Source organism: Martes martes (genome assembly GCF_963455335.1).
Source record: "Martes martes genome assembly, chromosome: 11".
Taxonomy (NCBI): domain Eukaryota; kingdom Metazoa; phylum Chordata; class Mammalia; order Carnivora; family Mustelidae; genus Martes; species Martes martes.
In genome coordinates, this window is record NC_137899.1 from 45,573,585 (window position 1) to 45,861,942 (window position 288,358).

Below are 288,358 nucleotides of genomic sequence, written 5' to 3' on the forward strand. Positions count from 1 at the left end.
GTTCATGATTTGAAAAAAAAATATTGTTAAAATGTCCATACTACACAAAGATCTACAGATTCAGTGCAAACCTTCTCAAAATCCCAATGATATCTTTGACAGAAATAGAAAAAAAAAATCTTAAAATTCACACAGAACCATAAAAGACCTTAAGTAGCCAAAGCAACTTTGAGTAAAGAACAAACCTGATGCATCAAATTTTCTGATTTCAAAATATATTACAAATCTACAATAATCAAAACCTTATAGTACTAGCTTTAAAACAGACACATAGACCAATAGAACAAAACAGAAAGCCTAGAAATCAACCCACATATCAACAGCCAATTTGACAAATATGCCAACAATACACAATGGGTTTAATATAGCCTCTTTAATAAAGGGCTTTGGGGAAACTGAGTAGTCACAGTTTTGAGCAAACAGGAGCATATAGAGTGGCTAAATTCCTAAAAATAGCACTAGACTAGGGATATAGAATATTGAGCTAGCATCAAAATATTGTTGTTGCTTTAACTGTAACTCTTTAATTTAAGCCAGGATGTTCAATGATGGGTAAAGTTGTCCCAGGTCAGAGATAAATCTTGGATCTCAGCAGAAGTGGACAAAAATCACCTCTGCAAGAAGAACCCTCTAACTTAAGCCCATATGGTTTGTACAGATGAAGATCAAGTACTGATCCCACAACCACAGGTAATCTAATGCATTCAGAAGCAAGTCAGCATAACAATAACAACAATATTTAGAAATCTAGAGTCCAAGTATAGCTGTTTGACACTGAATATAAATTATTGTCTGTGCTGTTTAAATTAAATAAATTAAAATTAAATAAAATGCAAAATTTAGTTCCTCAGTCATACTAGCTATATTTCTAATACTCAATACCCATACGTGGCTAGTGGGTATCATATTGGGCAGCACAAATATAAAGCATCTTTATTATTACAGAAAATTCAATTGAACAGTATTGGTTTAGAATGTTTATATCTATCTAGGAATCAAAAAGATGAGCAAACAAAAACAGATTGTCAGAAATTATTAGATTTTGGTCCACTGATTATTAAGTATACATTTAATCTGATTTGACAAATATACATTATGTTACTAACATAAAAATCAATATATAAAACATTTCTGTCTCTCCCGCAAGTGCCCTTGGGCCCATTTCAAATTTAGGGTTAATCTCTTAACCTGCAATCCAATGGTCACCATTGATCTACCTTCTGTTACAATAATTTTGTGGGTTTTTTCCTACTAGAAATTCACATCAATGGAATCACATAGTGAAGAGCCCTTTGTGTGTGACTGTTTTTATTTGTCATAATGCTTCTGAGATGCTTCTCTGTTGCTTGTACCAGTACTTCATTCTGTTTTATTGTTGAATTGTACTCCATTGTATGGAAGTACCATAATTTGTTTATTCATTCACTGACTGATAGAAATTTGAGTTGTTTCCAGCTCAGGACAATTACTTATAAATCCGCAATGAACATTCACATATATATTTTTGCATGACATATATCTATTTCCCTTGTGTAAATACATAGAACTAGAATAAATGAAAAGTTAAGTATATGCATAACTTGAAAAGAAACTGCCAACTACTTCCAAAGTAGCTGCACAATTTTGCTCTCCCACAAGCACCAGCAATATATGACATTTTGAGTATCTCCACACCATTGACAGCACTTGATATTGTCAGACTTCTTCATTTTAGCCATTCTAGTGGATGTGTGGTGGCAACTTGCTGTGGTACTAATTTACATCTTTTAATGAATAATGATATTTAGCCTCTTTTCCTGTGCTTATTTGATACTTGTGTATCTTCTTTGGAGACATTTCTGTTCAAAATTGTTTCCAGTTTTAAAAAGAAAAAAAAAAAAAAGCTGTTCATTTTCATCTTACTCAGTCATAGGAATTACTTATATGGTCTAGATATAAGTCCTTTATCAGATTTATGTTCACAGTATTTTCTCCCAATCTATGGCTTGTATTTTGTTTCTTAACTGTAGCTTTCATAAACCAGAAATTTCAATTACACTTAATTTCAATTTATCAACTTTTTTCTTCTGTGATTCATGCTTTTACTGTCTTAAGAAATCTTCAACTAATCAAAAGTAGCAAAAATATTTTTCCTGTATTTTCTTCAAGTTCTATACTTCTAGCTCCTCTGTTCATGTATATGATGTATTTTGAGTTAATTTTTATACATGCTGTGAGATGAAGATAAAGGATAATTTTCCCTTAGATAATAATTGTTCCAGCAATATCAGAAACATTTCTTTCCCCATTCAGTTATTTTAGCAAATTTTTCAAAAATCAATTAACCATGTATTTGTGAGCTGATTTCTGAATCACCTTGTCTTATGTGTTGAACTATATATTTATTCCACTATGGCATTGTTTTAATTACTGTGGTTATTCAGCAACCATTAAAATATGGTTATCTAAGTCCTTCAACTTCTTTTTCAAAAATTTTTAGTTTTTCTAAGTCCTTTACCTTGCCATTGAATTTTAGAATAAACCTGTAAATCTTACATCAACAAAAATAAACCTGCCAGGTTTTTTAAAAAAGTTGTGTTGGATTTATAGACCAATTTGGGGAGAAGTGCCAACTTAATAAAATTAAGTCTTTCATTCAGTGAATATGGCTTATCAATATATTTATTAGGTATTTTTATATTTATTTCAGCAATAATTTATAGGTTTCAGTGCACAGCCTTTTTTAAATGTATCTCTAATTACAATCTCAGTTACCATGGAGCTGTGCAAAGTGAGGATATACTTACTATCTGCATGTATTTTGGTGAAAATTACACCATACAAATGACTGTCTATATTTCATATGCTTTCATATTATTGTAAAAGGTATTTTTTATTTTAATTTCCAGCTTCTTATTGCCTCCTATAAAAATTCACTTACTCTCTTATACTGACCTTATGCCCTACAGTCATAGCAAATTGACTCACTAGTTTGGTTACATTTTTTGTATATTCTTGTGAGTTCTCTGTATACATGATATATTTTCTGTGAATAAAAATAGTTTTACTTGTTTATATTCAACTTTATGCCTTTTGTTTCTCTTTCTTCCCTTATTCTACTAGCTGGTACATCCAGTAGAATTTTGAATATAGGTGATAAAAAGAGATATCTTTGCTTAATTTCCAATAGGATAGAAAAGACATTTCATTTTTATTATTATGTGTAATGTTATTTAAAAATTTTCCACATTGCCTTTTTGTCAAATTGAGGAAATTCCCTTCGATTTTCAGTTTGTTAAGTTTATGCTGGGATCTAAATATCTTACTGTTTTCACGTGTTTCTAATTTTGTTTCCTTTTCTTGTCTTCTTTTGGATTATTTGAATTTTTTTTTATAATGCCATTTCAATTTTATCTATTTTTACCTACACATGTCTTCTTACCTCAGTTAGTTTTGGAAAAGACAAAAAGAAAATCCTCTATGTTATTCACGTACTTACCATTCCTAGCATTTCTCATTCACTCCTGCTTTTTCTCTTGCACCCTCTCTCTCTCCCTCTACTTTGCCAGCTCCTTCCAATCTGTCACTCTCATTCCAACTTCCAAATTCTAGCCCCCCAGCCTCCCAGAATTTTGATCTTTGTTCTTTCAATTCATCTGTACTTTATGTTGGTTCCTCTCCTTGCACTGTAATCAGGAAACCATCTCCAATTCATGTCATTGGTTTCTCTTTCCTCAGAGATCAGAGTCTTGTCCTTTTTCCTACTGTCCATTGTCTGAAAACCATTATTCCACTTATTTTCCAGCCATTTGTCCACTTATTTACAGTGGACAGCAATTGCCATGGCAATTAATCCTTCAGAGGCAGAAGCTGATATTCATTTATTGCTTTTAGTCCTGACTTCTACTTTGATATTAAGATCATGAACATTACTCTTACTTTGTCTTAGATAGTTTTCTGGTACACTGTCCAGAATTGCCCTTTTCATTGTGATCCATTCTGAAGTCTTCATTTAATAGATGTACTGAGACAATTTTCATTTGTTAAAATGACAAACACATTTGATTTCTGCACTTTGGTTTTATTTGGTTTGTTTGCTTGTTTTTTTTAAAATCTTTTTTCATGTTTGGTCTATTTCTTTGTTCTTGATATTTGTGTGTATGTGTAATTCTTATATTTATGAATGTTGTTACTATTGTTCTATTATGACTGGCTTTACGATTTTACATGGTGCATTTAGTCTCAATATAGGAATATTAATTTTGTATTGTGAGCAACATTAAAATTAACTTATTTCCCCTCCCTTTCTTCCCCTACACTCTCTTCTTCACCATTATATATTAGTAATGTTTTCTTTCTTATTTAGTACCTTTGTAATGATGAAGATGCTTATAATTGATCTATTAGATTAAATAACATACTTTGAATCCCAGCTACTAGAAATGAGGCCATCTAAGAAACTACTTAATCCCTTACTTTGCTTATTCCCATTAATTTTATAAAGAGGTCATTAGACTGAGGTGGCTCTAATGTTGTGGCAGACTACTTAAACAAAATTCATGCTTATAAATGCCTCCAAGTTATGATATCAAAACATAAAGACAATAGATCACAAACAGCCAACTAAACTATAATCTATAGCCAATCAAATAATTTTCTGTCTTTAATTCCACATTTTCTCTATGTCTTTCCCCTAGCTTCTGTCAGAAGAGTGTTCCTAATGAGTTCCAGTTTGGCCACTGCCCCATTCTAATCCATTTTTGCTCAAATACACACAAAATTTTCAGTATGCCTCAGTTTATCTTTTAATACCTCACTCTCTACCAAATATGGTTAGACATGCCATCTCTACTTGGCCATGACACAACATTTACATTCTATTTTATTCTCCTAATCCACTGATTATAGATGTAATTCTACAGTTAAATATTTTCATTTCCTGTTGCCAGCCCTTTAGTCATGGTATCCCCAGTCATCTCTTAGCCATGTAAAGTTTGTCCTCTAGCAATTTCTCAAGGAAGGCTCATGTAAAAACATTTTTCCTAAGTCCTGCATGTTCAATATAGCATGACTATGACCTTTACAGCTGACAAGCAATTTCACATGTTTATACTCTTCAGAACATACTTTTTTCTTTCTGTGTGAATGTTTCTTCCTTGTCTGCTGATGTTGAATGTTGGTGAAAAGAAATGTGAAGCTAATCTGACATTTCGTCCTTACAAGAGATTTGGTATTTCTCTTTAGAAGTTCAAAGTTTTCTCTTATCCCAGTGTCCATAAATTTATTAGGCTGTGTCATGTTGCTAACCTGGGTCAATTTTTCATGGTGCACACCCTTTCTCAATGTGTAAATTTAGCTCTTGTGTTTTAGGGAAGTCTTTTCTTGAACAGTGTATTTACTATTTGTTCTATTTCGTTATTTTGCAATTCTTCTTTGAGGTATTCTCCAGGATACATTTGGTTTCTTCAGGGGCAAAACTGATAAATTAAATAGAGGTATGATGGTAATGACCTCTCACAAATCCTTTAGGTCTTTGAACATGGCACTAGCTTCCATACCCACCTGTCAGTGTAATTTTATTTTGACTTACTATCTTGGACAGAGGTTGCTTAGTTCCAGAGGCTCTTAGTTGGCCTCTCACACTGTGATAGCACTTACTACACAAGCCTGAGACCCAATGTGGGGTCTGCACTAACTACCAACGTGTCAGTCTCAATTATATATTCAGGTACTCAATTATATATTCAGGAAACAATCAGGGAATAAATCTGCAATAGCCCCGCTGTGAACTGAATCATGGCCAGGAGCCTATCCGTTTCCTAGCCCCTATGTGCTCCTATTTTAACAAGGAGACCATGACAACTATTTGGATCTCTGAGTATGAATGTCAACATGAACAAGAGTCCTCAAAACTTTCCCCTTTCCCAAGTATATAGTTACTCAAGTGAGTAACTGTAGGCTTCTTTGTGGAAGAACATGAAGATTTATGACCATGTAGCTATGTTGTTGCATATACCTTTCCCTGGTGATATAGTCTTTTTTTTTTTTTTTCCCCAATTTGTAGATCACAGGTCTGAAATTGGTTGAAGTCTGGAAACTAGGCAGGGATTTTTGCTTTTTACTGGAACAACCACTCTTAATCTCCTGATCATCCTTTAATTCTTCTGATTGGTACTCTCTCTGATTGCCCATCTATTATGCCCCTAGTGACACCATTCTCTGTGGTGAGGCCCTCGTGGCTGTCATTTGGACCTTGCCCACATTACATTCATTACAGCTATCACACTTTGGACAGTTAACCTCCACCTATCATCCCATGAGTTCTGTATATGGATCATATTGTCTTCATTGCTATCAGTGAGATTAGTTAGGTAATGGACTCTCCTACAATAAAACCTGAGCAACAGAGGAAAACAATCATTGAACTTCTTGATGATTCTGATGCCTTTCTTACCAGTGCTAGCTTTATGACCTTGGTAAATGGTGCATCCCCTGAACATTCCCATAGAACATAGTAACTGGTGGGTTTTCCAACATTCTATAGCATATGCACTTTAGCATGCATACTACTGAGTTTTTTATCTCTCCTTCCATTGTCTGACATATAAATTTTAGCATTTTAAGTTCACTTAAGATAGCCACAGCATGTTTATACATGTCTCTTGTGATCTTTGGCAGAATGTGAAATCCTACATTTCAAAGGAGTTCCCCCAAATCAGTAAACTTCCCCTTATTTGATTTGTGTTCTGACCCCTTTGATAAAGCATCTTCAGGATCCAGTCTGCATGCATCCTCCAATTCCTGAGGCTAGGACTTGTATTCCTTTGTGATAGAAATACTTTCCTTCCTTGTTGGTCTTTATACTTGGCTCTGATTCAGTTATGCTATGAATTAGTCCTAGGTATAGTAATAGAAGTAGGACTACATCCCCAAAATGGCTCAGATCTCTTGTTGAGGAGGGAAATCTGCATGACTTTTTGAATAAAGCTACTGCACTGCCGAGAATTCTCTCAACAACTTGTGTTCACCACTGCATGACTTATGCACTATTTATGCATGACTTATGCCCTATTTATGGTACTTTTGACTACCCCTACAGATAAAGAATTTTGTCTGTTTTATTTTTCATTCTTCTTTTTGATCACAATATTTTCTATGAAGAAAAATTGAAGATTCTGGTTTATGCAAAGATATTCTCAAAGTTCAACACTTTTAATATAATAACTTGGTTTCAGACAATTCAGTAGAATTTGAAAAACATGCATTTTATGAATATTTGCATATGTCCATGTATTGCCTATGATTATTGATATTAGGACCTTTTTTAAGATTTGGAAATTATAGCTGAATCATCTGGAATTCATAATAAAACTGCAGGAAGTCCAGCAGTATCTAGACAATATTTGCAAATTTAAAGGAAGATAAATATTTTATTTTACAATTTTTTGTAAGCTAATCCCTCATTATCTTTTAAAATTATAAGTACACAAAGCCTTTGGTCTAGTAATCCCCCTTTTGGGAATCTACCATACACAAAATATATCAATATATATTGATATTTGGGCATTTACAGGGTATTTACTAAACCATTTTTATGATGGCAAAAATCTAGAATCAACTAGGTTGTACTATATATCCATGAGAAATAACATGCATCTTTTAATAGGATGTAGTTTTATATCCCTAAATTGGAAGCATGACCATGATATGTCATTAAATGAAAAAAAAAGCAAATTATAGAGTAGTATGAGTATAATTTCATTTTTGCAAATATATGTACAAATAATTGGTTAATGACATAGAGAACAGAATAAAGACAAGCACACTAGGTTATGTTATAAAATGATATTGGGGTATAAGTGGATACAATAAGTGGATAAATTACTTATTTCTTCTTTATATATTTTTAATTAGTTTACTTGTTACAACAAGCATGTATTATTTATCCAACTAAAAAACAATAAAGAAAATGTGAAAGATAAAAAAAAAAGGAGGATGAGAATTATTCTTAGAACATTCAAGGAATATTCAAATACCAAGTTCTGGGACTTTAATAAGGTACTAATGATATTAGAAGAAAAAACAGTAAGTTGACTTTAAATCTCAACCTAATTTCTCCATATTTTCTATTTTTCTGGTTGTCTGCGTCTGTTAATAGCCATCAATTAACTTCTTCAGCAATCTGTCATGATTATTTGGAATGGCACAAAACCAAAGGATGAGACTGTTACACTTGATGTTATAACTAGGCTGGTATATTTAACTTACTTGTCTCTTGTTGTATAAGACATTTAAGCAAGGAACATGTTAATTCAGTCATTGGTTGTGAATGAAGTTTTCCTCATTTATGATCCTTGAGGGGTATTCCAATTCTAATATCCTCTCTTCAATAAGGCATTGATGTATACAATTTATACAAGCTATCCTCTCCCCACCCCTCAAGTTTTATATGCTGCAAACAGAGGGGAACAGCCACAAAAAGTCTCTCTTCTTATGGAGTGTATGTTCTAGTGGAGAAATAAACACATAAATATAGAGTATAAATGTCAAGAAAAGATGAGTGCAGTGACAGAAAATAGACCAAAGTAAGAGGATAGAGAATAAACCAGGTATATTCTTTGACAGGTTGTCAGGAAAGTTCTCCCTCCAAGGAATTCACATTTGAGAAAAGCCCTAAAGGAAAAATTATAACAATTCATGGCTATCAGTGGGAATAACTTTTGGAGACAAGTTAGCATCAGGTGCAAAGGTCTTAACAGGAATGGATGAACCATTATAACCATATGGAAACTTTAGCCTTTCTACACCTAGAGAGATGGCAGGAATTAGCATATTAAAAGTACCACTGCCAAACTGACCAAAATGGTGGCCAGAGCAGGACATGAGGCAAAGAAGAAACAGCTTCTCTCAAGTTTAGCCCTGGCTCAGAAGTCATCCAAGGTTTGGGTTCTAATTCAACCAGCACCACTATTCTAGGAAATATATTTAAAATTTCCTATCTGTAAAATAAAAATGATAATATCAGTATTCTGACTGCTTCATAGACATACTTAAAGAGTCAGAGCAAAGCACTTAGAAGTCAGTGGAGTTCACCCAACACTGGAGCACCTAAATATTCAAGGCAAATGGTAATAACTATAAGAAGAAATAAACAGCAATACAATAATAGTTGGAAACTTTAATATCCCACTCTCAACAATGGATATATCATCCACAAAGAGAATTAATAAGAAAACAGTGTATTTGAAATACCACCATAAACCAAATGGACCTCGTGGATATATATAGAACATTCTATCCTACAGCAACTGAATACACATTCTTCTCAAGCACACATAGAACATTTCCTAGGATAAGTAATATGTTAGGCCATAAAGTAAGTCTCAACAAATTCAAGAAGATATAAATTATATTAAGTATTTTTGCCAACTATAGTGGTATAAAACTAGAAATCAGCAACAGGTGGAAAGCTGAGAAATTCAGAAATATGTGGACATTAAATATACTCCTAACAATCATGAATCAAAAAGGAAATCAGAAAGTATCTTGAGACAAATTAAATGGAAACACAATATACCAAATGTTGTGGGATGTAGCAAAAGCAGTTCCAGGAGGGAAACTTATAGCAATGCATTGTTGCATTAACAATAACAACAAAATGCATACACTTAAAAATTATATGACATTAATGAAAGAAATTGAAGAAGACCCAAATAAAACCAGCCCTGCCAGACACAAATTCCTTTATACTTTCCCAGTTTCTGTGACCAAATATTTTCTCTCCATCTCAGAGGAAAGAATTCTGGCTTAGGCACTTGCTTTTAAAAAAGAGGTAGTTACTCAATTTACAACAACTTCCATAACAGACATGTTAGTACCACACATCCTTCTCTTGAAAATTGTCCTCTTTCTTTTATCCATCTAAATGATACTGATGGAGACTGCCAAGCACAGTATTTTACTGCCTCTAAAGAGATGGGGATATGACCTTTGATGAAGCAAATCATAATACCTCTATAGTATTTTTCAAAACTGGAAGAAGGAGAAATGGTTCTTATATTTCAGTTTCTAAGACCGTGATTCCATGAACTCCTTAACTTCCCTGGTCATGATTATAGCTGAATAGAAATAGCTAGTTTAGGAACCTGAAGTTGACATACATACAGAAGCAGGGGACAGGAGAAAGAGAATAAAATCTTGATGAAATTGAGTCCCTGCTTTTATCTTTATCCCACTTTTTTCCATTTTGTTAGTTTGGTTACAACTGACAGTTCATAAATAGGCCTTTAAACTTAAGCTACCTCAAATGTAACCTGCTTCTAAGCAACAGAATATGGCAACTATGTTTCAATATCACTTCTATGATTAAATTGTAAACAAAGTTCAAAGGATTTTGCAGATACAGTTAAGGTTCCTGATGAATTTATTTTAAGTTAATCAAAGAGGAGATTATCCTGAATGAGCTTAACCTACTCAGAGGAGCCCTTTGAAGAGGGCCTAGAAGGAAGGAAGGAAGGAAGAAAGGAAGGAAGGAAGGAAGGAGGGAAGGAAGGAGAAGGGAGGGAGGGAGGAAGGAAGGAAGGAAAGAAAGAGGGAAGAACTCTTTCCTGCTAGCCTTGAAGAAGAAGTTCTACAGTTACAAGGAACTGTTCTACCGACAACCACATGAGGGTCCTGAACTCCAGCAAGGAATTCAGTTTGGCTGACGTCTTAAGGGCAGCCTTATGAACTCTGAGTGGAGGAGCCAGGTAGACTGTTCCTACATTCCTGACACATGGAAATAGCAAGACAAGAAATATTTGTTTTTTTAAGCTGCTAAGATTGTGGTAATTTCTTACTCAGCAATAATAGAAAACTAATACAATATATTATTGCATCTTAAGCATGAAAGTGAATATTAAGTAAGGTTATTTCTCAAAAGAAAGTCCATAGCTGTGTCTCAAAAGCAGTTATGGAATTCAGAGATTCTAAGTTAGGAAGATGCTACTTTTTCCTCTCTACCTCCTGTGGACAAGGAAGCAATCATAATCACAAAGAACTATGGCTAACAGGAGGCAGTATAACTCTACTAAATAGGGTTGAGAGTCATTAGCATGAGTAGCATTTTTACTTCATCAAGATTTCTTGAAGAATTGAACTTGGCCTCAAGAACATAAATCCCTGATTCTTAAAAATGAAAGATAAAGCAAAGTTCTTGGCTTCGAGACTCCATTTTCCATATCACAATAATAAAAGCTTCTCCTTCTAACGCAATGCTATCCATTCATAAACTGTTGATCAGAGAGCTAATGCCAGCTACACTAAGGAACAATAAGAACAACAATAAGAATAACCTCCTGAGAAACTTCAAGTTGATTATTCCTCAGCGTAAACTCAAGAAAACAGCACGTTAGATAACTTGTGTTGGGTGGGCTTGGCTTATTTCCAGGTCATTAGAGACCTGCGGCTAGAGCATAGAATAAAATAGCTTAATCAATTGTAAGGAAAACAAGTACTTACTAAGTATTCAATATATACCAGTCTCTCTGATTCTTGTGAATTCTTTCTTTCCTTGTCAGAGTTTGGGAGGAAAATATTACCAGCTCTATTTTAAACACACAGAAAACTACTTCTCTTCAGGTCATGTGACATGACAAAAATGAGGACTGAAAGACAGGCTTGAGTATTTGCTTTTAGTCTCCACAATACTGTCTCCTATAGGATGCAAGCATGTAATAAGTCGTACTCCTAAACAACGCTGAGAAAAATATGAAACTCAGGTGAGATTCTTTCATGTGAAGGCTGAGTTAAATTTCCTTCTCAAAAAAAACTTTTCCAAAGCTGGAAAAGTCATATTGCATTTCGTTCCATTATGATAATCACCCAGGAAATGTTATTGGAGGATATGTTGTAACGATATGATACTGCCACCTCAAGAAATGGACACTCACTCTTTTTTTTGTTTTTTTAAAGATTTTATTTATTTATTTGACAGACAGAGATCACAAGTAGGCAGAGAGGCAGGCAGAGAGAGAGGCGGAAGCAGGCTCCCTGCTTGAGCAGAGAGCCTGATGCGGGGCTCAATCCCAGGACCCTGGGATCATGACCTGAGCTGAAGGCAGAGGCTTTAACCCACTGAGCCACCCAGGCGCCCCTGGACACTCACTCTAAAGAGGAACAGAGTGGACACCTTTAGAGAAGAAACTGATTTACAACATTAAAAATCACTGCCCAAAACATTCATATCAAAGAAAGCACCTAACTGTTAAAAGTTGCGATCCACTCACTATCTTTTTGTTTAAGCTCCTCAGAATGTCCATGTATTTAACTAGAGAATCTAGTTAAAGGTCCTTCAGAATTATTTGCCCTTTACTCTGGGAGAGTTTTTATTTTTTTATTTTCATTATTTTTTTAAGATTTTATTTATTTATTTGATTGAGAGCAAGAGACCACAAGCAGGGGGAGCAGTAAAGGGAGAGAGAGAAGCAGACTCCCCCCTGAGCAAGGAGCCCTGCGGGACTCAATCCCAGGACTCTGGGATCATGATCTGAGCCAAAGGCATATGTTTAACCAATTGAGCCACTCAGATATCCCACTAAGAGAGTCCCCCCCACACACCTTGTCTTGGGTCTTATTTCTTTATTTATATTTTTTAATTTTTTTGAGAGTTTTTAAAGAACTTACCATTCTCAATTTCAAACTTGCCAATTTTAGTGAATCAACTGCTAATTCATTTGGCTTGTGAATGTGGACACTTTCAGTTTAGGTAGGCTGTTTAGACTGAAGGCATTACCTGTAGGTAGATGACTTTTAATCTGTACTTTAAGTTCCAACCTATTTCCAAGACCTAACACAATACCTAACAGTTTTCTGGGCACTGTCTCCTCCATGTGCCATTAGCTTCATAGCATTAGCCATCTGACAGGCTTCTCATCTCTCTCTGATGTACTTTCTTCAGAAGGTTTTCCACTGGATTACAATTCAGGCTTGGAAACTCAGAAATGTTTACTCCCTCATAGCAATAGTCTATAATGCCATTATTTATAACCTCCCTCATATTCATCTCTTTCTCAATTTCCACTGTCACTTTTTCAATATAAACCTTTATTAATGGATCATTTTGAATAGCTTTCAAGTAGGTATCCTAGCTCCAGGCATTTGTTCATGTATAATCATCTTGTACCTCACTGCTAGATTAATTTCTCAAGCAACGTTTTGATCATAACACACATTCTTTAGGGCTTAAAACTTTGTACTATTTTCTGAATGTCATTTCAAAACCAGAAAGTGTCCTTACCATTCACAATCCATACTGAAACTGTCATTTAGTTTTCTACCACGTTCTTACTAAGTTTCACATCATGCTAAGTTTCATGCAAATTAAACTATCCTATAAACTATCACCCTCTTATAAACATACTTTCTATACAACAAATTCCCAGGATCTCTTTTTGTTGTGTTTACTAATAAACTGACAGGAACTGATGTTCTCTCCTCTTCTAGCATGAGGGAAGACACCCAAACATCAACTTCCCATGGTGTAGTTGGTCACTTTCTCCTATCAGTAGAAGGGAATGTAATATCCCACAGTCTCCATGTCTCAAAGTTTGCACAGATGGCTTTCCCAGTACTCACAAAAATTGCTGGCATCTAATCTCAGACTCTGATGGTGAAGTTCTAAATACTTATTTTCCTACTCATAAGGTTATTCTCATGCTTATACTAAAATAAAGTCAAACAATAGAGAGGGTAGGAACCCTTTCCTACACAATCATGGTATATTCACCAATGGTTGACTAGGGGGCTATATGCATTTCCCTGGGACACTTTTTCCCACTAATAACTAGTTTCTCAACACATATGTACTATAATAAACTTTGCCCTCACTCACCTCTCCACACAAACCTGTTTTGCTTCTCTAGTGTCCTTAAGCCTGGGGCGCCTGGGTGGCTCAGTCAGTTAAGCCTCTGACTCCTGGTTTCGACTCAGGTCATGATCACAGGGCTCTGAGATCGAGCCTCAAGTTGGGTTCCATGCTCAGCATGGAATCTGCTTGAGATTCTCTCTCTCCTGCTCCTCCTCCCTCCCCCTCTACCTCTCCCTCTCTCCTCACTCATACATATTCTCTCTCTCAAGTAAATAATAAAATATTATACTGTCTTCAAGCCTGTATGTGGCTTTTTTAGTATCTTAGCCAAGTTCTGCCTAACTACGCTATTTTCAGAAGTTACTAACTCTGTGTTTTACTTCCCTTGTTTTCTAATCAGAAAAAAAGTTTTTCTTTTTGAATTCTAACACATTAAGCTCTTATCCCACACTGCCTTTTATTATTATTACTATTATCATTATTATCATTATTTTGATGGTAATACTGTTTCTTATCAGATTCAGAAACAACTGGTAGGAATTTGTACTTATCACACCATCTTCTATCACAGGAACTTAAGTAGAGTTTATTCTCAATATTATAAATGATAACTGAAGAAAATTACAGAAATAATTTATTTCCTGAAAGAATGAAATTGACATGTATTGGTCCAAAGTGTCTGGGGTAGCATTGGTTGTTCCACAAAAAACTAACTGATGGCTTTTCATAACCTGACTTAATCCAGATGCTTCGTCCTGTCTGGGTTGGTCAAGAAGATAAAACTGTAACTTAATATAAATTCTGCTTTTATGTTTGGGAGAACAAAGGTCCATTTTATCAAATGCTCAATTCATTGTAATATTCTTATTATTCTTAAACCTTTAGGGTATTTAGGATTAAGTTTTATAACACAGAAATCTAAATATATAAGGAAATATTGACTGAGATTCAAAAATATGATAAAGCAAATACAGCTACATTATTTTTATGATTCTATTCATTTATATAAATACATGAACAGGTTTCTGAAGTCTTTGATTATTTTAACAGAATATGATGAATTTTATTCCATCTGGTTCTACCCATACAGGAATCAACACAAAATCCAAGAGCTGACCGATTTTACAGAGAGAAGAGCATAAAAGGCAGTTTCTATGATCTTTCAGGAGGAAATGCACTTGAAATACTGTGAGAAAGTCAGTCTTGTGATATTTTCTCATTATAAAAGGTCACTGCTCTACTCATTTATCACTATTTTATGGAGGAAGCAGAGTGGATTGTGTCTAGGTGGGAGCAATGTTGCTGAGAAGAGTTTAAAAAATTACCTGGTGTAAAGAGGGACAGAGAAATTACTTGGTATATTGCAAAGCAGAGTTTGGAAATATATTGCTAGTGCTAAAAATCAGAAATACTGCAAGGTTTGAGAGGAGAAAGAGAAATATACAGTAAAGAGACTATTTTCTTATTAATATTCCTCTTACTATAAAGATGAACTATTCATGAGTTGCTGTTGTTGTTTTTAAGTGTATCCTCAATGAATTTAGATTTCAGTTCTCCATTAGAGATCTCCCTGTGGAATAATTATGTGTCTTAATGGACACTAATACAGAGATAATATACATAGAAGAATTTCAACCTTGCAGATAGAGTAAAATCAATGGTTTTGGGGTTTTTTTTTAAGTACATAAATGTTAACATATCTTATGTCACATAATCTCATATTGTTGCATCATGTGGAAGTCCATAATACATAGAATCAGTGCATAATTCTGTGGCATGCTTTGTTTTTTTTTTAATTTTTAATTTTCTTAATTTCTTTTCAGTGTACCAGAATTCATTGTTTATGCACCACACCCAGTGCTCCATGCAAAACGTGCCCTCCATAATACCCAGCACCAGGCTCACCCAACTTCCCATCCCCCACCCCTTCAAAACCCTTCTACGTATATTTTAGGTGCCTCTCTGAAACCTCTCCAGGGAATCTCACTTTGTACTTTAATCCTCTTAAATCCCTGTGAAAAGTACTGACATTAGCTCCATTTAGTAGACAAGAAAGCTGAGGTAGTTGCTCATGGATATATAATTAGTAAGTGATGAAACTGGAATGCAAACCTAGGCAGCGAGTACTATGAAACTAGGCTCTGTATTTTTTTTTTTTTTTTTACTTAAAATGTCTTCTTTAAATAAATAACAATCACCTGAAAAGTAACTTTAGGCAGGACCTAAACTGGAATTCAATTTTACCAAAAACTGAATTCCCTTTAAAACATTATAATCTTCAATCTTATAAAAATTCACTTAGAAAAATTGTAGTCTGAATTCTTTGGGAAGAGTAGGCTGATTTTTCCTTCTCTTAGACAAATTTCTGAATTTAAATAAGTGTTTTAGAAGAATACACTTTTACTAATAAAGGCTGGGTTCTATGATGAAAAGAAAAAAAAAAATCTTGACAATATTCACATTGATTGCACCTGGCAAGGGAGCCACACATTTAACTTCTGAGTTTTCCAAGGTAATACTATTCATGAACAGGACTTTTGTTGGGCAACAAAAATAGACATAATGAACATATAATCATGAATTCTCCTTCTTTTATAGCTAGGAAATAAAATAGAGAAAATTCACAATAAATTTTAATTTCTTATATATTTATATCCATATAATCCTACTATTGTTATAATTTGATATTTTTACCATAGTGTATATGTGTATTCTATATATTAATGATTCACATTATTAAGGAGTTTATGGAGCAAAAATAAGCTTATAGTCATTCCTTGAAGTCTTAAAATTTCTTATTTAGGTATAGAATATTTTCCTACTAACATTCCCCTCTCTTTTCACTAGTCAGCTCTGCTTGGTTTACTAAAATTTCTATTAATTCTGAGTGTAAATCAGTAAATTAAGTATGATACCTTGTCTGAGAAATAAAATTTGATAATTTCCTAAGATATTCTAAAACCAAGTATATTTTTTCCCAAATATTGTCATCTTACTGTTTTCATCTCAAGTATGGTCCTATAGACCAACAGACCCATAAAGAAACTGAATTCTGATCAAAGAGAAAAGAAACTATTATCTAAAAACAATAGAGAGTGACTAAAAACAGTAAGATTTTGGAGGGGACTTTTAACTAAGAAGAAGTAATAGCACCAGGTGAAACTTTCTAAAGAAATTATTTTTAAGAATTTCAGTCCGAATGTTATTCTGTCAGTCCCATGTGAAACAGCTAGAATTTTTATTAGAAAACCTATAGTCTACTATTTCAAAGAACCAGAAGAGGCAAATCTTATGAATATAGAGAGCCATAAAGGTGTAGTCTCAGTTCTACACATAAACTCTGCCCAAATGATAGCTCCCTAAACCACACATGCATAAGGCAGGACTCAGGCAAGACAGACAAGGCTCAAAAACAACTGAGATTTAAGGTTCTGCCCAATGCAAGAAATACAAAACTTCCAGTTTGAGTCTAGATAAGTTATATCATAGCTTTGGAAAAGAGAGATAAAGGAGAAAAATAAATCAAAATTCTCAAAGGAATATAACAGAATCTGGATCCTCTACAATAAGCTACATAATTTAAAGCAGATGGGGCACGTCAAAGTAGCACATGAACAAAACTGAAAATACCCCCAATAGCCTAAGCTGGAACAGCTTGAGCTACAAAGTAATGTAGTATTGGATTATAACCTAAAGTGTATACTAAATATAAATAAATCCTTGGCTCAGTGGGTTAAGCCGCTGCTTTCTGCTCAGGTCGTGATCCCAGAGTCCTGGGATCGAGTCCCGCGTCGGGCTCTCTGCTCAGCGGGGAGCCTGCTTCTCCCCCTCTCCCTCTCTCTCTGCCTGCTTCTCCGCCTACTTGTGATCTCTGTCTGTCAAATAAGTAAATAAAATCTTAAAAAAAAAAAAATGAAACGTAGGAACAACTTCTTTGGGACGCCTGGGTGGTTCAGTTGGTTAAGCGGCTGCCTGCGGCTCAGGTCATGATCCCAGCATCCTGGGATCGAGTCCCACATCGGGCTCCTTGCTCGGCGGGAAGCCTGCTTCTCCCTCTGCCTCTGCCTGCCACTCTGTCTGCCTGTGCTCGCTCACTCTCTCTCTCTAACAAATAAATAAATTTAAAAAAAATAAATAAATATAAATAAATCCATACATATATACACAAATGATTGAATAAATAAATAAATGGGAAAGAAGAGAAAAATGTTTCTTATAGAAGAATTCCAAGTAATATATATATAGCTAGTCCCCATGCAAGAGATGAAGTTTAATCTCCAACCCTTGAGGGTGAGCTAGACTTACAGATTCACTTCCAAAGGTAAGGGAAATTTTGGAGCTTTTTTGTGTAGAGACCTGGGAAACACTCCCTTATCCAGTTGATGAAGTTAACATCAGTAGGAATATTTTGTGAATACTATATACCTTCTGATATGATCTGATGAGAAGGGCACTTCACCTCTATCGTATTCTTTTCAGATTCATAACCCTAGTCTAATCACGAGGAAAACACCAGACAAACCTAAACTGGGGTACATTCTCCAAAATATTTTACCAGTATAAAACTCAGAGTCAGAATACAGAGAGAAATTTTCACAGACCAAACAAGACTAAGAAAACTTGACAACTAAATGCAATGTGATATTCTGCACTGAATTCTGGAACAGAAAAGGACATCAATAAAAAGTTGGTGAAATACAAATAAAGTCTGCAATTTATTTAAGAGTAATGGATGAAAACTGATATCTTAATTTTAACAAATGCACAATTACATTTGTTAAAATGTAAGATACCTGTTAAATATAAGGTATGTGCCATGAAGTATAAACAAAATGAGGGGTATACAGGAAATCTTAGCACTGTCTTGAAACTTCACTGCAAGTCTAAAATTATTCCAAAATACAAAGTTTATTTTAAAAAATAAACAGACTCTCGAGAACCTCAGGCAATATGACAAGGTATAACATTACTTTAGAGTTGTAAAAGAACAGAAGAAAGAGATAGGGCATAAAAATACTTGAGGAAATAATGATTGAAAATTTCCCAAATTTGTTGAAAAATATAAATTTAAAGATTCAAGAAACTCAGAAAACTCTAAGAATAAATCCATAAAATATCATACTTAGGGACATCATATTCAGTGATAACCAAAGAACTGAAAATTTTCCAAAAGCATTCACAACCATCTAGTACATATTGATCGCCCCAATCATAGTACTAGCTGAGTTCTCATTAGAAACACTGTTGACCAGAAGACAATGTAACAAAATTTGTAAGTTGCTGGGGGAAAAAAGTAAAATAAATTGTCAACCTAGAATTCTATATTAACCAAAAACATTCTTTAAATATGAGGAGAAAACAAACACATTTTCAGAAAAAGACAACTAGGAGAAAGGGAAATAAAGATAAATTGCCAGGTGATAATTTATATCTATAGAAAGGAATGAAGACCATTAGAAGTTACATGAATAAGTATGATATTGTATTTTTCTCTTAATTTGTTTAAAATATATATGGTAGGGGTGTCTGGGTGGCTCAGTGGGTTAAGCCTCTGCCTTCAGCTCAGGTCATGATCTCAGGGTCCCGGAATCGAGCCCTGCATCAGGCTCTCTGCTCCGCAGGGAGCCTGCTTCCTCCTCTCTCTCTGCCTGCCTCTCTGCCTGCTTGTGATCTCTGTCTGTCAAATAAATAAATAAAATCTTAAAAAAGAATAAAAATAAAATAAAATATATATGGTAGTTCAAAGCAAACATTCTAACATAGTGTATGGTTTTACCATATGCAGATATATACAATGAGAGCAAAAGGGATAGGGATGAAGGTAAATGAACATCTGCAATTGCAAAGCTTCTACATTTTAGGTGAATTGATAAAATAACTCTCAGTAGACTGTGAAAAGTGAGGACTATATGCTATCTTCTCTAGAGTAAACATAAAAAACCAATATAATAAAACAAGTTGATATATCTAAATAGCCACCAAGTAAAATGGATTTCTAAAGCATATTTGATTAATTGGGGGGAAAAAAAAACAGAAAAGCAAAGAGGTAGAAAAAAAATGCATGGCAAATGGAAAATAAATGATAAAAGGGTAGATATAAGTTCCAATTATATCAATAATTATAACAAATGTTAGTGAAACACTCCAATTAAAAGGCAGAGACTCTCATTCTCTCTCCCTCTCTTACTCTCTGTCCCTCCCTCCCCATTTTCTTTCCTCCCCTCCTCCCCAAACCGCACAGAAGAGAAGTCCAAGTTGTTGCCTCCACTATATTTTTTACTTTGACTTCTCAAAGAGCACTTACTCCTTAATCCTCAATAGACTCTTCTCCTCACCACTTTACTGGAATTGATATTTTAAAACATAGCGGTTTCCTTCCATTCAGTTGTAAATTCTCAGGCTCAATTTCATTCAATTGTAGCATGTATCACTATTGATCATCCTCTTCTTGATTCATTCTTGTGTTCTCTCTTCTCTAAATGTCCATGATGATTGATTCTTCTACTCCTTAGCTCTCTATATTTCCTCTAGCTCATTTTAACCCCTAAGTACAGGTTTTCCCCCAAAGTTTTTGGCTTTTTTCTCCCCTGGCTGCCCTTCTCCATTTTCCTCTTCACTTTCCTCTCACTTGGCCATCACTTCCTCTGCCCAGACTCAATTATCTCTCAATTCAGTGACTAAAATCGAAATCTCTAGACTGCTTCTTCATTCAGTATGTTCTCACATCAAATATGTTAAATATTTGTACTTGACATCAGAAGCCTATGTAACTACTTGACATCTGAAACCCATATAATTCATGTTAGTCAGAAATGTGAAATAAATTATCATAAAGTCATTTTTTTATCTATGATATAAGTACTCCTGAAGCCCCATCTTTAATGTGTTCCTCCTTCACTTGAAAATCTGTGATGGTCAATGGACACCAAGGAAAGCCCAATATGTTTAGTGTAACCATCTAAGACATCTTTAAGAGATATGACAGACTAACTCAATGCTCCTCCAACAACATTCAGTATGATTTCCTGTCAGACTTCAGAAAAGATCACATGCCTCAAACTGTCTTGCAGCTGAGATATTTCTGCATTTAACTTAGCTTTGAGAAACATACACACTTTCTTTTCTTTTTTTTTTATGTTATGTTAGTCACCATACAGTATGTCATTAGTTTTTGATGTAGTGTTCTAAGCCTCATTGTTTGTGTATAACCGCCAGTGCTCCATGCAAAACATGACCTCCCCTTAATATCCATCACCGGGTACACCCATCTCCCCACTCCCCTCCCCTGTAAAACCCTCAGTTTCAGGACTTAGAAAGAGAAAATGGGAAGAGCAAATGGTAGGCATTGGCTCCTTGGCAAGTGTGGAGATAGATACATGTTGCAGCTATCTAAGAATCTCCTCTGTCTGGTCAATTCCTATTTGGGGATGCTGAGTTAATGTGGCAGCTCCTCTCCTTTTGAACCAGTCTCTTAGTCAATTATGCCAAAAGAAGGGAGGCTGCTTCCTGCAGTGGCCACTGTGGCAGTTATTCCTTTTCTAAGCCAATTTTGTAATATGACTCTGAACTATGAAGTAATTTTGGCAGCTCAGCCCAGAACCCCTTTCCCAGACTGTCCAACGATGCTATAAGATTTGTAATCATCTGTTTAATTCCCTTTTGGCTAGCTAGAGTAGATTATGCTATCTACAACTTAATTCTGGATAATATACCCTACAAAATTTATACATAACCTGCCCTCAGGACCATATACCCTGCTACAAGCCCATATATACCACACACTCCAAGAAAATCTAGCACTTATTCCTCTTTCAACCCTTCCATTCCTACTTCTATATCTTTGTTCAAAGTATTCCTTCTATATGTCGTGGTCTTCTTTCCTCCTCCCTTCAATTTCCATATAGTCCAATGCTCCCCATGCTTTAAAACTTAATCATTACCTCCTCTATAAAGCTTTACTAATATCCCCAGCCATAATAGTACCCTCCTTTCTATTTTCCATAGCAGTTACCTTTATATAATTTAACCCTCTCTTTTAGGAACTTGTCTTAACTGCACTTAACTATAAATGTGTCAAAGGCAGTAAAATCTAATTCCTGCTTGTGTTAATTATTTTTTTTAACACCAAGCAAAACACACTATTGGTTTTACCAAGCAATATTCCAAATGGTCCCCATCAATCCAAACCTTTCCCTCCAGGTTAAAGTCCTGATGATAGATAATTTTTTCTTTCCTTCTTCACTTAATAGCAGTTGAAAGAGTCATTGTAGTATTATTTTAACCACTAATGAATAGTTATCTTGGATTATTTTAGATAACAGCCTTTCAACTCCTACATCATCATCTCCTTCACTGCCCTAATTCATCCTTGGAAAATTTTCATTTAAAAAAATTTAGCTCATGTATTCAAACTTCAAATATTGACTGGATCTAATTTAACACAGTTAACTCTATATCCAGTTACAGAATAAATACAATATTGAGTCTAAATCTTAGCACTTGACCCTACAGAACATTCAGTGGGTTCACTTTTTCTCTGGAAGCAAAAGTAACAAGCCCAACCATCTGTCACTCACACAAGAAAATATATTGCTTAAGCAAAAAGATATTTATTATACTAGAAAAACCATATCCCTCAGCAAAAATGAATTCAGATTTCTGCACATTGTCAATGTTCCAATTAAACTCCAATTGTGACATTTGCTGCATGATTATCAAAGGATGTGGCATCCAATAACTAGAAAGAGCTAAAAATGGATGGTGAGCTGAAGTATCTTTGACATCCAACTTCTATGACACTGATGATTTCTTTTTTATTAGGACAACTTTGTAGTTTAGTTTTGTCCTAATTTTTAAAAAATCCCTGAATGAGTTTACATGAGTAAATTTTTTTAAATGAAGATTTTACAAGGATGAAACAGGCCAGTGAAGGAGATTTTAGGAAGCAAATGTACCATGCAAAGAAGGACATTAAATAGACTATTTGATCTACTGGACATTGAGTTGACCCTTTATCAGGATCATTCAGTGCGAAAAAGCATGTTTTGATTATTTTTATTCTGGACAAATTTTGATATATGGAAACAAAATAGATCAAATGAGAGAATCAAAGGACATGAGGTCTGTGAGAGCATACTGAACAATACTGAACATGATACAAATGTAAAGGAGTCTATGATTGAAATAAAAGTGAGCTAGAAATGACGGAAAGCAGTTCCCAACTGGTTTCATTGTGTCACTAGCCAATATGTGTCAGCATTAAGTATGATTATGTGGCAAGTCTTACCTTCTGTGGGAGTCTAGATTTGGTCCAATAATTTAGTAAAGTTTCTTTTTTCATACAGATTGATAGAAAGCCTTCTCCATTTATTTGTGCCTTTAAGAAACTCTCCTTATAGCTAAGTAAACTTTTTTGTTCACTTGAAAATTTCTGTTTTGAAAAAAGTTGGTACAGATAGCAAGAGTACTGACACTTTCTTTCTACAAAAATAGTAGTGATACCTGGGGCAGTAGATGTTATGCAAAGTATTCGTTTTACCAGCCAAAATGAGAATCCTCATTTTAATATAGTTTCCAGAGGCTTAGACCATGGATTGAACTGTAATCACCTGCAGGGGGAAATTTAAAGATCAAAAATGTCCATTTGCTTCCCTAACCAAAATCTAGTATTTTCTCTGCTGGAAACTGACTTTGATTTCTCCCAAAAAAGTCTTGTTACAGTGTTCTGCTTAGATTTGCTGAGGAAAGTAAGATATTATAAAATGTTAAGACTGTGCGATTTTACCTAAACAGTAGTTTATAAATAGGTGAACTTAAAATTCTTATGAATTAATAAATAATTATAAGTCAGTTTTTGGAATTGTTATTAAAATGTCTTACTGGAAAATATTATTTCAAGTGATTTTATTATATATACAATATGTGATGCTGAGAAATTCTGGGTTTTTAGCTCTGGTGTGCATCAATAGCATTTATACTTACTTGTTTTAGGAGTGTCCCTATGAACCCAAAATACTCAGAATCTCTAGAAAGATCTTCTAATATGCAGCTCAATAGATAAAATATCTACATTTGAGCATATGTTCTTACCGAATGTATAATCTGGGTTTCTCTAAGCTATTTACAGAAAAGTAATTTCTAATTCTGATTCTTTTTTTTTTTTTAAGATGTATTTATTTGAGAGAGAGACAGAGACAGAGATAGCAACAGAGATAGTAAGAGGGAGAGCAGGAGTCCGGAGAAGAGAAGAGGGCAGGAGAGAAGACAGAGAAGCAGGCTCCCTGCTGAGCAAGAAGACAGAATCCCAGGACCCTGGGATCATGATCTGAGCCAAAGGCAGTCACTTAAATGACTGAGCCACCCAGGGGCTCCTAGTTCTGATTCTTATTCCACTATTGAATAAACTCCATCTCTAATTGAAACTGAGATTGAGGTAATAGAATAATGGAAATTAAATAAATCTTTCTTGAGAAACATGACACTTCTTTTTTTTTTTTTTAAAGACTTTATTTATTTATTTGTCAGAGAGAGAGAGAGAGAGAGAGAGAGCGAGCACAGGCAGACAGTGGCAGAGGGAGAAGCAGGCTCCCTGTGGAGCAAGGAGCCCAATGTGGGACTCGATCCCAGGACGCTGGGATCATGACCTGAGCCGAAGGCAGCCGCTTAACCAACTGAGCCACCCAGGCGTCCCGAAACATGACACTTCTTGATTAAACATGTCTTTCTTGGGGCACCTGGGTGGCTCAATGGGTTAAAGCCTCTGCCTTCAGCTCAGGTCATGATCCCAGGGTTCTGGGATCTAGCCCCGCATCAGGCTCTCTGCTCAGCAGGAAACCTGCTTTCCCCTCTCTCTCTGCCTGCCTCTCTGCCTACTTGTGATCTCTGTCTGTCAAATAAATAAATAAATAAATCTTTAAAAAAACAACAACAACAAAAAAAAACATGTCTTTCTTCTCCATCTTGGTCTCCTTGGTCTTTGCTGGGTTAATCTTCTTCTCTTTATAAATCCTTCAGTTAGCTTTCTAACCTTAATATTAAAAAGTCTAGATGTAAGATACTAGAAGCAATATAGCATTAATATTTATATGTTTCATTTATAGCTTTTTCATGCTAAGTCTTAGCAAAATCTTTTGGTTCTAAAATAATTTTGTACTATTAACAAAAAATAATTACATTATTAAAGTTTGATTTTAGATCTCTGTCATTTAACTAATAAGAAAAAAGCCTTTGAGATATATACTATGTAAAATGTCAATTACATAACCATTTGTAGGTAGTATAGTCAGTAAATTATTAGAAAGCATAAAATAAAGATGGATTAAACTGATAATAAAATAAATAACTATGTTACAGTGGAAATTGTATTTTACCAAGGGATAGGTAACAGTCTGAGGGGAGAAACTTAATACCAAAAAATAATAATAGAATTACACAAATGTTGAAAAAAAGAGCTAGGTTGATTTTACAGTTACTGATATCTACAAGATACAACAAAAAGTAGAAGATTCTTGGGGCACCTGGGTGGCTCAGTGGGTTAAGCCTCTGCCTTCGGCTCAGGTTATGATCCCAGGGTCCTGGGATTGAGCCCCACGTCGGGCTCTCTGCTCAGCGGGGAGCCTGCTTCCCCCCCTCTCTCTCTGCCTTCCTCTCTGCCTACTTGTGATCTCTCTCTCTGTCAAATAAATAAATAAAATATTTTTTTTTTAAAGTAGAAGATTCTTTACAGGGATGCACAACATTTTTGGCATATCTTACTGTCAAGGACTCTGTAGATGTTAAAGTCATATTATGAGACACAAAAATATTCACCATAATTCAATCATTAAAAGATTTATAAATACAGGCTAGAAATGGTTTGAAATAGTTGGCATCGTAAGACTACCTAAAGTGAGGAACCCAGGTGAAGTTCAAAGAGAAAATAATAAGAATCTTTGCATTTTATATACATTTGTCAATCTAAGGATGTACATTTGAGAACATCTGGTGTGGAGTAGCATGGAGTTTTCCTGCTGACACAGACAGTGTGATAGTAAATGAGAACAGTTGTACATCCAACTTCCCTCTCCTGTTTTAATTGCCAGTCTACATCTCTGCTTGGAGAAAATGCACCAGAAAAAAAGGTTGATGTGTGGGCCCACACCCACCCAACCAGCATGCAGGGTAGAAGGTGTCCTTTGCCCTTACCATTGCCAGGAGGGGGTCTATACTGTGGGGGTAAAAACAGAGTCACCAGCAACCCAACCTAAATTTTACATGCTAAATAATCTGGCAGATACCTTAAAAGCCATCCTTTTCTATCTATGGGCAAAAAAGTTTGAAGGTGTACATATTAGAAAAATTACCTCTAGTATTAGGAAATACAAAAAGCCTTCCTTCCTTTCCCCCCAGGTATGAACATTTTAAAGCTCAAGTCCATTTGGTAATAGTATGGAATGACAGAGGTATTTTAAATGCAGTATTCATCACTCAAAATTCATTACCTCACAGGGCATCTGAGTGGCTCAGTCAGTTGTGCCTGACTCTTGGTTTGGGCTCAGGTACTGATCCCATGGGTGGTGAAATGGAGCCCCATGCTGAGGCTCTGTGCTCAGCAGGGAGTCTGCTTGAGATTCTCTCCCTCTCTTAAAAAAAAAAAAAAAGGCCATTATCTTACAGCAAGGAAGAACAACAAGGGTACAGCAAGGCACAGAGATATGATAAATGACAGCGTATACAATAAATTAACTACAAGCTGATCATCCTTTTGTGTTAGCTTTACCAGCATTAGTAACTTCTAATATACTATGGAAAAATGATTGGAGAAGGAAAAGAATGGAATCAGGGAAAAAAAAGTATTGGGAGTCAAGACCAAAGAAGTGGTGGAGGAAATATAGAACAGAAATGTGATGGGATAGGATTCAAGCACTATTTTGGAAGTAGAATGAATGATGTAAACTGGTGGCCATTGGATGTGATAAGTAAGTCTAAGGGATATTAGAAAGAAGAATCCAAAAGTTGCTAGTTTGGTGAGCATGGTCAAACTAAATATAGTGGTTTGGTCAAACACCAAACATAGTGATGTTATCAACTAATATAGCAAAAATATAAGATTGAACCTGTTTTGGGTTTGGAAGGAAAATTTTAAAAAATCCATTTCAGAAAATTCATTTGGAGAACCTAATTGTCAAGAATGAAGCCATTGTAAATCATTGATATTAGGATAAAGACATTGGAAGGACTGAAATCACCAAGTAGCAATTATTGGAAAAAATGAGAAGAAGGAAAATAGCAAGAAAGATTAATGAGTGTGATGGTAGCAGAGGAAAATAGTTCAGGAAGGAAAGATGTTCAACAGTGCCATATGATATTAAGAAATGACATGAGATGACATTTGGAAGGCAGTTAGATTTTCCAGCTTGGTGGTTATTGGCAGTAACAAAAAGAAAGGAAGGAAGGAAGGAAGGAAGGAAGGAAGGAAGGAAGGAAGGAAGGAAGAGAGAGAGAGAGAAAGAAAGAAAGAAAGAAAGAAAGAAAGAAAGAAAGAGAAATTAATTGATGGATGGATGAAGGAAGGGTGAGAGAGAGGGAGGAAGGAAGGGAGAGGAAAGAAAGAAAGAAAGAAAGAAAGAAAGAAAGAAAGAAAGGTGTTCAACTGGTTGTGGGAACTGTTAGTTATTGTAAATCAGGAAGCAAATTGGTGGTTAAAGACTTGGAACAGATTTTGTAAACTGTTCCTTCAAGATACTAGAAGAAGATGAGAAGGAAAAAAGTGAAGCCTTTGGGGTGGACAGGACCAAAGAAAGTAGGAGTCTGTTTTTCTTTATTTCCTTCTGCTTTTTTTGCTTAGGTATAGCTTGAGGTTTTGTAAAAAATAAGAAACAAGCAAAGAGGAAATTACAAATTTAGCAAAGAAAGGAGATCATAATGTTGGGAGAGAAAAAAAAAAGGTCTGACTTTAGGAAAAAATAATATTCTTTTGTTTTCTGGACACAGAAAGGATAGGAAAGCCTTGGTGAAAACAGAAATAAGTTTTAGAATGGCATCTCAGCTTTGGTTACCCCCAAAGGATGCCCTAAGGAAGAGTTTAGCTGCAGAAAATGTAAGCGAGGCATGGGGAGATAAAGCCAGAATGGGAAAAGAGACAATGAAGGATGTGTATATGATCATGTTACAGGGTTCAACCCTCTGAATACACTAAGAAACCATATAAATCACCCTCAGTATTGCTTCATCACAGCTGGAATATAGGGCAGTTAGCCATCAAATTCTGTCTTGCATTGGCTGAAAGTTGACATTGGCATTAAGTACCTCCCTCCCCCAGCCAGTTTCTGGCTGTCTGAACCTGGGCTGAGGAAGCTCCCCGGCCCCTGAGAAAGCCTCCAGACAGAGGTTACTCAGAACAAAAGCTGTCACTTCCTTTCAGAATGGTCTTCTGCAGCAGCAGGTGAGCTGAGAGTTGGATGGAGCAGATTTGCTGCAGGACATCAAGGCTTCGACTGCAGGTGGACAGGGAGATGCTTTTCTTTCTGACAACTCAAGTGCATTAGTACATGTACCTTAGATTCCAGTAGAATGATGGTGCCCTTCACCAACCCCCCCCCCATGTGCTGTAAATCCCCAAGAGTCTCTTCCCTTCTACTCTGCCAGGGAATCCTCTGCCACTGCTCATTCATTCAAGGGAATCAGAAAGGGTATCCTCCCCCAGCCTCCCACTGTCCATGTCACACACACACTTCCCAAGACCTTTTATTTCTTCCCTGCCAGTGGAGAGGTCTTACTAACATAAGTAAAACAATAACAAACACTTTATTCCCATAGTAGCACACTTGAGTTATCCTTTGAAAGGTGGTCACTAATAGGTCAAAGAAAATTTTATTGACCTTTTAGTGTGTTTCATTCTGGAGAACTGGAAAGATTTCAGTCCCCCTTAGGATAAAGGCCAGGCAGAAGTATGTGATGTCTCTGACCTTCCATTATAGAGGAGGGTATTGGAGAAAGAAGAGGCCAGGGAATCTGAGAAAAAAGGAGGAAGAGATCCTGGAGTGTGGAGTCTCCTGGATGCTTATCTGAGATGGACTCTATGTGACTACTGGGCAATTGGCATGGGAGGGAAGTTTCCATTTTGCAGCTGACTGGACACTATGTACACAAATTACTGACTAGGAGAGCATCCCTCCTCACTTTCTTAGACATTTGGGGCACAAGAATGGGTTAAAATTAGTTAATAGTATTAATTTTATATAGTGCATGTCCTATGTGCCAGGTGCTACATCATATGCTGTGACACCCCACACTCATCATTTATAGTCAAAAACATTTAGGGTACACCCCATCTGTGATTCTTTTTCCTGCTTGTCACATCAGTCTTGTTTGCCTATTAAATCATCTTTTTTTTTTAAATCATCTTTTACATATCTTGCTTTGTAACTACTTGTGAACACAATTTTCCTCTCCTAACAGATTAAGAGCTCCCTGAAGGCAGAGACTGTTTCTTCTCCCATGTAACTCTTCACTTACTGATGGTCTAAAGGCAGCAGAGATGATTGTATGTGGATCTCATTTGAAGTGTGCAGTAGAAGTCTAGATCTACAGTGTGTCTGACCAGTCTGCTCAGACTGGTCCAGACTCATATCCAGAGCTATGGGAAAAGGTTCTTTGCCCAAAGGAGTTATCTTTCTTCTTCATTCTTCAAAGTAACATATTCAATGATCGAAGCCTTATCTGTTCCACTTTCTCTGGGAACAACAATGAAGGTTGAGCTTTAAACATGATGGGGGAAGTTAATCTTTACACAGCTGCCTCTAAGTTTGTGAGATGAATATCCAAGGGGCATTCTTAGCAGAGTATTTCTAATTTCTGAAACTGTGTAATTCCACAAACAGTTATAATATTAGGGAGTGACTTAGGGACTAAACCTGAGTAGAATGATGAAAAACACAAGGCTTTGGGCTCAGAACACTGTTAGTATTAACTGTATGCATATGAACAAGTTAATCTATCTGGGCCTCAATTTCATCTTTAAAATGGGGACTATAATAACTCTTTCAAAGATCTCTAAGGATGGAGATAATTCATGTAGAATACTCCATATACTCTAACAACATTGTCCTAAATGATCCCTATAATTTATCTTGATTGGAGGTATAACAAATATTTGCCAAATGCCCCTGCTTCAATTTATGACCAATTAGGTAATGGGAATTCTCTGAAAAACTAATCTTTTAGAGGAGTTGCTATGTAATAATAGACATAATAAAGAAACATACATGAAAATGGAGAAAAGGACAGAACACAGTTAAAATATTGTTTATATGAGGACTAAAGAGGTCATTATGTTTATGAGAAAATGCCAAATTTTAATTAAGATCAATGGAAAAGACTTAAAAATAAGAACTTTCAACTTCCAAAATTTCTTTGAGGAAGAAAAAGAGTTAACTAAAATGCCTCTATGAGAGAAATTAATCCACGGAGATTTCCGATAAAATAGTAAACATGTAACTTCTTCCAAGCTCCTCTCGAAAGAAACCAGAAAAATTGGCATCCTAATTTTTCCTCCCTCTGACTCACCATAAAATCAATCAAACCATACTTCTTACCAGGTGCATGGTTTTTCAGAACAAGCAGAAACAAATTAATTCTAATGTAGTGTGTGGAAAGTATCAATGCATACCATAGAGAAGTTGCAGAATTGGTCCAGACATGTATGCATCTACTCAAATTTTACAAAATAAATACACTGGGATGCTACAAAATGGAAATGCACACACATGCTTTTAAGCTTTCATAGTACTTTGCAACCCTCTGATGACACTCATTACAGAATACATTCTATTTCAATCAAGCACGCAGTTTTTCATCTCCCTTTTAGACTACACACTACTTGAAAATAAAGACTATGCTTTGCTCATTTTTTCACTATTGTAATTCCTGTTACACCAACATCAGAAACCAGTACCTTGCATGGCTTAAGAAAATGTTTAAAAAATCAATTTTGTGCCAGACACTAAGCTTGGAGTTTCTTATAGAATATCTTGTTAAGTACGTTACTGAATTTAATGTTTTGAAACGATATGTGTGTCTTTGGCTTCTTCCAAAAGTTAAGCTGATGCCCTTTCTGCTTTACCCATGCAGAAGCAAAATCTTCATCATAGGCTACAGGTTACTGTAGAACACTAGTTTTAATATACGGCTGTTAGTGGCATAATTCCATATGCTCCCAAGTACAGTCTGAACTACAGATCAACTTGTGAGTGAAAGTATTCCTTCCAATTGAAGAAGCTTCTTTCCTAAGTTACAAAGAAGAACATTTAGCATAAAGGAAATGTCTAAGAAATCAATCTCATTAAAATAATGAGTCTATAAGTGTCATCATGTGTCAGCTACCAAATAACTGTTTTCCTTTCTAACCCATATGGTATGTGTGATTCTGAAAAACTAACTGGTGTAATCCTTTGAAATAATAAGGAAATAAAATGGAAATTAGAGCCTTATAAATGTGCAAAAGTATCATACCCACAAATAAAATGCAGATTACTCTGTGTTCTTCCTGTCTAAAGATAATAACAATTAATCAAAATAAAAAAATTCCCTTTGAATAAGCCTTACTAAAGTACCTGCCTCATATATTTGCAAATGAATGAGAAAGTTTTTAAAGGAGTCAGAAAATCTTTTTTGTAATCTTATCCATGGTCTCAAAAGGTGAAAAAGTGATTTCACCTCTGTCCTATGTTGACTCACATGTGATAAACAGAAATTGGAAGGACAAAATTGACACTGGGAAAGGAAAAGTTAAATGCAGGATTCTGAGTTCTGTTCAAATTGGAGAACACCAGTGGGGAGACTATAGCTCTCTCTTTACTGAAGCAGCAGTTTGAAGTACTCTTGTGTAGTATAATAGAATAATTGACCCAATTAGGGCCCTATTCATCAGAAATTAGATTTCTGCAGGTGCCAAGCACAAAGGCTTTTAAGGGCCTTCTCAGCTTCTCACTAGCAACATTGGGAAATTGCAGGCACAACAAAACTGTAAAATCTGCAATTTAATATCTTTCCTCAAGGTATCTGCAGAACTTCACTTTAATTTTAAAGACAGAGGAAAAAGACAGAGCTTAGGGTCCGCTTCCTTGCCAAGGCAGCCCTTTCCCTGTAAGCCTATGGCAAGTCATCCTCTAACCCAGCTTTGAAGAAACACATTCAAAAGCAACAACTGTAGCCTATGATTGAATATTCACCTTTCACAGAGCATCTCATTCCAAAGTTTGTCCAAGACTAATACTGTGCTCACCATTTAAGGTTGTATGACTCATAATGGCCTCAACCAATTCTTTTAGATTTTATTCCTTCAGATGCAATTCATATTACATAGTTAAAGTTTTTTTCTAAAATATTGGACCTGAGAGGAGGGAGGAGTCAAGATGGCGGAGAAGTAGCAGGCTGAGACTACATCCAGGTAGCAGGAGATCAGCTAGATAGCTTATCAAACCATTCTGAACACCTACAAATCCAACAGGAGATCAAAGAGAAGAAGAGCAACAATTCTAGAAACAGAAAATTGATCACTTTCTGGAAGGTAGGACCGGCGGAGAAGTGAATCCAAAGTGATGGGAAGATAGACCACTGGGGGAGGGGCCGGCTCCCAGCAAGCAGCAGAACAATGGAGCACAAAATCAGGACTTTTAAAAGTCTGTTCCAATGAGGGACATCACTCCAATGGCTAAACCGGGGTGAAGCCCACATGGGGTCAGCATGGCCCCAGGTCCCGCAGGATCACAGAAGGATCAGGGGTGTCTGAGTGTTGCAGAGCTCACAGGTATTAGAGCGGGGAGCCAGCTACAGAGACAGAACTGAGGAGTGAGCTCTCAACTTGGGGTTATCTAGAACCAGTCACAGGCTAGGTGAGCTCGGAGCGCAGCTGGAGGCCAGGGAGATGGGAGTGATTGAGCGCTTTTCTCTGAGGGTGCACTGAGGAGTGGGGCCCTGAACTCTCAGCTCCTCTGGGCTGGATATTGGGAGGCCGCCATTTTCATTCCCATCATCAGGAACTCTACAGAGAGCGGAAAGCGTTTAGGGAACAAAAGCTCCCGAAAGCGAACCCGAGCGGATTACTTAGCCTGGCTCCTGGTAAGGGTGGTGAAATACTGCCTCGGGCAAAAACACTTGAGAATTACTACAAGAGGCCCCTCCCCCAGAAGATCAACAAGAAATCCAGTCAAGACCAATTTCACTTACCAAGAAGAACAGCGGAATTCCAGAGGAGGAGAAAGCAAAGCATGGAATTCATGGCTTTCTCCCCGTGATTCTTTAGTCTTGCAGTTAATTAACTTTTTTAATTTTATTTTTTTCTTCTGCTAATTTTTTTTAACTTTTACCCTTTCCTCTTTTAACGTTTTTTTAACTAGTTTATCATAACAATACCTTTCATTAAAAAATAATAATAATCTTTTTTGAACCTTCATTATTATACTCATATTTTATCCTTCATTGGATCTAACTTTATTTTTTGTATACACATAGGGTTTTTTCTTCTAAAAAATTTGGGGTACAACTTCTTCTAATAGATCAGAATATATCCTAATTCTAGCTCTGGGCTTGTTCTAGTCTCCAGCCTAAGCAAATTCTCTCCACTTTCTTTTTCTTTATTCTCCCAAACAACTTACTATATCAACTCCTTTTCTAGAAATTTAAAAAAAAAATTTTTTTCATCTTTATAGGCATATTCCATCCCTTCATTGTGTTTACCCTTATATATGTTTTTCATTCTTTAAAATTTTGGGAGATAGTTTCTTCTAAGACACCAAAATACTCCCAAAATTAAGTGGGTGACCCTGTTCTAGTCACCCGTCTAATATATATATATATATTTTTTTTTTCTTTTTTATATTTTTTATTTGTTTTCTTTTTTTAATTTTTTTTCTGAACTTCTTTTTATCCCCTTTCTCTCCCCCACCCCATGATTTAGGGTCTCTTCTGATTTGGTTAATGCACATTTCCCTGGAGTCTTTGCCACCCTTTTAGTATTTTATTCGTTCCTTCATATATTCTTATCTGGACAAAATGACAGGGCAGAAAAACTCATCACAAAAAAAAAGAACAAGAGGCAGTACCAAAGGCTAGGGACCTAATCAATACAGACATTGGTAATATGTCAGATCTAGAGTTCAGAATGATGATTCTCAAGGTTCTAGCCAGGCTAGAAAAACGCATGGAAGATATTAGAGAAACCCTCTCTGGAGAGATAAAAGCCCTTTCTGGAGAAATAAAAGAACTAAAATCTAACCAAGTTGAAATCATAAAAGCTATTAATGAGGTGTAATAAAAAATGGAGACTCTTACTGCTAGGATAAATGAGGCAGAAGAAAGAATTAGTGACATAGAAGACTAAATGACAGAGAATAAAGAAGCTGAGCAAAAGAGAGACAAACAAATACTGGATCATGAGGGGAGAATTCGAGAGATAAGTGACACCATAAGATGAAACAACATTAGAATAATTGGGATTCCAGAAGAAGAAGAAAGAGAGAGGGGAGCAGAAGGTATATTGGAGAGAATTATTGGAGACAATTTCCCTAATATGGCAAAGGGAATAAGCATCAAAATCCAGAGGTGCAGAGAACCCCCCTCAAAATAAAAAAAAAATAAGTCCACACCCCTTCATCTAACAGTAAAACTTACTAGTCTTAGTGACAAAGAGAAAATCCTGAAAGCAGCTGAGGACAAAAAGTCTGTAACATACAATGGTAAAAATATTAGATTGGCAGCAGACTTACCCACAGAGACCTGGCAGGCCAGAAAGAACTGGCATGATATATTCAGAACACTAAACGAGAAAAACATGCAGACAAGAATACTATATCCGGCTAGGCTATCATTGAAAATAGAAGGCGAGATAAAGAGCTTCCAGGACAAACAAAAGCTGAAAGAATTTGCAAACACCAAACCAGCTCTACAGGAAATATTGAAAGGGGTCCTCTAAGCAAAGAGAGACCCTAAAAGTAGTAGATCAGAAAGAAACAGAGACAATATATAGTAACAGTCACCTTACAGGCAATACAATGGCACTAAATTCATATCTCTCAATAGTTACCCTGAATGTTAAGGGCTAAATGCCCCAATCAAAAGACACAGGGTATCAGAATAGATTAAAAAACAAAACCCATCAATATGCTGCCTACAAGAAAATCATTTTAGACCCAAAGTCACCTCCAGATTGAAAGTGAGGGGGTGGAAAACAATTTGCCATGCTAATGGACATCAGAAGAAAGCTGGGGTGGCAATCCTTATATCAGATCAATTAGATTTTAAGCCAAAGACTATAATAAGAGATGAGGAAGGACACTATATCATACTCAAAGGGTCTGTCCAACAAGAAGACCTAACAATCTTAAATATCTATGCCCCTAACATGGGAGCAGCCAACTATATAAACCAATTAATAACAAAATCAAAGAAACACATGGATAATAATACAATAATAGTAGGGCATTTTAACACTCCCCTCACTGAAATGGACAGATCATCCAAGCAAAAGATCAACAAGGAAATAAAGGCCTTAAATGATGCACTGGACCAGACGGACATCACAGATATATTCAGAACATTCCATCCCAAAGCAACAGAATATACATTCTACTGTAGTGCACATGGAACATTCTCCAGAATAGATCACATCCTGGATCATAAATCAGGTCTCAACCAGTACCAAAAGATTGGGATCATTCCCTGCATATTTTCAGACCACAAGGCTCTGAAGCTAGAACTCATTCACAAGAGGAAAGCTGGAAAGAACCCAAATACACGGAGACTAAACAGCATCCATCTAAAGAATGAAAGGGTCAAACAGGAAATTAAAGAAGAATTGAAAAAATTCATGGAAACAAATGATAATGAAAACACAACAGTTCAAAATCTGTGGGACACAACAAAGGCAGTCCTGAGAGGAAAATATATGGCGGTGCAAGCCTTTCTCAAGAAACAAGAAAGGTCTCAAATACACAACCTAACCCTACACCTAACGGAGTTGGAGAAAGAATAGCAAAGAAAGCCTAAACCCAGCAGGAGAAGAGAAATCATAAAGATCAGAGCAGAAATCAATGAAATAGAAACCAAAAAAACAATAGAGCAAATCAATGAACCTAGGAGCTGGTTCTCTGAAAGAATTAATAATATTGATAAACCCCTGGCCAGACTTATCAAAAAGAAAAGAGAAAGGACTCAAATAAATAAAATCATGAATGAAAGAGGAGAGATCACAACCAACACCAAAGAAAGACAAACAATTATAAGAACATACTATGAGCAACTCTACGCCAACAAATTTGACAATCTAAAAGAAATGGATGCATTCCTAGAGACATATAAACTACCACAACTGAACCAGGAAGAAGTAGAAAATCTGAACAGACCCATAACCAGTAAGGAGATTGAAACAGTCATCAAAAATCTCCAAACAAACAAAAGCCCAGGGCCAGACGGCTTCCCAGGGGAATTCCACCAAACATTTAAAGAAGAATTAACTCCTATTCTCCTGAAACTGTTCCAAAAAATAGAAATGGAAGGAAAACTTCCAAACTCATTTTATGAGGCCAGCATCACCTTGATCCTAAAACCAGACAAGGATCCCATCAAAAAAGAGAATTACAGACCAATATCCTTGATGAACACAGATGTGAAAATTCTCACCAAAATACTAGCCAATAGTATCCAACAGTACATTAAAAGGATTATTCACCATGACCAAGCAGGATTTATTCCAGGACTGCAAAGTTGGTTCAACATACACAAATCAATCAATGTGATACAATACATTAATAAAAGAAAGAATAAGAACCATATGATACTCTCAATAGATGCTGAAAAAGCATTTGACAAAGTACAGCATCCCACCTGATCAAAACTCTTCAAAGTATAGGGATAGAGTGCACATACCTCAATATTATCAAAGCCATCTATGAAAAATCCACCGCAAATATCATTCTCAATGGAGAAAAAATGAAAGCTTTTCCACTAAGGTCAGGAACATGGCAGGGATGTCCATTATCACCACTGCTATTCAACATAGTACTAGATGTCCTAGTCTCAGCAATTAGACAACAAAAAGATATTAAAGGCTTCCAAATCAGCAAAGAAGAAGTCAAACTATCACTCTTTGCAAATGATATGATACTATATGTGGAAAACCCAAAAGACCCCACTCCAAAACTGCTAGAACTTGTACAGGAATTCAGTAAAGTCTCAGGATATAAAATCAATGCACAGAAATCAGTTCCATTTCTTTACACCAACAACAAGACAGAAGAATGAGAAATTAAGGAGTTAATCCCATTTATAATTGCACCCAAAACCATAAGATACCTAGGAATAAACCTAACTCGAGAGGCAAAGAATCTATACTCAGAAAACTATAAAGTACTCCAGAAAGAAATGGAGGAAGACACAAAGAAATGGAAAAATGTTCCATGCTCCTGGATTGGAAGAACAAATATTGTGAATATGTCTATGCTACTTAAAGCGATCTACACATTTAACAGAATCCCTAATAAAATATCATCAATTATTTTCAAAGAAATGGAACAAATAATCCTAAAATTTATATAGAACCAGAAAAGACCTCGAATAGCCAAAGGAATATTGAAAAAGAAAGCCAAAGTCGGTGGCATCACAATTCCAGACTTCAAGCTCTATTACAAAGCTGTCATCATCAAGACAGTATGGTACTGGCACAAAAACAGACACATAGATCAATGGAACAAAATAGAGAGCCCAGAAATAGACCCTCAACTCTATGGTCAACTAATCTTCGACAAAGCAGGAAAGAATGTCCAATGGAAAAGACAGCCTCTTCAACAAATGGTGCTGGGAAAATTGGACAGCCACATGCAGAAAAATGAAATTGGACTATTTCCTTACACCGCACACGAAACTAAACTCAAAATGGACGAAAGACCTCAATGTAAGAAAGGAATCCATCAAAATCCTTGAGGAGAACACAGGCAGCAACCTCTTCAGCCTCAGCTGCAGCAAGTTCTTCCTAGAAACATCACCAAAGGCAAGGGAAGCAAGGACAAAAATGAACTATTGGGACTTCATCAAGATCAAACCTTTTGCACAGCAAAGGAAACCATTAACAAAACCAAAAGGCAACTGACAGAATGGGAGAAGATATTTGCAAGTGACATATCAGATAAAGGGCTAGTATCCAAAATCTATAAAGAGCTTAGCAAACTCAACACCCAAAGAACAAATAATCCAATCAAGAAATGGGCAGAGGACATGAACAGACATTTGTGCAAAGAAGATACCCAGATGGCCAACAGACACATGAAAAAGTGCTCCACATCACTTGGCATCAGGGAAATACAAATCAAAACCAATGAGGTACCACCTCACACCAATCAGAATGGCTAAAATTAACAAGTCAGGAAATGACAGATGCTGGTGAGGATGCGGAGAAAGGGGAACCCTCCTACACTGTTGGTGGGAATGCAAGCTGGTGCAACCACTCTGGAAAACAGCATGGAGGTTCCTCAAAAAGTTGAAAATAGAGCTACCCTCTGACCCAGCAATTACACTACTGGATATTTACCCTAAAGATACAAACATAGTGATCTGAAGGGGCACGTGCACCCAAATGTTTATAGCAGCAATGTCCACAATAGCCAAACTGTGGAAAGAACCTAGATGTCCATCAACAGATGAATGGATAAAGAAGAAGTGGTGTATATACACAATGAAATACTATGCAGCCATCAAAAGAAATGAAATCTTGATATTTGCAACGACGTGGATGGAACTAGAGGGTATTATGCTTAGTGAAATAAGTCAATCGGAGAAAGAGAACTCTCATATGATCTCCCTGATATGAGGAAGTGGAGATGCAATGTGGGGGGTTTGTGGGGTAGGAAAAGAATAAATGAAACAAGATGGGATCAGGAGGGAGACAAATGATAAGAGACTCTTAATCTCTCAAAACAGACTGAGGGTTGCTGGGGGGAGGGGCGTTGGGAAAGAGTGGTGGGTTTATGGACATTGGAGAGGGTTTGTGCTATGGTGAGGGCTGTGAAGTGTGTAAACCTGGCGATTCACAGACCTGTACTCCTGGGGATAAAAATATATGTTTATAAAAAAATTAAAAATATTAATAATTTTTAAAAAATTGGACCTGAGAGTCTCAAAACAAGCACTGTTGGAACTTTCTGTTTTCCTGTGAGTATCAGATATGAAAGATGGAAGGGGAAAAACAAACAAACAAAAAAAAAAACAAAAAAACAACTTCCTCTGAAGATAGGGATTGTTGAATGAATTTCAACCCTTCAGTTTTTTTCAAATAAAATATTATCTTTCCCTGACATGATATGAAGAAATTCACTCCACTGACCTCCCTATCTTTTCCACCTCAAATATGAACACAAAATCACTCTATTTTTTCATTGTCCCCAATTTTCTTCCTAGCAATATTATCTGAATTATATTTAGATGTGTGTGTGCTTACTTACATTGATTTCTGTATCTCCCATTAAAATGCATGTTCTAAGGTATAAAATATTGGGTCTTGCTTATTTACTGCTGTATCTCCCATTTCTAGTGCCTAGAAAAGCACAAAGCACGGGGTGGACTCTCAATACATGTTTCTTGAATGAACGAATAAAAGATATTTAAAGTTACCACATTGAAGGTCCACTGATACACCCCTGGCCTGCTTCATGGGTTTAAAAGAAGTATTTCAGATCCCATAACTGAGCAATACAAGGTTAAGTTTAGTTTCAAGCCAGATTATGGCTTCTCCCTATTTCTCAAGTCACTTTCTCAGCACTGGTTCCATTTCCAGGATGAACATGGTCACAATACGACAGAAGCAGCTTCAGTCTACTTTGATTCACACCAACCCCGAAGGTGAAATACCTTTTAATCTTATGATAAAAACAAAAACAAAGTCCAGGAGATTTGATCCTATTGGCTCTGTTTAGCCTAACTTGTGTTACTTGCCTTCCCTAAATGGATCACGAGGACCAGGAGGCTAGAATGTGTGGTTGGCTTCGTTTTGGCCCTGTGCTTCACCCCCACAGCTAGGGCAGAGACAGCTTTACCCAACGCACATGAACTACAGTGGAGAAGTGAAGGTAAAATTTCCCTGAAACAAAATCTGGGTATTAGTGTTGCAAAGGAGAAGTGAGACCAGAAGGAAAATTAAAAATGCCAGTTATTACCCCTGAATTCAAAACCAGTGGGCATATTTTAGTTGCCTTAATCAAACTCTCTGAAGCATATGCAAAATCTATCATTTCTCCCATTCTGCAACTGTCTCTTTTTTTGGCTTTCACGTGACTCTTATAACTACTCCATATTTCTGATGGTTGATATTTTGTTTACATATTCAGTTATTTTTACACCACCTTCCCTTTAAATGCTGACGTGCTACAGATTTGTTCCTCACACCCTTCTGTCCTTATCCTATACACTCACTCACAGTGATTTAATCTACACACAGAGCATCACCTCGATGGAAATGTTGATGACTTCAGACTCTCCATCTCCACGTCTAACCCTTCTTTAAGTCTACAGGTGCTATAGACCAAAATGTCTACTAGACCTCACCACAACTGAAAGGAAGTATAACCTAAAATAAATTGATATCCTTCCCCTTCCTCCAGCTACACTGATTACAATCCAATTTCTCCCTCTATCTTGGGTACACTAAAATGGACCCAGCAGAGCCAAAAACCTACCTCAACTTCAAACTCTCCATCTGACATACAGACACTAAACCCTACCAGTTCCATTTCTTAAATATCTCTATAATACATCTATCATTTCTTCTCCATCCATACCCTCATTACTACTGTCTTGTATCAAACCATTTTCTTTTCTTTTTTGCTTACTTAGACAAATGGGGAGAATCTGATAACTGGTCTCCTTCACTCCTCGTTTTCCCCTCCCAACCACCTTCCACATTTTTACTCAGAATATTTTTTAAAAGTATAAATTTTATCACATGCCTTCAATAATTCCCATTGCCTATGCAATACAGTATAAAATTCTTTGTAGAGCATAAAGAACTGTTTGTCCCATGGTCTTGTTTTTCAGCCTCATCTCTTGCTGCTCTCCTATAGGCACTCTGTTACCTTCACATTTACCTCTGTGCTTTGATTATTCATTTAACTCTAATAGTAATGCCCTTCCCTCTCCCAGCTCCTCATCCACGAGGCAAGTCCTGCTTATCTGCAGAACTCAGCTTAAGTGCCAGCAGACTTCTTTGGGGACAGATTTTGGTATCCAGGGAAAAGACAGTAATCCATGTACTCTGATTCAATATTATTTTCTGAAAACTTCTCAAATGCCATTTATCTACTACTTCAAGTGTTTGTGAATTTTCCTTCTTACACTAAGGTGAGTCCTCTCTAAAAGTAACTGCTATGTCTTACTCATTTTTGTGTCCTACAACCTGGGAAAGGGCATAGTACAGAGCACAGGCATGGTTACAGAATGAATAACAGAATGACGTCTTCTTACCACATGTCCATTTCCTTTTCATGATCAGCCAAAGAATCTCTCTGAACTCAAGGAGGGCTCCAGACCCTCTCTTAAAGGACTCATCAGTTATGTCAGGCGCACCCAGTATAATAATCTCTCTTCTTATTCACTCAAAATCCACTGATTATGAACCTAAATTATATTTGCAAAAATCCCATTACATTTGCTCCATAATAAATATAACATAATCTTGAGAGCAAAACCTCATTATATTGACATATGCCATGCACACTCAAAGAGAGTGGATTATACAAGGGCATGGGTTATTTGTGGTCATTTTAGAATTCTGTCTACCACACTTGGGCACTTCTAGACTTAACTAATGCTTTTCAGTTCTCAACTCACCTCACTGGGGTGATATCAGAAATTTTAAAACCAAGCAGAAATTGGAGGGAGCAAGGCAAATGAACTCAAGAATCCAGGGTTTCACCAGGCTTATTAGCTGACAAACAGTTTATTATGTTAATTATTTTTTATTTTTTTAAAAGATTTTTTTTGTTTATTTGAGAGAGAGCACTACTGGGGAGGAAGGGCAGAGAGAAAGGGAGAAGCAGACTCCCCGCTGAGCAGGGAGCCTGACATGGGACTCGATCCCAGGACTCTGGGATCATGACCTGAACCAAAGGCAGACACTTAACTGACTGAACCACCCAGTGTCCCTGTCAAATACTTTTCAAATATTTGTGTTAATTACTTTTTAAGTCCATGTATGCATGGTTAGGTAAATTATACATGTGCAAGGAAATGTCATTTTTTAAATAAGTAGCATATATTTTTCCATTTCCAACAGGCTTATACCTTTGTACCTATATTCATAGCTACCATGCGAACCTTGTGAGGACAGAAAGAGTATCATTTTCACTTTTATATTCCAAGTAACTAGATCTCAATATTTTAACTAAGACCCACCCAAGTAAACAGTTCTTACCAATTCTGGTAATGGTCCTAAAGGATGGCCCTTTGCCTTGTTTGACCTCCGGATTGTCTGTCCCTTAAGACAGAAAAAAAATGAGGAGGGCATTTGATGTATGCTGAAGATAGTATACAGATGTCAACATAATTTGATCCCTAATCCTTTCTGGCAAGAACATTCTAGCTCTTTGGGCAACTAAAAGGAAAATATGTGTAGGCTTCACTTCTTTTTACAAACTCAAAAATGTCTTGGAATCCACTGTTTCTTCAAAACCAGATGAAGACAGTGATATCACAGAGTTATTTCTGGGGATTTTGCTTCTTTGGCAAAATCAGGCAAACAAAGGCCTGTGAAATAACACAGGACTTCTACCATGGAGAAAGCTGGACTCAGGCTTGTGTGTGCTGGGGCATTCCTTTGGCCAGTAGAGGTAGCTTTCTAACTAACTTTCAAATTAACTTTCAAACTTCCCACAGAATATTCCCTGCTGGTGCAGGTACCATGTCAAAGGGAACAGAAAAGTGAAAACAGAGAACTGACATGACACTTAAGACACTATCAGTGCCCCGAGTGTCCGTAAGCAGTGGCTTCAATAACGAACTTGTTCAGTCTTCAGTGACGCATGAAGGAAAAATAGGGACACACAAAAGGAAACTCACGGATAGCTTCAGATTCCTGTACAGTAGAAAGGCAGCTCGTGATTGATTAGGGTCACGTTTTTGTCATTTGAAGCCAGCTTCATATTAGAGAAACATTTTTTGCAGTTCAAGGACTAAAGCATATGAAGTGCTTCAGAGAGTCCAAGAAACCCTAGAAGTGCAGGGAAACATCTCGCCAGTACATGCATTTAACATCAGTGTTATTGGGGATCTTCCCTGCCCTTAGAGGCTGGGGGATTTACACCCAAACTCCAAATTCAGGGCCTGAGGCACTGATAAGTCCCCTCACCCTGTGTGTTGCCTCATTTGTGCTTCTATTTGATCAGGAATCAGTGCAGCCTACTTCATGCTGCCCCGCCTTTGGACCAGGAGTGAAGTTCTGCCCTTCTCACTTGCCTCCATGGGAAATACGTTCCAATGACATAAAATATATCATGAGTGTTATGTAATGTACTATAATTTGTGAAGTAACAAAGCAGAAGCTCATAAGATTTTCTGAATTTGACTTGCATCCTTCTTTGCTCTTGCAGTTAATATCCATACTTTTTGACTTCTCCATATCTGTGTTTATCACATAGGTCTCTCCTTGTCCCATAAGGATCACTGGGAAATAGCTTCCAATCCCTACTTCCCTACAGGGCCCTTCCAAAATCATATGCCTTCCTCAGTTCTCCTGCACTTTTGGAAAATAAATATTTTCTGTCTGTATGTATGTCTATGAGTCATTTCCTCCTTCCAGAGGAAAAACTTTCATCCTCTTCAACAAGGGCCTATGATCCAAAATGAATAAGAACCATTGCTTAGAGCTTATTGCCATAGAGGAAATGTTTAGAAGCCACATTTCATTGTCAAGAAAGATGAATAATATAACACACAAGAGTCCCTGGTAAAAACATTGTGTTCTCTCTACACCCTATAAGCAGTAAGTTCTGACTACAGGTTCTCTCCAAAGCAAAGTGACTCTGCACTTTCCTTCCCTAATCACCATCTTACTGCTCGGCCACTTCCTTGCCTCTTCCCATTGCTCCTTGACCCTGTCCAGTGTGTCTTCTGTACTCTCTAAACATTATTACTATTAGTCTTTCTGTTTCCAAATCCATACTCTGTCATTTACTAGTTCCATGAATTTGGGCAACTTCACTTATCATCGATAAATTAGGATAACAATAGTATTCACTCACAGGGTATTGTGGAGGTTAAATAAGTAAATACATGTAGGAAAGTTAGAACACAAGTCTTCAGAAAGAGTTAACTCTCCTCTTTATCATTATTAAATGTCATTCATCATCATCAATCAGTTCTACCTGAAGGATCTACCATGAAGATACCGCCTCTCATGCAGCCCTCTCTAGGAAAGTCTCTCAATTCCCACAATCAAAAATCTGGGCAAAGAAACTAGCCAGAATGCCAACTCATCAGCACATTTCTACATTCACATAAATTGCCAATCCAAACCACAATATGGGAAATGGTTGAGATTTATTCTTTACTATTTTTTTTAAAGATTTTATTTATTCATTTGACAGACAGAGATCACAAGTAGGCAGAGAGGCAGGCAGAGAGAGAGGAGGAAGCAGGCTCCCTGCTGAGCAGAGAGCCTGATGCAGGGCTCGATCCCAGGACCCTGGGATCATGACCTGAGCCGAAGGTAGAGGCTTTAACTCACTGAGCCACCCAGGTGCCCCATATTCTTTACTATTTTGAAGAGAAAGATGAAGTTTAATAGGTTGATCTTATAGGAATGAGGGTTTAATTGACACTGGAAAGTAATTTATATTATTAAGAACTGCTCTGTAATGAAATATTACTTGAGGAGTTATCAGGATCCCTGTCCTGGACATATTAATATGAGTTGTGTTCCCCTTTTCCGGCTATCATAAGGATTCCTGCCAGACAAGGGACCTTGGACTTAATTACAAAAGCCCTTTTCTAATCTAAAATCCTGTGTATCCTGAGACTCTATGTAATTTGCTCATATTCTAAGGAAAACACATGAAAAACATCAGTAATTTTATATGCATAACACAATTTTCATTAATCGGGATAAGAAGAATGCAGCAGTATTTTTTAGCAGACCTATCCTCTATGCTTGGATCTGTAACTCGCTTATGTGAAGAGGCCCCTTAATCTCTAACAGTGAAGGAGAAGTAAGAGGTTGCATCTATGGCATTCAAACACTTTTTTTTTTCATTTGTAAATTTATTCTTCATTTTGATAAAAAATAATGGTTTGGTTCTGGATCGTCAGAACTAACAGCACATAGTAAATGTTCAATAATTTTTTTATTCTTTATTTTTATTAACATATAATGTATTATTTGTCCCAGGAGTACAGGTCTGTGGATCATCAGGCTTACACATTTCACAGCACTCTCCATAGCACATACCCTCTCCAATGTCCAAAACCCAACTACCCTCTCCATACCCTCCACCCCCCAGCAACCCTCGTTTGTTTTGTGAGATTAAGAGTCTCTTATGGCTTGTTGAAAAAATTAAACAAGATGGGATCAAACACTTTTAAACTGTAAAATTCTTTCTGCTAATGAAAATCAATGTATAAGTTCAGTATATAACAAATAAATTCCTAGCTGGAAAGATTTCAGGAGGAAAGATAGCAGCTAACCAATTCCTTGCCTTGGTTCCCCACAACCCCATGTTTCCAGGGTCAGCCCTTGATGTGGCTTCATAGACCTTCTTCAAAGGTTGTTCTGAGGCATTGTCAAAACCAACCAACTTGTGTGAAATGGCTTCTAGACTCTTTTCACCTTTTCACCTTTCACTCTTTTCACCTCTTTTCACCTTTACCAGGGATTTGTGATATATATATCTCTATACATACATATATATGCACATATATATACACACACATGCACACACATATATGTATATGTGAATATACAGATATCTAAATATGAATATATATATGAATATATATATCTCTCTGAAATATATCCTTGAAATTAATATATATCTTTGAAATTAACCATGTTTTATCCCTGTCCAAAATTTATCCCTATTCAAAAATATTCAAAATAAAATTTTCTTGTTTGATATTAAAAGTCAGTTCAGATGAAAGGATTTTAGTATTGAAATGGCATTGTTTTATGCCTTACCTTTAGATTATTCAGGAAGACATGATGAAATAAATTGCTTTCTTGGTCTTTTGCTTCCCTATTTACATTTCAATTAAGCAGATATAAGATATTTTTGTTATAGTTTTCAAATGTAGCTACTATGTTCTTTTCCACATGAATGCATTTTCATATATAGTGTACATTTCATACATAATTGATAGAATGTTATATGTAAGTAATAGTACATATAGAGAGAGACCATATCGAAAGAGAATTTAATAGGTGAAATTTGGCTGATTTCAATTTCATTTAAAGACATCACCAGTTTTCAAATATTAATATAAGGTGAATATGCAAATAATACTATGAAAAAGGAAAAGCACATTTGACTGTGATGAACTTCTAGCATTTAAAGAGACTCCAACGTGGGTATCAAATATCTCAAAATACAATTGAGTTGGGAAGAGTTAGGTTCATGAACAAGGATGAAATCTGCAGATGTATTCAAGGCGATCTGTTAGGAGAAAGGATTTTCCATTTTTTTTTTCTTAGCTGGAAATAAAATTCTAAAACTTAACTTATAACCCAGTAAAACAAAAGTTAAACTAAAAGAGTCACTTATATAAGTAGAAATAATAAGATGCAGATGAAAACAAGCCATAACAAGAAATAATGTGATACTGATGAAAACAAGTAATTATACAATGCTCATCATTTTCTATGTAAAATTGATATTTCTTAAATGTTGCCATCATAACATACTTACCATTAGTCAAGACTTAATTAAAATACTCAATCTTGTTTAGGATGAACAAATCAAGTTATCTATGGGACTATAAAGAAAGCCCTGAAGAAAGTTAGAAATATCTACTAACAACCTAGAATGTATTTTAAGACAGAGCATCTATAAGATGTTCCCTCGTCTAACTGGATGACCATTATGGCGTTAAATCTGTAATGCCAGAGCATTAAATTCTTGAAAGATAGATCCTAAGAGGAAAGCATAAATATTCAGCATCATTGATGCTGATATTGATACACATGCTACTCTAAGAGCAAAGAGTAAACATGGGCTTTCACAGTTATCAAAATCTCTCCTAAAAAATAACCTCAGGCAAGAAGAAAGTAACTCCTTTTCTGTTCCTGTGTCCTCCATTCCCTTCATTAACCAATGTCTTTCAAGAGTGGTTTGCATTCTGTCTGCACTTCCTTAACTGCGGTGAATGCCTTAGTCTTCTGTAATCTGGAGTTTTCCTTCATCATTCAACTAAAAAGTCTTCACTTCAAATTACAAATGGTCTTCCAGTGGCAAATTCAATGGCCACTTTTAAATTATAACTTGATCTTGTTCCAGCATTTGAACACAATTTGATTAGAGGAGATTTTTTTTATGATTCTATTCTCTTCTGGTTCAATTTTTAACCTTCTGGGTATTATTTTCACCATTTGACTGATTTTCCTTTTGTTATTTGCCTCTTAAGGTTAGTGCACCTGCACCAAAGTTCCATACAAGGCCCTTATTGTCTCTCTCCGTGCCTATTCTCACCAGGCAAACTCCTCTAGTATTTTGCCTTGGGCTATCAGCTATCATCCATATCACAAATTTCAGACAGCCCTGTATCCAAATTTGGTTGTCCATCTACCTTACCATCCCACTTTTCCAATTACCTAAATGATATTTCTCCACTTGGATATTCCAAAGGCAGCCAAAATTCAGAATGTCTAAAATGTAACTCAGATTTCAAAATCCTCCTAGTTATTTTTATCCAGGATTTCACTAGATGCCTCAGTTAGGAACTTTAAATCTTTCTCAAGTCTTCTAGCTACTTTGCCCTTTATTTCCCACAGTCGTGAATTACTAAACACTCCTGATCTTCCAAAATTGATGTTTCTACAATTATTCCTTCTGTCCATCTCCCTCTGGCTTACTTTCTTCAGTTGTTCTTGCTCCAAGTCTTATTTTCTCTAATTCATCCTCTCATTGTTAGCTAAAATGATCTTCTAAAAATATAAATAAAATATCTTTGATCTTTTAACTAAAAATACTCATGATCTCCCTATGGCACACAGGATATAATTCAACATTTAACCATGGCATGCCAGTGCACTCCAAATTCTCACTACAGTCCCTTCCCCATCCTACCTATATATAGCACACGCAACCTATTTTGCTTCCTCAGGTATTTCCTATTCTCTTTTGCATTTTCAATGTCTCTTTAGCAGCTCTTCTCATCAGCATACATGCATGCTTATCATAATGCTTTAAATTTAAAATGTATATATTTCTTCCATTGCTGTGCCCCCTCTAGCTATTAGTTCTTCTACATTTTCTCTTCTATTTAACTCTGCCACCAGCTATGTTAAACAACGTTCTTATAATGAAGAAATTCAGTTGGCATTATTCAGTCTTTATCTTTTATGAATATTCAGCAGGATTTGATAACCCTGGCCTTCTTCTCTTTAAGCAACTCCATCCCAAAGAGAACCCTTATACATTAATGGTGAGAATGTAAATCGCTCCAATCAGCATAAAAAACAATATGAATGTACCTTAAAAATTTAAAAATAGATCTACTATGCAATCCAACTATTCCATTTCTGAGTATATGCCCAAAAGAACTAAAAATAGGATTTTGATGAGATATATGCCCTTTCATGTTTATTGTAGCATTATTCACAATAGCCAAAATATAGAAACAACACAAATGCTCATCAGTGGATGAACAGATGAAAAAGAAGTGGTACACATACACAATGGAATATTATTCAATAATGAGAAGGGAAGATATCTTCCCATTTGTGACAAGATGGATGCACTTGAACACATTATGCTATGAGAGATGTCAGAGAAAGCAAGTACTGCGTGATATCATTTATAAATCTAAAAATGTTAAACCTATACAAAACAGAACAGAATGGTGGTTACCAGGGGATGGGGTGAGGAGTGGGAAAGTGATGGTGTTTAAGGGCAAAAATTTATAAGGAGTAGTAAATAATCCATAGAGATCTAATACACATTATCATAAATATAGATAATAATATGCAGTATTAAAAAAAAAACCTCCACCTCCTTGACTTTCATTCTATGACTCTCCTTGCTGTCTTATTTTGGGGGGAGGAGGATTCCTTTCTGCATCTTCCTTTTAAATGATCCAATTACTCGGGATCCTTAACAAGCACACTTCTCATCTACTTTTGAATCTACATACTAGTTCTGGATGATTTAATCTACATCTATGGTTTTGTCAATCACTTTTTTGGCTCTAATTCTCAAACTGAGATCTGTAGTTTCATTTTTTCTTTCTAAGTTACTAACTTAAATCCATATAAATACTTGCTGGACATCTCTACCTGATAAATAATCAACCTCACAAATACCTCAAAATCAGTATGTCCACAAATTGACTCATTAACCCAAATTAACTCAAATCTAGGTAAGGTGGTGCCAAGACCATCCACCATCAGGCAAAACTGAAAAAAAAAAAAATCCCACACTCTCTCAACCACCATCACCACAAAAAATACACTATCAATGTCTGTCAGTGTTGTCTCCTAAATATCATCACCTTCACCATCTGCACCATTTCTGTTTTTATCCAAATCTCATGATTCTCTTACCTAGATCAATGTAGAGTCTAATTCCAAGTTTAATTTCTAAATACTAAATTCTCAGCCACAGTTCTCATGAACTACATAAGATGGAAAATGAGAACAAAGTATAAATGAACAACAATTAAGTTTGTAGAATAAAGGATACATCCACTTATTATGTATACCATAATTTTAGAGCTGAAAAGAAATTTAGATATGACCCAAAGTTCTCAAACAAGTGGAAATACAGAAAGAACTAAAAGCTTGTTCTGGCAAGAAAAAACGGTAAATAAAGATTAAAGTATATTCTTTGCTTTCTGCTTACATTTTTTTTTTGTATGGACAAAGGAAATTCTGAGCCAGAGAGTTATACTGAAAATATTATTACCATGTAGCCCATATTGAAAATAGAGGTGAACAAACAGGATGATGGAGCATCATTAATCTTAGGCCGCTAATGAAAATCCACTCTTGTGGATTGGATTTGTTCCGAGATGAGTTCAGCTGAGAACCTCTGTTAATGTTTTGTGTACTAGAAGATCGGTGCTATGGATGGAATGTTTGCGTCCTCCCAAAATTCATATTTTGAAACTCTAATCTCCAGTATGATGACATTTGGATGTGAGGGCTTTGGGAATAATGATGTCATACGGGTGAGCCCTTATGCTGAGATTAGCACCCTTATAAAAAGATAAACACCAGAACTAACTCTAGCTCTCTCTCTCTCTCTCTCTCTCTCTCTCCCACTCTCTTTCTCTCTGCCATGTGAGGGTACAGCAAGAAGGCCAAATGCAAGCCTCTCAACAGAAATGGAATTGGCCAGCATTTTTATCTTGGCCAGTCTCCAGAACTGTAAGAAATAAATTTCTCTTGTTAAGGCATCTAGTTTGTGGTATGTTGTTGTAGCAGCCTGAACTGACTAAGACAACCACTTTATCCAACTTTGGACAGCCAAGAGCTGGTAACATGTTAGGAAGGCAATCCAGTTTTTGTTAATATCTTGTTTGTTTTGTCTCTGGAAGAAAATCCTGGTGAACAAAACAAACATTTGGCAGTGGGCCATATTTGCAATTCTTTTGTGGCTATCTAAATTCAATATGCAATTTACTTACTTTTCAGGTCCAAAAAGCTTACATGAATTTTTATTTCTCTATATTGAGCCAATACACACAATATTTTTTTAAATAAAACAATCTGCTAATTGTTAGGTCCCATTATTGAAAGGCAATGACTAATTATATTAGAATTAATTTCAGGTGAAGTAAAAGATAACATAACTAAGAGTAGATAAAGAAAATAAGAAATCTGTAAGTAAGCATTGATTCAGCATCTGATTCAGTATCTGAATATCTCCGGTTGAAAAATGACTGCTAGAGCTCACCGTTGGGTCTAAATCCAGGCAGGAGGAAGGAAGAAATGCATCTGAGGTATCTGTCCTCTTTACCAGGAAAGGGAAAATTTTCCCAGAAACATCCTGAAGAGACTTTTTTATATATCATTAACCAGACTGTATCATTTTACCATTCACAGTGTAGAGACTGTAAGAACAAGTATGTAGCTTTCAGTCCTTATAATAAAGGGGGAAAAAAAAAAGAAGGGGATTGAAAACAGGTTTGGGGTTAATCTACTAACACTACCTGCTACTCTAATTATCTACCAATTTATCTAGATTTTTTTTAACAAATAAGCTAAGCAGATTTATAAAATACAATTATCAGAAACCAATATTTAAAATTTCCTTTCATGGAGAGAGGTTCTTTTTTTTTTTTTTTTAAAGATTTTAGTTATTTATTTGACAGAAAGATCACAAGTAGGCAGAGAGGCAGGCAGAGAGATAGGGGGAAGCAGGCTCCCCGCCGAGCAGAGAGCCCGAAGTGGGGCTCAATCCCAGGACCCCGAGATCATGACCTGAGCCAAAGGCAGAGGCTTAACCCACTGAGCCACCCAGGTGCCCCTGAGAGAGGTTCTTTTTAACTTTAAATGTTTTTTCTCATATTAGACCAAATCATGGGGCCCTGTCTCCTTAATAAATCAAGAAACAGCAAAGCAAGCAGATTCATAAGACATCTTAGACCTATGAATTTTTTAAAAGGTTGCTATATTTGTACATCAACCCTAGTTCCCTGTATGTCTTTCAGAGGAATTAATTCATCTTTGGAATCCAGTTCTGGTTTCCTGAAATAAAGCCAACAAGAGACCCGGAGCTCCATCTCAGGAACAAGGAGGTACAGTGGTTAAGACAGCAGCTGGGTCAAGTAGAAGTAAATTCAATTCCTAGTTCTACACCATGCTGCCTTGTGACTGCAGGCAAGTTATTTAGCCCATCTAAACCTCTGTTTCCTCATCTGCAAGATGAGAATTTTAACATCTACCTGGTATGACAGGAAGAGAAAATGCATGCAAATTTAGCCCTGAGATAAGTGGTCAGTGTTGTTGAGTGGATTACTAGTTGTCTGTCCAACAGCCATTTTCTGTGCTTGCTTCTGCAGCACATATATTAAAATTGGAACAATACAGAGAAGATTAGCATGGCCCCTGCACAAGGATGACATGCAAATTTGTGAAGCGTTCATATTTTTAAAAAAATAGCCACTTTCCCCATATATGTAATTATGCATATGGTTAAAGACTCTTACATATAAGGGTAACAAAGTGACTAGATTCTGATCAGTGATATATAAGCACTGAGGTTTCTGAGAAAACATCTTTAAAAAATGGTGCCAAATAACTGGCACATTTTACCCCTTGTCCTTTCTATTTTCCTGGCTGATCCTGACGCCCTAGCCACCATCTCCTGACCAGGAGAGGAATCATGTCAAAGGACAGTCTGAAGTTTCTTGAAATTGCTTGTGATTTTTAAAAATACATTTAGTGTGTTCTCTACTTTGGAATACAATAGAAAATTATATACTCATTTTTGGGATTGTGAGTTTAGTGTCACATAGATTGCCAGCAAAGAAAAAATTCAAATATGGAGGAGCATGGCAAATCTTTAAAAGGAGCTCACTATGTTTATTATCCAAAGAAGAAACAACAACAAAAACAAAACACCTCACTGTCCACTTAAATGATACCAAAAAAGAAGGGAGGGTCACATCAATTCTTTTTGTTCTAATGAGAATTTGTCTTATAACTATGTAATATGTCAGAAAAGGCATGAAGACTATAATATCTCCTCATACCTGCTATAATTATTTTTTTCACTGATAATTACATGACTCATGTTCTTACAGCATAACACCTATAAAACGGACAATATTAAACGAAGTCAGCTTTGCTCAAAGCTTTCTGGACCACATATTAATAATCTGTCATCCTTAAAAAGATGGAAAGTAAATCCTTGGCCAAAATCCACTAATAATAAGCAAATTTAAGCTCAAAGAAGTTGCTTAAAAAAAACTATAAATGGAATACTTTGTCTTTAAGTGAAAAAGTCCCTTCAAAAATCCCCTTGTGACATTTTAAATGATATTTAGGATTTTACCAATATACTTCTCCACTTAAACTTCTTTCATTCCACTTGCTTCAGTACTATGATATCAATCTATTTCCTATGTTTATAGCAAGCTGCTTAAAAAGGCAGATAGCTTTTCTTTGAAGAAAAAGAAAAAAAAAACAACCAAAACAACAAACAAACATAAAACACAATAGCTTAGTACTCATTCTACACCAAGCTCAACAGTAGAATAAATCACACACTGGCTGCCTGATTTCTTTCAATGAAAACCTTCAGATTTGTGTCCAGTCATGCCTCTTCAATTACTATGTTTCCTATTTAGGAATTATCATTAATGCAGTAATTGCTGAAGACAGAAGAATGGGTGAAATCCCTGAGGGAAGAAGCAAAGAGGATAAACAATAGAAGAAACTGATCTATGTTTTAAGCAAGAGTTATGGAATAGTAGGAGGATGCCTGTGGGAGAGAAAAAGAGAGAGAAAGAGAGAGATTGTAGATATCAAAAAAACAGAAAAGTGAGGTAAGTCAGAGCACCAGGATGTTGAAATGCTGCAGAAGTCAAGGGAAAACAGATGTGACTTCCTTTTTGAAATCTATCTGAGGCACTAAAGATAATAGAATTGCAAAAAAAGTCATTGAATCTAGCAACAATCTGGATATTCCTGACCTCAGAAAAACAAACCTCAATGGATAGTTAAAATAGTATGAGGGTATGTAGGTGATATATCAGTAATTATGTCAGTAAAAGAGGGAAAAATAAGATCCAAGTTAAGTGATGGTTCAAGATAGTAGGGTAGGAAGAGCCTGAACTCACCTCTGCCAAAGACACATCATATCTATAGCTACATATATGATAATTCTCTCAAAAATACCTGAAAACTAGCTGAACAGTTCCTCTACAACAAGGGGTAGAAAGACCACATTGAGACTGGTAGGACAGGCAGAGAAATAGTCTTGTCAAAATCTACATTCCCCATGCAATAACCCACAGGTGGGAGGAATGTCATAAATACAGAATATACCCCAACCCTTGGTACCTGCATCAGAGACGAGCCCCCAAAATGTCTGGCTTTGAAAACCAATAGTGCTTATGCCCAGGAGACCCAAAGTTCTGTAGGAAACTCAGACTTCTCTGTTAAAGGGCTCAAACATAGACTCTGTTGTCCCAAGACCCAGAGCAAAAGCAGCAAAATGAAAAATACCTAGACCATACGTGAAAGAGACTCATTGGCTAATGTGAAAGCATCTGCCAGAGGGGCAGGGGTCTTCTGGAACTCTCTCCAAGGATGTAAGTGCTGTGAGGCACCATTTTTGTACTTTCCTTCTACTTTGCTAGTGCCGGCACTGGCCAGAGCCATTTTTTCACTGTCCCTTTCCCCTGCCAGTATAGCTTGCCCCACCCCTACACTCTCCTATGGCCTCACCTTGCCAAACCCAGAAACCAAGAATACACTACTCAGGTAGGGATTCAGAATTGAAGGGGAGATAAGTTTTCCTGACAAGCAAAAACTAACGGAGTTCACCACCACTAAATTGTTCTTACAAGAAGTATTTTTTTTCTTTTTTTTTAAATTTTTTTAATTTTTTTTAAAGATTTTATTTATTTTTTTGAGAGAGAGAGAGAGAGAGAACATGAGAAGTGGGAGAGTCAGAGGGAGAAGCAGACTCCCTGCCAAGCAGGGAGCCCGATGCGGGACTCGATCCCGGGACTCCAGGATCATGACCTGAGCTGAAGGCAGTCGCCTAACCAACTGAGGCACCCAGGTGTCCCCTTACAAGAAGTATTAAAGGGACTACTTTAAGATAAAAAGAAAGGGCAAGAAAACATATGAAAGTAAAAATCTCACCGGTACAGAAAACAAATACATAGTAAAGGTAGAGAATTAATCACTTATAAAGCTAGCATGAAGGTAAAAGTAGTAAAAATAACTCTATTCTACAATAATTAGATAAAGGACACACAAAATTAAAAGATGTAAAATGTGACATCAAAAACACAAAATGGGGGCACCTGGTGGCTCAGTCAGTTGAGTATCTAACTCTTGGTTTCAGCTCAGATCATGATCTTGGGGTCCTGAGACAGAGTCCCAAATCGGGTTCTGTACTCAGCATGGAGTCTGCTTGGCATTCTCTTTCCCTTTTCCTCTGCCTCTCCCCATGTTCCCACTCTCTCTCTCTAAAATAAATAAATAAATATTTTTTTAAAATATCAGAAGAGGGAGTAAAGATGTAGATTTTTAGAATGCATTGAAATTCAACTTGATATATATATGCATGCCTCATGGTAATCAAAGACCAAAGGCCTATATAGTAGACACACAGAAGATAATGATAATAGAATCTAAGCACAACACTAAAGAAAGACCAAACCACAAGAGAGCTAAAGAAGAAAGAAACAGAGAGAAAATAGACATGAAACAATTAACAAAAAGACAATAAGTTCATACATATTTATAATTTCTTTAAATGTAAGTGACATTATTCTTTAAATGTAAGTGACATTTAATTCTCTGATCAAAAGACATAGTGTAGCTGAATGAATTAAAAACAACAATAAGAACCATCTCTATGCTCCTACAGGAAATCTACCTCAGATCTAAAAACACACATACACTGAAAGTGAAAGGATGGAAAAAAAGTGTTTCATACAGATGGAAACCAAAAGAAAGCTGTACCTAACAAGACAGACTTTAAATGGGCTGTAATAGAAGACAACAATGGCCATTACCTAATAATAAAAAGATCAATCCCCCCGCAAAAAGATATAACATTTATACATATGTATGCACCCAACACTGGAGCACCTACATATGTAAAGCATATATTAACAGACCTAAAGGAAGAAACTGACAGCAATACAATAATAGTAGGGGACTTTTATATGCCACTTAACCAATGGATAGATCATCCAGGCAGAAAATCTATATGGAAACATTGGTTTTAAATGACATATTAAACAAGATGGACTTAATAGATATATTAAGAGATACAAAGTTTCAGTCATAAAATAAATAAGTGGGGAGGATGTAATTAATATATACCATGGTGACTATAGTCAATAATACTGTATTGCATATTATGTAACTTTACATGGTGATGGAGGAAACTAGATTTATTGTGGTGATCATTTTGCAGTGTATACAAATATCAAATCATTAGGTTAGACATCTGAAACTAACATAATGTTATATGACAATTATATATTTAAAAAAAAACTAAAATGCTAAGAGGGTCAAGAAAAAAGGATGATGTTGTTGTTACAATATGGCACTGTCTTCTCTTTGTTCTTTAACACATTTGTCTTGCTTCACTTTCAGATACCTCTTCTTGCTATCACTGATAGGCCTGCCTCTAAGAATATCCTCTCTGTAAACACCTTCTAAAGTTTTAATAAGGACATGCAGGAAATGGTATATCATATATTATAGCTGGATAGAATCGTTTAGAAACATTAAGTAACTTCTAATTGGTGGACAAATTACTCTGGCCCAATAATAAAGTACATAAGTTTATTTTTGATATTTAAAAATAATTTTTTCCTTATTACTTGGCTGTGCTCTTTATCTTCAGGGTTAAACAATAAGCAATATTTGAATGACTGAATCATTGCTCTACATAAGACTTCTGTTTTTCTTGAAAGATCTATATTACAGATTCTTGAGGTACAGCCCTGGGTAAAAGCTGAAAAGTAAAAGTGAGGATTTCTCCTAGAGGTTTGTCATCATGGAATACTGAGAAGCTCTGAAATAATTCCTCAGAATTTTTCTCTTTTCATCCATAGACAAGAAACAGAATATTCTGAGAACTTCCCATCAGAAATTTGAGAGTAGCTAATTTCTCCCTACCTAATGAAATCTATAGGTGGAATGGCATGTGCCATTTAAAATAAATCCCACATTTACATATAGTATATAAAATATCTTCTTTTTTTAAAGATTGTATCTATTTATTTGAAAGAGAGAATCAGAGAGAGAGAGAGAGAGGGCACTCACAGACTAGGGGAGAGGCATAGGGAGAGGGAGAAGCAAACTCCACACTGAGCAAGGAGCACAATGTGGGGCTTGATCCCAAGATCCCAGGATCATGACCTGAGCTCATAGCAGATGCTTAACTGACTGAGCCACTCAGGCCCCCCTATAAAATATCTTCTATTTCAAATAATAAATATGTTTAAATACTGGCTTAAGATTCAAGTTAAGAACCAGTTTATAGAACCTGGATACTCATTGCTTAAATATATTTATATTTTTTTAATTTTTTTGTAAATATTAAATATTTAATATGTAAATATTAACACACTACTCAACAAACAGTGGGCCAAATAAATCAATGGCAGATCAAAATATGTCTCAAGGGGCGCCTGGGTGGCTCAGTGGCTTAAGCCGCTGCCTTCGGCTCAGGTCATGATCTCAGGGTCCTGGGATTGAGTCCGCATCGAGCTCTCTGCTCAGCAGGGAGCCTGCTTCCCTCTCTCTCTCTCTCTGCGTGCCTCTCTGCCTACTTGTGATCTCTCTCTGTCAAATAAATAAATAAAATCTTTAAAAAAAATTGTCTCAAAACAAGAGAAAAAGAAAACACAGTATTCCAAATCCAATGGAATATAGCAAAAGTAGTTGCTAGAGTGAAATTCTAATAAACAGTGTTACACCACAAGGAACTAGAAAAGGAAGAAACTTAACTGAGAGGAAAGAACAAAAGAAAATCACAAAAAAAAATAAGAGGGCAGAATAAACAAAAACATAACATTCAAAGGAATGACCAACTTTTCAAAAAAAAAAAAAAAAGAGAGAGAGAGAGAGGACTCAAAACCAAAGTGAGAAATTTAAGAGAAACAATACAAAAGATAAACACAAAAACACATAGTGTGATAATGGATTACTATAAACAATTATATACTAACAAATCAGATAACTTGAAAAAAAAACCTATAATTCCTAAAAGCACACAAGTTACCACAACTGGATCATGAATTTTGAATCCAAGAAATAGGAAATATTCTTAGACCAATAACAAGAATGGAAAATTGAATTAGAAATCAAAAATCTTGCAGCACAGAAAAGCCCAAAACCACACAGTTTCATTGGTGTATTCTATAAAACATTAAATAAAAATAATTAATGGCAATTATCAAATATTACAAATAATGGAGAGTAGAGGGAACACATTCAAAACCATTCCATAAGGCCAACACTACCCCAATACCAAAGCAGGATAAAAACATTACAGGAACAGAAATGTCTATGTGGAAGGAGCCAAGATGTTCTTCAAAAGATGAATGGATAAAGAAGATACAGTTCATAAATACGACAGAATATTACTCAGCATCAGAAAGAATGAATACATACCATTTATAATGACATGGAAGGAATTGGAGGGTGTTATGCTAAGTGCAATAAGTCAATCAGAGGAAGACAATTATATGGTTTCACTTAAAAGTGAATATGAGGAGTAGCACAGAGAATCAGAGGGACAGGAAGGGAAAACTGAACAGGAAGAAATCAGAGAGGGAGACAAACCATGAGAGACTCTTGACTTCAGGTAACAAACTGAGGGTTTCAGAAAGGGAGGTGGATGAGGGGATAGGGTACTTGGTGAGGGGCATTAAAGAGGGCATGTGATGGGATGAACGCTGGGTGTTACACACAATTAATGAATCATTGAACATTACATTCAAAACTAATGATGTATTATATGTTGGCTAATTGAATTTAAATAAAAATAAAATAAAATAAAAATTAGGCGTCACACCAAAATAAAAAGAGCAAAAAAGTCTAGTTTGTTCTATATAAGTAGTGCTACTCTATCTTTTGACATCCATTTGCATGATAACTGCTTTTCCATCTCCTCACTTTATCTGTAGGTGTCTTTAGGTCTAAAATGAGTCTCCTGTAGGCAGCATATAGATGGGCTTTGCTTTCATATCCATTCTGACACCCTATGTCTTTTGATTGGAGCATTTAGTCTATTTATATTTAAAGTAATTATTGATAGATGTGTATTTACTGCCATTTTATATTTGTATTGTCACTGCTTCTGGAGATTTTCTCTGATCTTTTCTTGTCTTTGTCACTTTTGATCTCTCTTTCACTTCAGAGTTCCCTTTAATATTTCTTGCAGTGCTGGTGTAGTGGTCATGAACTCCTTTAGTTTTTGTTTTTCTGGGAAACTATTTATCTCTCCTTTTCTGAAGGATAACCTTGCAGGATAGAGTATTCTTGGCTGCAGACTTTTCCCATTCAGCATTTTGATTATATCATGCCACTCTCTTCTGGCTTGCCAAGTTTCAGTTGAAAACTCTCCAGAGGGGAAACCTGGGTGGCTCAGTGTGTTAAGCCTCTGCTTTCAGCTCAGGTCATGATCCCGGGGTCCTGGGATCAAGCCCCCACATGGGGATCTCTGCTCAGCAGGGAGCCTGCTTCCCCCTCTCTCTCTGCCTGCCTCTCTGCCTAATTTTGATCTCTCTCTCTGTCAAATAAATAAAATCTTAAAAAGAAAAGAAAAGAAAACTCTCCAGGTAGTCTTGAGTTTTCCCATGTAAGTTAAGGACTCCTTTTGTCTTGCTGCTTTTAAGAATTTTTTTTTCCTTTATCACTATATTTTGCAAATTAATTACAGTATGTCTTGGTGTGGCCTGCTTTTGTTGATTTTGATGGGAGATCTCTGTGGCTCTTGGATCTGATTCCTTCCTCAGATTAGGGAAGGGCTTTGCTGGTTTTTTTGAAATAAATTTTCTGCCCCCTTTTCTCGCTCCTCTTCTTCTGGGACTCTTATAATACAAATGTTATAACATTTCATGGAGTCACTGAATTCCCTAAGTCTATTCTCATGTTGTACAACTTTTCTTTTGTTCAGCTTCATTATTTTCCTCTATTTTCTCTTCTAGATCACTAATTCACTCCTCTGCTTTTTCCATCCTGCTGTTCATTGCATTTAGCCTATCTCCAATCTTGCTTACTGCATTCTTCATCTCTGATTGATTCTTTTTTAACTCTTTTGTCTCCTTTGTAAGGGTCTCCCTGATGTTGTCTATTATTTTCTCAAGTCCAGTGAGTATCCTTATGATTGTTGCTTTAAATTCTCCATCAGGCATGGTACTTATATCTGTTTCACTTAGGTCTCTGGCAGTGGCCTTATCTTTTTCTTTCATTTGGGGTAAATTCCTCCATCTTGCGATTTTGTCTAAGTCTCTGCCTTCTTCTATGTGTTAGAAAACCCATTTTAAAACATACACTGTAAATACTAAAAAGGCTAGCAGTTTTCTTATAAGACACACTACCATTTCATCAATCATATTTTTTAATGCTGCTGCTGAATTGACAAATACTCTATCAGTGAGCTTTAATTGCACATCTATTTGGAATACACATCCAAAGCCTTTTATAGCTCCATAAGAGAATAATTCTTTTTTATGTAAGTTTTAGTAGCATCTGTTGCATCATTTGCTATTTAAAAATTAAATAGTTAAACACTGATTCATTCCTTAATCCAACAAAAAAGGACATATCTATTACTTTGGTTTGCAAAGACATAAATCTATTTCTTATTAATTGCTTTAAATCCATTCTGAGTTTAACAGACACAGTGGAACAAGAAAAGAATGTCATTTCCGATATGGTTATAAACATTTTCTAAGGATTAAAAACTATCTATAATAATAATAGCTAAAAGGTATTTCTCTGTTTATTTTAGTATAATGCATTGTCTTTAGTGATGGACACCACTTAGATGTCTATTTTTTTGTTTAGATAACTCTTACAGGGTTTGAAGTTTTATCTGAAGTTTTTCTATGCCAATTCTTCTGCAAATTTGACTGAGTGATTCACAAACTCAGCTCCTCTTTTGCTTTCTCTGTGATTTGTTTGTTTCAGGTTGTACTAAAATAAAGTTTCTGTCCTGTAGCATTCAAATATTTATAAGAAGAAAAGAAGAACACTAAGAGAAAAACTTAAAATATTTGATTTTCACTCACTTCTTTTTTGGCATTACATAAAAATGTAAAGAATATTAGACTAGAACCATGCCACAATGTGCACATAAGCCATTCTTAAGACTACAGTTTATTGGTCAGATAAAAATTAGAATGATAAAAAAGTCATCTATATCTAGCCACTATCAAGAGAAAGGGGCAGCAAAATTATTTTGCTGGAATCCCAGGTATAGATAAACAAGTCCGTTACAAGCAAATTGAGACCTAGGTCAGACATATGGTCATCGAGTTATAATTTAAAAGAATGTAAGATAAGTTTTGGGCTTCATGACAGAAACATGTAAATGGGAATCTAAGATAATAAGAACATAGAGATAGAAAGTAGTGCTGGTTAAAGAGACAAGGAAACATAAAAGTTGCATTCAGAGAATACAATTCCCAAAGTAGAATATGCATGGGAGTATATAATGGTGGTTCATTGGAAAATAAAGCATCCTCAAATAAACATTTTATTTAGAAAACATAGTACAATCAAGTAAAACACAGTATTTGAAAAAGTGAAAAGAAATCCCTGGAGGCAGTAAATTATAGTATTTGAGTTTTCCATACACTATTCTGTATTAAAATGAAAGAGAACGGGGCAACTGAGTGACTCAGTTGGTTAAGTATCTGTCTTTTGACCTCAGCTTAGGTCATGATCTCAGGGTCCTGGGATAGAGCCAAGAGCTGGGCTCTGTGCTCAGCAGGGAGTCTGCTTGGATTCTCTCCCTCTGCCCATCCACCCCACCCTGTCTCTCTCTCAAATAAATACATAATTATTTTAAATAAATAAATAAAATGAAAGAGAACCAGACTCTCTAGTTAGTTGATGCTATTCCAAGAGTAGAGCAGAGGCTAACTGAATATCTGCTGGGCCAAAGATGATCTCCTGCCAGACATTGGGCATTAGAATGTGTGTGGTAGGCACCAAACTGACTTCAATCTATGCAACCGTGAATGCATTTGGCAAGTATCCAGTTGAACAAAGTGTGCAACCAAGGGTTATATAGCCTTTTATTATATATTGGTCAAGAGTTTGTGTAAGAAGGAAAAATGAGAAAGTTAAATACAAAGCTTATGAAATGAGATTTCAGATCAAAGGGAATTGGACCTCTTTAGTGAACATTCAGAGAAATAACATCTCTAAATATACATTGCAAAAACATAAATATTTAGAAAATTGTTTGTAATCATAAGAATTGACAAGAAGACATGGCTATTTGGGGTTTTTTGTTTTGTTTTTAAGATTTTATTTATTTATTTGAGAGAGATAAAGAGAAAGAAAGCACAGAGGGAGAGTGAGAGGGAGAAGCAGATACCCACTGAGTAGAGAGCCAGATGTGGGGCTCAATCCAGGACCCTAGGATCATGACTGAGCCAAAGGCAGACGTTTTACCAACTGAGCCACCCAGGTGCCCCAAAGATATGGCTATTTGGAACATATCCAAAAAGGAGAACAGATAAAATTTAAAAAAACAAAAACAAACAAACAGACAAAAAACACTATTATAAGTATAAAGATAATGAAAAAAATAATGTTATAAATGATTAAAGAAAATTAAAATTCGAAAAATAATAATAAATCACTATCCTCAACTATTGACAATAGAAACAGACCTGCCTTCCAAGAAATCAGCTTAGTGAAGCAGAAAAGAAAAATTAGAAATTCTCATACAACTCAGGAAAAAGTCAAAGAAATTAAAAAGATGCAAGAAGAAAGCAAAGACATGGGAATAAACAACGCAGTTTTAAGATAAAGAAAACACTTTCTAAAAAGTGAACTACAGCACTAGTAAAAGACAGTATTTTTTTTTTTTCTGAATAAAGGTAGAATATGGCTTCCAAGTGGCAGACTAGCTTGTTTCAGAACAACATATTACAAAGAACAACCAGAAAGATTATATATTTATATTTGTATATATTTAAACCTGCTTGAAAGTATGGGGAGTTAAGAAAGAGAAAGCTTGTATAGCAATGCCTTAGAGAAAAGAACAGCTCAGAGAAATGTCTCTGCTGATTTCGATTAAGCTGATTGGTTGAGTTGCATAAGCCTTGCTATCTAGAACTGGTAATAAAGTCCATTTCTGGGTAAAGGATCATTAGGAACGATTGTCCAGGATATAGTGGTTACTGAAGTATCTGGAGAAGAACAAACACAAGTTAAATCACAAAAAATTTTGGTTGATTGCAGATTGATTACTGTGTGAATCCTGGGAGAATCAGGGGTACTTCATAATAATAAAAGGATATTGAATAAAAAGAACATATAAACAATGAAGCTATACTTTAATCAAATAAAATAGTAATCAATAAAAATATAGGATAATAAAATTCATACATATTAAGAGAAAGATAAATGAATGCATATATTTTTCAAAATTTTGCAATGAATGTCAAGAAATGAAATATTAAAATACAGAGTATAATCATCATATTCTTCACAAATAAAAGGTTTTATTTGCATCCAACAGTTGAAAAACTATATTTACTTTTTATTTTATTGGCTTTATTTTATTTAAGTGCCCAAAACAAAAGGGGTCAGTGAGCTTTGTAAATGTAAAAAAGGTAGTCATATTGATCAATTATCGCAAAAACATTTCCTCTCAAGGTCAGAGAATAACCTCACAGTATGTAAAGTAACTAACAGTCAGCAGTTGCTATTTCCAGAACTGACTTTTATTTTACCACAGCTCTGGCATTGTTTCATTTTCTAATGGTGACATTGCAATTTTAGCTACCATAATTGCATAGCAATGACAGATGCTCATATAGGCCTATTCTTCTTCAAATGACTTATTTAAAGCATTGAAATCTGTATACAGATGCACACTGTACAAGTACTGTCACTATCCTATCTGCTTTCAAAAATTCATGAAAAAAAATGACATGTTAATTTGTGTTGTAAATGAATGAAGAAAACATTTCAAATAGCACTGAGAGAGGTAATAATCTATTAAAATCAAGTCGAAGAAAAAATTTAAAAGGTGCCATCAACTAAGCTATTTATTTATTCAAAGACAGTGTCTAAATGAGCCAGAACTGACACCAGAGGCATTCAGCCACATATTTTAATGTCATATCAAATTTACTGGCATTCTAAGTGTATAAACAATATATTTGCATCGTATTAGTGACAAATGTCATGCTAATACCATAGCAAAATGACTACAAGGGGATTTCATAACTTATTTACAGAATGTGTTTGTAGGTACAAGAACTCATTTAGAATTGTCAAACAACCAGAGAATTACAGGAATTTTCAACCTTTGGTTAGGGAAGTCTTATTTCATAGCACATATGCCATTTATATTATTTACTGTAATGAATTCTTAATGTCCTTTTTGTGTTTTGTGGGGTCAACCATTTTTATTAGGTTCCCTTCAGCATTCCTAGATAAGAGCTATTGGCTTTTGAGCCTGTTTTTCTGAATACCATGTATCAATGTTCCAAAACTGTCCCTGAGTGGTTAATGGTTTCTTCTTACTATCCTTTAAAAAAAAAGAAAGAAAGAAAGAAAGAAAGAAAGAAAGAAAGAAAGAAAGAAAGAAAGAAAGAAAGAAAGAAACAGGTCACCAGAAATACTTTGGTTCTTCCTCTTCTGTACACTCAGGGCAGTTATCTTTCCCACTTGAAGGATAAATCTGTTCTTTTCTCTTCTGACCTTGCCAAATTTCCCCTTATCTACCAGAGCCATTGAAACCTGGAAATCATCAGGCAGCCATGCACCATAAACCTACATGGTCTTGTTCTATGAGAAATTGTTTTGTAATAAATGTCTCCTATACCAAAATGTTTCCCAACTCTTTAAAAGTTACATGTCCTCTGGACCAACACAAGCACATACAGGATGAATGTATTTTAAAATATTTCATGTGATATTAAAAACCATGAAGCTGTTTCCAAAACAGGTTCAAAAGAAGTTTTTACCTTTATAGATGATTAAAGCAATCATTTGGTCAGTTGACTTCACTGACAGCTAGAGCAGTGTAGTTTTATCTGATAGAACAAATCCATAGAGAAATGTCTTTATCAAATTCCTATTAGGTGCTCTTCTATGTAAAAATAATTCTGGAGATAGAAGGCTGCAGGATTACCATGCACTTCTCTTGAAATTACTTCAGGGGCACTTGGGTGGCTCAGTCATTTAAGCCGCAGCCCTCACTTCAGGTCATGATCTCAGGGTCCTGGGATCCTGTAGGCCTCCCTCCCTGATCAGCAGGGAGTCTGCTTCTCCCTTTCCCTCTGCCCGCAACCACTTCTGTTCTCTCTCTCTCTCTCTCTCTCAAATAAATTAAATCTTTAAAAAATTTACTTCGAAGTTAAGCTAGAGTCTAAGAAAATTCTTTACCCCCATCTTTGTAAAAATAGTTATTAATGGTACATGTAAATAAAGTTCAGTGTTTTCTTTCTCTTTTTCTTAAAGGCATTTACATTTATTTTTTTAAAGATTTTATTTATTTGATAGATAGAGAGAGAGAGAGAGCACAAGCAGTGGAGTGGCAGGCAGGGAGAGAGGGAGAAGCAGATTCCCCACCCAGCAGAGAACTGGACATGGGGCTAGATCCCAGAACTCTGGGATCATGACTTGAGCCAAAGGCAGATGCTTAACCTACTAGCCACCTGGGTGCCAAAGGCATTTGCATTTCTGATATCTCTGTATTTCAACTGTGAATTTGTTCACGACTTCATCTTCATCACCGACTGCCACTGAAACTTGAGAGCAGATGAGCTTTCCACAGTAAACCTGAGTTTTAAATATCCTAACTCCCAGAAACCAAGCTTTTCCACTTAAAAACATTGCCACATTCTACAAGAGCAGGGTGAAAGCAGGTTACAGTATCTGCCCACTTTGTCCCTTTTGATCAAGGCTAGCCTACTGTTAATTTTAGATGAAAGATCTTATTGCTTTCCTTGCCCCTGAGCCTTGGTTGGGGCCATCTAGTCCCCCAAAACTATAAATAGTGGGAGGACTGGCTGAGGGATCATCACACTTCACTTCCAGGAGACCTCCAACTTTGTTATAAATTAGAGCTCTGGAACCCCTTAGTAGGAGCTAGTCTTGTTAAGTAGAAGAAAAAGTCCTCCTACATTTTATTCCCCTTAGGACAAAGGCTTTTTTATTTAGTTTTGCATTAAGAAAAAGGGCACACAAAATCTGTTCCAGGTGCTTTTCTACTTCAGCATATGTGGAGTACAGCTAACAACTTTCTGTGAGAGGGAAAAACAAGAAATGTAATCCCTTTTAGAGTACCTTTGATCATTGGTAACTTCACCCAATATAGAAGTGATTTGCACAGACACTTCTCTAAAATCCTTGAGAAGCAGAACTTAGAGAAACTTCTGTTAATGAAATCACCAGCACTGAAAAATTCCAAAGATAACAGAACTGAGTTATACTGTCCTCAAGCTAATGCCAAATTTAAAAGTTATCTTTTGCAACATGAGAAGAGAATTCAAACTCCTCTACAAACATCCAGGTTTTCAAGATTTCTTTTTTCTTAGGGACACAGAAAGGGGATTACATCACATTATATAGGATGACTTCCCACGTATCCTTTTTAAACACCTCTTTTCCCAAGTTCCCACTGCTACTTCATCTCTCTTTTTAACTCTTTCTTCCTGACCCACTAGGTACATGAACTATCTCCCTTCTCCTACACTCCTGGTAGGTACTACAAGTGGCCTTTGTGGCTCTTCTCCACATTCCACTTTCTTGAACGCTATCAGGGCAAGAGGATTGCACAAAATTTCTGTTTTGGTATTTTCCTGCTCTCACCATCAATAAAGATAACAGAGACAGCTAATAAAAACTGTGATAGTATACCTCCTCAAACTCTATACATGAAAACTATTGGCATTTAAGGAAAAAATTGTGCTTTCACTTTTGATTTTAGAAGTGCACCGTGGGTATATCATAAAAGACACACAGCCCTGAGTAACCAGTAACTAAGCCTAGTAAATGTTGCCCAGACATCTCATGCAGTTGATCTTGTTAAATAACTTTCTTTCTGAGTACATAATCTAGTTAGGGAAAATCATATTAAAAAAAAAAAAATAGTGCCCTGAGAGATTGCACACAAATTCTTTAAAAAACTGTAAAATGATGTTTCCTACTTTCCTGAATCTTAGACAAATAGTGTTATGAATTTACTTTGCCAAAGAGAGATTCCAATGAAATCTACTTTATTGTTCTATTTTTAAATGAGGTTAGAGAGAGAAATTGTGATCATTTTACATGGAAAAAAAAAAATCTCAACTTAAAAACAAAAAGGAAAAAAGAAACTTTCCCCAAATCAAATTCAACACTAGAAAAAGCTGTTCTTCTTTTGCCTTTTTTTTTCTGTAAACCTTCCACCCTCTTTTTAGAGTTGGCAAAGTACATCCTGCAAGTTAAATCCAGCCACTACCTATTTTTGTAAAGTTTTATTGGCACACAGTAATGCCACAATTTACATAACATCAATACCTGTTTCATAGTTTATTACCTGCAATGGAGACAATGGGGTCTGCAAAGCATAAAGTACTCACTATCTGGCCCTTTATAGGAATAGTTTATCAAACTCTGCTCTATAATACCTCATTAATATAAAAATTAGATTTTAAATCTATTTACCATAAGAATTGATTTCTGTACACCTTTTCTTGTGGATTAATTTTATTTCCTTTACCTATATAAAGACAATACACTACAAAATCCTTCAAAGTTTAATCAATGACTCTTACATATATTAAAATGCCAGTTGAAACTAAGTGGCAACACTACTCATTTAAGACCATTCTTTTTTTTCAGTATTGTGAGTTAGCAATGTTGAAGAAAGGAGTTTATCTGACTAGAATCTCTTATAATTCAAAGGTACTGAGAAGAACCTTGTATGGATTTTTTAAATTTTAAAAATTAAAAAAAAATTAATTGTCATAAACTTAACCATACCAAGAATATTCTTCACATCACAATTAACTATTTTCTTATGGTTAATACTGTTTGCATATATCTTCCAAGTATTATGGTTGGGAACATAGTTTTTATAAAATTCAATTCAAACTGGACACTTCTCCTTTTTAGTATAAAATTCTCCACAAAGTTTTATACTGTAGGTAATGCTACAGCATTATCTTAGCTAGGGCTGCCATGACAAAGTACCACGGACTGGATAGCTTAAACAACAGACATTTATTTTTTCACAGTTCTGGATGGACGTCCAAGCTCAAGGTGTTGGCAGTGTTGGTCCTCCTGAGGGCCATGAGAGAAGGTTTATGTTCCAGGCCTCTCTATTTGGCTTGTAGTTGGCTACCTTCTTCCTATGTCTTTATATCATCTTCCGTCTGTGTTTGTGTCCAAATTTCTTCTTCTTATTAGGATACCATTCATATTGGAATCCATAATGATATTGTTTTAACTTAATTACCTCTTTAAAAACCCTCTCTTTCAAATATAATTACATTCTGAAGTATAAGGTATTAGGACTTCAACATATGAATTTTTGTAAGGACATAATTCAGTCTGTAACAAGCATAAGTGTTAAATATTTAGGATACAATGAGTTTCATATAAAATGTGCACCAACCAGGGGTGCCTGGGTGGTTCATTTTGTTAAGTGTCCAACTCTTGATTTTGGCTCAGGTCATGATCTCAGGGTTGTAAGATTGAGGCCTGCATCGGGCTCTGTGCTGGGTGTGGAGCCTGCTTAAGATTCTAAGATGCTCTCTCCTTCTCTGTCTCTGCCCAGCATCCCCACCACCGGTGGTAGGCTCTCTCTTAAAAAAAAAAAAGTGCCCCTGCCAATCCTTACTTTATAAGCCCAATAATACTATTCTTGAATTTTAGATCAGAATAAATGCTACAAAACTTACCTTGCTATTACCTCATAGTGTCATAACTTTCATAATTCTCTGATTATATCATTCTATCTCTTTTTAGAATTATGCATTTTGACATATTCTATTATGTAGAACTCAAATAATTCTTGCTTTGTGAAAGGTTATAGCCCTAAGAAAGAAATACTTTACCCAATTAGCTAAGCTTCTTAGAGAAACATTGTCTATGGACTTAAAAAATAAGAAGAAATGAAATTAATCTAGTTTTATTGGAGTACTTTTGGAGTAATTATTTTCCAAGATTAATACACTATATAAAATTTGTATAGAGATTATATAAATTAGAGATGTTAGCTAAATTTGATAAATTTGTGTAAATTTTCTATTATATTCTCATATACTGAACTAGATTGAATCATTTTTCATGAGAAAAATCCAAAATTGTTTTTCCTTTGTTTTTGTTTTTGTTGGGTACTTAATTGCTATTTTGTTGGGTACTTAATTGCTATTTAAGAAAAATAGATGTTTTAAAAATGTGAAGATGTAACCTGAAAATGTTGACATTTAAATAACTTTTTAAAGGTATTTAAATACCTTTAAGAGTTTTGCTGTGTCAAATGACCACAAGTCAAATACCAAAGTCAAATTTGACCAAAGTCAAATACCACTTTGACTTTCAGGTTTTGTTATTTGTTTAGCTGCATTTTGTTGTTAATCATTCTCTCCAGGTGTCAGCTTCCTTGGGGCATTAAGGAGGAGACTTTCACAATTTACTTTGGGTAATGAAGATTTCTTGGGAGGATATGCTGAATGCATACAGGAAGTTATCTATCAGTCACGCTAGCTCCTAGCTCTCCCATCATGAGGCTATGCAGCTGGTTTTGTAGAGAACTGGAGAAGTAACTCAGTGGGTGAACCGACAACTTGAGCCCAGTGGCCTGTTTTCTTGCCTTCACTGGCAAATACCTAATTTTGGACCAGTAGCCTGCTACCAGGCATGGAAGCATGGAGCACTCCCTATCAGCAGATTTGATGCCAGTCTGTGCTGAGGTCCTAGATAATCCACACACTTAGCTTATTGGTATTTCTGCCCAAGTGTGCAACAGCGTCGTCTTTCAAGCAACTGTGGTTAGAGTTGCAGTATGCTTTTCTCCGGCTGCCAAACTGAGAAGGAAAGAAAGTGTTAGGGCCACTTTCCTAAAAAGTTGCCATGTATGTGGCATCTCTTACAACTTTGTGAGCTCTTCCTTCAGCCTCCTAAATGTGCTCAGATATAGGAGATGCCCAGAAATTCAGTAGTGCAATAAAAAGCACTACTTTCATACTAAGCAATGGTAGCATACTTCAGAAGTAAAGGAGGCCCTCCGCATGATTTTCTAGTAAGAATGCTAATACTTCTTGGTACAATCTGGTAATACATATTTATATTAGGATACTAGAGGAAAAAAGAATTATTCTGATAAAAACAAAAAAGTAGACTGTCCAATTTCTTGTTTTTAATAGATTTAGAGAATTGAAACAAAATGGATACCCAAAAAATGCTGACTTCTTAGCTTCCCTATAAAAGAGGTAAATAAACAAATAAGCAAAGAAAATGAAATTTGGAAAAAAAATTTAGTCAACATTTGGTATGTTTTATCTTTGGTATTTGCCTTGCATCTTTAGGGCAAAAGACTATAAAAAATTATAAATGAGGAATAGCCAAACTTTGATAATTATAATAAACCCTAGAAAGCAAAATAGCTCTACTGTCTGTTTGATATTTTTCCATAATTATTTTATCTGCTCTGGAAATTTTGTCCTCATTCTTAAAGATCACTGCTATACTTTCAAGGAAGTTATCTTTGTCCTTTAGTTTAAATTCCTAAATGCATTTATAGTCATAAGTCAAGGCACATTCCACCAATTTCAGCATTTTGACAAAGGGAAATAATCATTAACCTCTCTAAAATTACTAATTTGACTAGACTGACTTGGTAGTAATCAGCTCTAACCATTCAGTTCAGTCAAATTAGGAGATGATCCATTCCTCAGTGTGAATATTATACTAGGTCCCATCCTTGACCTTTTATATTTTCATTTGAAATATGCTTTACCACACGACCCATGACCAGCTTCATTATCTATAGACTAATGATTTGCAGATCAGAAACTTCGGCTTGGATGTTTCTCCTATGTCTAGTTTCATACTAACAACTTCACATGGATATCTGACAGATACCTCAAACTCAGCTGGACCAGAACCAGCATTCATATTCTTTGGGGAGGTGCCTACTTTATTAAGGTACAACTTATACACAATAAAATATATAAATGTTATGTGTATAATTAAACAAGCTTCAAAAAATGTATCCAATAAAGATATAGAAGACTTCTATCACACCAAAATTGTTGCCTACTGCCTTTTGCACATGCAAGTCTTCATTTATCTTGGGTAAAGATCTGGTATTGGAGCTGTTGAGTAATACGTTAAGTGATTGTTTAACTTCATAAGAAACCATCCATTTGTTGTCCAAAGTGTCTGTAGCATTTTGCATTCCCAGCAGCAATTCATGAAAGTTGCAGTAGCTGCACATCCTTGTTGACACTGGGTATGGTCAGATTTTTTTTTCATTTTAGCTATTCCAGTGGGTGTGGTTTGGTACCATATTGTAAGTTGAATTTGCATTTCCATAATGACAAAGGCATTTATTTGCCAGCCATATGTCTTCTATAGTAAGAAGTCTGTTCAACTTTTATGTGTTGTTTATCTTCTCATTATTGAGTTGTGTTCTGAAGGTAGGTTTTGCAAATATTTTCACCCATTCTGTGGTCTGACATTTCACTTTCTTAGGTGTCTTTTAAAGAAGAAAATATTTTAATTTGGTGAAATCTAATTTATGAGTTTTATATTGAGTGTTCTATTAAAGAAATGTTGGCCTAACTCAGGGTCACAAAGATTTTCTCCTGTATTTGCTTCTAGAAGATTTTGAGGTTATTTGCTCTCATTTTAGATTAATGATTCAAATTAATTTTTACACATGGTATTATGCAACTGTTAGTGTGTGTGTGTGTGTGTGTGTGTGTGTATCCAATTATACCAGTACCACTGGTTGAAAAGATTATTCCATTTTTAATGGTGTTGGAATTTTTGTCAAAAATCAATTTGTCATTTATTTATTGGTTTATTTGTGAAGGCTACTTATCATTATCTATATATCTCTCTTTACACCAAAAGGAAACTGTCTTGATTACTGTAGCTTTGTAAGTCTTGAAATCAGACAGAATAATTCCTCCAATCTTGTTCTTTTTATTTATTTATTTTTTTTTTTTTGTAGAATGTTGTTGGTTATTTCAGGAACTTTGCATTTCCATATAGATTTTAGAATCAGCTTTTCAAATTCTATTAAAAACAAAAAGCTTTCTGGAATTTGGTTGGGGTTATTTTGACTTACAGATAAATTTAAGGATAATCTACATCTTAATAATATTAAGTCTTCTGATTGATGAACATGTGATATTTCTCAAATTATTAAGGTTCTCTTTAGTGTCATGCTGCAATATTTTTAGTTTACTATGTGGGGAACTCTTGGTAAACTATACTCTAAATATTTTATATAATTTTTTGCTATAGAAATGGTATTTTTAAAATTTTGGTTTCCAATTGTTCACTGGTACTGTATAGGCATATAATTTATTTTTGTATATTAATATAGAATCCTACAACTTTGGTAAACTTTCCTTTAACTCTAGAAGCTTTTTTGTATATTTAATTTTTTCTACATAGACAATCATGACATCTGGGAATATAGTTTAAGTCTTCCTTTCTAATCTGAATGTCATTTATTTCTTTTTCTTGCCTCAGTGCACATAATAAGAAATATAATACAATATTATATAGAAGTGTTATGAGTTAATATCTTTGCCTTGTTCCAGATACTAAGGAGAAAGTATTCAGACCTTTATTAAGTATCAATGATATAGTTTGTAAGTTTTTCATTGATACGGTATATCAGACGGAGGAAGTTCCTCTCTATTCCTAGGTTGTATCACAATGGGCATTCAATATGGACAAATGAAAACTTAGCAGATGTTGAGGTTTAATTCTTATTATCCTATCTGTGTAACAGTTATCTTAGAGAGAAAGCATGGGGAAACCGTTATAGACACTATCCACACTGTCCACTGCCTGGACAGTGGTCGTCCAGGCAATTACCAGCAGAATTACCAGAATAATGAGAGTGAGGAAAAGAAAGAGGATCAGAGAGTGTTCCCAAAGGCCAGGCTCCACAGTGCATGCCCTACCACAGGAGGCAGTTCCCACATTACTACATGTGGAGACCCTATGGGTATCTACCTCCTCTATTCTGACTCTCCTATGCAGAGAGAAGAGATGGAAGATGCAGACAACCAGGGTGGAGGAGAACAGGTAGACCAGTAAGACATAATATGTATCAGGGTTATAGACCATGATTCTGCAAGGGCCTTCTTGCTAAAGACAGCCTAGAGAGAATGGCAATGAAGAAGATGAGGAAAATCAAGGAGATGAGACCCAAGGTCAGCAGCCACCTCAGCATCAGTATTGCTGCAACAATTACCAACACAGACACCCAGAAAACCTTAAACCACAAGATGGCAAAGAGACTAAAGGAGCTAATCCAGCAGCTGAGAATTCATCAGCTCCAAGGCTGAGCAACACAGGGTTGAGTAAATGCAGGCCCATCTTTACCATCATCCAGTGCATTGCACATTTTTAAGTGGGATGAAGGTAGATGGAAGTGGTATAATCAAGCTTAGTTCTCTCACAATCAGGACTCAATACCATCTAAATCTGATAATTTTAAAACAGAGCTATAGGCATATTATGTACAGTGGTTGTATCTAGTAGGTGGACTAAAACCTGAAATGATTTGTTAATTTTTCAAGTGCCTTTTTCTGAGGTTGTGAATTTGAAATCCTTCAGGGAGTCGAATGAAAGAAGCTACCACTGAAGAGAAACTGTGGCAAATGGACTGTAGCTGTGATCTTAACTCCAAGTAGTTGTTGTTGTCAACCAGGAAAGAAGACCTGTGTTTTCAGACATTCTAACTGTGCAAGAGAACTTGCATATAAAGATTTTTGCATGATACATCAATAATGAAGCATCAGAGGGAGAAATTAAGGCAATAATTCCATTTATAATTGCACCAAAAATAGTAAGATATTTAGGAATAAACCTAATCAAAGAGACAAAAGGCCTGTACTCTGAAAACTATAAAACAGATGAAAACATTGAAGATGACACAAAGAAATGGAAAGACATTCCATGCTCATGGATTAGAAGAACAAATATTGTTAAAATGTCTATACTACCCAAAGCAATCTACACATTTAATGTAATCACTATCAAAATATCAACAGCATTTTTCATAGAATTAGAACAAACAACTCTAAAATTTGTATGGAGCCACAAAAGACCCTGAATAGCAAAAACAGTATTGAAGAAGAAAAAGACAAAGATGGAGGCACTATAATTCCAGACTTCAAGGTATATTATAAGCAGTATGTTACTGGCACCAAATAGACACATAGGCCAATGGAACAGATAGAAAACCCAAAAATGACCCTGCAACTATGTGGTCAATTAATCTTAGCAAAGCAGGAAAGAATATCCAATGGAAAAAAGATGGTCTCTTCAACAAATGGTGTTGGGAAAACTGCACCATGCAACATGCAAAACAATCATGAGACTGGGCCACTTTCTCACACTGTCCAGAAAAATAAATTCAAAATAAGTTAAAGACCTAAACGTGAGACAAGAAACCATCAAAATCCTACAGGAGAACACAGGCAGTAATTTCTCTGACATCAGCCATAGCAACTTTTTTCTAGATATGTTTCCTAAGGCAAGGGAAACAAAAGCAAAAATAAACTACTTTCATCAAGTTAAACAGCTTCTGCACAGTGAAGGAAACAATCAACAAAACTAAAGACAACCTACTGAAGGGAAAAGATATTTGCAAATGACATCTATGATAAAGAATTAGTATCCAAAATATATAAAAAATTTAAACAATTCAACAACTAAAAAAACAAATAATCCATTTAAAATGGGCAGAAGACATGAACAGACATTTCTTCAAAGAAGACATATAGATGGCAAACAGACACATGAAAAGATGTTCATCATCACTGATCATCATGAAAATGCAAATAAAAACTAGAATGAGATGTCACTTCACACCTGCCAGAAGGGCTAAAATCAACAGCACAAGAACTAACAGGCGTTGCCAAGAATGTAGAGAAAAAGGGACACATGTGCACTGTTAGTGGGCACGCAAACTGGTACAGCCACTGTGGAGAACAGTATGGAGGTTCCTCAAAAAGTTAAAAATAGAACTACCCTTGCTGTGAAGTGTGTAAACCTGGTGATTCACAGACCTGTACCCCTGGGGCTAATAATACATTATATGTTAATTAAAAATTTTAAAAAAAAATAGAACTACCCTACAATCCAACAATCACACTACTGGGTATTTACCCAAAGATTACAAACCATTAATTCAAAGGGATACATGTACCTCTATGTGTGTTGTAGCATTATTTACAATAGCCAAGATATGGAAGCAATGCAAGAGTCCATCAACTAAGGAAGATGTGGTATACATATACAGTAGAATATTACTCAGCCATAAAAAGAATGAAATCCTGCCATTTGGAATAACATGGATGGAGCTGGAGAGTATTATGCTAAGTGGAATATGTCTGTCAAAGAAAGACAAATGCTTGTGATGTACTAAACACAAAAGTACTGCATCAATTATAACATGCTAGGGGAAGACCAATGAATGACTAGTCATCACTGTCTTCTTGGAAACAATATATAGGTAAAGACAGCAGTGAAAACACACCATAATATGTCCTCAGGAAGAGTACACTAGAAAAGTGAAAGGACTGTAATTTCTGAAAAGTAATGGTATGCAGTGGAGAGAGCCTCCACTGGGACTCAGAAAAGCATTCTTCCTGTTCCAGCTCTGTCACCCACCAGCTGTCTAACCTTGGTCAGGCCCCTACCAACTGTGAGCTTGACTTCATCTTTCCTAATGTTAGATTAGATGACTCAGTTATAAGATTTTATTACAGACTCTTAAATGTAACTATAATGAAATGAACAAAGCTGAATAGAAAAAAAGGGGAGGTATGGATTTAAGAGAAAAAAAAAAAAAAGAAAGAAAAGACAAAAAGAACTTTCACTCTGTCCCCAAATAGAAGGTCTGAGTCATGAGTTCAAGTAAATAAAACAGAAGTAAATTATTACTGTTCATATTCCTTCAGATTCAAACATAACCTACAAGGCCCAACACATGGTTACATGACAAAAATATAGTTTACTATCTAGATATTTCTTTATTGGAAAATGGCATTTTATTCCTTCCTCAAAGAAAATGGACATCAAAAATTACAGAGACCTAATTTAAAAACTATATGCCAAGAAGGTTAAAGCCACAAAGAGAGGAGGATAACATTGCAGAAATACTAACAGAAACAGACCAGGTTTAGCAAGGAATCAGTAAACTTTTTTTTTTTTTAATTTTATTTATTTGAAAGAGAGAGACCATGAGCAAGGGGAGGAGCTGAGGGGGAGGGAGAGGGACAAGCAGACTCTATGCTGAGAGCACAGCCCAGTGGGGTTCATGACCTGAGCTGAAACCAAGAGTCAGGAGCTCAACTGACTGAGCCAACCAGTCTCCCTCTACCCCAAAATCAGTCATCTTTATGTAACTTGAGAGCCCCTGATTCCTCAAGTGCCTAATCTAACCTGGAGCCCAAGTATTAAAGAAGGGAAAGACTTTAAGTATTTTCTAAGTTCCATGATCCTACAATCACTATCAAATGCATCTACATTCAGAGCCATTCTTTTTTTTTATATTAACTGTTTACACCATTATACTTAAGCAGCCAAGAAAGTTGTGGTTTAAATTATTAGACTCCATCTTGATTTCAAGAAGCAAGATGGAAAAGGTGATTTAAAATGGGATTTCAAAGAAAATAGATCATAAAAATCCTCATTACACACACACACACACACACACACAACACACACACACACACATTTAACTATGTACAGAGAAGGATGTTAGATTTTTGTGGTGATCATGTCACGATTTATCTAAATATTAAATCATTATGTTATACACCTGAAACTAATGTAACATTATATGTCAACTATCCCTCAATTTAAAAAAAAAAAAAAACGCAACAATAAAAATAAAGTGACATTTCCAGTAAGAGAATGTTCAGAATATAAATCTAACTTCATCCCTCCCAAAACTACACTTGGAGTTGGGACAAAGTGATTTTTTTTTCCTTGAAAATAACTCCAATTCCATGAAGCAGCACATACCCTAGGATAAAGTATGGATAATATGCATGGCTCAAAATCTCTCTTCTTTCCCAATGAAGAACAAAAGGAAATAAACTGGGGTAGTGAGCAGTGATAGAGATTACAAAGTCTGTAGACACAAAGAGAATAAGGTGTGAAGGAAAGCATGAAAAAAAGACAGAGTAGATTTCAAAGGCTACTCTGTTAGAATCAACTTTAAGAAACAACTAAATTTCCCTAAGTCAGTCAGAGAAAGACAATTATCATATGATCTCCCTGATATGAGGAAGTTGAGAGGCAAAGTTGGGGATTTAGGGGGTAGGGAAGGAAAAAAAATAAAACAAGATGGGATTGAGAGGGGGACAAACCATAAAAGACTCAATCTCACAAAACAAACTGAAGTTGCAGGGGGCAGGGGTGGGGGAAGTAGGGAGAGGGTGGTTGGGTTATGGACATTGGGGAAGGTATGTGCTATGGTGAGTGCTGTGAAGTGTGTAAACCTGGCGATTCACAGACCTGTACCCCTGGGGCTAATAATACATTATATGTTAATAAAAAAAATTTTTTTAAAAGGAAATAAGTGCTTCTTATGCATCAAAATGCCTGGATATGAATGCAGTGATTTAATGTGTAAGATACAAAAAAAAAAAAAAGGAACTACATTTCCCAAATCACCTTTCCTTAATTCAGTGGAAATTCATTCACTCTTCACTCTACCTTGGAACTGGTCATTTGCTTAGCAATATGTGGAGAGAGGCTATCGTGGTCTTGAACAGCCCTAAATGTCTATAAGAGGAAAAAAATATTAGTCATGACTTTCTTGTTAAGCTGCCAAGAGCACACCAAGTCTTTTAAAAATGTCATTGCCTAGCTTTCTACTTACCCCTGGAGACTCTTTAGTACAGTGAGGAAGGAATACACTGTATCACATTCATCATACCTAAAGCTATTCAACCACAGTGAGGTCAAAAACACCTGAAAAGAAATGGTGGGTCCCAACTGAGTGTTATAGCAACTTAAACATCCCAGAGAAGCCAAAGGAATCACAGAACGTTGAAAGGCAACATCCATTTTGTGCTTCCAGTGGATCTAATTAACTTCAATAGTTTTGATAAATAGTTTTTTTAATATTTTTATCTGGATAATATTTGTAGATGGACCTGGTATCATATAAAACAAAATTGAATTAAAATACCTTTATTAGGCACAGTCTATAAGTTTTAAATCAAACAAAGTATAAATCATCGCTGCTACATGCTTGCATGCCTCTAGGTATATGTGATAACATGAGTTGAGAGGAAAGGTATTAGTTACAGGAACATTGAAATAATAAATTTATTAACAAAAAGAAAAGTGATATATGAATGTGTCATATTCCAAATAGAAAGAGTAAATAAATATTTTACTATACACTGAGCACATCAGACCCATTATTAAGCTGTATTTAACCACATCCTCTTATGTTGTTATTTTCCAGGCACAGCAGTTCTTTGAAATCCTATTTGATGTGCTGGCCTATAACATTTGACCACACTTACAGCACAAGTGTAAAATCAATTTTCTGTTCTCCCATTTATCTCTGTACTGATGTTAGTTGGCTCTCTAATGGAATGACTCTTCTGGAGAGGTAGTTATTTTACTTCAGAGTGGCATTTCAGAAGCCTTAAATGGGCTGAAGAGATGGCATGTGACCTTTAGGAATATTTTAGTTCTACATTTCTTTGAAAAAGAACTGTTTAACCCTGTGTATGTTATTACACTGCTGATGCTTCTTTTGTTCCTCTTCGTATTCACTATGCTGTTAAGAAAGTTTGGTCTCCTTTATGTGAGAACAAGGTGGGGAATTTTAGTACCTGTTAACCTTGGTACTTAAATCTCTTTTTTTTAACATTTTATTTATTTATTTGACAGAGATCACAAGTAGACAGAGAGGTAGGCAGAGATGGGAGGGAAGCAGGCTTCCTGCTGAACAGACAGCCTGATGCAGGGCTTGATCCCAAGACCCTGAGATCATGACCTGAACCAAAGACAGAAGCTTAACCCACTGAGCCACCCAGGCACCCTTGGCACTTAAATTTTAGTTGAAAGGGATAATCTCACAATTAGACTATGTATGTAATGATCCAATTTCCTGATTACAGTTTCTTTAAGCACAATATCATGTTCTTAACCTTGCTTATGATAGTCCTTTAAATTGATGGATAGTTAAATACCAAATAATTTTCATGAAAAGGAAATAATTTTTAAAATACCTTATTGTGGCTAATCTAACATCTTTTGAGGACATGTTCATTAATCATCTTACTCTACAAAACAGGATTTTTAGTTTTCACTATACTGAAATATTTTCCATGTATTTTCACCTCTTACATCATCCATATTTTCTTCCTTAAGCAAAGAGCTATTTAATTTTATTTTCAATTGAATATTATTTATAAAGTCTTAATGTATAGTGTCTTACTATAATTTATTTATCTAATTTGAGAAATCTTGAGATGTTACTGATTTTAGCATTTTCAGTTGATTTTCTTTTTACAGTTATACTTTTCTCTTAAAAAAATCACTGTATAATTTTTTTTAAACTCTCTTCTAACAGATGTAATCTCTGAACATTTTTATCTTTAGTACACATAACTACACTTTCTAAATCCCACTCTATTATTCCGAAAGGTGGCTTTACAAAAAACAAACTCCTTTATATGGGAGCACAGAGTCTTAGTATTAAACTTTAGAGTTAGACAACATACATTGTAGAATGTTCAGTATGATTATAATTGTTTAGTTCCTTTTTCAAAATGTAAATAATTCATAATGACAAAGGGCATGGAGAAGGTTTTTGACAATAGAACAACAAATGTATCTATTAGATCTTCCTTTTGTGCTCTTCCAGGAAGACTGCATTTTGTTCTTCTGTTTTAAAGTCACATAAAGTGGCCATATTGGGTTCTACAAAACATACACCCAGTACTTTAAATACCCTTTGTATATTCTTTACATATCTGTATCCATAGACCTACTTTCTTTCTTTTTTTTTTTTTTGGAAGATTTTGTTTATTTATTTGTCAGAGAGAGAAAGCACAAAAATGGGGAGTGGCAGGCAGAAGGAGAAGCAGACTCCCCACCAAGCAAGGAGTACCAGGTGGGACTCGAATCCCAAGATCAGATCATGACCTAAGCCAAAGGCAGACACTTAACAAACTGAGCCACCCAGGCATCCCTAGACCTACTTTCCTAATCAAGAGAAAGAGGTTAATCTTGTCCCTGGAGAGTTAAAAAAAGGTGAAGTATATCAAGATTTGGACCCTCTGCCCCCACAACCAACTCACCCCCAACTGAGACATTTCATATAGGTAAAAGTTTACCAAAAAAAAAAACCTCAAAAGGAAAATAAATGACCCAGGCAGAGAAATCTATTTTAGACAATGAGATGGAGACAAATGGTTTACTTGGCCACAGGCAGATAGACTTGTAGTCCAATGTCCTAAAGTTCTTTCCCTCTCCCTACTTCTGACCAGACCAATCTTAAAACTTGGAGAATTCTGCTTTACTTTGAGGAAGACAGGCAACTAAGTCTTTACAAGTAGTATGCAGGATCAATCCGCTAGGCTTAGCCACTAGTGGGAGATCATCCCAATGGAGGCAGGAACACTCAACAGTAGATTCTCAAGGGTGGTAAACCCTAGGAAACCAGATTTGGGACTTTGGGCTTATAATTAATACATGCAATAAAATATTTTATTGCAGGACATTCACCATTAAGATTAGGGGGGAAAAAGAAGTGGCATGCCTTACTGAGATAACCTAGTAATAAAAAGAAGTGGCATGCCTTACCGAGATAACCTATTAATGATTTGTTCTTTAGTTTTATTTTTTTAGGTGCATTGTAAGAATTATTCTAGTTTTTCCAGCAGATGGAGGTTATAGTTTCTCTCCCCACCTTGGTATTGGTTTCTAAAATAAAGCAGATTTCCTCATTCCCATGTGCCATATGGGTGACATGGGGTAATCTTTCATATGGTGCTTAAACAAGAGATTACTTACACCACAGCTTTTACTTAAAAAGAACTCTATTGACACCTTGAATTCTCTCCCTTCCCTCCCCATCTGGATCATGCTCAGCTTATTTGAGTTTGTACTAATTTCTAAAGTTGATAGTTGCTTAACGCTCTGAATGGCAAAACATGTGACTCCCCTCAAGTATCTAAGCTCTCACTTCTCTAAGGTTATTTACAAATCAGTGCTACATAAAACAGATTGGAAAAAAACTTGAGCAATTTCATTTATGAAATCGTACTTTGAGATATCTAGGCTTTTCATCTGTTCTTGGAAATTTTAGGTGTTAGAACTTTATAGGATTTCTAAATTTTTATGTCCAATCATCAAGCAGATTAGTGCTCAATTCATATTATATAGGAATATATTGAATATAATATATATGTATAACAAGAGAAGTACTTTGAGAATCCTTATGATAATTATGGTGGCTTTACTAAAAGGCTTCAGCATATTCATTCATGAGGAAACTATAGTAATGTTAAAATAGGATTAGTAAATACAAAATTTTAAAAACATCTTATGGCCAAGAAGTAAATATTTACAATATACTGTTTTGCTTCGTTTTGTTTTTTAAGATGGGGGTAGGGACAGAAGGAAAAGGAGAGAGAGAATCTCAAGCAGACTCCATGGCCAGAGAGGAGCCACTGCAGGGATCCATCTCATGACCCTGAGACCCTGACTTGAGCTGAAATCAAGAGTCAGATACTTAAAAAACTACAATATACTGTTAATGCTGGTGTTAGAATATTATTAGGATTTAAAACAGATTCTTAAAATAGCATATTTTACTTTAGTATTTCTAATTAGCACCAATGTTCATAAGATTTTCCATCATTGTAACTGGGGTCCATATAACTAAAAAGGGTAAAATACATGACAAATTCCATCATTCTTATGGTCTCTTTAGAAATGAGAGCAGGGACATTGACCATTGCATTGAAGGCTTAATTCCCAGCTCCCAGAAGAGTACCTCACATATGACAAATGTTCAATAAACAGTCATTAAATAGACGAACATGCAATCTGTGACGACCAACTCACACTATGGAGCCTTATTAATATTAGTGACAAAAATTATTAAACAAATTAGATTGTCTCTGATTTGGCCTAATAGGAAAATCATGATCTTCTATAAATACCCTATATATTTTCTTTATGCAAGCTTTATTATGAAAGACTTGAAATAGAATAAAAAACTGTTTTCAATTATAGAAAGTACATGTGGAGAAAAAATAAACCTTGTAAGGATGAACACCTTTTTAGAATTATTATTATTATTATTATTATTATTATTGTATTTTCTACCCAAAGCATTCCTCAAATACATGCAAACAGTTGCTGCTGATAATTTATGTCACATACTTTCTTCTTGGTGCAATGCATTTAAATATAAAAGCATCATAGTTATTGCCAATTTTTCTTTCTTTTTTATAATATCCTGAGTTATGTGAAAATATCATTTGGCCAAAGTTGTATTTCCAATCTCGTTTTTGCTCTTTATATAACATAGTCATCATGAAGCAAATAAGCCCTGTACAGAAAATTGAAAAATGCTTATCAGTTTAACAAAAGCACAGGACTTGATTTACAAAGTCAGAGACACATTTCTTTTTATTATAAAACAGAGGAAGTCAAGCCTGTACATTATGGGGAGGTTGAGTTCCTGCTTATGTAGTTGCTAGAAATCTAAGGAGCCCAGTGACAAGTCTCCCAGATACGCTCAGCTTGAGATCATTACATGAAACTTGTTTATTGTACCAGCATAATCTTCCCACTTCTTGTTACCTTTTTTCTTCTTTACTTTTTACAAGAAGCATTCAAATGAATCAGAAATGTACTTATTAGATGACACATTTGAACTTCTTACAAATCAAAGCAATAGCTGAAAATCTGAATATTTACATTTTAATACAATAATATGAAATTTCAAGCTAAGCCAGAATTTTAAGATCCTGAACAGTACATTTTTTTATAAGAAGAACATTACTTAAGTGCCTAACTGTAATCTTACAAAATGTGCTGTGCTATTTTCTATTTATTAAACCTAAAGACCTTGTTGTTCTAAACATTCTCTGTCTATGCAGTTATAAACCTCACAGAACACACACACACACACACATCAGTTATTTAAGGGCAAGTCAGACTGAAAGAGCAAAAACAACTCCATGAAATTTCCCTATATCCCTTAATTCCCAAGGTGGAAAGCAGTTTTTTTAAGTCTGGGAGAAAAGATAGACAGGGAAAAATGATTGTTCTATACTTATTCTCTGGAGTACAAATCAAGAATCCAAAAGCAGCCAGACACATAGTAATATTTCAACAGTATATTCGGCACAAAATTTGTTTAGCAAACATAGGTTTGATATGCTGAGTCTTTCAATTTTGTTGAGTAGTTAATGAGGCTCTCTAAAGGGATTTCTTGTACAAGGTTATAAACATAAACTTACCCTTAGGATTTCCTCACTATAGCACCCCACATTCATAATTCTCAGGAAAGAAAGATTTTCACAATATGGTCTTTTGATACATTGAAGGGTGGATAGATTTTTTCTTTCTTAAAAAACCTACTATAACCATACTTTCACTTTTTAGCTTCTGTACCTGGATTCTAATTTGTTGGCCTTTGTACGCATGTATTCCTAAAATGTGGATGTAACTGAATTTTCTAACTGACTATCTAACGAAGACTAGAGTTTTTCAACTTTGTCATTATTGCCATTTGGGGAAGAATAATTCTTTTTGTGGGGACAACGCTGTGCGGTCTACACTGTTTAGCAGCATAGCTGCCCTCTATTCCCTGATGCCAAGAGTAACCCCTCTTCCAATTATGACAACGAAAAATGTCTCTAGACATTACCTAAAATGTCTGTTGAATTGTGCATTGAAGCTGCTATCAGAGGACTGTTCTTGGGGTGCCTGGGTGACCCAGTCAGTTAAGCATCTGCTTTTGACTCAGGTCCTGATCTCAGGGTCCTAGGATTGAGTCCTGAACTGGGCTCCCTGCTCAGCAGGGAGCCTGTTTCTCCCTCTCTCTCTGCCCCAACCCCTGCTTGTGCTCACTCTCTCTCTCTCTTTCTCAAATAAATAAATAAAATCTTTAAAAAAAAAAAAAAAAGACTGTTCTTTTGCATGACTTTGGGTGGAGTTGAAGGTGTGTGATGTTGTTAGATGAGTAATTAGTTCCAATACACCTGCAAATGACTCTGATCTGTTTTATAATTTTTTCTTAAATATATCAATGTAGGGGGGGAGGAGTCAAGATGGCGGAGAAGTAGCAGGCTGAGACGACATCGGGTAGCAGGAGATCAGCTAGATAGCTTATCTAACCATTGTGAACACCTATAAATCCAACGGGAAATCGAAGAGAAGAAGAGCAACAATCCCAGAAACAGAAAATCGATCACTTTCTGAAAGGTAGGACCTGCGGAGAAGTGAATCCAAAGCGACGGGAAGATAGACCCCGGGGGGAGGGGCCGGCACCAGGCAAGCGGCGGAGCGACGGAGCAAAAAACCGGGACTTTTAAAAGTCGGCTCCACTGGGAGACATCGCTCCAGAGGCTAAACTGGGGGGAAACCCAGGCGGGGTCAGCATAACCCCAGGACCCGCGGGGTCACAGAAGGACTGGGGGTGTCTGAGTGCCGCAGAGCTCGCAGGTATTAGAGCGGGGAAGCCGGCTATAGCGACAAAGCCGAGGAGTGAGCTCTAAGCCCGGGGTTACCTTGTGCCGGTCGCAGGCTGGGTGGGCTCGGAGCGCGGCCGGAGGCCACAGAGACAAAAGCGACCCGGCGCTTTTCTCCAGCTCCAACAATTGACTGCTTTCCTCGAGGCGCGACCGCAGGCCAGGGAGGCGGGGCTATTGGGCGCTTTGCTCTGAGAGCGCACTGAGGAGCGGAACCCCAAGCTCTCAGCTCCTCCGGGCCGAGAGATTGGGAGGCCGCCATCTTCATTCCCGTCCTCCGGAACTCTACGGAAAGCGCTCAGGGAACAAAAGCTCCCGAAAGCGAACCCGAGCGGATTACTTAGCCCGGCCCCTGGCAAGGGCGGTGCAATTCCGCCTGCGGCAAAGACACTTGAGAATCACTACAACAGGCCCCTCCCCCAGAAGATCAACAAGAAACCATCCAAAACCAACTTCAGTCACCAAGAACAGCGGAATTCCACAGCAGGAGAAAGCAAATCCTACCTGGACAAAATGACAAGGCGGAAAAACTCACCTCAAAAAAAAGAACAAGAGGCCGTACCGAAGGCTGGAGACCTAATCAATACAGACATAGGTAGCATGACAGATCCAGAGTTCAGAATGACAATTCTCAAGGTTCTAGCCGGGCTCGAAAAAGGCATAGAAGATATTAGAGAAACCCTCTCCGGAGAGATAAAAGCCCTTTCTGGAGAAATAAAAGAACTAAAATCTAACCAAGTTGAAATCAAAAAAGCTATTCATGAGGTGCAATCAAAAATGGAAGCTCTCACTGCCAGGATAAATGAGGCAGAAGAAAGAATTAGTGACATAGAAGACCAAATGACAGAGAATAAAGAAGCTGAGCAAAAGAGAGACAAACAACTACTGGAACACGAGGAGAGGATTCGAGAGATAAGTGACACCATAAGACGACACAACATTAGAATAATTGGGATTCCAGAAGAAGAAGAAAGAGAGAGGGGAGCAGAAGGTATATTGGAGACAATTATTGGAGAGAATTTCCCTAATATGGCAAAGGGAACAAACATCAAAATCCAGGAGATGCTAAGAACGCCCCTCAAAATCAATAAAAATAGGTCCACACCTCGTCACCTGATAGTAAAATTTACAAGTCTTAGCGACAAAGAGAAAATCCTGAAAGCAGCCCGGGAAAAGAAGTCTGTAACATACAAGGGTAAAAACATTAGATTGGCAGCGGACCTATCCACAGAGACCTGGCAGGCCAGAAAGAACTGGTATGATATATTCAGAGCACTAAACGAGAAAAACATGCAGCCAAGAATACTATATCCGGCTAGGCTATCATTGAAAATAGAAGGAGAGATAAAGAGCTTCCAGGACAAACAAAAGCTGAAAGAATTTGCAAACACCAAACCAGCTCTACAGGAAATATTGAAAGGGGTCCTCTAAGCAAAGAGAGACCCTAAAAGTAGTAGATCAGAAAGAAACAGAAACAATATACAGTAACAATCATCTTACAGGCAATACAATGGCACTCAATTCATATCTCTCAATAGTTACCCTGAATGTTAATGGGCTAAATGCCCCAATCAAAAGACACAGGGTATCAGAATGGATAAAAAAACAAAACCCATCCATATGCTGCCTACAAGAAACTCATTTTAGACCCGAAGACACCTCCAGATTTAAAGTGAGGGGGTGGAAAACAATGTACCATGCTAATGGACATCAGAAGAAAGCTGGGGTGGCAATCCTTATATCAGATCAATTAGATTTTAAGCCAAAGACTATAATAAGAGATGAGGAAGGACACTATATCATACTCAAAGGGTCTGTCCAACAAGAAGATCTAACAATCTTAAATATCTATGCCCCTAACATGGGAGCAGCCAACTATATAAACCAATTAATAACAAAATCAAAGAAATACATCGACAGTAATACAATAATAGCAGGGGACTTTAACACTCCCCTCACTGAAATGGACAGATCATCTAAGCAAAAGATCAACAAGGAAATAAAGGCCTTAAATGACACACTGGACCAAATGGACATCACAGATATATTCAGAACATTCCATCCCAAAGCAACAGAATATACATTCTTCTCTAGTGCACATGGAACATTCTCCAGAATAGACCACATCCTGGGTCATAAATCAGGTCTCAATCAGTACCAAAAGATCGAGATCATTCCCTGCATATTTTCAGACCACAATGCTCTGAAGCTCGAACTCAATCACAAGAGGAAATTTGGAAAGAACGCAAATACATGGAGACTAAACAGCATCCTTCTAAAAAATGAATGGGTCAACCAGGAAATTAAAGAAGAATTGAAAAAATTCATGGAAACAAATGATAATGAAAACACAACAGTTCAAAATCTGTGGGACACAACAAAGGCAGTCCTGAGAGGAAAATATATAGCAGTGCAAGCCTTTCTCAAGAAACAAGAAAGGTCTCAAATACACAACCTAACCCTACACCTAAAGGAGCTGGAGAGAGAACAACAAAGAAAGCCCAAACCCAGCAGGAGAAGAGAAATCATAAAGATCAGAGCAGAAATCAATGAAATAGAAACTAAAAAAACAATAGAACAAATCAACAAAACTAGGAGCTGGTTCTTTGAAAGAATTAATAAGATTGATAAGCCCCTGGCCAGACTTATCAAAAAGAAAAGAGAAAGGACGCAAATAAATAAAATCATGAATGAAAGAGGAGAGATCACAACCAACACCAAAGAAATACAAACAATTATAAGAACATACTACGAGCAACTCTATGGCAACAAATTTGACAACCTGGAAGAAATGGATACATTTCTAGAGATGTATAAACTACCACAACTGAACCAGGAAGAAATAGATAACCTGAACAGACCCATAACCAGTAAGGAGATTGAAACAGTCATCAAAAATCTCCAAACAAACAAAAGTCCAGGACCAGACGGCTTCCCAGGGGAATTCTACCAAACATTTAAAGAAGAATTAATTCCTATTCTCCTGAAACTGTTCCAAAAAATAGAAATGGAAGGAAAACTTCCAAACTCATTCTATGAGGCCAGCATCACCTTGATCCCAAAACCAGACAAGGATCCCACCAAAAAAGAGAATTACAGACCAATATCCTTGATGAACACAGATGCGAAAATTCTCACCAAAATACTGGCCAATAGGATCCAACAGTACATTAAAAGGATTATTCACCACGACCAAGTGGGATTTATTCCAGGGCTGCAAGGTTGGTTCAACATCCGCAAATCCATCAATGTGATACAATACATTAATAAAAGAAAGAGTAAGAACCATATGATACTCTCAATAGATGCTGAAAAAGCGTTTGACAAAGTGCAGCATCCCTTCCTGATTAAAACTCTTCAAAGTGTAGGGATAGAAGGCACATACCTCAACATTATCAAAGCCATCTATGAAAAACCCACCGCAAATATCATTCTCAATGGAGAAAAACTGAAAGCTTTTCCGCTAAGGTCAGGAACACGGCAGGGATGTCCGTTATCACCACTGCTGTTCAATATAGTACTAGAAGTCCTAGCCTCAGCAATCAGACAACAAAAAGAAATTAAAGGCATCCAAATCGGCAAAGAAGAAGTCAAACTATCACTCTTTGCAGATGATATGATACTATATGTGGAAAACCCAAAAGGCTCCACTCCAAAACTGCTAGAACTTATACAGGAATTCAGTAAAGTGTCAGGATATAAAGTCAATGCACAGAAATCAGTCGCATTTCTTTACACTAACAACAAGACAGAAGAAAGAGAAATTGAGGAGTCAGTCCCATTTACCATCGTACCCAAAACCATAAGATACCTAGGAATAAATCTAACCAAAGAGGCAAAGAATCTATACTCAGAAAACTATAAAGTACTCATGAAAGAAATTGAGGAAGACACAAAGAAATGGAAAAATATTCCATGCTCATGGATTGGAAGAACAAATATTGTGAAAATGTCTATTTTACCTAAAGCAATCTACACATTTAATGCAATCCCTATCAAAATCCCATCTATTTTTTTTAAAGAAATAGAACAAATAATCCTAAAATTTATATGGAACCAGAAAAGACCTCGAATAGCCAAAGGAATATTGAAAAAGAAAGCCAAAGTCAGTGGTATCACAATTCCAGACTTCAAGCTCTATTACAAAGCTGTCATCATCAAGACAGTATGGTACTGGCACAAAAACAGACATATAGACCAATGGAACAGAATAGAGAGCCCAGAAATAGACCCTCAACTCTATGGTCAACTAATCTTCGACAAAGCAGGAAAGAATATCCAATGGAAAAAAGACAGCCTCTTCAACAAATGGTGCTGGGAAAATTGGACAGCCACATGCAGAAAAATGAAATTGGACTATTTCCTTACACCACACACGAAAATAGACTCAAAGTGGATGAAGGACCTCAATGTGCGAAAGGAATCTATCAAAATCCTTGAGGAGAATGCAGGCAGCAACCTCTTTGACCTCCACCGCAGCAACTTCTACCTAGGAACATCGCCAAAGGCGACAGAAGCAAGGGCAAAAATGAACTATTGGGATTTCATCAAGATCAAAAGCTTTTGCACAGCAAAGGAAACAGTTAACAAAACCAAAAGACAACTGACAGAATGGGAGAAGATATTTGCAAACGACATATCAGATAAAGGGCTCGTATCCAGAATCTATAAAGAGCTTATCAAACTCAATACCCAAAGAACAAATAATCCAGTCAAGAAATGGGCAGAGGACATGAACAGACATTTCTGCAAGGAAGACATCCAGATGGCCAACAGACACATGAAGAAATGCTCCACATCACTCGGCATCAGGGAAATACAAATCAAAACCACAATGAGATACCACCTCACACCAGTCAGAATGGCTAAAATTAACAAGTCAAGAAATGACAGATGCTGGCGAGGATGCGGAGAGAGGGGAACCCTCCTACACTGTTGGTGGGAATGCAAGCTGGTGCAACCACTCTGGAAAACAGTGTGGAGGTTCCTCAAAAAACTGAAAATAGAGCTACCCTACGACCCAGCAATTGCACTCCTGGGTATATATCCTAAAGATACAAACGTGGTGCTCCGAAGGGGCACGTGCACCCGAATGTTTATAGCAGCAATGTCCACAATAGCCAAACTGTGGAAAGCGCCTAGATGTCCATCAACAGATGAATGGATAAAGAAGATGTGGTATATATACACAATGGAATACTATGCAGCCATCAAAAGACATGAAATCTTGCCATTTGCGACGACGTGGATGGAACTAGAGGGTATCATGCTTAGCGAAATAAGTCAATCGGAGAAATATAACTATCATATGATCTCTTTGATATGAGGAAGTGGAGATGCAAGGTGGGGGGGTTTGGGGGGAGGTAGGAAAAGAAAAAATGAAAAGATGGGATTGGGAGGGAGACAAACCATAAAAGACTCAATCTCAAGAAACAGACTGAGGGTTGCGGGGGGGAAGGGGGATGGGAGAGGGTGGTGGGGAAATGGACATTGGGGAGGGTATGTGCTATGATGAGTGCTGTGAAATGTGTAAACCGGACGATTCACAGACCTGTACCCCTGGGGATAAAAATACATTATATGTTTATTAAAATAAAAAAAAAAATAAAAATCAGGAGAATTACAGAGAAATGAAAAAAAAAATATATATCAATGTATTTGTTTTTATTGTTTTAATGTGTCCTTGTAATGAAAGATACATTAGAACAAAATCAACTAACCAATGAATATATGGTCACACATTTACAAGGGCACAACAAAGTACAAACAAGACACTTTCTTTAATAAAGGAGAACATATGGACAGAACTATAAAACATGGTATTGTTAGTACATCTGACTCTGAATTTTACAAACTTCTGTAGTTGTGGTATGCCTTATTTCTAAATAACGACTAAAATCCAGTCCTATGTTACAGCCAAATGGAGTCTTTAAGAAATCAGTAGAGTCATTTATTTAAAATATCCCCAGGGATAAAGAGTTAGAAGAGTTAATGTACTCAATGCACCATTACTTCCCAACCTCCTTCAACAAAAAGGAAATTAGTTATTGGTGTACTATAGATATTTCAACACAGTATAATAAATAAGTGTACATTATACATATAATTCTAAATGTAATTGAATAAAGTAATTTTGTTTCTAAAGCAACAGAGTTGTCTATCAATCAGTTTAAATATATTGTATTTTACACAGCCCTAGTAAAGAATAAAGGATAAGAGTTATAACTTGTATAATTTTTAAGTGCTCTCCAAGTGAGAACCTCCTGGGAACTGCTGCCACCTGTTGGTCATAGACTACCATACATAAGATCACGTCCCCAGCTGCTAGAGATTCTGTATACATATTAGGCATTCTACTACGGCCATTTGCACTTATCAATATTTATGAATATAATTTTTATCACTTGCAGTCTAATTACACTTTATTAACATAGTTAGGATGTACATTATGATACAGTTGGCATATGATTTAACTTACAAAAAACTGCTCCAAAAATGACTAGGATTTTTAAAGAGTGAAACCTTGCTTGTTACTAGCTAGTATCAAAAAGCAGGTAGGTACAAAGTGGTATAGTGGGTCACAGAATATTTCTATAACAGCCCTTTGATATTCAATCATGGTTTTTACAAAGCCGATCTTATTAACCTGTGCAAAGATGACAATAACTGTTTCATTGTAGGAAATTGTTGTCAAACTAACAACTTAGCTGTGGAAACAGATATAATGATATAAACAAATTAGAAATACCAAAACTAATTTTATTTCTAAACATGAGTGGCTTGTTTTATTGCCACAAGAAAAGACCCTTCATATGTAAATAATAGAATAAACATTGTAGCAGGGTATCACAAAAGTGACAAGATGCCAGAATGGAACCATTTATAAGAAGAGCACTGAGAAAAACACTAAGTGTCAAACTTCCCTTTGGATCTATTTCTATCTCTGAACTAAAACAAACATGATACATTTGCTGAAATTTAGGGAATCTCGCCTGCAAAATGACCAACCACCATAACAATGTGGCCTTTAAAGTTATACAATTATTTATCCAATAAATATTTAAAAGCAAATACTATATGTGCTAGGTTGGTGCTTTGTTAGGTACCACAACCTTTCTTAAAGCATCAAATATGAAACATGCTCTTCTCTTGCTGAAAAATATGCTTATCTAAATATTATTCCATTTTAATTACAGAGAGTTTTGATGAAATCACTCTGACTTCATTCATAAAATCAGTAGCAACTGGAAGGATTCCTAAATCACTGGACCCTGTGAGTCTCACTGTGGCTGAGAGCTGCAAAAAGAAGTGGAAAAGAGTTTCTAAGATTAACATTGTGCAGACAGCCAAAGTAGCTAATGGTGTGAAAAAATCATGACAGACCCAGCTCTTAACAACGACTTAAACAGTTAAAAGCTGAGCAACCTTGTTCAAGTCTCTTAACTTCTCAAGGACTGTTTTCTCTTCATTCAGTATCAAGAGGGATACTAGACTCAATGATATTTAAGTTCCTTTTAAACCATAATATTCCACTATTCCACATAAGTCTCAATAGTAACTTCATGTTTAGAAAGTATCATGATCATTATTCTTGTCATTTTCTTAAAAAATCTAAATCTTCCTTTTAATCTTATTGATGACTATGACTATACAGGGAAATAAATGATACAGAAATATCTATCATATCATCAAAAACAATGTAAAGAATAAACACAAATAAAAACTCAGTTAAGAAGAAGAAAATGAGATTTTTAAAAAATATCACACAGGGATACCTGGCTGGCTGAGTCAGTAGAGCATAAAACTCTTGATCTCAGGGTTGTACGTTCAAGCCCCACAGTGGGTATAGAGATTACTTAAAAAACAAATCTTTAAATAAATAAATAAAATATCTCACAAACCAAAATACATGACAATAATGTACTTTGGAATGAAATAAATATGACTGGAAAGATGATAGATGCTGAAGATATCAACTGTATAAATAGCATTTCTTTATATAAAAAACGTAATAAATAGAAGAAAAACAAATAACGGAATAAAAGTTTTAAATTTAAATTTAAATAAAAAGTTTTAAATTTACCTATAAAACCACCCAGGAAAATGTTGATATACAACATCAAGATATACACTGTTAAAATTAGTAGCCTTCAAGAACATTCCCTATAAAGGGAGTGATTGATTATAAGATACCATATCGCACATTGTTTTTCTAACAGCGAACATTATGCGTGATGGCATGTACTATATTTGGAGCTCCTGTTCTGTCCTAAAGGTCTTGGGTGGGTACCAGAGAATGAAAAGCATTTCCAGCTGATCCGGGCTGGGAAGCAATTGTAGGGCACTTAACCCTCACAGCTCCACAGATCCAGTGGGGATCTGAGAGTGAGCGACAGCTCAGGATGCTTTATGTTGCCTCTAACAAGTACTAAGAGGGGAATCACAATGAAGTTTCTGGGTTCCATGGGTGCACTCGGAATCCCTGCCCCGGCCACTCTGCTGCTCCACCTTCAGCCAGCCCCTGTGGATTCATAGTTTACCGTAAAGAGCTAAGTGAGTATAAAAGAACTTGAAGTAAGCCTATAAGTGATTGCACCTAATATGTTGGCAGGAACTGAACTATTGGGACCATCACAGTTCTCAGAAGTGGCACTAAGTGAAAAAAAAAAAAAAAAAAAACTCCCTAAAAGGTAGAATGTCAAGCAGAATATCTTGGGGTCTATTTTGTCTATAAAAAGGTAAAACCAAAAGTCAGGATTTTTAAGGTTTCAGGGGCTAATTATCTAACTAGTTGGCCAAGGACATTAAAGGAACAATATTAGAACACCACTGTTAAAGATTTGTGGGAAAGGAGACATGGATAGTGTCTTAGTTCGGTTGACTTAACAAAGTGGCATAGACTGGGGACTTCAACCACAGACATTTACTTCTTATAATTCTAGAGGCTGGAAATCTAAGATCAAGGTGCTGGCAGATTCAGGTATTGATGATGGCCCACATCCTGGCTTGTAGACAACAACCATTACACTGTGTGTTCATAAAATCTCCTCTTTTTGTATGCGTAGAAAGAGAGAGATCTGTCTTCGGCTGCTTATAGGAGCACTCATCCCATCATAAGGGTCCTACCTTTGTGACTTAATTTCAACTTAATCTCCTCCCAAAGGCTCCATCTTCAAATACCATCACTTGGGAGTTAGCAACATATGAATTTAGGGGAAGAACAAATATTCAGCTCATAACAGATAGACTTCTCACACTCAATACAGCCTCTTACCAAGGAACTCACTTCAGTGCAAAGGAAATAAGGTGACAGGTTGAAGTCTATGGGATTACTGGCCTTACTACATAAGCCACCACCCTATAGTAATCAGCTTTATATATGATGAAATGGCCCAGTGAGGACCTGAAAGATAACACTTTTTAAGGATGGATTTCCATCCTGCATGGAGTATATACTTTGGACGAGCAACCAGAACACAGTAACATTTTCCCATAACTTGGATTCACGGATCTAGAAGAAAAAGGAACAATACGTATCTATTAGATATACCTAATGACCTTCATTAAACATTGCTCCTATTTGTTTGGCATAATTTTCCCAGTTTCCGGGATGAGGAAATCTCTCTTCTCCCCCCAGTATCTCAAACTATCTGCCTTTCAGCCCACCCCTGGGCACCACTGCTTATGCACATACACATTTTCCTGAGTAATGCTTTTGGAGCAGCTGAACTGAAGGGGTTCCCACACCAAGTAAACCTTATGCCCCAAACTATCCATTGCCAGAACCTCAGAAAAACATTGTTTTTCTTTTATCTAAATGATCAGTTCTATTCCCCATTATGCCCTTGCTGTAATCAGAGCTAAGACTTACTCCTAGAGATTCTAGAATTTCCCTCTGCTACCAGCTATAGTGTCAAGAGGGAAAAAGAATAATGGAACTCATGGAACACAGCTGCGCAGGATGGCTTCTAAGATGGATTTACTCTTAGCCTTGAGACCTCAGACAAGTTACTTGACCCCTTGATCCTTAGCTCTGCCTGCATTCCCTAGATACTTCTCTGAAGTGTACGGTCATCTTACATGAAAAACTAAGGTCAAAGAGAGTAATCCATCTGTCTGTGAAAAAGTGATGAATAAATATGGATTGGAGCCGAGGTCTTTAAATAATCCTGTCTGTCCATTGATGACCAAATAGCACAGTATGTGAAATTGACTTTAGAAACTAACACTTGGGGCACCCTGGTAGCTCAGTCAGTTAATCATCTGACTCTCGATTTCAGCTTGGGCCATGATCTCAATGTCCTGGGATCCAGGCCTGCATCAGGCTCTGTGCTCAGCGGGGCTTCTGCTGGAGATTCTCTCTCTCCCCACTCCCCCATGTGTGTGTGTGCTCTCTCTCTCTCAAATAAATAAATAAATAAATCTTGAAGGAAAGAGAGAGAGAGAGAAAGAGAAAAGGAATGAATGTTCAAGAGGTCAAGATCTTAAATGTAGGTCTTCATGGAGAAGCTTGTAGGGGCACAGTTTTAGGCACTGGAACTATAGCAAAGACCCCAAAAAACCCAAGTCCAAGAATGTCTAGGTCCTTAATAAACCTACATTCTAACCAACAAAGTAAGAACATGGTGAACCAATTATTTACCTCCTCAAAGTAGGAAACGGCATGAAGAAAATAAACAGGAAAATGTGATTTGACATGAGGCTCACTTAGTTAAAGGTGGTTAGAAATGGAGACACTGAGACAATGAAAGTCAAAGCCCAAAATGTTGACGAGCAGGCTTTCCAAAAGGTGAGTAGGAGCCTCCCAAGCAGAGTAAAGAGCAAATGCAAAGACTCCCTGACAGGAGGAGGCTTAGAATGCAGTCATTGTGGCTGTGGCCCAGTGGAGAGAGGTTGTAGTGCAGAGAAGACAAGATCATAGAATGAGGAGGCACAGGTCCTGCAGTCAGCAAGGAAGGAGGAAGAGGAGTCAGAGAGTGTGAACAGTACTCGACCTGCAACGGAGTCATTGGAGTGTTTGAACCAGGAAGTGGATATGATGTGATTTAAGCTTATAAAAAATCACTGTGGCTGGTAAGGGGAGAACAAGAGGACAGAAGGGGATCAGGGAGACTAGTGAGACTACAGAACTAATGGTGGGTAAGAACAAAGTGCTTTAGGTAGAGATGGTGAGGAGCAATCAGAGCCAAAATACTGGAGCTAGAGCCAGTAGAGGTTTCTGATGAGGTAGAATGTGGAGTGATTTGGGAAATGGATGATACTCACCTGGAGTATCCACATAGAGAAATAGTTCCAATATTTTTACCAATTTTTCATGTTTGAGATGACATCTTTGTTTAAGTAGTATTATGTAAAGAGAAATATTTAACCACCATAAGTGATCCTTAAGATATAATTAACTCCAAGTCTTCAGAATGTTATTCTAATCTTTTAAAACTACTGGCATGAGTTCCAATTAAAGTCTTTCCCTTGCCTTTTGAAATACACAATTTTTTAGTTTATAGCCTCTGTGACACAACCTATTATAATATACCATTGATGCTAAGAAATTATTTATTTCTATGGAAATGTTTATAAAATTACACAGTAAAATCAGCGATCACCTTTCATGCTGATGTTTGTTTCTTCTCTCTCAGAGTTGTATTTTAATTTTTTACTTATTGATTTGTTTGCTTATTCATTTATTCTTTAACAACTGTTTACTGAGCACCTCCGATGTGGCAGGGAAGGTACGAGTACAAAAGGATAAAATGGAACAAGATGAGTCCACAGGGATCAAAGATATTGTCCCTCCATCAAGAAGCTTATAATCTATGGGAGGAAAGTTACACAGAAACAGGTACACACATGCACACTAAATAGTAATTATGAAGTCCTAATGGCTTTTAACTTTTCCAACAACTTCCAAAAGTTGTGTCCGAAAAACTTCTAGTACTAGTACATCAAAAACATGGAGATAGGTAAACTTTTAAGCTTTTGAATCCAGAAATGTTTAGAAATCCATTTTAAACTGCTACTGTGGGGCACCTGAGTGTCTCAGTGGGTTAAAGCCTCTGTGTTCGGCTCAGGTCATGATCCCAGAGTCCTGGGATTGAGCCCCACATCGGGCTCCCTGCTCAGTGGGGACCCTGCTTCCTCCTCTCTCTCTGCCCCCCTCTCTGCCTACTTGTGATCTCTGTCTGGCAAATAAATAAAATAAAATAAATCTTAAAAAAAAAAAACCTGCTACTGTGTATCACAGAGACCACTTCAATATATATGTATATTTTAATGGTTTCAAAATAAATTATTTAAGTAATTTGGTCCTATTAGAAATACTTTTTGGTGATTTCCTTACAGGGTCAAAATCATTCGTTACATGCTAACCCAACTAAGAGAGGGGAAACATTCATAACTAAACACAAACCTAAAATGCTTTGAGATGAAAACTACATTCCTTGAGCATTTAAAACTAAAAATGTTGGGACACCTGGGTGGCTTAGTTGGTTAAGTATCTGCCTCAGGCTCAGGTCATGATCCCAGGGTCCTGGGATCGAGTCCCACATCAGGCTCCTTACTCAGCGGGGAGCCTGCTTCTCCCTCTGCCTGCTCTGCCTGTTCTGCCTGCAGCTCTTCATGCTTCTGCTCTCTCTCTCTCTCTGACAAATAAATAAATAAAAATTTTTAAAATAAATAAAAACTAAAATAAAAATACAAATGTCAAAACTGATTAAATTTTTGCTGATTTTATAACCTTTCAAAAAGAAGCTCCTATAATTTTAATGGAAAGAATCTGACAAACAATAAAATGTTAACTGTTAAAAGCAAGATACCTTTGTCTTTGGTTGACTTTAAATTTACATACTGCCTGCTGTACTGTACAGTTCCTAAAACACAAAAGCCCAGCAGAGAAAAAGGAGGCTTCAAAGTTCCTAACTCAAACTTTAAAAAAAAAATAAAATAAAATATTAGAGGAAAAAGAAATGGATATTCAAGCAATTTCACACCCCCCCAGAGAGAAAAAAATGGATGCAATAGAAGAGTTTTAAAGAAACAGCTTTAAATACACAACCACCGATCATTATACAGCTTGCTTCTAGTATCTCAGCATTAAAATCTGAGCTTAAAGTGAGTCAGAAGGGTAAAAGTATTTATGAGTATAAATGCTTCACCCAGGAGGTAATTTAGATAAAGTACATATTTGCACTTACAGTCCCAATCACTCCAAAAAGCAGCATCATTTCCCAATACAAGGACACTAGTACATGTCAGAGTATATTTTGGAAGGAATTTCTCCCAGGACCTTGATAGCACAAGTGCAGACAAAATAAATAAATCTGTCAGTTTGAACAAATTACCCACAAAACCTGTTCTCAGGGTCGGCTTTTGTCCTCTCACTCAGGCCCTTTGATATCATGGGATTCTTCCCCATCGACAGCGAGAAGAGGCCAGGCTCAGCAGAGCAGGTCCTGACTGCGGGCGCGGTCACAGCCAGGCATCCTCACAGGAGTGTTTTACCTGGGGCCTGCTGCCCAGGCCTCTCACCCTCCCTCCCCATGACAGCCTGCTCCTCAAATCCTCCCTGATGGCACTATGTGTTGATAAAGTCTTGACAAATATCTGTCTGAAATATCACAGAGTTGTGGAAACCTCAATTAATTTCACTTAAAATAGAAACAATATCTGGATTTCATTCAAATCCTGTTTGATGTGTGTGTCAGCACGGAATCTATCAAAAAGCCGGTGGGACTCTTCCACGAGCATTTCACTAGATCCTACCCACATAAGATGCTCAACTGAAAAGTTGGCACTTGTATGATGAAAAGTGCTGCCCCTTTATTAATCCCTAAGCCTTAACACTTATTTTCCCCTAATTTTCTTCATATTCTATTTCTTACTCCTCACGGCTCTCCACATATTTTAATGACATCAAAATACATCGCATAGCATAGGAAATTGGAGTTTCCTTCTTTGCAGTGCGTATTAGTGGATACTGGAAATGAGCAAGAGATTTGTCATTTTGGTGGTAATGAATTCTCACAGTCTCCAATATTACATCACCATTTCAGTAAGTTTATCTTTCCTTTGACTCAAGATAGATTAAAGCAGTTAAAACTCAAACACTTTCCATCTACAGGGTAAAGAGATCTGGTATTTCTCAGAGACAGCTTACGGAGGTAAAGAAGAAAGTTCTCCATTTCCCTTTAACCTCTTTTGCCGTCCTTTTATTATTTTTAACACTTCCTTTCTAACATCTGAAATATGATCTCTGAGCCATAGAACATGAAGAAAAGAGCACAGGACATTTTTGATGAGACCAGATCTTTTTGCTAGGCGCTCTTGAGAAAGGAACAGAAAAAATACAATTAATAAAACCACTTGTACATGAAAGAATTACGACACATCGTGCAGGTCATTAAACAGGGAAAATTCCCCCTTGCCACATCGCCAGGTTGGTTTGGGCAAACTCCCGCATCAACACAGATGGATGGGCGACAGGATCTCTATTAATTCTTCCCAGCTCCATGATTCTCTTTCTGAGAGAGATAAAAATGCAAACACATAGATAGCAGCGTGTATTTAGGGAGAATAAAATTGCCTAATTTTTTAAATTGTCCATTGCAGTATGTTTTTGGGTTAAAGTTATTGAAAATGTTATACAGAAATAATTTTTCTCATTATATGTTAGCTCAAAATTAGACATGCCATTAAGACAAATGATGCTAAATGTACTCTAAACAACAAGAATATTTACTTAATCATTTCAATCTCAGTGCATAGAATTTTGTGCATCGGGTAACTCTGTATGTTTTCACATACTAGGGAAAAAAGAGCCAGGTTCTACCCACTTCCAAATTAACTCTCCAGTTTTAAGTTGGGACCTTAATTGGCCCAAGATTCTTTCTGAACATTAGGATAACATTTCATACAGTTTGGGAATGAATTCAAATAAGAAGATACCAACGGGCGCCTGGATGGCTCAGTGGGTCAAGCCTCTGCCTTCAGCTCAGATAATGGTCTCAGGGTCCTGGGATCAAGCCCCACATTGGGCTCTCTGCTCAGCAGGGAGCCTGCTACCCCCTTTCTCTCTGCCTGCCTCTCTGCCTACTTGTGATCCCTCTCTGTCAAGTAAATGAATAAAAAATATCTTAAAAAAAGAGAAGATACCAAGATATGACTTGTAAGGCCCTTTATAATCTTTATCTTATTTTATTAAAGAACTGTTTATTTAGTATGTATTCTGTACAAGGTAATGTGCTAGCAGTAATGATACAAAATTTTAAAATTTACACACTGCTAGAAAATGAATTTTGGAGGGCATCTAATATGTATAGAGCACTTTTGAGTAGCAGGCACTTTACCTATGTCATCTCATTTAATAAACACTAAAATTCTATGAACTGGTTTTATAGGACATGGAGGAAAGGATACTTATGAGAGATCCTGTCTTACATGAGTCTGCAGATCTAGTAGGCAGCAGAGTTTAGATTTGATTCTTGGTCTCTATGACCCAAAGCCACTGAAAACTCTTTTATATAATTCTGCTAAATAGTTTGCAGTGATGATACAAAGGCTAGAAATTACCAGATTTCTTTTTTTTTTTTTAAGATTTTATTTATTTATCTGACAGAGAGAGCAAGAGAGCACTAGCAGGGGGGACAATGGGGAGAGAGAGGGAGAAGCAGACTCCCCGCCCGAGCAGGGAGCCAGATCCCAGGACCATGGGATCACGACCTGAGCGGAAGGCAGATGCCTAACCATCTGAGCCACCCAGGTGCCCCAAATTATCAGATTTCTTGATTATTTGCTTCCTTATCATATTTAGGTTCACAGGAATGAATAAAGTCAAGTATGCTTAGAATCAAGAAAGCAGGAAGAAATTTCATATATCCAGGTAAGACTAAGTACAGCTGAAAATAAGAGAAAATCTCATAGTAATAGTGGCTTAAACAAGGTAGAAATTTATTTCTTTCAAGTAAGAAAATATACAAGAAGAAAGCGTATCATTGGTGTAGATGCTGCATGAATTGTTCACTGAAATGGGCTGCTTCCATTACCACCAATTTGCTATCCTTAGGTATAGTTTCTTTGAGATTAAATATTGCAGCCAGAGTTCCAGCCACCACATATGCATTCCAGGTAGCAGGATGAAAGAGGAAAGGAATGAAGAAAGGCTCAGGCTCTCTATTTAAGGACTTGCTTGAATTTACTCCTAAACCTACTGTTCACTGACTAAAATCAAATCATATGTCTACGCCTTGTTAAAAATATTCAGGAAGAAAAAGAGAATGGATCTGAAGAGGCAATAAAAAGTGTCACATTTGAGAAAGTCTGTGTCAAAGCTCACCACCTCTTCATACCTTGAATTTAGCTTTATTTTTTTTTTCAACTACTGAGTTTCATCTGGGATAGGGAAGCAGAAAAACTACAATGGACTTTCAACTTCTCCCTTCCCAGTGTCCTGTGTCTCCCTTAGGTTGCCCATGTGAGGATGTGCAGGAATGAGCTGACATTCAGCCCATACACTGGTTGCCAAGAAAGGGATGCCTCAGGACTATGTCCATTTATAAGTGTACCTCTTTTTCAAACACTTATCAGGGCCTTGTCTAAGCTAGACACAGCCTTGGCCTTGGAAGCTATTTGTCATCATTAAGGTGGCAATGGCCTCCCATGTCAGATCTGGCTTAATAGATTTATAGGAATTTCCAAAGTATTCCCAAGTTACACTCTAATCAGTAAAATCATAAATAAAAATTTGCCAGCACTTTAGATACATATACTTTTTTATAAGTTATATCAGTGTTCTAAATAAACTAATCTATTATGTATAATGTAAAACAGAATATAACATCATAATATCAATGCAATAATAATGTAATATGAAACACAAATTTAAAAACAAACAGTATGTGGTAGTTTTAATCTTTTTCCTGGATACCAATGGAACTTGTTGTCCAACCCTAAGGAGGGGCACCCCCATTTTGAGAACTACTGTTCTAGAATACGAATCTTGGTTCTAAAAATGTCTCCTTAACTCTATACCCACCCACCTCTAAACTCTTCTTCCTCTGTGATGGCATTCCTCTGAGCTGAATCATCTCCATTGAATGCGCCCAGGCAGCTGCAGCTCTCCACAGAAGCCCTCGAGCAGCATTTCCAAAGGAAGAGCTGCTTCTTAGAACATGACAACATATTCTAAACCTACAAAAAGAGTTTTTAAATGCACACTGATTTCCTCACACTGACCTAAATCCTTCCTGGTGGAGTTTAAGGCTTCCATATCCTGATCTGTCAACAGTGGGAGTGGAGAACATCTGCTACCATTCTTTGTGTTTAATTTCTTCAAATAACATGCCTTTTGCTATTATATGAAATGGCCATTTGTCTAATTTTAAGGCACTTATTAATTAACTATTGGAGTCCTAGTGCATTTTTCTGATCAGAATGATGGAGTCGCTAGGATACAAATCTACTAAGGATATATAACTATCTAATGAGTGTCCTTGGGCTGTTTTAACAATTCAAGGCAAAGTCTGAATTCAACCCAAGCATCCAGTAGACTTTGCAAAGGTACAACATAGGCAGGCATGTAGATTCATTCAACTCCACTCCAGTCATAAAGATACAGGCACATGGGAGATTCAGGGGACTAGAGAAAGTTTAACAATGCCAGCTGTCATTCGACTATTCTGATGTTATTTAGATCATCCTTGTAATTCTCCGGAGCCTGCATTCTCTAGAAGAGTCTGCAGACAATGAAATGATTTCCTGCAGGATTTGCAGGCTCAGTCCTCCCTTGCCCTTGACATCAATCCAGAGCAAGACTGCTGTCTTCTCATACCTCAGTCCCTTTAGAGTGTTCCCTTGATGGAACTAGTGAAGCCCTCTGTCATTAAGTTTGGTACAGTTAGAAGCATGTATAATCTTAAAATTGCTTAGGTAAATCTATGTATTATAAGGCAACATTCAGAAAGATTGAACTTCTGAAAAGTACAATTCACCACAATTTTCTTTGAAGAATAAACCAAAAAAAAAAAAAAATCTTGCCAAATAAGTTATGTATTATTTTTCTCTCTGTGGTTAAAAAAAAAATTATGAACCTGGCAGATGTTAGCATACAATTCTCTCAAAATGCAAGTATGAGATCTGGTTTTAGAGATTCACTGAAGCAGGATAGAGGTTGGAGGGAACTCTTTAGAGAAGCAGATTGAGGTAAAAGCAAAAGTCCCAGAGAAAACCACGATTCTCCAAGATCAAGGGGTAATATTTTGATGGGTCCATCAAATGATGGGGAGCATAACATGTTCTCATGACATGCTCCTGGAAATGTATAGCTTGCAAAGAAAACATGCTAAATGCAGAAAGCCAGACAACAGGTCCTCAGCAAGTAGCCTGGACCAAGCTCTTCACGTCCATACTTGATTTGGAACTGGTAAAGCCAAACCACTGGGCTTGGGCGATGAGCACCCAGAAGGTATTAATGTGGGAGGAAAACAGAGGGCCCATCTCAAATGTCTTAAAAGAAAGATGTTCAAAATAAACAGAAATTAAATTTCTTTCCATTTGGTGTGGGTCTTGACCAGGATAACATTTGATTTTTTAAAAATTCAAGTAGAGTAATTTGTATATCCACAAGGTAGGATAAAAATTATATTATACCAATAAAATAATATCTCATATCAGTTTGAATTTATTTATTTATAGTCTACCCCATTTGAAATTGAACACTACTTTTGTAAGAATTATCTCTTTTTCTAACCCTTAAGTTACATTAAGAGAATACATGTGAACTCAACCATGATAATTATTCTCGTTAATCAGAGCTAAGGTTGGCATCTTACGCATACCTGTTGGTTTTCCCCAAACTAAAATTATTATTTTATATATCTATCATATACTGTTACGGTATTAGTGTTCTGATATTATTTGGATTGAAGGTATTCACCAGAAGTAATTTAAGTAATTAGACATTTACCTTATCTTTATTTCTTTATTGCTTTTTAATTATTAAATATCTTGTACATATTAAAAAGCATGGAGAATAAGATGAGAAACATCCATATATTCATTATAGAGTTGAAACCCTCTAATTCCCAAACACTATCACGTGATCAAAATCCTGATTTTGGTTTTAGATTCCCATAGACGATTTTTTTTTAAAGATTTTACTTATTTATTTGACAGACAGAGATCACAAGTAGGCAGAGAGGCAGGCGGGGGTGGGGGAGGGGGTAAGCAGGCTCCCCGCTGAGCAGAGAGCCCACCGCGGGGCTCAATCCCAGGACCTTGAGACCATGACCCGAGCGGAAGGCAGAGGCGCCAACCCACTGAGCCACCCAGGTTCCCCCCCATAGATGATTTTAATAGCTGTACCACATAATTATGTACTCAAAAACAATAGAAATAACTGTTTACATGTTTTAAAAATTTATATAAATGTTAAAATTCACACATACGCATCCACACACATGCACACACCCCTTCTGAAACTTGCTTTTTTCCCCTCAAATTTATATTTTTGAATTTTAGTCCTGTTAATAATAGTGGCTCTAGTCCATTCACCTGCTGCATACTATTCCATCAGATCACTATATATTATTTATTCATTCTCCAACTGACAGAAATTCATGTTGACTCCAAATTTTCCTTGAAGACATACTGAAAATAAGACAAATTCTCTGAAGATAGCAGGTCTCTGAAGCACATCTTGTATGTGTCTCTTTGTCCCTCTGTGTCATAATTTCTCTCAAATATACCTAGCAATAAAATTGCTGGTCCTGAAAGTATAAACATATTAGACATTGTAAAACTGCCATCCAAAGAAGATGTACTAATTGACCACTGATCACCAGCATAGCATGACACCTCCCATTTTCCACATTCTTAACATATGACATTGTCAGACTTTTATGCATTTGCCATTCCGGTAAGAACACTGGGGTGCTTTGCTGGGGCTTATATTAGTTTTCTATTCCTGCCATAATAAATTACCACAAATGTAATAGCTTAATGACAACACAAGTATATTATTTTCCAGTTCTGAAAGACAGAAGTCCAAAATGGGTCTCAAATCAAGGGGTCAGCAGGGCTGCATGCCTTTGAGGGGTTCTACAGGTGAATTTGTTTCCTTGTTTCCTTGCTTTTTCTAACTTCTATAGATTACCTTGTTCCTTGCCTTGTGGTCCCTTCCTCCATCTTCAGAGCCAGCAGCAGATTCCTCTCCTCTGACTCTTCTGCTTGTTCTCTGCCACTTATAAGGATCCTTATGATTACCCAAAACCCACTCCAGTAATCCAGGATAATCTCCCCATCTCAAGGTCAGTTGATGAACAAACTTAATTGCTCCTTTGCATTGTCAATGAACATAATTGCAGTTTCTGGGGACATCTTTGGGGGCCATTATTTTGCCCAGCAGAGGGCCTAATTTTATATTATCTTGGTTACCAATGATATTGAATACTTTTACATGATTTTTGACTATTTGAGCTTCATCTCTGTGAATTTTCAATATTTTGCATTGAGTTCTTTCTTTTACTATAAGATCTGCCAAACTTGTATATATTCAGGTTTCCAAACATTTGTAAATTATATGTATGAAATAACATCACCAAGTCTCTGATTTGTCATTTCCCTTTCTTTTGATGTCTGTAATTCAAAAGAGTTATTGTTCTTAATGTTGTTGTTGCTTTAATGCAGTCAAATGTTTCACCTTCTCATTTATAGTCTTGGTGGCTCAAAAAATTTTCCCCTCCCTTTAAGTTATCTTTTCTATATATTGCTTCCTAATTGTTTTAAGCTGTTATATTGGATGCAAGTACATTTGTATATTAATTTGATTTATAGGAATTTGTTCTCCCTTATTAGTTCTAATAGTTAAAATGTAAATTTTATTGAATTTTCAAGGTAAGTGATTATATTTTCTTCAAATAAGGTGAGTTTTTGTTTCTTCCTTTCTAATTCTTACACATTTTATTTATTTTACTTTTCTTACTGTGAACTTTAAAAACAATCTTGAATAAAAGTAATACTAGTAGGCACTGAAAATTGTTTGAGTTTGAAAAAATTATTTCTAAAATCTTCTCATTAAGTATCTTTCTCTAAGTTTCTGATAGAGAACTCTTACAAAGTTAAGTAAATCTCTTCGGTTATATTTTGATAAGAGTTTTGTCACAAATAGTTAAATTTTACTCAGTATTTTTTCTACTGATTGACTTTTTTGGCTATAAAGCAATTTTAAAGGCAACTATAGATGATTTTTATAATAGCATAATTATATTTTAGTTCACATTGATTACATTTTTTCATGAATTGCATCATTATGCAAAATGTGCTTTTTTTTTCAATTTTTTAAAAGATTTTGTTTATTTATTTGACAGACAGGGATCACAAGTAGGCAGAGAGGCAGGTGGAACATGAGGGAGCAGGCTCACTACTGAGCAGAGAACCCAATGCAGGGCTGAATCCCAGGACCCTGAGATCATGACCTGAGCTGGAGGCAGAGGCTTAACCAACTGAGCCACCCAGGCACCCCATCATTTTTTTTTATTTGAGTATAGTTGACACACAGTGTTACATTAGCTTCAGGTGTACTGATTCAACTTCTCTATATTTTATGCTAGGCTCACCACAAGTGTAGCTACCATCTGTCACCATACAACACTACTATGATATCATTATGCTGTGCCTTTTATTTCTGTGACTTATTCATTCCATAACTACAAGGCTGTATCTCCTACCCCTTTCATCCATTTTGCCCAACCCCTCATGCCCCTTCACCCTAGGAACCATCAGTTTGTTCTCTGTATTTATAGAAGTCTGATTCTGCTTTTTGTTTATTCATTTGTTTTTTTTTAATTCCAGTATAAGTGAAATCACAAGTATAAGTAAAATTATATGGTATTTTTCTTTCTCTTTCTGACCTACTTCACTTAGCATAATACCCTCTAGGTCCATCCATGTTGTTGCAAATAGCAAGATCTCGTTTTTTTAATAGCTGCATAATATTCCATTGTGTGTGTGTGTGTGTGTGTGTGTGTGTGTGTGTGTGTGTGTATCACATCTTCTTTATCCTTTTGTCTACCACTGAACACTGTGCTTGTTCAGCACCCTCCCCCGCCGACCCTAGGAAGTACTGGCAATGCATTCACATGGTCATGTTTTTATATAAAATACAAAAGGAAAGTTGTTACTTGTTACTCTAACAAGACTCATGCCCAAAATTTGGGGGTCTGGGCGAGAATACAAATGAAGGTCCCAACTTGCACTCAAACCCTGCCTTCTACTCTAGGCTTGTTCCCACAACATAAGGGTCTTCAGCACATATGTCCTCCCAGCCCACACATCTGAGCTTCATCTATACTGTCCCTATCTCCACTCCTGCAAAAATTGCTCCCTCTAAAGCCTAGCTCTTTGTACAACTAGAATGCAGAAAGAGAGGATGTACCTGGGAAAGTTTTTCAGTCATGCCCTTAGAAGTAGGCTTGATGCTATGCAGGGTAGGGAGTCCCAGAGTTCTAGGTATCTGGATCATGATGGTGGGATTGCAGGATGTAAAAGTCAAGTTAAGCACAGTTTGCAGGATGACACATTCATGGCCCACTAGACTCTTTGCCTTGTGGGGAGTAGCATGTATTGGGAAGGGCCAAAGAGATACCTTCTAACATACAGGTCCACAACAGAGGCCCCTGTTGCTCAGGTCTAAGACCAGCATAGATTCTAGCTTCCTCTCCTAATTTCCCTCATATAAGATGGCATTGGAATGGCCATAGGAATCTAGCTAAGAGGCAGTTGATTTGGGGAAAGAATTTTTTTATTTAGTGAAATATGTATGTGTATGGCTTACAGTCACTTCCAGGTACAGTTTAATTGATGAAGACAATTCTGGTACAGAATTCATTTTCAAGAATCTTCCCTCTACTCACTATACTGACTCACTCATTAAGTAATACAAAAATGTGGGGCAGGGGGTCACATCATGATATGATGCTCTGGTACCTAGAGCTGGAATATGTGGGAAGCTGGAGAGAAACAAGATTTGAGGAAAATAGAAACAGAAACCAGTGGAAAAGAATCAAACTTTGAAATGACAGAGCTGGAAAAGTATCCGCAGGAAATTCTAAAATTTACAATGTATATGTGAAAGAATCATGATAGAGGTTTTCCCAAATTTGACAAAATATTTAAAAATGTTCATGAACTCACCAACAACAAGTCATGAATCCAAAATAAACCTCTTAAAACTATCAATAATAAAAAAGTTTATCAACCATGCTACAGGAAAGATTAAGTTAACTCTCTTGTCTCTAGAGAAACTACTATAAAATCAATGTCCTATAAAGAGATGATCAGAGCCCAAAGCTGTAGGGGGGAAAGTAGTATAAAGGTATTATTTTTCTGAGATTTGTGATGTTTGTAGTATTCATCAGCTTTTAAAATTTGTTATTTATTATAACATCTCTATCTAATTAGATGTTCTTATATCCATAAGTTTACATTCTTTGTCTTAAAAAGAGTTCCAATATTACGTAAGCTTCAGGCCCATAAAACCTGAATCCACCTTGGCAAAGAAAAAGGATACATATCAGTTTGAAGGTCAATATTCAAGGCAGGAGATAGGACAACATGCTCTCAGAGTAGTATGACATGCTTCCTAAGGCACCAAAGTTTCTCTGGAAGAAGCACTATTCTTCCAGATCCACTTGCACAGAGACAGGATTCTACCAGACACGAAAAGCTCATCGTGACTGCCTTCATGGGTACAAGGCTACATGTCCTGCCCTTCCCACAGAGTTCACCTAACTGTTCTGGAGACACTGGCAACAGGCCTGCCTGCCAACCAGATCCTAATAGCTAATGCAAATCAACACACAAAAACACACATGCATTTATTTTTATGACAAAACTTTGTAAATGAGAGCTTAGTTTTCAGGAGTAATTCTCAGCTGGCCCAAGCTTTCAGTAAGTCTGAGAACCACACATGTGTTCTCCCTCTAAATACTCCAGAAATATTCCATTTAAGTGATGAAAAGATACCCTTCACAAAACAAAACTTACAAAAACACTGAATATGTTTAAGACACTTCACACAATTTCTGACTCTTATTTTTTATTTCACTTTCAACACAGAAGTATAATGGACAAGAATGAGATCTGGCCTGGTTCTAGGAATTAGATTAAATCAGAAAGCAGACATTTTTCTCAAAGTCAATTGCCACATGCAAACCATATAGGAGATTACAGCACTGTGACGACACCCACCTCTATTGTATGTTATTGTGGCCAGATTTTGAGAATTAGTGTTTAACAGAAACTGATGCACCTTACTTGTCTATTTCACGGCAAATGGGTGAGTTTTTGTGTCACATAGTTGGACCACGAGAAGAGGTAAATCAAGAGAGAGAGAGAGAGATAAGGAGAAAGGGAGCTTTTTTCTTTTTTCTTTCTTTCTGTTTACATACTCACAACACCTTAAATAGTAAGCAGCACTCAACCTAAAGTAAAAGGTCAAAATAGATCTGAAATCCGCACCACCCTCTCAAGCTTTTTTTCATACCAAATCAAAGCTTGTGGCCATTATTAAATGTGTGTGAGGCTGCTTGCTAGAAGCCAGAGAGGTATTCCGCCCTACTTTTCTCAGCGTCTGCTACTGGAGCTATCACTGTAACTGACAAGAGCCCTGTACTCTCTTGCCAGGAGGCAAAACTAGTCCAGCGAGTGACACTCAGAGTGATTGCACATTCTTTCCTTGGAGCTATGACAAGAGCTGATCTGTGCTGCCAAGTCCACTTATGCAGACCATCACTGCCCCCTTGTTTCTCAGAGTATGCTAGAAGCCCTGACTTCTTAAGAGAGTGCTGAAATAAATCTGCTATATTAAATAAGGATGAGCATGGATTTATACATTTTATTCTAAGAGCTTACTCAAGTCAGATCTTAGATTGTGTCTAGCAAATAATTATTTATAGAGTAAATAAACTCTTCCCCTTAAAAATACAGGGCAGTACTGCCAAGCTAATCAACTTAAAATGATTATGTAAATTGAATAACTTTCATTTTTCTTTTGGACTAGCCTTTCAAGTCACTATAAAAAGACATCAGCCTACTTTCCTACCTCCTTTCCCTCCTTTTTAACAAACCTATACCCTTGCAGTTAAATTAACATATTTTCTTACTTAGCTTATTAATCTAAGGCATTCAAAAGATTCAAGTGAGAAAAAATGGCTGTGTGTCGGAGGGCTACCTTACCTTTAATGTTCAATTATCACCTGTTAATAATGGCAGACACAAATGCTGCAGAATAAGGCATTAATTATTTTATGGGTTTCTCACATAACAAAAAAGAAATACAATATAAACTTGGACTGTTAATTAGAAGCTTATTTTAATACATTCCTAATAAAAATAAGTAAATAAGAAAACTAATGGAAATTACCATAGATATTTTTTCTTTTATGTTATAAATATTTTCCTTGTTTTTGTAAGTCATATTATATTGCATAATCAGCCATTATACTTCGATATTCACCCAATACCTCTTTTCACATACTGATTCACTCTTCAGTCATTAAAAGATTCTCTTGCATGTTTGTAAAGACATCTAGTCTCTAATTAATTTGATGTTTGGTGCAATGTAACAATGCATAGCATATAATATCATGATTCTGTATAATTTTGGAACTTAATGCATCCTCAGACATCTTTCCTTTTTTTGCAAATGAGTTAAGTGAGGCCAAAAGAAGTTCTGTGACTCACCCAATGTCAAATGTTCCATTACCACAGGTCAGCACTAGAAGACAGTTCCTCAACTTTGAGTCTGGTGTTGGTCTGCAATGTAGCACGCACAGTACAATAGAGGCCTTGGGAAAGAAAGACTGATTTCAAAATATAAAAATGTCTAGTTTTGAAAAGTTGCTAAAGCTGTGCTGTTTAGCTAATTACATGAGATTAAAATGTGATCCAAATAACCAAGCAAAATTGTATTAGTGATTCTGATGACTGTTCTGCATTTGAATTATTATAAGATAACGGTAAAAAGAAACTGATAATATTTAAAAAATTGAGACCACATACATGATTCATTTATTCATGTAAAGTGTTTGGTTTGTCATTTACCTTAAAATAAATGCTGGCCAGTAAAGTGTTTACAATGGCTACATCTTGTTATCTAGAATTCTAGTGAAAGTGTTTACGTTTGGATAGAATTTAGGGAGCTAAGTATTGACCTAAAAATCAAAGTAATAAGAAAAGAATGGTTATTAAAAGTGTTGTTAAATTGTTTTGTTCTTTTCTTTTGTTTTGGTTTTTGGATTTCAAAAACTTTTTATTGTAATAATTCTACTCTCTGAAGTGTTGATTTTTTACTCTCTTTTTAACATATAATGTATTATTTGTTCCAGGGGTACAGGTCTATGATTCAATAATCTTATAATATTCACAGCACTCACCATAGCACATACCTACATCAAGTCCATCAGCCACGCATCGCTCTCACCCACTCCTGCCCCTAGAGCAACCCTCATTTTGTTTCCTCAGATTAAGAGCCTGTAATGGTTTGTCTCCCCATCTGGTTTCATCTTGTTTCATTTTTCCCTCCCTTCCTCTATGATCCTCTGTCTTGTTTCTCAAGTTCCTCATAATACTGAGATCCTATGATAATTGTCTTTCGCTAATTGACTTATTTAGCTTAGCATAATACCCTCCAATTCCATCCCTATCATTGCAAATGGCAAGATTTCATGGGGTTTTTTTGATGGCTGCATAATATTCCTGTATGTATGTGTATGGGTGGGTGTGTGTGGGTGTGTGTGTGTATGTGTGTATACAATCTTCTTTATCCATTATGCTATCTTCTTTATCCATGCATCTGTTGATGGACATCTAGGCTCTTTCCACAGTTTGGCTATTGTGGGCATTGCTGCTATAAACATTTGGAAGCACGTGCCACTTCAGATCACTACATTTGTATCTTTAGGGTAAATACCCAGTAGTGCGATTGCTCGGTGATAGGGTAGCTCTACTTTCAACTTTTTGAGGAACTTCTGTACTGTTTTCCAGAGTGGCTGCACCAGCTTGCATTCCCACCAACAGTGTAGGAGGGTTCCCTTTCTCTGCATCCTCACCAACACCTGTCAATTCCTGACTGGTTAGTTTTAGCCATTCTGACTGGTGTGAGGTGGTATCTCACCATGGTTTTGATTTGTATTTCCCTAATGCTGAGTGATGTTGAGCACTTTTTCATGTGTCTATGGCCATCTGGATGTCTTCTTTGCAGAAAAGTCTGTTAATGTCTTCTGCCCATTTCCTGATTGGATTATTTATTCTTTGGGTGTTGAGTTTGGTAAATTCTTTATATATTTTGGATACTAGCCCTTTATCTGGTATGTCATTTGTCGATATCCTCTGCCATTCGTCAGTCATCTTTTGGTTTTGTTGACTGTTTCCTTTGCTGTGCAAAAGCTTTTGATCTTGATGGAGTCTCAATAGTTCATTTTTGCCCATGCTTCCCTTGCCTTTGGTGATGTTTCTAGGAAGAAGTTGCTGTGGCTGAGGCCAAAGGGGTTGCTGCCCATGTTCTCCTTAAGAATTTTGATGGATTCCTGGGGCGCCTGGATGGATCAGTGGGTTAAAGCCTCTGCCTTCGGCTCAGGTCATGATCCCAGGGTCCTGGGATTGAGCCCCGCATTGGGCTCTCTGCTCAGCGGGGAGCCTGCTTCCCTTCCTCTCTCTCTGCCTGCCTTTCTGCCTAATTGTGATCTCTGTCTGTCAAATAAATAAAATCTTTAAAAAAAAAAAGAATTTTGATGGATTCCTGTCGCCCATTGAGGTCTTTCATCCATTTTGAGTCTATTTTTGTGTGTGGTGTAAGAAAATGGTCCACTTTCATTCTTCCGCATATGGCTGTCCAATGTTCCCAACACCATTTGTTGAAGAGACTGTCATTTTTCCTTTGGACGTTCCTTCCAGCTTTGTCGAAGATTAGTTGAATATAGAGTTGAGGGTCCATTCCTGGGCTCTCTATTCTGTTCCATTGATCTATGTGTCTCTTTTTGTGCCAGTCCGATACTGCCTCGATGATCACACCTTTGTAGTAGAGCTTGAAGTCCAGAATTGTGATGACACCAACTTTGGTTTCCTTTTTCAGAATTCCTCTGGCTATTAAGGGTCTTTTCTGGTTCCATACAGATTTTAGGACTATTTGTTCCATTTCTTTGAAAAAAATTGATGATATTTTGTTAGGGATTGTGTTGAATGTGTAGATTGCTTTAAGTAGCATAGACATTTTCACAACATTTGTTCTTCCAATCTATGAGCATGGAACATTTTTCCATTTCCTTGTGTCTTCCTCAATTTCTTTCAATTTCAAAAACTATTCTATAGTTTTCTGAGTAAAGATTCTTTGCCTCTTGGGTTAGGTTTATTCTAGGGTATCTTATGGTTTTGGGTGCAATTGTAAATGGGATTGACTCCTTAATTTCTCTTTCCTTTGTCTTGCTGTTGGTGTATAGAAATGCAATTGATTTTATATCCTGACACCTTATGAATTCCTGTGTGAGTTCTGGCAGTTTGGGGTGCAGTCTTTTGCGTTTTCCACATAAAGTATCATATCATCTGCAAAGAGTGAGAGTTTGACTTCTTCTTTGCCAATTTGGATGCCTTTTATTTCTTTTTGCTGTCTGATTGCTGAGGCTAGGACTTCTAGTACTATGTTGAATAGCAGTGGTGATAACTTGTTATAATAATAACTTGTGATAATTTGTTTGCAAATTCTTCTAGTTTTTGTTTGTCCTGAAAGCTTTTTATCTCTCCTTCTATTTTCAATGACAGCCTAGCTGGATATAGTATTCTTGGTTATGTAGTTTTCTCATTTAGTGTTCTGAATATTATCATGCCAGTCCATTCTGTCCTGCCAGGTCTCTGTAGATATTCTGTTGCCTATCTAATATTTCAGCCACTGTAGGTTACAGACCTCTTGTCCTCAGCTGCTTTCAGGATTTTCTCTTTGTCTCTGAGATATGTAAGTTTTACTATTACATGACAAGATGTGGGACTATTTTTATTGATATGGAGGGGTGGATACTCTATGCCTCCTTGATTTTGATGCCTGTTCCCTTCCCCAAATTGGGGTAATTGTGTACTATTTGCTCCCATGTACCTTCTGCCTCACTCTCTCTTTCTTCTTCTTCTGGTAGAAGAACAATTATTCTAATATTGTTCTGTCATATGGTATCACTTATATCTTGAATTCTCCTCTCATGATCCAGTAGTTGTTTGTCTCTCTTTTGCTCAACAGCTTTATTCTCTGTCATTTGGTCTTCTATATCACTAATTCTCTCTCCTGTCTCATTTATCCTAGCAGTAAGAACCTCCATTTTTTATTGCACCTCATTAATAGCTTTTCTGATTTCAAGTTGGCTAGATTTTAGCTCTTTTTTTCTCCACAATGGGATTGTCTAATATCTTCCATGCTTTTTTTTAGTCCAGCTAGCACCTTGATAACTGTCATTCTGTGCTCTAGTTCTGACCTGTTACTAATGTCTGTATTGATTTGATCCCTAGAGCTTGGTGCTGCCTCTTGTTCTTTTTTTTTTTTTTTTTTTTTTGGTGAGTTTTTCCACCTTGTCATTTTATTCATATAAAAATAGATGAATGAGAGAATACAATACTAGAAAAGGGTACTAAAAGGGTAGCAACGACCCCAGAAAAATATACACAAACCAAATCAGAAAAGACCCAAAACTGGGGGGGGGGGGGGAGAAAGGGGGAAAAAAAAAAGAAAAAATACATATTAGACTGGTGAATAGAACAGAGCTACACACTTGATTTTGGGTGTATTTTGGTCTGTTAGAAACTACCTTCCAAAATTTTAAAGAAAGAAACACACACACACACACACACACACACACACATATATATATATATATATACACACAAAAATAAGGGTAAACATGATGAAGGGATGGAATATGTCTGTAAAGATAAAAATTTTAAAAATTCTAAAAAAGGAATTGATAAGGGAAGAAGTTGGTTGAAAAAAGAAAAAAAATTAGAGGAAAGAATGTGATCAGGCTAGAGACTAGAACAAAGCTATGTACTAGATTTAGGGTATATTTTGATCTATTAGAAAAAATTGTATCCCAAATGTTTAAGGAAAGAAAAACCTGTATGTATACAAAAAATAATAATAATAAGGTTAAAGACAATGAGGGATATCATAGGACTATAACAATGAAAATTAAAAAAGATTTTTCAAAAGAATGTATAAAAGTTAAAAATGTTTAAGTATGAAAGAGGAAAAATTTTTAAAAATAGAATAAGAAAAAAATAAAATTTAAAAAATTTAACTTTAAAAGACTAAGGAATCATGGGAAGAAAGCCATGAATTCTATGTGCTGTATTCCCACAGTTCTGAAGTTTTGCAATTCTCATTGATCTGTAAACTTGCTCTTGGCCGGATGTTCTTGCTGATCTTCTGGGGAAGGCACCTGTTGCAGTGATTCTCAAATGTCTTTTGAGACATTTGCAGAAATGCAATGCCCTTTCCAGGGCCCAGCCTATGTAATCTGCTCAGTTTTGCTCTTGGGCACTTTTGTTCCCTGAAAGCTTTCTGTACAGCTTTGGAGGAGGAGAATGAAGATGGCTGCCTCCCAACCTTCAGCCCAGTGGGAGCCGAGAGCTCAGGCCTCACTTCTCAATGCATCCTCAGAGAAAAGCAGTAAATCTCTCCTGTCTCCCTGGTCTCTGGCCACACTCCATGCTCATTCAGCCTGTTAATGTGCTTTTATATCTCTGACGCATGGCCCCATTTGGAGTCTCCAAATCAGCAGATTCCTTTAGTGCTCCCACACTCCTCCTCCCAGAGGAGGAAGGAGGGGTTCTCCCTGGATCTGCCACTTTTGTGGTTCCTGCTCGAAGAGCAGTGGCCCAATTGTTGCTTGGATCACAGTTTATGGTAACTACAAACTGAGAGCCCAGTCCTCAGCTCTGTCTCTGCAGATGGCTTCCCTGCTCTGATACCTGGGAGCTCTGCTACTCTCAGATACCCCTGTCTTTTTGTGACCCTGTAAGTCCTGAGACCACACTGTCTCTGCAAGGGTTACACCCCCTGCTTAGCCTCTGGAGTGATGTCCCTCAGTGGAGCAGATTCTGAAAGTTCCAAGCTCCACCACTTGCCAGGAGCCAACCCCCCCATCCCCATGGTCTATCTTCCCATATGTTGTCTCAGATTCACTTCTCCTCATGTCTTACCTTCCAGAAATTGGTCAATTTTCTATTCCTAGAATTGCTGCTCTCCTTCTCTTTGATCTCCTGTTGAGTCTGTAGGTGTTCAGAATGGTTTGAGAACTATTGAGAACTATTAGGCTGAACTCCTGGTACCCAATGATATTTAGGTCTCCTACTCTTTCACCATCTTGCTCCTTCCCAAAGGTGGATATTTTTAATGATCACTGATTTTAAGCTTTTCCTCTTTGCTAATAATAAATATTGGAAACTATACATTTCCATGTAAGCATTACTATACTTGCATACCGTGAATTTACTTGCATATGGTGTTATTATTATTATTATTATTTAGTTTAAACTGTTTTTTAATTCTGCTTGTGAGCACTTCTTTGACTTATGGATAACTTATAAGTACACTGTTAAATTAAAAAAAAAATAGAGATTTCCCAATATTTCCCAAATATCACTTTGTTAATCATTTCTCACTTATTCCTACTGGAGAATATATTCTTTATGATTTCAATTCCTTGAATTTTATTGAGACGTTTTTTATGGTTTGACATCTAGTTTGTTTTGGCAAACATCTCCCTTATATTTGAAAAAATGTTTGTCTTGACAAAATTCCCTACACTTTTGAAAATAATTCCATATGCACTGTAGGTCTTGATGATAATGTTCAATATCTATCCATTTGATTATATTGGCTGATAGTATTCAAATTTTATATATTCTTACTGATTTCTTTCCAATTTTAATCAATTATTATTGAGAGAATTATTGAAAGGAAAGTGTTTAAATTTTCTGCAATACTTGTGAATTTTTACTCCCTTAAAATCAGTTTGTTTCTGTTTTATGTATTTTGAAACACTGTCATTTGTTGCATGCATATTTGTCTTCTTAATGAATTGACCTCTTAGTTGCTATGAAATGTCTCTCTTTATCTCTGGTAATATTCCTCGTGCCTTATCTTAAAATCTACTTTTCTACACAGCCACTCCAGCCTTAAGTATTTGTGTATCTATGTTCATTCTTTTATCTGTGTTTTCATATTTAAATATATTTCCTGAAAACATTATGCAATTAGAGGTAAACATCCTGCATTTTCTGTTGTATGAAGACTGCAAATAGTTGCTTCATGTATTTTGTCCAATTTTATATTTATTTATGATGGAAGGGCCACGAGTCAGTTACTGTGTCATGTCTAATATTGAAAGTCAAGCCAAAAACTTTAAAAAAAAAAAATCAGCTTCTAATACCACAAAGTCTTGCAATGCAACATTTATTCTCTTGATTTTTTGATAAAACTTTTCAGATGATCTCAATTCAAACAAGCATAGTTGGAAGCTTTTGTGTTGCTCCAATACTTACTGTGTAGATATATCTTACTTAGCATAAGTTATGCATTTTTAGAAATGGGGGGCTGTACATGAATAATACAACATAGTCTTTAAGAAGATGTAGTTTCTAGTACATTTTTTGTGTGGCCCTCGGTTCACTTAAATCATATTTTTTTAAGATTTTGTTTATTTATTTGAGAGAGAGAGAGAGCATGAGAAGAGGGAGGGTCAGAGGGAGAAGCAGACTCCCTGCCGATCAGGGAGCCTGGTGATGTGGGACTCGATGCCAGGACTCCAGGATCACGACCTGAGCTGAAGGCAGTTGCCCAACCAACTGAGCCACCTAGGCACCCCACTTCAAATCTTCTTAAGTCATAATATGATTTTGCCTGAAATTTCATCCAGATATCATTTAAATGACTGTTGGTTGGGTTGTTATTCAACCCGACTGCAATGATTTTCATTATATCCTTCAAAATGTCAAAGTACTTCAACCATTTCCTAATTTCTCCATGATCTACCTTTTACTTCTTGTACTCTTTCCTTAATCTGCTATAAAACTTAACATTAGTCTAATAATTCTTCTACTGTTTTCTTTGTGAGAGGTTCAGCACTATCCATTATACTCTTTGCCAATCATCAAGGGCAAAAATATTCAATTGAGCACAAAATAAATAACAGAAAGAATGCAAGTGAAGTAAATAACACAGGTTTCAGAATATCCAAAACTCAGAGTAGACTGCCCATTTATTGAAAGTGATCAATATGATACTCTTTCACTTGTTTCATTCAGAGTATGGTGAAAATATGTTAATAATATTCTGTAATTGCTGTAATATATGTATATGCACAATGTATATGTATATGTATATGTATATGTATATATAGAATACATGTGTGATTCTTCACTTTTTAGGAAAATATTTCAGAGAAAAATAGTACTATAATGATTCAGTGACATTAACCATAGCATTTATTTAATTTTTTAAAGATTTTATTTATTTATTTGAGAGAGAGAGAGTGAGAGAGAGAATGAGAAGGGAGAAGGTCAGAGGGAGAAGCAGACTCCCCATGGAGCTGGGAGCCCAATGTGGGACTCAATCCTGAGACTCTGGGATCATGACCTGAGCCAAAGGCAGTTGCTTAACCAAGTGAGCCATCCATGCGGCCCCCATTTATTTAATTTTTATAGGTATATTAGATTTGGGGGGCATTTTTCTGTCTTTATCCTTACAGTATATTCTTTATATGTTAAATAAAGTCCTCTATGCTTTAGTCATGAGTTTTCCAACTGAGGAACAGTTTATTAGGCAAAATGGCATAATTCAGAGAATAGTGAAGCAGACCTTATCTATAAAGCTTAAAGGTGTTTGAACTGTTACTTTGGCATCCATTTTGAAGTATCTGCTTGATTAAGTTGTGGAATTTATCACTGGGCTTTTAGGTAAATATCAAAAGCTGACTCCTCTCTGACTGAAAATGAGAGGTGGAATGTCAATAGGAGTGTTTTGGCCTTCAGTGTCTCTTGCTAGTTGGCTTTGTTGGCTACAGCATGGTGCTAATGAGGGCAAGTGCAGGGGTTGGAGCCTGTGTGTGGCTTAATTAGCTCCAATAGTGAGGAAAGCCTCTGGTCTAAGGCCTGAGATAGCTGCGTCTTGCCAGCTGTATCACCAAAGCATGCAAGTTATAGGGGGCTCATCATTATCAGCAAAAATCCATCACTATTTATGAATAACCTGCCAATTGTGAGTGGATATCACTTGATCTTGAAATTGCTATTCTTTAGAAGACACATCTTTATAAAGAATGTTTTTCTGTAGTTAAATGACAAAGATATGTAGTACCTCAAAAAGACTTCACTTGAATTCTTTGTTAACTTCCAATGCCTATGAAAGATTCCAATAAAAATATCCTGAATAGGGGCGCCTGGGTGGCTCAGTGGGCTGGGGCATCTGCCTTCAGCTCAGGTCATGATCTCAGGATCCTGGGATCGAGCCCCGCATCGGGCTCTCTGCTCAGCGGGGAGCCTGCTTCCCTTCCTCTCTCTCTGCCTGCCTCTCTGCCTGCTTGTGATCTCTGTCTATCAAATAAATGAATAAATAAAATCTTTAAAAATACATATATCCTGAATAGTCAACAGTACATTGGAAGAGAAATACTTAGGATGTGTTTTGCTCAGTCTTAAGATTATTTACCCATTGAAATTCTATCTTTCTTTAAGTTGGAAGCTTAAGATCTCTTTGTTTTTATTTTTATAAGCATGAACATTTTTATGTGAAAGTTTTAACATTTTACCCATATCTTTACCAATTAGTCATTAATATTTACTGAATATCTTTGCTAAACACTGGAAATACTTTGGCAAACTTATTAATAAATGGTCCCTTTTATTTAAGGAGGTTACAGCCAAGGTGGGAGAGAAGCTGATCCATAAGCAGTATACAATCAGATCAAAGAATTATGGACTGTGGCCTATGATTGATCTAAACAACTGATACTGAGGTGGACCCTAGGAAGGCAGCATGCATCGAGTGGGTTGGATGAGAACCTATCTAAAGAGAACCTACTTTAGATAGAGGTGAGAGGGAAGATCTTTCTGAGAAAGAGAAATTTCAACTGAGATATGTATGACCAGTGAGAAGGAACTTGCCATGCAGAGAAAAGAAGGAACATTCTTGGCAGAAAAAATGGTGTGTGCAAATATGTCCAAAAGGGGGAAATGTGCTTCACAAGAGTAAGGAAGACATCAATAAGATTGCAGGGTTCTGTAATTACAGATAAGTTAGGGCCATGATAATTTTTTTGTAATCCCCCCCCAAAATGCAGTAAAAAAAAAACTTTGAGGGTTTTTAGTTACATGCATGCAGTATTCAAAGAACATTTGAAAGAATCTCACTTGCCACTGTGTGGAAACAGACTTCAGAAGCTCAAGAACAAAAGCAGGAACTGTATTTTGAAGCTGTTTTTAAAATTATGGGGATGCAGATTATGGTTTAATGTCTATTTTGGACAACTGATAACATGTGCTGGTGGATTATAGGAAGGTAGAGGGAATCCAGGTGGATCCTAATTGTGAAAACCTGGATGTATTGTGGTTAAATTTAGGGAATTAGAGGATACTGGAGACAGGGAAGACTGTGTCAGGGAACAGTGTAGAAAAGCAGGGGTTCAGTTCTGTGTCAATATTTTTCAAATCAAAATCTTTATTCCATGTGAAAATTGAGCATTTTTTGATATACCAAAGTTATTGATTATTGAATAAGATTGTTATTTTTAAGATTACTTAATAGATGTGGTAATATTTTAATGTTTTTATTGACTTTAAAATGACTTTGAAAAAAAAATAAAGTGACTTTGAGTAACCTTAAATTAACCTTACATTGAGAACTCTTGCTTTCTTTCAAAAAAAAGCACCAACTCTGCTAGTAACAAAAATTTCTTTTATAAATGCAAACTTATTCTGCAGACTAATGATATGCATTTTTGAGGTAAATAATTTTTCATAATGAGTAACAAAGGGACATGAGAGTGGAAAGTTGCCAGATACTGCAGTTAGATGTAGGGATGAATTATTCAAATAAGAACACAAACTTTATTGAGTACCTGAATGTCTTAAGTTATTCTCCTGAGTTAAATCTCATATAAGCAAATTAGGAAATCAGCATCATTTTCATACACAGAGTATTTTAACTTAAGATATATTGCAGATCACATTTTTAAAAGAGAAGTTTAATATCCTCACACACCATATTATATTAACAATATTTTTTACATATCATACCGTATCTAGCTTAGATCCATTATGGGAGAAAAATCAATGGCAAAATGCCAATAACTAAATTAGTGATCATTTTAATTGGTGATGAGTCAAACGTGGTCCATTTATTTCATTTCTTATTAAAACCATTTGTAATAGGTTTTCTCAACTTTTCTAAAACAGAGGGAGGAGCAAGGTGGCAGAGGAGTAGGAGACCTAAATTTCATCTGGTCCCAGGAATTCACCTTGATAATTATCAGACCATTCTGAACACCTACAAACTCAACAGGAAATAGAAAAAAATAGCAATAATTCTATGAACAGAAAAGCAGCCAGTTCCTGGAAGGTAGGAGGTGTGGAGATGTGAATCTGAGGTGATATACAGGAAGATAGACTGTGGGGGGAGGGATAGCCAGCTCCCAGCAAGTGATAGAGCCAAGGAGCACAAAACCGGAAGTTTTAGAAGTCTACTTTGCTGACAGACGTTGCTCCAGTGGCTAAGTGGGGGGCGGAGCCCTTGTTGGGACACTGTGGTCTCAAGACCCTCAGGGTCACAGGAAGACCTGGGGTATCTGAGAGTGGCAGAGGTCCCAGGTATTGGAGTGGGGAAGCTGGGTGCACAAACAGAGATGAGGACTGGGGCTCTCAGCTTGTGGTTGCCATAACCTGTGATCCACACACATTCAGGCCACTGCTGCTTGAGCGGGACCCCACAAGTGGCAGATCCAAGGAGACCACCCCCCTTCCTCCACAGTGAAGAATAGCACAGGAGTGTACTACAGGAATCTGCTGGGTTTGGAAACTCTGAATGGGGTTGTGTGCCAGAGATAGAAGCATTCGGTCATAGGCTGGGAGAGCATGGAGTGCAGCCAGAGACCAGGGAGACAGAAGTTATTGACTACTTTTCTCTGAGGGCACACTGAAAAGGGGGGCCCCAAGCTCTTGGCTCCTCTGGGTCCAGAGATTGGGTGGCCGCTATTTTCATTCTTGTCCTCCAAAGCTGTACAGAAATCATTTAAGGAACAAAAGCTCCTAAGAGCAAACCCAAGCAGATTACTCAGCCTGTCCTCTGGTAAGGGCAGGGCAGTTCCACCTTGGGGAAAGACATTTGAGAATCACTGCAACAGGCCTCTGCCCCACAAGATCAGCAAGAACATCCAGCCAATGCCCTGAAATAAATAATTCATTATATCTTAATTAAAAAAAAAAAAAAAAAAGGAATATCCAGCCAAGACAAGTTTACGGATCAATGAGAACTGTAAAACTCCAGGGCTTGGGGAATACAGCACGTAGAATTTATGGCTTTTTCCCCATAGTTCTTTAGTCTTTCAAAGTTAATTTTCTTTATTTTTTTCTTTTTCTATTTTTTTAAATTTTTCTTCTCTATTTAAACCAAAATTTTAACAATTCCTTTTTTAAAACCTTTTTATATTTTCATTTTTACAGTTATAGTCTATCCATTCATTGTATTTAACATTATTTTTTTGTATATATGTAAGTTTCTCTTTAAAATTTCGGGATTCAGTTTCTTCTAACAAACCAAAAGATACCCTTCTAGTAGTGCATCTTTGAACACCTGATCACATTCTCTCCTTTTTTTTTTCTTTCTTTTCTCAACCAACTTCTTATCAATTCCTTTTTAAAAATCTTTTAAAATTTTCATCTTGTGAATATATATTTTATCATATTCCATCCCTTCATCATATTTACCCTTATTTTTTATATACATATAAGTTATTCTTTGTTTAAAATTTTGTGAGGCAGTTTATTCTAGGAGATCAAAATACACCCAAAATCTAATGTATGGCTGTGTCCTATTCACCATCCTGATCATAGTCTTTATTCTTTTTCTTTTTTTTTTTTCCTTTCTTTTCCCCCAGTTTTGGGTATCTTCTGATTTGGTTAATGTATATTTTTCTGGGGTCATTGCTACTCTTTTAGTATTTTGTTCTCTCATTCATCTTTTCTTCTCTGGACAAAATGACAAGGCAGAAAAACTCGCCATGGCAGGGGGGAAAAAGTGGCAGTACCAACTGCTAGAGACCTAATTAATACAGACATTATTAAGATGCTGGAACTAGAGGTCAGAATGACAATTATAAAGATAGTATCTGGGCTTGAAAAAAAGTATAGAAGATACTAGAAAATCCCTTTCTGGTGAAATAAAAGAGCTAATATCTAAACAAGTCTAAATCAAAAAGGCTGCAATAAAAATGAGGTGCAATAAAAAATGGAGGTTCTTACTGCTAGGATAAATGAGGCAGGAGGGAATTAGTGATATAGAAGACCAAATGATGGAGAAAAAAGAAGCTGAGAAAAAGAGAGATAAAGAACTGCTGAACAATAAGGGGAGAATTCGAGAGATAAGTGATACAGTAAGATGAACAAATATTAGAATAAAATTTATTGAAAATAGAAGGAGAAATTAAAAGCTTTCAGGACAAACAAAAACTAAAAGAATTTACAAACACCAAGCCAGCCTTACTGGAAATAATGAAGGGGGTCCTCTAAGCAAAGAGAGAGCCTAAAAGTAACACAGACCAGAAAGGAACAGAGACAATATGCAGTAACACTGACCTTATAGGCAATACGATGGCACTAAATTCATATCTTTCAATAGTTACCCTGAATGTAAACGGGCTAAATGTTCCAATAAAAAAACACAGGGTGAGAGGGAGGAGTAAAGATGACAGAGAAGTAGCAGGCTGAGACTGCATCAGGTAGCAGGAGATCGGCTAGATAGCTTATCAATCCATTGCGAACACCTAAAAATCCAACGGGAGACCAAAGAGAAGAACAGCAACAATTCTAGAAACAGAAAATCGACCACTGTCTGAAAGGTAGGACCGGCAGAGAAGTGAATCCAAAGCGATGGGAAGATAGACCACTGGGGGAGGGGCCGGCTCCCAGCAAGCGGCAGAACAATGGAGCACAAAATCAGGACTTTTAAAAGTCTGCTCCACTGAGGGACATCACTCCAATGGCTAAACCGGGGTGAAGCCCACGCAGGGTCAGTGTGGCCCCAGGTCCTGCGGGGTCACAGAAGGATCCGGGGTGTCTGAGTGTCACAGAGCTCACAGGTATTAGAGCAGGGAGCCAGCCACAGAGACAGAGCCAGGGAGTGAGCTCTCAGCTCGGGGTTACCTTGAACCGGTCACAGGCTCGGTGAGGTCCGAGCACAGCCAGAGACCAGGGAGACAGAGTGATTAAGTGCTTTTCTCTGAGGGCACACTGAGGAGCAGGGCCCTGAGCTCTAGGCTCCTCTGGGCTGGAGATTGGGAGGCCACCATTTTCATTCCCATCCTCCAGAACTCTACAGAAAGCGTTCAGGGAACAAAAGCTCCCTAAAGCGAACCCGAACCCGAGTGGATTACTTAGCCTGGCCCCTGATAAGGGCCGTGCAATTCTGCCTGGGGCAAAGACACTTGAGAAACACTACAACAGACCCCTCCCCCAGAAAGATCAACAAGAAATCCAGTCAGGACCAAGTTCACGTACAAAGGAGAACAGCAGAATTCCAGAGGGGGAGAAAGTAAAATATGGAATTCATGGCTTTCTCCCCATGATTCCTTAGACTTACAGTTAATTTAATTTTTTTTTAATTTTATTTTTTCTTCTACATTTTTTTAACTTTTACCCTTTCCTCTTTTAACGTTTTTTAACTAGTTTATCTTAACAATAACATTCATTAAAAAAAAATATAATAATCTTTTTTGAACCTTCATTATTATACTCATATTTTATCCTTTACTGTATCTAACTTTATTTTTTGTATACAGGTAGGGCTTTTTCTTCTAAAAAATTTGAGGTACAACTTCTTCTAATAGATCAAAATATGCCCTAAATCTAGCTCCGGGCTTGTTCTAGTTTCCAGCCATAGCAAAATCTCTCCATTGTCTTTTTCTTTATTCTTCCAAACAACTTACTTTATCAACTCCTTTTTTAGAAATATAAGAAAAAAATTTTTTCATCTTTATAGGCATATTCCATCCCTTCATTGTGTTTACCCTTATATATGCTTTTCATTCTTTAAAATTTTGGGAGGTAGTTTCTTCTAAGAGACCAAAATACTCCCAAAATTAAGTGGGTGACCCTGTTCTAGTCACCTGTCTAATATATATATTTTTTTCTTTTTTATATTTTTTTTAAATTTCTTTTCTTTTTTTTTTTAATTTTTTTTCTGAACTTCTTTTTATCCCCTTTCTCCCCACCACAATTTGGGGTCTCTTCTGATTTGGCTAATGCACATTTTCCTGGAGTCTTGGCCACCCTTTTAGTATTTTATTCGCTCCTTCATATATTCTTATCTGGACAAAATGACAAGGCAGAAAAACTCACCACAAAAAAAAGAATAAGAGGCAATACCAAAGGCTAGGGACCTAATCAATATGGACATTGGTAATATGTCAGATCTAGAGTTCAGAATGACGATTCTCAAGGTTCTAGCCGGGCTCGAAAAAGGCATAGAAGATATTAGAGAAATACTCTCTGGAGAGATAAAAGCCCTTCTGGAGAAATAAAAGAACTAAAATCCAACCAAGTTGAAATAAAAAAAGCTATTAATGAGGTGCAATAAAAAATGGAGGCTATTACTGCTAGAATAAATGAGGCAGAAGAAAGAATTAGTGATATAGAAGACCAAATGACAGAGAATAAAGAAGCTGAGCAAAAGAGAGACAAACAAATACTGGACCATGAGGGGAGAATTCGAGAGATAAGTGACACCATAAGACAAAACAACATAATAAAAATTGGATTCCAGAAGAAGAAGAAAGAGAGAGGGGAGCAGAAGGTATATTGGAGACAATTATTGGAGAGAATTTCCCTAATATGGCAAAGGGAACAAGCATCAAAATCCAGGAGGTGTAGAGAACCCCCCTCAAAATCAATAAGAATAGGTCCACACCACGTCACCCAATAGTAAAATTTACAAGTCTTAGCGACAAAGAGAAAATCCTGAAAGCAGCCCGGGAAAAGAAGTCTGTAACATACAAGGGTAAAAATATTAGATTGGCAGCAGACTTATCCACAGAGACCTGGCAGGCTAGAAGGAACTGGCATGATATATTCAGAGCAATAAACGAGAGAAACATGCAGCCAAGAATACTATATCCAGCTAGGCTATCATTGAAAATAGAAGGAGAGATAAAGAGCTTCCAGGACAAACAAAAACTGAAAAATTTGCAAACACCAAACCAGCTCTGCAGGAAATATTGAAAGGGGTCCTCTAAACAAAGAGAGACCCTGAAAGTAGTAGATCAGAAAGGAACAGACAATATACAGTAACAGTCACCTTACAGGCAATACAGTGGCACTAAATTAATATCTCTCAATAGTTACCCTGAATCTTACTGGGCCAAATGCCCCAATCAAAAGACACAGCGTACCAGAATGGATAAAAAAACAAAACCCATCAATATGCTTCCTACAAGAAACTCATTTTAGACCCGAAGACACCTCCAGATTTAAAGTGAGGGGGTGGAAAACAATTTACCATGCTAATGGATATCAGAAGGCGGCTGGGGTGGCAATCCTTATATCAGATCAATTAGATTTTAAGCCAAAGACTATAACAAGAGATGAGGAAGGACCTATATCATACTCAAAGGGTCTGTAGAACAAGAAGATCTAACAATTTTAAATATCTATGTCCCTAACATGAGAGCAGCCAACTATATAAACCAATTAATAACAAAATCAAAGAAACACATGGATAATAATATAATAATAGTAGGGAACTTTAACACTCCCCTCACTGAAATGGACAGATCATCCAAGCAAAAGATAAACAAGGAAATAAAGACCTTAAATGACACACTGGACCAGATGGGCATCACAGATATATTCAGAACATTTCATCCCAAAGCAACAGAATACACATTCATCTCTAGTGCACATGGAACATTCTCCAGAATAGATCACATCCTGGGTCAGAAATCAGGTCTCAACCGGTATCAAAGATTGAGATCATTCCCTGCATATTTTCAGGCCACAATACTCTGAAGCTAGAACTCAATCACAGGTGGAAATCTGGAAAGAACCCAAATACATGGAGACTAAACAGCATCCTTCTAAAGAATGAATGGGTCAACCAAGAAATTGAGGAAGAATTGAAAAAATTCATGGAAACAAATGATAATGAAAACACAACGGTTCAAAATCTGTGGGACACAGCAAAGGCAGTCCTGAGAGGAAAATATATAGCGGTGCAAGCCTTTCTCAAGAAACAAGAAAGGTCTCAAATACACAACCTAACACTACACCTAAAGGAGCTAGAGAAAGAACAACAAAGAAAAACAAAAGAAAGCCTGAACCCAGCAGGAGAAAAGAAATCATTAAGATCAGAGCAGAAATCAATAAAATAGAAACCAAAAAAACAATAGAAAAAATCAACGAAACCAGGAGCTGGTTCTTTGAAAGAATTAATAAGATTGATAAACCCCTGGCCAGACTTATCAAAAAGAAAAGAGAAAGAACCCAAATAAATAAAATTATGAATGAAAGAGGAGAGATCACAACCAACACCAAAGAAACACAAACAATTATAAGAACATATTATGAGCAACTCTATACCAGCAAATTTGACAATCTGGAAGAAATTGAGGCATTCCTATAGACATATAAACTATCAAAAATTGAACCAGGAAGAAATAGAAAACCTGAACAGACCCATAACCAGTAAGGAGATTGAAACAGTCATCAAAAATCTCCAAACAAACAAAAGCCCAGGGCCAGACGGCTTCCCAGGGGAATTCTACCAAACATTTAAAGAAGAATTAATACCGCTTCTCCTGAAACTGTTCCAAAAAATAGAAATGGAAGGAAAACTTCCAAACTCATTTTATGAGGCCAGCATCACCTTGATCCCTAAACCAGACAAGGATCCCATCAAAAAAGAGAATTACAGACTGATATCCTTGATGAATACAGATGCAAAAATTCTCACCAAAATACTAGTTAATAGGATCCACCAGTACATTAAAAAGATTATTCACCACGACCAAGTGGGATTTATTCCAGGGCTGCAAGGTTGGTTCAACATCTGCAAATCAATCAATGTGATACAATACATTAATAAAAGAAAGAACAAGAACCATATGATACTCTCAATAGATGCTGGAAAAGCATTTGAAAAAGTACAGCATCCCTTCCTGATTAAAACTCTTCAAAGTGTAGGGATAGAGGGCACATACCTCAATATCATCAAAGCCATCTATGAAAAACCCACCACAAATATCATTCTCAATGGAGAAAAACTGAAAGCTTTTCTGCTAAGGTCAGGAACATGGCAGGGATGTCCGTTATCACCACTGCTATTCAACATAGTACTAGAAGTCCTAGCCTCAGCAATCAGACAGCAAAAAGAAATAAAAGGCATCCAAATTGGCAAAGAAGAAGTCAAACTCTCACTCTTTGCAGATGATATGATACTTTATGTGGAAAACGCAAAAGACTGCACCCCAAACTGCCAGAACTCACACAGGAATTCATAAGGTGTCAGGATATAAAATCAATGCACAGAAATCAATTGCATTTCTATACACCAACAGCAAGACAAAGGAAAGAGAAATTAAGGAGTCAATCCCATTTACAATTGCACCCAAAACCATAAGATACCCTAGAATAAACCTAACCCAAGAGGCAAAGAATCTTTACTCAGAAAACTATAGAATAGTTTTTGAAATTGAAAGAAATTGAGGAAGACACAAGGAAATGGAAAAATGTTCCATGCTCATAGATTGGAAGAACAAATGTTGTGAAAATGTCTATGCTACTTAAAGCAATCTACACATTCAACACAATCCCTAACAAAATATCATCAATTTTTTTTCAAAGAAATGGAACAAATAGTCCTAAAATCTGTATGGAACCAGAAAAGACCCTTAATAGCCAGAGGAATTCTGAAAAAGGAAACCAAAGTTGGTGTCATCACAATTCTGGACTTCAAGCTCTACTACAAAGGTGTGATCATTGAAGCAGTATCGGACTGGCACAAAAAGAGACACATAGATCAATGGAACAGAATAGAGAGCCCAGGAATGGACCCTCAACTCTATATTCAACTAATCTTCGACAAAGCTGGAAGGAACGTCCAAAGGAAAAATGACAGTCTCTTCAACAAATGGTGTTGGGAACATTGGACAGCCATATGCGGAAGAATGAAAGTGGACCATTTTCTTACACCACACACAAAAATAGACTCAAAATGGATGAAAGACCTCAATGGGTGACAGGAATCCATCAAAATTCTTAAGGAGACCATGGACAGCAACCCCTTTGGCCTCAGCCACAGCAACTTCTTCCTAGAAACATCGCCAAAGGCAAGGGAAGCATGGGCAAAAATGAACTATTGAGACTCCATCAAGATCAAAAGCTTTTGCACACCAAAGGAAACAGTCAACAAAACCAAAAGACAACTAACAGAATGGCAGAGGATATCGACAAACGACATACCAGATAAAGGGCTAGTATCCAAAATATATAAAGAATTTACCAAACTCAACACCCAAAGAATAAATAATCCAATCAGGAAATGGGCAGAAGACATTAACAGACTTTTCTGCAAAGAAGACATCCAGATGGCCATAGATGCATGAAAAAGTGCTCAACATCACTCAGCATTAGGGAAATACAAATCAAAACCATGGTGAGATACCACCTCACACCAGTCAGAATGGCTAATCAATCAGAGAAAGTTAAGTATCTTATGATCTCTCTGATATGATGAATTTGATAGGCAAGGTGGGTCATGGGGTGGGGAGGGAAAAAATGAAACAAGATGGGATCAGGAGGGAGACAAACCATAAGGGGCTCTTAATCTCAGGAAAAAAATTTAAGATTGCTGGGGGGTGGGGGAGGAGATAGGGTGGCTGATATATGGACGTTGGTGTAGGATATGTGCTATGGTGAGTGCTTCAAATTGTGTAAGAACTGTGTACAGACCTGTACTCCTGAAGCAAATAATACATTATATGTTAATTTTTAAAAATTCACCTTAGGAATATAGAAAGGCAGAAAAAATTAAAGCAAAAGTTAGAAATGAAAGAAACAATAAAGATACGATTAAAAATCAGTAAAATTAAAAAACACATAATCAGTACAGAAAATCACTGAAATCCAAAGTTTTTTTTTTTTTTTAATAGCATCAAAGATTGATAAACACTTAAATAGACTGATCAAGGGAAAAAAATAGAGAACACACAGACTACTCATGTCAGGAATAGAAAAAGGAACCAAGTTGTACATCCCACAGTATTAAAGGATAATAGAATATTATAAACAACCTTATGGCAATAAATTTGTTGATTTAAATGAAATGCACATATTCTTGAAAGACAGAACTTACCAAAACCTATGCAAAATAAACAGAAAATTACATAGCCCTATAAAGCCACATATTGTTTAAATATTTTAATCTGTAGATTTATAATAAATCAAAAAACTTCCCACAAAGAAAATCCAGGTCCTGCTGTGAATTCTAGCAAGAACCTATAGTAAATATACTACCAATATTACAGAAAGTATTTCACAAAACAAAGGAAAAGAGGACATTTCCAAAATAATTTATGATGCAAACTAACCCTCATATCTAAACTGGGAAAAGTTACAAGAAAATAAATAATCCTCATAAATATATTCAAAAATCCTTAACAAAATATTAGCAAACTGAATCCAGCAACACATCAAAAAAAAAACATGAGTAAATGTGTTGTAACCCAAAATGCAAGATTAGTTCAATGTTCGAAAAATTAATCTGAACTAAGGATCCACATTAATGAAAGAGAAAAATTATATGTTCATACCAATAGATAAACAAAAGGATTTTAACATAACATCTCCCATTTATGATAGTTTCAATAATTAATAATTAATAATTAATAGAACACTCCCTTAAACTTCTAAAGAATATCTATATATTAAAAAATATTAAAAATTTTTTAATATTAATAATATTAAATAATATTAAAAATATTTTAAAAAATCTACCAACAGCATTGTATTTATTGATGAGAAACTCAACATTCCCCACCTAAAATTGGAAAAAAATCAAAAATATCCACCAATAACCATTTCTATTCACATTATACTGGAAACACAAGCCAGTGTAATAAGTCAAGAAATCAAATAAAATGATCCGGAGTCAAAAGAAAATGTAAAACTATATTCACAGATGACATGGTAATCTTAGAATTCTAAGAAATCTTAAAAATTAAAAAAAAAAAAACCCTTCCAGAACTAATAAGTAAATTTAACAAAGCTATATAATAAAAGGTCAATAAATGAGAAATCATGTTTCTATATATTATTAAAACAATTTAGATGAAACTTAACAGCCAATAGATGGGCATCTGGGTGGCTCAGTGGGTTAAGTCTCTGCATTCAACTCAGGTCATGATCTCAGGGTCCTGGGATTCAGCCCCTCATCAGGCTCTCTGCTCATCAGAGACCCTGCTTCCCTCTCTCTCTCTGCCTGCTGCTCTGCCTACTTGTGATCTCTTTCTCTCTCTGTGTGTCAAACAAATAAATGAAATCTTAAAAAAAAAAAAGCCAATAGAATCAGAAACATAAAATAGGGATAAAACTAATAAAAATGTGTAAAACTACTATGTTGACAATAATAAAACATTGCTGAGAGAAATTAAAGGAGACCTTAATAAAATGAAGAGATATACCATATTTATGAAACAAAAGACTCACCATTATCAATAATTTTTATAATATTATTATTAATTATCCTCAAACTGATATGTAGACTTGATGCTGTCCAAAGTCCTAGAAGACTTATTTGTAAATATTGACAAGTTAAATTTAAATCTTATATGGCAATAAGGAAGATGCACAATAGCAGAAATACTCTTGATAAAAACAAAGTTAGAAGATTTACAATACCTGACTTGAAGTCTTACAATAAGCTACAGCAATCAAGACAGTATAATATTGACATAGGGATCGATGAAGAGCTCAGCAGAACAGAAATAAGCACATGCTTATATGGTCTTTTCAATAAATACACCAAAGTAACTTAATGGGAAAAGGAAAATCTTTTCAACAAATAGGACTATATACAATGGAGAAAAAAATAAACCTATAGACTTGTATCTCATACTCTGCACAGAAATTAGTTCAATATGAACTACAGACCTACATATAAAATCTAAAACAATAAAGCTCCTAAAAAAATCACTTAGATGAATATCCTTCTGACCTACAGGCAAGAAAGAATTTTTTTAGACAGAATCAAAAAGTGATAATAATAATAAAAGAAAATAGCGATAAATTAGATATCACAAAATTTAAAAGTTCCTCTTCAAAAGATACCTGAATCAGTAAGCCACAGGCTGGGAGGAAATTTTTGTGATATATACATCTGGCAAAGGATTTGTTTCTAGAATATGTCTTTTTAAAGATATTATTTATTTATTTGACAGGCAGAGATCACAAGTAGGCAGAGAGGCAGGCAGAGAGAGAGGAGGAAGCAGGCTCCCTGCTCAGTAGAGAGCCCGATGCGGGGCTTGATCCCAGGACCCTTGGATCATGACCTGAGCCGAAGGCAGAGGCTTTAACCCACTGAGCCACCCAGGTGCCCCTAGAATATGTCTTTTTAAATTGTATGTCAATAATAAAGAAAAATGAACTTAAAATGAGTAAAAGACATGAGCATATACTTCACAGAAGAATACGTACAAATAACCAATGAATATTAAAATCTGTTCAACATCATCAGAGAACAAGGAATATAAACTAAAACTCTAATAAGGCACCCCTATATACCCAATAGAATGGATAAAAGTATAGGCTTATGCCAATATCATACTTAAGCAAAAATGTAGAACTTCTATGCATTGTTGATAGAGGGATTAAATGGTATAATCACTTTGGGAAATGATTTGGAAATTTCCTATGAAGTTAAATGTATTCTTACCTTATATCCAAGAATTCATTTATGGGTATTTCCTAAGATAAATGGAAATATATGCCCACAAAACCACTTGCACAAGGATGTTCAGAGTAAGGTCATTTGTAATAGGAAAAAGATGGAAGCAATCCAAATATCCATCAACAAAGAGTGATATATTCATGCAATTGAACACTACTCAGCAATAAAAAAAATAAACTACTGATACAAGGAAAAATAAATCTCAAAAAATTAAAATCTATCAGAAGCTTCTAGCCCCATGAGATAAAGTAAAAACTGCTTTGTATTATTAAAGGCCAGTGCCTCAATAATCAAGTTCCATCTTTTTCCATCTTCGCTACTCTGAGCACCCCTGTGGTTTCAGTAATAGCAGACATACTCCAGGAGTTTGCAAATTCCTCTGCAAAGATAATAAATTTTAGACATTATAGGCCACGTGATCTCTGTCACAAATACTCAACTCCATCACTGAAGTGCATGAGCTTCTCGAAGCAATATGAGTATGTCTGTGTTTGGCCCGCAATCTATAGTTGTTTTCTGTTTTTTTGCTTTTTTTTTTTTCTAAGATTTTATTTATTTATTTGACAGAGAGATAAAGGGAGAGCATAAGTAAGCAGAGCTGCAGGCAGAGGGAGAGAGAGAAGCAGGGAGCCTGCTGAGGGGCTTGATCCCAGGACCCTGGAATCATGACCTGAGCCGAAGGAGCCGCTCAACCACCTGCGCCACCTGAGTGCCCCACACCAAGCTATTTCATACACAAAAGAGTACCTACTACGTGATTCCATGTTAGAAGAGGCAAAACTAATCCACAGTTAATTATTATTGGATCAGGTTGCCTCTGGGGGTTGCCTGAGAAAGGGCACACAGGAACGTTCTTGGGTGATGGAAACTTTATGCTTGATAAACATATGATACCTAGGTGTTTACATTTTTCAAAACTCATATTATGCCTCAATTTAAAAAAAAACGGCAAAACTGAAACTCAAACATAAGTAAAATTCAATGCTAATACTAATATCTACAGTTTACCATTAGTGTTTTAAGTATTATGTAACTGTAATCTGCTATAAGGACTTTAATTAAATGTCCTTAAAAAGAACTGAAAAGTTTTCCTCGGGTTTATATAATAATGAAAATGTTGTACAGTAATAAAAACTTATTTTGAACATATTTCAATACTAAAAAAATTAGATCAGGCAATACAATTTTTTTTTATTGTGTAAGCCACACAGATTTTCATGACATTAAATCAATATACAGAATTTCTAGGGAGTTGCAACTTTTCACTACTAGAAATAAAGGAATCAAGTGGAAAAGCTGAATAAAACTAAAAAGAGTAAGATTACGATCAGATTTAAATATGTATTTTAGGGGCGCCTGGGTGGCTCAGTGGGTTAAAGCCTCTGCCTTCAGCTCAGGTCATGATCCCAGGGTCCTGGGATCGAGCCCCACATTGGGCTCTCTGCTCGCCAGGGAGCCTGCTTCCCTCTCTCTCTCTGCCTGCCTCTCTGCCTACTTGTGATTGCTATCTGTCAAATAAATAAATAAAATCTTAAAAAATAAATAAATATTTTAAATGTGCTACTATTTCCTATATATATATTCACACACACACACACATATTTTTATATACACACATGTGTACACATGGAAATAGAGCATGTTCCTTACTGGCATGGGTTTCGAAGCTTATGTTTGATTGTGGCTCTACCGTGGACACGCTGTGAGACTCTGGATAAGTCACAATGTTTTGATTTCTGAGTTCCTCTTATACAAAATGTGGATAACAACAATAATACCTAACAAATATGCAACAATACGAAGAGAGATTTTTTAAGCAATACTTTAGACATACTGTAGGCTCAATAAAAGTTAACTACCTTTGTCCTTATTTTATCAGATATGACCATATATGAAGATAGGGATATCAGTATGGAAGTAAATATGGATATGGGTAGAAAAAATACCAAACATTTCAATAAAATACGAATCCCACCTCAGTGGTAAGATTATGGGTAATTTTTTAATACTTTTATGCTTTCTACTTTTCCTCAAGAAAGATTTTTATAAACAAAAATATTAAATCTTGGGGGAAAAAAATGGTTGTCTCTCAACATCCCAAGCAAATATCTCAATGCCCTCCAAGGTAGCCCAGCTGTCCTAGAGATAGCAGACATCATCCTAAGTCAATTCTGTGCTATAAGTGTGAAAATATCTCCTCAATAATTAAAGCATTAGCCAGTTGGCCTTTTCCATAAAATCATAACAGAAATGGCTGATCACCACATTATGTAGGAAATTCTGTATCCCATGGCTGGAGATTAATAGAATGGCATATTCCATTGACATTGTCATACTAAAGCAACAGTGTTCTCTCCATGCAGCCACAGAAGTGGGTACGCTGTTCTGAGCCAATCTAAGGTGATTACCACGGAAACAGCACTCATTTTACTAACAGCAAGGCATATTATCCTTCATGCATGGTGTAGCATCCAAGTTTAATAAGATTCTGAAAGTGAAACTGAGGACATTTGGGAAAAGGACCCTAAATTCTGTGAAAGTATTTTGTCACCTCTTATTTGTTTATCACTTGCACATCAAATAGCCATCTCAATTATGCTAATGAATCAATTTAATAGAAGGGCAATTACATACACCATAACAGAAAGAAGGCAACGTTAATAGTACAGACTTGAAAGTTTGATTAAAGTAGTAAAAAAATCATCTCTCCTATACCATAGTCATTCCATGGAGGAATATGGGGGGGGGAGGTGAAAAACAGGGGATAATTTTATATTAGGATGACACAGATAAATCAGAAAGCAGCTTTTTAAGCTGTAATTTTTGGTGAGGCTAAGCAAGTATTGAAGATCAGGACTGGCTTTGGTATTAAGGAGTTTTCTAGGGCCTGGGAGAGCAGAGCCATGCCACTCTCTAACACTGCCCACCCTGCTGCCAGAGTACTCTTTCTAAAAAACAGATCTTTAAAGCATAAAACCCATCAGAAACTCCACCATCATCCACAGGATAAAAGGAAAACTGTGTTTACTTATCAGTAGGCAAGAACCTCCAACATCAGGCTCTAGCTTTATATACATCCACTCTAATCAGCCCTCCTAAGGCTTCAGCAATATGGTGGTACTTGCTGACCCCTTACATAACACCCTGATTTTCCATACAGCAATGCCTCAGCACAGGTTACTTTGCCTACATAAAACATCCCTTTCTTAGACAAACTATGTGTTTCAGGAGAACAGAGCAGAAATTGTGTCTTAATTACATTTGTATCTCTTTGCAAGGTAAATAGTTCATGTTCTATAAAAAATTTATTAAATATAGACTGGAATAAATAGAAAAAAAATACTGTTTTTTAAACCATCACAAGATTAAGTTCAGAGGAAAACTGTGGATGTATAAAGGGAGGCACAAAACCAAATTACCTAGTGGCCATTAGCCCTATTTTTCTAATTTTTCATCAAATTTATCCCTATAAACTAAAGATTTCTTGTCTATAATCCCTCAAATTATTTGGATATGACTTAGAGCAGAATTGCTTCTTTGGCCTAATTGATATCCAATAGCTTACGAGAATCATAATAACAACCAAAGAGGAAGCCTGAGATCAAACAGGAGTGTTTATCACTTGAATGAACTGAGGCTATTGACTGCTAGGGGCAGTCAACTTACAAACAGGCAGTTTTCATGTTCATCTCACAACTACTATACCAAGGACAGACACACTCTTCCAAGATTTCTGGAAGTAACTTAACCTCCAGGAAAGATTAGTTTTCCAGTTATCGATCTGTTTGGCTGAAATGGGATAGTCTTTCTGCATTTTAAAAATTATAATGGGAAGTTTCATAACTGACATATTTTCTTCTGTAAATAGTTTAACTGATAATATCTCAATTACATCCCCATAATCCTTCTCCCTACTCTCGTCCCAGACTATCAGAAAAGCCCCAAGCATCATTAAGTTTTTCAGCTCTCTCCAATGTATATCAACTCCCTAGGATAGCATTTACTAAAGTATGCTACATGCAATCCCAATTCCATAGGATGTTAATATTTATTATATGAAAAGAGGATTCCATGATCAAATAACCATAATATACAGTAAAAAGTTCTCTTTCATTAGGACTTCTCAGAGACTTTAATACATAAAGTGTATCAAAAATCTCACACTTTAATATATGTTCATATATCATATAGGAATTACTGCATATATGACCATGACATATTTTTTCCAAGCATCTCTCAAAGTTCTAGTGGTCTATAAAACACATTTTGAGAAATTCAAGTCTCTTACCCAAAAGAAGGATATAAGGACTGTGAGATATTTCAAGAGCATGATGGTGGTCTACTCTCAGTATGACAAGACTGACAAGGAAATGATCATAGTAGGCACTGGACAATCTCACCAAAGTAATATGTGTCTCCTAAATAAGAAACATACATAATTGTGAATAGTTGGAAATTCAGTCATTTTTCTTTTTTTTTTAATTTTATTTTTTTCAGTGTTCCAAAATTCATTGTTTATGCACCACACCCAGTGCTCCATGCAATATGTGCCCTCCTTAATACCCATCAGTCATTTTTCCTAATCACATTTAAAGTATTTTTCCAAATGAAAAAAGAATGGACACAATTACAGATAAAGAATATACCTATAGAGTTAAAACAGAAATGTTAGGATGAACACTCTTGGAGTCAGAATTAGGGAGGTGGAACACGCACTATGTCATCTAAAATTCTGTCTTAGCATTTCTTATTCAAGGGTAATTTACACACACAAAATATTATAGTGGGTTTTTTTAATTAGAATATAAACAATATTACAGGTACACCCATGAGTTTTCCTTTGGAATGCTAAACAAATCCTTTTATACAGATGATGTATGTGCAGGCTTTCACCTGTATATGAACACAGATATGGAAATGAGACTTGCAACAGAAGCAAACAATGGGGACCAACAATGAAAATGAAGGAAGGCAAAGCATGGAGTGACTAAGACAGACTTGAGATCTAAGATGAGGTGCTGAGAGCTCAAAACATGAGTAGGCAATAGTTAATACTAAAAAATCAAAGGAAATAGTTGGTCCAAGTCTGCCGATGGTTAGAAAATATTCATCCAGCCATTAGAGGCTCACAGCAAGAGCGCCTTCTGACATAGGAGAAACTGGTTAAAATTAAAAGACTTTGCATCCTAGAAATGCTGGAGATTATTGTGATCTAAATTTAAAAAAATCGTAGAAATAGTCCTGAATTTAATTCTATATTCTGCCACTTCCTAGAGACCTTTGGATAAGTTCCTTTTGGGAAACTCACAAGAAATCAAATGAAATAATGCATATAAATTAACTAGAGCTCTCCCTGCCCCTCAAAAGATGTTAGTAAGTATTAGCTATTACAATCATTGACAAGTTTTCCGGGTCATAACTTGATTTGGGAGGGCTACCTATATTAAATACCCAAAGAGGTTACGAATCTGGAACTTGCATTGTAAGAATCTCCTTATCAGAATGGGGAACAAGAGAAAAACAAAGACGCAGTATAGAAGTCCAGGGAACAACACTAGTTCATGTTCAAGGCTTAAATTGTAGTCAGACATCTCAGGTTTAATGTCAGTTCTCAGTGCTCCTTGTGCAGTTACCCTGGTCACCGTGGTCAACCTCAATAAGGGTGGCAACAATGCTGTATTATCTATCTATCATCTATCTATCTATCTATCTATCATCTATCTCTTGAAAGTATAATTAGGGTGGCATTCATAAATTTGTTTCTTCAATGTGAGGTACAAGTGCAGCGCACAATGCAGAGCTGAACAGGACCTGCTTTGCATCTGAGCCTACACTTCACCAGTGAGCAGCTAGATCACCTTCAACAAGCCTTGTAGTATGTTGGTTTTAACTTTAAGGCTTTCCAAGATGTGAGGTATACCTGCCTCAAGAAGGACTTGAGCAGGAATAGGGAAGGAAAGAGTCCGTAAATGGGGTATGTCCAGGGCTTCAACTGTATAAGGATGAAAACAGTAGAAGCTAGAGGCAGACAAAAGGAAGCTAGACTTGACTTCCTGTCTCACTAAACCTAGTCCTCACGTTTTTCCAATGACTTTTGGTGTTCAAGGCCCTCTGCCAACTTTCCTCAGCTCTTTTTGGCTAGCCACACTCCCTACTGTTCTTCTGATACTTCTGGTTCTTCATTGGGCAGAGAGTACGTAAGGGTCACCTAGGAAGTCTTTGTAAGTTAATAGTGCCCCAATCACTACTGATGGGATTGGCGGTATGTGTTCCTGGATTCTGTGGATGGCATGTCAATGCCAATGTAGAAGATGGCATAATTGTGAAATGCCAACACAGAGACACACTCATCTTTGGAAACACTGTTCTCACCTCAATCTTTTTTTTCAGGCAACAAATATAATTACCCAATGTAGGATTTCAGTGTATACACATGCACCCATGCTCACTCACCTGAATGTCATCTTGTCATCACTAATTTGCATCTCATATCCTATTCTTAAAAGCTTCAGCTCAAATATGGTAATTAAAAAATATAAACTATAACTTAGAGTTTTAGAGGATAGAAAAAATCTGGACATCTGATAAGCAATTCTCTCCCTCAATATGCACTATATAAATGGAAGCAAAATATCTGCCCCTCTCACACTCTTCAAATTTGAGGCATTGAATCCCCTATGAAGCTTATACTAACCCCAAAAATCAGCCTCTGAATTGTTCATTCTTTGGTTAAAGTTATCCTTTGGACTGGCATGCCTCATAAAATCTTTGCAAGTAATGCAAAGAGGTTGTTAAGTAGAAAATATTTCAAGAGCTCTGAAAATATAAGCTTGACAGAGACATAGCCTTGAAGCCCTCAGTTTACAAGAAAATTTATTGTACACACATGTTGTAGCATTAGAATGTAGTATGTAGCATTAAATCAAAAAGGAGACAGCCAAACACCTACAGTTCTATGCCAGAGTTAAATAACAAAACAAAACAAACAAACAAACACAAACAAAACAAAACAAAAAACGGTCACCCAGAGAAGGGAAGAAAAAAAATTAAGTGCCAGGAAAAGAAATGACTATAAAAAGCACCATGGGAATGTTATAAACTATCATTTTCTGGGCTCTGACTTTGAGCTAGTAAGAGATCATCAGTTCTTCAAACGGCTTCAACAGATGGAAAATAAAAATTACCAATGAATATACTGGAACCTTGTTTTACAGCTCTATACATTTGAGACACATTACAAAGCAAGGAGTAAAACTGAATACCTTAAATAAATACAGATTATAACGGTTATAGAGGTGACAAGTATGAAGTTGGCCGGAGGGGTGGGGGGACATTATAATTTTTGTGTTTTGCAGCATGTCAGTTTGTGCAACCAGGAAGTCATCATTTCCAGAAGAAATCACTACAAGTATGGCAGTCAGCCAGTGTCTCGCCAGGCTTTCCCCAGCAATGAGTATAAGGTTCTTTCTAAGTCTTAGAAAAACGTGGATGCTTCATTATCAGGAGTAACAGTTGAAAAATCATAAGAGTATCTTTAGATAAAATTTAATAATTTTTCAAGAGGGGCTATCTTCATTACTATTGATTCTTTATGGTCCAGAAATTTAACAGCACTCAAGCCTTTGTCTTGGCCCTGAAACTATAATTTGCACAGTGACACCATTATAACCTCAAACTACTCATTACGGCCTCAGGTGTGAAAGACATAATAAGAACAAATAAAGACTGTTCTCAGTAACATGGACTCAGTCAGAATCCCAATTTAGTGCCCAGAAATGCTGAGAAAAAGAACAGCAGAAAATATTCAACACTCAAAACACCAAACCCCCATAACATGGTTTGGTGCACAATCTCTCAAATTCGAAATATATACAGTAGTTAAACCATATATTTCATCATTATATAATGAATAACAACAGCACAAGAATGGTATTGGTGAGATTAATCAAGGAAATACAAGATGGTTTTAAGGCACTGAAGTCTGAATACATTGTTTCAAGTGTTCTCCACAGACTTTTTTGAAGATTCAAATTAAAAAAAAAAAAAAATCTAAATGACAAAAAACAAAGTTGCATAATAATAAGTTTGGGGGCTTTTTCTGAGTTCTGAGTGAGGTGATTACCTTTCTTCTCATGTCTCCTTAATAGTGCAGCTGCTATATTCTTTTGCTGCACACATCCTTGCATGAGCTCTTTTGTTGGTGTATGCATAGGCTTTGAAGAAAAGACTCAGCTACTGGTGTTAATCCAACAATAGCACAGCCCTATTCACAACCCCAGCAAACACATAATGAATACAACCAAGTCCAAACTGTGCCAACTGGATTGTTATGCTGACCCTGCAGGACAAAGTGCTATATTTCAAAACAACTATTAGTAACATATGCAAACAAAATGTGTGATGGCTTAAAATTTTTTTTTTAGACTGTGCAGCTGGTTCTGCTGTTTACTTACCATCTATTAACCCTTCCTCCTTCTTACTAAAACTTGGATTTTTTTTTTTTTTAATCAAATCCTTACTGCAATTTGTTCTGTTGTCCACCCAGACACTCGAAGAGTCAAGGCAAGATCCTGTTAAGGGCCTTGTTATAAACAAGGCATTTTCGTGGTTCAGCTTACACTTTTTTAGCTTCACCTAAAACTAATCTTCCTAAGCTCTTGGAATATTGATGATGTTTATATTGCTGACTAGGAGCCCAGGCACAACACTGTTCCAGGATTACCATCTATTGGATCGGGCTGCTGTCATGACATTGTTGTTTGATGAAGTTCATTCAATGATAATAAAGTCATAAGATAACTTTATTAATTTTATTGTCTTAAACATCCAAATGCAATTTATCTTAGAAAATGGTCAGTTTTTAAGATTATATCACATGCTACTAATGAGGCTTCCAGTGTTCAAATACTTTTTGGAAGAACAATAGAGAAATTGAGGGTCAATTTGAAGTTACAGAAAAAGATGGAGTGCCTGGGTGGCTCAGAGGGTTAAGCCTCTGCCTTCAGCTCAGGTCATGATCTCAAGGTCCTGGGATTGAGCCCCGCATCGGGTTCTCTGCTCAGCAGGGAGTCTGCTTCCCCCTCTGTCTCTGCCTGTCTCTCTACCTACTTGTGATCTTTCTCTCTATCTCAAATAAATAAATAAAATCTTTAAAAAAAAAAAAGAAGTTACAGAAAAAGAAATTCTTATACCATGTACAAAATGATAGTGACCAAAATCAATATTACTCACACAAATACTCAAGATACTGCATTTAGTGACCAATCAGAAACCATGCCATTTGGGTACTAACTAGGAGAGAAACATGCTGCAACATTTGACAAAAGTAGAAATTTGACATGAAAATATTTGTTTCACTTGGGTATTTAAAATTATATCAGCATCAATTAAATAATTTTTATTTGAGTCAGGTTTCATTATGTGGTCATATTTCCAAGGTTGACAACACTAACTTGGGCACCTTTCCTAATATGATAGTTTTATTTTCTGTCACTCTCCCTGGAATATAAGCTTGCATAAAACTCTAAGTTTTGTTTTTTATGTTTCCTCAGTGCAGAGAACTATGCCTGGTGAATAGTAGGCACCCAAGAGGTATCTACTGAATGAATGAGTGAATGAACCTAGAACACAGGCCATCTGCTCCGCAAAGAAACACCGAAGTCGCATGCTTCCAAGCATCCACCAAACCCTGTGTTCAGAGCAAAGATAAATAAACAAATGACCATAGCAAATGCCTGGCTCAGTAAATTGGCAAAGATTTCTACATTTTCACACCTTAAACCACAAGAAGCATCTTAATACACTGTGACATTAGCATTACTATCAAAAGTTAATCCAATCCAAGAAACTGGTAATCACTTGTCCTCTTTAATTGCTGGCTAAGAGTTTCTAGATGTCTCCAGGGATGAATTCATGGATTGCTGACATGACATCATAGTCACCAAATCATTTCATTCATGACACAGGGCGGGGGCGGGGGGAGCAGAGAGGGGAATAAAATTAAACTATGTCAAGTGTACCACTTAAAAATACAAGGCAGAGTACCTGGGACCTAGTAAGATCACTCACAGGATAAAAGTACAGAGCCTGTGAAACAGTGACTGAAATAGCAAAGAATTTTTAAAAATAAAACTGAGGACTTCACGTTTGGGCACCAGAACTTACATCCAATTGATGGTGAGGGAAAACAAAAACAACAACAACAACAAATGGAGAATAAAAATCATATCTTGTTCTAAACATAATACTAAAAATAACTACATTTTTAAACAGGTCAACACAAAGTATGCCAAGAAAAAAGCAACATGGAAGTGGTTAATAAAACCAATCCAGATTTTACTCAACTTCAAGTATGTAGCTCACATAGCACTTTGTGTTATTTGTACTAACAAGAATAACCTATTCTCGTCAATAAAATTAACAATCAAGTCATTTTTGTTCTCTGACAGCAGTAGCTTGCTTTATCATCAAGGGATAAAAAATGGAATGAGATGAACATGTCCTCAACTTCTACACTATAGACTTGAGAAAGCTTACTTCTTAACCCCATGCATTAAGATCAGCTGTAACACCTAGACAGCTGCCATTAGTGGTCATGTTTACAGCATTTTTCATGTGGCTCCCTCATGTCCTTCTCCGTGGCCAGTTCATAAGGGCATCTGGCATGCCACCACTCGAACTCCCTGGATGAAATCACCTTTTCTCACAGTGAAGTGCTTCACTGGGGTCTCTTAAATCATCCAGCCAGTGCTATCACAGAAAACTGTTGTTACAGCACTGCATTGAAACAAAATAAAACTGCGTTCAGCAAATCAATCCCTTACAACAGAGCTCAACCCTTTGACGTGTGTCATTTCATTTTAATCTCTGTGGCTCTGTGAGATAGAGATTACTAGTCCTATTCTATGATTTAAGAAGCGGAGGAGTCCTGACTTGCTGAAGGTTAGAGAGCTGGTCCAGCAGCTTGGCTGTATTGATCCCACATTTTTAAGGCCAGAGCTCTTTATACGTTCTACAGCTGCCCTCCTAATGAACTTCTCACAGGTGCTCAGTTCTCACAATACTCTTTCACATTCTGTATCACCAGAGTGATTGTTCAACAAAGATTCTGAAATAAGTTTTCCCAAAAGTCAAAAACAAATTAAAGGCCTAATTCACAAATGACAACATGCACGGCATGAAAAATAAAATAGCCAGGCCACAAGTGTGAAAGACCATTTCTTTAGAAAGACTGCAGTCTGCACATACAGATAAATGATTAGTCTTCCCTGATTTGTATGCAGCTGGTAGCTTGTCTGAACCCTTCAGGTTATGACCATGACACTGGGATACTTTTGATTTTCTTCTTAATTGAAAATCACATGGTAACGATGGCCAAGTTCTGTGTAGCGCAATCTCATCATCTCGCAGGGGCAATCAATGACTTCAAAGCTGTCTAGCTCTAATAGAAGTGCACTCAAATAGCTTTCAGGAGAACACAATCACTGTCTTCTCTTTTCTAATTTTTCAGCACAATAGTTCGGAGCAATGGGGGGAAAATGTGTTATTAGAAGAAAAGATGTGAGTTTTTACCTTGGTTTTATTACTTTCTATCTGGGTTACCTTGGGCAAGTCACTTAACCTCTCTGGGCCTCAATTATCTCCTACGTAACACCCAAAGATAATAATACTCATCCTGTCGACCTCACAGGGCAGTTAGGAGAATCAATTGACATGAGGGGGAGTGCAAAGTGTTATGTAAATGTAAAGGGCAGGCAAGGAAACTTAGAGACTTTCAATCAAAAACCTGACTTTTATTCCCCTATCTTATTTTTTATATTCTACTTAACATTATACAATCTAGGAGAATGAGAATTTTTATGAAAACTGCCTTAAAATTCCATGAAGTATTCCAGCAAGATTTTTATTTTTCTCAAATAAAGCGTAGTGAGTTTTGTTTTATTTTGGATTATTTGGTTTTTGATTTCACAAGTTATACATGTCCCTGAAGAAAATTTTGGAATAACTAATATATAAAATACTGGAGAAAATTATTGATGGCAATTTTCACAGAAACATTTTAATTTATTCATTTCTTTTTTTTTTGAAGATCTTATTTGTTTATTTGACAGGCAGAGATCACAAGTAGGCAGAGAGGCAGGCGGAGAGAGAGGAAGGGAAGCAGGCTCCCCACTGAGCAGAGAGCCTGATGTGGGGCTTGATCCCAGGACCCCGGGATCATGACCTGAGCCGAAAGCAGAGGCTTTAACCCACTGAGCCACCCAGGCGCCCTAATTTATTCATTTCTATTCTAATTCTCTGCACATATATTTATATATAAATATGTATTGTTATTATAAAATTGGACTCATTTTTTAAAATTTTGTTTTTTCACTTATCAAGAGCTTTACATAAGTTGTGTCTGGAAGCATAAGACTTTTAAATGAAAACCCAACATTCCCTTGAATAAAAATATTTAATTTTTGAACACTGAGGTTTCTTTCAAATTTATGGCATTATCAATAATTATATGATAATCATCTTTATATGTAAATTGTTACCTTTTTTGAGTAGTGTTTAACGATTGGTGCTTAGAAATGGGATTTTCAGGTTAAAAACTGAATATCTGAATATTTTTAAGGCTTTTGTTACAGACTGAAAAATTCCTTTCATAAAAACCATGTTAATTTATACAACTCTAAGCTGTGCAGGAAGCTCCCTACCTTATGTCATCCCCACCAGAATTGAAGACCCTATCACATACTCATACAGGGATATACACACACACATATATAACACAACACAAAACAATACATGGCATCTATAGAGATGATGAATACATATCAATTTGTAGTCAAAACTCGATTGGTAATAAACACTTTATGTGGCTAGCAGGTATGTTCCAGTATCATAGTATGATAATACTTAAGAGACCGAGTATATACATCTTTTTGTGAGTGATTATTTACTTTGGATAGATTCTTAAAAGTGAATGTATTGAGCAAGTTAAAAAAAAAAACTTTACATACCTTGTCAAATGGCTTTCCACTATTATCATGCTGGTTTAGGTTACCACAAATGGTATTTTTCATTTATTCATTCAATAAACACATACTGATAACTTACTCTGTATTGGACATTACTCTGGGCACTAGGGATACAACAACAAATGGTCAGAAACTGTAGCTGTCATGGAGCTCATGCTCTAGTTGAGAGGAGAGAGAATAAACAGGATCAATAAGTAAAATCTATAGATGGACATACAGCTAGGGAGAAACAGAGAATGGAGAAGAGTAGAGAGAATGGGAGTTAACAATTCTAGATCAAGGGGTCAGTGAAAGCCTCAAAGAGAAAATGACAAAGCAAATGTCACTGTGCTACTTGTAGGATAAGTAAGATGAGAGTCAGGAATTGGTTATAGATTTAGCAAAGCAGTGGTCTTTGTTGACATTGTTAAGATAAATTTCAATGGGCTGATAGGAGTCAGATCATGACTCAAGGAATAAGGGTCAGAATGGTCACTAGACCTGCAACTACGTAAGTACTTAAGCTAACGCGAAAAAAGAAATCCAAATCAGGAGACGAAAAAGTAGTCTAAGACAAAAGCCCTACCTCAAAATAAACTTTATTTATTAGGGGGAATGTCCTCTGTAGATCAGATAACCAATGTAATATTGTCAGCATGGCACTTTATTTAAAATATTTACATATGATATGTAAATTACACTGAGGAAGGAGAGGAAGGTAAATATGGTATATAAATTACATTGGGGAGGGAGAAGAGGGTTACTTATCTTTGGAAGACTCTTAACTCAAGATAGCACTCAAGGGTAACTATGTGTTTCAATTTCATCAATATCTACCCTCAGAATATCCATTACTTAACAAAAGGTAAGCTAATAATAATTTTCATTGGTAAAATGAATGTGTTCAATATATTTGATTAGCTCGATTTTGCAACACCCCCTTGCATCAATAAATATCTACAATTCCCAGTTATCCCAGCAGCCTATTTGAAGTAGCTCCTTAGATTAGGAGCTCCATTAGGCCTGTACATCCTTGCTTTATGGAATACTCTAATTCTAAATCCAGACTAGAAATCTGACTGAGCTTGCATTTAGAGTACTGCTAAGATTCACCTAAGAGTGAAACTCTTGTGAAGCGTGCTTACCTGAAAGCCTGAGGGCCTCCTATGTCTTCTCCCTAAATCTTCTACTTTAACCTCAAGCCTGAATGGCTGAGGACACTTGTGAGCAGGCAAAAGTGAAATTAAGAGTATTTCCTGAATCTTCCTGAACTACCCTCTTCCAAAATGCATGGCAGCTGCACGATCTTCCAGGAGGTTCATATGTGATCCTGTGGTGAGTAGGATAAACTGGTGCCACAGAAGCCTCCATGGTCCTTCAGAAGAATCTGAATCAAACCTTACTGTGCCTGTATAAGCTCTTCTGTGTAAATTCCTCAGGAGTCACTTCCTGGATGTCTGAGGATGTGGAAATCTTCAAGAAGATGGTGACCACCTGATTCCGCAGGTGATTAGCCTGTGAGAGTCTCATTGTCAAGGATGGCAAGGGCTCAATTTGGGTCTTAGTTTCTTCAGCCCTCTGGCCAAGAGGCTTCTCCTTGAGGTTCTGCCTGCTATGGGGAAGTTTCTCTGCCATACTTTCAACCACGAACCAAGTAGAAAAGTAAAGCTTCTCTATTTCTCTAAGCAGCTTAAGCTCAATGTTTTTCTTTAATTTATTTTACTTTGTCTTCTATTTACTTATTTCTGAAAGAACAGCTGTATATTCAGATGTTGATTTTTTTCCCCATAAACATTTTCCTTAATTACAAACCCCATTGCTATTAGAGTATTCTAGGATAGTTCATCTGCAGTTTCCCTGGACAAATTTCCAGTATCTTTAATAGTCATTTGCCTTCTGCTCCTAGTACATGATTATCTGGCTCTACAAAGATGAATTTATTCCTTAAATATTTGAACTATTCTGAAAATAATTAGGAATAGAGACACCGGAATCAGGCAGATATGGGTTCTACGAATTCTACCATTTTCAGGCTGTGTAATCATGAACATATGATTTAATCGTTGAAGCTCATTCCCAGCATTTGTAAGATAGATACGGTAATGACTTTCTTGCAGTGTTATGAGAATTAAATAGAACAGTATATGTGAATTGTTAAGCAGAGTGCCTGGCACATAGTAAGTACTGAATAAATGGTATCTATTATTAGAAATGGTACCTATTTTTATGGTACTAATATAGGTACCAATATTAGAAAATATTGCTAAAATAGCAATATTCTCTTGCCACCATTAGTGTATATAAACTACAATTCTCAAAATGCATGCTTGAATCTTCCAGTTTCCACTCTTCCTTACAACTGATTTTTCATACATGGTTGGACTATGTCACCTCTCACTTATTGTAAGCTCGATGTGAACTTTGTGGTGCATAAACAATGAATTCTGTTATGCTGAAAAGAAAATTTTTTAAAATGTGGAAAATAAATAAATAAAATATAAATATTAAAATATAATATATTAAATATATTATATATTAAAATATAAATATTAAAAAATAAAATAAAATAAAAATTCCTTCTAGGATATGTACTTTTTTTCATTTAATCTGAATAACCTGTATTATATTATAATAACCTATATTATTTTCATTTTGTTTATCTTTTTATATTCTGGTTGGTTTTGGTTTTTTTTGTTGTTTGTTTTTGTCTTTTTTTTCTTTGTTTTGCATTGCTTTTTCTTTTCTATTCAGTCTCAATAAATGCCTGATAGCTTTCTTGTTGCTCAGAATTCCACTGAGTGTACTTTAATGTCTTCTTATAAAAAAAGTGATCAAAAATGATACCAAATATATTATAAAGCCAATGTAGAAGTGCTATATCAGCATATGCTCTCCAAATATCAATCTTTTAAAAAATTAATAAGCAATTCATATAGACTCAAGTTATTACTAAATAGCTTAATTAATTCCCCTTTTACAAGAATCTGCAAGAACCCTTAAAGGTCGATTTGATAACATGCTTATAGCATCACTTCTGCCCCACTGGATTGCACCATTTTTGCTCATACATCTTGGACTGTTCATTCACATAGTATCTCAAGAGAAAGCATTGCCACAATTAGACTGAGACATAAAAATAAGTACCTGAAAAGTACTGAAGGAAGAAAAAGCCTAAAAATGTTTCAATCATATATTGCTCCTAAAAGCCTGTGAGACTTCTCAGGAAAAATCTCTTCAAGTAAATAACTAACAACTACGACATCCTCCCTAAGAAACTGAACAGAGTCTATACAAAACAGTTCAGTACACCTCACTGAGCAGGCTACCCATGAACACACTCAGCAGTGGAATAACACTCAAGTCAATAAATCTCAGAGCCCTGCAAATCATTTTATTTCATGATTCTTTCAACATGCATGTACTTAGAATCAATTATTTGCAAGGTCTTTCAGAAATACAAAAAGTAAAGAGACATGGGTCAGGCTGCCAAGGAGCTTACCCTCTGCCAGAGGAGATATCAAAAATACTCCTAGAAAAAGGACACAGACTTAAAATATCGAATATGCTGCCAAATAAACACCTGATAGAGAAAAGGAGTTCAATGAAAGAGGCAGTAAATAAATAAATAAATAATAGTTGAAGAGATTATTCCATTGGTTGAGAGATGAGGAAAATTTCCATAGAGAATTTGAGAATTTGCTTAGTAAAGGCAAGCAAACTCTGAAATTGTAATGCAAAAGGTAACGGGTATTCCTGGACAAACAAGACCTGTTCAAAAGGACAGAAGCAAATATACAGTGATTTCATGCATCAAGTTACAGTGGAAATTTCACGTAAAAGAACTACTCAGAGGAAAGGTTTAACTACTTCGTGGAGCGCTTAAGTAAAAAAAAAAAAAAAAAGACTTTCTTGTATATCTATATATATTATATATCTTATATATCAATACTTGTTACTTTCAATTAAAATAACAGCATTCAGTATCTTAGGAAAAATCCTTCTACACACACACACACACACACACACACACACACACTCCAGAATGCAATGGCAGAATATGAAGTGGAGAAAGCAGTCTCTTTTTCTACATTCTTCAGATTTCTGAATGCTTATTTACAATGAAACTTTCCCTTGACAGTCCAACTCACAGTCATGTCCTCTTTCCTCCCGAATCCTGTCATCTGCTATCACTATTCCCCATTTGGCAATTCTGTTTGACCTTATTTTGCCCTTTATCTTTTTATGAATATTATTTTCTTAGCCAAAATTTAATATAGCTTGAGAGCAGGTACCATGTCTCATATTTTTTAAGCCTTATACTTATTTTCATTTATTAACCTAATATTTCTGGTATTAGTGTCTCTGGGTTATGAGAAAGGTCACTGTATATACTCTGGTTTAAAAAAAACAAAAAAACTAGGGAAATTAAAAAAAAAAAAAACACCAGATCCTCACTATCTACTAAATAAAGTGAATAGAAGAATAAAAATATATGGGTCTGTTTCCTCCCCAACCATATAAATGCTTTTAAAATAAGCATTCTTTAAATGTTGTCTCCCACCTTCTTCAGACTAAAGGATACAGACAAATTTTAGTGCTAGTATTTAAATTTAATAGACCAGAGCTTTATAATTACTTTGGAATGGGCCTGGGGAATAATTATACCACCATTTGGTGAATTTTCTTCTTGATGACATCACCCTGAGTATTCAACCTCAGGGGGCTTTTAATATAGTTTAGTCATCTCAAGTTGCTATGATAGTTAGCTGTAGAAATTTTATTAAAACAGACTAGACTCCAAAATAAATTGTTTGGAATATCAGAAAATTCTGGACTTAGCACTGACTAAAGAGCTATAAAACAATTTCATGTGAATATCAATTATAAAAAATGACATATTTACTTTATTACTATTGGAGTTTAAGGCACACATTAAATAAATTTATTTTCCCTTAGTCTAGGTAAGACCTATTGTGTAATAAACACAGGAATCAGGTAAATAGAGACTAAAATACCTTAATTAAAAAAATGTTCTTAAGCAGACAATTAAAGGGAATAATACAATGAACCTCCATACCCCATCATCCAGCTTCAATACTCATCAATTCTTGGCCCTTATGTTTAATGTATATATTCTCATCCATTTTCCCAGTCCCTCATTGGATTATTTTGAAGCAAATTTCATATGGATCATCTATTCTTCCATAAATAGTTAAGTATATCTCAATACAATATAAAGAATTTTTTTAAAGATTTTATTTATTTATTTGACAGAGAGAGATGCAGCGAGAGAGAGAGAGAGAGAGCACAAGCAAGGGGAGTGGGGGAGGGAGAAGCAGGTTTACCTCGGAGCAGGAAGCCCAATGCAGGGCTTAATCCCAGGATCCCGGGATCATTATCAGAGCAGAAGGCAGACGCTTAAGGACTGAGCCACCCTAGTGCCCCAAGAATATTTTTAACATAACCATAATATCATTACCATACCCAAAGAAAAAAGGCTTTAACCCACTGAGCCACCCAGGCGCCCCTAAGTGGCTTTTTAAGCACTTTGTATCACATAAGAAATTTACATAGGAATATTAAAGAATAATTAATCAGAAGAGAGGGTCACCCATCACTCATCAGGAATTAAAGATGACTTAGGTATGCAAAAGCAACCAGGGGGCATTGTTTATAATCAAAGCAGCACCAGAATATAAAGTGACAAATACCATTGATAGCCGTAAACCACTTATAATACTGATTCAATCTATACATATTTTATTCAACAAAATGATTGCAAAATCAATGATGCCAAAATGATTGCCAGTATTCTTTAAATATAAATTTTATGGTCTCTTAAATTTAGGCTTTATCCACTGAGTACATAGAAGGATTTTCCCACAGACATGTGACTAGTTCTCTCACGCACTTCCTTGAGATATTATCTTGTCACTTCTCAGCTGTGCTTTCTTTGACAACTCTGTAAAGAACTGTAATTCCAGGATCATTTTTTTCACTATTTTTCAACTATTATTTATTTACTTACTTACTGCCTTTGTTTCCCACCCCACCCCAATTAAAGTATGCTATCTTTGAAAGCAGAAACTTTATTTCATTTTGTCATGGATATATTCCCAATACCCGGTGTATAGTAGAGAATTAAGGAATACTATTTGTTTGAATGAATGAAATATATTTATTTGAAGGAGATGCTATAGACAAATTAATTTCATACTGCCTTTTCAACTACCTGAAATTTACATCTGTTCCAGAGAAATAATATAATACAGAGGAAATATATTGAGGAAAGTTTGCAAATAAAGATTTCAGAGGCGTGGCTGTTCATCCTGGCTTGGCCATATCCTACCTATGTAACTTGGGTAAATTCTTAATCTTTGAGGTATTGAGTTTTTTACTTCTAGGTGTCAACTATTCATTATTCCAGAAGGCCAGCAGTAAAACTTATTGATAAACCAAAGCTAACTTTATTATATTTAACTGCAGTAAGAGATACCATGATGAAACTTTGGTAATGTCCAAGATCTAGGAAGTCAGAAAAGAGAGAACATTTATGGGGTTTTAAGACATGGGCTGTGTGCTGGTGGTGGGTATTAAGGAGGGCACATATTGCATGGAGCACTGGGTGTGGTGCATAAACAATGAATTTTGGAACACTGAAAAGATAAAACAAAATTTTTTAAAAAGACATGGGCTGTGTGGTTTTAGAGCAAGTCTGTCAAGGATTGAGATGTGGCAAATTTTATGATATACTGCTTTTGGATTGATTGGCCCATCTATATGAAGAACTTAAAGAAATTTTTTATTCCTATAGCCTTAATAAATTATAAAAATAATTCTTGTTTCAGATAGCCTTAATTAAAAATGCTGTCTCAGTTGCTTCAGTTTTATGTCCTAAAATTAAATCTATTCTGGAATAAGCAGCTAAGTTATGTTTCACTTGCTCTCATACTGGGAAAATAAAGTATGCTTGTATCCAGTATTTTTCGACACAAGGGCAAGAAATTGTATTGGTGGGCACCTGGGTGGGTCAGTTGGTTAACTGCCTGTCTTGGATTCAGGTCATGATCCCAGAGTCCCAGGATGGAGTCCCACATTGGGGTCCCTGCTCAGTGGGGAGTCTGCTTCTTCCTCTGCCTTTCACCCTGCTTGTGCTCTCTCTCTCTCTCTCTCCTCTCTCTCTCTCTCAAATAAATAAATAAATAATCTCTTTTTTTTTTTTAAGAAAGAAAAGAAATTGTATTGCCTTCAGTCCTAAATATTAGCACAATATTCCTGCTTAATATATTCCCTGCAATATGCCCAGCTTACAGAGTGATAAGGATCAAATCAGAAAATGTGTCCCAAAGGTGACAGAAAGGCATACTGCTGTTATTACAAAGCTCAATACAATAAGTACTTATTGAATTCTTATCATGCACAATAAATAGTATTAGTCCCTGAAAATGATATTGAGACAAAAAGGACGTTATCTTTAGAGTGTTTACAGTTTGGTCAGATGGTAAAAACAGTAACACAAATAACTGAACAAAAGTAAGAATAAGGTATGTGTTACAAGAAAGTACAAAAAAAATGCTACAGAAGTTTAAATAGGAGATGTGTGTTGATAGGGATTCGAGAACAAATTTGCGGAAGAGGGGGACTTGAGATTAGCTTTGAAGAAAGGACAGGATTTTGCCAGTTGCATATGGAAGTTAAGAGACAAGTTAAGAGACAAGACACGCTAAGGAATTGTTTGCACTGAAAGCATTCTATGGTCCAGTAAGTCTGGGAAAACTAGTCAAAACTAAACAAGTTTCTCTATTGCAGGCCATTGAAGGCTTTCGTTTGTGAATATGTGTTATCTTCAAGAAGAGCACACGGTATATATGACCTCCCCGAACTTATGTGATAAAACAACCCACTTTCCTATTTTAGAATATTTCATCAGATTTGTTGCTACCGAACACATTGTAGTTAACGTGGGAATGGAGAGAGGTAAGAAAGCCGGGGTATAGTGTCTGGAGGGAAAAGTCAGGGAATAGCAAATAGTTCTGTTTTCCTAGAGCTAAAAAAAATTCTTGAGTTACAAAATTCAAAAAGTCTTGAGAACCACAGAAGAGAATATATATTTAATATAGTGGCAAAGAGGAACTATCAACAGAGTAAGCAGATACTATGATTAAACAATGTGTACATGTATCAGTTCATCAGCATTATGTCAGATATACTAGGACAGGAAGGAAAAAGGGAATTGTGGGGCGCCTGGGTGGCTCAGTGGGTTAAGCCTCTGCCTTTGGCCCAAGTCATGATCTCAGGGTCTTGGTATGGAGCCCAGCATTGGGCTCTCTGCTCGGCGGGGAGCTGGCTTCCCCCTCCCCCTCTGCCTGCCTTTCTACCTACTTGTGATCTCTTTCTGTGTCAAATAAATAAATAAAATCTTTAAAAAAGAAAAGAAAGAAAGAAAAGAAAAAGAAAAAGAAAAAGGGAATTGGGAGGGCAGACTTCGTTGTTCAGTACCGTAAACAAAAACTATGGAGAGACATATCTTGTGGGGTGGCAATAACAACAGAAATGAGATTCGAGAAACAATAAGGTAAAATCTATAGAATATGACCTATGATAGCCTAGGAGAGGTGGAATGTAAGTCAGAGTTGATATTGAGCTTTTGAGCATGGTTCCTGGTAGAATTCTGGTACCAGTGATAGGAAATAAGGAAAATACGTGGAGGTGAATTGTCAAATAAGTTCATTAAAACAGTTTTTTGAATTGGTGAATTTCTTATTCTCCTTCTTTTAAAAAGAATGGTTTTTGTTAACGTTTCCATATGCATCTCTATAAGGACAATACTCCCAAGAAATTGTATTTTTCCAGAATATAAAAGTTTCATGAATTCTAACTTTCTATGAGAAATCTAATGCTATTAAAACATATTTTATAAGTCAATAAAATATTCATTATCTTTTCCATTAATGCAGAACATATCTTAATGTTATACCTTCCATACCTTCTATGTACTAGAAAGCAATTTCAAATGCATCAAAGGAAATAGTTGTCATAATTTATCCAAACAAATTATCTTTGAAAGGGAAGTTTTCAATTAAAAGAATCATACCTACTCAGATAATTAGCACTGTATAAATAAGTAAGCATTACACTGATTATGAAAGAGAACAAGACTGCAAGTTGAGAAAAAAAGTAGCTTCTCAAGAGGGTTCTAAAGTCAATACTGTAAAGAAGGTTTTAAATTCTGCCCAAATTGCTTAGACATTCTCCCCAAAACTGTCTTCCTTTAAAAATCATCTGTTAATTCAGCCTAAAATGTCTTCATTTCATTTACATAACACAAGCTTTGTCACAGTATGAAGTTACCTAAAATAGTTATTATGTCTTTGGGCAAAAATAGGCAGACAGCATTGGTGAGAATAGTGTGTGAGTACTTAGATCCCCTACCAAGACAGAGATTATATGTCTGGCTTCCTAAATACCAGAAGCAAGATTGGATTAGAACCATGCCAGTGAAAACTCCCAAATGTAGCTGGGTGCTATCCAAGAGTCTTGTTTCCCAAAAGTACCTGATTCCCAGGAGAAAGGAAAGAAGGATATGGGGAAGGATAATTTTATTTTTCTTCATTCATTATTGAAAACGCAACCTTATCTGAGTAGATGGCACAAGGCAATGATATACTCTTTCCATAGTTATGATTTGGATAGTTTTCTGTGACCTTGGGAAAGGTTTCCTGTCTCAAAATAACAATCTATAAAAATCTCATTCACTCAGCTTTGGAGGTTTGTTTAATTAGTAAAGTGCTTTGAGGTGCTAAATAAAAAGTGCTAGACAAGTATGATGTATTTTCCTTTTTAAGTCCATTTTGAAACCTCTGTGAAACTATTAGAAGAATCTCTACATCCTGCAACCACAACAAAGATGAGCTATGTGTACTATCAATTTAGAGCAATGAGGATAGGAGGAAAAAAAGGGAATATCCAGAAAGAATTCAAAGATATATGCCTTTAGGGACACCTGGGTAGGTTCAGTTAGTTGAGTGTCTCTTGATTTGGGCTCAGGTCATGATCTCAGGGTCATGAGATCAAGCCCCACATCAGGCTCTTGTTGGTGTGGAGTCTGCTTGAGATTCTCTCTCTTCCTCTCCCTCTGCCCCCTCACCCACTCATGAGCTCTCTCTCTCTTTCTCAAAAAAAAAAAAAAAAAAAAAAAAGCATGCCTTTAAAAAGTACATGGGGCGGAAAAAGGACATGGGAATAGAAAGTTAAAGGGTGGGGGCAAGGAGGGGATAAAGATAAAATGGCTATGGACATAATGACCTGTTCCCGAAAGGAATAGGTAAAGCACAGGGACCCTGTAGGGCAGTACAATTATTCTCTATGATATTGTAATGACTGATGAAAGACATTATGCATTTGCCAAAACCCACAGAATTTTACAGCACCTTGATGTACACAAATATTTTTTAAAAAATCATTTAGGAGATCAGCATATCTCAGGAAGGAATTCAGACTGTGAAAAGAAAACCTAACTGGATTAAAAATGTATTAAACAACTTCACTGAAGAAGATGGGAGAGAAGGTACTCATCTAAGTAACTTTGGAAAGGAGTGCAGTCTCTAAGACTAAAGGCAGAAGTAACTACACATAAGTACTATAGTCAGTTGATAATGTTCTTTCCATTAGGATTATGGGCTAGTATATATACATGTACAGTGGAATAGTACAATTAAGTAAGATTTCTGTCTGTTGGGATGTGAGTTTACAGTTAAGTATAAGGGGCTAGAATGGCCCATGGGTTACAGATTAGAGTTGAAGACATCAGTATGAACTCATATTTGGCTTACTGTAGATACACATGGTTACATATAGAAATATTTAAATATATATATATATACACATATATATACATATATATACACACACACACACACACACACACACACACACATATATATATATATATATATATATATATATATATATAAAACACCAAGTGAAAAAAAGTATGCTTATGTTATCCGTATATACTTTTTTTTCACTTGGTCATTTGAGAGGGACTGAAAGAAACAACACTCCAATAGCAAGGAGCATACCTTGAGACCTTGGTCTCTAATACCATTCTCCAATAAAGGAACCAGGATCACTGGAGAAATGATTGATTCTATTAACTGAAGCAGGAGACATACAGGATGAGCTTGTGCATCTTACAGTGCCAGAGGGTAAAGAACTGCTCGAACACACACATATACAGTGTACAATATGTCAAAGTTGTGCAAAAGCCAACTGAAAAAGTTCCAAATGGCCAAATCTGGAAGAATTTGATCAACAAAAGAAATTAGTAACTATTATATTATAACTCGAAGTAAAAAATAAATATCTATGAGTCAATAATGATCCACACAAATATATACATACCTACCTACATACATACACTCGTACAAATATTACACAGAAGAATTCCAAATAATCAAGCAGCTCTTCAGAGTCTCCTTTACTTTTTTCTTGTAGTAACATATACAGAGAAGAATTTAAATAAATATTTGTTAAACTTTGGATGCAGAAGTGCCAGAGAGAGAAGACTGAAGGGATATGTATGTTAAATGGAGGTATTTTGTATATCATGTATGAAAACAGTCCTCTTTGATCATATTGCATATGTAACTCAACTATTCACTTATGTTATATCCTGGGATAAGATTTAAAATACTAATAGACGATTTTTTCCCCAAGTAAAACCAGCCTTTGAAGTCAAGGTATTCCAAGCGTGTTGCCTCAGAAAAGGACCCACATAGCCAAAACCAGAAAGCAGAGTGCCAATTTGTTGGCCTTTGAGTTTCTAAATAAGTTTCTGAAATTCATGAAAGAAAGAATAATTTAGAAAGCCAAAGATTTTTTATCTTAAAAGCTACACTTTTAGGGGTGCCTGGGTGGCTCAGTGGGTTAAAGCCTCTGCCTTTGGCTCATCCTGATCCCAGGCATCCAGCTCTCTGCTCAGCAGGGAGCCTGCTTCCCTTCCTGTCTCTCTGCCTGCCTCTCTGCCTACCTGTGATCTCTGTCAAATAAATAAATAAAATCTTAAAAAAAAAAAAAGCTACACTTTTGGAGAAAGAATAAGGATTGCATTCCAAAACTTATTTAAGATGTCAAATTCAAATTTCCAAAGAAAAAGGAAGGTATAAATTCAGTACATTGATAGAAGATTGGAAAAGAACAACTGCATTAATGTAGCTTCATCACTTGCAGCAAATACATGACTCTGGTGGGGAATCTTAATAATAAGGGAGGTTATGCATGCATGAGGACACATGAGAAATCTCTGTACTTTCCCCCCAATTTTGCTGTGGAACTTAAACTGCTCTTTAAAAAGATTTTAACTTAAGAAAAAAAAAAGACTGGATTGAAAATTCATGTTTAGCCCACTTTCAGAGTTTGATCAGTTGTGGAAGAATATCTGGAGGAAGAGAAATGAATTGCTGGAAAGATGGCCCTGCCCACTAGACACTAATATTAATAGTTGGGAGGTAGGGGTCATGGGAACGAGGGATTGCTGGACATGATGTAACCCACGGGGGACTTTTCTATCCAGATCCCTGGGTGATAGAAGGGAACGTTTAGACTATATATATATATTTGTAGATCCTTAAGTCTTCTGCATCTCATGGACAATTGGAAGAGCACCCAAAAAATGTCCCCTAACATCAAGAGATGTTATAAGAGAGAAGGAAATCCTCCAGGCAAATATGTACCCATCTGTCAAGACTGACAACTGGGAAGGTGGTAGTAATTGTCAGCCTAAGAAAAATCATATAGTCCAAATGGGATCTTTTTTGAAAATAAAAGGGATATGGTTCACAGGAATAATACCCAGACCAAAAATGCTCTCCAGAATTATATTGTGAATTTTATGAACAGGGACTAAGTCTTAAAATTCTTAGTATAGTATTATATGCTAGACAGATAGTGTTCAACCAATAATCAGGGAATGGGAGTACTGGGGTGGCTCAGTCAGTTAAGTGTTCAACTCTTGTTATTGGCTTAGGTGACCATCTCAGGGTTGTGGGACTGAGCTCTGCACTGGGCTCTGTGCTTAGCTCAGACTCTGCTTGTCCCTCTTCCTCTGCCCCTCCCTGCTCAAATAAATACATAAATAAATTTTAAAAATCTTTAAAAAATCAGGAAATGATCACAACCTACATAATATATGTTTTTAATCAATAAAGAATATAATTTCTGTTGTTTAGAATTTCTGTAAAAAATATGTTAGTGGGGCACCTGGATGGCTCAGTCAATTAAGGGTCAGACTCTCGATTTTTGACTCAGGTCATGATCTCAGGTTTGTGAGACTGAGCCCCGTACCAGGCTCCCATGCTGGATGTGGGGTCTGCTTAAGACTCTCTCTCTTTCTCTTCCTCTGGCCCCCTTCCTTTTTGTCTCCCTCCCTAAAAACAAAACAAAAACAAAAACAAAACAAAACAAAAAACACTTGTACCATGGAAAAAGTGGTTCTCTCTTAGCTCTCTGACAGAAAATACAACTCGCACCTTTACTCTGTGTCCCAGCTATTTCTTGAGTGCAACCAGCATGTCTTATTTTAGGGAATACATTCTTGCTAATTCTCCAACCTGGAATATTCTTACTCCAGATATCAGCAATACTCTTTTCCTTGAATTCTCTCTGATCCAAGGCACGAACCTTGATAAGGTACCACCTTAACAAGGTACCAAATTTATCTAAAAAGTGAACACAAAGACACACACGCTAATACACAGACACTCCCAAAGTCTCATTCTCATTATTCTGCTTTATTTTCATCTATAGCTCTAACTACTACCTGATAAAGTACACACTTTGTTTATTATTTGTCTCCTGTCATTATAATCTAAGTTCTGAAAGGAAATTTTGTCTAAAAAGCACACAGCTATATTTCAATTCTTATAACAGTACCTGACATATAAACATTCAATAAATATTTGACAAATGAAGGAATACAATTTTCAAGGGACAGCCAAGACTTTTCTGTATTAGAACTTAATTGTATAAATCATTTCTTGAAATAAGTCTCATATCAGCTGGAGCTTCCTAATATTTTTCATTATACAGTTTCTTATTGTTAATGCATTTGTCTTAATAGAATGTGACTTGCTATAGAACAATCTTTTATATTAATTTTTCAACACACCTGGAAATGACCATTTGCTTATATCTGGGCTAATTTCATTATTTTTTGCACATAGCTTTCTCATCAAATCCAGGTTGTCTGATAATCATTGCATTAAAGAAAAAAATGTATCTTTTAAAATCAGGCTGCAAATAAAATAAGTACAAAACTAACTTTGTTAGAGCTAAAAGGGGAAAAGTTAACAATTATAAGCCCTATTGGTTCTTAACCAATTGGTATTTTTATCTGGAAATCTTAGCCTCTATCTCCAGAATCCCTTACCATAGGCTATCAAGGAAGCCTATTTCTTGTGTATTTGTTTTAAATAGTTATATGTCCATCAGAGCACACAATCTCAGATCCCGTCTAGGCCCACATTCTTATAATTAATTCTCTTGATTATCTTTGGTGGCATACCATCTGCACACCTGTAAACAGTCTTTTCTCAGGCTCTGCTGTCTTTCATTAAACTCCATTTAAATGGGAGACTTACAAGCAGGGGAATTGCCCAACTCATTTAGCATGCCTCTCATTGGCTTTTTTCAGATATTCTCCAAAAGACTGGCCAATATATTACCCTAGAGAAGCCAAAGTCTCTCAAACAAATGGTCTCAAGCAGTGGGCTATCAGTTTTCAAGCAGAGGGGAGTACACATAGCTTCTTTCAAACAAGTGGGTATAAAGAGATGAAGCTGTTCTATGTGAGGGAAAGTTTAATAATGTTGCATCATAGAGTTATCATTTCTGAGAAAAAGGTGGGGGGGGGGATTCTTGCTAATTTGTACCAGATACATTGAAGCTACATACCAACTATGTACCAACTAGACCCTAGGGTGGGGTAGAGAGGAAATATTTTTTTAATACAATACTGGGCTTATAAAAGATAATGGAAACCTCCACTTCTTTCCAACAGCTCCAGCAGTAAGAATGAGTAAGAAAAAAAAAATTGAGCTATAAATGCTGATCTGAAGTGATGAATAGTAAGCAAAAGAGGATTCTCTGCAGCAGTACCTATGCCATGCCTGCTATTTGAAGAGAGAATATGACTCAGTAGCTGGAGTGGTTGCTAAACCAGACTTCTCTTTTAAATTCTGAACTCTTAAAGGAAGCTAAAGTATTAAAACTTTAGCAGTACCTTTAGGTTCTGAAAGAAGTAAATGCAAATTCTTGAGAAGAAATTCCCTATCTAGACCTCCAATATTTTTGCAGAATAAGATCAAACACAAATGAGATCATAATCAAATTATTTATCAAATATTCAAGTTAACAAAGCAGAATGAGAGACAATCTGTAGAAATAACAAACTTTAAATCGAGAAAACCAAAGGTTCTCAAATATTGCACATATTTCTAGATTATTAGATAGGAAAGATTTAATAAAAGGATGAATCATGAAAATGAATAAGCAATGGGGAACTTAAAAATGTCCAATCTAGAAAGGGCAAAACAGAACATTTAGAAGAAAAAAATATAATTTTTGAATTTAAAAAAATAGCAGAACACAAAATAGGCATAACTGATAAGAGAATTAATAAACGTGCATTGTTTAGGAAGTGTGATTAAGATACTGATAACTTCAGACTTTACTATCCTATGCATGGTAAAATTTCAAGATGTCAGCCATTAAAAGAGTAGAAATAGAATATAACTTAAACACGCAAGATCAATATTTTATTATTCACTTTTTAAAAACATATATCCAGCTTACAAGATAGTCACTGCTTATAAGAAGCAATTACAACATAAGGACATAAAATGAATGAAAGTAAAAAAAAAAAAAAAAAGAAAAGAAAAACATATAAAGCCATGGAAAATTTAAACAAGATTCTTATTTTGCATGAACTTACTAAAATGATCTCAAAATAATTAAGCAAAAATTAATAAAACTCTACTCTCAAATATGTCCTTTTCTCAATAACTGGTAGGTTAAACATCAAGAAATAGCAAAACTATAGACTATTTGAAAGATTAAGTAAGTATTACTTAATGAACACTTTTTCCCCTTTTCACCCAACAATTTCAGGATGAACATATCTGTCAGGCACAAACACAATGATAAAAAATGACCATGTAATACACCATTAAAAAAATGTATAGTGGTTTTAAAACTTGCCTGCAGATGTTTTGACATATCTTCCATTGAAATGTGAGTTTCAAGTCAAATGTGCTAGATCTGGGAGTGGTTATAACTGCTTGGGCCAATGGAATACAACAGAAATGACACTACATGACTTTCAAAGCTAAATTATAAAATTTATTTTCTTCCTTATTTGCTCTTGGAGCCCTGAGCCTCAAAATGAGAAGTTCAATTACCCTCAGGCCACCAAGTTGGGAAACTCAGAGGTAGCCCTCTGGTAAACCATCCCAGCTGAGCATCATCCTCCAGTCATACTTGTCAAAGCACCAGACATGTAAATAAAGCCATCTTGAACCCTCCAGACCAGCCCATTCAGTGATGTCACACGGAGCAAAAGAATCACTCAGATAAGCCCTACCTAAAATTCTGAACTACTGAATCCAATAGGTAACTGAAATAGTAAGTCTTAGCAAATTTTGAAGAGTATGAATTATATAGACCACATTTTCTGATCTCAGAAAGAGATCAGAAAGAGTTTGGAGTTAGAGTTTAGAGTTTAAAGTCAGTAAAAGAAAGATAAATTGAACAATTCTCTTATGTTTAGAAAATTAAAACTAAATAATATATAGAAAAAAGAAAAAAATAAGAAAAATGTTCATTGTTCATTGATTAAATTCAACATACAAAGTATTGTATGTTGGCATAAACCAAAAGTAATAACTTGAGGAAAATGTATAGTCTCAAGTATTTATATTAGAAAAAAAAGAAAATATGAAAAGTTTCAAAAAATTAGCTAAACATGCAATTTAAGAACTACCAAAGAAACCTAAAAATAAGGGGCGCTTGGGTGGCTTAGTGGGTGAAGCCTCTGCCTTCGGCTCAGGTCATGATCTCAGGGTCCTGGGATTGAGCCCCACATCGGGCTCTCTGCTCGGCAGGGAGCCTGCTTCCTCCTCTCTCTCTCTGCCTGCCTCTCTTCCTACTTGTGATCTCGCTCTGTCAAATAAATAAGTAAAAAATTAAAAAAGAAAGAAAGAAAGAAAGAAAATAACCTAAAAATAAAACCAAAGACATCTATACTTGGTTGAAAACTTCACAAATATTTAGTTATTCAGACTTAATCACATTACCTATGTAAGTCTTAGTCCACAATTCAAGGTTCATCACCTTCAACTAATCCTTTCATTGTCTTCATAAAGTCCTGAAGGAAAGATTTGTTTTTGGGCCAGTTGCACAAAATTAATCATTGAACCAAGGTTCAGTTCAGGTTAAGCTCCCTTTTATACTATAAATGTAGAGTATACTATTGTCTGGATAATGTTTACTTAAGTAACATTATTTTTATTTTTTTATGTTTTACAACTTCTTTCTCATTTTTCTTCTCATTGCAGTTATCTTTTGATGGTTGAGGTCTTTCCAATAATCTGTAAGGTTTGTTTTTTTTTTTTTTAAGCTACAATGATATTCTACGTGATACCAAAACTTACCTTGTAACTTCTTGCTGATTCATACATAAAGTAAAAATGTAAAGGATATTGTTATTTTCTTAACATTTTTACACATTATCTTTAAGAAATATGAGTAAAACAATAAATACAATTTACTCTTGAACAGCACAAGGGTTAGAGTGCTGACCCCATACACAGTCAAAAATCTAAGTAGAACTTTTGACTTCCCCAAAACTTAACTCTTGACCAGAAGCCATAAAGTAAACATAAAAAGTCAATTAATACATATTTTTTATGCTATATATATATTATATACTGTATTCTTACAATAAAGTAAGTTTGAGAAAAGAAAATGTTACTAAGAAAATCATAAGGAAGAGAAAACACATTTACATGGCTGTACCGTATTTGTTGAAAAAAATCCGTAAGTGGACCTGTGCAGTTCAAATGCATATTATTCAAGGGCCAACTATACTACAATCCAATATGCTTTACCATATTCTCTATTAATCCACTGTATTTTCTGAAGTAAAGATTCATTTTTTACCACACAAATATACCTTCTGTCTGTGCTGAGAATGTGTTAGCTCAAGCAAACAACTCAGTACATCTCATCCCTTCAGCATTGTCTATAAACAATACTGCACCATCTTAAATTCTTTGTTCTTACCAGGTGCAAACTTTACTTCCTTCAATTACATAATAAATTAGAAATAAGATCTTCATCTGATAGCAATCAATTTTTAATAAATACTAATTGATGCTGAGAAAAAGAATTAGTAATATACCATGATAATTGTCAAGAACTTCCTTTGGTTGATGTTATACTGGGAAATAATTTTCATTATCATCTTTATTTACATGTAAAAAGATGAACAGACACTGATAATTTTGAGATTAAACCCTCCATCTCATTGACAGGTGAGGAATGAAAATCAGGTATATATTCAGTGGTTAGTTTACTCCTGTCCCACAAATTCCAATTTTCCACATCAGTTGGGATAATCTCTGATTGCCACATGGGTTAACACTTATTTCCATCTCCTTAACCAACTCATAATATAATATTGATGATTATTAAGCACTTACTACATGCCAAGTACCGGTCTAAGAGTTTTACATATATTTGCTTTTACTCTTCATGATGTCACAAAGAAGTAGGTGCGATTCTCATTTCTAATTTTGAAATGAGGAAACCAAGGCACCGAAAGATTAAATGACATGTACATTACTATAGTTAATAAGTGAGGAAGCCTGGATTAACAGAAAAAGGCCAATATTTGGAGGAGTTAAGATGGTGGAGGAGTAGCTGAGATGACATCAGGTCGCAGTTCAGTTAGATAGTTATCCAAACATTCTGAATACCTACAAATCCAACAGGAGATCAAAAAGAAGAAGAGCAGAAATTCTAGAAATAGAAAATTGACCACTTTCTGAAAGGTGGACGTGTGGAGAAGTGAAACCAAAGCGACGGGAAGATAGACCCCGGGGAAGGGGCTGGCTCCCAGCAAGCAGCAGAGCAATGGAGCACAAAATCAGAACTTTTAAAAGTCTGCTCCACTGAAGGACAATGCACCAGAGGCTAAGTGGGGGTGGAGCCCTCACAGGGACAGCATGGTCTCAGGTCCCACAGGGTCACAGAAGGATTGGGGGTGTTTGAGTGTAGCAGAGCTCACAGGTATTACAGCAGGGAAGCCGACTACAGAGATGGAGATGAGGAGTGAGCTCTCAGCTCGGGATTACCTTAAACTGTGATATGAGGCAAAATCAGGCCACTGCTCTTCGAGCAGGGACCCCACAAGTGGCAGATCCAGGGAGACTCACCTTCCTTCTCTGGAGGCAGGAATCTGTTGGGTTGGAGACTCCAAATGGGGCTGTGTGCCAGAGACAGAAATGTTCAGAGACAGGCCAGGTGAGCTCAGAGTGTGGCCAGAGACCAGGGACATGGGAGTGATTGAGCACTTTTCTCCCAGGGCACACTGAGGAGTGGGGCCCCAAGCTCTCCCCTCCTCTGGGCTGGAGATCGGGAGGCTGCCATTTTCATTCCCATCCTCTAGAGCTCTACGGAAAGTGCTCACAGAACAAAAGCTCCCAAGAGCAAACCAGAGCAGATTGCTTAGCCCGGCCCCTGACAAAGGAGGAGCAATTCCACCTCAGGCAAAGACACTTGAAAATCACTACAACAGGCCCCTCCCCCAGAAGATCAGCAAGAACATCCAGCCAAGACCAAGCTCACTGATCAACGAGAACAGTGGAATTCGAGAGGAGGGGAAAGCAAAGCATGGAATTCATGGCTTTCTCCCCATGATTCCTTAGTCTTGCAAAGTTAATTAAATTTTTTAAATTTTTTTTCTTATTCTAATTTCTTTATCTTTTATTCTTTCCTCTTTTAATGTTTTTAATTAATTTATCTTAACAATACCTTTCTTTTTAAAAAATCTTTTTGAAACTTCGTTATTATAGTCATATTTTATCCTTCATTATATCTAACTTTATTTTTTGTGTATATATATAGGGTTTTTTCTTCTAAAATATTTTGGGATACAACTACTAATAGATCAAAATATACCTTAAATCTAGCACAGGGCTTTGTTCTAGTCTCCAGCCTGAGAAAATTCTCTCCACTTTCTTTTTATTGCTTTTCCCAAACAACTTATGAACTCCTTTTTAAGAATTTTTTTTAAATTTTCATCTTTACAGTCCTATTCCATCCCTTCATCATGACTATCCTTATGTTTGTATATATATGTAAGTTTTTCTTTCTTTAAAATTTTGGGAGGTAGTTTCTTCTAAGAGACCAAAATACACCCAAAATCAAGTGAGTGGCACTGTTCTATTCACCAGTCTAACATATACATATATATAAAATTTCTTTTTTCTTCTTTGTTTTGAATTTCCTTTTACCACCTTTCTTTTCCCCATGATTTGGTGTCTCTTCTGGTTTGGTTAATGCACATTTTTCTGGGGTCTTTGCCATGCTTTTAGTATTTTATTCTCTCTTTCATATATTCTTTTTTTTTTAAGATTTTTTTTTTTAATTTATTTGACAGACAGAAATCACAAGTAGGCAGAGAGGCAGGCAGAGAGAGAGGAGGAAGCAGGCTCCCTGCTGAGCAGAGAGCCTGATGCAGGGCTCGATCCCAGGACCCTGGGATCATTACCCAAGCCGAAGGCAGAGGCTTTAACCCGCTGAGCCACCCAGGCACCCCTCGTTCACATATTCTTATCTGGATAAAATGACAAGGTGGAAAAACTCACCACAAAAAAAAAAAAAATACAAAAAGCAAGAGGCAAAACCAAAGGCTAGGGACCTAATCAATATGGATATTGGTAATATGTCAGATCTAGAGTTCAGAATGACGATTCTCAAGGTGCCAGCTGGGCTCAAAAAAGACATGGAAGATATTAGAGAAACCCTGTCTGGAGAAATAAAAGCCCTTTCTGGTGAAATAAGAGAACTAAAATCTAACCAAGCTGAAATCAAAAAAGTTATTAATGCGGTACAATAAAAAATGGAGGCTCTTACTGCTAGGATAAATGAGGCAGAAGAGAGAATTAATGATATAGAAGACCAAATGATGGAAAATAAGGAAGGCGTGCAAAAGAGAGACCAACAACTACTGAACCATGAGGAGAGAATTTGAGAGATAAGTGACACCATAAGATGAAACAACATTAGAATAATCTTAATTCCAGAAGAAGGAGAGACGGAAGCAGAAGGTATATTGGAGTGAAGTATAGTAGAGAATTTCCCTAATATGGCAAAGGGAACAAACACCAAAATCCAGGAGGCAAAGAGAAACCCCCTAAAATTAAATAAGAATAGGTCCACACCCTATAATCTAATAGTAAAACTTATAAGTCTTAGTGACAAAGAGAAAATCCTGAAAGCAGCCCAGGACAAAAAGTCTGTACAATACAATGATAAAAATATTAGATTGGCAGCAGAATTATCCATAGAGACTTGGCAGTCCAGAAAGAACTAACATGATATATTTAGAGCACTCAGCGAGAAAAACATGCAGCCAAGAATACCATATTCAGCTAAGTTATCACTGAAAATAGAAGGAGAGATAAAAAGCTTCCAAGACAAACAAAAACTAAAAGAATTTGTAAACACCAAACCAGCTTTTCAGTAAATATCGAAAAGGTGTCCTCTACACAAGCAGAGAGCCTAAAAGTAGTAGACCAGAAAGGAACAGAGACAATACGCAGTAACACTCACCTTACAGGTAATACAATGGCACTAAATTCATCTCTCTCAATAGTTACCCAGAATGTAAATGGGCTTAATGCCCCAATCAAAAGACACAGGGTATCAAAATGGATAAAAAAATAAAACCCATCAATATGCTGTCTACAAGAATCTCATTTTAGACCCAAAGACACCTCCAGATTTAAAGTGAAGGGGTGGAAAACAATTTACCATGTTAATGGACATCAAAAGAAAGCTGGGGTGGTAATCCTTACATCAGATAAATTAGATTTTAAGCCAAAGACTATCAGAGATAAGGAAGGACACTATATCATAATCAAAGGGTCAGTCCAACAAGAAGATCTAACAATTTTAAAAATCTATGTCCCTAAGAAGGGAGCAGCCAACTACATAAACCAATTAATAACAAAATCAAAGAAACACATCAAACTCAACACCCAAAGAACAAATAATCCAATCAAGAAATGAGCAGAGGACATGAGCAGACATTTCTGCAAAGAAGACATCCAAATGGCCAATAGACACATGAAAAAGTGCTCCACATCACTCGGCATCAGGGAAATACAAATCAAAACCACAATGAGGTACCAGCTCACACCAGTCAGAATGGCTAAAATTAACAAGTCAGGAAATGACAGATGCTGGCAAGGATGTGGAGAAAGGGGAACCCTCCTACACTGTTGGTGGGAATGCAACCTGGTGCAACCACTCTGGAAAACATCATGGAGGTTCCCCAAAAAGTTGAAAATAGAGCTACCCTATGACCCAGCAATCGCACTACTTGGTATTTACCCTAAAGATACAAAGGTAGTGATCCGAAGGGGCATGTGCACCCGAATGTTTATAGCAGCAATGTCCACAATAGCCAAAGTATGGAAAGAACCTAGATGTCCATCAACAGATGAATGGATAAAGAAGTGGTATATATACACAATGGAATACTATGCAGCCATCAAAAGAAATGAAATCTTGCCATTTGCAACAATGTGGATGGAACTAGAGGGTATTATGCTGAGGGAAATAAGTCCATCTGAGAAAGACAATTATCATATGATCTCCAGGATATGAAGAATTTGAGAGGCAACATGGGGGGTTTGGCCACTAGGGAAGGAAAAAATGAAACAAGATGGGATTGGGAGGAAGACAAACCATAAGAGACTCTTAATCTTACAAAACAAACAACGGTCCGCTCGGTGGGGTGGGGGATGTAGGGAGAGGGTGGTTGGGTTATGGACATTGGGGAGGGTATGTGCTATGGTGAGTGCTGTGAAGTGTGTAAACCTGGTGATTCACAGACCCGTACCCCTGGGGCTAATAATACATTATATGTTAATAAAAAATAAAAAATTAATTTAAAAAAAGCCAATCCTTTATGTACCTTATTATACCAGGATAAAAAGAGAAAGAAGAAAGTTCCAGAGTTGCATAACAGTGGCAATGTAAAGGGTGGTGCAAACATGGAAAGAGACTGTTTAGGAACACTTAAATTCTTTTCCTCCCTGTCTCATCTCCTGATTTTATCCCCACTCCTTTACTTCCTTATTCAGTTCTAATCCTGATAGAGCAATGAGTGCCTCCCCTTGAAATGGACTCTCTAACCTTTGGACAATCTGGACAACAAATACACTCATGATCAGATCACACAACCAAAGTCCCCCTTGTCATTTTTCATGAGAGTGCTTTTGCTTATTGTTCAGTCATCAGATTTGCATTGCTGAGCTAGACCTCAGGAGAAAGAGAAAAAAAGCAATAAAAGGCATGGTTCTTACCAGCAAAAGGCACAAAACAATTGGTTACCCACAGCGCTTCCGCAGTGAAAAGATGCCTAGAAATGTTTTCAAAGTAATGCATAAATGGATATGAGTGAGCACATTGTTAAAAGAGCAAAACCACACAAAAGAAATATAAGATTAATTTCTTACAATGAAATGGCATCAAAAAAAAGGAAGGTTCCCTGGAAAATGGAGTTCAGAACCAGGTTTTAAAGGTATGGCAGGGAAGGAGGAGAGATGGTTACTAATGACAGGCTGCTCCTCTCCTGACAATTGTCATGGCTGGATTATATCAAGTATGAGCCCCACAATAGGCTTGCTAAAAAGTGTAATGCTTCAGAATCCTGTCATTAGATACCATTTCCCTGATGCCCTGTTGCCTGAGCACTGTAACCATTACACATTTTCCATGGGACTGAAAACAGAGCTCTGCTTTCTGGAATGACAATTGTTATAAACATGCTCCATCCTCAAAACATTTAAAATCTGGAGGATTCCTTCAGAGCAGAGCAGAGAAATACAAGTGTCATTCATCTTCTGCCCTTGCTCTCCAAACTCTCTTGAAGAAAATTATTTCATTGTGTACTTTCTCAGAGAGAAACTAAAATTCTAAGATTTAAGGGCCTTGAGGGTTAGTAGCAAAAACCTAGAGCCAGGGAGTTCGGCAAGAAGAAAATGAAAGTATGAGAAAGGGGAAAGAATTTTTAATGAAAAGAGTAAGAAAAGAGGGCTTACATAAAAAGTTCAAGGCAAAATCCTACATGCCAAACATTCTAAACTTTAAGAATTTTAGAAACTTTATTTCCTTCACAGATTCTTTATATATAAAGGTGTCACAGAAAGCACAGATCCTTTTCAGCCTCCCCAGTTCTGCTCGTGTTTCCACCGGACCTTTTGCAAAGTGAAAAGCTGACGGTCAGAATAAGTGGATTCAGCAGCCGCCACACTATGCTTTGATTTGGGGGAAAAGGAGGGTTTGATACCTGGCCTTTGGCCTTGCAGATTGGGCTATATGCAGCCGTTTTGACCTCCTACTTTTTAGCAGTGGGAAGCCATGTGTTTTGTCCTTCCTTTTCTTGGTTGATTTTTGTCTGGTTGTTCTGACATCTCAAGAGGTGGCTCATGGGAAGATCAGTAACTAGTAGATAAATCTCTACTAAACTACGAACAAAAAAATTGTCCCAACTTTTCAAAAATATAGAGTACAGATCCATTTTTTCTCTCTCTCTTCTCTCTCCTCTCTCTCTCACTCATTCTCTCTCCTCTTCTAAATAACCCATGTTATTCCTATAAATCACTGAGAAGTTACAACATTTCTCATCTGCCTGCCACAGATGTAAAAGTCAAATAATGCCCTCTCATTTTTATAACTTTCCAGGAAGAGTCAAGAAATCCTTGTTACACCAAGAGATTCACCCAGAGGAAAACTGTCAATGGAATTAAGTCAACATTCTTATATCCCCCATACTCCTACCATATCTGCTCTCTTGATCACTAAGCTAGGAGGACATAGGCAGTAGTCCAGAGAAAAACTTGAGTGTATTCCCACAAACACCAATCACTACCCCATATATTATATTTAATTCTGTAGGACACACAAAGACATCATTCCTCATTTAGGAAATGTTGTTTTATGTTTCTTGCCTAAGAGGTAGATGTGCTATATTTCCATTATTTAGTGAAGAAACAGATATGAGGGTTCCTTTAAGGTTCTATAGGACCTGACATTTTGAAATAGAGGGATGTGGTTCAGAATTAGAGTAGCACTTATCTCTTCCTCAAGGCTATATCTCAGGTCCAAAATAGTTTGAATATCACTAAATCATCATTCAGTGAGGGAATAAATGATAGCACTAGAAGATAAAGATGACAATTCTGGATAATGAGTAATATTTAAGTTGGTAGTCAAAGGATTAATTGAAATAGCCATCATCACATCAAAGGAAATCAGTGACAATGGCTTTTGCTTGGCATGATCTGACATATCCATTGCAAAATTACTGAGGACTATATATATACTTTTTCACAGTCCATGGAATTGTGGCATCAAAAACTACCTTAGAGTTTATCTACTGACATCTTTCTTACAGATTTATAATGCAAAAGACTCCACATGTATTTGTCTCTGACACTTTACCTCAAAGTTGTAGAAATAGTTTTTTACTGAATTTTTTCTCTCCTCCAGGATATGAGAAAGAGAATTTTAAAGGAAATTTAAATTTTCCATAAGTCAATTTTGGGGAGTAGGAGAAGAAATTCTAATACTTCCAAATTTTTGTAAGGCTTTTTTTTTTTTTTTAAATCAAAGGTGGTGATACTGGCACAATTTATTGTCACAACATGTTCCCCACAAAGATAGCCAATTCCATTTACTCTTTCAGCTGCCCAACTTTGAAGCAGAAGAGAAATTAGCATGTGCTAGGTATCCTACAAATATTCTTACTTTATCTCCCCAGTAATTCAATGATGTAGGTATCTCATCCAATTCTCAGAACTCAAAACTGAGGGGCATAAGCTAAAAAGTATTAGTGTTAGAATTTAGTATCAGATGGGCCTAACTTCAAAATCCATACTCTTCTTCTTTTTTGTATAAAAAATTCTGAAAGAAAAACTGACCCCAACAAAGACTATAAATCATTCTAATCACATATAAGTTGGAATTGGTAAAAAGAACTCCTCAAATGAAAGAAACTATCTATAAAAAAATAATGAAAATTGATGATTATGAAGTGAACTTCAACTGATTGAAAGAATTATGCAACTTGCATATTTGCATTAAGCCTTCTAGAAAGCATTCGCCAAATATTTATTGAACGATTATTTGCAGGAACTAGAAATAGTATGTTTAGTCTTTGATAAGTGACCAAAAATTAACAAGAAAAATATTAGCTAAAAATAATATTGTAAATTGCATTATTGTAGGTTATTCACTTTCTCTCTCACTGTAAAGGGATTATACATCTCCACTTCATTGAATTGGGATGGGTTATATGGCATGGTTTGGCCATTGGGATGTAAGTATATATAAAATATACCATATTCAAACAAAAAATTTAAATGTAAATTCATGGTTTGACATTGTCTGATTAATGAAGTGATTGAAAATAATATATCTATACTAGTAGTACTCATTATTTCTCCTGCTCATGATCAACAAATGTAAAGAATACACCCACCAAGAATAGTCACTCAGGAATACTAAAGTTCTCCACATAGTGAAGAAGAGGCATACTCCTCTTGTGAGGCATACCAGATTTCAATGGATAACTTGCATATTGAAAAAAAATCTTATCCTCAAGAGATATACCTCCTAAAGGAGAATATGGGAAATTATATTGCTCTTTGTCAAATATTCAGATTTTTATTTCTGCAGTAACCCTCTCTGGGAAAGGTATACACATCCCCGTAATGTAGAATTCAGAAATACCCAGCTGACTTGCTTCAGGCGATGAAATGTGAATAAAAGTGACATGTGACACTTGCACACATAAACTTTTAACAGCCAGTTTTTGGTTTCCCTGTCTGTTTTATCTATACCACAAAGCTTGAAATACTCAGAATAGATAATACTTTGTAATATCAGGATCTGGAACAAAGAAAACGTGGAGCAAAGTCACAGATGACCCATAATAGACATATATTTCTTGAATGAGTAAGAAATTTGTGACTTTAAGCCCTGAGAATTGGGGTCATTTGTTACTGCAACATAGTCAAGTTTATTCTAACATAAGGAACATTTCATTCTTAATAATCACTGATTTAGTGGACTGTACAGCATCCAAACACTCTTCCCTCTATATTGTTTCTCTTAATTGACTTTTCGAAAGGTACTAAGCAAAAAATATCTTAAGATTGGAGCACCTGGGTGGCTCAGTTAGTGAAGCAACTAAAACCAGCACTTCTGCTTTTAGCTCAGGTCATGATCTCAGGATCCTGATATCAAGCCCTATGTTGGTCTCGGCGCTTGGTAGGAAGTCTGCTTGAGATTCTCTCCCTCTTATTCTGCCTCTCTCTCTCAAATAAAAAATATAAATCTTTAAAAAAAGATTTTTCAAGATTATATTCTGAAAAGTACCGCCACTGCATATACACCAAATAATTATTTTATTGTTGATTTTAATTTTAATAATTAGTTAATCTGGAGCTAGAATTTATAGCCTCTAAGGACAATTAAGGAGCCTAAGAAAGATGCCTAAACAGAAGAGATAAGTCAAAGCAATGCCCATATCTATCATTTTCCTAAAAAGTAATAATAGACAGTCCGTGATCAAAGCAGTGGGTGATAGGATATATATAGAAGGAAGATAGATGGATAGATAGATAGATATGGGTATCCAGAATTCTGCTCCTAAATCAAGACCAGTCTAATTTTAACTTTGAGAGAGACATCAGTAGCTATAGCTGAACGTAATTTACAATGAACAGTTTTTTGTTTTGTTTTGAATAAAGCACCAATAGCTTCAAGTAAAAAAAGCTTCCTATTAAAAATCCAATATAAAATTATTCCAAAACATACCTCTAGATGGCCAAATGTGAGATTGTTATCTATAGACCAGTTAAAGTAAAACACCTACCACTGATGATGACTTTGGTTATAAAGTAATTTATCTAGAAGCCTTCTCTCTTCCAAGATGAGATAGCAGAGTTACTTCTTTATTAAGGCCACTCCTAAGATATAATGCTAAAATCATGCCATCTTTATTATGAGAGAATGTCTGCCTAACTCTTCACCCTTGAAGATGGAAATACTTCCAGATCATCTGAACACGAAATCAGATTATTGAGGAAATGTTAAAGAGGCAGGAAGGGGAACTAAAATGCATCTTCTTTTCAGTCACTTTGGAAATTATTTTCTGAAGCACAGAAACTATTCTTAGAAACATTCTCTTGGCTTTGATGCAATGTCTATATCAATAGTTAAATATAACAAATTTATAACCATGGAGTCAAAAGCCAAAGAAAGACCATTAAAACTGCAATATCATGTTATTTTCATATTATTCCTATATTACTTTTAGCATTTCATACCAAAGAGTACAGGTTTTATTAGGCATCTAGAAGTGATAGGCCTCCCTGAGTTCAATTCCCCACATCAAACAGTGAGTTAAGTATAAGCTTATAATTTGTTAAGAATATCAGTAGCCCATGTTTTAGGCTGAATAACCTGTGTATTGATGTGTTTATAATTTAAAAAATAATGGGTTGTTCCAGGCCCAGTGAGATAGTGTCATAGCCATAGAACTGGTAAAGGCAAACAAGTTAACAAAATTGGAACTCAGCATTTCATAGTTACCTTTAAATACTCATAGTGCAAGAAGTCTTTCCTAGGTGGCATTTAGCTATTGATGACTGCACTTCACCAACATGCTGCTTATTTCTAAATATATTAATTTCAGCTTGACATTTGCTTTATGAACATTTGATTCTCAGAGTTAAGAAAACAGCTTAACTAGGAGAATAGATATGCAAAATTAAAGGTTATTTATGTAATCACTAACACAGTGATGTTTAAGACTCTTGGAACTGCTGTGAAATTTTAGGGTTATGATATCATGCCATATACTTTGAAAAATTAATTCAAATTAGTTTGGAAATAAGCACTTTCATATCCACTGAAAATTTCATTAACAATAGAAATATAGCGTTATAATCAAAGAAATGGTAAAACACTAGGTGTCTACAGAGGTTAAAATTGGGTCCTTTTTAAAAATATCTTCATTAAATATCTAAAAGTAATAATGAGCAGATTATTCAAGTGTACAAATATTAAGAAAGAATAATAATAGTCATTAGAAAATAATTGTAGTTACTTAAAAATTAAGTATAAAAATTAGATTAATTTTAAATGACAAAGACTCTGGAAATAGATATGCATATTAGAAAAAGAGAGAAGATAATGTATCTGGAAAGCAGTAATGTAAATAAATAAATCTGCACTATTATGCAAAACTCTCAATATTATCTGGAAAGATGCTCTGTACAATAGGAAAGTTAAAACTTTCTACATCTAACTAGATCTCAGCCATCTGCCCCATCAGACATCGACCTGCATTAGGCAATGAAGATAATTCAACAATTTTTAATTAAATGGATGAGAACAAAAGGCAACTATAAATAATACCTTAATGCCAAGGTATCAAAACTAGTACACGTCATTTTTGGAGTCTGGTGGAAAGAGGAACAATCATTCAATACTCTAGGACAATCAAATAATCCAAATGAGTCTCCTGTTCCATATATTACAATCATTCAGTAATTAATCCCCTCCAAATCAAATCACCCACTTTGTGCTGATTCTCTGGCCTTCCAATGTAGTTAAGACTATGAACCGTCTCTTCCTCATCTCTCAGCTGCTACACAGGGCTACATCAGAACTGAGGCCACTATAATCTACATATTACCTCAAAATGGTACATAGTCTCTCAGCTTTCTTCATTATCCAGAGTCACTGTCTGCCAGGGCAGAGATGAAAGGAATCATTGGAGAAGCTGCTCTGAATACACTAACCGAGAAGCACTAGAGCCTTGATTTCCAAAATTCTGAAACTGTTCTTGGCAGAATATTCTAGGTGTTGACCAGCAGTTAATCACACTGTTCAATTTACCAAGACTCTATCTTGGAGTAAAAATCCACAAACCTAATGTGGATAAAGTATTTCTTGGAGGGCCCAGAAGCAATGTCATTAAAGGAGCATTTTTTTTTTAATTAGGTAATGAAAGCAAATTTCAGTGTGTGTAAATGAATGATCTTTTCTTTGAGGCTAACTGAAGCAGTTAAGAAATGAGAATCCCATCAAATGGACCAATGGCTTTCTGATCTTTAAACTCAGAACACAGAGAAGGAAGAGCAACTAATTTCAGCTGAAAAGACACCATCTGAGAGATGATCAGATTATGTTCCCACCATTAATATAAGCAAGAGTCAAAGTTGATAAGGGCAAAAAAACAAAACTGCAGTTCTGCCTGGATAAACTCTTTTCCAGGTTTGGGTGCCTGGGTGGCTCAGTCATTTAAGCATCTGCCTTCAGCTCAGGTTGTGATCTCGGAGTCCTGGAAGCAAGTCCCGCCTCGGGCTCCCCACTCAGCGGGAAGTCTTCTTTTCCCTCTGCCTCTGCCTTTCTCCCCTACCCATGCTCTCTCTCTTGCTGTCTCAAATAAATAAATTCTTTAAACAAAATGAAACTAAACAAAACTCTTTTCCAGCTTTTCCAGGTAACAGAGACAGTGTAAAAAGGTTAATGCTAATGATATTCACTATTGAAAAATGAGCTTAGATGCTTCCTCTGCTATATTCTTCCCTTTGGGATAATCATAATAGACTGTTGTTCCCTGTGGTTAAACAACTGGGGAATTACTAAAACAATTTGCAATAAATACGACATTTACAATGTAGAAACACATGAAAGGAAATAAACTGACATTTCAAAGCCATTCTACAGGAGGCATGTTGCAGATTTCAAATTGAAGGGTATTGTTTTGGCGCAACAAACTTGAACTGCAAAAATAATCCAACCCAAGATATATGTTTTCCTTCTTCAAAAATCTTCCATGGGGGTGCCTGGGTGGCTCAGTAAGTTAAGAAGCCATCTCTTGATTTCTGCTCAGATCATGATCTCAGGGTCCTGGAATTAAGCCCCGAGGTGGACTCTGCACTTAGTAGGAAATCTACTTGAGGATTCTCTCTCCCTCTCCCTCTGCCCTTCCCCCAATTCATGTGCATATGTGCACTTTCTCTCTTTCAAAATAAATAAATAATTTTTTTTAAAAAGCCTCTGTGGATGATGTTTGTTTCACGGTTTTTATCAGTATATTTTGAAATTAATATTTTAATATCTCGTATTTATAATGCGCTAGGGCCAAATCAGTCATCAATTAGTTATGCCTCAATCAATACCAGGAAAAGGAAGGCTGTAAAAAGTAGCCATATTTCAAAGATTTACAAGAAAGTCAAGATGGTTCCACTATTAGAATTTTATCATGACTTTTTCTTTCTAGGGTTCCATGTAACTTCTATAATTTATTTTGGCATACATTTTTCCTTTAATTGTATGTCTATTCTACCAGATTACAACCATTTCTGAGTAACAGATTTTGTCTTTGTATCCTTACTAGCTACCCCAGTACTTGACATATTGTAGATGTTAAAAACATGTTTTCTGAATGAACAAACTGGAAGACTCCTGTGGTGGTCTGGAACATATCCCGTCTTCTCAAGGACTTCCACTTCTACATTAACCCTCTTCTCTTTCCTTTTTCAATTTCTTCCTCCCTATTTTATCTCTAACTTTTCTGAACCCTTCCTTGACCCTACATATCACTCCCACTATTACCCTACACTTCTCCTTGTTACATCAAGACATCTTCAAAAGAAATTATTTCTATTTCCTGTTATCACTTTGCCACCTCCCACTCATTCTTCCACTCACTGCAATCTGACTTCCTGCCACTGCAAAAACAGTTTTGATGAGGTCTCTAATGGCTTCTATGCTGGAAATCCAAGGGATACTTCTCTCTGTGTTTCTACTCAAAATTCTCAAATGAATTTTACATAGTTAATCATTCACTCCTTGATTCATATTCATTTTTCCAATCCGTCTTCAACCTCCTCTCTACTTTCTCTTAATCATCTCATTCATTTCCAACTCTTTGGAATTATCCACCTTATCTACTTTCAAATATGAGTCATCACATACTGATGAGCCTGAGCTCTTTCTGAGCTCCTTACTTATATAGCAATTGCCTCCATGACATCTCTACTTGGCTGACTTAACATACTCAAAGGGATCTCATGACTCCCTCAACTGGGTTTCCCAACTAGTCTTTTACATCTTAATAAATAATACCACTACCAACTCAATTGCTCAAACCAAAAACTACAGGATTGAACTTCATTCCTCATTTCCCCTAATATAACCTCATAAAATCCATAAACAAATTGTCAGTTGTACCTCCAAAATAAGCCAAAATCTAGAAATTTCACCTTATTTTCATAGCCATCACCCTAGTCCAAAACCTTATAGAATCATTTTCTAAAATGGCCTCTTTACCACAGTTGTATTCCTACTTTTACTGTTGTTTCCTCCACACTCAATTTATTCTCCATCCAGCAGCTAGTGTGATCTTTTTAAAAGGTTATCAAATCACATTGTTTCCCTGCTTAAAACCCACAAAGCTTCCCCAAAGCAGCTTGAAAAAAATTCAGTCTTTACCAAGATTTATAAGGTTCAACCATAATCTGGCCGTTGCCTACCTCTCCAATTTCATCTTCTACTCTTCAGGCATTTATGATTCCTTTCTTTATATGAAAACACTGAGCTCTTTCTAAGCAAAGAGCTTACATACTTGTTCCTCTTGCATGAAATTGTTTTTCCCTTGGCTCATTGCATAGCTAGCTCCATATCATCCTTCAAAATTCATTTCAAAGAGTACCTCCTCAGAGAGGCTTTCTATGAGTACCCTACTTAGAGTGGTCCTCCCCAACTCCTAAGCCCAGTTATGCACATTCATACCATTCTATTTATTTCAAGACATTTATCACAACCTGAAACCATGTTATTTGTTTACTGTCTATTTTCTCTGAGATATAAACTGGAAGGGTTTTATTCAATTGCTATAGTTCTGAAGCCCAGAACAGTATCTGGCATTTAAGTATCTGCACAATGAGTTAAAAGTAAATAAATGGACATATGAGAAGTACAGTAATTTAAGAAGCATGTACTCTTAAAAAATCTCATTACTACCTAAAACCCTATTATATTATAGAGTCCTTTCATTGGTAGAAATCAGCCATAAAATCACAAAGCATATGAATTAGTTCATCTAAGTCCTTTTACTGGGAGTTTTTCTAGATTGTAAAGGAGTAGGCTATATATAATCCTAGGTCCCCTGCCCTATCTCTGTACCTTTAAGCTAGATCCAATATTTCCAAAGGACAAGGTATGTTAAGCCACAGAAGCACAAAGACTTCACTTTATAGCTGACTCTTTCATGGTTGTTAGCTCTGACTCTCCATCCACCCAAACCCCAAAATACCTCTCCTTTTCAGAATAAAAAATCTGTGGGTTTACACTTAGACTATCCCTAGATATTCTTGAATTACTCTTCTTCTATCGACTCCTTTCCTTCCATACTACCCTGGGTAGGATGTGTCAAGTTATGATGATTTATAACTCTACCTTGAGTAGAATGCATCATGATAAGAATAACCCAATTTTTTTTTCTCTCTTTCCCAAGAGGGATGGTAGACAAATTTAGGAAATAACAATATAAGATTTTTAGTTAAATTTGAATTTCAGATAAACAAGTTTTAATAAATAGATCCCAAATTTGCATGGAATACATTTGTAATATTTGGAAAATATTTATGAAAAAAATGTTCATTGCCACTTGAAATTCAAATTTAAGTAGGTGTTCTGTATTTTACGTGGCCCTACATAAGGAGAAGAGGCGTTTTCTCAGTCTTGGGTCCAAATGAAGGGAGAGGTTCTCCTGGTTCTGAGTTTCTATTAGTAAAAGATGAACAATGAAATGAGATCATTCTAAAATTCAGCAAGTATTAACTGAGTGTATATTCTGCACTTAGTTTTCTTGGAATTATCAGATATTAACTGGTAAACAAAATAGAGATGGGCCAGTCCAAGCTTATCAACAATCACAAGAAAAAGACAAAACTTTTTATTTTTTTATTTTTTTGAGTTAACCTCTAGGCCCAATGTGGGGCTTGAACTCACATTCTTGAGATCAAGAATAGCATGCTTTCCTGACAGAGACAGCCAGGTACCACAACAGACAAAAAATTTTAAATAAACAGGTAAGTTCAGGTACTAGCCTGTTTTTTAAAAATTTTCTTCCAGTTCTCTCTCTCTCTCTCTCTTTCTTTCTCTCTCTCTCACACATACATACCACATTCTAAAAATAACTAGTTTTGCTTATTTATAAATTTGACACAGATCTCTTTTACTTTGCTTAAAACCAAACAATAATCTCCTTTAGGAACACAGACCAATCTTATTACTATCTTACCATTAATATTACAGAAAAAATAAATGGTACTGATGGTATCATATGCTTTGCAGAGCTTTTTTCCTTTTTGTTTTTTGCAGTTTTGATTTGATTTTCAGATTTTAATTCAGAGTAAAAACTCACCACTTTCAACTAAATAACAATGACTTTATTATGAACAGACTGTCTTAAGATAAAATGATCTTTTATGATGCTAATTATCTAGATTTGCCTTGTTATTCATGCTATTAATATCCTCTGCAGTTATTTTTTATTACTTTGAATCAAAACACCTTGGCTCTAAGTATGAATTGGTTGGTGGAAGTATAAAGTTAACTACTTATGTATGTCATGGCTTGGAAAAGTCAAGAAAATATGTTCTAAGGCCCTTTATTGACCTTATATGCTGAAAGTTAAAGAAGTTTGTCTTGGAGAAATGCTTAAGGGTTTTTTGTTTTGTTTTGATTTGTTTGTTTTGAAGATATTATTGAAGTGGAACAAAGATATTCCAAAGGTAAAATGTTGAGGAATTCTTTCTGGAATTGTCCTCTCTGATGCATAAGACCTGAATGAGGAATGATTTCTCTAAAACTGTTCCTTACCTCTGATTACAGAAGCAATCACCAGAGTATGAGTATAGCAAGGGCTGACATCACAGAAACCACTGTGGTTGGCTGGGCTCCCAGTGAAGCATGTACCTGCACTTCAGTGTCCTCAATCCTCAATAAACTTTCTCTCAACCCCTCCTTTCTGTCTCTCCATTCTCATGTACACACATGCCCTTGAAGGTCAGCCCTTGATGGTCAAGCTGAGTAAAACTCCTTTTAACCTCATGACTCATTCTGCATCAGGATTCTCAAGCTTTAAGTATTCTGTCCCTAGTACTGAGCAGAGAGAAAGAAATGACAACACTGATTCCTATTCCAATCACTGAGTCCATATTTATGCACTTCAGTTTCAAAAGTCTGGATATCACAGAGTCTTAATCCAATCAACCCCATGTAGGCAATGTTAAAAATCCTACTGCAAACTGCAAATTTTAATCAGTGCTCAGACTAAGCCTGAGGCCATTCCAAGATACTGGTGTAAAGTTTAAATTATAAATTGTTATTAAAATGGAGTTTCCCTACTTTTCTGCAGGTTCAATATTTGAAATTAGGCCAACTCAGTCCTACCTTATAGACAACTTACAACCAAAAAATGTAAATAGCATTAATTGTATTCATTTGCTCAAAACATAAGTTTGGTGGTTTAAAAAAAAATCCCTATTTTTATTAATCTGCAATAAACAAGAACACTATACATTTAAAAAAATGTGTTCAGTGACTACTATATTTTGGGCACTGTGAGAGGCACTTAAGAGCACAACTACAAAAAAAAAAGATGCAACTGTTAAACTATCTAATGGTTAACCCATCAGTTATATGTACATGTTTTCAAAGTATTTGACATCCCTGGAAAATGTTATAAATTATTTAAAGCACTTGAAGATTTTCAAACACTAACAATTAGGGAAATATTTATTCATTTATCTCTAGATGAGTAGGTGAGATATGTGGAATATTTAAGTTGTTTATAATGTGATGAGAGACAAAAACATTAAAAATTACAAATATAGTAAACCCAGGCAGTTGTGTGGAGCACCATGAATTATTGAGTATAGAACTAGTCAAGTTTCTATTAGGCATAGCTGTGGTCTGAATGATTATTTCCTCCAAATATTCATATGTTAAACCATAATGCTCAATGTGACAGTATTTAGAGGTGGGATCTTTGGGGTGTGATTAGATCATGAATAGTAAAGCCCTCATAAATGAGATTAATGTCCTTATAAAGGGGGTTTCAGAGAAATCTGTAGGCCCCTTTACTATGGAGGATAAAACAAGTCTGAGACCCCAAAGAGGGCCCTCACCCAAATAGGCTGAATCTCTGATTTTGGACTTCCAGTCTTCAGAACTACGAGAAATAAATTCCTGTTGCTTGTCAGCCATCCAGTTTATAGTGTTTTTGTCACAGCAGCCTGAATGCACTAAGACAGGCACCTAGTCAGAGTTTCACATAGACTATAATTCTATCCTCCACTGTCTTGCACAGCTCTCCATTACACTACACAGATTTTGCACAAAATTTAAATAAAGAGATGATTATCTATAGTTTACTCTTAATAATTCACAAGTAAACCAGAAGATAAAGTTCCTGTTCTCTCTAGCTTCCATTCTAGTGCATCCATATATTGTCCTTATATTAGCAACCACCAGAGGCTATATATTTATTCTAATAAATTTTGGAATATAACCCACCCAGTGCAATATCTTCTTTTCAGGCCCAGTGCAGTGACTCCCACATCACTGGTGCTTAGTACATATTTCTTGAATAAATAATCTCATTTAACTATCAAATAGTTTTGCTAGATAATTGTATTATCAAAAACTACATCAAGACAGAAAACCTAGTTCTAAAATGAAGTCTTAAAAAGAGGTTAGAAGACTTGCCCAAGGTTACACACCTACTACAGAAGCTAGCTTGCAGTTTTGTTGAAAGGATAAAAGAAAATAATGAGAGTGAAGGTGCTTTGTAAACTCAAAAGCTAATTTGTTGATCTAAAAAAGCACTCACAGGAAATGAAAGCAGCAGATTTCAATGTTCGTAACTACCATTCATTTTTCAAAGAAACCCTACAAGATGTTACCTTGAATTTCTACCATGCTGAATTACTCTTAGCTGAATTGCTACTTTTAGCATTAGATGTTGTTTAAATGAATTATCTTTCCAATAATCACCAATATTTAAGTGTTCACAAATCTTAAGTTTTGACAGAATGGCTGAACTCCTGCAGTAAATAAATTATTTCTATAAAAGTTCATAAACTCATAAGGAAAGTTGAAGTTTCACTGTACATTTAATTAATAATGCTACTGACCAAAACAAAGAGGCATTAACATTCCCATCAGTTTCACTAAACTTTAGACAGGCTTCTTCCTGACTCTAGACCCCTGATCTCCCTTTTCTTAAACCATTTCTTTTAGAACACTTGTCACTGTAAATTATTTTCTATCTCTTTGAGATGTAAATCTTTTTAAAAGCATCCTGACAGCTTTACAATCCAGGAATATCTTTCTCAAGGACCTGGGAACCTTATCTGTTTGAAATGTAACCATCAGAGGAGATACCACCCCTATTTGCCAGTTTCTGTGAATGGGTAGAAGTTCAACTTTGGAGGGCACCTTACAAAATTACCTCTTGTCATAAAGATGGGAGAAGTTAATTTTTCCTTTAGATAAAACCAATTAGAGAACACAGATAGCCTCTGACCTACCCTGAATGTCCTCCAATATTTTTCCACTCGCTCATCCCAGCCCTTAAAACACTCTACCTGCTGTGTGTCAGCAAAATTCAACTCAGACTTAGTTATGGCATCTCTCCCCATTACAACAGCTTTGAATAAAGTCTTTCTTGCCTCTTTAATTTTGTCTGGTATAATTTTTGCTTTGATGCTATACTTTTAGAAAAGATTTTCATAGAGTAGAGGGATGTCTCATGTGTAAACAAAACACAAAACTGAAAGAACCTCACTTACCATAAAAATATCAGGTCTAGGGCAAAATATAAATTTGTGAAGTCAAATTTATACTATTGCTTGAAATAGATGTTTCTGAGTAAATTTTCCCACCATGCAAATGATCATTTTCACAGACAAGAAACAGACATAGAAGCTACCTGAATAAAAGACATTGATCTCCTGTTATTTGTAGAAATTCATGTAACTTAATTTAAAAAACAAAGAAACAAACAATCAAACAAAACCCAACATTTGAGGCACCTGGGTGGTTCAGCAGTTAAGTGTCTGACTCTTGATTTTGGCTCAGGTCTAGATCTCAGGATCATCCGATTCTCAGGGTCATGAGATCAAGCTCTGTTTTGGGCTCTGCACTCAGTGTAGAGTCTACTTGAGAATCCCTCTTCTTCTCCCCCTTCCCCACACATGTGTACTCTCTCCCTAAGATAAGTAAATAAATCTTTTTTTTAAAAATAGCATTTAGACTGGGTGGCTTAGTTGGTTAAGCATCTGCCTTCAGCTCAGGTCAAAATCCCAGGTCCTGAGATTGAGTCCCATGTGGGTCTCCTTGCTCAAAGGGAACCTGCTTCTCCCTCTGCGTCTGCTCTTCCTTTCCCCTCTTGCTCTGTTACTCACTCACTCTCTCTCTCTCAAATAAATAAATAAAATTTTTAAAAAATTAAAATTAAAAATAGCATTTGAGGGTGCCTGGGTGGCTCAGTCAGTTAAGCATCTGACTCTTGATTTGGGCTCAGGTCATGATCTCAGGGTCATGAGAGTAAGCACCATCCTCTGTGCTAGGCCTGGAACCTACTTAAAATTCTCTCTCTACTTCTGCCCCTCTCTCCCTTTCTCTCTCTTTCAAAAAAAAAAAAAAAAGTAAGTAAAATAAAGTTTAGAAGCATAACCAAATATTTATAATTAACCAATTCTACAAAAGCAACTTATAGCAGGGAGTTCAGCTGTCAAGTGTGATCAATGGCAGGCCTTCATTGTACATCCAATACAATGCCACACCCTTTTCATTTTCCACTCTGGCAATTAAAAGTACAATAGAAAGAAATCAAGTTACTCATTACAGGAAAATGTAAATGAGAAAAAAAAATCAAGATGATTGAATAGAATAGGCAACAGAGCATTCAGAAGATAAAGTAAGAAGGAGGAAAATCAATCTGAATGTCTAAAACCTAGATTCAAATTAATATCACCAAGCTTGAAAAATATCTCTCTAAATTCACACAATTTGAATTTAAAGATGAGCTCAAACATAAGCTAAAGGTATTCATAGCAAATCAGCCCTGTTCACTTTGCTCAGAATAGCAAGAACTAATTTTAAATGATAGCTCATCAATATGAGGCTTCTAAAGAAGACAGACCAACAAATTAAAATAGAATCTGATTTCTCATAAACTGGGAAAATAGCACAAGATTAAATGAGATATCCATGTCCTGGGGGAAAAAATAATGAACTGGGAGTGTGGGTATAGAGACATAGGAAATATAGAACATTTTTAAAGCTGTTCTCTAATGAATTAAGAGAAATAGTTTTTCTTAAGAAATATAATGTTAATATTTGTCCCAAATAGACCAATAGTTTTAAATGATGAAATTAGCTCAGGTTCACTAAAGATCTGAAAACTCAGACATGCCAGGAAATAACTTGACAAAGAAAATAATTGTCACGGGAATCAATTTCATATTTGGAAACATCATTTGGCCTTAAAAAATTCCCAAGTGAGAGTTAATAAATCAGAATTATCTCTATTAGTATGGAACTATTATTTCAATTACTTTTACAATACAAGTTTGGCTATCAAGAAATAGAAATAAGAACCATGAAATAGAAAACATATTCAATCTATTAACTTTCTATATGATTTATACAGCACAGAGCAGCTCAGATAAATGTAAATGAAATTCAATTATACAGTTAATTCAGCTTGTTTATATTTATCAAATTAATTACATGAAACCAAAAGTAACAATACTATAAAATAATTTTTAAATCACAGAACTATTTACTCAACAGGTGTTAGATGGGATCTTAAATTTTTCAATTTAAATTCCATTTACCATGTCAAATTATTATAAAGAATTTACAACCCAGAAAGTGCAAAATGTATTTCTAATGAATTCTAGATACCAAGAGAGTACTCTCAAAGACTCACTAATTCAACAAATAAACACAAACGAAATAACATTACAAGCATTGTCATTAAGGTATTCATCATATATTCTCCACCACAACATGATTTAAATTCAATGCAAGCTCTGTACCAAAAATAAAAAGCAAATTCATTTGCTTTTTTTCTTGTCTAGAGTAATATATACCATTAGTCTCAATATTCAATATCTTATTCATGTTTTCTCTTTTCCTATAAGAATTTAGTGTACCATCAGAAATTGCCACTGTGATATTTATAGTCTTACATGCTTGACAGGTATCTTTTCTACTAAAGAGTCATTAAAAAATTCACAATGAAACATGAACACTCTATAATACAGATTATAATTCCTGACCATAGGAAACCAAAGGAAGTTATACATTTTTTCCCCTTAGGAATATTTTTCCCAGAATAAAGTTCATTCCTTGAGGAAGCAGAAAATAGATTCCATGATTTTTAAGTTATGTTTACACCGTCACTTAGCTCTGGGTAAAATCAAACATTGTAAATCAGTTGAAGTCAATATGTCATATGAAATTATCAGTACTTTTATTCCGTTGTTAATTTAAAATTAGACTATTTGTGACTTTTATAAAAGTGCTGATTTGACCTATACAATGTCACACTTCATTTTTATCAATCTGTAATTTTCTTTTATGTTTATGTGCATTTGTTGATTGTGAGATGGGGGAAAAACCGCATTGTATATACTTTATATTTATATTTTATTTTATTTAACATATATACCTTATTTCCAAACTTCATATTGAGAATAACACTGTTTCAGATGAAAGCCCAAGTTATTTGCCCCATATGTATGATGAAAGACTTCAAAAAATCTTGAAAGGACCTCTGTATTCTTTCTTAAAATCTTCCATAGAAAGAAATTTCACTGCACTGAAATAAATTCAAGCTTTTTGTTGAAAAATTCTAAATTAAAAAGCTCTTCTTTATATCCACCCCCCAAAAGATGTGCCTCTATCCAACATTCACTGCTTTTTTTCATGAGGCAACCCTTTAACTGTTTGAAGACATTTATAATGTTCCCTTCGTTATTCTAACTTCCTCTTCCCATAACTGGGCAAATTTGATTTTTAAAAACTAATGTGTAATTTCATAGTTATCTTTAAAGAGGTATATTTCAAACTATAAACTTAGTGGCCACCCTAACTAGGTCTTTAATGGAGGCATACCTAAGACAGGTCACTCAAGGGCACACTACAGGGAACAAGAGAGGCATCAAATTAGCTAAAAGAGAAACTTTATACACTTGGTCAAACTGCCTTAAACAAATGCTGTTGGTTTTTTTTTTTTATTTTTCATTTTTTAAAATCAGTTCCCAAAGCCACTCCCCTAATACTGGTGAGTGTAAAGAAAGAACCCCATTATAGAAAATTTGTCAATATCATTATCAATTTGAGCATCCCCAGGTTACAGATACCAAAATTTTTCTAAGAATGGTCAGTGTTTGAAAATCAAGCACCAATCCCCATTCTCTAATTACAGTATTCTTATTTTCCTTGGGGGAGTGATTGACTCTATTTTTTCCCTTCTCTCTATGTGCTTTGAAAGGAGTAGCCTCTCAGGGAAGGCATTTACTTCAGAAAAGGACAATCAGAGCATTTCATTTTTTCCTGGGCACAGCAATACGTTCAGCATTGGACATGTGAATCAAGTAGAGGAAGAATCTAGAATCTGGAACTATTTACTTAGATTGTAGAGAGAGCTGTATACTTTTCTTCCCTTTTATTTTAAACAGTCAAGATCTAAAACTAGGGCTTACTGTCAAGTCATCCTGACAATCATGAAGTCTCCAAGAGAAGCCAGCTTGGAAGAAAGGAGAGCCAAGAGGTGGTGTGGGAGGCTGAGTAATGACCCTCCCCCAAAGACTCCCTCTCTTAATCCCTGGAAACTGTGAATACATTACCTTACATATAAGAAGGGATATGTGAATAAGTTAATGGTCTTTCTTATCAAGGAAGACCTAAATGTGATCATAAGGATCCTTATAAAAAAGAGGCAAGATGATCAGTGGGGACAAAGTGGTAATGTGATGATGAAAGCAGAGATCTGAAAGATGCAGCCAAGAACAAAGCGATACTGACATCTTCTAGAAGCTGTAAGAGGCAAAAAACAGATTCTTTCCTGGAGCTCCCAGAAAGCTCTGTCAACACCTTTATTTTAGCCCATTAAGACTCATTTTAGACTCCTGACCTCATTCTGTAAGAGAATAAGTTTGTGTTGCTTTAAGCCACTAAATTTGTGGTAATTTGTTATAATAGCAATGGGAAACTAGGGCAGGTAGAGAAACACTGAGTCCTGGTGATTTCCTTAATCCAAATGGGGCTAAAGCCAATGCTATCCTTAGAAATTTTTTGTTAAAGCAATTTGGGTTGGGTTTTCTTCCACTTTCAACCAAAAGTATTTTCATATAGGAATGAAATCAGGTTTCAGCTGACATTAGTTAAAATTATCCATTTTTGCCTATCATATTTCTACATGATCTTCACATTGAATAATGTCGTTCCTTTATTCCTTTCCTTAAAGGCTTTTTGACAAATTCATCATCTTGATATGATGTTATCATTTAAACCTATTAAGACATTTTTGACGCCTAATTTTTCTTCCAATCTATTAGCTAACTTTATTAGTATTGTGCCATTTCTTTATTTTTTAAAATATAGCAGATATCTCCTCCAATAATTAATTTAACTCATATATTAACAGGCATAATTTGCATATAATCTTACCTGTGAATCAACTTGAATTTGCAATTTATTTAAATCACATTCTTCACCTTTCTTTAAGTCCAATTGAAGTGAAATAGTAAATTGCTAAAATTGAATATATTTTTATATATACTTCTTTAGAAGTGTCAATTAACAACAAGAAATAAGATTAATTTATCTTAAATTCTTCTTCCCATGCTCATATCAATTTCATTGATCACTACCTTTTGTTCTATTTTGTTTTGTTTTATTATATTTTACACCTAACAACACATCTCAGAGCACCTTACATACAAGTTCTCACAAGCCTACAACCTTCTCTTTCCTTTTAACTTTATTAAGATAAAATTCACATTTCATAAAATTCAGCCATTTAAAATGTACAATTTTGGGGCACCTGGATGGCTCAGTGGGTTACACCTCTGCCTTTGGCTCAGGTCATGATCTCAGGGTCCTGGGATCTAGCCCCACATCCAGCTCTCTGTTCTCTCTGTTCAGTGCAGAGCCTGCTTCCCCCTCTCTCTCTGTCTGCCTCTCTGCCTACTTGTGATCTGTCAAATAAATAATAAAATCTTTAAAAAATAAAGTAAAATGTATAATTTAAAGGTTTTTAGTACATTCACGGAGTTATGTAACCAGTATACCACAACCTGTTTTTGGAACATTTTCATAATCCCAAAGGAAATTCTGTACCTACCAGTCACTCTCATTTCCACCCCAAGTTGTCACCCATAGCAATTATTAATCTACTTTTTCTCTCTATGAATTTGCCTATCCAGGACTTCTCATATCATGGAATCATACAATATATAGTTTTGTAACTGCCTTCTTTCACTTAACATAATGTTTTTTTTAAGATTTATCCATCTTGCTACATGTATCAGTATTTCCTTTCTTTTTTTTTTTTTTCCAATTTTTTATTTATTTTCAGCGTAACAGTATTCATTGTTTTTTCACCACACCCAGTGCTCCATGCAATCTGTGCCCTCCCTAATACCCACCACCTGGTAGTATTTCCTTTCTTTTCACAGCAAGATAGTATTTCGTGGTTTGGATATAGACCAACCACATTTTTAAACTGTCTACAGAACTGAATAAAATAAACATTAACACAAACATGTCAGTTTTCCAAAATCTATGTCTTTATTCCTGTGGAAAATCTGAAAAATGCACCAAATTTAACATTCTTTTTCCCTACTTTATCATTTGTTAACAATAGTAATTAATTCTACAAATGTTTCCAAGTTCCTTGAGATGGAATTCATCTAGACCTAGTTTTTCAAATTCATTTAATCCAGAGATGTTCTCTCATGAATTGGTCTCACCCTACTCTTTTGCAATCTCCATATTATCTTATAGGGTTTTAGAATTATTCTCAATAGAAAAATGGAAAGGGGAGGGGATAGAAACCAGGCAGAAGCCAAGTATTTCCGCTTACTCTGGTGTCATTAGTATGATATTCACCAGAAATGGCTATATGACTTCCTTATCTACTTTCTTCCTTCAGGAAAGGGAAACTGCCTTGGCTGGGAAAGACCTTTTTGGGTAGATGAATCTCTGCAGGGAAGAAATGGCTGTGTGCTGATCCAAACATTCCACAATGTTTAGGTCTACACTTAATGTTGGGGTCTACACCAATCTGCTAGAGTACTGGAGAGAGTTTACTCTACAGAAAGAAAGCAAGACAAATAAAACATCAAGACAAGAGAGAAGAAAGCCAGAAAGGTAATGGCAAATTATGTGGGCCTAATAAAGATTCTCCTCTGATCTCACAAATATTTAGTAAGTTTTATAAACCCAAGAAGTGTTCAATAAGCATGATTTTTCTGGAAACTGGTGAAGCATCAGATTTTCACATGCACATTGACATTTGGCAACATAGTGATAGAAAGTAAAGATTCAAGAACAAAGGGCTAAGAAAACAAGACCGTTGGAAGTTCAGAAAAATCTTGAAGGTGTTGAAGGTTGCGTGCATTGGCCTTCAAAATAATTCTCCCTACATTTCAAGAGTCAAAGTAGTCCAAGCTGATGTGGAGGAAAATGGCTTAGATGAGGTAGCTTTTCAAAAGAGTGTAACTTTATTGATTGATTGATTTTTACAAATTGTTGTTCATTATTAGATTCTACCACAAGTTCATACTAATTCTTTAATTGCATTAATTTTTTTGTCTTTTAGTTAGGCTTAGGGTTTTCTTTCCTTTGAGATGGATGACAAATGGGCTTGTTAAAGTCTGTATTCTTTTTGAGCTTAATATCTTATAGAAATTCTCATCTCAGTAAATGTATGTTTGCTAGGGCTTCTAGAACAAAATACCACAGACTAGTGGCTTGAACAACAGAAACATATTTTCTTACTGTTGGGAGGCTAAAAACCCAAGATCATGGTGTCAGCAGGGTTGGTCTCTTCTGTGCCCCCTTCCCTTGGTTTGCAGATGACTACCTTCTCACTATGCTCCCATAGGGTCATCCCTGTGTCTGTGTCATGATTTCTTCTTATAAAGACATTAGTCATATTGGTTAGAGCCCAAACTAATGACCCCATTGTAACTTAATTACCTCTTTTAAGGCCCTATCTCCAAATACAGTCACATTCTGAGGTACTACAAATTAAAGTCTCAAGATATGAATTTGGAAGGATACAATTCACTGCATAACAGTAGCATAATTGTATTTTCCCTGTATTATGTAATCTAATTTGTCAAAACCTTCTGTATCCTTTATATATCTGTATCTGTATCTATATCCTATATAATGTGTTATATTCCTTTACCACCATAAATGGAAATGATTATTTTCCATCAATAATTACATATATCTATAAATACATACAACTACCACACAGGTCAGAAATACCAATACAGGCAGGTCTATGTCTTGATCACTCTAGGGTAGAATCTTCATCCTCCATATACCAGATTGTATTTCTGTTTTTATGTGTGTGTGTGTGTCTTCACATGTCTATAAATCTCGTTTACTCATAGTATCTTAATTAGGGTTAGGAAAGATTGATTCCTAGTATCACCATAGAAGTTACATATTTTAATGAAGGATGTCACACATGGAATTATCTATTGGATAGTTGTCTATTGACCAATGTAAATGTCTACTGTATTTTGGTTATTTGAGTCAGAAATCTCAGACTGTTAAGTGATGGATAAAGATGAAGAAGTGGGAGGCAGAAAACAGTGTACAAAATGTAAGCCAAGAGAACACAAGGAACCCAGTGACAGACATAAAAATACAATGTAAGCCTTTCAACATTCTATAACATGTTTTTCTATGAGACTATGATACTTTAGATATGGGTTACAGAAATGCCACTATTTCTTTAAGTGCTATTACTCCCTCTCCTATAGGATTTCCATCACATTACAGAGATTTTATAAAAATTGTTAGAAAAGTTCCAATGTACTTTGAGCTCCTCAGAAGAAAGGTGTAAAATAAAACTAACTAATTGTCAGTACTATCATTATTATGCATTAAACATGTCAGATTGCTTCAGAAAGGTTACTCATGGGACCAAAAAACTACTATTGTACTAAACAATATATTAAATCGATTAATATTTAAAAGGGTATATAAGAATCATTGCCCCTCAGGAATTTACCTTTCATTAATCAAATTACTAAATGTAAGTATTAAAGCAGTACTCTATGCATATCAACAAACTCAGAGTTCCCAGATAACAAATAAAGACTAAATTTGCCTTCAGGCTCATGTAGATTTGTCTTCACATACATTACTTCACAACCAGAATGTAAAGTATCTACAGCTCTAAGTTTCCAACCTTACTTCTTAAGAAATCCTTTAAGATATCATCTGAATTATTGTTAGGAATGATATGATACTGCATGGAATCACAGCTGTGGATTTGATAAGTATAAAACTTTTTAGTAAGTGTTTTTATGTCTCAAAGTCTTAAATTAAGGAACAAGCCAGGAATCTAACCTTTAATATACCAAAAATGAGAATTTCTAATGTTTTGGGGTATACTGTCAGTGCTGCCCATACTCATCAGAGACAAACTCTGTAAAAGGATTTGTATATTAATTTCAATGAGGCATTTTGATGCCCTAAAGAACTGAGATGACTCAGGATTTAAAAATGTTTGCCTGCCCAATGCATCCAAAAGGCCAGCCAGCTCAAATGTAGCTGTAAATTCAAATATCTGAATTATTGTGCATCTGGGTGTAGCTGGATTACTATGTGCCAATAAAAATGTCAGTTTGTAATAGAGATTTTTAAATTATTATTCATTTCTTAAGAAATGTATGTATTTCCTTTTACTTTTATGTGCATGTATGTCTCACTTTTAAAATACCACAAATAAACAAAAACAGAGAATTCATTCCTAGTAGTTGTGCCTTACAAAAAATATTAAAGGAAGTTCTTCTGGCTCAGCTGGTTGAATATGTGACTCTTGATCTCGGGGTTGTGAGTTTGAACCCTATGTTGGATGTAGAGATTACATTAAAAGAATAAATAAATAAAGTAAATTAACTGAAAAAAAAACAAATAAAAGAAGTTATTCAGGATTAAAGCAAGTAAAGACTGATGGAATTTGAATCCATAAGAACAGAAAGCACCAGTAAAGGTAATTATGTAATTATTTTAAATATATATATATGTATATGTATATGTGTGTATATATATGAATATATGTGTGTATGTATATATATGTGTATATGTATATATATGCATTTTCTTCCTCTTCATAACTTAAGAAGCTATTGAATAAAATAATATCTATATGACATGTCAGGTTTATAACATATAAGTATACTATATGTATAATACATTTGCCACCAACAGCTAAAAGAGTATACTTTTTGTAACATTAATAGTTGTAATCTGTATAGCAATAATTCCACAAAAAGGGGGGAATGGACTAGAAGTATATAAGTTAACATTTCTATATATTACTGGAATTATGTTAATATATGCCTGAAAATAATTCTGGTAAGTTCAGATGTATATGGTAAGCCCCAGAGCAACCATTAAGAAACAAACAAACAAAAACTGAAAAACTCAAAGAAACTGAAAGGCCATCTTACAAAGTATTTATTTAATGCAAGAGAAAACAGTATGGGAAAAACAGTGGAAAGAAACATAAGACATATAAGAAAAATTAAAAGTGAACTGGCAGATGTAAACACAACTATTTTAATAATAACAACATAAAGTGTAAATGGATTAAACAACCCAATCAAAAGTCAGAGATTATCAGACTGCATTGAGAAAAAAAAAATCTGTATGTTGGAATACTAATATGCAACGTGATGGTATTAGACAGTGGGCCTTTGGGAAGTGCCTAAAGTCATGAGGATAGTATCTTCATGAACAATGGAAGCATTCTTATAAGACACCTCACAGGGATCCCTAGCCCCTTCTACCATGTGAAGACAAAACAAGAAGTCTCTGGCTATGGGCCAGGAAGAGGGCCCTCACCCAAATGTGCTGGCACTGTGATCTCAGACTTCCAGCCTCCAGGGTTGTGAGAAATACATTTCTGTTGTTTGTAAGCTGGCTAGTGTGTGGTGTTTTGTTATAGCAGCCTAAGTGGACTATGACAGTACCACACCTGCAGAAAACACCATGTGCATAGCTATAACACCCTGATGTGAGAAATATATCAAGCTAAAAATGCTTTTGAGAAGTCAACATAATGTTTGGCATCTGAAATTTTTGTCTTATGTGAGGAAACAGCTAATAAGTAAAATGGCAGGTTTTATTTATTCGGATAAATGGTCCTACCACGGATCCTGTTTTAAATAATCTTTTTCGGGGCGCCTGGGTGGCTCAGTGGGTTGAGCCTCTGCCTTCGGCTCAGGTCATGATCCCAGGGTCCTGGGATCAAGCCCCGCATCGGGCTCTCTGCTCCATGGAGAGCCTGCTTTCTCCTCTCTCTCTGCCTGCCTCTCTGCCTACTTGTGATCTCTGTCTGTCAAATAAATAAATAAAATCTTAAAAAAATAATAATAAAATAAATAAATAATTTTTTTGGCTTTTATTCTGTCTTGGGGGTATATGAATTTCACAAGATACAAAAACAGAGAACTAAGGTTATTATATAGCCGAGTTGCTTTGCAATGTTCATATTAAGACCAAGATTACCATCTGTTCGTTAGGAAAACTGTGTAACCACAGGAAGATGTATGCTTTGCCTCAAACATGTCTTTACCCATTATATTAAATAATAGTGACCACTGCCTTGATTTTACAGAGCTTCTGCATTATAGAATAAAATATGAAATCAAGTGCTAATGAACAGGCATAGGTGGTATATAACAGACATAGCCAATAGGCAAGATTTTCACTTGTCAGGAAAGATACCATTTCTTTTTTAATTATTGGATTGTACATTCATTTTGTAGGTTCAAAGTGTTTTTGTATGTGGCTTTTCATTTGATCCTCACAATGGTCTAAAATCCAGAATAAAGCAAGAGAAAATATTCCTTTACCAACAATATTTTCATTTTTATGGTAAAACATGGCTAAAAGTCATTCTGTGCCATGCATTTTGTGAAGAAAAATAATGGTTTTTCTTCCGATATTCAAGAGGGTCATCAGATCATATGCTTAACATTTAGCAAGTATAGATTTATGCCTGACCTAGGCTATTATAAATGTATGAACTTTTTTTTAAAAAGGAATTTCTATTTGCAGTTAATCAAATGAGTTATTTCTTTAAGATAGTATCCTAGCAACTTCAGACAGAAGAGGAAATCCCTGCTGATGTTAGAAAGAGATTTGTTTATCACATACCCAGATCTAACTTCTGAATGTGCTTCAAAGTGTTGCTTTGATCAAACAACTATCAAAACTTTTCTATTATAGAACTAACAAGGTTGTAAGATTCTTCATTTCACAATTTCTCAATTTGAGATACCCATAGAGAGGGAATGGTGTTTCTCTCATTTATAATAAACACCTTTATTAAAATAAAGAATATTTTAATGAGACTCCATCTCTAAAATAAACCTAATAAGTTATCAATAATGAAATATTTAACTAAATATTTTCAAATATTATTGGGATGACAACTAAGTAATTAGGAGTTTGCAACCAACTTTAAAATAAACCTTACCTGGCACATTATCCAACTTAATATCTCAGTCAATGACAAATAAAAAACACTTGAGTCCTTAACATCATCTTCCAGTCCCTATTCTTCGCTTCTAATATCTACTCTGATTCAAATCCAGAACTTAAAAAAAAAAAATACTAACCCCAGCTTAGAAGCATTGAGTCCAGTTCACTCGGGCACTCGGGATATTCCATGATTTCACATCCCTGTTAAACTTCTCTCAGGTAATATGGAATAATAAGAAGAACTATCAGTTAAAAATGTGGCCTTGGTTTTACAACTTCTAATGCAGAAATGCAACAGCCCTACCCATTGGTCGGATTAGGCAAGAAAGAGAGACAGGGAATCCAATGAACAAATCTAAATTTGAGGATATTGATACCTGAGGAAATATCTAACATATATAAATGAATAAATAAAATAAATGAATGGAGACTAATCCATGTAGAACTTTGAATCTTGCCTTAATGAAAATACATTAATAAGATGTATGGAGAAAAATCTGTTTCTTCAAGTTTTATCATTTCCAAAGCTACAGGATTTTATATTGGAAAATAAAGATATGTTTTCACATTTCAAATCTTATAATTCATAATTAATCCCTAACAACCAAGGAAAATACAAGTCTATAATATCTACATTTTCACTTCTATAAATTTCACTCCTTAAATTTAGTAGATAGAAGGACAGTTCTTAAAAGCATTAAATACTGTGTCTTGGTTAGCTTCCCCCACTACTCTCTATGAATCAGTCACTATTAAAGAATGTAAGTTAGAAGAGGAGCAATGCTGCATATCATGGATGCTGGGAATAATAATGTTAAGAAGCAAGATGTGCCCTGTTCAATTAAATCAGAAAGGAAAAGGAATCGTCTATCTTTAACCGATAACAAAAACGATGACAATAATAACATCTAACCTCTAATAAGTGCTAGATGTTGTGCTAAATTATTTATATACATTAGCTCATCTAATTTTTATAATAAAACTTCAAAGTAAAAGTTATTATGAATAGTTTGTAGATTAAGAAAATAATGCTTAACAAGGTTATGCAACTTTCCCAGAGTTACCCAAAAAGTGGCAAAATTGGAATTCAATTCAGGACTCTATATCCCCAATTCTCTGGGGTTTTGCATGATGCTACATGGTTTTCTATCAACCCAGCATTGTCAAATATCTTTAAGTAATGTAGGATGCATGGTTCTGGGAGCCAACAAATCCTGTAAGATTTTATCAGAAACAGAGTCAGTGACTTACTTCCATGAGCCATTTCTTCATATCAGTAATTCCAGTTTGGGTATTAATCAGGTAGGATTAGCTTGGTCTGCATAAAACATAACACCTTGCCCCTAAATAACAATGGTTTAAGCAAAACAGATGTTTATTTCTCCTACAGGTAGAAAAAGTTCAAATGTACAGAGTCCAGAGCTGATGTGGCAATTTTACAAGCATTCAGGATCCAAGCTTATTCTGTCTTTATACACCTTGATCTTTAGAACTGGTTTCCATCGACAACATTGTCTTACTGTACAAGATGGTTGCTTAAATGTTAGCCATCTAATTGTAGGCAGGAAGAATGAAGAGGATGAAAGGGGAAAGAGTTACTCCTCCAATATGAGTCCACACGCTTTAAACAAAACAAAACAACTCTTCTAGAAAGACCAATACCATAGTTTGCACTCACATCACCTTGGCCACCCAGAACTCACTTCAAGAAAGTTTGAAAATGTCTTCCAACTGGGAAAACTTCTAGTGGCAAAGTACAAATGTGTAGTAAGTGTTCTATCCATAACTAGCAATTTCCTTTTTTTTAAAGATTTTATTTATTTATTTGACAGACAGAGATCATAAGTAGGCAGAGAGGCAGGCAGAGAGAGGAAGAAGGAGGCTCTCAGAGAGCCTGATATGGGGCTCGATCTCAGGACCCCGGGATCAGGACCTGAGCTGAAGGCAGAGGCTTTAACTCACTGAGCCACCCAGGTGCCCCTATAACTAGCAATTTCTATCAAGTGTGAGATACTGTCACTGGTAAGGCTGTGTAATACCTTCTTTTAAAACTGTCTCAGAGACAAAACCATTAAGTAAAACATGGCATCTTGTAGAAGTAATACTTTTTGACTCGTTCAGAAACATGTAAAGAGACACAAATCTCATAATCAGAATTCTATTGCTGCTTTAATAAACATTCTTCTAATTACTTATAATTTAAAGCTTATTAATTCAATATTAAATACAAATTAGATACAAGGTCAAATAAGAAGAATCCTAAGCTACTAGATAACACATCTGTCTAATTTATTCTAGTCCATTTGGCTCTGTTCCCTGGAAAGATTTCATGTATTTACGACAAAATCTGGTCTGATGACCAATGTCCATAATTAACATTCCCAATCTCATGCTCTGTGTTTTCTTGTTTTCTTTATTAACTTATGTTTCCTCAGATATAGCATCCTCTCCTCCACCTCCATTAGCCTAAATTGATCAGAACATATCCTCTGGAAGTATACTTCATATAGCTCAGAATCAAATATTCTTATTTCTCTGCCACGTCATTGGAAGAAAATCACAAAGTCCTTACTTCTTCTTCCTCCTTCAAAACCTTACCATGTTCTCTTCATTTCTTTCAAGTAGCCACCCATGTATTTGACTCCCCTTATTTAGACTATCATGATTAATTATCATGTATAATAACATGTTAAAATGAACATTTGATATGGCTTCATGGTATAGAATGAAAGCTTATACGTAGAAATGACAGCGAGGCAGATGTAGCTAACGTCTTTACTAACCTCAAGAGTAGCCTCATAGTGGATAAGACGATCTCAAGGTGCAGACAACAAATACCATACACCATTAAGCAAAGGCTAGATGCCAACCAGTAGGGATAGTAAAAAGTGAACTGTTATGTTGAGTGGGAGGTCAGCTGATTCCCTAACATTCCCTCACACTAAAGTATTTTGTCTAAATTAAAATAAATTGAGTTGCACCACAACCCTCCAAATGATAGCTAATGAAAGCTTACATTTTATTGGATATTAGCTTAGCTGATGAAATTATAGTTGGTCCTCTGTGGGAGTGCCTGTGTCAAATATTTAATACTAATTAGACAATAAAATTCAGATCTAGCATTGACATAGGGAGGAAAAACAAAAAGGGTTATTAAATAGAGGTGATGATTGCATGGGTTTTTATTACTTTTAGGAGAACTTAATCAGCTCTTCAAGTGACTGATTATTTACATTGACTACAAAGGATTAAACATTGAGAGAAAATACCAAGCATTCTAAAGAAAGCTAAGTAAAAAATCTATCTATCCATTATCATCATTAACTATGTTAAATCTAGTTACATAATACTAGAAAAAAAGGCAAAGTTCTATGAAAACATATCAAATGACTTCATTGCTCAAAAATATTGAACAAATTAATATAATGCAATTTTAAATTGCTCCAAGATAAAGCATTTCTATTTTTACACAAAAATAACTTTTCTTTCTAATATTAATCTAGTGACTTTATTTTTTTAAGATTTTATTTATTTATTTGTCAGAGAGAGAGAGAGAGTACAAGCAGGGGGAGTGGCAGACAGAGCAAGCACAGGGAGAAGCAGGCTCCCCACTGAGCAAGAAGCCCATGTGGGGCTTGATCTCAGGATCCTGGGAACATGATCTGAGCTGAAGCCACAGGCTTAACCCACTGAGCCACCCAGCCATCCAATCTACTGAATTTTTTAAAAATTAACAGTATTGGGGCGGCTGGGTGGCTCAGTGGGTTAAGCCTCTGCCTTCGACTTAGGTCATGATCTCAGGGTCCTGGGATCGAGCCCCACGTTGGGCTCTTTGCTCAGCCGGGAGCCTGCTTCGCACCCCCCCTCCACCCCCCTCTCCGGCTTCTGTCTGCCTCTCTGCCTACTTGTGATCTCTGTCAAATAAATAAATAAAATTTTTTTTAAATTAACAGTATCAAGTAGACTTTAGTCATCCTGAGACTCTCAAATTTCAGTCATATTTGAGGCTCTCAAATTTCAATAGTTTTATTTCTATAGAACCATGCATATAAAGAAAGAATGTTAAAAACACATTTCAAGTTAATACTCTACAAAACAAAGGAGAATTTGAATGGTGAAAAGACTCAGGGGTCACAGAGTGTACTGCATCATACATTTCACTTTTGAACTCCATGTCAATATTGTAATTTGATGAAAAATGAGGTATTTTCTCATAAAAATAATGTCTATTTTCATGGGCAAGATAGAGAAGTTGAGGCTAAAGAAAATGCAGTTATGGCCTATACCTCCTGGAAACATTGTTAGAAAAGACAACAACTAGCAAAGAAATTTGCTGAATTTAATTTATAAAGAGAGTTAAGGGAATATGAAGCTTGGGCGTTTGCTCAATTTCATCTTCAAATTGAAAATAGCAATATTAACATAGTTATTAAGAGAAAAATTTCTTGCTCGTATTATTGCAAAGCACTCCAACAAATAAATTGATATGATGTTTAATATTAAAATCGTCTGTATTTTGAGTTTTGTGGTGATATTTTACATTAATTGATTTCTAAAATGGTTTTATCTTTACTGCATCAGTTTGCTGTAGAAATCTCTGAACTAATGTCTTGAAAGAAGTGTGTTGCAATTATATGCATGATAAACCAAACCAGTAAAAGCTCATATTCTAGACTTATAGAAGACAGCATCAAATTGTAGAAAGAAAAAGTATTCAAGCTAAGGGGTTAATCTTGGTACAACCTGTTAGTATGTAAAATTACCAATGTTATTGATCTCTTAAAACTTTAATAAGCTCTGATATGAAAAATTAAGATAATGATTATATGCCTAGTTATATATTCCCCACCTCCTGTACCCAACAAAGTGCTATGGAATACAGCAGATACTCAATAACTGACAGTCATCTGCCCCTCTTGCCTTTTGTCACTTTCCCACAACAGGAATTCAATCCTCAACAAATAAGAAGCAACCAAGTGATCATTCTTGTCACAAGAAAATAAAACATCGAGAAGAACACAGTCAAGATGATATAAGAAAAACTATGGTCATAATTCCTCTTTCCCAAGATACCATTAAAATAATAGTAAATTTGTTTTTTAATCATTTAAATGCATAGCATATTTTTGATAGAAAAATATTAAGTAATGAAGAAGTTTGAAGGAAGCCATGATCTAAGATCCATGAAAGGTTAATGTGGGGAAGCAGCTGAACTGTTGAGTAGAATCTTGGAGAATCTTTTTTTTTTTTTGAAGATTCCTTCCTTCCTTCCTTCTTCCTTCCTTCTTCTCTCTCTTTCTTTCTTTCTTTGAGAAAGGGAGATGTAGAAATAGATTCTCCAATGAGTGTGGAGCCCACCGCATGTGCTTGATCTCAGGAACCCGAGATCATGACCTGAGCAGAAGGCAGACACTTAACTGACTGCGCCACGAATGTGCACCAAATCTTGCAGAATCTTCAGAAAATACTGGAACAAAAAGTCAGATGTACAACTAGAGAAAGACTGTTAATTGAAGTTTTATATACTAGACTCTTTATCACCTTCAAATTCTCCTTCCTTCCTTATCAAAGAGTTTGGGGCAGATAGGTATCAAAGAGGGAGGATGGAAAGGTTATTTTTAAAGGAAATCAACTAGCCACTGAAGGAGAACGAAGGCAGGTATTGTAAATATTAGCACTCCAGTGTACTTCCCATACATACTGGCACTTAGGCCAACTCCATCGACATGGTAGTCTTCCTTCCCACTCACCTTAAAGCTAAATCTATTACTTTACAAACTCAGAAAGCCACATAGAATTCCCAGACTGCTTCTTTACTGGCTCACTTTTAAATATGATTGGGCAGCCAAGTGTCACCATTTACAATGAGAAAAGTTGATCCCAAGCAAAGTACAATCCAGAGAATAAAAGGATGAATTTCTTTACTCAAAGAAATGCAGAAAGATAATACATTCATAAAACAAGAATCAGTGACCGTTATAAAAAAAGACAAATTAGATAATGAGAGTTTTTGGGTAGTGCCATAGACTGAATGCTAGTGTCCCTCCAAAATTCATATATTGAAATCTAATCCCCAATGTGATGTTATTAGGAGGTGGGGACTTTGGGAGATGATTACGTCATGAGGGCGAAGCCCCATAAATGGGATTAGTACCCTTATAAATGAGACTCTAGAGAGTTCTCTGTTCCTTCTTCCATGTGGGGACAGAGCAAGAAGGCCACCTATGAACCAGGAGCAAGCTCTCACCAGACGCTGAATCTGCCTTGATCTTGGACTTCCCAGCCTTCAGAACTGTGTGAAATAAACTTCTATTGTCTATAAGCCACATAGTCTCTGGTATTTTTTATAGCAGCCCAAATGGACTATATCACATAAGAAAATATTACAGTATGAATACTGAGAGGTAGAGCTGGAAGTATTCAGGACGGGGCACACAATTGGACCAGCTGATGAGACCAACACTTTTCTGCATCAGTCTCTACTTATGGGGGGAAGGGGAGTGGAGTCTCTGTTTTTGATTAGACTAATCTCTAATAATTTCAAAGAGAAATAGGATTTTTGTAAGATACATAAGCTAAATCCAAAACTAGGTATTATGAACCACCTCTCAACTCTTTCAACTTTTCACCCATAAAACTGGAAACAGCCAGCACCCGTCCACAAAACCATGTGCTCATTAACATCTTCATTAACGTAGGCCACTCCATGGACAGTGAGACCAAGAAGACAACAGAAGCCTTAGTAAGAGAAGTGAATCCTAATGTGCAGTGGGACAGCTTGAATACATGAATGTGTATCGACAGCTGCTTACCATCTTGTTCAGCACTGTAAGCCTGACACTCAGTAGGTAAAAGTTCTCCAGTTTCACAAAGAGTGCTAGTGGAACATATGGATTCTAGGATTTGTCTGTAAAGAAATTCAATTCTACAAAAAAATTTAATACCAGTAGAAGCTCACAAACAAAAAGGCATTTGGTCAAGAAAACAGTAAAAAAAAAAAAAAAAAAAAAAAACCAGCAAAAGTGCAGAGAATAGACAACTCTGCATTTGGGCAAATATGAGGTGAGGTGTCATTTAACTCATCCATGAAAAATTTTTAAATATTTTATATAAATAATAGTATCATTAACAGAGCAGCAATACCTATAGTAACTGAGAGGATCTGCCTCCCTCCACCCCCCAAAAATAAAAGCCACTTATTCTAGTCTCATTTGTTGAAACAGTGTTGGCAGGATGGGTAAAGATTTGTATTCCCTTACCCCTTCCCCTAAACCCTGTACTGTGTAATGTCTGTGTTTTCATGAATATTACCCTGATTTATTTTCCTGGCTTATAAAGCATATTACAATTAAAAAAAAAGTGATGACTTCTTGAAATAAACTACTTCAATGGAAAGCCAGAATATAAACTCAAAAATATCTCCTAAAATATAAATCAAAGAATCAAGCCATATTCCTATGGAATTCCAGAAAAAAGAACATATAGTAGAGGAACTTATCTATGAAAAAAATGAAAGGAAATATTTATAGGTGAAAGGAGACTGGAGACATCATACTGAAAGGATGACAAGAGGGTGAAGCAAATCCATTTTAATCACTCTTCCCCAATACATTTTTTTAAAGATTTATTTATTTATTTGACACAGAGATAGAGAGCACAAGTAGGCAGAGAGGTAGGCAGAGGCAGAGAGAAGCAGGCTCCCCGCTGAGAAAGGAGCCCGATGCAGGACTCGAACCCAGGACCCCAGGATCATGACCTGAGCCAAAGGCAGCTGCTTAATGGCTGAGCCACCCAGGCATCCCTTCTCCAACACATTTAAAATATTCAAAGTGCCAAGGATAGAAAAAGATTCTGAAAGATGCTAGAGAAGAGGCAAAAATAAGATAAGTCATCTACCAAACAACAGCAATAAAACAGTTCTTATTTTTAAGTATGAGTGGAAAATCCTGAATATATACAATGTAAAATGAATATATCATTGCCTATCACAACTGTGGGGTTTTTTTTTTAATTAGTTTCAGAGTTAGAATTTAGTGATTCATCAGTTGCATTTAAGATCTAGTGCTCATTCATCAAGTGCCCTCCTTAGTGCCCATCGCCCAATTATCCCCCCCACCAACTTCCCCTCCAGCAACCCTCAGTTTGTTTCCTAGGAGTTCACTATTTCTCATGATTTGCCTCTCTCTCAATTTTCATTTTATTTTATTTTTCCTTCCCTTCCCCTATCTTCATCTGTTTTGTTTCTTAAATTCCACATATGAGTGAAATCATATGGTATTTGTCTTTCTCTGATTTATTTCACTTAGCATAATACCCTCTAGCTCCATCCATGTCATTGCAAATGGCAAAATTTCATTCTTCGTGATGACTGAATAATATTCTTCTGTGTCTATTCTGTGAGAAAAGGCAATTTTTTTCCTGAAAATAAACCTAAACATTTACAGAAAAGTGTAAGAAATATATCAAAGTGAATATTTATATAGAGATACACATATGTATAGGTCATTTTTTCTAAATTTCTTAATTTTAATTCATTAATTAATATGTACTACTTATGACTAATGAAGACAATAAATATTTTTATTTTAATTCACTAATTGACCTCATGCTGATGCTGTGTTTAGGAAGATTGGCTAGCAAATTTACAATGAATCTTGAGATTTAGGTGCTTTGATTTGCTTCAAATCAAAGTGTGGCAGAAACACATTAGAAACACATGAGAAGTACTGGTTTTTAAGAGATCAATATTTTCTTCTCAGGACATAACAAAGAAGTAGTAAAGAAGCAACATAATTTTATTTAAGTTTTGAAAGAATCACTCTGTTTTAGCTCTAATGTAGAAAACAGGTGTTACTTCTGTGTTTGAGAAAAAGCTGAACAAAATAAAAAGAATGACTTTTCTTGGACCTATCAGAGAACCAAGTACACTGGGCAAACTACCACCCTAAATCTTGAGACACAGCAAATGCAGAGTCACAGCTGAAATCACACCTGCAGCTGAATACACCAGAACCACAAACTGAGATGAAGAATACATTTAATGCGCCCATTCCTAGCTTGGACACAACTGAGGCAAGATCAATGAGCTGTATCAGTAGAAACTTCCAAAAGTGAAATACAAAGGTAAAAAATGAAAACACACACATACACACAGAGAGAGAGCGCACGCGTGCACGCGAACATCCAAGAATTGAGACCATTTCAAAGAGTGTAGCACACTTAATTTAAAAAAAAAAAAAAATCACAGGGGCGCCTGGGTGGCTCAGTGGGTTAAAGCCTCTGCCTTCAGCTCAGGTCATGATCCCAGGGTCTTGGGATTGAGTCCTGCATCGGGCTCTCTGCTCAGCCAGGAGCCTTCCTCCCCCTCTCTCTCTGCCTGCCTCTCTACCTACTTGTGATCTCTGTCTGTCAAATAAATAAATAAAATCTTTTTTAAAAATCACTGTGGCTATAAACTAGGAAAAGACTGTATGTAGACAAGGGTAAAATCCAGGAAACCACTTAAGAGTTCATTTCAGGAATCCAGGAAGGAGATTATGGTGATACAGGCTGGAAACAGAGATCACCTCTACTGGATTCTGGGTATATTTTGAAATTCTCTTAGTTCTTCCTTCTAAATATAATAGTTTATTTTTGTGTCATGTATTACAGTTCACATGCATTGCTGGATTTGAGCTTTATAAAATCCCTAAAAAAATATAAAGAATCTCTTATAGGGGACAAAACTGAGGTTGGAGATGCCACATGGGTTCTTCTGATGCCATCACTGGTTGACTTCTGGTTACACATGCTTCAAGGCTAATTTTGATCTTTTTGGTAGCTACCAGAGAAAGTATTACTATTTGGAACAGAATGCAATACATATATAATCATACCACTGTCTTAACAGGCAAAGAATACACAAGTGTTAACACAGAAGCATTCTAAAACTTCATTCGAACTGACAAAGCAACTGTGTCTATTTGGAGGCATGACTGACACAGATTTCCAAATAGTAAACTGAATCATTCTGTGATCTTTTACTCCATTAATGAACTCTAATCAATCTTTTACTTCATTAATGAACATAGTACATTCATTCAGAAGAATGTTACATAAAGACCATGTAGTAGTTTGATTCCTTTATACATAAAAACAGCCTATGGGAGAATTATTAACTATAAATTCGTTAACATGAAAATTTTAAATGTGCTTATCATGTTGGATAGTAGCTCTGTTATACCTGTTATTAATAGTGGAATAATACATATTGTTGTCATATTAGTGTAATGCAAGGCAATGTGCAGTTCCTTATTATAACAACATCCCCTCTTGTTTTCATAACTCTTCTCATCCATGGCTCCTTGATAGTTTTACAAACATTAATTAAGACTTACATCACCTCTGTGAGACTGGGAACTGCCACAGTCATCATGCTGATGAAAGGTGAGAGATTAAGCCCCTGCTATTAAGAGCAGCTCTAGGATTAAAGCTGGTAATATTTCAAACCAGAACTTTGAAACAGTATAAAATATACCTGTTTGCATCCCAGTTGTATCCCAGGCCTGAACTCAGATATTTTGTAGCAGATATTCATACCTTTGTGGAAATTGTACACACCAATCACAAAAGTTTTCCAATTAAAGTGTATCTATTTTGCATATGTTCATCTTAACATTTCCAAAGATTGAAATTCAATAATGCATCTTCATTGGTATCAGGAGTTACATAATCTTTCACAGCCCTTTAGAAAAGGCAATCAGGCTTCCAAAATGCTATTCCCAGCCCCCGAGATTGCATAGCAACTTAGTTACAGGGTATAGAATCGAACTTCTGATTCTCTTAACTTTTCGTCTGACTTGCTCTAGTGAGCCGTGCTGCATTGCACTAAAACAGGGCATGCTAAGAATCTGAATTTACTTTATAAGGTCAGCTTTGCTGGAAGATTGCTGCTCTTTCCCTCTCCATTAAAAAAAATGAAAAATAAAAAGCTATGTTCTGAAAAGTCATATTATATGTATTCTTCATACTCAAAGTGAAATTGAGAAAGTTTTCAATGTTGTTACTGGTTCATGTTGAAAAAGCTAACTGTTTTCTCACAAATTTTCTCTTTAATTAAGCATCCTGTTGAAACACCTAAAAACACGTACTCTCATTTTCTTTCTCAATTTTTTATTACTTACAAAGTATTAATATTTAGTATAAGCTCATTTTAATTGCCTGTAAATATTACCATAATCATTAAGCTTTATTATGCACAGTCCTATACTGTCGGCCACACTTACAAAAGTGGATGGATTGGGGCACCTGGGTGGCTCAGTGGATTAAGCCTCTGCCTTCCACTCAGGTCATGATCTCAGGGTTCCGGGATTGAGCCCCGCATCCGGCTCTCTGCTCAGCAGGGAGCCTGCTTCCTCTCTCTCTCTGCCTGCTTCTCTGCCTGCTTGTGATCTCTCTCTCTCTGTGTCAAATAAATAAAATAAAACCTTTAAAAAAGTGGATGGATATATATATATGTATATATAAAAAATTAAATAAAAATATAAGTTAAATAAATAAATAAAATTTAAAAAGTTGTTTGACTTCAGAGTTTTTTTCCCAGCTGGTCTAAGCCCCCAGAACAGTTCTGCACATGCAGAATGACATATCAGTTGAAGGCAGACACCAAATTTTTACTACAATTTCTCTATGTGGACAAGGGTGAAACAGATTGCCTCTTTTAAACATTAAGATGTATGAAACTCACATTTTCAAAGACAGTATGGAGCAAATGCTAACCTATACGAACATTTTCAGTTTTCAAACACTGTCAACAATTGGGGGCTACTGAACATGCCACCAAACACAGCATGATCTTTATATGAAGGAAACTTTAGTACTGTCTGGCTCATAATACTGATATTATGTTTATTTTGTTTAGCAAAAGTACCCCACTTGAGAGAAATACAATTCAACTAAATGTAGACTGCGAGTTTCTATATTACACTAATTTTTTAGTACTAATTTTTCAGAAACATGTGAGATAAGAGAGAAAGAGACAGAAAACTTCATTTAATATTTTGAAATGTTTTTGAAATATAATTAGAAAAAGAAATATAAAGGGAACTCTTTCAATAGATTGTTTTAAGAGCCCTGGTTCACTGGGAAAAAAATATATAGCCACTGTTTTTGTAATTTGCATTCATTCTAACATAAATGCTCTAATTATAGGCTATGAATATGCCCTTTTAAAAAAGATCGTATAGTTTATACATGGTTTGTACTATTTAATATTTTGTGTCATTGAACTTCAACTTCTCTTAGAAAAGAGAATACAATTTAAAGATATAGTAGAAAAAAGAGGTGTTATCTATTTTATGATAAATTTGTTCCATTATTTCACTAACATTTGGGAAAATGTTATTTAAATTTGTTAAAAGTCTTAAAGACAGAGAGCTTGATATGTTATTCAAATGTTATTTGTTGCCTTTATTTATTTGAAGAGAAGTTATTTCACCTGAAAAAATAATATATTAAGAATATATTAAATTCTGGGGCACCTGTGTGGTTCAGTGGGTTTAGCCTCTGCCTTCAGCTCAGGTCATGATCTCAAAGTCCTGGGATGGAGCCCCACATCAGGCACTCTGCTCAGCGGGGAGCCTGCTTCCCCCCTCTTTCTTCCTGCTGCTCTGCCTACTTGAGATCTCTCTTTCTGTGTCAAATAAATAAGTAAAATATTTTTTAAAAAGTATATATTAAGTTCTGACTAATAATTCTGGTACATGTAAAACTATAGAATCATTATTATTACATTAATGAAATCTTCACTACTACACAGGCAGAAAATTCCATTTGAGTAAAAGTTCCTGAATTAGATCTTGACTGAAGTCCCATTTTAAGACTGCAGAACAGGACAGATATTATTTGGCATCCAAAAATTTAGAACAAGTTTAAATAGTTGTCTCCTTGATAACAGAAGAATATTCAGCATTCTTGCTGCTCTAAATGCTTTTAGCAGCACTGATTTCCAAACCATCTGCCTGCAAAATCTATCCCAAGGTAATTAAGCAATTTGATCCAAATTGGAAATGGAATTATTTAATATTGTCTATTTGAATTTTGAAGAATGTCCACCTTAGACAACTAGAGTACTTTGGTTTTGACATACTAAGCTGATACAGAATTATTCATTCCTGCAATAATTAGACAAAGGTGGCATTTGCTTCTCTTGGCCAATTCATTCACTCATGTCAATAGTATGAACAGATTCGTCCCCCTATTTCCCACCTTGATGGAGTGTTGATCCATCTCCTCTGCTGTATCATCAAGGTATCAGGATATAAATTAAAGAGAGATGGTTTAAGAGACAATTAAATAGCATCTGGGAGTTCTATCTGGTGAACCAGAAATCAGCCCCTAACCACTTATTAACAAAATGTTTAACTTGCAAGGAGCCTCTGCCAATCTATGTTGGATTTTCACAACTAGTTCCACTGCTGATGTCTTCCAAAGTCCAATGAGACAAAATGAACACTAAAGATTTTTTTCTAAACATTTCCAGTTTTATACCTCAGCATTCCCATCCCTAGAAATCTAACTTATCTATTGACCAAGATAATGTAGTAATCTATTAGGCAATTAATAAAAGCCTTCCATTTGTTTTGGTCTTTCCTCTCTCCTTGCCCTCCTGGAAGACCGAGATAGTAATTATTATGCTTTCTCCCTCCTCGAGGTAACTCACTTTGAAAACATCAGTCACTTATTATATGTAAAATTTATTCATCTGACATGTGATATTTGTTTTTGTGTACTTCATATAATAGTAGATGGCATCATGATGTGAGAATTGAGGATATTTCCCAATTTCATAAAGTATCAGAAATCCCATTCACAAAGCTGTTGATAAAACTCTGCTGAGGCAAACATAATTCATAACATTTCCATGAAATAATCCTCTATAGTCTCACCCTTTATGTAACACAATTTTCACTGAAATAAGTTGGATTTTCAAGGCATGTCCCCTACGAACTGGCTAAGAAAACTTAAGTCACTGTCTGAAATTCCAAAAGCTACCAACAGTTGATCTGGGCACCTAACTCAGCCATTTAGATAAGGACAACTAAAATACCGTAAATGCCATGCTTCCACATCTGAATGCTTTCTCTCTCTTTCTCTCTCTCTCTCCCTCTCTCTCTTTTTAAAAATTCTATTTATTTATTTGAAAGAGAAAGAGAGATCACAAGTAGGCAGAGAGGCAGGCAGAGAGGGAGGGGGAAGCAGGCTCCCTGCTGAGCAGGAAGCCTGATGCTGGGCTCCATCCCAGGACCCTGAGATCATGACCTGCTTTCTCTCTTTTAAAAGCTGTTTAAAATTAATCTCAAAATGTAAAACCAATGATCTACCCATATAGACTAACACTGAAAAGTTCAGGGAAGTAACCAGTGAAGCCAAGCCTGCAGTAAAAAAAATGACTATTGACCATTCCTTTCTAAAGTATATCTGTGAACTATCTCTATTTAAATAAATAATGGCTTCTGATCAGAGATCAGAACTGTCACTTCTTACCTGTACGTCTATTCAGAGTCTCTAATTACCAATGTCAGCTCTTACAGATTCAGAATCTAAGCCCTCTGAAAGTGACTTTCTTCTAGAAAAGATCTGGTAACATTTATTCTTACTGTGAACTCTTTCTTATCTTTCACTCAATTTCTGATAAAGTTGCTCAATCTCAGTACTATTAACATTTGGGGCTAGATAATTTCTTATTGGTTTTATTTTATTTTATTCTACTTTTGTTGTGTTTTGTTTTGTTTGTTTATTATTTTTTAAGAGAGGAGAGGTGGTATGTTCTATGCATTCTAAGGTGTCTCGCAGCATTCCTGGCCTCTACCCACCAGACACCAGTAGCAACCCCTCCTAGTTGTTACAACCAAAAATCTCTCCAGACCTTTCCAAATGTCAGGAGGTGGGGAGAAACCAGGTCCCCTGGCTGAGCACCACTGTGATAAAGCCTTTAAGTGATTTTTCACTTAAAAGTCCTATCACTTCTTTCTCCCCTTCCTCTTTCTGAGTTTAGCTTGAGACAGAAGGAAAAAAAAAAATTCCTTTTATCTACAATTTTTTTCCTGATGTTAGGGAAACCAGTTTCCATCTCTATCCAGTCCCGTACTCACTACCTTCTTTCAGAATTATGATAATAAATATATTTTTAATTAGGATACATTTTTCAGAAAGGAGTAAATATAAAATGCATGTGTAGGTACATTTCAGACAAGTAGGTCTCCTTTTTTGACTGTATCCCAGGAAAATAAACATCAGGATGTATATGCAACCAGTGTAGATTTTGATAGGAATAAACTGGAAACAATTCAAGTCTCCAGTAAGAGGGAAAGAGGGATAAACTACGTTCCAGACATACTGGGAAGTGTTAGGCCACATTTTTTTTAAATGTTAAAGAGTAATATTTATGGAAAATTTCAAGTAATATTTAATTTACTTATTTAAGTAATATTTAAGGAAGGTAATCAGAATAACTTATGGAAAAAAATTCCTGGGCACCTGGGTGGCTCAGTTGATTAAGCAACTCCCTTCAGCTCAGGTCATCAACCTGGAGTCCCAGGATTGAGTCCCACATCCGGCTCCCTGCTTGGCAGGGAGTCTGCTTCTCCCTCTGACCCCTCCCCTTTCATGCTCTCTCTTTCTCTCTCAAATAAATAAATAAAATCTTTTTTTAAAAAATTCCCACAGGACAGCATATACATCACAGTAGTGTTTGCTAAACTATAAAATATACATAGGAAAAAAGTGCAAATACAGACACCAAATTATTATCAATTATATCTTGGGGGTACAGATATTAAGTGATTTTTCTTATTTTCTTTGAGATTTTCCATGTTTTATACATTAAAAGTGTTACTTTTGTAAGAAGTAAAGAAAGTTGTTTAAAAAGATTATCCATTTTCAACACTAACAAATAAAAATTATTAGTGGTTATGACTGTTGATTTCTTCAAATTCTCATACTCGTACACTAAAATCGGTGAATTTTACTATGTCAACTATTTAGATGCAATATGAATCCTGTGTGCATCATACCAATTCAAATCAATTTGGTTTCTTTTTCTACTAATAAGCAGTCTGTTCTGAAACAATATATATTCTTAAATAAATAGATAATATTTTATATGGACAAAAGTAGCAGACACTCAGCTCATAGTTCTTAAGGAATACGGAAAAGAATAACTATAGACATTGAAATTGTTCCCCTTAGTAATAAAATGGAGTGCTATTTTCAATGAACATTTCTTATAGTAAAATTGTTTTTGTGAAGTGCTGCCCTCAAAACTGCCACTTAATTATATCTGAAATCTAATCAGGTCACTTATTTAAGGAAAGAAATTGTAGGACTCCATTAAACACTAAGCCAAGAAACAATTGAGTTCTGGGGTTTATTTATTCCTCTATCTGTGTAGGAAGTTATCTAGAAATATTACTTCAATTAGAGTTCTTTGTATTAGCTTTCTCCTCCCTTCAATGTTCAAATAAATATTTTTATACCTAAATAATTTAAAGAACTTCTCCCCTAAGGCTGAATAACTGCTATTTTTCTATGCATTATTTTTCTTGGGTTAAAAATTTTGTGAGGTCCATTATAAGTAAAATATCAATAAGGAGATAAGAGCTAGCATAAAGCCATCATGTTCCACAGACTGCACAGATTAGATGCAAATTGACTCAGGGGAGGGAAAAAATGGGTCTCCCAATCTTCACATGTTATCTCTCCTCCACCACACTTCCAAAAAACAACCTTCCCAGGAACCTCAAATAATTGATAAGTTTGGTTTTTGTAGGCAAGAGTTGTTTTTAAGTCGATGAAAACCCTCCGTTCATAATTGTTTTATTTTCTCGCCCTCACATAATTAGACCATGTAAAAAGAGCTCTTCAAGCTTGCTTAAAACAGTACCCTTCAAATCTTGTCCCATCAGTTCTGTGGCAGTTCAGTCAATATCAGATAGCATCAAAAATCTATTTCCTGTCCCTGACAAGAGAAGGAGGTCCATAAGATTATCTGTTCTGAATGGCAAATGCAAACTCCATACTATCTCAAAATGCCAACTATGCTGTTTTTACCTACACACATTATTGGAATCATGGTCAAAGCCAGGTTCCTTTAATTACATAAAACTTTAATTTTTAATTATGATTGAAAGATAGTGTAAGGTAAGCCACCAAATCACCTCAAAGTCACTGAAATGCTGAAATTGTTTTCTGTCAGGTATTTCATTCGTATTAACTGGTTGAAGCTCATCCTTTAAAATTAATTTCCTTCAAATGGCCATCAAAAATGAAACTGAGGGTACCAATGAAATTCTCAGAATGATGTATGTGTGAAATTATCTGACACAGTTTACCAGAAATAAGGAACACAAATCTCAACAGCTTCTATTTCCTTTCAAGAAAAAAATTAAAATATAGAAACACCTTTGCTATCTTCAACTGAAATACCTAAAGCAGAAAATACCTAAAGCTCACATGCTAAATCAAGATATCTGCTGGCAATCTCCATCTCACTTTTATAACATCTGTATTAAGAGAAAATTTAAAAAAGAATTATTGTGGAAAGTTTTGGGAAGAAAAGCAGGAGGGAATGACAACAGCTACCTAACATTTGACACTTGCCATGTGTTAGGCACTGTAGTAAGTCTGTGAATTCATTTGATACTTAAAACAATCCTTCCTGGTTGGCACTGTTATTACCACAATTTTTAAAATGTAGAAACTGATGTAGAAAATAGTATTGTAGGATTCAAACTTATTTTGCAACAAGCTTTTAATGAACAATATTATACATTTCAATGTGTACCATTCATTATTCATAATCCACGTATATCACGCCTAGCAGAATTGTATTAGTTTAAGCAGTGCAGTTATTTAAAGATAAGAGTGGGAATTTTTTTTTTCTTTTAAAGAACTATCTCTAAGATTGAACATTTCTATTATTCACATTCCCATTTTCTAATTTCTTAATTTCTGATTTTATCTTTATCATTTCTCTTTTCTTGCTTTTCTTCAGTTTGGGGTGACAGTTCTAATTTATCTGATAATGGTGGTATGATGCTCTTTTTTTACTTGGTAAATCTTATCCTTTAACTATTTTTTACTTTTTTGAAGATTTTATTTATTTATTTGAGAGAGCGCACGCATGAGAGAGAGAGCACGAGCAAGGGGAAGGAGCAGAAGAAGCATACTCCTCACTGAGCAAGAGAGACCTATATGGGACTCTATCCCCAGGACCCTAAGGTCATCACCAGAGGTGAAGACAGAGCTTAACTGACTGAGTCACCCAGGTGCTCTATCCTTTAGCTTCTAAACAGTCCACGTCCTTTGATTAGGAATGGTCGAAGCATTGTAAATGCTGGTTGAGGGTTTTATCTAATCTAATTAACCAAATTTGAGAATTTCTTAAACTTTTATTATGGAACTACAGTCCATTTGCATTTATTATCAAAGACGCTAAGCTTGTCATTATACCCTCATTTGGGTTTTTTTCTCCACTTTCCTTTTTAGTTTACTGAAACATTTTCTTTGTTGTCTACATTTTCTAAAATGTAAATTTCTTTTCCTTCAGCTATTCAAAATCGTGTGCATTTGAATTACCATAGTGACTACTTTCAATTTTTAAAGACCTTACTTGACTGTATTTCTCTAATTACCAATGTAAATAATATAAGCACATCTATTCATTTGCACCTGTGTTTTAGAAGAAAAGTAGCTTTTGTTTATTTCCAATTACTTCCTGATTGTATTGTATAATTGAACTTTTAACAGAATATTGATTATTTGTTTCAACTTATCCTCTTTTAATAGTTAAAATAGAAAATTATAATCATTATAATTATAAATGTTAAAAATAAAAATTGATTAATAGAAATCAGCAAGTCTAACCAAAATTACAACTTTGAGGAATAACTGGCATCACTGGGGAAGAGAAAAAGAGTGGCCATTATGGGGCGGAGGGATTTTACATGAATCATTGTAATGAGCTGAATGCTGTCCCCAAAAAGTATGAACATGTCCTAATCCCTGTAACCTGTGACTATTCCTGATTTGTGATGAAGTTAAGGATTTTGAGGTGAGGAGACTGATTGTTCTGGATTATCTGGGTGGGCCCTACATGCCTTCACAAGTGTCCTTACAAGAAAATGACAGAGGGAGATTAGAAGGTAACACAAAGGAAAAGACAATACGAAGACAGAGGCAGAGATTGGAGTGAGGCTCCCACAAGCCAAGGAACACCTCTTCTAGAGCCTCCAGAGGGAAGGGGGCCCTCCTGACACCTTGATTCCAGACTTCTAGACTCAACCACAAAAGAATTCATTTCTGTTGTTTTCAACTACCCAGTGTGTGGTAATTTGATAGGGCAGCCGTGAGAAACTGAAACAGCAATGCATTCCTCCCTTTGACAAGTCTAATGGGACTAGGTAAGAATCTGAAGTATTTTTAACTATATTTTAGTTCTCAAACTGCACTTCTTTCAATACTATGTAAGGATGGGGCCATGCAAACTGACTGAGCAGGGTACAGAATGACAGCCAACATTAAGTGTTTCCCTCATGCAGGTACTCGTCTAGGTACTTTACATACATTAAATCTTTTCCTCACAAAAGAAGACTGTGAGGCTTCCAGAGTTTAAGCAATTTATATAAGATCACAAAACAAGAGGCAGCTGTAGAGCTGGGATTACAACCAAGGTTTTCTGAATTTGTGACTCAAAATCTTTGGCTAAAAGGGACTACATCGTTTTTCATTTCAATTGCGCTCTTCCTTTTGTCAAAGAAATTGAAATGGTGTTTCAGGATGTATGAAAATTGATCTCAAGTCAGGCACTGACATTGTTTCAACACAGCATTTGGGAAACACTAATATTTCTGCTACCTGGAATCGCTACGGTTGATAATAGAAGTGCCAGTGAAAGCCTGTTGTGTCCAGACGCTTGCTGTGCATGAAATCTGAGAATCTGCCCCTTCTCCTCTAGACCAGTAAGCTCCAACATAGTTACTCTAATCTTTTTCTGACCCTCTCTCTAAGTCATGTTTTTCCTTCCATAATCTTTACATAATCATTTTTCTTAGGATGACTATTGTCTAAACCAAAAAAATGTTGAAACTCTTAAGAGTGTCTTGTTGATCATTATATAAGGAAAGAATGTTCAAATCAGATTGTCCTGGGCAAACTGGCATGTAGAGTCCCCCTAGTTATTTATTTAGTGCATTAAATATTGCAATTCCATCTTCCCTTACAGAGTATAAGTTCTAGAGAGCAAAACACTGATTTATTTCTGCCCTTCATTTTATCCCCATTGCCTAGTACAGTGTCTGACACTCAGTGAATACCCAATAAATACTTGATAAATGAGTCATTCAACCTTGATATACAGAGAGTTATTTTATATGGTGGTAAGAGGCTCATATTCTTTTTAAGATTTTATTTATTTATTTGCCGGCAGGGGTGCACAAGCGGGGGGGGGAGTGGCAAGCGGGGCAGGCAGGGCACGGCTCATACTCTTAGAGTACACAGTAAAATTCTTTAAGATTCACAAGTAACTATGTTGAAAAATATTGGAATTATGAAGTGATTTAAATTTTTGAAAATACCCCATGCCAAGGCAAAAGGAACACATCCAAATCAGATGAGCTGCGATTCAGGGGCAGCCACATCAGCCTAACAAAGGCAGGCGTTTCCTTGCTTGGGCCCAGGGCAGCCAAAAGCAGTTATTATAGCAGGTCAGATGTGCCCCCCATCCAACCTGGTTTTGTCCCTAGAGCCACAGGCCGAGTCACCTCTAATATGTAACTCCATTTATGACAGCACTAGACACTGAGAACGCTGTAGCCTGGAATTCTGTAAAACACTAAAATGTATTTTCACTTTTAGAAAAAAATATATTATTGAAATATTTGGAAGGCCATGGACATTATGTCTAATCCATGATCTTGCTAAAAGAGCTAAAGCCATTACATGATTCCTAGGAAATTGGTACATGATTTTAAGACCCTTGTCTGTAAAAGCCAGTATTTCCATAGACCTCTTATTGTGCTATTTTGTCATCTTTGCAAGGACTTATTCTGGTGTTTTTTTGTTAATTTGTTTGTTTTTAACATAAACTGATGATATCCAAGATTTATTTGGGAAAAAAAAATGAAATGACTAATGGACCTTACTACTTTGCTAAACTATGACTCCAAAGCAGAAATAGGTTGAATTTGTTTGTTAACTAACTTGCAAATATTAGCCTTCTTTAAACCCAATTGAAAGCATAATGGACACCATTATGTAATAGATGTAAAGACTGTCTGGACTATAGGCTTGTAATTAGGCCATTAATAAGAACTAAGCGCAACTGTACACTTCTCCTGAGAAGATACGGTAAGAGTGGTAACAGAAAATCTGGCATCCTTACAGTCCCATTATCAGGTCCAGAAAAGTCTTGGCTGAATCGAAGCAGAAAAACAATTTACCACATCACCAGTTGAAACAGGATGTTCCAGCTCATCCAAAGTCTACTCACTGTACGTTTGCCTCTCTCCTCCAAGAGGCTTAGAAATCATTCATGGTCAAATAACTAGTTATCGAAAGATAGACTGACAAGCACAATGTAGGCAAGGTAGATGCTTGTACTGATTTAGCTCCAGCCTATCATGGTTGGACTGCTCAACCTCTAAGGGGATAAAAAGATAAGCTATATAGGCTAGAATTTAGTTTATATTTTAGAAGACAGAGGGCCCAAAGCAAGAAAAATCCTAATTAAATAAAGGCTGCTCTCTGTATATCTCACTCTTTCAAAAGCTCTTTGGCAATTTTGAAAGAAAAATATCTTCTCTCCTAAAATTCAGTATGTTAAAGTCTTTGTAGCTCACATCCCTTGAATGTTGTTCATTAGAAATATCTGTCCATGATTTTCTGAATTTAAAAATATTTTACATCTGTGTTGGATAAATGTACTTAATCTTAAGAGAAATGAAAGAATGTGAGATTAAATGTTGCAACAAAAGGAAGTAGAATCAAAACACTTGGTCTTTACTTGAAAGGCTTTCTGAAGAGGTTGATCAATTGAAAGATATTCAAATATGGAAATCAATCCAGCTGTCAGGAAAGTTTCATCCTTGTCCTTTAGAAAAGGTTAATAAGAATTTATTATTAATGGGCTTGAAATTATGGTTTCAGATGAAATGTGAGTAATAGTAGTGAGCCAGGTACATCATTTCAGAAGTAAAATAATGGCATGAGGTCATTTCTAGGGCCGTAAATGACTATTACCTCATCCTGGTGCAATACAAAACTGGGAAATACTTTTCACACTAGATATAAGACAGTTAAGCCATAGTTTCTCCAAGATAACTCTGAAGTTATCAGCATCTTTGTATTACCAGTGGGCTTCTAGACTCCTGGAAAGCAATACATCAGCATTTAAGACTCTCCCATTGTGTGGCTACTTTGACGTGCTATGCCAGATGATGGGTAAAATTTTATAGTATGTCCAGTCTCATTCCAAACGACTCAGTTTGTTTTTTTGCTCACAAGTTTTACATACATACATACACACACACACACACACACACATACACATTTAATATTCTTTATTAACACTAATATGAATTTCTAGAATAAAGAGTATATTCTGCTGATATATAATTTATTACTTCATTCCTGGTCCAAGTCATATACCTTTAAAACTACATTATCCTTATGTCATCGTGTATTATGTAATATTCTGCACTACTTAAGTTGTATACCTGTTGTATTGCTATTCACCATTTTTTTGGAAAGTAATCAATGTGATGGGTGATATAAGTGATTTCAGATGAAGGATTTGCTGATGAACATGAATTTCATCTCTCCTCTCTTCCCTTGACTACACTTTTGTAGACTTATTCATCACCATTGAAAGAGAAGGCTATAACATTCCAGGAGGGAAACAAAGAGTCTCCAGAAGTTACAAATGAAATAATGAGCTCCTACAAACTTTTAAGCATTCTCTCCTTAGAGAATTAGCATCTACTAAATATTAAGTTATATCCTTCTCCACTGAACTTCTTTACTACTAAGGGAAAGTCATATTTCGAAAACAGGTTTTCCTAAATTAAAAAAATAAAACTTACTCCTTAGGATAGCATGCATGATAAGCTATTTTAACTTGCTTTTCCAGAAAGTCAGTAAAGGATAAAAGAATAGATGTAAAGAAAATTAACTTTAAGTAACAATATAGACCTTTTGTATTTAAAATACATAGCAGCTCTAACAAAAAAGAACATCTTAAAATGCTATTTTTCATTGTGTATGGAATTACAGGCTCAGGTTTTCATTTTTGACTTGTCAGAAAATCAAGGGAGTATAAGTAAGTCGAATTTCCACACCAATGTCAAATCAGTTTAGGGGGTTTCTGAAGTGTTGACTTCCCAATGTCTGTGAAGAAACAATGTAACTGCCTGCCTCCATCTGTAAATAAGACCTCCAGTATCACAAACACTGCGATATGAAAGGCCCTCTCCATGCTCTTCTGGGGCCCTCCTGAGCACTATATTGCCTAAAAAACCTATCCTAAGAAAAAGAATGTAATTAGAATGATCGCCCAACTTCTTCAAAAGGACTATCAGGGCACATATGTGGCTCAGTCAGTTAAGCATCTGACTCTTAGTTTTGGCTCAGGTCATGATCTCATGGGTCATGGGATTGAGCCTCCACATCAGGATCCACCTTCAGGGAGAAGTCTGCTTGAAGATTCTCTCCCTCAGTCCACCTCCCCTCATTCCCCTCTAAAATAAATAAACAAATCTTAAAAATAAATAAGGACTATCAAAGCTTGCATCCTATCAAGACTAACTTCCTTGTTCGTTTCGGTTAGGACAGAGCAAGAAGTCTAAGACTACCAGCTCAACCTTCGTTCACAGATCTACACACCCCAAACTGATCCATTTTCTGCCTTTCACTGTCTTTCAAACTCTGCTGCTGGTCTGCATTGTATTCTCAACTTCTTCCCTAAATTTCCCTTTGCCTTCTTAAACCTGAAACCTGACTACCCCTGAAAAATGTAGTTGTCTTTCAGCAAATAGACTTCAGAACTATTTTTTCCTCCCACATTCCCACACAATTACACTCAGAAGTGTCCTCCTTAGTCCTCCTCTTCTTCCTGATAATTGGCATGTTATTCTTCCTTAAAAGCTCTAGCATCCTTAAAAGGCATTTCACCAACTCCCTCACTACTAGTCTCCCTTGTCACACTCCTACACTGACCTCTGCTCACTGACTCGCACTTTTGGGAAATCTTGGCATCTGGATTACATTCTTACTCCCTTATCATCGTTGATACAAGATTACCCAGCTGACTCTACACCTCCACAAGTCTAACTGTCCACCCACCTTAGCCAATATTTGTCAACAATAAGGGAGGGCACCACTAGCAAAATATAAATTTCTAGCATCCCACTTTCTGACCAAAATCTATGTTTCTAGTTCATTTATTTTAGTACCTTCACATCCATCTTCATCCCCATTGATACCTCCAATCATTTGACAATCCTCACTTGTGTTAGTCTTCTATTGCTACTTTAACAATTAAGCACAAATTTGATGGCTTCAAATAATGTTTACTTATTATTTCAATTTCTATAGGTCAGAAATCTGGGCATTGTGTGACTCAGCAAGTTCTCTGCTTAGATTGGCACAAGGCCCAAAGCAAGGTGTTGGCAGGGCTGCCTTCCTTTCTGAGAGCTCTAGGTCTGTTCCACTTCCAAGTTCTTTCAGCTTGCTAGTAGAATCTTATTCCATACAGTTCTAAGACTGAGGTCCCCATTTTCTTGCTGGCTGTTAGCTGGGTTTATTTTCAGCTTCTGGAGTCCACCCAAATTCCTTGAAATAGGTCCACTCTCCCTATCTCAAAGCCAAACAGGTTGAGTCCTTCTCAATCTTCAAATCCTTTAACTTTCGCTCTACTTCATCTCTCCTCTCCTTCTAGCCAGAGAAGGTTATCCATTTTTTAGGGCTTATGTAGTCAGATTGGGGCCACTCGGATAATCCAGGAAGATCTCTCCATCTCAAGGTCCATAATCATAACCACACCTGCAAAGTCCCTTTTGCCACACAACATAACATTTTCACAGATTCCGGAGATGCGGGTGTGGATGTCTTTGAGAGGCCATTGTTATGCCTTTACACCACTCTTAACTGCCATAATCTCTGTCATCTCCTCTCCTTTGCCTTCTTACACAATTTAGATTTCATGAGACATCACCATAGTCACATCCTTTGTAAAATTCCTCCATCACTTTATCTCTTTCCTTCTGTTTTATTTGCCTAGAAAAATGCTAATAGTGTCTAAATCCAACTTTGCACCAATTCCATACCTCTATACAACAAGGTGACCATGACTGGAGAAGAAAACACCAGAATTAATAGTATATATACCTCATGTTAGTCCAATACTGCCAGCCACTCTCTATTTATTAGTCATAAACTTAACTTTCCATTCTTCAAGACAATTATTTCACATGTTTTCCACACTCCTTAAACTTTTAATACTCATCCCCAATTCCTTTGCAGCAGATAATCATGTTTCTAATTTCACTGAAAGAGAGAGAGAGAGAAGGTACTAATACTATCTTCCCACTGCTGCATTTAATCTATAGCCCGTGTATTTTACTTCCGTTATAGTCGAAAATTTTCTATTCTTATTCCTTTCTTTTATATAAGGCTACTAGACCACTGGATCAAATACTCAGTCACATTTTCAAGAGACAGCTTATGCAATTTTCAATCCTTTTGCCACATCAATGCCTCTATTCCCTTATATTATACTAGTTAGCATACAAGCATGATATATTATTTTCTATCTTAATACTTTCTCTTAATCATGCCATATTTTTCTCCCATTTATAGAAAAATTTATTAGAAGAGTTTTCAGTATCTGCTATATTTTCTTCTTCACTTTTTAATTCACTGTGATCAGGCTGTTGTCCCTTTTCTTTCACTGAGACCATTCTTTTCTTTATCACTCTATCTTGTTAAACCTGAGGGTTAGTTAGCTCTCTGTTCTCACCATACTCAATGTCTTGGCCGCAGCTGACACTATAACCATTTTTTCCTTCCTGAAACACTTTCTTCATTTGGCTTCCAGGACACCACTTTTCACAGTCTTCCTTTTATACCACATGTACCAGTCCTCTTTAGTCCCATGGTGTGGATCTTTCTCCTTTTCTCAGCCTTTAACTATTGGAGAAGCCCATATCTCAGCAGTCCTGGGTCCTCTTTTCTACTGTCTTTAAACCAGTTTTCTCATTAATCTCACTAGAACTCATTATTTTAAATAACATCTATGTGTGGTAACTGACAGATCTCCAGCCCCATATTTTCCTTATTTAAATATCCAATTACCTCTTGTCCTATTTACATAATTGACATTTCAAATTTAACAAAACCAAAACCAAACTCTTGACTTTATCCCTTTTGAGAGAGTCAACTAGCAGTTTCCAAATACCCATTATTTCTTTTTCCTTAGCAAAAGATTTCCTAATTTTCCAAAGGACGTATGGCTACCTAGAAGCAAGACTATATTTCTCAGCCTTTCTTGCAGTTAAATATGGCTATGTTACTAAGGTCAGGCCAATGGAATGTGAGTATAAATATCATGTATAATTTCTGGAAAGTGCCAAATGCAACTTCTGGAAATTACTCTGAGAGGGAAGGTGAACAAACACCTTCCTATCCCTGGCAATGCTAACCCTCAAAAAACAGCACATTTCTCCCCAGATGGGAACTTTACTTCTAGATTATACTGCCACATGGAGAGGGAATTATGTTTGAACGTAGCCTCTAGACCTGAACAGCCAAGCTTTACTGGACATGGTAAGAGAGGAGTTGATGGTTTTTTCACTCAATAAAATCCCTTGCTTCCCCTTAACCATTACCCTGGATCAAATATAAAGTACATTCTATTTAAAACATTCTAAAAGCGTGCTTTTAAGCATGAATATAAACATAATCCCACTTTTAATTTAGTGCCTCCCCACTCTATCTGCTGTCATTCAATCACTTGTAAACATCTCAGAATGTTCACTGCATGCAAAACACTGGTTTGAGTATAGCAGTGCCGTACTTCACCGAGTATTCTGGAATAGTTAAACAAGGAATGAAATCCATCAAACTTGGGAGTTAAAAGGGCACACATGTGCCCTATCCATCTGTGGGCCTAATCCTAAGATAAAAAGCTAAACAATTCTCAGATGTTCAAAGAATATGTCATACACTTTGCTCTCACTTGTATCTACAAATTGAACATGCCACTGTAACTGTTCCACATCTCTGGGTCACAGCTGTACACTGGATACCTTTCTTTATGGACCATCCAAAGGACATAACTGATCATGTTGGGTTTTTTTGTTTTTTTTTTTTAATAGATCTTTGGCAATAGTATGGAATTCTGCATGTGCATTTCTATGTGCTAATCTTATTCTTCCCTTTATTAGTTTGCCATGACTTTTTTAATATTGCTTTTTCCCTCAAATTCTTATTTCCACCTAAAATTCTCTGTGGAACAGAGCTGAAATGGTTATGCAAATAAAATAAAGTTCTTGTGTCTGGAATGAGTTAACATGACTTCCAAGCACTCGGGAGAAAGTATGGGGTTTGGCTTCAGGGCTGACAATCTATTTTTAGGTGACTACTTGACCATTCTTTACTAAACAAGTAAGATTCTAATTTCAGGAATGGTCTCCTTTGCTTAAATTTAATTGATTATGCATTGTCATTCTTTTATATTAATCTCTGCTTTTTAAATGTGTTTTAAGATGGCTGACTGACTGCATCATTGAGACAGAGATCCACTATCTGGAATATGCACCTCATAAACCAATCACTTCTAGACTTTTCAGGCCATCAGCAGTCATTTTCTCATATAGAAAAGCAAACAAGCCCTACCAAAGCCTTTCATAAGTAAAGGTTGAAATTATTCAGAACAGATGAAGTTCAATTGGAACAAGACTAGCATAAACAGAAACCTGGAAAAGTGGTGTGGGAAATCAGGTAGGAGAATGTGAAGTGACACTACTCTGTTATCTGGTGCATATACAATAGAAATTATTAAAAAGATAAATGCAATAAATGTTAGTATTCTGTTTCCCTTATATGCAGAATTATTGATGAGAGTAGACATTCTGAATCTTCGAGGATATCTTTTAAACTTTATTTTAATGAAAAGAAACATGAGCAAATGAAAGGGCTACTCATGTCTCCTTTCCCCTTAAACCTAATGTTATCAAGGAGAAAAGGAAAAAATAGAACTGTCAACCATCATTCTCTTCCTTTCATTTCTATATCATATTATCTATCTACAATTTCCACACATTGCAAAGATTATGTATGAGTATTCTTAAACTTCCAAATATTAGAAAGTCAAGCATGGTGGTCTATATTTCGTACACACAATGTTAACTTGATGTGGGAGAGCAATACAGTCATGACCTCATTCGTATGGTAATTTCTTACACCATACAGACACTTTCCAGGACAGCTCAAAATCCAATAACTAATATAATTATGCAATGAAAATACAACTTCAGGTATATCAGTATTTCAAAAACAGAAAGCAGGATCTCTGAGTGAATTTAATATTTTAGGGAAGTTTAAAGAAAAATTAACTCTCTAAGTGAAAATTATCAAAAACAATAATTTACATGGTAGTTCTATAATGTCAACTTATCTAAGCTGAACTATATTTCCCAGAACTCCCTGTCTGGTATGTTTCCCATTTGGTTGGGCCACAGAAATTCTCCTGAGAGATTTGGATGTCCCAAGTAAAGAGCAGTCATCTTATAGCTCATCAACATTATACTTGACTGGGTGACTCAATTTGTTGATGTGTGGCAGTAAGCCTGCAAGTACTCCACCATCCTCTAGATCCTCTTTTAGCTTCTCCAACTCCTGAGTCAGGTTTGTGCATTTTAGCTCCTTAGCAAAGCTTCTGTGGGCCCTCCATACCACCAAAATCAGAGACAAGGAAAACTGACATGTTTCAGTCCATCCTTATGGACTCTACCATTTTGTGTCTATCTTCCTCACAACTGTCTTTCTTGCAAACTTTGGACTCCAGGGTCACATAGGAAGTCATGGACTTTAAAAAAAAATTTATTTAACCAGCTCTAAATATTATGTTAAGTCAAATTGTTATGACAAACACAAATCCCTTTATTTATATATATATATATATATATATATATATATATATATATATATATGGGGGGGTACACACACACACACACACACACACACATATATATATATCTTCTAACATTTCACTTCTCCAAATGAGTACTCACTGAAAAATCACAATCCCTCATATATTTATGTCACTCAACACACCTATAGATATTTAATGCAGCAGTTCTCTCTAATACCATAGCCCGCTATATATGGGTCAGCCAGCCTGGAAAGAAGGGAACAACCTCATTTCTTTTCAGATGCAAAACACAAATGCAACTACTTTGTGGTTCTGAAATAATTGCCTCATTTTCTCCTTTTAAACTTTACACAGTTCCAATCCAAATGATTTGGTGACCACTAAACTCCTGTAAATGTGCTGCATAATTCTGGTCTGTAAACATGTCCTCAATTTCAGATTCTCTTTCCTCTTGCCTTGGACCAATAGAGATCTCACCAAGACGGCTCCATCATTCCTCCACAGGAAAAAGGGAAACTTATGCAAATTATTCATACAATAAGAAATTTCATGTTTTGGAATGAATACATAAAAAATATTCATAAATCTATATATGTAAGGCTTGTCTACTTTATTGTATCAAAATTATATTTCAATTAAAAAATAAAAAGGAAACCTGTGTTTTATGTTTCAGTAATTGCCACAGCATGTATTTCAACAGAATGCCCTGGAGGATCAGGGTCAGGACCAAAACACCAAGATCCCAGTTTTGCATAAATTAATCTGCCAGCATGTTTATGCATCATACATGATATAAAGAAAATAACCATATCCATTTCTCTCCATAAATCATAGCTTCATTGGCTTCTTATAAAATCAATGCATTCACTACAAAAAGAATAAATTCAAGCACTTCAGAGAAAAAATTTTAAAGGAAGAAATGCATCACCCAGCAATAACAACAACTTGGGAAACTTTAGTCTGGTTATCTTCCAATGTATACGCACATGTACACAAACAGAGAAACAGCTAGCTGAATAATTAAATAGTGAAACAGATAAAACAGTATATAACAATGAGATTCTACCATAGTTATATAAAGAGCACTGGCTTTGAGTAAAAATCTTCATATTCTCAGGTAAACTGAGTAAGTTAAATAACATTTCTGTGTCTCGGTTTTCTCATAAGTAAAATTAGGAAAGAAGTAGAACCTTTTTATATGGTTGTTATAAGAATTAAAGTGCTTATTAGATGTAAAACACTGAGATCATATATTCAGTAAATGTTAATTATTATGTCATAGAGGAAAATATTTGATTGTGTAAGATTTTAACAGAGGAAAAAGAATCTGAAGAAATAGCTGATTAATGTTTCTTTAATACTAGTTCCTAAAGATCTCTATACTCAAGAAGAAAATTCCTAAAAGATATTAATATGTTGGATTTATTTTTGGATATACCTCTTTTTTTTTTTAGGATTTTTATTTATTTATTTGACAGACAGAGATCACAAGTAGGCAGAGAGGCAGGCAGAGAGAGAGGAGGAAGCAGGCTCCCTGTTGAGCAGAGAGCCCGATGCGGGACTCTATCCCAGGACTCTGGGATCATGACCTGAGCCGAAAGCAGAGGCTTTAACCCACTGAGGCACCGAGGTTCCCATGGATATACCTCTTTTTATACAGCATATCCAATAGCTTGTTAACAAGAAAAAGGGTGTGAGGTTAACACTGATATTATTATATGTTAGCTTTTTTATATATCATAATTATATATTCATTTTATATTTATATTTTTATATCATTTTTCTTGTTTTGTCAAGATTTTTAAGATACTTTTTCTGTTCTGTATTAATGATTCTCTCATAATTTACCCTTTTAAATGTAGTTCATATTTAAGTGGCTTCCATAGTCATGGCTAGTCATTCTACTGCTACTTTTTCATTTGAGTTCTTTATCTGGATGAGTTGAATTTCAATTTATTAATTTCCTCTAGAATAATTTGGGGGTTCTATATCCTCTGAGTTTTCCATGTTTGAGATGCTATCCTATTGCCTTAATTCCAGAATAAATACTGTTGACCCTTGAACAACACAAGGGTTAGGAACCCTGATCCCCCACATAGTCAAAAATCTGAGTATAACTTTGGCTCTCATAAAATGTAACCACTAATATCCTATTGTTTACCAGAACTGTACCAATAACAAACAGTTGATAAACATGTATTTTGTATGCTATATGTATAATATACTGTATTCCTATAATAAAGTAAGCTAAAGAAAATAAAACATCATTTAAAAAATCATAAGGAAGGAAAAAAGAAAATCATAAGGAAGAAAAAATATATTTATAACATTGTACTATATTTATTTTAAAAATCCACATAAAGTGGGCCCACACAGTTCAAACCTATGATGTTTAAGGGTCAACTGTACTTGGCTGAATATAAATAATATCTTTTGATCACAGTTCTTCTTTAGGAATCTTTAGACTTTGTTCCACTGTCTTCTAACATTGACAGTGTTTGGTGAAGATTGAAAGTAGCTATTAAAGAGGGAAATTCTCCTTTATAATTATACTTTTTCTGGTTCATTTGTTGACTTTTCTGTGTCAGGAATACCAATTATCTTTATATTTTATCTTGTTTGGCTATCCTTCATATCAGTAACTGTCTCTACCTTGCTCTATCCTCTATGTCAATGATTGTTTTAGCTTTTATTCTACTTTTGCTGGTTTTGATTCATTTATCAGATTTATAATGGAGTTTGCTGTTGTTATACTCATTTTATTTCCCATATTCTTCGATCTTATTTTACTTCTCATTCCATTGCTTAACATCCAGATGTTGTTTCACAGAATTTGTGTGTGTATCGTAGAAAGTTTTCTTTTGTTTCCTGAGTTTTCTTACAGTTCAGGTTATTTTATGTGATGCGATGTCTCTCTTTATTTCTTTAAGTCTTTTCATAATAGTGTGTTTATATCATCTCCCTATATCAGTGCTTCAATCAATGTAACTTTGCAGTTCCTCCTGAGAAGAGGCAGAATCGATCTCCCCAGCCCTTAACTTCAGACAGGACTTGTGGTTTTTTTCGGCCAAAGAGATATGGTATATTTGTTCAAAGACTAGCCCTCAAGAAACTTCGTATACTTCTACTTCCTCTCTTCGACCTCTGTCCAGCCAAAATGTGAACAAGCCTGGGCTACCTAGCAACAGGAATGAGAGACCACATGGAGTCAAGACGCACAGTCCCATCTGTGATGACCTGGCAGCTGAAACAGACCCATGACTGAGCCTAGCTGAAATAGAACTCCCTAGCTGAGCACAGGCCAGTATGCCTATCTCCAGGACTGTGAGTTAAATAAATCCTTATAATTTTAAGTCACAGAGTTATGGTGGTTTATTATGGAACAAAATATAATTGATACAGTCTCTACACCATTGCTTTTCCTCCTCCATGCCTTAAACACTGGCAGCTTTATTCAGCACTCCAGCTTTCTCTAATACAAGTGAATTTTCTTGTGTACTTTCTTCTTTATCTCAGATAATTGGTATCTTCTATATCCTATGTTTCCTCCTCCCACACAGTTTTATAGGAGTGCTGGCTACTACTTCTTGTCCTTTTTGCCTGAGGGCATGGAGGTGGGGTAGCATGGGAATGGGAGGACATTTAGCATTAGCTGGGTTTCTGGGATTATTTCATTCTTCTGAGATGCCATAACTGTTTATTATCTGACTCCCATGGGCTTCAGCTCATCCTCCTAACACTAAGACCTTTTGGTCCTGCTAATGAACACTGATTTTTCAGAGATGGATAAGAATATCTACTTATTTTTTTTTTTAACTTTCAAATGCTTTTCCTCACCTTTTCACCAGGTTACCTATTCTCTTTAAAAGGCCATTTCTCTCCAAATCGGGTCAATAGTAAAATATTTCAGGGTTTCATTATATATGCTTCATTCTGTCATACAGAAAACAGGTGTTAGGGGTGAGGAGCCAGGCTATATCTTACCAGAATTTTCTTTCTTCTTCCTCAGCTGTCCTTTTTTTTTAAGTTTATGGCCTGATATTATACCTCCTTTCCTTAATTTCTGGCTACTTGTAATTTGTTATTTTTTTTACACCTACCAATTTTTATTTATTTTTTAAATATTAGGATGAGAGAGATTTTACCTTATTTTAGCCATAAGTTTGTAATATGTGTATAATGTTACACATGGTTATACCCAGTAACATTACATTCACCTGTTATTTTTCAGAGAAGTCAAACCCAGAAGTAAAAAACTCTTCCTAAGTCTGAAAAGGTGAATCTGTCACTTCAATTGTGTAGTTACTCCTGCCCTAAAGATTGTTATCACTTACAAGAGTCCTGAAAAGGCTGTGATTCCTAACTAGGTGACAACACTTAAAACAAGTGTTCACTGTTGGAGAGGTCTAAAATTCACACAAAATTAGGGTGAACTGTTCTAGGAAGCCAGCTTGAGGCACATGGGATTCTTAAACCTGCACAGTTCTTTTTCTTTGTTCTCCTAGCCAGAACCCTTCATGATGAATAATGTTCTCTAAGGTCTAATGCTTCCTGTGCTTCCTTTGTCCTCCTGCTTAAAAAACCTTTATGTTGGAGAATCCCTCACATCCTGCCTTTTTTTTTTTTTTTTTAATTCTCAAAGCAGGGTTTCTAGTGACACTCACTTTTAGCTGAAGGGATTTTGTATTTGCAGCTTATTTTGTGGAAGAATATAGTAAATTGGTGACCTCCTTTCCCCTGTCTGCTATGTGGAGTTTATTTAATTTAGCCTTTTGATATAAAACTGGTGTGAACTAGAAGAGGGCAGAGGAGGGTTAAAGAGTCCAGCTGAGCACCCACAAGTTAGAATCTCCAAATGCTTCTGGAACTTTTACAAATCAAGGGGAGAAAGATTTCAAGTGGAACCCTGAAGAGAAACATCAGAAGTTCCCTCTTTTCTATCTCTCCTTCAATGATATATATATATTTTTTTACTATTATCTTTTAAAAGTTTCTGTGGTGGAGGGATAAAATTGGGAAGAATTTTGGGAAAATATTATAATGTAGACATGAAATAATATATAAATTCTTTGTGAAGTTTTTCTTTTCAAGTCAGACTCAAGTTGTCACATTATTCTTGTGTTGCTTTAGTGGGACGGCATAAGAACTACACCTAGGGTTTTAGGGAAGCTTTCATAAAAGAGAAGCTAGAATAACATTAAGATTCATGGGCTTAGACCTGCATCCATGCACTATTTCTGAAAATTCAATGTCACTTTTCTGTAACACTGATTAACATCCTAAATAAAGGAACAAATATATTCCTGTTATAATCATTGAAAAGAGGAAAAATATGAAAGTATCATAAACAAAAGAATTTCTAATTACTCTTCTTCCTTGTTCAATATACTACTTCATTGCAACTGTAGCTGTAGGAGATTTCAGTTGGTTTTGTATACTTAGCTTCCATCCCTTCTAAGTTTGCTATCAGGACCCATTCTTACTCCTTTATAAACAGTGTGGACTACTGTTTGCAGGATACTTCTCCCTCTCCTGTCTAAGGGAGGGTTGGTACAAAATCCAAGCTTGGGCAATCAGATTCTTCTCTACTCCAAACTTGGAATTTAAGTCTTAATTAAATATAATGACATAAAAACTGAGATTTAGATGGCTCTTTTCATCCCAAAGTTGAAATCATGAAGGATGTTTCACATGGGGAGTTTTAAAATCTATTGATGTCTCCATCTACCCAAAAGACCCTGAATTAATTGGTCTGAAGTGTAGCTTGAGCTACACAGGATTTTTAAAAATTCCTTAGCTTGTTATGAAATTCAGTGAGAATTAAGAACAACTGCTCTAAGTCGTAAGAGATCCATTTGGTTTCTGCTACCCTGATCTGTGAAATGCCCTCATTCACACCTTTTCAGAAGGTGATTATTCCATTTTTTTAATACTGTAAACTACCTTATAGTATCCCAATAAATATTGCCTACATTAGCCAAGTCAGTTTCTATTACTTGCAACCAAGAAACCCTAATTATAATTGTGCTAAAGATTGAGTATATGATAGTAAAAATATATATATATTTACTAGATATATATATATATGTATATATATATATATATATCTTGGGGCACCTAGGTGGCTCAGTAGGTTAAGCATCTGACTCTTGATTTTGGCTCAGGTCATGATCTCAGGGTCCTGGCGTAGAGCCCCACGTCAGGGTCCACACTCAATGAGGAGTCTGCTTGGGAATTCTTTCCCTCCCTCTCCCTCTGCCTGCTCTAGACTTGTGCTCTCTCCTACTCTAAAATAAATAAATAAATATTAAACATTTTTTTAGTATCTTCCTAATAACTCTTCTTTCCCTCTAATATTGAAACTCCTCTACCATCCACTGGACCACCATAAATGGTCACACTGAGTACTGACCATCAGGGTCCCTTGGCCAAAGAGGGAAGAGAGATAAGGACTATAATTTAGTCTACAATCTTCTTGCCAAACTATGTATCCTGGAACAGGACTTCACCTGCCCGTGGGAAAAGACATTTTTTTTTTTTAAATTTATACAAAGGTATCATCAGGTTTTCAAGCCATGAGCCCACAGAATGAATCTGCCGAAAGAGAGTGTCTTTTCCTAATTTGCCCAAAGAAGACATATGGGTAGTGGCCCTAACGATTCACATTCTAGCACAATCAATCTTTTTTTTTTTTTTAACTTCAATACTTAGATTATTTTATCCATTTAAAGACCCTAACTCTCTTACTTTCAAGATCTACCTCATGACCACTTCTCCTTCAATGACTTCAAATAGGTAATAAGAAAGACTTGGTTACTATTATTCATCTCTATCGGTTTATACCAATGTCTAGAGAGGATTTTGATTTACATTAGGAAGGAACAGGTCTCACCTAATCATAGTGTCAGAAGTTGTAGTATCAGAAAGTAAATAGGTTAAGAATCATAAGTAAGGGACAGCTGGAGCTAGCTAGCGAGAGATAGCTACAGGGCTTTGGGATCAGTGTCACAAAAATCCCAAAAATGTGCCAAAGATAAGGGAACAAATCAGACCACCATGTCCTAAGTGTGTGTGTGTTGGGGGGGTGGGGGGGTCTTGTTAAAACAGCTATGGGTAATCAACAAAGAATTACTGGACCCTAAAAAGGGAGTAAGTCGTTGAAGGTGTTATCACTAATCCTTACTCAATGGTGCTATCAAGAGAGTTGTTAAAAAGATTTAAATTCCCTGGTTAGCTTTCTATAAAAGACCAACCCTAAAAGCCCTCAGCTGCAAACCCTCTTACTCCTGAGAGCTTTTTCTATATCCTCACTTAATAAAACTGGACTGCTTTATTCACTCTTCTTTGTCGGCCAAGACTCATCCTTCGACTCCAAGAGACTCTCCTGCTTCAATAACATCTACCCATTAACTTAAAGCAGTGCTGGTGTGTTGAGCGTTTCTTTTTCCCTACTTGAGGTGAAAAGATTGATGAAGAAAGATGAGGTATTGATGTACTTATCTAAAAAAACTATTAAAACTTTTCACTTAATTTCAGACAGTTTTTAAGAGAAATAATGTTTATTAAAACGAAAAAGTTTTGGGGCACCTCAGTGATTCAGTCAGTTAAGTATCTGATTCTTGATTTCTGCTCACATCATGATTTCAGGATCATAAGATCAAGCTGAGCATGGAGCCTGCTTGAGATTCTCTCTCTCCCTCTTCCACTGCCCCTCCCCACCCACTCACATACTCTCTCTCTCAAAAACAACAACAACAATAACAACAACAAAAGAAAACTAAAAAGTTTTGTTTTCAAGTGATTTGACGTGATTGCACAGTTTCAATGTATTTAGTCAACTGCAGATGTGAGTTGGAATATATTCTCCTAATTTTGACTTTTTCATACCAAGTTTATAAGCTGTCTCATTATGAAAATTAATAGAAGATTCTTTTTTTCTTTTTTTTTTTAAGACTTTATTTATTTGACAGAGATCACAAGTAGGCAGAGAGGCAGGCAAAGAGAGAGACAAGGAAGCAGGCTCCCTGCTGAGCAGAGAGCCCGATGCGGGGCTTGATCCCAGGACCCTGGGATCATGACCTGAGCCGAAGGCAGAGGCTTTAATGCACTGAGCCTCCCAGGCGCCCCTTAATAGAAGATTCTTAATCATAGTATGTATTACACATGCAGCTATGATCCGAGAAGTGCAACTTCAAGTATTTCAAAGATTCATGATTGTCAGCTTCTACTTGCTTCAATTTTTATCATTGGTACGCAGAATTTTTTATTCAGCATTTCAACATGGGGCCAATTTTCCTTTTACAGTTTAACACAGCCAACTAAAGTTTTCCTTTAGCTTGTTTTATTTAAGTTTATAGTTTATTAATCTCTCAGTATAAAACTTTAACAGATTAAATTGGTATTATGATTGTAGATTACCAAACAATCAAAGAAATATTTTCCTTACATAAAAGCACCCAATGGTGTTTGTTATTTGAGTGAATCAGCATGAAATGAAAAGTGTAATCCTTTCACACTTAATATTAATTAAGTCTTGCACAGGGTTCATAGATATCTGAGAGAAGGAAACACATCAACCAAAAGAGTGGTGTTTACATAAAATAAATGGGAGACAAAAGGTGAAAATGACTGACTTAATGGATTTAAGCCTTAGATTAACCCTGTGGTTTTATGGACCCCCATGGGTGAGTCTTTAAAATATTATGTAGAATTAAAAGAACTGTGATTATTAATAAACTGACATTCAAAAGGCATTGTTTAAATTGCTACCACAGAGTCATTGTCTCTGAAGCTATAGGACACTTAGCCCTGATTCAAGTTCATGAATTTCCACTGAGCTCTCAATAGAATGGAGCTTAATTCATATCAGAGACCAATTGGAGAGGTTTTTTAGATCTAATAGGATACTATTTATGATCAGCAGAAGTAAATTAGAAATATTCTACAAAATAATCAATCCTTCACTCATGGTCTAAGATGATCTGTTTTCACAAAACACACATTAACTATCTTTTATGGTACTTGATGAACAATACCCCTTTGGATTTCAATAAGTCTATAATCTGTATGGTTAAATTTCATATGACTAATATTGCTTAATGGAACTACCAACCTAAACTACATGAACTACCCCCAGCTTTTCATGGAGGTAATATTTACACTCATGTTAGTTTGCTAATATTTGAACTTCTGTGTTGTGTTGTTTTTTTAAAGATTTTATTTATTTATTTGACACAGAGAGAGAGAGAGAGATCACAAGTAGGCAGAGAGGCAGGCAGAAAGAGAGGGGGAAGCAGGCTCCCTGCTGAGCAGAGAGCCCCATGCAGGGCTCCATCCCAGGACCCTGAGATCATGACCCGAGCCGAAGGCAGAGGCCTAACCCATTGAGCCACCCAGGAGCCCCAGAACTTCTGTGTTTTGAATGAAACCAACCATGTATGATGATTGATTGGAGAGTCTCTCATTTTGTTCAACTGGCTCAGTAATCCCCCTTAAATGCATCATTTGGACAATCTGAAGGAAAATTCAATTAGTTTACCTATTTTTATTACTTGGCATTATTGATCATATCATCTTTGAAACTGCCTTTTTCCTTGAGTTCTGTCTTAAATACAGTATCCCTGTGGCTCCGTCGTTGGTATATATATTTACCAACGCTTTAACTCTTCCCTCAGGACATTTAATTTCAAGACCATGAATAAACTCATTCCCAATCAAATGAACAGTACCACTGGGATAAATTACTCTATTAGTTATTGATTACTATAAAACCATTTACCCTAAAACTTTGCAACTTAGAACAACAGGCATGTATTATTTCACAGTTTATGTGTGTCAGAAATCTGTATTTGGCATATCTGGGTACCTCTGGCTCAAGATCTCTCATGAGGCTGTATTCAAGCTAAACTATATTAGCTAAAGCTCTGATCGCACCTGGAAAGCTCAGTTGGAGAAGGACGGTAATGCATTTCCAGGCTCACTTGTATAGTTGTTGGCATGTATCTGTCCCTTGCCGCACAATGATCTCCATGGCAGCTAGCTCTCCCAGGGCAAACACTCTGAGAACAAAAGAGAGCACCAAGATAGAAGCTGAAAGTTGTTCCATTTCACTTTGTTTTAGAACCTAACCTCATAAGTGACAACCTTCTTCTGCTATATTGTATTCATTAGGAAAAATTCACTAAACCCAGCCCACACTCAAGGGGAGATTGCTCATGGGTGTGAAACAGTGGAGGTGGGGATTATTAGGTGCCATCAAGAGGCTGCCTATCCACAACCATTATTGTCAAATCCAAAATTTTTAAGTCTGAACCTGTGATAGTCTCATCCAACATAAATGACCCTCCTAGTTTCTCTGTAGTAACACCCTTCTTACCATGTCAGGTCAAAGTTTCATGTATCTTTCACCCCTATTAAAACCCTGATATAACGTGTTGAGACTCAATTTTCCATTACATTTCACTTACATGTGCCTTTCTCATTTCATAGCCACTATCTTAATTCAGATCCCCGTCATCTTTTTCTTGGTCTGTTTAGTTATCTTCACAACTGGCTTTGCCTCTTAAATCCATATTTCATAACTTTCCTACCACACAATTTTATCAGAAACTCTCTTTCTAAACCTTTTAGCTGTTTATTAGCTGAGTCCAAGCATCTCATTGGGACCTCATCCTGACTTTTACTTATCTCTCCCTGTTTTTCAATGCTGCATTCTAGGCAAATTATCCCATTCACTGTATCCCATAATACACTTTGCATGTATTAGCTTTACATCTATGTTCTTTAATTTGGATGACTTTTCAACAATTCCTAATCTTAGCATCCTTCAAAATTCATTCAAATCCAATATCCTCTTCATTCATCCATTATTTACTTATTACTTATTCATTTAAGTGGTAAAAACATTGGTTGCTAGACACCATACACTGTATGCATAAGTGATATTTAAATGTTGATTGTTCTGGGGGCGCCTGGGTGGCTCAGTGTGTTAAAGCCTCTGCCTTCGGCTCGGGTCATGATCCCAGGGTCCTGGGATCGAGCGAGCCCCGCATCGGGCTCTCTGCTCCGTGGGGAGCCTGCTTCCTCCTCTCTCTCTGCCTGCCTCTCTGCCTACTTGTGATCTCTGTCTGTCAAATAAATAAATAAAATCTTAAAAAAAATGTTGATTGTTTTAACTTTTAAGTTATCTAGCTCTGGGTTGTCTGTTTTACAAAGTTTTTGAGCCAGTTGTTAACTAACCAATTCCAGATCCAAATGGATATGTTTAGTAGGCAGTTACCAAGTAATCCAAAACTTAGGAGAGAGGTTTAGACTATAAGACATCTCTTATCATGTTGGCTTAAAGTGTTTTCCTTTCCCAGAATTCCTATGCGCTCTGCACCTAGACAGCTAATGTGACAATTATCACATTCAATCTCATACTGTGAAACTTCTTAAATTCATAGAGTCTCTGTCCCATATAGAACATAAAATTTTAATTCTGTTTTTTGTGCTTTGCATATGCAGGCACTGAAGAAAAATTTATTAGCTTGATGGTTGAATAATACAAAAGAAGTAAATTATTTTAATCTAAATTACATCATTAATTAGCCTTTGGATCTCTTTCCATTCTGTGTTTATTTTTAATGTATTTCCCATTTATCATATCTAAGTGATTCTACCAATAAATACTTGGGCATCAATTTTTCCTAGAATGGGTTGTCTGGTTTAGTTGCTCCATTAGAAATAATGAAAAATCTGAATGACTTTATTCTTACAGCATAAATGTTTATTATAAAACATCATTTAGAACTTCTTTTAGGAAAAAGGAATTTAACTTTCTTAACTGTTAATACTGATCAAAGGATATCATCAAAACCTTATATATTTGTGGCCAAATAAAAATGTCAAAAGATCAGAGCTTATCTGTTTGAAAGGTTATGACAGACACTAAGCAGCCTAACCAATCACTCCCTACTCCTATGATCTCTATTCTTTCTTTCCAGCAGAACTTGGAATTTGTTCAATCTTACTGTAGAAGACTACAGACTCGGAATTTAGAAACAAGATTTTGTCATTTATAAGAAATATAATACAGAAAGGAAGAGGGAAAGAGTTTACAAGCCAGGGCCTGAGAACCCCCACACTTCAGTTTCTTAGGGCATCAGAATTAATGCCTTAAGGCATCAGTTTGCTTTTTACATTGGCATATTTCCAAAATTCCTTTCCAGATTTCTCTCAGGATCACCAGGGAAGGAGGATCCTTGTGATACTCAGGGAAGATAAAATCTCAGATGTTCAGCAAGCTGGAGGAAAAAAAACCTTTAAGATCTTAAGATCTAAAAAAGCAAACTTCAAAACAGCTATTTAAAAGGATACAAATAAGATATAATTGAAAGTCTTAGTAACTCACTAAAGCATCGAGGAATTATCAATGAGTTACTTTCTTTTTAAAGATTTTAATTATTCATGTGACAGACAGAGATCACAAGTAGGCAGAGAGGCAGGCAGAGAGAGAGGAAGGGAAGCAGGCTCCCTGCTGAGCAGAGAGCCCGATGCAGGGCTCCATCCCAGGACCCTGAGGTCATGACCTGAGTCGAAAGCAGAGGCTTTAACCCACTGAGCCACCCAGGCACCCCCAATGAGTTACATTTATTCAAAAGAGTAAACATGGATCTACAAAGAGATCACAGTGTTCATCCCAAAAACAAAAATTAAGAACTTTGTTAAGTAAGATCTTTATCACTTAGCATACAAGGCAGGAAGTTCTATTTATGATGGATGCCCTAATTTTGTTAAGATGAGCTCTGAAAACAGGAGCTTGGGAGAGGCACCTATGATCAAATGATGTCTGAATGAATCACTGTGGACACATGACGCTTGCCAGCAATTGGTTTAAGAATAAACATAAATAAGACTTTGATGTTAAATATGAATTTCTTGGTGAAAGGCAATTTTTGTGGTCAGAAAAAAATTATTCATACCTTTACTTTTAGAATTTTTTAAATATTTATTTATTTATTTATTTGAAAGAGAGAGCGGGGCCCTAGAGAGGGGGAGAGAAAGAGAGAGAGAGAGAAAGTCTTAAGCAGACTCCCTGTTGAACACAGAGTCTGATGCAGAGCTTGATCCCACAACCCTGAGATCAGGACCTGAGATGAAAGCAAGAGTCAGACACCTAACTGAGTGTACCACTCAGGTGTCCCTGATTTTAAATTTTTAAAATTTATTTTATTAAGGTTACATATTTGAAAAACCAGTCCCCAAGGTTTCAGCTTATAGATTTAGTATAATTCTATTAATAATCTAGCAAGTCTTAATAATTGGTTTTAAAGGCCAATTATTTCTTGACACCATTTACAAACTTAAACAACTTCAAACATTTTAATCTGTATTTATAAATTAAACATATTCAAATATTAAAGGACTTAAATTATTTTACCCAATGCAAACTTTTTGTGTTCAAAATTAACTCTTTTGTATTTAATAAATGTATTATTAGTATGATGAATCTTATGTTGTCAAAAATGTTTCAATGTCATATGCAAACTTAATAAGATCTTAATGACAACACAGATCAAAACTGATAATTTTATATTTTAAATGGGAATAACCAAGCCAACTTCTAAGTTTAAGTCTACTGGAGCCAATTTCTTAAAAATTACAGTTGTATAAAACATCAATTAATTTAAACCCATTGTTTGATTATCTTAGACTTCTTGATGCTGAATTCTCATTTCCCCAGGGTTGAAAGGTGCTTAACTATTTAGGTAATAGTTATGTCAAAACAGGAAATTTTGAACAATAACTTTGCCCTCAGTTGTGATTGCTTAACAACTGTGTATTTTGGCAGTATCACTGTCTTTTTTTTTGTTTTGTTTAGGGTGGGGGTTTTTTTTGTTTGTTTTTATATGTCCTGCTAGAGTATCCTTTATAAGCTAAAAGATGCTCTTCGTGGACTAAAACAGGGATTTTATAACTAAGAGAGCCATTGTTCTTAGTGTCTCAGAGGCAGCAGAATATGTGTCCCATTCACACACAGTAATGATATGATTGTATTTTGCATTTTTAGGTCTTATAATATAAACGTATTCTGGCTATCTAATCCTAAAGATAATTAAACTTGACATGATCTGATCTCCTCATAAGTTCCCTAACCTTTAGGACCATACCACTTTTATGATATAAAATTATTTTTTAATAGAACTCTGAATATTTCTCATGATATTGCCTGATTATTCAAGGCACTCCCAAGATCATTAAACTGACACTGACAAATGGCCCCTGAAGGGAAGCCTGGTGGGGTCTTCTGCAAAAATAGGAGAGATACACAAGAGGAAAGCCATTCTCTAACTGGATGTTCTCCTGCCACGTGGGGTATCTGGAGCCCTTCTGTAACTCTGAGGCGGCAAGCCTGTAAAACCTAGCAAATGTGTTGAGTTTGATGGAGGCAAATCTAGGGACATCTACCTCTAAACTTTTTATTTATTAAGATAATACATGTCTTTTGGTTTGGCCACTTTCAGTTGGACTTTTTGTCACTTGCAGCCCCATTCACCCTAACTAATAAAGTAATCCAGTAAGATGTCCACATAATCGAGGCGTCTGACTGGCTCAGTCAGTAGAGAATGTGGCTCTTGTGCTCAAGCCCTACAGTGGGCATGGAGCTTACTTTAGAAATATAGAAATATGCGGTGCCCGGGTGGCCCAGTGGGTTGGGCCTTGGCCTTCAGCTCGGGTCATGATCTCAGGGTCCTGGGATGGAGCCCCGCGTCGGGCTCTCTGCTCAGCGGGTAGCCTGCTTCCCCCCTCTCTCTCTGCCTACTTGTGGTTTATCTCTCTCTGTCAAATAAATAAATAAAATCTTAAAAAAAAAGAAATATAGAAATAAGTAAAAATAAACCAGTAAAAAAGATGTGCGCATAATGAATTATGAAGTTACAGGGAGCCATACTGGCACACCCTATATTACATCAAATAATACCACCAGTTTCCGACATATACCTAGCAGTGTATCCAATACAAAGGATTTATGCAAATTAGATTTCATACAAAAAGTATTTCTAGGCATTGGTTACCTAATGGTTATGCACAAGTAATGAAATCAATATAAACAGACAAACTAAATATTATATTTAGTTATATTAAATGTGTCACCTCATACATAACCAAATGGTCACTTGGGTTATTGTCTTTTCCAATTATCTCTGAACACATAACAAACCACCCCAAAGCTTAGTGGTCTTAAACACCAGCACTATTTATTTTATTCACAAAGCTGGAATCCGATCAGTTTATCTCTAACCCACTCAGCATCAGCTTGGACCACTTGAAGGCAGGAGGTTGTAATCATCCAAAGGCTCAATGTGCAGGGAGAACACAAACATCTGGGGGCTGCTACATCTGGGATCCTCAGGTGTCTCTCTCCATCTCCACAAGCTCTCTTCATAGGAACTCTCTAGTATGGTAGCTTCAGAGTAGCTGGACTTATTACAAGCTGCATGTCCCAAGAGGAAGAGACACAGGAAGATGCTGTACCATTTTTATGACCTAGCCTTGGAAATGATGTAGCTTCCCTTCCACTTCATTCTTATTTGTCAAGGTGGTCACACAGCCCTGTCTGAGTTCAAGGAGATGGAAACAGATTCTATCTCTTGATACAAGAGTGGCAAGAAGAGTATGTGGGACTAGAAATATTAATTCATTTATTTTTGATACAATCTACCACACTGTAACAGCTTGGGTATTTCTCAGTTAAATCAAAAGTGATTTCTTGAAAGAGAGACTGTTAGTCAAATCTTAAAGAATTTGAGGACCCTGGACTGTCACACTAAGTCTGCTTTCTAAAGATAACATATTTTAAAGCAGTCATTCCTGAAGTATGCAACTGATATCAAGAAGCAAAGAAATGACAGTTCTACTTAGAAGTTCTCAATCTCTTCACTATCCTAGTTTATAAACACCCCAAATCTAGCCCTTGTCCCCCTTATCTACATGTGTAAAATAATCTTAAAAGTATACATCATGGAACTTTCCATGACACAGAATTTGACTAAATAAACACAAATATCTTCAACCTTTTAAACCTTTCTTTGGGCTTAGATCAAAATAAGCTATGAAATAAACTCCCTCAGTTTCTAACTTAGAGAAAAATTTAACCTTATAATTCTTGCTTTGAGGGAGGAGTCAAGATGGCGGAGGAGTAGCACGCTGAGACGACATCGGGTAGCAGGAGATCAGCTAGACAGCTTATCTAACCATTGTGAACAACTACAAATCCAACGGGAAATCGAAGAGAAGAAGAGCAATAATTCTAGAAACAGAAAATTGATCACTTTCTGAAAGGTAGGACCTGCGGAGAAGTGAATCCAAAGCGACGGGAAGACAGACCGTGGGGGGAGGGGCCAGCTCCCGGCAAGCGGCGGAGCAATGAAGCACAAAATTGGGACTTTTAAAAGTCTGCTCCACTGGGAGACATCGCTCCAGGGGCTAAACCGGGGGGAAACCCAGGCGGAGTCAGCATAACCCCAGGTCCCACGGAATCATGGAAGGACCGGAGGTGTCTGAGGACCGCAGAGCTCGCAGGTATTGGAGCGAGGAAGCCAGCTACAGCGACAAAGCCGAGGAGTGAGCTCTCAGCCCGGGGCTACCTTGTGCCGGTCGCAGGCTGGGTGGGCTCGGAGTGCAGCCAGAGGCCACGGAGACGGAGGCAACCAGGTGCTTTTCTCCAAGTGCCAGCAACTGACTGCTTTCCTCAGGGCGCAACTGCAGGCCAGGGAGGTGAGGTGGTTGGGCGCTTTTCTCTGAGGGTGCACTGAGGAGCGGGACCCCAGGCTCTCGGCTCCTCCGGGCCGGAGATTGGGAGGCCGCCATCTTCATTCCCGTCCTACGGAACTCTATGGAAAGCGCTCAGGGAACAAAAGCTCCCAAAAGCAAACACGAGTGGATTACTTAGCCCGGCCCCTGACAAGGGCAGTGCAATTCCGCCTGTGGCAAAGACACTTGAGAATCACCACAACAGGCCCCTCCCCCTGAAGATCAACAAGAAACCCAGCCAAGACCAACTTCACTCACCAAGAACAGCAGAATTCTAGAGGAGGAGAGAGCAAATCTTATCTGGACAAAATGACAAGGTGGAAAAACTCACCACAAAAAAAAAAAGAACAAGAGGCCGTACTGAAGGCTGGAGACCTAATCAATACGGACATTGGTAACATGACAGATCTAGAGTTCAGAATGATGATTATCAAGGTTCTAGTCGGGCTCGAAAAAGGCATAGAAGATATTAGAGAAACCCTCTCTGGAAAGATAAAAGCCCTTTCTGGAGAAATAAAAGAACTAAAATCTAACCAAGTTGAAATCAAAAAAGCGATTAATGAGGTGCAATCAAAAATGGAAGCTCTCACTGCTAGGATCAATGAGGCAGAAGAAAGAATTAGTGACATAGAAGACCAAATGACAGAGAATAAAGAAGCTGAGCAAAAGAGAGACAAACAAATACTGGACCACAAGGAGAGAATTTGAGAGATAAGCGACACCATAAGACGACACAACATTAGAATAATTGGGATTCCAGAAGAAGAAGAAAGAGAGAGGGGAGCAGAAGGTATATTGGAGACAATTATTGGAGAGAATTTCCCTAATATGGCAAAGGGAACAAACATCAAAATCCAGGAGATGCTAAGAACGCCCCTCAAAATCAAAAAAATAGGTCCACACCTCGTCACCTGATAGTAAAATTTACAAGTCTGAGCGACAAAGAGAAAATCCTGAAAGCAGCCCGGGAAAAGAAGTCTGTAACATACAAGGGTAAAAACATTAGATTGGCAGCGGACCTATCCACAGAGACCTGGCAGGCCAGAAAGAACTGGCATGATATATTCAGAGCACTAAATGAGAAAAACATGCAGCCAAGAATTCTATATCCGGCTAAGCTATCATTGAAAATAGAAGGAGAGATAAAGAGCTTCCAGGACAAACAAAAACTGAAAAATTTGCAAACACCAAACCAGCTCTACAGGAAATATAGAAAGGGGTCCTCTAAACAAAGAGAGACCCTGAAAGTAGTAGATCAGAAAGGAACAGACAATATACAGTAACAGTCACCTAACAGGCAATACAGTGGCAATAAATTCATATCTCTCAATAGTTACCCTGAATGTTAATGGGCTAAATGCCCCAATCAAAAGACACAGGGTATCAGAATGGATAAAAAAACAAAACCCATCAATATGCTGCCTACAAGAAACTCATTTTAGACCCGAAGACACCTCCAGATTGAAAGTGAGGGGGTGGAAAACAATGTACCATGCTAATGGACATCAGAAGAAAGCTGGGGTGGCAATCCTTATATCAGATCAATTAGATTTTAAGCCAAAGACTATAATAAGAGATGAGGAAGGACACTATATCATACTCAAAGGGTCTGTCCAACAAGAAGACCTAACAATCTTAAATATCTATGCCCCTAACATGGGAGCAGCCAACTATATAAACCAATTAATAACAAAATCAAAGAAATACATCCACAGTAATACAATAATAGCAGGGGACTTTAACACTCACCTCACCAAAATGGACAGATCATCCAAGCAAAAGATCAACAAGGAAATAAAGGCCTTAGATGACACACTGGACCAGATGGACAACACAGATATATTCAGAACATTCCATCCCAAAGCAACAGAATATACATTCTTCTCTAGTGCACATGGAACATTCTCCAGAATAGACCACATCCTGGGTCATAAATCAGGTCTCAATCAGTATCAAAAGATTGAGATCATTCCCTGCATATCTACAGACCACAATGCTCTGAAGCTAGAACTCAATCACAAGAGGAAATTTGGAAAGAACGCAAATACATGGAGACTAAACAGCCTGCTTCTAAAAAATGAATGGGTCAACCAGGAAACTAAAGAAGAATTGAAAAAATTCATGGAAACAAATGATAATGAAAACACAACGGTTCAAAATCTGTGGGACACAACAAAGGCAGTCCTGAGAGGAAAAAATATAGTAGTACAAGCCTTTCTCAAGAAACAAGAAAGGTCTTAAATATACAACCTAACCCTACACCTAAAGGAGCTGGAGAGAGAACAACAAAGAAAGCCTAAACCCAGCAGGAGAAGAGAAATCATAAAGATCAGAGCAGAAATCAATGAAATAGAAACTAAAAAAACAATAGAACAAATCAACAAAACTAGGAGCTGGTTCTTTGAAAGAATTAATAAGATTGACAAACCCCTGGCCAGACTTATCAAAAAGAAAAGAGAAAGGACGCAAGTAAATAAAATCATGAATGAAAAAGGAGAGATCACAACCAACACCAAAGAAATACAAACAATTATAAGAACATACTACGAGCAACTCTATGCCAACCAATTTGACAATCTGGAAGAAATGGATCCATTTCTAGAGACATATAAACTACCACAACTGAACCAGGAAGAAATAGATAACCTGAACAGACCCATAACCAGTAAGGAAATTGAAACAGTCATCAAAAATCTCCAAACAAACAAAAGTCCAGGACCAGATGGCTTCCCAGGGGAATTCTACCGAACGTTTAAAGAAGAATTAATTCCTATTCTCCTGAAACTGTTCCAAAAAATAGAAATGGAAGGAAAACTTCCAAACTCTTTTTATGAGGCCAGCATCACCTTGATCCCAAAACCAGACAAGGATCCCACCAAAAAAGAGAATTACAGACCAATATCCCTGATGAACACAGATGCGAAAATCCTCACCAAAATACTGGCCAATAGGATCCAACAGTACATTAAAAGGATTATTCACCACGACCAAGTGGGATTTATTCCAGGGCTGCAAGGTTAGTTCAACATCCGCAAATCCATCAACGTGATACAATACATTAATAAAAGAAAGAGTAAGAACCATATGATACTCTCAATAGATGCTGAAAAAGCATTTGACAAAGTGCAGCATGCCTTCCTGAGTAAAACTCTTCAAAGTGTAGGGATAGAAGGCACATACCTCAATATTATCAAGGCCATCTATGAAAAACCCACCGCAAATATCATTCTCGATGGAGAAAAACGGAAAGCTTTTCCGCTAAGGTCAGGAACACAGTAGGGATGTCCGTTATCACCACTGCTGTTCAACATTGTACTAGAAGTCCTAGCCTCAGCAATCAGACAACAAAAAGAAATTAAAGGCATCCAAATCGGCAAAGAAGAAGTCAAACTATCACTCTTTGCAGATGATATGATACTATATGTGGAAAACCCAAAAGGCTCCACTCAAAAACTGCTAGAACTTGTACAGGAATTCAGTAAAGTGTCAGGATATAAAGTCAATGCACAGAAATCAGTCGCATTTCTTTACACTAACAACAAGACAGAAGAAAGAGAAATTGAGGAGTCAGTCCTGTTTACAATCGCACCCAAAACCATAAGATACCTAGGAATAAACCTAACCAAAGAGGCAAAGAATCTATACTCAGAAAACTATAAAGTACTCATGAAAGAAATTGAGGAAGACACAAAGAAATGGAAAAATATTCCATGCTCGTGGATTGGAAGAACAAATATTGTGAAGATGTCTATTCTACCGAAAGCAATCTACACATTTAATGCAATCCCTATCCAAATCCCAACCATTTTTTTTAAAGAAATAGAACAAATAATCCTAAAATTTATATGGAACCAAAAAAGACCTTGAATAGCCAAAGGAATATTGAAAAAGAAAGCCAAAGTCGGTGGCATCACAGTTCCAGACTTCAAGCTCTATTACAAAGCTGTCATCATCAAGACAGTATGGTACTGGCACAAAAACAGACTTATAGATCAATGGAACAGAATAGAGAGCCCAGAAATAGACCCTCAACTCTATGGTCAACTAATCTTCGACAAAGCAGGAAAGAATATCCAATGGAAAAAAGACAGCCTCTTCAACAAATGGTGCTGGGAAAATTGGACAGCCACATGCAGAAAAATGAAATTGGACTATTTCCTTACACCACACACGAAAATAGACTCAAATGGATGAAGGACCTCAATGTGAGAAAGGAATCCATCAAAATCCTTGAGGAGAATGCAGGCAGCAACCTCTTTGACCTCAACTGCAGCAACTTCTTCCTAGGAACATCACCAAAGGCAAGAGAAGCAAGGGCAAAAATGAACTATTGGGATTTCATCAAGATCAAAAGCTTTTGCACAGCAAAGGAAACAGTGAACAAAGCCAAAAGACAACTGACAGAATGGGAGAAGATATTTGCAAACGACATATCAGATAAAGGGCTAGTATCCAAAATCTATAAAGAGCTTATTAAACTCAACACCCAAAGAACAAATAACCCAATCAAGAAATGGGCAGAGGATATGAACAGACATTTCTGCAAAGAAGACATCCAGATGGCCAACTGACACATGAAAAAATGCTCCACATCACTTGGCATCAGGGAAATACAAATCAAAACCACAATGAGATACCACCTCACACCAGTCAGAATGGCTAAAATTAACAAGTTAAGAAATGACAGATGCTGGGAGGATGCAGAGCAGGAGAACCCTCCTACACTGCTGGTGGGAATGCAAGCTGGTGCAATTGCTCTGGAAAACAGTGTGGAGGTTCCTCAAAAAACTGAAAATAGAGCTACCCTATGACCCAGCAATTGCACTACTGGGTATATATCCTAAAGATACAAACGTGGTGCTCCGAAGGGGCACGTGCACCCGAATGTTTATAGCAGCAATGTCCACAATAGCCAAACTGTGGAAAGAACCTAGATGTCCATCAACAGATGAATGGATAAAGAAGAAGTGGTATATATACACAATGGAATACTATGCAGCCATCAAAAGAAATGAAATCCTGCCATTTGCGATGACATGGATGGAACTAGAGGGTATTATGCTTAGTGAAATAAGTCAATAGGAGAAAGACAACTATCATATGATCTCTTTGATATGAGGAAGTGGAGATGCAAGGCAGGGGTGTTGGGGGGAGATAGGAAAAGAAAAAATGAAAAGATGGGATTGGGAGGGAGACAAACCATAAAAGACTCAATCTCAAAAAACAAACTGTGGGTTGCTGGGGGAAGGGGGGATGGGAGATGGTGGTGGGGATATGGACATTGGGGAGGTTATGTGCTATGATGAGTGCTGTGAAATGTGTAAACCTGGCTATTCACAGACCTGCACCCCTGGGGATAAAAATATATTATATGTTTATTAAAATAAATTAAAAAAAATTCTTGCTTTGAACTAAAATGCAAGCTCTTTCATGTGAGGGACTTCTGTTGTTTGTGTTCAATATCCCATTCTAGTCCCCACCCTGCTTTGTAAATTAAACAAACAAACAAACAAACAAAAACACTTGAATAGATAAAGCTAGTACATATAGGATACTTTAGTTAGTAAAGCACTTTCATATATTTTACTTCATAAGAGCTTGTAACGTAAATATTATCATTGGTCCTACGTAATAAAACAGAAGAATCAATAAGGTAAGTGAAGTTCCCAAAGTCACAGAAATAGTGAAATTAAGAAATAAGACTTAGAACCTAAGTATGACCCTTATTCAAAAACCCACCCCCTTCCTAATGGTTATTGATATATTTTGGGTATTTTCATGACTTTCACTAGAATATTATTTCTGGCATGGATCTGTCTTTTCTTGATCTTCACAAAATACCCCAAAGTAATCATCCTACATAAAACCAGCAACCTCGGATGTTGCAACTCTGCTGTCATGATAATTGTTAAATTTTCAAATTCCTACATGAATAATCTTTTAGGTATTCATCTCCTGTTTTATTCATTTATTAACAGTTCTAATATAGCCTTAGTGAATATTTTCAACACTCATACCTAGAGTGTAACCCAAACTTCTTTTCAACCAAATACAGTTACACTGATCAGATTATGCAGACTTCACAATGTTAAGTTTAGGGGAAAAAATTGTAAAAGAAAGGGTCAATAATCTGTTGTAGCATGTTAATTTATCAAAGCAATGATAAATATTTAACACATGGAAATACCTAATAACAGAAACCAATTTTGTTACAAGGAAGGGCATATTCATATGTAATACATGGCCATAATTAGAGCACATTTGCATATTTACCTTGAAGAACTTTTCTCAGGGAATTTAATTTGCATTTTGACCCAGAACTCTCTGAAGAGAGGTATATAAAGAAAAATGGAAGAATTTTTCCAAATCCATGTATATAAAAGTTCTGACTCTCTGAACCTTACTTTGCCTATATGTTAGGGAATGTGGAAAGAATTAAATGAGATTTTGTGTTCATAACAAGAGAGAGACAGTCATCCCCAGGAGGGAATGACGTTACCCTCCTCAACATTCTTGAAGAACGATGCAATGCCTGCCCCAGACCCAGGGCTCAGAGAAAACGACTTTATTGCTGGAAGTTCAGAGCAGAAAGGACAAGGAGGCATAAGAGAACATAACGCACCAGCAGAGTTAACACTGAAACAAAGCTTCTAGGTACTTATTTGGAAAAATTCAGAGACTGAAATTTACCTTTAGAATAACATGCTCTCTCTTCCTGGGAAAAATGCCCAAGAATCCTTATGGTTATGCAAATATAAAGCAAACCTAGTGGGTAGTATTGGAACTAGGGTTCCAAACAGCAGCCTCTAACACACTGTACTAGAAGGCTTGGCATGACTCTTCCTATGTGCTGCTGCTTTGAGGACTTCGAGGACTAACCGTTCAGAACCAGGACCCACAGCGCCCAGGGAAGGCCCGAACAAAGACACTTAGCTGAACTCCACCTGTGTTCCAAGGGTCAGAGAAAGAAGTCCTCACCCTGCGAAAAGGATAAGAACAGGGAAGGCCTGGAGCATTGGACTGGATACCAACACAGACACCTGAGGCCCAGGAACAGCTCAGGGCACCAGGAACAAGAACAAGGCATCGTCTACGTGCAAGGGCAGGGAAGGGAGAAGGGATGTGATAAAGTCACAAACAAAGCAAGATCTCAGTTTCTGGAAACTGAAACAAACAAAAGTTTTGGGTGACTCTGAGCAGGATGCTGTCCTAGATTCTTCACTTTCCTGTCTCTGAACAGACCTGTTTCTCAAGCCTGAAGGGAAATGGTCTTAGACAGAAGGTACTGGGAGAGTATAAAGGTAAATGCAAGGGGAATCACTCTAATTATCCTGAATTGTCCCATGGATGAAAGACCAAGATGCCTAGATCAAAGCAGCTGCCTGCCTCCCTTTCCTGCCAACGGAAAACAACCACTAGAAGCTGAATATCATCTCGGTCATGAGAGCCGCTGCTGGCAGGAGTGTTTTGCAACCAGGGTCATCACTGAAGAAACAGCTGCTGGAAGCTGGGACGGGGATTAGCTGCTGAGGGTGACCTGAAAAGAATCCTCAGCAGGGGGCATTGCGTGGAGCAGCCAGTCCCTCCGTGCTGAGCAGCACTTGCCAATGCGGGGACCTCTGGCTCACTCTGTTTTGCCCTAGGATTACCTGTGCACAAGGAGAAAGGGAAGTTACTCCTCTATCCAAGGGGAGGGTGGAAATTATTGTGTTTCGTTTTCTTTCTTATTACAGAAAAAGAACCAAGTGTTCATGTCAATGTAAAAGAACCGAGTGTTGCCTGCACTTTGCATCTCCAGCCGGGAGGAAAAGGGACAGGGAAAGGGGGTTACATCCAAGACATTCTAGAAAGAATAAGTTAAGAATGAGTGGGTTTCAGTATGTACAGTATATCAAGTCATCATGCTGTACACCTTCAACATAGGCAAATCGTATTTTTTAAAAGTAAATAGAAAAAAAAAAAGAATGAGTAGTTTTTGGAAAGCCTTTTGTTTTAAGCATTATTACTTTTCTGAGGCTCTAAACTAAGGTTAGTTTTATTTAATTCTAGAAAAAATGAAAGTTAATTCTCAATCTTTTCCAAAGATGGTGGTATTCTTATTGTTGCTATTGTTTTGTTGTTAGAAGCCAGTTCACCCTGTGTTATTTCTATGAATAACTGACTTTTCTCTTCATGTTTTTCAGAATATAGGCCTTTGTTTTCTGGTGTAAGTTAGTCTCAGTTTTATTAAAATTAACACACCTTAAATAAAAAACCTAACATTTTGGTAAGTTTTAAATATGTTCTTAATCTTCACAGACTCTGTCATTTTAGGGGAATTTTCAGTGAACAGAGAGAGTTCTGTCACAGCTAACAAACAAGAAAATCTGATATCAACACTCAAGTCCTTCCAAAACGACCAAACATTTTTTAAAGCAAGAGATAGAAATAAAAACTTACTTTAAAATGTATTTTTACATTAAGATTGGAAATCAGGATTTTCCTCACATGAAAGCTTGTAGCATAATTCTAAGAAATTAGTTTAAACTATATTTTCAAATATAAAAAATGTAATAACAGCTCTTTGAAGCAAACATTATACAAGACTTTTAAAATAAGATGAGAGCAATTTGATCAAGATACTTTCTTTTTCTGCTCAGTTCAAAGCCTGATTCAAGTCAAGAGGTCATATGGTGCTCTAGATATATCCTTGGGTTTTCTTTTGACTCATTATTCCTCCACTCATTCCTACCTTCAAGAGTTTATAAAATTTCAGGTGGAGGCAATAGAGAGCTACCTCTCCTTGAATGGGAAAGAATATGATGCATTCCTTAAGTATTTACTGGTAATTACTGATTTAAGGTATTTTGCTTAAATCTTGCTGTGGATCAACCTGTGTAGTCATTCCACTATGCTAATAGACTCATTAACGTTAAGACTGTCTATGCATAGCTGTTGCATTTAAAAGCCTCCTTTCATTAGCTTTTGATGTTGTTTGAGATGAGAATACATAAAGTGAGATCTGGTGTGGCTCTCCTTGTAGTACAGTTATACATAGGTTGTAAAATGTCTATGATAGCCCCAAGTAACAATTACAGCCATAAAATAACTTAGGTGCTTAGTCACACACTAAATATTTGAAGTGGTAAGAGTAAGTACAGCAAAGTGCATCAAATATATTTTTACAAGTTTACCTCACAGATTTTTTTTAAAATTCCAATCTTATATTCCAAATTTCATAAAATGAATGTGTATTATTTTATGATCAACAAAGCACACACTCGTTTAAAACATATAAATACGTTACATCCCCAATGGAATAAATTATATAGCCACTTAAGTTTTACACTTAAATCTAGAAGTCTATCCCCTTCCAAAGGAAGGAGAGGAGAGAAAATTCTGTCAATGGCATTGTTTCTTGTTGCTTCATGATAATGGCAATGCAACTAGATTCCACCCAGTCCCAAAGATCCTGCTTCACTTTTCCATGATGGCAGATGCCTGCCCAGCTGCAGGAGGGCCCCATAGTTAGACTCCAAAGGGCCTACTCAGTCCCAGTCACAGCTGTGATCATCATTCCCTGAAGGGCTTCTAGCCTCAGCCGCTGGCTGTGCTAGAACGAGTTTTCACCCATAATATAGTTTGTGTGTCAGCTCTGGGTTACTGAATTTAACCCACCCCCTTTCCTGCCCAGGGATACTGCACTTCACCTGGCCAGGTCTTCCTAGAATCAGAAGTTGAAATAACGCTCCTGGGCTCCTAAGTAAAAATAAACCATACCCTGGTGGTCAGAATCCTATAGATTTCTCAGGGAGTTACTGTTTTAATTAAGTCAACAAGAACTGAATAATATATTAATCTCAGGACCATGACTGTCTCCTGACTCAAGATTTGAATAACTATAACATGTCATTCAAGCACTCTTACTTCAATAACAAAGTCTAAGCCAGGTAACTTGAAGTCTGCCCTCTGGACTGGCATTTGTGGTCCCTCAAAGTGAGCAGCCCATTAGCCTCAGCTTTAGAGGTAATAATATTACATTTACTTTCCAAACACTTAGCATGTTAGCGCCTTGGACTAGAACCAGGACCAACACTCCTATGTCCTAAATAAGTCTAACATTTCCTATTGGAAAATATTTTGTCTGATTCTCTCTCTCAGTTATAATAAATCATCAAAAGATAAAGCTCCAGTCCCACTCCATACACCAAGAAAGGACATAAATATAGTCCCCTTTCCTGAGAAATTCTCAAGACTACAGCCACCATCAGTTGGAAGGTACTCTAAAAGTAAGTGGAATAATCAAGCTATAGATCCAAGTGATGACTTTTACAAATTGTTGATTGTCTTTTTCTTATAAAGATTTATTTACTGAGGCACCTGGGTGGCTTAGTAGTTAAGTGTCTGCCTTGGGCTCAGGTCATGATTCCAGGGTTCTGGGATGGAGCACCACATAGGGCTACCTGCTCAGTGGGAAGCCTACTTCTCCCTCTCCCACTCCCCCTGCTTGTGTTCCCTCTCTCACTGTCCCTCTCTGTGTGTCAAATAAATAAATACAATCTTTAAGAAATAAAATAAAAATAAATAAACATTTGTTTATTTATTTGAGAGAGACAGACAGAAAGAGTGTGTGTAGGGGGAGGGGCAGAGGAAGAGGGAGATAAGTAGACTCTCTGCTGAGAGGGAAGCCCAAGGTGGGGCTCCATCCCAGGACCCTGAAATCATGACCTGAGCCGAAATCAAGAGTCAGATGCTTAATCAACTAAGCCACCCATGTGCCCCATTGATTGTCTTTTAAACGTGCAGTTGAGTTGAAAAAGTGAACATTCTATTTCATGTAAAGGCAATCTCAGCATGGCAATTTTCCCATGAGAAAAAGTAATCAAGGAAGGAAAATATCTTTTACACTGTATTAGATGACTTCTGCATTTAAATAACATTTTCCTTGAGGCACCACTAGGTTCTTCCCATACACAAAAGAGTTTGGGGTGTTCTGTTTCTGGTGACTGTTTACTTAAGAGAGACAAACATTTCTAGAAATGAGAATCAAAGGGAGTAAGTGTTATAAGAATAATAAAGGGAGAGTAAGGAAAAGACCTAGAGGGCCCCACAGGGGATACCTAGGAAAGAGGATGAAATATGACATCCTGGATTTGCAGAGAGAAAAAAGGAAATTGGAAGGAAAAAGTCACTAGAAAATGCAGAAAGTGTTTTTCTCTGCCTTTTCCAGGAAGGGAAGACATTGCAAGAAGAAAGAAATGCAATTCTGATATGATTCACCTGCTAAAAATAAAAGCTCATTGGAGAAAAATCAACTGCTTTGTGAATGAGTAAGGACTCAGCCAGAAGCCCACATTAGAGCAGCATCCTACTGAGACTAGAATAAGAGCTAACATTTATTGAACATTTGCTAAGTGCCAGGCACAGTTCTAAACATTTTATATGTATTAACTCATTTAATCCTTGTAATAACTCTATGAGGAACTGAAGCCAAAGAAAATCTGGGACCAGAGTGTGGGATGGACAAGAGAAAATCTCTCCTGGCTCTTTGAGGATTATGACTGATCTGGTGTCATACTCAGTGCGGCACTCCATGAGCCTGGTTGTTGTGGAATTCTTGATCAGCTTCTGCAGGCTGCAAATCCAGTGTTTTATTTTCAAAACAAAGACAAAAAAAAAAAAAAGCCTCCTTAATGAAGTATGTTAAGCAAAGAGCACTGAAATATCTACAGTATTTTCCAGGAGCTGACCAGAGTCAAATATGTTTCCAGGGACAGTTCTGACAAAGGCTTATATTGATATTCAATAAATACTGACTGCTTCAGCCCTGTCTTCAGAAGAAAAATAAATTGTTCAGCCAAAGTAATACATATATAAATGAATGGAAAGACGGAGCCACATCTCTGAGAAAGGTGTCTGAAGACAGTTTTCTCTGAGCTTTTTTTTTTTTAGCTTAAGTTTTAATGGAAGTATTAATCTCAAAAAATTGGGGGTGACATGGAGAATATACAAAATATATAAAGAAACAACAATGGAGAGTACAAAATAAAGATATATTGATTGTGAATATGCTTGTTTTTACCATATCTTGGCAATTTTTGAGTTTCCACTGAGATAACTGAGAATTACACAAAGAAAATGTCTTAAAATGCAATTTTTTTGGTTTAAAAAAAAAAAAAAACCAGTCCAGCCACTTCATAAAGGTGGCTTTTCTTCTTATTTCCATTTTATGCAAAAATTTCTCTCTGCTTTCTCAGCAGTATTCTTTACCCCTTTAAATTTCCAAACTGTTCTAAAGCTGTTTTATGATGGTTTTCAAAGACTTCTGGTAAAGTATGGGAGATTGTGTGTGTGTGTGCGTGTGTTTGCTCTCACACACACAAGTGCATTCATGTGTGTTTTTAACAGTAAAAATAAGAAACTACCTTTCCATTTGGGTTAGAACGGAGATGAAATGAGGAATGGCCGCCACCAAGCAGAAAATGTGCTCACTTTATGTGTGCCAGTTAATTACGACACTTCAGAGGCGCTTCCGAAAGGATAAGGCAAGCTGCATAAATTTAGCTGTAATCCAGGCAGGCAAAACTAATTTGCAGGGGATGGCCTTATCTAGCCGCTGCAGCTTTCTCAGAAAATTAACCTTGGATATTTGGGCCCAATTCAGAAAGTGTTTGATTTTTTTTTCCCCTTTCCCTGCTCAGCATAAGAGAATTTTTGAATTCAATACAATACCTGACTTTTAAGAGGCACAGTGAATGCTGTAGGCAGTTCAGTTATTACTGACAAGCAAAAATATATATTTTATATATACATATAGATGATTGTCCTTCATGCCCATTATCCTGCCTTCTTACATGTGCATCAGAGGGTTTATCGGAGTAGGTATAGGGGGTTTCTTGGATTAGGAGAAGGATGCAACTCATTTTTTATGTACTTAGAAAAATTCACCAAAGTTCACTGCAGAATAAGTCATGCATACTGGCTTGTTCATTCCAGTGGAAATGAAGAAATCCCCATAAAAACAGAAGTTTAATGAAGTGTTGGAGCCAAATCTTGCCTGTCATTGCAATTATCACTGATTTCGACCCTTCTTTGGTCTCCCACTATTAATTAATCTCACACAGCACAGTTAAAAGCTTTCCATATTCTTTTACGATGCAATCATTCATTCAATCAACAATTATTGAAGTCAGAATGCCTTCATATGTTTTCTCATTCAAGCCTTAGAGCCACCCTGTTTGTATTTCACTCCTTACACCAGTGCAAGGTGCAAAGATTTCAGACGTCAATGTTTCCAATATGCGTTTAAATTTCTCAAAGCAATGGCAATATATAAAGAATGGAAAGGGTTCTAGTATTTGCATGACCAAGGTTTAAAGATCCTCCCCCCCAAAAAACCTTAATTTTGTTTTAACAGTATCTTTAGAATACAAATATAACTAGTTCCTATTTTTTCCAACTTTTAAACTTCAAACTAAATTTTTATTGACCAGCTTTAATAATAAATTCATAAAACGCCCCACATGACCATCAACAATGGCTGAGCTAGAACTTTCACGAAAAGTTTTTTTAATACCCTAGTTACAATATAATTATCGTTTCACTCATTTCAAGCCATAGGAGTTACTTATTCTAAAGTGCCATAAACTCAATTGGCAATAATTGTTCTTGAAGATGTCACAATTAGGCAAAAAGGATCATATTTATAATAATAAAAGAGGCATTTTAAAACATGGATTGCACATCAAATCATGAAATGCGAAGCAATGACTCCCATTTGGATCTAAATTTTCCTCATGCTTGTTCAATAGCCAGGGCTAAATGTTATGGCTATTTATAGTTATACTCTAGGGTGAAAAGGGGGATTAGATGTCATAAAGAATCATACATAATGCATAAAGACTCAAACTGTATTTTATGAGAACTGAAAAATTTAAGAAACTCTGGCTGAAATATGGAAATGTCGCATCAAGTAGAACCTTCTCATGCACAATAATGCTAGTAAAAATTTAGCATATCTTGTCCAAATCAGTAAACCCTCAAACCATCTTGGTCTGATCTGCATTTCTCCTACATATAATATAATTTAATGAGGAATTTGAGTAAATACATTGAGGCTAAATTTGAAGGTCAATGGCAAAAAGATATCACTATGGATGTCAATGCATTAAATATCTGCTCTCTGTGGAACCGAAAATATAAAACAAATAAAATGTTTGCTTATATACCTTCACTTACCAGTAAACCTTTTGTAAATGACTTTTTAAAAAGGATGTAATTTTTAAGAGCAGTTTTAGGTTTACAACAAAATTGAAAGGGAGGTAACAGAGATTCTTCATATTCCTTCCCCCACTCCCACAGAACAAGAACCTCCCCCATTACCACCAACACTCACCAAAATGGTACATTTGTTATCAAAGATGAATCTATGAGATACTACCTTATACCAGTTAGAATGGCCAAAATCAACAGAACAGGAAACAAGTTCTAGAGAGGATTTGGAGAAAGGGGAACCCTCTTACACTGTTGGTGGGTATGCAAGTTGGTGCAGCCACTTTGGGAAACAGTGCAGAGATTTCTTAAGAAATTAAAAATAGAGCTACCCTATGACCCTGCAATTGCCATCTGTACCCCAATGTTCATAGCAGCAATGGCCACAGTCACCAAACTGTGCAAAGAGCCAAGATACCCTTCAACAGATGAATGGATAAAGAAGATACGGTCCATATATACAATGGAGTATTATGCCTCCATCAGAAAGGATGAATACCCAACTTTTGTATCAACATGGATTGGACTGGAAGAGATTACACTGAGTGCAATAAGTCAAGTAAAGTCAATTATCATATGGTCTCACTTACTTGTGGAGCATAAGGAATAACATGGAGTACATTGGGAGATGGAGAGAAGTGAGTTGGGGGAAATCGGACTGGGAGACAAACCATGAGAGACTGTGGACTCTGAAAGACAAACTGAAGGTTTTGGAGGGGAGGGAGGTGGGGGGTTGGGTGAACCTGGTGGTGGGTAATATGGAGGGCATGTATTACATGGAGCACTGCGTGTGGTGCTTAAACAATGAATTTTGGAATATACACACAAAAATCAAATTAAGCTAAATTTAAAAAAAAAAAAGATGAATCTACACTGACACGGCATAATCACCTGAAGTCCAAAGCTTACTTTAGAGTTGTAATTAACTTGTAAAAGATATTTCTTATTGCAGTTAATTTCTTAAAAAAGAACATTGATCAGCTTGATTATAAAGAGACTCAACTGGCTGTAACAAAACAGAACAGAACAAGGTTCTGTAACTGATCCCACCCTGCAGGGATCACCCACAACACTTTAAGTCCTGTTAGGTCAGGAGATTCTACCTAACTTCTCTGACTCCCCTAGGGTCTAACATAGTGTCTGTAACATAGAAGATGCACAATAAGTGCTAGCCAAATGAGTATGTAATTGCATATATGTATGGATGCTGGATGAATAAATGAAAAACACCGTTAAGGTCTCTTACAAAGAGACCTATGATTTATCATCCCATTGCTCTGAGAAGCTCTGGGGTGTCCTTTCTGGTAAAGGACATAAAACAAGACCCCCAAATTCCCCTTTTATTCCCACCACCACCACTTTCCTCTCACCACAGAAACACACTTTTCATCTAACTTCAGCAAGAATAACTCTTTTTTAAAAAGTTTATAAAATATGGGATGCCTGGATGGTTCAGTCAGTTAAGCATCCGCCTTCAGCTCAGGTCATGATCCCAGGATCCTGGGATCAAGCCCTGCATCAGACTCTCTGCTCAATGGGAAGTCTGCTTTTTCCCCTCCCTCTGCTTGCTGCTCCCCCTGCTTGTATTCTCACTCTCTGACAAATAAATAAATAAAATCTTTATTTTAAAAAGGTTTATAAAATATGGTGATGCTTGAAACACTTCAAGTAACAGTTTGATTTACCTGAAAATTTCCTGGGACACTTCTACTATATACAATAGATTATATGTGTCTTCTATTTATTCAGTCTTTATAAAAGGATGCATTGATCTTACCACACCACATATGTTACACAGAATGTGGTTTCTGTTTTCATTTGTTCAGTTTTAATGAGCAATTGTATTTATTGTTTCACAGTTAAAAAAACATTTCCATCCTTTAGACTTCATTTTCTCAATTATTCTAAAGTATCTCTCATAATTTACTAACTCTTCCTAGGCTAAAATTATCACATAACTATCTTAGACTGCCATAGATTTTCAGAATTTACTCTGTAAAATGAGTTTTCATTAACACAACATACTCCTTTTATTCAACCAGCATTTATAGGTCGCCTACTATGGCCTATAGTCTTGCATAATAACACTGAAGGTAACAGTCTCTGCTCTCACAAAGTAAGTGATATTTATTTACTTTCTGAATCTTAGAGAGCCTTTTTTTCTTTAAGATTTTATTTATTTATTTATTTGTCAGAGAGAGAAGAGAGAGCTCATAAGCAGACAGAATGGCAGGCAGAGGCAGAGAGAGAAGTAGGCTCGCCACTGAGAGAGGGGGCCCAACTCGGGATTTGATCCCAGGACCCTGGGATGACGACCTGAGTGGAAGCCATCAGCTTAACTAACTGAGCCACGCAGGCATCCCAATCTTGGAGAGCTTTTATAAATATTTTGGAATCATAAGTATATGCAGTTTGCAATAAACAAGTCAGCTACAGTTTTGCAAATATATTTTTAAAACTATAGCCACTCCTCAAAATTTCATCCTTGCCCCACTTATTGGGGGCACAGTAGAAGTCACAATATGATTAAATCACAATATGATTAAATCACAATGCTGACTAAAGCAGTGATGATAAAACTGAGTACTTTAAGAGAAGCATGCTAAGAAAGGAAATGGCATATCTTTCCAAAAGCAGGATCCAATGGGGCATTTGGGTGGCTCAGTCAGTTAAGAGGCTGGATCTTGGTTTTAACTCAAATTGTGATCTCAGGGTCCTGGTATTGAGCCCCACACTGGGCTCTGCTCTCAGTGGGGAGTCTGCTTGTGGACTCTCTCTCTCTCTTTCCCTCTACCCTTCCCCTGGTGTTCTCTCTCTCTCTCTCTCTTTCTCTCTGAAATAAATAAATAAATAAGTCTTTTAAAAGTATAGGATCTAAAATCCACAGATGGAAACATACATTTATGCATTTTATTGACAGCCATACACTTTAAAAAAAAAAAAAAAGCATATGCCTGCACTTACTTTTGGGACAAATACTTTGTTTTATTTCTCTTAGTACTTCAAGCATTGCCAATAATTATATTGAGGAACATAGTTCCAATTTGTCTGATTCACTATAACACAGAGTAGTTGCCTCCAAATATGGGTACATATTCCTCAGGATGTATCATTCCTCAGGATGTATCAGATGAAGTAATCCCAGGATTACTTCATTGGGGTACAGGAATACCAATACTAGTACTTTAATGTATATTTGTGTTTATCAAAACAGTTAAAGTTCATTAATCATCAATATACTGATTGACATTGGTACACTCCTTGATCCACATATCAAAAGTAAGGGTGCTGCCATGTAATGGGTGAGGTATTCTGAGGAAACAATAGAAGTCCTACCATGTGAAGGGGTAGTTACCTTCCCTTTTGTCATTCTTTTTCAGCATATCATGATATATCACAGCTTACATATACTCTGTCATGTTAATCCATCGATTATGCAGCATGAAGTGATCAACCATTATAAAATGGACATATAAATTAGAAGATTCACACAATTTGAGATTGGTGATACTAGAATCTCAGGTGAAGGACAACAGCAGGACAGGCACCCCTACTTCCAGTCCAAGCTCTTCCTCAGTCATGTTACAAGACCAAAACAATGATAATCCCATTTGCCAAAATGTCAACCTAAAATATCCAAACTAATAAGACTAATTGAGTGATGAACTTATATCTACTCTGGTCATTTTTATATATGCTATACATAAAGTAGTTCAGCCATATAATTTATACATAAACAAATGAACAGCAGGAGCCATGTATGGAATTTTTTACTAATGGGGTTATAGCATATAAAATCTTTGGAATCCATTAACCCAGAGGATTACTTTCTGTTGTTATGAGGGTCCATGCAGAGGGCACAAATGCCCCTTCCCACCTTAGCAGGAATCCCAAAACCCTCCTACTTCTATAGACAGAGGATGATGACTGAAAAAAAGACACAGCCAAGATGGAAGTAAGATACTTCTGATTCTATTATACCTGGTAGCATGTCTCTCATTTTAACTTCCCACAACAATAAAATAAGTTCATGGATTATGTGTTTTTACCATTCCCCTCTAAAGAACTTAAAAAAAAAAAGCTTAAAAGTAGATAAATATTAACCCCTTTTATTTAGCCTCATATGTGATAAAGAAAGAATTTGGGAAAGAGATAGAGTTTGTTTTTTTTGTTTTTGTTTTTTTTTAAGAGAAATAGAGCACAGGCTGGAAGGGGTAGAGGGAGGGAGAGGAACAGAGAGAATCCCAACCAGATTCCATGTTCACTGCAGAGCCTGGCACAGGTCTTGATCTCCTGACCCTAAGATCATGACCTGAGCCAAAATCAATGGTTAGAAGTTTAACCATCTGAGCCACCCAGGTACTCCAATTTTTTTTTTAACTTTTTAAAGCTTCATACAAAGAAATCTTCACTGCCTAAGCTTGGTGGTAAGTCAGTTTCCATTATTAAAAATGTCAATGTGATTCCTCTTGGGTTTTGGGTCTGGGGATCTGTGCCCTTTACAAGTGGGCATGTTAGATAGATGGTTAGGATGAGTCTTTATAGACTAGCCACACATCCATTAGCCTGGGGAAACTGTGTTTCACTGATATCTGCAGGCCTTAGGGAGACCAAGAACTGAAATCAGTAACTAGAATTTAAAATAACACTCATTAGGTCTGAAATTTCCCAGAGAAAACATTTTTAATGCAGGCTTAGAGTCTATTTGCCAAGATTTGCCCTGAACCTGTAATTTGGGTCTATGTGCTGATTTTCAGATCATAAGCCCTATCTTCCAGATTCCCATATTAAACATTCATAAAGTATTGGAGGAGACTGAGTCATAAATAGACAGTAAAAAAACACTGTGGTGAACGACATAGTAGAAGTGTGAACAAAAAGCTACAAAATCAACAAAGGCTGACTGACCAACTTGGCCCAAATGACTCAGGAAAGTTTAGCATTAGGTTCCATGTTGAATAGGTTTCCAAAGATGGCTCACATGAGCAGGGGTAGAGAATTATCCAGGGGGAGTGTACCACATGTGCAAACATATGGAGGCATGGGTATTCACGGGAATACTAAAAACTTCTCAGGTGGCTTAGTGTGACTGGGAATTGTGTGGGCAAAGTTAGGGCACGGAAATGAAGAAAAGAGAGGAAGAGAGTGGCAGAAGTTCAGACCAATAAGACAGATCAAGATGAAATCTTAAGAGGCTTTTAATGTTTGTGGAGAATTTAGGCTTTGTCCTGGGGAACTATAGAACCATCATGGATTTTTAATTATGAGTGGTTAGATTTTTTTTCTTAGAAAGAGTTCTTCCAGGCATAAGGTTCTCATCTATTTTGTAAATTCTGACCCATTATTTACTGAGTTTTTGACTGTGTATTTCTGAATCCCTGACATTTTATTAAGTGGCTAACCCCCCATCTCTTACACATGGACTTTAGAATGAATGCGCTCTATTAGCTCTAGCCTCTCATGTCATCTATACCCTATAGATATCTATATGGTATCTATATATCACCACTCCAATCCTGACTTTGGCTTACATTAAAATATATAAATATATTTGAATAAACTCTCAGTGGTCTAATTCAGAAAATCTTTGTGATTCAAAAATTTATATTTTAATATTTTGGGCACTTAAACATCGTGGAAATGTCTCCAAAGTGAATTAAAACAAAATACAAGTATTTTGTGATCCTAATAATTTAGGAGAGCAAATTAAAAACAATGTTTTTAATCTTTTTTTTGTTTGTTTTATTACTTCTCTAAAACCATAACAAAGTGAATTCCCCTCTCTACTCTTTGGAGGTGAGGCCATGTACCTTTACAGACAAGGACAGGAGATATTCAACCACCATTAAACCACTCTGATGGCAGCATCACTGTTAGGAAATCTGTATGTTAATGTTCAGTATATAGGACTTTGGACTATAAGAGGTCATAGATGATAGGACCATTGCAGCATAAAGAAATGGATCGCTTCTGAAACTGTGCATGGCCTTGCCCCCTGCCTCAAGCATAACCCCTCTCAATCTTCCACCTTTGGCCCCGCTAGCCGACCAATGATCAGTTGTAATCAGGCTGGACTAAGAAAAAAATCAACTTACAGGCACCACACTTTATACCTCTTTATTTTTTCTTTCCTTCATTTTTAACGTTTGTGGTTTAGATACAGAAATTATCAAAAATATCCTCTACACTGACTTTTAAAGAAGCAAAAGTGCTAACTGTGATAACCAAGAGGCTCTTAAAGGTAACTAACTGTTGCTAACAAATTCTACACACTCATTTAAAAATATTATTTTCACAAAATAACTCCTATACTTTTCACTCTTTCAAGTAACACTTTGCATAGATCGCTCTTCTAGAATTTAGCCATGCTGGCATATAGTAAAGAAACTTTTACAAGACATCAAAACACCAAGTGGTTACTTTTTAATTCAGCCCAAGGTAGAAATCTGTAGTTTAAAGTCAGTGATCCATTGTTAAATTCAATTTCCCAATTGCTTAATTAATTTATCTATATAATTTAATTATATTTAATATATATGCATATCTGAGATGCAGTAAGCTTCCAAATAAAAATCTAGGACAGGATTCCAAAAATACCTGAGATTTTGTGTTTTTCTGAGTACAATCAGCAGGCATTTAAAAAATTAATTTTGTTTTACCCATTATGAAGTAAGTACCATTAGAAGACCAAAAATAGTTAGTTACTGACTTGTGAAATATAGTAATTAATGGACTATACTGCTTCCTCCAGCCTCCCACCAAAGTCTTTGTGAAGCTGCCTCACCCATTTTGTTCTCTGACTAGCCTCTATAAACTTCTGAATTAATAATTAACCTAATTTTATCTTTTTCATTTATTATTCCTTTGACAAACTTAAAAAAAATAATACTATGTAGAAATAAATACTAGTGACAAATTAAAGGGACAGCTCTATTATATCAGAAATAAACACAGGAAAGTCACACAAAAAATACAGCGCTGTCAATCAAGTGACAACAAAATCACTTGTTATTGGGAAAAACTACTTACAATAGAAAAAAATCTATTGTGATGTTCATCTCTGATGTTTTGGCATCAGGACACTGATATAAATTTTATAATACTACTAAAAATTAATTTTGAAAATTGTGTTGGTAAAAGAACATAATTGTGAATCATAAAATTTTAAATGGAAAGAGAACAGATTTTAGAGTGAATTTGACCTGAACTCACATTCCCTCTCTGTCACTTATCCATTTGAGCCTAAATTTCTTCATCTGGAAAATATCTGCTCATTCATTCTATAAATATTAGCCTGGTAAACACTTGGGGACAGTACTATGCAAAGCTTTGAAAATATATTATGTATCTATACCGTGCCCTCCTGAAGCTTAGTCTGTAGCTAGGGAAACAAATATTAGACAGCTAATTAGACATATATATGTTTAATTACCATTGTGACAACTCTGAATGAAAAACATTTATCAAGGAGTCCTGACCTCTCTAATCTAGAGTCAGGGAAAGCTCTAGGAGGAAGTGATAACTGAAATAAATTTAAGCCAATCGAGAGTAATTAACTATGTATATATATATTAGGGAAGAGGGCCCTGAAGAGAAGAGGAAACAAACAGCAATGGCCAGAGAGCAGGAAGAATATCTGCTTCTTCAAAGATCGGGAAGAGGGCTAGAAGGATGGAAATGCAGAAAGGGAGAGAGTGAAAGGAGAGAAGGCTTTCCGAAATAGGCAAGGGCCATAGAATATCTGTTAAGTATTTTAGTTTCTAACCTAAGGACAAGGAGCTACTGAAGTGATTTAAGGTACATTTTGAGAGCTTTGACATGTTTTGAAAAGATAGCTCTGATTATAGTGGAAAAAAATGGATTAAAAGGGAGAAGAGTGGGGAGAAATGAGGGAAAACAGCTAGAAAACCATTGCATTTGTTCAGTTGAGAGTAAAAGTCATTTGCAATAGAGTGGTGGAGATGGGAATGGAAAGAAGTCAAGATACTCGAGAAACATTTAAGTTACATTTGGCAGGACTCCAAGTTAGATTGAATTATGCCTGATGAGGCTGGAGTGTGTGGGATCAGTTCTGGGCATCTTGAGTTCAGAGTGCCTGTGAGATATCCAAATAGAAATGACCATTTAGCAGTTGGATATATGGATACAGAGCTCAGAGAGGGAGTTAGAGCTGCACATATTCATGTAGATCATAATACTACCCCATATCAGTGAAAGACCTATACTCTGAAAACTATAAAACACTGATTAAAGAAATTGAAGACAACACAAAGAAATGGAAAGACACTCCATGCTCATGGATTGGAAGAACAAACATTATTAAGATGCCTATACTACCCAAATCAATCTACACATTTAATGCAATTTCTATCAAAATACCAATAGCACTTTTCACAGAGCTAGAACAAACAATCCTAAAATTTGTATGGAACAACAAGAGACCCTGAATAACTGAAGAAATCTTGAAAAAGAAAACCAAAGCTGGAGGCATCACTATTCCCAACTGCAAGTTATATTATAAAACCGTAGTGATCAAAACTATAGTATGGCACTGGCACAAAAATCAACATACAGACCAATGGAACAGAACAGGAGGCCCAGAAACAAACTCTCAACTACAGGTCAATTCATCTGGACAAAGCAGGAAACAGTAGTCAATGAAAAAAGACAGTCTCTTCAACAAATGGTGTTGGGAAACTGCACAGCAACATGCAAAAGAATGAAACTGGGACACTTATACTATACACAAAAATAAATTCAAAGTGGATTAAGGACCTAAATGTGGGACATGAAGCTATCAAAATCCTCCAGGACAATACAGGCAGTAACCTCTTTGACATGAGCCATAGCACCTTCTTTCTATATCTGTCTCCTGAGGAAATGGAAACAAAAGCAAAAATGAACTATTGGGACTTCATCAAAACAGAAAGCTGCAGAACAAAGGAAAGAATCAGCAAAACTAAAAGGCAACCTACAGAATGGGAGAAGATAGTTACAAATGACATATCTGATATAGGATTAGTATCCAAAATATATAAAGAACTTATAAAACTCAATACCTCCAAAATGAATAATCTAACTAAAAAATGGGCAGAAAACATGAATAGACATTTTTTAAGAGAAGATAGACAGATGACTAACAGACACAGGAAAAGGTGCTCAACATCACTCATCATTAGGGAAATACAAATCAAAACCACAACCAAATATCACCTCACATCTGTCAGAATAGCTAACATCAACAACATGAAAAACAACAGGTGTTGATGACAATGTGGGAAAAGGAGAACTCTCTTGCATTGTTGGTGGGCATGCAAACTGGTGCAGGCACTGTGGAAAACAATATGGTGTTTCCTCAAAAACTTAAAAATAGAACTATTCTATGATCCAGCAATTGCACTACTAGGTATTTACCCAAAGAATACAAAATTACTAATTCAGAGGGATACATGCACCCTGATGTTTATAGCAGCATTATCAACAATAGCCAAATTATGGAAACTGCTCAAAGGTCCTTTGAATGATGAACAAATAAAGATGATGTAGGAGATATATATAGATATATATAGGTAGATAGATAGGTCTATCTATATAGATAGATAGATAATGGAATATTACTCAGTCATAAAAATGAATGAAATCTTGCTATTTGCAATGATGTGGATGGAGCTAAAGAGTATTACGCTAAGTAAAATAAGTAAATAAGAGTAAGTAAATAAGTAACTAAGTAAAATAAGAAAAACAAATACTATATGATTTCACTTGTATATGGAATTTAAGAAATAAAACAAATGTGTGAAGAGAAAATAAAAAAGAGAAAAAGGCAAACCAAGAAACAGACTCCTAGCTATAGAAAACAAACTGATGGTTACCTGGGGAAGGTGAATGGGGAGATGTGTTAAATAGGAGATGGGGGGATTAAGGAGCACACTTGTGATGAGTACTGGGTGTTCTATGGAAGTTCTGAATCACTAAATTCTACCCCTAAAACTAATTTAACACTATATGTTAAATAACTGGAATTTAAATAAAAACTTGAAAGAAAAAATAAATTCCATATTAACATATAGTGTAATATTAATTTCAGGAATATAATTTAGTGATTCCTCACTTACACTCATCACCTATATGCAACACCTAGTACTCAGCACAAGTGCCCTTATTTAACCCATCCTCCCCACCTTCCTCCCCCCCCCAACAAATCTCAATTTGTTCTCTGTAGTTAAGCGCTAACTGGAATTTATTTTTTTTAAGATTATTTATTTATTTATTGAGAAAGAGAGAGAAAGAGAGAGAGAACATAGGGGAGGGACAACAGAGAGGGAGAGGGAGAAGCAGATTCCTCACTGAGCAGGAGCGTGGAATCATGAACTGAGCTGAAGGCAGATGCTTAATCACCTGAGCCACCCAGGCACCCCAAGAATCAACCGGAATTTAAATAAAAACTTTAAAAAATTACCTCATATCTGTCAGGGAAATTCAATATAAATTGTGCCTAATAATGTTTGAAACTTGGTAGGCACTCATCACACTCCTAAGCAACCTCCTCGTCTATACGGTGAATTTCTTCCCTGAGTGAGGACAGCTAGTCTGAGTCCCATTTCCCAGGCTAAGATCTATAAATGAACAAAGTAATGGCTTTGATCCCATAAAGTATTCAGATCCTTTCAAATGACCTCTGTGATGATTCTAAGAACATCCTGTAGGTCACTGAAGTAAAGAAAGTTGTATCTTAGAGCCCCACCCAGCCATTTGGCAGAGGAGAGCAAGCAAATAAGAGCCCCAAGCTTTCTGTAAGGGAAGCTTCAAGTGACAGGGAAAGCTTCATGTGGTAAAGCATATGTTAAGTCAACAATGTTCAGATTTCAAACCTCCTAGCCAAATTTCTCAAAAGGAACTCCTGCCCTTGGAAATATCTATGCTTCTCAACCTGTGTGCTCTCTTACTGATTTGGGGGGATGCCCAGACATACGCAGGTTCCTTATGTGGTAATTATGCCTGTAGTTTAAACACAATTTTTTTTCCAAAACATATCATTTGGGGGAAAATCACTACTCATAACAAGATACTACTTACCAGAGGAGTCAAGATGGTGGAGAAGTAGCAGGCTAAGAAGACATCAGGTAGCAGGAGATCAGCTAGATAGCTTATCAAACCATTCCAAACACCTACAAATCCAATAGGAGATCAAAGAGAAGAAGAGGAACAATTGTAGAAACAGAAAATTGACCACTTTCTGAAGGGTAGGACCGGGGAAGAAGTGAATCCAAAGCAATGGGAAGATAGACCTCAGGGAGAGGGGCCAACACCCAGCAAGCGGCAGAGCAATGCAGCACAAAATCAGGACCTTCAAAAGTCTGCTCCACTGAGGGACATCACTCCAGAGGCTAAACTAGGGTGAGCCCACGCAGGGACAGCGTGGCCTCAGGTCCCACAGAGTCACAGAAGGATCGAGGGTGTCTGAGTGTCTCAGAGTTCACAGGTATTAGAGCAGGAAAGCTGGCTACAGAGACAGAGCCAAGGAGTGAGGTCTAAACTTAGGGTTACCTTGAACCATAATCCATGGCACAGGCCACTGCTCTGTGAGTGGGGTCCCCACAAGATCCAGGGAGACTTCCCCTGGAAGAGCTCAGGGATCGGCGGGGTTCAGAGACCCCAGATGGAGCTGTGTGCCAGAGACAGAGACACTTGGTCACAGGCTGGGTGAGCTTGGAGCGCAGATGGAGGCCAGGGAGACGGGAGTGATTCAGTGCTTTTCTCTGAGGGCACACTGAGGAGTGGGGCCCCGAGCTCTTAGCTCCTATGGGCCAGAGATTGGGAGGTCGCCATTTTCATTCCCATCCTCAGGAACTCTACGGAAAGCATTCAGGGAACAAAAGCTCTCGAAAGCGAACCCGAGAGGATTACTTAGCCTGGCCCCTGATAAGGGGGGTGCAATTCTGCCTCGGGCAAAGACACTCCAGAATCACTACAACAGGCCTCTCCCCCAGAAGATCAACAAGAAATCCAGTCAATACCAAGTTCACTTACCAAGGAGAACAGCGGAATTCCAGAGGAGGAGAAAGCAAAGCATGGAATTCATGGCTTTCTCCCCATGATTCTTGAGTCTTCCTAAGTTAATTAATTTTTTAATTTTTTTTCTTCTGCTAATTTTTTTTTAACTTTTACCCTTTCCTCTTTTAACGTTTTTTTATGAGTTTATCTTAACAATACCTTTCATTTAAAAAAATAATAATAACCTTCTTTGAACCTTCATTATGATATATTTTATCCTTCATTGTATCTAACTTTATTTTTTGTATACACATACGGTTTTTTCTTCTAAAAAATTTGGGGTACAACTTTATCTAATAGATCAAAATACAGCCTAAATCTAGCACTGGGCTTGTTCTAGTCTGCAGCCCAAGCAAATTCACTCCACTTTCTTTTTCTTTATTCTCCCAACCTACTTACTTCATCAACTCCTTTTTTAGAAATTAAAAAAAATTTTTTTCATCTTTATAGTCATATTCCATCACTTCATTGTGTTTACCATTATATATGTTTTTCATTCTTTAAAATTTTATGACATAGTTTCTTCTAAGAGACCAAATACTCCCAAAATTAAGTGGTTGACCCTGTTCAAGTCACCAGTCGAATATATATATATATATACATATATATATATTTCTTTTTTTATATTGTTTCTTTATTTGTTTTCTTTTTTTTAATTTTTTTTCTGAAATTCTTTTTACCCTCTCCCTCCCCACGCCACAATTTGGGGTCTCTTCTGATTTGGTTAAAGCATATTTTCCTGAGGTCTTTGCCTCCTTTTAGTATTTTATCTGCTCCTTCATATATTCTTATCTGGACAAAATGACAAGGCAGAAAAACTTACCACAAAAAAAAAAAAAGAATAAGAACGGTACTGAAGGCTAGGGACGTAATCAATACAGACATTGGTAATATGTCAGATCTAGACTTCAGAATGGTGATTCTTAAGATTCTAGCCAGGCTCGAAGAAAGCATGGAAGATATTAGAAAAACCCTGTCCAAAGAAATAAAAGCCTTTTCTGGAGAAATAAAAGAATTAAAATCTAACCAAGTTGAAATCAAAAAAACTATTAGTGAGGTGCAATCAAAAATGGAAGCTCTTACTGCTAGGATAAATGAGGCAGAAGAAAGAATTAGTGATATAGAAGACCAAATGACAGAGAATAAAGAAGCTGAGCAAAAGAGAGACTAACAAATACTGGACCACAATGGGAGAATTCGAGAGATAAGTGATACCATAAGATAAACAACATTAGAATATCTGGGATCCCAGAGGAAGAATAAAGAGAGAGGGGAGCAGAAGGTATATTGGAGAGAATTACTGGAGAGAATTTCCCTAATATGGCAAAGGGAATAAGCATCAAAATCCAGGAGGAGAAGAGAATCCCCCTCAAAATTAACAAGAATAGGTCCACACCCAATCATCTAATAGTAAAACTCACAAGTCTTAGCGACAAAGAGAAAATCCTGAAAGCAGCCCGGGAAAAGAAGTCTGTAACACACAATGGTACAAATATTAGATTGGTAGCAGACTTACCCACACAGACCTCGCAGGCCAAAAGAACTGGCATGATATATTCAGAACACTAAATGAGAAAAACATGCAGCCAAGAATACTATATCCAGATAGGCTATCAATGAAAATAGGAGAGATAAAAAGTTTCCAGGACAAACAAAAACTGAAAGAATTTGCAAACACCAAACCAGCTCTACAGGAAATATTGAAAGGGGTCCTCTAAGCAAAGAGAGACCCTAAAATTGTAGATCAGAAAGGAACAGAGACAATATACAGTAACAGTCACCTTACAGGCAATACAATGGCACTAAATTCAAATCTCTCAATAGTTACCCTGAATGTAAATGGGCCAAATGCCCCAATCAAAAGATATAGGGTATCAGAATGCATAAAAAAAAAAAAACATCAGTATGCTGCCTACAAGAAACTCATTTTAGACCCAAAGACACCTCCAGATTGAAAGTGAGGGGGTGGAAAACAATTTGCCATGCTAATGGACATCAGAAGAAAGTTGGGGTGGCAATCCTTATATCAGATCAATTAGATTTTAAGCCAAAGTCTATATAATAAGAGATGAGGAAGGACACTATATCATACTCAAAGGGTCTGTCTAACAAGAAGACCTAACAATTTTAAGTATCTATGCCCCTAACATGGGAGCAGCCAACTATATAAAACAATTAATAACAAAATCAAAGAAACACATGGACAATAATACAATAATAGTAGGGGACTTTAACACTCCCCTCACTGAAATGGACAGATCATCTAAGCAAAAGATCAACAAGGAAATCAAGGCCTTAAATGACACACTGGACCAGATGGACATCACAGACATATTAAGAACATTCCATCCCAAAGCAACAGAATACACGTTCTTCTCTAGTGCACAAGAAACATTCTCCAGAATAGATCACATCCTGGATCATAAATCAGGTCTCAATCAGTATTAAAAGATTGGGATCATTCCCTGCATATTTTCACACCACAATGCTCTGAAGCTAAAACTCAATCATAAGAGGAAATTTGGAAAGAACCCAAATATATGGAGACTAAACAGCCTCCTTCTAAAGAATGAATGGGTCAACCAGGAAATTAAAGAAGAATTGAAAAAATTCATGGAAAAAAATGATAATGAAAACACAACAGTTCAAAATCTGTGGGACACAGCAAAGGCAGTCCTGAGAGGAAAATATATAGTGGTGCAAGGCTTTCTCAAGAAACAAGAAAGGTCTCAAATACACAACCTAACCGTACACCTAAAGGAGCTGGAGAGAGAACAACAAAGAAAGCCTAAACCCAGCAGGAGAAGAGAAATCATAAAAATCAGAGCAGAAATCAATGAACTAGAAACCAAAAAAAACAATAGAACATATCAATGAAAGTAGGAGCTGGTTCTTTGAAAGAATTAATAAGATTGATAAACCCCTGGCCAGACTTATCAAAAAGAAAAGAGAAAGGACCCAAATTAATAAAATCATGAATGAAAGAGGAGAGATCACAACCAACACCAAAGAAACACAAACAATTATAAGAACATATTATGAGCAACTCTACACAAACAAATTTGACAATCTGGAAGAAATGGATACATTCCTAGAGACATATAAACTACCACAACTGAACCAGGAAGAGATAGAAAACCTGAACAGACCCATAATCAGTAAGGAGATTGAAACAGGCATCAAAAATCTCCAAACAAAAGCCCAAGGCCAGACAGCTTCCCAAGGGAATTTTGCCAAACATTTAAAGAAGAATTAATTCCTATTCTCCTGAAACCATTCCGAAAAAATAGAAATGGAATTAAACTCCCAAACTCATTTTATATGGCCAGCATCACCTTGATCCCAAAACCAGACAAAAATCACATTAAAAAAGAGAATTACAGACCAATATCCTTGATGAACACAGATGCGAAAATTCTCACCAAAATACTAGCCAATAGGATCCAACAGTACATTAAAAGGATTATTTACCACGACAAAGTGGGATTTATTCCAGGGATGCAAGGTTGGTTCAACATCCGCAAATCCATCAACGTGATACAATACATTAATAAAAGAAAGAGTAAGAACCATATGATACTCTCAATAGATGCTGAAAAAGCATTTGACAAAGTACAGCATCCCATCCTGATTAAAACTCTTCAAAGTTTAGGGATAGAAGGCAATACCTCAATATTATCAAAGCCATCTATGAGAAATGCACTGCAAATATCATTCTCAATGGAGAAAAATGGAAAGCTTTTCCGCTAAGGTCAGGAACATGGCAGGGATGTCCGTTATCACCACTGCTGTCCAACATAGTACTAGAAGTCCTAGCCTCAGCAATCAGACAACAAAAAGAAATTAAAGGCATCCAAATCGGCAAAGAAGAAGTCAAACTATCACTCTTTGCAGATGATATGATACTATATGTGGAAAACCCAAAAGACTCCACTCCAAATCTGCTAGAACTTCTACAGGAATTCAGTAAAGTGTCAGGATATAAAATCAATGCACAGAAATCAGTTGCATTTCTATAAACCAACAATAAGACAGAAGAAAGAGAAACTAAGGAGTCAATCCCATTTACAATTGCACCCAAAACCATAAGATACCTAGGAATAAACCTAACCAAAGAGGCAAAGAATCTATACTCAGAAAACTATAAAGTCCTCATGAAAGAAATGGAGGAAGACAAAAAGAAATGGAAAAATGTTCCATGTTCCTGGATTAGAAGAGCAAATATTGTGAAAATATCTATGCTACCTAAAGCAATCTACAAATTTAATGCAATCCCTATCAAAATCCCATCCTTGTTTTTTTTTCCCAAATAAATGGAACAAATAATCCTAAAATTTATATGGAACCAGAAAAGACCTCGAATAGCCAAAGGAATATTGAAAAAGAAAGCCAAAGTCGGTGGCATCACAGTTCCAGACTTCAAGCTCTATTACAAAGCTGTCATCATCAAGACAGTATGGTGCTGGCACAAAAACAGACTTATAGACCAATGAAACAGAATAGAGAGCCCAGAAATAGACCCTCAACTCTATGGTCAACTAGTCTTCAAAAAAGCAGTAAGAAATGACCAATGGAAAAAAGACAGCCTCTTAAACAAATGGTGTTTGGAACATTGGACAGTCACATGCAGAAAAATGAAATTGGACTACTTCCTTACACCACACACGAAAATAGACTCAAAATGGATGAGGGACCTCAATGTGAGAAAGGAATCCATCAAAATCCTTGAGGAGAATGCAGGCAGCAACCTCTTCGACCTCAGCCACAGAAACTTCTTCCTGGGAACATCACCAAAGGCAAGGGAAGCAAGGGCAAAAATGAACTATTGGGATTTCATCAAGATCAAAAGCTTTTGCACAGCAAAGGAAACAGTTAACAAAACCAAAAGACAACTGACAGAATGTGTGAAGATATTTGCAAACGACGTATCAGATAAAGGGCTAGTATCCAAAATCTACAAAGAACTTAGCAAACTCAACACCCAAAGAGCAAATAATCCAATCAAGAAATGGGCAGAGGACATGAACAGACATTTCTGCAAAGAAGACATCCAGATGGCCAAGAGACACATGAAAAGGTGCTCCATATCACTCAGCATCAGTGAAATACAAATCAAAAGCACAATGAGATACCACCTCACATCAGTCAGAATGGCTAAAATTAACAAGTCAGGAAATGACAGATGCTGGTGAGGATGCAGAGAAAGGGAACCCTCCTACACTGTTGGTGGGAATGCAAGCTGGTGAAACCACTCTGGAAAACAGCATGGAAGTTCCTCAAAAAGTTGAAAATAGATCTACCTTATGACCCAGCAATTGCACTACTGGGTATTTATCCTAAAGATACAAATGTAGTGATCCAAAGGGGCATGTGCACCTGAATGTTTATACCAACAATGTCCACAATAGCCAAACTATGGAAAGAACCTAGATGTCCATCAACAGATGAATGGATAAAGAATAATTGGTATATATATACCATGGAATACTATGCAGCCATCAAAAGAAATGAAGTCTTGCCATTTTTAATGACATGGATATAACTAGAGGGTATTATGCTTAGCGAAATAAGTCAATCAGAGAAAGACAACTCTCATATGATCTCCCTGATATGAGGAAGTGGAGATGCAACACGGGGGGTGTGGGGGTAGGAAAAGAATAAATGAAACAAGATGGGATCAGGAGGGAGAAAAACCATAAGAGACTCTTAATGTCACAAAACAAACTGAGGGTGGCCAGGGGGAGGGGCGTAGGGAGAGGGTGTGGGGTTATGGACATTGGGGAGGGAGTGTGCTATGGTGAGTGCTGTGAAGTGTGTAAATCTGGTGATTCACAGACCTGTACCCCTGGGGCTAATAATACATTATATGTTTATAAAAAAATAAAAAATTAAAGAAAAAAGATACTAGTTACCATATCTCTAGGTACAAGTATATTCCCAAGCAAAACATTTATAGACTTTCATTGAAAGAACGACCTGTCATTTAAAAAAAAAAAAAAAATCTCTCCCCTATCCAAGCAATAGATGGAGTAAAAATCCTTCCTTTTTTTACCTTTTCTCCCCCAGAACAGGTTATAATTAATCTCAAGAAACTGAGTAGGTGAGTGTATATTATCCATGTTCAGACTTGTGGCATCTGTCCAAACTTAGTGCACTTCAGTTTTAAAAAGAATCTTAAGAAATACAATTCTTGTTGATCAGCCAGTAACTGCCCACACACTGCTCTAAGCACAGTTAGTTGAAGCTTTATTTTTCTTACCCTATATTGGGCTCTCTTTCCCCAAAGTGCTTTGATTCTGCTCAGAAATTACAAAATTATGCTATTTTTAAAAAGCCCTGAAATCTAAAGCTAGGCTTATTTTTTGCATAGATGGATAGATGGTAAGATGATAGATATAATACTTTATGTTAAAACATTTAAATTTTGTGTGAACCAGCCAAATCAAGATCATTCCCTTTTTCAGTCTCAGAAATGCAGATTTCCACTGGATATACACAATTCAATCAATTAAATTTTTATGGAACACAAAATTCTGAGAAACACAAAGCACAGTATAAGGAAATTTTTCATGGTCTCTTATGAAATATTTAAACAGAAATAAAAGCATAATCCATTAACCTTATATCAGAGCTTACACATTCTGCAAGATCAAGACCAATGGTGACTTGGAGTTTGTGGAAAACAGGACAGAAGATTACAAAGGATATCTAATGGTGGGGTTTTGATAAGTCACTTAACATGTGTGTGCTTGTTTGCAAACTCTAAATGGGGTGATAATTCCTACCTGGCACAACTAGCCAAGGATTGGTATCAGAGTGGGGAGGCAAGCTGCAGAGACAGAGCCGAGAAGTGGGCTCTCAGCTCAGGATTACCTTAAACCATGTTCCAAGGCACAGTCGGGCCACTGCTCTTAAAGCAGGGAACCCCACAAGTGGCAGATCTGGAGAGACCCCATCCTTTCTGCTTTGAGAAGAGCAGAGCGGGAATACATTGCAAGAATCTACTGGGTTTGGAGACTCCAAACAGGGCCATGTGCCAGAGATAGAAACGTTCGTTCAAATGCTGGGTGACAGTCTTGGTCACAGGTGGCCAAGAACAGGGAGATGGAGGGTTCCCCTCTGTCCGCATCCTCGCCAGCATCTATGTTTTCTTGACTTGTTAATTTTAGCCATTCTGACTGGTGTGAGGTGGTATCTCATTGTGGTTTTGATTTGTATTTCACTGATGCTGAGCGATGTGGAGCATTTTTTCATGTGTCTGTTGGCCATCTGGATGTCTTCTTTGCAGAAATGTCTGTTCATGTCTTCTGCCCATTTCTTGACTGGATTATTTGTTCTTTGGGTGTTGAGTTTGATAAGCTCTTTATAGATTTTGGATACTAGCCCTTTATCTGATATGTCGTTTGCAAATATATTCTCCCATTCTGTCAGTTGTCTTTTGGTTTTGTTAACTATTTCCTTTGCCGTGCAAAAGCTTTTGATCTTGATGAAATTCCAATAGTTCATTTTTGCCCTTGCTTCTGTTGCCTTTGGCGATGTTCCTAGGAAGAAGTTGCTGCGGTTGAGGTCAAAGAGGTTGCTGCCTGCATTCTCCTCAAGGATTTTGATGGATTCCTTTCTCACATTGAGGTCCCTCATCCATTTTGAGTCTATTTTCATGTGTGGTGTAAGGAAATAGTCCAATTTCATTTTTCTGCATGTGGCTGTCCAATTTTCCCAGCACGATTTGTTGAAGAGGCTGTCTTTTTTCCATTGGACATTGCTTCCTGCTTTGTCGAAGATTAGTTGACCATAGAGTTGAGGGTCTATTTCTGGGCTCTCTATTCTGTTCCATTGGTCTATAAGTCTGTTTTTGTGCCAGTACCATACTGTCTTGATGATGACAGCTTTGTAATAGAGCTTGAAGTCTGGAACTGTGATGCCACCGACTTTGGCTTTCTTTTTCAATATTCCTTTGGCTATTCGAGGTCTTTTCTGGTTCCATATAAATTTTAGGATTATTTGTTCTATTTCTTTTAAAAAATGGATGGGATTTTGATAGGGATTGCATTAAATGTGTAGATTGCTTTAGGTAGAATAGACATTTTCACAATATTTGTTCTTCCAATCCAGGAGCATGGAACATTTTTCCATTTCTTTGTGTCTTCCTCAATTTCTTTCATGAGGACTTTATAGTTTTCTGAGTATAGATTCTTTGCCTCTTTGGTTAGATTTATTTCTAGGTATCTTATGGTTTTGGGTGGGATTATAAACGGGACTGACTCCTCAATTTCTCTTTCTTCTGTCTTGTTAGTGTAAAGATATGTAACTGATTTCTGTGCATTGACTTTATATCCTGACACTTTACTGAATCCTGTATAAGTTCTAGCAGTTTTGGAGTGGAGCCTTTTGGGTTTTCCACATATAGTATCATATCATCTGCAAAGAGTGATAGTTTGACTTCTTCTTTGCCGATTTGGATGCCTTTAATTTCTTTTTGTTGTCTGATTGCTGAGGCTAGGACTTCTAGTACTATGTTGAACAGCAGTGGTGATAACGGACATCCCTGCCGTGTTCCTGACCTTAGCGGAAAAGCTTTCAGTTTTTCTCCATTGAGAATGATATTTGCAGTGGGTTTTTCATAGATGGCTTTGATAATATTGAGGTATGTGCCTTCTATCCCTACACTTTGAAGAGTTTTACTCAGGAAGGCATGCTGCACTTTGTCAAATGCTTTTTCAGCATCTATTGAGAGTATCATATGGTTCTTACTCTTTCTTTTATTAATGTATTATATCACATTGATGGATTTGCGGATGTTGTACCAACCATGCAGCCCTGGAATAAATCCCACTTGGTCGTGGTGAATAATCCTTTTAATGTACTGTTGGATCCTATTGGCCAGTATTTTGGTGAGGATTTTCGCATCTGTGTTCATCAGGGATATTGGTCTGTAATTCTCTTTTTTGGTGGGATCCTTGTCTGGTTTTGGGATCAAGGTGATGCTGGCCTCATAAAAAGAGTTTGGAAGTTTTCCTTCCATTTCTATTTTTTGGAACAGTTTCAGGAGAATAGGAATTAATTTTTCTTTAAATGTTTGGTAGAATTCCCCAGGGAAGCCATCTGGTCCTGGACTTTTGTTTGTTTGGAGATTTTTGATGACTGTTTCAATTTCCTTACTGGTTATGGGTCTGTTCAGGTTATCCATTTCTTCTTGGTTCAGTTGTGGTAGTTTATATGTCTCTAGAAATGGATCCATTTCTTCCAGATTGTCAAATTGGTTGGCATAGAGTTGCTCGTAGTATGTTCTTATAATTGTTTGTATTTCTTTGGTGTTGGTTGTGATCTCTCCTCTTTCATTCATGATTTTATTTATTGGCGTCCTTTCTCTTTTCTTATTGATAAGTCTGGCCAGGGGCTTGTCAATCTTATTAATTCTTTCAAAGAACCAGCTCCTAGTTTTGTTGATTTGTTCTATTGTTTTTTTAGTTTCTATTTCATTGATTTCTGCTCTGATCTTTATGATTTCTCTTCTCCCGCTGGGTTTAGGCTTTCTTTGTTGTTCTCTCTCCAGCTCCTTTAGGTGTAGGGTTAGGTTGTGTATTTGAGACCTTTCTTGTTTCTTGAGAAAGCCTTGCACCACTATATATTTTCCTCTCAGGACTGCCTTTGTGTGTCCCACAGATTTTGAACTGTTGTGTTTTCATTATCATTTGTTTCCATGATTTTTTTCAATTCTTCTTTAGTTTCCTGGTTGACCCATTCATTTTTTAGAAGGAGGCTGTTTAGTCTCCATGTATTTGTGTTCTTTCCAAATTTCCTCTTGTGATTGAGTTCTAGTTTCAGAGCATTGTGGTCTGTAAATATGAAGGGAATGATCTAAATCTTTTGATACCAGTTGAGACCTAATTTATGACCCAGGATGTGGTCTATTCTGGAGAAAGTACCATGCGCACTAGAGAAGAATGTATATTCTGTTGCTTTGGGATGGAATGTTCTGAATATATCTGTGATGTCCATCTGGTCCAGTGTGTCATTTAAGGCCTTGATTTCCTTGTTGATCTTTTGCTTAGATGATCTGTCCATTTCAGTGCGGGGAGTGTTAAAGTCCCCTGCTATTATTGTATTACTGTCAATGTATTTCTTTGATTTTGTTATTAATTGTTTTATATAGTTGGCTGCTCCCATGTTAGGGGCATAGATATTTCAGATTGTTAGGTCTTCTTGTTGGACAGACCCTTTAAGTATGATATAGTGTCCTTCCTCATCTCTTATTATAGTCTTGGCTTAAAATCTAATTGATCTGATATAAGGATTGCCACCCCAGCTTTCTTCTGATGTCCATTAGCATGGCAAATTGTTTTCCACCCCCTCACTTTAAATCTGGAGGTGTCTTCGGGTCTAAAATGAGTTTCTTATAGGCAGCATATGGATGGGTTTTGTTTTTTTATCCATTCTGATACCCTGTGTCTTTTGATTGGGGCATTTAGCCCATTAACATTCAGGGTGACTATTGAGAGATATGAATTGAGTGCCATTGTATTGCCTGTAAGGTGACTGTTACTGTATATTGTCTCTGTTTCTTTCTGATCTACTACTTTTAGGGTCTCTCTTTGCTTAGAGGACCCCTTTCAATATTTCCTGTAGAGTTGGTTTGGTGTTTGCAAATTCTTTCAGCTTTTGTTTGTCCTGGAAGCTCTTTATCTCTCCTTCTATTTTCAATGATAGCCTAGCCGGATATAGTATTCTTGGCTGCATGTTTTTCTCATTTAGTGCTCTGAATATATCATGCCAGTTCTTTCTGGCCTGCCAGGTCTCTGTGGATAGGTCTGCTGCCAATCTAATGTTTTTACCCTTGTATGTTACAGACTTCTTTTCCCAGGCTGCTTTCAGGATTTTCTCTTTGTCACTAAGACTTGTAAGTTTTACTAGCGGGTGACGAGGTGTGGACCTATTTTTATTGATTTTGAGGGGCGTTCTTAGCATCTCCTGGTTTTGATGTTTGTTCCCTTTGCCATATTAGGGAAATTCTCTCCAATAATTGTCTCCAATATACCTTCTGCTCCCCTCTCTCTTTCTTCTTCTTCTGGAATCCCAATTATTCTAATGTTGTGTCATCTTATGGTTTTGCTTATCTCTCGAATTCTCTCCTCGTGGTCCAGTATTTGTTTGTCTCTCTTTTGCTCAGCTTCTTTATTCTCTGTCATTTGGTCTTCTATGTCACTAATTCTTTCTTCTGCCTCATTGATCCTAGCAGTGAGAGCTTCCATTTTTGATTGCACCTCATTAATCGCTTTTTTGATTTCAACTTGGTTAATTTTTAGTTCTTTTATTTCTCCAGAAAGGGCTTTTATCTCTCTGTAGAGGGTTTCTCTAATATCTTCTATGCCTTTTTCGAGCCCGGCTAGAACCTTGAGAATCGTCATTCTGAACTCTAGATCTGTCATGTTACCAATGTCCGTATTGATTAGGTCTCCAGCCTTCGGTACGGCCTCTTTTTCTTTTTTTTTGAGGTGAGTTTTTCTGCCTTGTCATTTTGTCCAGATAAGATTTGCTTTCTCCTGCTGTGGAATTCTGCTGTTCTTGGTGAGTGAAGTTGGTTTTGGATGGGTTTCTTGTTGATCTTCTGGGGGAGGGGCCTGTTGTATTGATTCTCAAGTGTCTTTGCCGCAGGCGGAATTGCACCACCCTTGCCAGGGGCCGGGCTAAGTAATCCGCTCAGGTTTGCTTTCAGGAGCTTTTGTTCCCTGAGCGCTTTCCGTAGAGTTCCGGAGGACGGGCATGAAGATGGCAGCCTCCCAATCTCCGGCCCAGAGGAGCCAAGAGCTTGGGGTCCCGCTCCTCAGTGCACCCCCAGAGAAAAGCGCCCAACCGCCCTGCCTTCCCAGCCCGCGGCCATGCCCAGAGGAAAACAGTCAACCACTGGCACCTGGAGAAAAGTGCCCAGTCGCCCCCCACTCTGTGGCCTCCGGCCGCGCTCCGAGCCCACCCAGGCTGCGACCGGCACAAGGTAACCCTAGGCTGAGAGCTCACTCCTCGGCTTTGTCACTGTAGCCGGCTTCCCCACTCTAATACCTGCAAGCTCTGTGGCACTCAGGCACCCCCGGTCCTTCTGTGACCCCGCGGGACCTGGGGTTATGCTGACCCACCTGGGCTTCCCCCCAGTTTAGCCTCTGGAGCAATGTCCCTCCATGGAGCAGACTTTTAAAAGTCCCGATTTTGTGCTCCATTGCTCTGCTGCTTGCCGGGAGCCAGCCCCTCCCCCCGCGGTCTGTCTTCCTGTTGCTTTGGATTCACTTCTGCACAGGTCCTACCTTTCAGAAAGTGATCGATTTTCTGTTTCTGGAACTGTTGCTCTCTTCTCTTCGATTTCCCGTTGGATTTGTAAGTGTTCACAATGGTTAGATAAGCTATCTAGCTGATCTCCTGCTACCCGATGTCGTCTCAGCCTGCTACTTGTCCGCCATCTTGACTCCTCCCCTAGAGTCACTACCAAAAGACAGTCTCTTTAACATATGGTGTTTGGAACAGTGGACAGCCACATGAAGAAGAATGAAACTGGACCATTTCCTTACACCACACGCAAAAAATAGACTCAAAATGGATGAAAGATCTCAATGGTAGACAGGAATCCATCAAAATCCTTGAGGAGAACATGGGCAGCAACCCCTTCAACCTCAGCCACAGCAACTTCTTCCTAGAAACAATGCCAAAGACAAGGGAAGCAAGGGCAAAAATGAACTATTGGGACTTCATCAAGATCAAAAGCTTTTTGCATGACAAAGGAAACAGTCAACAAAACCAAAAGACAACTGACAGAATGGCAGAAGATATCGACAAATGACATACCAGATAAAGGGCTAGTATCCAAAATATATAAAGAATTTACCAAACTCAACACCCAAAAAACAAATAATCCAATCAAGAAATGGGCAGAAGACATTACCAGACATTTCTGCAAAGAAGACATCCAGTTGGCGTGCAGACACATGAAAAAGTGCTCAACATCACTCAGCATTAGGGAAATACAAATCAAAACTACAGTCAGAATGGCTAAGACTAACCAGTCAGGAATTGACAGGTGTTGGAGAGGGTGCAGAGAAAGGGGAACCCTCCTACACTGTTGGTGGGAATACAAGCTGGTGCAGCCACTCTGGAAAACAGCATGGAGGTTCCTCAAAAAGTTGAAAATAGAGCTACCCTATGACCTAGCAATCACACTACTGGGTATTTACCCTAAAGATACAAAGGTAGTGATCTGAAGGGGTACATGCATCCGATTGTTTATAGCAGCAATGTCCACAATAGCCAAACTATGGAAAGAACCTAGATGTCCATCAACAAGTGAATGGATAAAGAAGATGCAGTATATATACAATGGAATACTATGGAGCCATCAAGAGAAATGAATTCTTGATATTTACAATGACATGGATGGAACTAGAGGGTATTATGCTAGGCAAAATAAGTCAATCAGTGAATGATAATTATCACATGATCTCTCTGATATGAGGAATTTGAGAGGCAGGGCAGGGGGTCCTGGGGGGGGTGGGGAGGCAAAAAATGAAACAAGATGGAACTGGGGAAGGAGACAAACCATAAGAGACTCTTAATCTCATGAACCAAACTGAGGGTTGCTGGGGGGTAAGGGGGTAGGGATAGGGTGGCTGGATTATGGACATTGGGAAAGGTATGTGCTATGGTGAGTGCTGTGAAATGTGTAAGCTTAATGATTCACAGATCTGTACCCCTGGAGCAAATAATATATTATATGTTAATTAAAAAAAACTAGCTGAGGATTAAGCTATTATTGTACATACAGCTGTCACATAGGAAATACTCATAAATGGGACCATTATGATTTATTATTATTGTTAGGATTATTATTGATCTGAATTTCATTTTAAGATAATTTATTTAAGTGTTGTATAATTTCTTACCCAGTATCAGTTCATCACAGGAAAAAAAAAAAAAAAAGAAATTGCATGCCAACACCTACCTTGGCTTCCCCTAATGTAATAACCTTAGGAAGGAATTAATAAATTCTATAGTAAAGAAATCTTTTTTTTCTTTTAATTTGGCATACTAACATTTTCTTTACTTTTTTGACTTCAAAGAAAACTGAAATAGTACGCTCTCTCTTTTCAAAAAAAAAAAAAGTGCTTATTAATGTGTTCTACACACCGCCTTTGGGAAATCTGTTCTTAAAATTACTCTGTGCTTCAGCAAATTGAATACCTGTCCATTCTTGGATTACACTTGTGCTTTGACCCACCAGGGCATTTTCATGCTGTCTGCTCCATCTTCAACACCTTAGCTTCTCTTCTCTGCCTAATGACTTGAACATATATTTTAATTCTACCACTGTGTTGGAAGATTTTTGAGCACTGAAATACATCAACTTATTTTATAAAATCTTTCAGAATATCATATATACAGCAGAGAAGTTCTTATTTGTAACTTGAATGAGTACATAGTCACAGCTTACCTAGCAAAGGTTCTTAGAGAGGGAGGAGGAGAATTAGGGGAGGCAAAAATGAACAGTGAAAATCATGGGGAAAGACAAGCTCTCTCAGCCATTATATGTCAGGAGAAAAATACTGTTTCTATCCCTGATTGTGGAATGAGATGCAAGTGGAGCTTCACTGCCTGCACTGTGGAGGGGCAGGAGGGGGGAAAGGATGAAAACCAGCAAAAGTACTAGTACTTAAAATAGGCTTCTTCCAGTAGAGGACATTTTTTTGGAAGGATAGGAATTAAAAAAAAAAAATTCCAGATTCTCTTCTTCTGTATATATTCTGTCCTAACCCTAAAGTACCTGTGGAGACACTGAAGTTCAGGTTCTCCTTAAGGTTCCCCCTTCCCCTTCACACTCACCAGCTTTCCACGTGACAAAAGAAAGTCACAGCTCTCCAATGGCTCATTGCCTCTCAAGGTATAAATCTTCCACAGCAGCAAAGGAACAATTTTACTACTGTTTTAATCAAGGCATTACAACCAACCCCCCCACCCATCCATATAATTTGATATCTTGCATTTCATAGTCACATAGGAAAGTTTATAATATATTTACATTATTTAACCAATTGTATATTAATAGTTATAATGCTAACTCAAAGAAGTAAAGAAGTTTAATAGTTAAAGCCTCTGGTTATATGAAAAAAATTTCAATTTATAAATGATTTTGGTTGTAGAGAACTATGATCAGATGATCAATAAAAGTCTTTCAAGCATAAAAGTATATTATATTAGGAAAAAATTCCTTGCAGAAAGTAAAATGAAAGTACAATTCAAGGAGAAAAAAGAACAATGTAAAATTTCCAACATTACATTAGATCTTATATAAATATAAAACATGTGGATGATGGTTACCAAACTACTTGTAATTTGGGGGTATTGCTTTAAGATATTTAAAAGAATGATGAAAACTTTTATTTCTTAATGTCGATACTTATACCGGCAACTATTTTGAAATACTTTCTATTTCAAAAATTTCAGTTGAATATAAAAAATTGTAAATATCTACTTTAAAATGTGTGATAAGTTGTTTTTAGAGATGTGTAGGTAATAAAAGAGATCACAAGCTTAAGGTTAAATAAAAGAAAAGTTTTGAGCCTAATGATTATCACCCTACCTCTAGATTGGGCGGGGAGGGGGCGGATGAAGACAAAAAAGAGCTACTGATTTTCAGTGCACACAATTACACATATATATACACCCTCCTTTCCCTCATGACACCTAACCCCAGCCTTTGCCTTTCTCCTCCACCAGCTCCATTTCTGTCACATCTTTTAGTTAAAGCCAATAATTTCATTCATTGACAAGAATCAAAGACCAGGAATCTTAAATTACTCCAGAACAATGACCTATGGTTGTCATCCTGCCCCCACCCTTCAAGGACCCCCTTTTCTGTAGCTAGAAGATGTAGCAGGAAATGGAGGCCCCTGAGGAAGTGGCAATAAGGACATTGGCCAGGAGGGAGAACCCCATGAGAAAGTGCACTGGGGTTAAGTGTACAAAAAGGACTTTGAGTGAGGACAGCAGCAGGCCACTTCAGAAGCTGAACAGACTTAGAGATGATGCTGACTACAGGTCATGAGTAGCTCCACACAAGGCAGACTTTATATGCTATGTGGACAGATGCAGTGGAGCACTTGTAAGCCCTCTGGGGCCTTGTGAGGAGGGAGAGACTTGGGTTCAGTGATCAGGGCAGGGCTCTGAGTCAGAAGACATGATGATAAGGCCCCAAGGCCAATGTCTGTGCCCTTTGACTATTACTGTCACAGGCTGAAGACCTCCATGGTTGTCTGGGCCCCACATAACATGTTTAGTTCTGAAAACACCCCTGAGAAACACTTTCACTCTGTCCTCTTCAATCCTAGTGTCAAAATCACAGAGAGGGCTAAGAAAATATTTACTTAATTAAGGTTTAAACATGCACAATTTAAAAAATAGCTTAAATAAATGTTAAAGTTTTGCATGTTGATTTTCCACATTAATCCAATTCTGACAATAATTACTTCATCTTCCACTTCATTTATCTGGGTAAATCAGGCTGCCTCCACCTAAGGGAAAAAACACCAGGCCCATTTTCAGATCACGGGATTGCAGTCAGTCCTGTCATGGGCCTTGTGGGCAGAAACAGTGGAAAGTGTGATTCAAGTGCTTAGTATCATCAAAATATGTCATCAACAATGCTTTCGTCTCTTACCCATGCACAAATACATGCATTTTCAGGTGCTTGCCAAGATGTCAATTCATTTAAAATGGTTGAAAATTATTTCCCCATATAAAATACTCAAGAAAGTAGGCTTTTGAAATTTATTTCTGGCCAAAGGAAAGTCCTCTAGAGTTCCCTTGGATAAATCTTTGTCTATGCCTGGGACCTATGTGCTATAACATGAATAAATGAGAAGTCCCTTGGAATCAGATGACCTCAATTCCAACCCAACTCTACCATTCATTATTTGTATTACCTTAGCACCTCAGATACTTCTTCTGTAAAATGAAGATAGTGTCTGCCTCAAGGGAATGTTAAATAAGAATACAAGTAAAATTGGAACCAATGTTAATTCCCTTCTTTTCTTTTTGACACTGGAAAAGTATTATCACAGCTTTAAATGTTTGGATTTGAAATGGTCTCCACCTGAGAGCAAAAGAACAATGAAATGAAATAGATTTAAAAAAATAGTAGTAATACAGACATTCTTGTGGGTTCAGCAAAAAGACCAACTTTAAAAAAAAAAAAAAGGGAAAAACTTAACAAATTATATGAATCTAGGTTAATTGTTCAGGAGCTTTTTCTGGTTGCAGTGAGCACTTAGAAACTTAAATCACTTCCGTTCATGAATATTAAATCAAATATATCTAATTTAGCCTAAATTGATCTCCCAACATAAATAAGTGAGTCATATAATGAGTCACATAGAGTATTAATTTTTTTGAAGGAAGAATACCAAGAGGATGATTTGATTTTAAGGAACTAGTTTTATTTTTTAGAAAACAACTGAAGACTATAGAGATGCCATTGGAAATGTTTTGGATAATAAATAACACTGTGATAATAGTGATAGTGATAATAGCAATAATTTAGTTAAAACTTACTGATACTTATGTTCTAGGTATGAGTGCTAAATATATTACAGGCACTGGTGGGACAATTTTATTTATATCAATTCCTTCCAGGCTCACAACAATCTTACACAATAGCTGTTGTTGTTGTTGTTCCCACTGTAAGAATGAAGAGCGTGGAGTCCAGAAAGTTCCCCAAGGAAAAAAGAGAGGACCTAGGAAGTAACCCTAAGATCTGCTTGCTTAGTCACTAGCTAGTAACATACCAGAAATAGAGGACCTGAAGAAACTGGAAATAAAAAGTAATCTGCCAAAGGAATATTCCTTCTGATTCTCTTCTTACTCCACATCCCCATGGCCGCAGATATAAGCACAGATTTTTTTTGTTAGAGCCAAAAGAAGGAGTGTATTCTGCTTAAATCAATTTTATTAGTACACATTTAGTTACCCTTTTAGCAGTATGATTTGAAACACTTAGGAATAGAAAAACACTGATAAGATTTTCATTGTTGTTTTGTTTTTACCGGTGAGAAAGACTGTTTATGAAATACAAATTGAGAAATTTTAAAACGTACACATATTTTTATTTTATTATGCTAAATAAACCCTTTAGCATATTACAAAATACATGTCATAATAATATGTTCCCATTTACCAAGTCGATACATAAAATGATAACAATTTTCTATAATACTCAAGACATGAAAGGGTAGAGAAAGGATGAGTAAAGTATCAGCTTTATTATTATTGTTGCTGTTACTTCCATTTCAGAATTTATGGTACTTTTCTTAGGAAGTATAACCTGTTTAAGAAAGTGGATCCTGTGGCACCTGGGTGGCTCAGTGGGTTAAGCCTCTGCCTCCGGCTCAGGTCGTGATCCCATGGTCTTGGGATCGAGCCCCACATCGGGCTCTCTGCTCAGCAGGGAGCCTGCTTCCTCCTCTCTCTCTGCTTGCCTCTCTGCCTACTTGTGATCTCTGTCAAATAAATAAAGAAAATCTTAAAAAAAAAAAAATGAAAGAAAGTGGATCCTATCTGCAATGAACAAAGCAATCACTTCTAATCCATGCCTAGGATTTCAATATGTTCATCAGATATTCATTGACACTTGAAGGACTCTGTTTGCATGATCATCAAATTCTATGCTAGCACCTGGAACCTCTCTCCAACTTCATAACACCATCAATAATACCCGGGATCTCAAGCTATTATATACTCACATATTTATAGAAAGGGAGTGACAAAGGTTGATTAGTTTATCTGGGGGCAGGGAAGGGGGGAACCCTCCAAACAACATCATATCTGTTTCAAGGAATCAGCTCAAACCTAACAGAACAACAGCATTGTAATGGCAATAAAAGCAACAACCAAAGGAGCAATATTTAACATCATAACCACTATTTGGCCTTGGCCTAAAGTCCTTAAAGACGGTGTCTACTTTGGATCTACACCATTCTCAAAAGACCGTCACTGGTCAGGCAATTTTTGTTGCCTGCCATGTGCCAGTGACGAGATAAGTACCAGGATCAAGTGGGTAATTAGCAGACACAGTCTCTGACCTTGTGGAATTTATGGCCTATGTCTGTTCACCTTGGTGGAGACTGGATTCTGATGGGAAGGTGAGGAATGATGACCAGTGGTAAGATGATGCAGCAAGGTAAGAGAAGGTCAGAAACAAGTGAGAATGAGATAATGGAATACATTCGAAAGTAAGAAAAAGAAAAGTATCTCCAAACACTCAGGAATACTCAGGACTGACCTATTCAGTGTCCTGAGAGTACCCTTCTTATGACTTTTTTATAATACCAAAACCTTTCATTATTACAGCAATCTTCATGAGGAGCCTCACTTTATATTCTTAGATTAATATTTATAGTTTCTAAGGTAAATAGTAAGTTCCCATATTTTATTATATTATCTTTCTTTTTCATTAAAAGTAACATGTACATAGATCAGGATCTAACAATGAGGTGACAAAAGTGAAAAAGTGTAAATGTCAGCTCCTCATGAGCTGTGAAGCTTAATGACTGATATTGCACCAACAGTGTGTGTAGACAATATACACAACACACATGTATTTTAGTCATGCATCATTTGAATTGTATTTGAGAAAAGTACTATATGCAGAAATAAATAAAATTAATTTTGTATAGCTACAAAAATCACTTATTCTAAATGGATAGTTTTTTACTATTAAATGTGATATTATA